The 250,992-nt window shown below is 36.3% G+C and overlaps 1 protein-coding gene across 1 annotated transcript; it reads left to right on the top strand.

Annotated features, from left to right (window-relative positions):
• Positions 1-41,706: 41,706 nt before the first annotated feature.
• Positions 41,707-243,116, top strand: bs (serum response factor blistered). Its single transcript, XM_089091217.1, has 6 exons — positions 41,707-41,862; positions 45,319-45,810; positions 80,581-80,826; positions 194,845-195,046; positions 199,999-200,100; positions 242,966-243,116. Exons 2-6 carry the CDS (start codon positions 45,382-45,384, stop codon positions 242,998-243,000), a joined length of 1,014 nt encoding a protein of 337 aa, XP_088947343.1. The 5' UTR covers positions 41,707-41,862; positions 45,319-45,381; the 3' UTR covers positions 243,001-243,116.
• Positions 243,117-250,992: the final 7,876 nt, after the last annotated feature.

Raw genomic sequence — 250,992 nt, forward strand, 5'->3', positions numbered from 1 at the left:
GAATATTTCCCATGTTTTTTTTTGATTTCCTCATCAATGATTTGATTAACTGGTACACGGGTTGAAACAAGAGTGATATATGGCAAAATACATGAAGAGTATATAATTTGGGCTATACATTAGGGCGGGGGGGAAGTATAGTGGAGTCACATTCAAACTTTGTTAACTACAATTTTTCTGCATATTACGACGTAAGAATAGTTTTCTTAACATGTTTCCTTCTCAATAGCCCCAACTCCAGGCTTTTATCCCACTGGATTTCAGGAACCTAATCTAATTTTAATTAGATTTCTAATTTTAATTAGATTTAATTAGGATTTCAGGTACCTAATCTAGTTTGAATCTAATTTTACCGATCCTAAAATACGTTATTGTCAGGAAATTCGAAATCTAGTCCCAAATGCCCTCTAACGAAAAAAAGCTTTTATTCCCTATTAAATTTTTAGACGCTTATAGATTTACCCCCCCCCCTCAACGTCAAAAATAATTAGAATTAAGAAATAAATTTTTAAGTAGGAATTTAATATATAATTAAAAATTCTTGAAATAAGTACATTAGTGTAAAAATTGTTAAATTTACTACGAAAATTAATACTTATTTTTAACCTACGTCATATGCAAAAATGACACACGAGCCATTACAAAATAATTAAAACATTGAGAAAAGTGATAATTTCAGCACAAGTATACCACAATGAAATTAACTATACAGACAGACTAAAAAATTAGTAATGTTAATAAAAACAACTTTGAAATTTCGTTGTTCTCGAAAATCCATTTTAACATTCCGAAGCCAACCTCGAGTAATTAAAAAATCTAGAATATTAAATTTCTAGACATATTTAAAGAAACATCAATTAAAAAAGTAATCAAAAGACCTGTGGTGGCGGAGTAGGTTTGATCTCAGTTTAGTAATAAAGGACCCAGAGTGCGATACCAGCTATAGCACCTCACTGCAGGGCTGCAACTACTAAATTTGCACATAGATCACTAGATTATTGAAGAAAATCCCTAAATCAACTAGAAAATCATTAGAATATATTGTGATTTTTTTGTCACCAGATGGCCACCCCGACCTCCGTATAAAAAAGGGTAGTTAATCTGATAATATACAATAGCAATTTAAAACTAAAATGTTGTAGTAAAAACGTCAAAAGCTTTTACATAAAAAAAAAACTTTTTTAGCTTATATAATCGCTATCTCTAGCAAAACAAAAGTAGTAAAACAACAAATTTCTTTTGAATCAAGATTGAATCGACCGCTGTTCATGCTGTTCACGCTGTTCATGCTGTTCACGGAAGAAGTAGTTAAAACAGTAGTAGCAGCAAAAAAGAAAAAAGCGAGAGACTTACAATAAGAATCAACAGGCAAACTTCTTTGCATATCATTATAATCTGGAACCGGCCTGGATTTTGTCATATGCGAGTCATTATGGTCAACCACTCCCGAGTCCGAGCTTAAAAGAGAAACTCCTTCCCGATCTTTTCGCCGATGGTGTCCAGGATGAGTTCCAACTGGGGGAGGACGATTTGATAAGGGACAGACAGGAGGAAGCATAACCTGCAAAAATAGAGCTTTTACAGAAGAATAATTTCTCATAAAATACTTTTGTAGAAGAAGAATGATTCAATCAATCAATCAATTTATTCAATTAATAAACACAACAAAATACACTTCAATATAAACTCCCCCGTAAGGCTCTATGGCCAGGAAAAAAACAGGGGAGAAACAAAAATGAAATAAATACAAGTATTTTCAATATAATGCATTGCATTTCAACCTTTCAAAGACTCAACATGCACACACACACACACACACACACACACACACACACACACACACACACACACACACAGACACACACACACATACATACGAACACACACAAACAAACACACACACAAACACACACACACACACACACACGCACACACACACAAAAGAAAAAAAACCAACAAAAAAACAAAAAAAAACACAAACACACACACAAACACACAAAAACACACACAAAAAAACAAAACCACAAACACACAAAAAAAAAAATAAAAAAAAAAAAAAAAAATAATTAAAGACCCAAACAAAAAGTGATTTTATGACCCCCCCCCTCCCCCCCCCAAAAAAAAGGATGTAGGACAATCCAATAAAATAAACCAAATTCCATATATATATTTGAAACCAAACCATAAAAAAAAATATCATACAAACTCAAAACCCCTCGCAACAAATGTTTCCAACCCAGGCTAGTATCACCCCCCACCCCCAAATAATAATAATAAAAATTAAAAAAAATATATTTAAACATGAAAAATCAAGACATTATATAAAATTTCTTAAGATTATTTTGAAAGTACCAAACGAGTAACATTCTTTAGCTGACTCAGTAGGGTATTCAAAACGATAAGACAAGCAGTTAATGGATTAAAGTCAGACCTCACCGATGGAGTATATAGAATATTAATATTCCTTGGATTGCGAAGATGATGCGAAGACCTATCAGTGACGAAAGAAGGAGTAGTTTGAAGGGCTGTGGGAACATCACCATGAATTTGATGAAAAGTGAAAGACGCGCACGAAAGAATGTAGAGAGACTGCAAATCAAGTAATAGGCTAGTTGGGTTAGTTGTAGAACAATTTGTTTCCTGTATAAGCCTTCTTGCCTTAAAATATAACTTAGAAAGTGGTTTCAAAAAAGAAGAGAAAGTTGACATCCATATTGTAGGGCAATAAGAGATGTAGGACTGAACTAAGCAATGGAACATAATTTTTAAAACTGATCCAGGAAAAATGTGTTTTAGCTTCCTCAAAATTCCAAGACTCCTTGAGATCTTCATATGAATTAGTCCAATATGATGCTTGAATGAAAGGTTTTCATCGAGAAGAATAACGAGAAATCAGACATATCATTCCTTATGTCTACTGAGAGAGCCCCTTGAAAGCTGGATTTTAGATAAGTCAGGGCACGCCAGAGAAATACGGGAAAAAATTAAAAAACTTGACTTAGCAACATTTAGGGCAAGGCAATTTGCATCAAACCAAAAAACGACTCTCTCAAAAAGGTAAAATAATTTGGGAAGCATCTCAGACTCAGTTCCCACTACAGTACCAATGGTACTGTCATCAGCACAAGCAACGAGAGTGTCCACATCCTGCGAAAACGATGGATTTTTTTTAGCATTGAAAGATTCAGGATGACATAGGCGACAGCAAACTGTAGGTTTTTGATTCATAACCGCAACTATAAGGTCATTAACATATATCAAAAACAGAAAAGGTCCAAGAACAGAATCTTGAGGAGCACCATACTCAACTTCAGACGAAAAATGGGAAAGGGAGTCTACGGAGATAGTTTTACCTCACAAATAGGAATCAAACCAAGTATGAGCCTGTCCTCTTACACCATTGTGTGATAGCTTATACAGCAGAATCTCATGAGTTAAAGAGTCAAAAGCCTTACGGACATCTAGGAATATAGCTACAGGACTCAAACCAGAGTCAAGCGCGGTGTGGAGAAAAGTCAAAAGAGTTCCACACGCATGCTCCGTAGAATGTTTCGCTCCGAAGCCAAACTGAAAATCATGAAAAAATCTCTTAGCCTCTAGAAAAGCAAGTAGACGGGAAAGCATGGTCTTTTCAAAAATTTTGCTAAAACAGACAGAAAAGATATAGAACGATAGTTGGCTGGGTCACTTTTTGATCCCCTTTTATATAAAATCATTACTCTCACTTGCTTAAGACAACTGAGGAAAATCATATTTTCAAAGAAAGATTTATAAGCTTTGTCAATGAAGAAATAATTGAAAAAAAAATTAATTTAACTACCATAGCTTGAATACAGTCAGGGCCAGACGACGAAGAACCCTTCAAGCTATTTACAATCCTGGCTACTTCAACATCAGAAGCCGGATATAACACCCTCAATTTGAGACAAGGCGGACCGAGATAAGATTTGTAATCTGGTTGTGACTGTGAAGACCTGACTGAAGAAGCAGTGGTTTTTCCAATATTGGCAAAATATGATGTAAATGCTTCTTGAACAGATGGAATACCCTCAACAACCACATCACCAACTACAAGACTTGGAGGGATAGAAGGAGCCGGAGAAGAACGTTTGAGGACGGAATCGATCACTTGCCAAGTTTTTCGAATATCTTTCCCACAATCCGAGAGTTTATTGGAATAATAAAGGAATTTAGCCTTCCGGCATAAAGAATTGAAAACATTCCTGTAGAGTTTGAATTGCTGAAGACGGGCAGCATTCAAAAATGGCTTTGCTGACTTAAAAGCTTTCCAGAGATTATTTTTTCTTCTCCAACTCTTTAGAAGACCAGGGGTCATCCATGGGTTAAGAGGAATAGATCTTTTTGACCTTGAAGTAGAGGAGGACAAAGCACATATGTCAAAAATAGACTCCTTTACTGACTCATAAAAGGCATCAAACTTTGAATAAAAATCTTTATCATCACCAAAACTATTCCATGTCTTCTCAGCTAAATGGGATCTAAGGCGGATCAATTCATTCAAACCAAACCTAAAAGAAGCTGAAGCAGATGCTGGAGTGTCCCTATTCAATGTTTTTTCAGGGATAAAACTGGAAAATACAGGAAAATGGTCTGAAATATCACTCACAACAACAGAATTCCGAACCAAATTAAGAGACGAAAAAATATTATCAATTAAAGAGGTTGACGTATCAGTTACACGTGTTGGAATACAAGTTGTTGGTAGAACCCCAGCAGTGACCATATCTGAGAGAAAATCCATCGTAGTAGAGGAAGCCATGTCAATTAGATTTAAGTTAAAGTCTCCCATTATTACAAGTTCACATGGACGTGTGCCTATTAAATCCAAGACCTCATTAAGGACCTGAAGAAAAGAGGGATGAATCCACTGGGAGATTTATAAACAATACCAATTATCAATACCTTATTTTTAATTTAACTTCAATAAACTTGGATTCAAAAACCCCTTCGTCATTCCTTGACAGATTACTTTTAACATTATACGGAAAAGCATCCTAAATATGCATTGCTAATCCACCCTTTGTCATCCTTCTGTGATTTAGTATCTCCATTTCGTTACCGGGTATATTTAAAAGTATTTCATTCCAAGAATTAAGAAAATTCTAATACAATCCGATAATATCGGTTCGCCCATCAAAAACCATCTGCCTCAACTGATCAATCGATGAGCATAGACCCTGAGTATTGAGTTGAAGGACCGAAAAATGATCATCTCGTCTAGTAGCCCACTTTAAATCAGAAACATACTTACTATTAATTGATTGGGAAGTATTTAGGGAATTTCTTTTAATTTGACCAATGGAATTATTAATAATACTCAAAACATCTAAGGGGTTTCTTTGTAATTGAAGTAAACACCCATCAAGGGAATAAACATCCCCAGAACTTAACTTAAAACATAAAACTTAAGGAGACTGTGTATCAAACCTGCGCCGCAACACACACAAATAAAATAAATAAAAAAATTAACCAAGAGGCTATAAATAACAACAAAAATAAATATAAATAAATAAATAAAATCACAATAATCATACCAATAAGTAAGATGCATATACATTTTATATTATTGAACAAATTAATAATAATAATATCAGACAAATTTAGTAACTTTCTTAAATCATTAATCATACTACTCAATTCCTGAAATAAAAAAAAAAAAAATATATATAACGCTAAAGCTCCACTGCATTAATGTACCCATGAGACCAAAACAAGTAAAATAATTTTCAAGATAACAAAGGATTAAAATCCAAAACTGACGCAATGACTTGTGGGAACAGGCATGTAACAAAAAATAATAATTATTGAAATCCATAAATTTCATTGAAGTTAATTGGAACGAAAGTAAATCATTAGACAGATACGCACAAAGAAAAAAAATAAGCAAAAGATAAATAAAATACGCTGAATATATGAATGGCAAGATACTAAACATGTCTAAAAAAAACACACACAAAAAAACTTATTTTTAGACACAATCGGCTAAATTATGAATTTTTCTAGTGACACTTTCAGCGTTTGGCCTTGCCAAAACTTGACCACGATCAGTCCAAACATTTCAATGTCCAAATTTTTCCTTAGCGGAATATAGGATTTCACGTCGCCTCTTTGTCAATGCTTCCGATAGGAAAATTCAGTTGAAGCTAACCTGGCTTTTGCTTTGAAGACTTTCTTCGTTATATCACTATTCACGAATTTAACTAAAACAGGAGGGGCTTTGTCATTTAGGGAGGCATTGGTTAAAGCAGGAGATATTTTGAATCTGTGGATAGTCCAAATTTGGGCAACATTTATTTCAGTCAGGTTCATTTAGGTTACGAAAACTTGCAGGATTGTTGATTGGAGGTCAGATCCGGACTGTTGCTTAACACCATGCAAAATTAGCGAATCAAGCAGCACTTCTTGTTCAAATGAATCTAGTTTCATCTCAATTTTCATGATTTTCTCTTCTTGATTTATAATTTGGTTGCGAAGAGTTTTCAGCGATTGTTCAATTTTTTCAAATTTTGGTTCATAATCAAGAGTAATCGCGTCATATATTTGACAAATAATGTCGTGGGATGATTGGCAGAAAGAATCAGCATCCAAAAATCTTTTATTAACCTTTTTAGTTATATTTTGCATTAATTGTCGCTTAAGTTTCTTTAGGTCAAGTTCTGTAGAAGTTACTTTATCCATCAACAAAGCACATTATCCTGTATTATAGTCCTTAATTGTTTATTCATTATGTTTCTTGTAAAGGTATTTATAATTATCGGGCAAATTTTTCAATTCCTCAAATGCAGCCTTTACACCTGCAGTCTGTTTTGTTGAAGTTCGGCTAAAGCTTGGATTATATTCTGCCAAGTTGGCTTCAACAAGTCTGTATTTGTCATGTGTCCCATAGCAAAACACCAAATATGATGGCTTTCCTTTGCTATCCTTGGACACTTTTAGTATCTTTACTGGCGAATGAGGATAATTTTTGAAGTTAGCTTACACGATATCAAACTCTTGAAATGCAGGCATTTCCTATTAAGGAGAGGACAAAAGTAAAAGCAACTTATCTTTATCTAAGTTAAGAACCTTAATGAAAAATTTAGTTGAAATAATGCTCCAAAGATTCAATAATATAAATCCAAAATATTCTATATAATACACTAATATCAGTATATTTCAATACCAATTAGTGTGGCACCAAAGGTGAACACAGATCAATTCGCTCACAGTAGGTTTACTCGAATTATAGAGATTATAGAGTACTTTTATAGAAGAATACTTATGATACTGAATTGTGTATAAAATTGCTATTATAGAGACATTATTAATATTACGTATATAATCCCGCTATATATAATTATTCTTTATACTTTCCCCCCTCACAAATGCAAAGAATTAGGAGCCATTAACACATGCAAAAAATTCTAATAATACCAAAATAACAAACTCAAAATGGGAAATGCGGCAAAATCATGTCAAACAAAAAAAAAGGCAACAATTATGCATGTGAGTTCAATTTTTTTCAAAAAGTAAATGAATTTCTATCGCGTAAACAATTTTCAGCTGTTTCTTGCACAAAGAGAACGCACTTATTGTTTACTATCTCAGGCGGGCCTTTTATTATATAAGTCCTTTTCAAGGATGCACAACGGATGCTTATGAGGAAGTCAAGTAAAAATTTAAGGTTTTTAAAATAAGCCACTTTAAGAAGAAAAAAGGCTGAAATTCAACTTTTCATTTCATCACGCTTTGAAATATCGATTTTTATCGCGCTTTGAAAATTCAAGCAAAGTCTATTAAACAAGAGATTTGATAGTCAGTATTTTTAAAGAAGACAAACAACAAAATGGTGATCCTGTTTGGACCTAGTCAATGTAGGACTTTCTGTAAAAATGTAAGGTCTTAAACATGGGCGTAGGCAGCATATTGTCCAGGGGGGGGCAGTCGATAGTGTGATGGAGGGGGAGATGAAGTTATGTCGGCATGGACGTACGTAGCTTCTTGCCTAGGGGAGGAGGCAGCCACTTCTGTGATGAAGGACGGGGGGGGGGGGCTGAAGTTATATTGGCAGTTCGCAAAACCTTACATTGCCAGAATGTTCTATCATACTTATGAAATCCTTATTAATAAGTAATCACCAAAAATTATAAATCATCAATATGCTTCAGCATTAATCTTCTTGGATTACAGCTAAATCTTTCCAAGACATTATGGATGATTGCTTCTTGTTTAAATTGAATAAATTTCTGTTTTTTTCCAGTTTTTTCAACTATCTATCTTTTATCAACTGTTATCTCAACCATCTGTTTTTTCATCCATACCTAATATAAATTTGAAAGTTTAGGGGGGGCCTCTGCCCTCCCTGCCTCCCCGTCCCTACGCCCATGGTCTTAAAACTGTGTGCATTGACGTCAATCAACTATGGAAGCAAGCAAAAACTAGGAGATATGTGTTCCTTGGGTTGAAATTGTTAGGCAAAAATTGATATTAAAACCTTTACTGTATATCAGGCACGTACGCTTGAGAATTTTACTGACATGAATCCAAATTATTCTAATAATCTTGTCGATAGAAGCCATGCCTGGTCTTCAATACATTTTTGCTTTAGAATTGAGAAATCTCCAAATTTGTATAGAAACAGTACAAGGAAGCTTAAATTACTGAATCTAGGTTTTCTTCCTAGGCTATGCAAGTTCATGAGTTTTATTCAAGAGGGGGTGGGGGCTAAACTCAAAAAACAGCAAAACAAGTCGTCCTCTGCCAGGATGTCTCTGATGTAAATACCCACCGTTTTCCTTTGACAAAAAAATTTTCCTCAGTGGAGGGATGGCGTCAAGAATTAAGGTAGTACAGCTATAGGCCACCATTTTTTAATCTATAGGCCACTATTTTTTTAACAAGAGCCTTTCCCCGATTTTCTCATGCCTTCCCCTCTGTGTTCAGGTAATACAGCAATGCTCTGAACTAGTGTTATTGGATATTAATTAAAAAAAACTTTTTCCACAAAATAAGTTTTTCAAAGAAAATTAAACAACTCCATTAAACAAAAAATGAGCAAAACTAAAATCAAATAATCTACAAAGCGTGAAACTACCACAAATCAGCATTGATAAATAAATTAAACCCAAAACGAACAGATATTATAGTAAATAACCAAGTCAAACCTAAAACGAGAAAAAATTAGCATAAGTTGGGAGCGAAACCCCTATGGATTCTCAAGAAAACAACAAAATTTGCACTTTACTAAAAAATATAAATGCTTCTTCTTTTATAACTTTAATAAATCAAATAATATTAACATTTTGATTACTAAATATCAGTATATGTATATTAAACTGACAATGCACATTCATTTGTATTGGGAGAATGATGGGCGCGGGGGGGGGCTAGTTGCCCTCCAATCACTTTCGACTATCAAAACGGGCACTAGCCCTTTGAATTTCCAATCGAATGAGCCTTTTTTGAAGTTTCTACGACAACACCTTCTATAAAAACCTTATATCCCCTCAGGGCATAACTTAAAACCCTTGCCCCGTGGGTTGTGGGGGAGTGTCCTCCACAAAAAGTTATTTTCTATCTGGAAATCAACTACGCTGAACAAAATGGCTATCTCAAAACTTTGATTGGACGTATTTGGGGGAATGATGGGCGTTGGGGGGGGGGGGGCTAGTTGCCCACCAATCACTTTCGACTATTAAAAATGGCACTCGTCACTCCAATTTCCAATCGAGTGAACCATTTTTGAAGTTTCTACGACGACTCCTTCAATACGAAATGCCCGGGTATGGAAAAAAAAACAACACATTGTGCCCACATCGTTCTTTACATAGGCAGCGCTAGCGCGCTGCCTATTATAGAGCTCAGAGCTCTTTTATTCAGCACCAACAAATTTGTAAAACTAAGGACAAAGTTCACCGTAATATTACCCCACAAAACACTATGGCAGGATATACAGTGAGAGACAAAAAATTATTAAAAGATTTTTTTTTAGGCAGGAGTGCCTTTCCAAAAACTAAAAAGTATTTGTCCAACAAGAGAGTCCCATGGAACAAGGATCTTAAATTGTGCAAACTGATAAATTTTATAATCGAAATCGGGAAAAGTTTGATCCTGTGTGATCGATTGGTTCGAAAACTTTGGAGATTATTCTTCGGGACAAAAAAAAAATGACACATTTTATTTGGAGTGGCGTGGGGTCTTAAAAATTAAAAAATCAAAAATATTTGAATAAAATATAAATAAATTAAATTGAATAAAAAATTAAGTGAGAAGTCACGGCGAGCCATGAGACTTTTGACTTGCTTTTGACTTATGTCTCCTGTCGGGCGCTGCTCGGCATAGAGAGTGACGTCTGCCTCCTCCATCCACTTCGGTCCATGGCAAGCGTTTGCACATCGCTCAACCTGATATTTGCCATCGTCAGGAACTCAGACAGGTTGTCAGACCATCGTTTCTTCGGTCGGCCGCGAGGTCGCTTCCAACCGGCTTTGACAGGGTCGAAGTCATGGATCGTTTTCGCATGTATGTGCGGAGGTATTCGAAGTAGGTATCCGAACCATCGTAGTGTTCGCTCGGCTGCTTGGGTCGAAAACCGAGACTGCTTGGTGAGCTGCAGCAGCTTCTCATTGCTGACGAAGTCGAACCATCGTAGACCTTCGATCCTCCTCTGGCTCTTCGACTGAAAGACATCAATTGCCTTGAGGGTTGCGCCTGAAGCTTGCCACGTCTCTACTCCATAGAGCATTACAGAGCTGACAAGGGCGTTGGAAATCCGCAGCTTTGCTGTGCGACTGGTATTTGGTTTTCACCAGAGGTGACGGTTCAGTCTACCCATGGCAGAAGACGCTTTGGATATTCTCGCTTGTAGTTCAGAAAGAAGCGAGTCATCTGAAGAAATTATGGAGCCCAGGTAGGTGAACCTTTGGACAACTTCGATGCTAGTGGTGCTATCCAGGCTAACTGAAGGATTGGCAGCAGGAGAGGATGGGTCTATGGCCATATTTTTCGTTTTAGTCCAGTTTATCTGCAGTCCTACTTAGACTTTAGACGTAGGATTCGAAGCGCTTCCAGCAACTGCTCCATGGAGTCCGCCAGAATGGCCAAGTCATCGGCAAAATCAGCATCTGTAATGACACGATCTCTAAACTTGAGTCCAAAGCTGAGACGTGAGGTAGTCCTTGTCATAACACAGTCTATGATGACAGTGAAGAGCTTTGGGGCCACTGCACTTCCTTGCCGCATTCCTGTTGTGATTTGGAAGAACGGGCTGCGCCGGCCGTTCACTTGAACACAGCTCTCTGTCCCATGGTGTAGAGCTTTGAAGAGTCTGCAGTATTTCTCAGGGAGGCCTGTCGATTCTAGAATCCGCCAAAGAGCTTCTCGGTCCACTGAGTCGAACGCAGCACGGAAGTCGACGAAGATAAAAAAAGCTTTTTGTCGGAACTCCGTGGCTTTTTCTATGATTTGTCGGATCGTAAAAATCTGCTCAATGGTTGAACGGTCCGACATGAAACCAGCTTGCTCCGGTCGCCGGATTTTACGAATGATATTTCGACATCGATCTAGCAGGACCATTGAGAGAATTTTTCCCGGGACAGACAGTAGGGTTATTCCACGGTAGTTCGAGCAGTCACTTCTAGAGCCTTTCCTCTTCCATAAAGGAATAATGACACCCTTCCGCCAATCTCCGGGAATTATCTCGGTTTACCAGATTGTAGAGAACAGGGTGTGGAGAAACAGGAGCATAACAGGACCTGCATATTTTAGCAGCTCCGAACTCAGGCCACAGATACCGGCAGCTTTGTTGTTCTTGAGCCTTTTTACTGCATTTCCAATTTCTGAGAGGCTGAAAGGCTCGTCTGGAGGAGCATCTGTTTCGGATCTTGGACTGCCAGGTTGGCTGGGACTATCAGTAGGAGGCATAGACGGGCTAGTGCTGTTCAGGAGTGAGCAGAAGTGGTCCTTCCACCGCTCGAGACAAGAACCCTCATCAGAGAGAAGTGTCCCATCCCTGGATAGGACGGGTCCCAATGCTGGTGTTTTATTTTCTGTTAGATCGCAGAGGTGCTTGAACAGGCTACCCATGTCTTTCTTTTTTGCTGCTAGTTCGATTTCATCGGCTTTCCTTGCACCAAACTGAGTTCGGTCTCGGTGAATAAGTCTGTTCCGAACTCCATTGAGCCTTCGATAGGTGGCCATATCCCCAAGAAGTCTTGCCCTCCGCCATTGCTCTATGACCTGCAGTTTTTCGTCAGTTAGCCACGATTTCTTCGGGAAACTTCACTTGCCAAGCACCAGCTGTGCTGCTTCGCTGGTCTGGAATTTAAAATACTTCCAGGCGTCTTCGCTGCTGTTGAGTGTGCCAAGGAGCTCAAAGCGATTTGATATCTCAACACTATACTTCTCGCGAGTATCTGACTCCTTTAGTTTTTCAATATCTGCTGCTACTGATTTTCTTTCCTATCGCTGTGCATGGAGGCGAAGCTGGACATCAGCACACACAAGCCTGTGATCTGCATTTCCGAGCTCTGCTGATCTGTAAGTTCTGCAGTTCTTCAGCGATGATCTCCAGCGTTTAGAAATAATGACGTAGTCAATCATCTTCTTTGTGCGACCGTCGTTACTATACCACGTGTACTGGTGGATAGTCTTACGTTGAAAGTAGGTGTTTGCGATCACAAGTTCATGGGATTGGCACAGTTCGAGTAGGCGAAGGCCGTTATCGTTCAGTGGGTCGGGGGATACAGGTCCAATTGTGCCACGCCAAACACCCATATCATCTCGCACTGTAGCATTGAAGTCACCGAGAAGAACAGTAATATCTTGGGGGGAAACTGTTGACAGACATCTGGACAGAGCAGAGTAGAACTCTTCCTTGGTTACGTCGTCGGAATCGTTGGTCGGCGTATAGCATATGAAAATTGTCATCTTGCCATTCTTGTGCCCAAAGCGGGTCTTCATTAGTCTGTCTGATACAGCTTCGTGCAAGAGTAAGGTCTTTCTTGCAAGGCCGTTTAGCGCGAGGCCAACACCATTTCTTCTCATGCTCCCTCCAGACCAGACTAACGAGTGATTATCGCCTATTCGCTCTTCTCCACTTCCAGTAAAACAGGTTTCTGTGAGACCTGCAATCGCCACTTTATTCTTACGAAGTTCTTGAGAAAGTAGGTTCTTTGTGCATTCAGGGTCAAAACATTCCAGGTGGCTATTTGAAGCCCCCTTTGGTCTAAAAGGTTCAGTTTGTCAGTCTTTCTGACGTCGTCAGCATGTCCGTTGACACGCGATGGTCGAGATCTTAAAAGGGGGTCCGGATCCGAGGCTATGTAGTCACTTTGCGTAGCACTTGATTTTCAGGTGGAGGGTCGCCAGCCCAACCGACCCTAGGCCTGCAATCTGATTAAATATAGCTTTAACCTAGATACTGAGATCCTCAGAGTGGGCTCCACCCACCACATGAGATTGCAGCCAGCCTGATTGGAGTGTTTGGTTAGGGGATGACCCCATATCCAGAGGCACGTGGTCAGCAGACAAGGTCTGCATCATTCCGGACGAACTCCATCCGCCAGAGGAGTTCGACAGTATATGGTGACCCATGAGAGGGTCACCATATACTGTCACCAGCACCTGAATTGCACCAGAACCTGAGAATCTTTCCATTGAAAGTTTCATAATCCGATTCTGGAATAGACAGTATCTTTACTGAGCACCATTATTAAAGATGATTATGAGGTTCCGAATTCTAGTTTACCCCCTTCCCCTCTTGACACGACCTTTCTCAATAAAAGCGGGGGAGACCCGAAAATCTCAATAAATTTTTGCTTTTTAAATATGATACTAACTTGCCACACTTTATATAGTATCTTTTAATCTTAAACTATACTCTCCCTTTATAAGTACAATACAATTTTTGAAAAATCCCTATCTATTGTTAAATGATTAAAAATCAGTCTAGAAATAAACAAAACAATCTTCGTTAAGCCTAGGCTGCCATCTAATTTTAAATTTCAAAAACCGGCTAAATTTTATTCAGGCAGAACATTTCTTTAGTAGACAAAATAATTAAAAGGCAAGTAGGCCTAGATTAAATATTAAAGTAGGCTCATTACACACAAAAATCGTGCCGATTTATTTAGTTTGATGGAAAATTTTTAGTAAAGGGACTTTTGGAATTCACATAGGGGGTAAAAATCTACTTTTGGCTATCTTGGAAAGGAGTTAGGTTAAGAAAATGAAACTTTCAGGGATGAGTCTACAGGCTAAAGTATGTCCCAGGAAGGTATTTTGAAATATCTACCTCCACTCCTTCTCCCTCTAGAGAGTCCTGATCTTTGGTGACTTTTAAAATCTGTGTGTTATAAAAGTGAAACCTTGCTAGGCCTAGGTCTACTGCTTAAATAAAGTAGGCTAGCTACAACATGGGCTAATTGTTTTCAGCTTCACAGCTTTGCTGAATCCTAATTTATAAGGGGTAAAATTCTACTTTAGCTACTTTTGACTATCTTGGAAAGGGGTTAGCCTAGGTTAGGAAAATGAAATAGTAAAATTCTACTAAAGCTACTTGTCCAGTTCCTAAAGTGATAATGTTCCTAGTTCCTAGATGGATCCCAGTTCCTAGATGGATAATGGTTTATCTTAGCTCTTTTGATATATATCTAACTAGGCAGATGAGTAAATTTTCTAAGCAAATTAGGCCTAGTTATAATATCTTACTAGCCAGATAATTATTTCACTTGGACATAGCATGAACATTTAAATAGGTGCATAATACTTTAACCTAGCCTGTCTTATATTATCCAACTAGGTAGATAGGCTAATTAAATTCTGGTTGGATAAATATAAATATCACAAGGGTTAAGATAGTGTTATCCACCTAGTTAGAGAGGCCAAGTTAGCTCTTATGCTTTATCAAGGCTCTACCCAGGAGGGGGGGGGGGTCAAACCCCCTCTCTTCCTTGAAATGTCAACTCAATATCAAGGTAAAATATCAAGCTAGACAGATAATAACTATTCATAAGAATCTTATACCTTTAATTACCTAGTTGGATAATGATTAAACTAAGGTCCCAGCACACATATCTAACTAGGTGAATAATGCTTTGTCTTAGCCCTTCTGGTATATATATATATATATATATATATATATATATATATATATATATATATATATATATATATATATATATATATATTTTATTACTGGCTTCATGGCTCCATCACAGATGATGATTTGCCACCAGTCCTGGTAGCTACCTCATTTCTAACACTGAGGTACTTGCTGTACCTTCTCTTGAATGCATCAAGGGAAGGATTTTCTGGTGTTACCTCTGCTAGCAATCTATTCCATGTGTCAACTGATATTGCCAGGCAAAACTCGTTTTCAGATATTCTTGGCAGGGAGTGCCCTGCTCAATGTAGTCCTGACAAGTTGTACTTTGGCAAGTTGATTGCAAGGGCTTTGCTTTATCAGGAACAAGCTTTGATAGCTCCTCTGATGGAGGGTTATACAAGTACTTTTAGAAAACCAACATGGATGCCACATTGAAACATTCCTGGATCAGCTGTGGGGTTTTAGCTTTTGTGTTGCCAGAGGTTGTTGCATGCACTGCTCTATTTTGAATATGTTGGAGTGGAGTGATGTGGCTTTTTGGTGCACCAGCATAGAGAGGACATGCATATTCCATGACAGGTCTGGTGCACAAATTGAATCATGAGGGAGAACACTTTTGCATCATAGGAGTCCTCCTAACTTCTTGTTGCAAGAGGATCTAATTTTACTGAGATGCTCAGTCCATGAGAGATCCAAAGAGGAATTAACTCTAAGTATGTGCAGTGTATCAACTTGCATTATTACCTCTTCTTTGAAGACAAAATCAGGATGTGCCCTCATATTACATGCCTTAGAAATTATTAGCTCTTTTGTTTTTGATGTGTTAAAACTTACAAGCCCTGCATCTGCCCATGCCTCAATTTTCTCCAGGTCAGCCTGAAGCTCCTAGTGGGGTTCACTAGGATCTTCATCTTTTGTGGTTGATGTTTTTGTTGTTGTGTTGTCTACAAAGTGGTGAGGTTTTTTCACAAGGTTGTCCCCTAGGCCATTTATGAACACCAAGAAAAGAGTTGGCCCAAGAATACTTCCCTGTTTTACTCCTGATAAAACTGGGTGTTCTTTTGATATGAAGCATCAAGGACAACTTGCAATAATTGTTCACAAAGAAAGTCAGCAACCATGTCAAATAGTCAACCATGAATTCCATAGACTTTCAGTTTACAAAGAAGTCACTCATGCCATACACAATCATGGGCTTTTGTGATGTCAAAGGAGAGAAGGTGAATATCTTGACACTGAGAAAGGAGCTCAACCCACTCTTGATACTGTGTAATCAGACAGTCTAACATAGACTGTTTCCTGCAAAAACTGTATTGCATGTTTTTGCAATACAGTTTCCTGCAAAAACTGTATAAACTGTGTGCTTTCATAAACTTTACCTATGCAGGACAGCAGACTTATTGGACAATATGATCCTACATTAGTAAGGTCAGACTCTGCCTTTGGAACAGGGACCACATGAGCAGTTTTCCAGGCTTTCAGGAATAATCCTGCTGCAAAGCATTTTCTAAAGAGAGAGGCAAGAGGACCAGCAAGTTCAGGAACACATCTTTTAAAGATGAGATTGGGAATCTTGTCAGGTCCTGAAGCTTTGGTGACATCCAGCTGGCTTAGCATTCTGAGCAGCTTCCTAATATTTATATTAATGCTGGTGATTTTTGCATCTGTTTGTGGCAGAAAGGGGGGGAGGGGAGACTCCATCCTCATCAATTTAGTAGACCTTTGAAAAGGCTTGTGCAAGAGCATCTGCCTTTTCCTGGCCTGACTGGTTCATTGTCCCTTCAACATGAAGCAAGGGAATTGATGAGGATGCAGATGCAAAAATGTGTTGACTTAGATTAAAAAAGATGTTGACTTAGAATAATTTAAAAAAAATTTTTCACAAAATAAGTTTTTCAAAGAAAAGTAAACAACTTTAAACAAAAAATGAGCAAAAATAAAATCAAATAATCTACCAAGTGTGAAACTACCATAAATCAGCATTGATAAATAAATGAAACCCAAAACAAACAGAAATTACAATAAATAACCAAGTCAAACTCAAAACAAGCAGAAATTAACCTAAGTTGGGCTAATAACCCCTATGCCTTCCCAAGGCCAGAACATAATTTGCACTTTACTGAAAAAAATACAAATGAATATGCATTGTCAGTTTACACATATACTGATATTTAGTAATCAAAATGTTAATATTATTTGATTTACTAAAGTTATAAAAGTAAAAACATTTATATTTTTTCAGCCATTTCAATTTCCAATCAAATGAGCCCTTTTTGAAGTTTCTATGATGATGTGTTCTATAAAAACCTTATGTGCCACAAGGGCATAACTTACAACCCTTGCCCTGAGGGCTGTGGGGGAGAGTCCTCCACAAAAACATAATTTCTATCTGGAAATCCAAAACACTGAATAAAATGGCAATCTAAAAATTCTGATTGGCTGTGTTTAGGTAAAAGGTAGGCGAAAAAGGGGGGCTAGTTGCCCTCAAATCACTGTCGACAATTCAAAAGAGTACTAGAGCTTTGAATTTCCAATCAAATTAGTCCTTTTTCAAGTTTCTATGACAAAGGTTTCAATAAAAACTTATATGCCCCCAGGGCATAACTTATAATCCTTGCCCTGAAGACCGTGGGGGAGTGTCCTTCTCAAAGATATAATTTCCTGAACTTAAACTGCCTGGTACAAAATGGCTATCTAAAAATTTTGATTGGATTTGTTTGGGGAAATGGTGGGCATGGAAGGGGTGTTAGTTGCCTTCCAATAACTTTTGACTATTAAAAAGGGCACTATCCTTTTCAATTTCTAATTGAATGAGCCCTTTTTGTTTCTACAACAATGCGTTCTATTAAAACTTTATATGCCCCCAGGGCATAACTTACAACCCTTGTCCTGAGGGCTGTGGGGGGGTTGTTATCCTCAAAGACCTAATTTACAGGGCTTAAAACTACATTGAATAAAATGGCTATCTCAAAATTTTGATTGGATGTGTTTGGGGAAAAGGTGGGCGTGAGAGTAGGGTTAATTGCCCTCCAATCACTTTCGACTATTAAAAAGGGCACTAGCCCTTTGAATTTCCAATCGAATGAGCCTTTTTTGAAGTTTCTACAACAATGCCTTCTATAAAAACCTTATATGCCCCCAGGACATAACTTACAGCTCTTACTCTGAGGGCTGTGGGGGAGTTTCCTCCTCAAAAAGATAATTTCTATCTGGAAATCAACTACACTGAACAAAATAGCTATCTCAAAATTTTGATTGGATGTGTTTCAGGAAATGGTGGGTGTGGAAGGGATGTTAGTTGCATTCAAAACACTTTCGACTATTAAAAAGGACACAAGCCACTCCAATTTCCAATTGAATGAGTCCTTTTCAAAGTTTCTATGACAACTTCTTTGATACAAAGTGCCTTTCTCTAAAGGAAAAAAATAATAAATGATACATTGTGCCAACATCATTCTTATATGCCCTCAGGGTATAACTTAAAACCCTTGCCCCAAGGGTTGTAGGGAGGTTTCCTCATCAAAAACATATTTTCTATATGGAAATAAACTATGCTGAACAAAATGGCTATCTCGAAATTTTGATTGGATGTGTTTGGGGGAATGATGGATGTGGGGGGGGGGGCTATTTACCCTCGAATCACTTTCGACTATTAAAAAGGGCACTAGCCCTTTGAATTTCCAATCGAATGAGCCTTTTTTGAAGTTTCAATGACAACACCTTCTATAAAAACCCTTTATGCCCCCAGGGCATAACTTACCCTTGCCCTGAGGATTGTGGGGGAGTATCCTCCTCAAAACATATTTTCTATCTGGAAATCAACTATGCTGAACAAAATGGCTATCTCAAAATTTTGATTGGATGTGTTTTGGGGAATGATGGGCAAGGGGGCTAGTTTCCCTCTAATCACTTTCAACTATTAAAAAGGGCACTAGCCCTTTGAATCTCCAATCGGATAAGCCCTTTTTGAAGTTTCCATGACAACACCTTCTATAAAAACCTTAGATGCCCCCAGGTCATAACTTAAAACCCTCACCTTGAGGGTTGTGGGGGAGTGTCCTCCTCAAAAACATATTTTCTATCTGGAAATCAACTATGCTGAACAAAATAGCTATCTCAAAATTTTGATTGGATGTGTTTGGGGGAATGATGGGTGTGGGAGGGGGGCCAGTTGCCCTCCAATCACTTTTGACTATTAAAAAGGGTATTAGCCCTTCAAATTTCCAATCAAATGAGCCCTTTTTGAAGTTTCTACGACAACACCTTCTATAAAAACCTTATATGCCCCCAGGGCATAGCTTACAACCCTTGCCCTGAAGGCTGTGGGGGAGTGTCTTCCTCAAAAGCATAATTTCTATCTGTAAATAAACTATGCTTAACAAAATGGCTATATCAAAATATTGATTGGATGTGTTTCGGGAAACGATGGGCTTGGAAGGGGTGCTAGTTGCCTTCCAATCACTTTCGACTATTAAAAAGGGCACAAGCCACTCTAATTTCCGATTGAATGAGCCCTTTTCAAAGTTTCTACGACACCTTCTTTGATATGAAGTGCCTTGCTCTAAAGGAAAAAATAATAAATAATACATTGTGCCAATATTATTCTTATATACCCTCAGGGCATAACTTAAAACCCTTGCCCCGAGGGTTGTGGGGGAGTTTCCTCCTCAAAAACATATTTTCTATCTGGAAATAAACTACGCTGAACAAAATGACTATCTCAAGATTTTGATTGGATGTGTTTGGGGGAATGATTGGCGTGGGGGGGGGGCTAGTTGCCCTACAATCACATTCGCCTATTAAAAAGGGCACTAGCCCTTTGAATCTCCAATCGAATGAGCCTTTATTGAAGTTTCTACGACAACGCCTTCTCTAAAAACCTTATATGCCCCCAGGGCATAACTTAAAACCCTTGCCCCAAGGGTTGTGGGGGAGTGTCCTCCTCAAAAACATATTTTTATCTGGAAATCAACTATGTTGAACAAAATGGCTATCTCAAAATTTTGATTGGATGTGTTTGGGGGAATGATGGACAGGGGGGGCTAGGTGCCCTCCAAACACTTTTGACTATTGAAAAGGGTACTGGCCACTCCAATTTCCAATCGAATGAGCCCTTTTCGAAGTTTCTACGACAACTCCTTTGATATGAAGTGACCTGGTATGGAGGAAAAAAAATACATTGTGGCTACATTGTTCTTTACTTAGGCAGCGCTGTTGCGCTGCCTATGGTGATGGTAGGGCTTCTTTGATGACCCTCCACTGCTTCTTTGCAGGGGCAATTTTCAGTTTTCCACAAACTTTTGCATTTAATCAGCTCTAGCTTGACATACAGCTTTAACAGACTCATTTCAAGTGCTGATAAAAGCAGCTTGGTCATTGTTGTATTCATTTGAATGCCATTTTCTTGTGAGCCTTCTTTCTGGCCCTGATTGCCTTTCTATGACCAGCATTGAACCATGGCTTATCTTGAGATGAGACTTTTACTGTTTTTGATGAGACAAATTGCTCAATAGCCTCTGTAATCACTTTTTCGTAAAGTGCTGCTGCTTTATGTGGGGCTTCTTTTAAAAATGTACTCCACAGCTTTGCCAATAAGAAGTTTTGCAGACCATCCCTGTCTTTGCACTGATACTGTCTGATTATCCACTTGTGCTTTACAGGTGGAGGTATTTTGAAATTTTCACAAGCCATAACTGCCACATGCAAAAGGCAAACAGAAAAAACAACTGCACTGGCAAAAGGATAGCTTTCAACACTAAAGGAATCCAAAAGATCAGTTAAGAAGAGATCAAGCCTGGATGATCCATGAGGGCTGATGTAAGTGTCAAATTCAAGAAGTTGTTCTAGGCTGTAAGCAAGGCTCAGGTCTAGCAGAGCTACGCCTTCTGCATCGGTTGTATGCCTTTTCAGCGAGTGGCCATGATGAATGTTGGAGTCTCCTTGGATTATTATACCCAATTTAGGGAACTTTTGCTTCACAAATTTCAAGCAGTCTTCCAGACGTTCGGTGATTTTCATCTTCGGTGGGTTATAGACTTTATCAATAACAAACGATTTGTTTGGTAGGTTTACTTTCACCCAAAGGACCTCCTTATCGCTAAGAATCGAAAGTGCCAAAAAAGGGATATTATTTTTAAGGTACATAGCAACACCACCTCCACCAAATTTCGAGCTTCTCGGGTTTTTGCGATCCACCCTTAGCAGAGTGTAACCAGGAATACTGATCTGACTATCAATGACACTAGAATTCAGGTTGGTCTTGGATACACACATGACAGAAGGGGAGACCTCATTCATCATGTGCTGTAGGTGATCCAACTTGGATTGGAAACCATGTACATTGCAGTGGGTAACAGTAAATGTATCTGTAAGAATTGTCTTGGGGCGTGCATTTGGTCGTCTATTGGAAGGAAGTCTGATCAGAGGCTGTTTTTTCTGTTTAAAAACTTGGTAAATACCAGCTGGATGGATAGATGGATAGAAATTCAACTAGGCAGAAAAGTAAATTCTCAATGTAATCAGATGACAATACATACATATATATATATATACCAGAAGAGTTAAAATAAAGTGTTATCCATCTAGTTAGATGTTCATCATATGCTGAACAGAAATAATTATCTGGCTAGTTGGATATTATCACCAAATTGCTCCAAGAATTCAATTATCTGCCTTGTTGGATGTATATCACAAGGGCTAGAACAAAGTGTTATCCCCTAGTTAGATGTTCATGCTATGCCAAAGAGAAAAAAAATCTGGCTAATTGGATGTTATCACTACTTTTCATGAAGAATTTAATTATTTCCCTAGTTAAATATATATCCGAAGAGTTAAGGGAAAGTATTATCCACCTAGTTAGGGACAGTGGTGGATCCAGGATTTTTTAGGGGGTGGGGCAAATTGGTTGATCCAATAAACTTGCATTAGGAGTAAGTTTATTAATGCAAACTTGCATGAATTAAGTAAATTACACTACTTTAGACTGTGTTAGGGGGGCGCGTCCCCCTTGCCCCCCTGGATCCACCACTGGTTAGAGACACTAATTTGGCTCCTATACTTCATTATATCTGGCTAGTGGACTAATTTTTTTTTTTTTTTTTTATTTCAGTTATTTCAATAGATGGCTAGCATTGTGTTTGCTTAAAAGGACTCTTCAATTAGCTTACTAGTTGGATAATTTATGTAAAACTTAAGTATGGTTGGATATTATTTTTGTATTCTATAGAATAGAACATCAAAAATACTCTTGAAAACAACTAGCATAGATTCTTCAGCCTCTTAAACTTCCTAAACTATCAAATTTCCAAATACTCATTCATTTTTGCTGTTTTTACTGTCAAAACATGTCATATCTCATAATATTTATTAAATTTGCCAATTTTTTTATCTGGAATACTCAACCAATCTGCATAATAAATAGTATTATTGTATAAGGATTTTATCTGTATATATAAAAATTGAATGTATCTCTGTGTGTCTTTTATGTGTTATTATACTGTTCGTCTGATTGCCAAGAAACTCTAAGAAGCTGTTGAATATACTCTTGTGAAGGTTTTAGGTATAACCCCCCCCCCTACAAGGCCCTCTTAATCTTTTGAATGCTTTTTGGGCTGAATGAAATTAGAAACCACTGAACTTAAATACTTGAGAGTTGATTCTTTTCACATTTTCTGGATATTAATTTTCTAACAATATCCAATGGGTAAGTAAATAATCCTAACCTAATTTTTCAGATACTTTTGATTCCAAAATACAATCATTAGGCCTATTTTATATGTGGGGAAAATTTTACAAGAGAAGTTTTTGGGGAAAGTTTTCAGCAAGGGGAGTGGGAATTTTCACAGGGGGAATTTTCAAATACTTTTAAATTTAAAACTACAATTCAAGTTCTGTTTTGGCTAAGATTTAGGTTGAAGATTAAATCTACTGTGTGGATTACATGGTTACAGCCATGTAATAATGTGGCTATTCGGTCCTTTGGAGCAGAGGGAGGGTCTGTTTTGTAATGAAGATTAATAAATCGTTTTGTAATTGTAAAGGGCAAAAATCAATTAAAAAAATTGCCACCAACCAAAAAAAAAACCCACTTTAACAAACAATTTTATTATCAAGTCCACTGGAAATAAAAAAAAATAAATAAATTTAGAACAAATGGATCAAAAATAAAAAAATCAAATAAATGGAATAAATAAAAAATAAAATTTGTGCCTTTTCTCCAAAACAGCTGAAGTTGAAGACAAATGTGTTCGAACGAAAATAAAAAGTTTAGTGCCCTTTTTAAGCGACCGAAAATATCGGAGAGCAACTAGGGCCCCTCCTCCGCCCCTATTTTCCCAAAATCGTCCGATCAAAATTTTGCGATAGCCATTTTGTTCATCATAGCTGAAAGGTCCAATAACTATACCTTTGTGTATAACATGACCCCCCCCCACAACCCCAGGGGAAAAGTCTTAAGTTATTAAATTTTCCCATTGTTTACGCATAGTCTTTGTTATTTGGAAGTATGCATACATTTCGTGTGGAGGATGGAGACGAATTATCTGCTGGGGTTTTTCCATGGGAAGGGAAGTTTCTATGGGGTGAACTTATCAGGGGAAATTATAAACTGGGGGAATTTGCCAGATTTCATATACAAAGTTCTTTTTATATGTCTTGCTTTCTCTTTTCCGTCTCAATTTTACGCGTGGAGTTGTTAAGGGAAATTGTCCGGGGTAAATTTTCACCAGGATGAATTTTCTAGAGGATATTTCCGCGGGGAGGGGGATTTCTCCGTGGAGATGGGGCCAGATTTCCTGGCATTCTTTAAAAACCATCAGAGATTATACGAAAAACACAAGTTTTTTCCACTGAAAGTAAGGACCAACATTAATACTTAAAACGAACAGAAATTATTACGTATATGAGGGGGGTTGCCCCTTCTTAACACATCGCTCTTAACGCTAAAGTTTAAATTTTGTCCCAATTCCTTAAAAATGACTCCTGAAACACAAGGGTCGTTTAATTAGAACAGAACAATAGGAAGCTTTTTTAAAAGTACTGTTGAGGAGGGGACAATCCCCATCATATATGTAATAATTTCTATTCGTTTTAAGTTTTAATGTTGCTCCTTACTTTCAGTTGAAACAATTTGTTTTTTTTATTTAATAGTGAAAAGGAAAGAAAAGCAGTAAAAGTCGATTATTTTCATAAAAATCGGACATACATCTGAAAAATCCGGCAAATTGATTTAAGCACATATCAGTCTTTTGTATTCTTCTGACCTCGTCATGGATCCTTTTTGGTGCCTTTCCCAGAGTGGAGAAGGCTAGGAAACTTTTACTTTATTCCATATCAAGTTACACATGTATAAAGAAGAAAAAGTTGCACATGTATAAAGATACTTGTCTCATCAAACATGAATGAAAATGAAATATGTTGATATACCTTCGTTTTTAATGAAAAGAGAATATTGCTAAACAAGCCGCGACATCTATTATAACCATTCAAGGGCCCTTACGTCATTAATTAAAAATAACAAGTTTATATAACAAAATTAATTAAAAATAACAAGTTTCCCTGGTGGAGATAAAGAGCAGAATTGAGACTTGAAACAAACAAAAACTTAGTCTTCATAGCTTATGGAAGCAATATCTATAAGACTAGTGGGGAAACCAACTAATGATGTTGCCCTAATTTTGCAGGACAAAGCACAACTAGAACTTTACTGAAAAAAACAGCACTATAGTAGGGTACTGGAAGATCATAGAAGGAATGTTATAGGCCCAATCTTAAGCTAAAATCCGTATATACAAATTTGCCATGATAGCACTTAATTAAAGTGGCTTTTGGTAACCAAAATGACATTTTTTGGTGCCATTTTGAGAGTGGTTCTTATTAATGTATCTTTCGTTTTCCGTAAAGTGCTAGTTTTATTTTGTCCTGCAAAAATAGTTAAACATCAGCTGTCAATTTTTCCTCTGGTTTGATAGATATTTGTTGCGTAGACTACCAGGCATAAGTTTCGTTCGTTTCAAGTTTCAATATTGCTCTTTACTTTCACCTGAATAACTTTACTTTTTGTTAAGTCAATGACATAAAAGCTCCTTGAGTAGTCATTGAAAAGTTATAAATTTGCCCTCTCATTGAAACAATATTGCAATATTGCCTTCTTAAAAATCAAGATATTTAAACATATTTTTAAATTCATGTTTAATAAGACTAATAAAATCAGTCCAGTTTTTTTCAGATGAGTAATCTATATAGAACCATGTAAAAGTGGAAATAAAAAAATAAATTAAAACAAGTAAAACTATTGCACAATCTTTAAGGAAGCAACGGAAAAGACAGACACCTCCCACCAGGCCGGTGCGAGATCACAAGAGAAGGAAGGAGAAGGAATCAGCATGCCCAGCTTATACAGATTAACAGTACAATGAGTTCATAGCAATTTTTAACACTGTTATACAGAGTACCGTCCTGCCATCTGTATAAACAAAATGTTAGATGGCAGTTGATTTACTTTGTGTGTGATTGCTGTGGAAAAATCCTCATTGCAGATGTTAAAAAGTTAAAACGTCTATAATTGGTCAGCTGAAAAACTATTCATCAATCAGAAGCAACTTTACACTCTCGTGGAACTTAAATAAACTAGTGCTATATGCAGTGGCGCTGATGGGGGGGGGGGTATTGGTCCCTGGACTTTGAAAAGTACCTTTGAAAATCACCTGATAAAACATAAGCTGAAATGAAAGTGTCATTATGTCATTAGGCAAGTATGCTGGAATATATTCGATGAAAGTTTGGTTTGTCAGAACCCCCAAAATTAGACGAATTAATGATGAACATGGGCAAACTCGCAGGAGTATCAATTGGGAGTTAGATTCTGAAAATAGCGTCCTTTAGGTACTGCGTTTAGGAGAAATAGCACTCCGCCCGTTCGTTTTGACAATTAGTCTTTTGTGTCTTCAAAATAAAACTTTGCTTGCCTGCATTTTAGTGAATTGATACCCTCTGGGAAACTGAAAATTATTAACAACGGATCCTACTCAGGCTAACTAACTAGTTGGGTAGCACCGTTGAAATCTCACCCCTAACCATAACATTGCCCTGTCATTCCAATGTAAAAATAAACCCTTAAAACAAAACAGGAGGGAAAGACCATTCTCTACTAAAACGTGCAATTGTTCTTTCGCATATAAAATACTTTGGCATTACAGTTTAAATAATCTCAAAAGTTTGGATTAGTTCTTTTTCTCTTTACTCTTTAGCTTGTTTTGCCACCTTCTTGGCGTGCCACCCGGGGCACTTGACCCATTCTTTCCTCCTTCCTCTTGATCCAACTCTACACTTTATGCCATTGATGGGTTGATTATTGCTGGTTAACAGTTCGATGAGTTTGTAGCATTATTTAACTGTTCTATGGAACATCATCCTGTCATCTATAAAAACAAAATAGTAGATGCCGTTTGGTGTAGATTTGAGATTTTGGCCTTTCAACCTAAGTCGAATAAATCTATTTGAATCGAAAGACGTTCGAGGGGAGCTAGAGGGCTGCTTTGACTTGCCAGTGGTGGCTAAAATCTATTGTCGAGAGCAAGAACGGACTGGTTTCAGTCACAACATATAAACTTTCTCTTGGTTTTTCTTACAATGGTCTTCGAAATGCTTTCCTCTGCTCCTATAACCTAAAAAAAATGAAATACCTTTTTCTGTAGAGCAAGCCAACTGGAGGCCATTGTTGCACAAAACTGAAAAATACAAATGATGGGAGTACTAGTAACTTAACAATAGCAATTAACAACCTACTAAGGGACTGCACTAATAACAGATTGATCAGTTCCAAGCTCCCCATTTAGTATTTTTTCTCTAATAATGATTGGCGCCCATTTCATTAGGACCACCTGTAGAGTTTTATGCTTATACCTTAATTTGTATGCCTAGTAGATTTTTATTTAGTCTTCGTTGCCTTTCCCCAGGATCCAACTCAGCTGCTTTAACTAATCAAATCGTTTAGAAGTTTATGTATCTCTTGCGCACTTCAAACCAATAACCAAACTCCTCCCCCCTCATATTTATATATTTGAGTTATCAATGGAACTGCTGTGGAGATGTTCGAATGGTCCCTCCACACTTGAACTCCGTAGCTTACTCTTCTTCCCCATTTCCTGAATCCGAAAGAATCCAATTCGCTGGTTGTTTACATATAGCATTTGCTATTGAGAAAGGTGGAAATGTTTGACCTGTGAATCTTAACTACTAGTCCAACAGCTAGTAATACTAGCACTCTATCTACTAGGTTTACTACTGTGACTACTATTACAACTGTGGCTAAGGGTATGAAGAGGAAATTTTCAGGGAATATTGAAGGGGAAGTTGGACTGAATCACAACACATTGTCTGCATGGAGATTGTCAAAAGGATGTATCAGCAATATCTAAGGTCTACTACTGTGAATATTATTACAACTGTGGCTAAGGGTATGAAGATGAAATTTTCAGGGAATATTGAAGGGGAAGTTGGACTGAATCACAACACATTGTCTGCATGGAGATTGTCAAAAGGATGTATCAGCAATATCTAAGGAACAGCTCGGTGGGTAAAGTTGAAACTTGCAGGGCTTGTTGCGGGGAGTGTCAAACTAACCAAAGGGCAATATTTTTATCCTACTACTACTATTACTACATGTACTACTACTACTTAGGCTAAGGGTATTAAGGCGAAATTTCGGGAAATGTTGAAACAGTGTTAAACTAAATCAAAACACACTATGCGCATACAGTTCGTCAGGAGGACTTATCAAGATATGTCTCAGGAACGGTTTATGGTATTAAGTTGAAACTTTCAGCGTGTGTTGAGTGGGATGTTGAAAATAACCAACGGTGCTGTGAGCATGCGACTACGACTACTGCTGCTATTGTTGCTACTGAAGCTAAGGGTATTAAGATGAAACTTTCAAGGTGTGTTCCGGCGGATGTTGAACTAAATCAAAACGAACTATGAGCGTGTAGATTATCAAAAGGGTGTAACAGCAATATCTCAGGAATGGCTTACATTAGTAATTTGGAACTTTCTGGGCATGTTGTGGTGGATTGTGAACCGATCAAAAGGCACTATGTGCATTACTATTAATACTACTACGATCGCTGTAACTAATGAGGCTAAGTGTATTAAGACGAAATTTTTCGGGACCGTTCAGGGGGAGTTTTAATTAAAAGAAAAAAATAACTAAATGCACGCAGGTTTTCAAAGGAGCAAATAAGCAATATCCTAGGCAGTGCAGCGCTATCATAGAAACTTTTAAAGGAACTCAATCGACTGGAAATTACAGGTTCAATTACTTTTTTTAGGAGTTAAAACTGATTCGAGGGCAAGCCCTCTCAAATCCATTAATTCTCCGAAAATATCCAATCAATATTATGTGAAAGCTATTTGTTCAGCACAATTGAAAATTCCAGTAACTATGTCTCTGGGGATGTCAATGCCCCACAGCCCTGAGAACAAGGGCTGTAAGTTATGCAATTTGCCCATTTTTTATATATAGTATTTGTTATTTGGAGAGAGGGAATGTTTCAACTTTGGTGTTCAAAAAGGCCAAGTGCATTCATGTGAGGCTTTCAGAGAATGTCGAGGGAGAGTATTGAACTAAATCAAAAACATGTCATGTGCTTGCAGGCTGTCGAAAAGGGGATATACTTAGGAATGTTTTTGGGTGTTAATTTGGAACCTTAAGGGAATGATTATGAGAATGATAAATTGACCAAGGACATGTTTAGGGGCATGTTGAAATAACAAAAGGACACTATGTGCATGTTACCACTAGTGCTGCTATTACGACTGCTACGGCCACTACTTCTACTGGGTTAAGAACATTTAAGGGGGCGTTGAAGTAAATCAAAACACACGGTGTATATTCTGGTTGCCAAAAGTATTTATGAGAAATTTCTCAGGAATAACTTAGAGCGTTAAGTTGAAACTTTCAGGGCGTGTTGAGAGGGACGTTAAACCAAAAGGCACTCAGTGTTTATTGCTACTACCACTACTGCTACTACTTCTGCTACTATTACCACGATTACTGCTTCTGAGGCTAAGGGTAGGAAGATTAAAGTTTCAGGGAATATTTAGGGGGATGTTGAAGTAAATAAAAATACACTCTATACAAGGAGATTGTCAAAAGGGCTATCAGCAGTATCCCAAGAATGGTCAAGGGTATAAAGTTGAAAATTTCTGGACATATTAAGGAGGATGTTGAACTAGACCGAATTCAAAATTTGCATACTACTGCAACTAATAACACTACGACAGGTACTGCTACAACTATTGCTACGACGTCCGCTACTAGTACTGCTGAAGGGGAATGTCGATCTTTTAAAGAGGATAGTGAACCACATCGAAACATTCTATGTCAACGCAAGCTATTAAAAGACTTTAAAAGCTATATCTCAGGAACAGCTTAGAGTATTAAGCTGAAAGTTTCAATGCATGTTAAGGGGATGTTGAACCATCAAATGTTACTATATGTAGACTACCCCTGCTACTTTTACTACTACTATTAAGGCTAATGGTATCAAGGAGACATTTTCAGAAAATGTGGGGGGAGTATGTTAAATCGAAACGCGCTGTATGTATGAAGGCTGTCAAATGGTCGTATCCGCAGTATATCAAGAACGACTTAGAGTATTAGACTGAAACCTTCAGACCATGCTGAGGGGCATGTTGAGCTAGTAAAAATGCATTATGTGCATACTACTGCTATTATTAGTAGTAGTACTACTACTGCTGTTAATACTTATATTACTAAGGCTAATGATATTAATGTGGAACTTTCAGGGACTATTGAGGGGGTTGTTGACTAAATCAAGTACACGTTAGCATCAGTGGACAAACGATAGCGGTAAGAAAAATTTGTTGAAAGAAAAATTTATTGCGCAAAATTTTCAAAACAAAAAATCATGGACACAAATAGTCAACTGGAGTCTGTTAATAGTTGTTTGATTGTTCTCAGCTTAGTTCTCAGCTCAGTAGTGGGGTCACCACAGATACCTCTGGCTGACTATTATTTGTATCCCTATTTTTTTGTGATGATCATGATGAAAATCAGTGCTGATTTTGTAAATCGGTGCCGAAAACTAGAAAATGTTTCCTGCTCAAATCGACGCCGATTTCTTTTAAAATCGGCGCTGATTTGGAAATCAGTCCCTGAAATCAGCTACGTGTGCCCATCTCTTAAAGTATTATGTTGAAATTATCAGGGCATGAAGAGGGAATGTCGCTTTAGACCAAAAAGGCACAATGCCAATACCATTGCTACTGCTTACTATTAATACTACAACTGCTATCACTAGGATTACTCCTATTGCTGCTACTGTTCCTTCTGCTAGGATATATGGTATATCCTATACCCTAGAATAGGTTATAAAACAGAAACTTTCACGAAACTTTATGTTGCTTTAAAACTAAATCAAAAGGTGCTTTGTGTATGATGGTTGCTAATGAGACGTCTTAGCAATATCTCAAGAACGACTGGGGATAGTAATTTGACACTTTCAGGGCTACTACCATTACTTATTCTGTTCTTACTATTGAACTAAATCAAAAGAGTGTAAGTGCAAAAAGGTTGTCATAAAAGCATAGATACAATGTTTTGGGAATGGTATTAAGTTTAATTTTTCAGGTAAACTTGAGGACAGATAAAACGAAATTAAATAGTACTGTGTGTCCAGATTTTCAAAAGGGCGTATGTTATTAAAAATTGTTGAAATATTTCTCCAACATATTTATAGTATGTCGAGCTATAGATTCTTATAGAAAAATACGAAAAGATTAAAAAAAATTTTTTTTTCAATGAAATACAGTGTTTCAATAAAAAATTACCAGAAATTAATTTTAAAAATATCTTTTGCAAAATAAGTGTTTCAAAGAAAAGTGAAGATCTACATTAAGCTGAAAATTAGCAGAAATAAAGGCAAATTATTTTCCAATCATAAAACTTCTACAAATCTCAATAAATAAATGAAACCCAAAAACGAACAGAAATTGCAGTAAACAACCGACTTAAGATCAAAACAGGCAGAAAAAAAGATGAGTTGGGCTGACACCTCCTTTGTCTTCTAAAGACCAGAACATAATTTGCAGTTTAACGAAAATAAAATACATTTTAAATATTTTCACTTTTTTTTAACTTTGATAAATCCAAAATTATTAAGACTTTAAGGAATAAATGTCAGTATAGCCTGTGTATATTAAACTACCAGTCATCATTGATTTTTTTTTTCAGTAATCTTGGTTATAATGGTATTATTGTCTTTTGTTTGATATTATGAGAAATAGAAACATTTAGTTTGAAATAAGGATTCTTTTCAGTAAAGTACAAATTATGTTCTGGTCTTCAGAAGGCACGGGGGTCGTCAGTCCTACTCATCTTAGTTTTTGCTCGTTTTGAGTATAACTCCGTTATTTATTGTAATTAATTAAAAAAAAAAAATCTACAAAACAAATTTTTCAAAGAAAATTGAAGAGCTCCATTAATCCAAGAATTTTGCAAAAATAAAGTCAAATAAACTACCAAGTGTAAACCTACCCCAAATCCCTATCAATAAATAAATGAAACTCAAACTGAACAGAAATTACAATAATTAGCCGGATCAAACTCAAAACGAGCAAAAATTAATATGAGTAGGCCTGATAACCACCATACCTTCTCAAGACCAGAACCCAATTTGCGCTTTACTGAATTAAATAAAAAAAAACAAGTTTTTTTAACTGAAAGTAAGGAACGACGTTAAAACTTAAAACGAACAGAAATTATTCCGTATGTGAAAGGGGCTGTCCCCTCCTCAACGCCGCGCTCTTTACGCAAAAATTTTTCATTGTTTTAAAAAAATAGATTTGTGTTAAAGTAAAACTTTAGCTTAAAGAGCGAGGCGTTACAGAGGGGACAGCCCCTGTCATATATGGAATAATTTCAGTTCGTGTCAAGTTTTAACGTCGTCCCTTACTTTCAGTTAAAAAAACTTGTTTTTTTATATTTAATTTTTGAACGTTTTTGAATTAATGCAGGTTTTGATTTTGGCTCATCGTACATGAATAATTAAAACAAAATTTGAATATTAATTTTACTTTCATTTGGTTAAACGGCTTTCTCGAAACTTGTTTAATTTTATTTACGGACGTTTTTATTAGTAATAAATATACGTAACTTACGAATTAACTTACGTAACGTACTTCTATATTCATATATTTTTAATACGTATATTAGAGGGTTCGCCCCCTAGTCAATACCTTTCTCTTTAAGCTAAAGTTCGAATTTGTTCCAATTCTTTAAAAATGGCCCCATAATCACAAATGCCGTTAATTAGAATAAATAGCTCTTATGAAAGTACTAAATAATCTTTGGCTTAAAGAGCGAGGTATTGACTAGGGGGTGAACCCAATCCTATACGGAATGTTTTCTGTCGTTTTAAGTTTTGATGTTGCTCCTTACTTTCAGTTGAAAAACTTGTTTTTTATATGTAATTTCTGATCGTTTTTTTTCAATAATGCTGGGAAATCCGGCGCCCCCTTCATACCAATGTCCCTTTCCCCATGAAAATTTCCTCCATGGAAAGATCCTCCCACATAACCCCCGACCCCCCCCCCCACCCCCACTACCAGAACCCCCCCCCCCCCTGAAAACGTCTGTATACTTCCCAATAACCAATACTATATGTTAACATTGGGTAAAGTTCATAACTTTCAGCCCTCCCCCCAGGGACTTCGGGGGATTAAATCATCCAAAAAGACATAGTAATCATATTTTCGACCATACTGAACAAAATTGCTATCTCAAAATTTTGATCGAGTGACTTTGGGAGAAAAATGAGCGTGGGAGGGGGCCTAGTTGCCCTCCATTTCTTATGGTCACTTAAAAGGGGCACTAGAACTTTTAATTTCTGTTCGAATGAGCCCTCTCACGATACTCCAGGACCACGGGGTCGATACGATCACCCCTGGGAAAAAAAAAACAAAGAAACAAATAAACCCACATCCGTGATCTTTCTTTTGGCAAAAAATACAAAATCCCACATTATTGAATATAAGAGATTGAAATCTCTACAGTAGGGTTCTCTGATATGCTGAATCTGGTGGTGTAATTTTGATTAAGTTTCTATGACTTTTAAGAGGGTGTTTCCCCCTTTTTTCGAAAATCAGCCAAATTTTCTCAGGCGCGTAACTTTTGATACGTATGTCTAAACTTGATGAAACTTATATATTTGAAATCAGCATTAAAATCTTATTCTTTTGATGTATCTATTGATATCAAAATTCCGTTTTCTACAGTTTCGGTTGCCATTGAGCCGGGTCGCTCCTTACTTACAGTTCGTTACCACGAACTGTTTGAAACAAAACAGAAAAAAAACCAATGACCGGGATTGTCAGTTTAATTGATATATATTGATATTTATTCCTTTAAGTTTTGGTAATTTTTTACTTATCAAAGTAAGAAAAGTGAAAACATTTCAAACGTATTTTGTTTTCAGTAGGCTAAAGCGCAAATTGTGTTCTAATCTAGAGAAGGTATGGGGATTATCAGCCCTACTCATGTTAATTTTCCCTCGTTTTGACTTTGATTCAGCTATTTATTGTAATTTCTGTTCAAAATTTTGATTGGATGTGTTTGGGGAAATGGTGGGCCTGGGAGGGGGATTAGTTGCCCTCTAATCACTTTCGACTATTAAAGAGGGCACTAGTCCTTTCAATTTCCAATCGAATGAGCCCTTTTCGAAGTTTCTACAACAAATCCTCCGATACGAAGTGCCCTGGTCTAAAACCCCCCAAAAAATAATACATTATGCCCACATCGCTCTTAACTTAGGCAGCGCTATTGCGCTGCCTATGATATCTGTTCGTTTTGGGTTTCTTTTATTTATTGATAGTGATTTTACCATCTATTTGCTCCCAGTTAACTAAGTTGATAAATTTGTCTTTTGAGCCTGGGATGTTTCCAGATGCTCTTAAATGTGCTAGAGTTATAGTTCTTTTCGGAATGACCGTTTATTTCCTGTCGGTTTTTGACAAAATTACTGAAAAATCCATGTTATCACCTCTCTTAAGCTTTCTTGAGGCTGAAGATATCTTCCATGATTTTCAGTTTAGTTTTTGGGCTAAACATTCTACTGAGCATGCGTGTGTTTCTTTAGTTGGTTTTATTTACTCTGCTCTCGATTCTGGTCTACTTCCGGATGCTTTGTTCTTAGATGTTCGATGTTCTTAGATGTTCGGAAGATTGTGTGAAACTTCATATTTTTCTTAAAAAACTTTCTCACTTTAGTGTACGGTCAAATGCTCATTCTTGGTTGTCTCATATATGTCGGGACGTGTTATCTCTATTAGTGACCCTTTTCATGATATTTACCAGGTTGAAAATGGAGCACCTCAAGGATCGGTTTTGGGTCCGATGGTGTCTTTAATTTATGTTAATGACCTTTTCTTTACATTTAAAAATTGCAAACCACAAGTATGCTGTCATCTTTGCCAAAAAGCCAATTAGGATCTGTCGAGGTACGAGTCTGGATTTTACGATAGTCTGGTGGCTTTTGCAGATGATACTCCCCTAACCACTTTGACTTAAGATGAGTCTAGTCTGCGGCTGAACCGGACATTTCTTTTCGAGCGTGTTGTGTCGTGGTTTAAGGTGAATCATCTTGTATTAAATGTTTCCAAATCAAAGCCTCTTATTTTTTTTCCAGTCTCTCAATCTTGCCCTGGTATAAAAGATAATCTTGACCTCTCGAGGATTCATCTCTAGACCTGATTGGGGTTTTGTACCTTTCGTGGGAATTTTGGTAGATGAAAATCAATAATTTAAAAACGATAATGATATGATCAAGCTGAAGGTGGCAAAAAATCTTGGTGTTCTTTGGAAGCTTAAGCACTGTTTCCTGGTCACATTCTTAAACTTCTTTTTTCTTCATCGATTCAATCAAATGTTCCTTATTGTCCGCTAATATGGATGTCTACCTTTCCATGCTCTGCACAATCGCGAGGCCCACGAGAGGGCCGCAAAAATATTAAAGAGACGAATGTTTCTTAATCAGGCCTCTTCTAAATCTTCGGTCTGTGTATCTTGCTTAATATTTAAGCTTCGAAGCTTAGGCATTTTACTTAGACAACATGACGAATAAAAATTAGCCTGTTTATGAGGGTGGCTGTCCAACCTCGATCAAAACCAGGTTTAAGCGGGGTTCGGACTTTTGCATTTTATTAGCTTTGGTTTGCTCAGTGAGTGCTTCGTTGATGAGAGAATGATGCAATTTATTTTAGATTAAATTCGTTGCTTAAATTACTGTCACAAGCTCCATGTCAGCCCCTCCATGTTGAATCCCCTCCAACATGCATGCATATTGGAGGGGATCCCACATTAAATTTTCGAAAATTTGGAAATAATCCACTTTTTGATGTTTACTATACTCAATATAAATTATTATCTATATATCTATAATATAGATACATAGATCTAAAAATTAGAAATTTTTTGTCATATGCCCTTGGAAATTCTACTGTTGTCAGAAAATCCTTCTACGCGGTGTGTTCGGTCCGACTGTAATCAGGTAACCACAAGTTCAAAAGTATGGAATTCGCTCCCACCTGTGGCACGAGTTAGTCATTCGTTTTGGACTTTCGAAAAAATGTTGTTGAATTTTCTTTCAGAAGAATTTAATTTATAGGGTAAAAATGAGAGTTTAATGGTAAATTGCAAGATTTTCATTTATTATGGTACTTGTGTAGAATCCGGTAAGTACAAGAGAATTGTATTGCGAGAACAGATAGGCATTTTACCGGGCAATGCCTAGATGCTGTATAAACAAAGGGTTTCTCACTCCTGGAACTATATTTAAACTTTAGTTTTTCGGAGTAGGGGAAATAAAAGGTACCTAGGTTTGGTTAGGTTACGTATTTAATATATGCTACTTACCCCCACTCCCCACCCCCTAATGTGCAAATATATAGCCCAATTTTTCATCCTGTTTTGTTTTATTTCGTTAGCATTAACGAAATTCCACTTCTCTTGTACTTACCGGATCTGACACAAGTACCTTTATTATTATCATTTTGATATAACTGTGGTGTATTTTAATTATTATAATTATATTTTTGTATTATGAGGATGGGATTATTGGTTGGGGGTTGGCATCTGCTGGTCAGATTTAAATTATTTTGAACATTTGAGTGTTGTGGTCTGGTTTCTCGCGCTGTGTGGTCCTAAAGTTATTAGTGAGATATAGGCTACAAATTATTCTATGATTAATTTATATTTATTTATACTTTCTGCCCTGTTTTCCTGGCTTTTTGTGTATTTTGTGTAAATTTATTGTTCAATAAATGAACTCTAATCTCTCTGAACTCTGGATTCTCTGTAAGGCACAAAAAAGGCCACAGACACACAAAAAAGGGATTCATTAAATGGTGAAGGTAATAAATTATAGGATAAATCGCAAAAATCACGACAAATGGGATAGCATATGGGTCCGTAGCCTCCTTGATCCAAGCCTGTTCTGTGACATCCTGCATGACAAAATTTCTAAGTCGCTTTATCACGAAGCCTCCTTGCGGCAACTTATTCAAGGGACTAGCAAATAAGTTTAACCCCACTTAAAATACTTTTATTGCTGATTTATTTATTCGTATTTAAGGTATTCAATTTATTACTTGAATTTCAACAGAGAAGTTGCAAATTTGTCTGTGATGCAACTGAGAAAAAATCATCGGCGCTACGTTAAGTCGTAAAATATGATTTTAGTAGCTATCATTTACTCTTATCATTTATTGAAACTTATTTTAATAAACCCTAGGAACAGGTTCTCAATTGTCATCATTTACTACTCGCGTCGTGTGGTTTCGAGTTGTATCTCACAAGCATTTTGCAATTCTGTTCAAATTTATTATTGCTGTCTCTTAGCACACGTGATTTTACTTCGTTACTTCTGTGCGATGCTGCCAAACAATCTTTATATATTTAAACAATGACAAGAAAGTTTTGCCCTTCGAAAAATTGTAGGCCTACCCGAGAAGCGCACAGAAGAAAATTACATTTGGAGTGCAATTTCAAAAATGGAAAGTTACACCCATGGAAAACTTACCGACAGAAAACGCATCAACAGAGTAGAAAATGGGTTGAGAATAAATAGATCTTGTTAAGAAGAATACATTATGTCTAAAAACTAGATTTTTGGGGCTGCAACTCGTCACCGCTCCATTTTAATACAAGCTGTTAAAAACTGAACTAACAAGCTAGATGTAAGATCTCTGCACAGAGATAACATTTTGTAAACATTGCATATAAATTCGGGTTTATATTTGACATCGATAAAATTTTATGGCAGATATCCTTGTAGAAAAAAGGATAATAGGAAGTTGAAAGAACACAACATTCAGATACGGCAAACTAAATGGCGTGATTGTTTTCATGCGAAGAATTTTCTTGAATTAAGTTTTCTCACTTTCAGTATTTGAACAGTCACGTATGCATATTCTTGGAAATGCGCTCTCAAGGCTGTGTCTAATCACAAAATCTCAAGTACTCAGATACTTGCGTCTTTATTTAGCTTTTTGCATTTTATTTATAAATGATCAAGTAAGTCCGTGGTTGGGGTGGGAGGATGTCATAAAGAAAGATTTAAGGGAAACAGTAACTTTCTGGGAGGGTATAAAGAGGGAGGCTCCGAATAGATTAGGATGGAGGAGGGGTGTGCGTAGCTGTGTTGGCCTCATGCGGCTTGGTGCTGCGATGAATTGTTAGTAGTAGTAGTAGTAGTAAATAGTGATCTGAAATGTTTTCCTGGGCCATACCCTTCTGAATATCAATACGACCTGGCACCCGTTTTAGACTAGACGGTACTTGGGCATTATATGGGCCTTTCTAAAAAGTCAAATTTGGTTAATGCTAATGAAATACAATAAAATAGGATGAATATATAATAGTTTATAAACATATTTGGGCTATATATTTGCACATTAGGGGGGTGGGGGATAAAGCATAGCATATATTAAATACGTAACCTAATCTAACCTAGGTACTTTTTTCTCCCCCTAAACCCCAAAAAACTACAGTTAAAATATCGTAAACGCATTGAAAACCACTCTATGCATTGCATTAATCTATAACGGACTCTTAAATTAACCTGTCAAAAATGCGTTTTTCGTGACTGGTTTCCTTGTAAAGGCCCATATAGTACCCAAGTACCGACTATACTACTGTATTTTCCATGACAAAATAGTGCACAGGGCCGTATCCAGGAGTTTTGTTCGAGGGGGGGGGGTAATTTATTTGCTTTTGTACGGGTTAGACGAAAATTTTGGGGGTGGGGTTCACACGAGATAGCCTCCCCCCTCTGGATATGGCGCTGCTGCTACTTTTACCCTGTTAGGTAATTGTATGGAACTCCGTTTTAGTTCTTTCTAAAATGACGTCCAGAAGTTCTTTCTTATACCCCCGATTTGAAGCTGTGGAGGTACAATTTGTTTGCTAAATATGGATGAAATTAGTGAATATGTATATATTTTTTTAAAACTTGTTTTTAAAATGGATTAAAAAGTTTTAAAATACTTTTCTTTCTCGAGAATCTATGATTATAAGCGAAAAAGAGGGATGCAAAACAGATTGAAATTTACATAATGTAGATATAGGATAAAATAATTTTTATTATTATATTTATATTTTTCATAAAATAATTACTTTTAAATAACTTTTGTTGCTCTCTGTTTCACTCATGTTTCCGTACTATCGAAGAAGGAAGTAATTAAAATACTTGGAATGCTTTTGGACGGAGATTTTAAGTGGATATTCCCATGTTTACCATCTAAGCAACAAAAGTGGTTATAATCAAAAATGAAGTTCTGATTAAGATAAAATAATATTTATATCTTCAAAACGTTATGACAAGCTCTAATTCAGCCCAATCGCTAAAGAACTAAAATGAACTTCATGCGATTAATGGCAAAAAGACAGAGGGAGACGGGTATAAAATAAAAGCTTATATCAAGTTAATATAAGCTGTAAATGCGTAAATGAAAAAAAGGTGGTGAGTCGACGAAAACGAGTTAAAAGATAAAACGAGTAAAAAGAAAACGAGTTTACGTAACCCCAGTCCGTTTTGCCTCCCTTGTTATCACTAATTTCTATAGATTCTCGAAGAAAAAATATTCTAAAAAAATGAATCTACAGTTTATTTCATTTCGAATACGAGTTTTTTTGTATTTACTATTCTTAGCTTTTTAGTATTTTCTGAGACTAAAATGTCTTCAGTCTTTTCTAGGGCGAAAATTCATGATATCCAAGATTCGAACCTAACTTACCAATTTTATGGAAGGTGTTTCTACCGCTGCGCTATCATGTCTTGTATAATATTGAATAATAATTAAACATTTTTTTTTTAAACTGGAAGTAACATTAAAACGAACAGAAATTATTACGTATATGAAGCGGTTGCCCCCTCCTCAATACCGTGATCTTTAAGCTAAAGTTTAACTTTTTGTTTAAATTATTTAAGAATGACTCTTGAAACACAAGGGCCGTTTAATTAGAATAATAATTTTTTTTAACTTACAAAAGTAATGTATTGAGGAGGAGGCGACCCCCTGATATACATAATAATTTATATTCGTTTTAAGTTTTAATGTTGGTCCTTACTTTCAGTTGAATAAACTTGTTTTTCTTTACTTATATTTTTGATCGTTTTTTAAATAATACCGGGAAATCCAGCTTCCCCTTCATGAAAAACTCCTTTCCCCCACGAAAAATTGTTTCATGAAAAGATCCTTCCATGTACACCCCCCTTGCGAAAAATCCCCCTCCCCCCAAAATATCTGTATGCTTCCCAATAGTCAATACTTTATGCAAACAATGGGCAAAGTTCATAGCTTTGAGCCTTTCCACCGGGCCTATGGGGGTTAATTCATCCTCAAAGACATTAATACTAGGTCTTTTGACTATGCTGAACAAAATGGATGTCTTAAAATTTCAATCAGACACCATTTGGGAAAAAGGGGGCGTGGGAGGGGATTAGCCGCCATCCAATATTTTTGGTCACTTAAAAAGGACACTAGAACATTTGATTTCCGATCAAATGAGCCCTCTCCCGATCTTCTAGGATTACTGGTTTGATACGATCACTCTTGGGAAAAACAAACAAACAAATAAACACGCATCCGGGGTCTTACTTCTGGAAAAAAAAATGCAAAGTTCCCTAAAATTGTCCGCACAGTTCCTCTTGAAAACATCTTGCATATCTTCCTGAAATTCTGAAATTCTTCCTGAAATTCTGAAATTCTTCCTGAAATTCTGAAGCGCCCACATTTCAAAGCCGCACTTGACCACTTTTTCACTTTTGACCACATTTCACTTGAACACTGCATTTACCCTGGCCTGAGTAACTTAGCAAAAACACCTAAATCAAAAGATTGATTTAAAAGTCGCATTAGAAGAGCTAATATTACTGATAAAATCCTTTTATTAGCTTGAATTGAATCTGAGCCTGGTGAAGCTGAAGTTACAATCCTTGTATCTCCAATTTCATCAATATTAAATGTTAACCTCAATATTGACGCCAGACAGGGAAGTTCCAGATAACGCTTATAAACGTTTAAGAAAACTTGTCTAGGGTCGAACTTGAATACAAATATTTATAACAGCTGACGAAAAAAGGTCAATGGGTGACTTGTAACCTTCGTTGTCATACAAGAAAAAATATAAAAGCTGTAAAAGGCAATATTTTTAATTAAGACTAAACTATGTGAATAAAGGACGCACGTTTATCTTAAAATTTATTTAAAAATAAATAGCAAAAAAGTTTTTAATAATAATTTCATTACAAACTCTTCCAAAATCAACTAATTTTTCGAGTTACCTGTAAAATCCCTGAATCAAACAAAAATCATCGGTGGGGGCTGAGATTATGTAGTATAGTACACACTGAAAAAACATGCATTTTTAATATATGGCCACTAAAGTTAGGATTTCTTAATCATGGGAGCTAGAGCGTCAGTTGTGGATAGTATCTAAGTAAAAATTTATTGCATACCTCAAAAATCCCAAAAATTAGGGGTAAAGCTAAGTTCTGATAGAAGTTTGGTCGCTTTTCCCCATCCTAAATGGCCGGCTACACCCCATCATTTTCCTCATTGGTATTCATGGTATTAAAACGCGTATTTGAGCCCTAGAAAGTTCTGATCTATATCTCTTTGATTGTGTAGTTAATATTTGTAAGCCTATTTTTTTTAAATGCAAGGCTTATTTAGGTTCTAGTGGCTAAATTTATTTTTTAAGCTTCACTCGTCAGGTTGGCTAATTCAAAAATTGCTTTACTAAATGACAGGTAATTACCAGGGATGGAGGAATTCGGTGCCCTCCGGCATGAAATTCCTATCTTTTTAAGAATGATAGTTATGCAAACAAATATAAACTTTTTAAGCAAAAACTAGAACTAACGTTAATATCAAAACCTTTTTGAACCGTGAAATCGCACGATTTCCAAAGAGGAAATAGCGCTAAAGATCTCTTGTTTGTCTTAACATTTGCAACATGTTGTGGCATGCAAGAGACAAGAAGAGACCCCAAGGAGCACGCACTTGAGACACACCTCTAGGAGAGAGATGCGAGGCTCGCAGCATCTCAATACCTTCCTCAAAAATCAAGCAAAATATTCTTATTTTATATCCAGAACTCGTGCGTTTACATTTAGTATGGATGTACTTTAACTACTGTACAATTTTTGGTTTTGGCTTAAATATCAATACTAAATAAGGTTAGATTTTTTTGATTAGTTGAACCAGTTATGGAGTGATGTCTAAATTGAGATGGTGATGTCATATCATTTACCTTAAAGGACATTGTTGCCTATTGTGGACATGAGTTGTAAGAGTGAATTGTAGATTCTTGTGTTTACCGTTTAAGGGTACTACTCAAATTAAGAATACTACCCAAATAGCTCGGTGCCCAAAATTAAGACAGATTAAGTGTGGGAGACAAGTTTTGAGCACTGGCTAAATAATGCATATAACGGTAGTTGCCTTTGGACAATCGAGGTCAAGATAGTGGTGGGGTGATTAACTGGATCGCACATAAATATTTATATGACGATCATGAGGGCAAAGTTTTTGATTTTTGGAAGGGGCTAGGGCTCCTCAAATTGATTTTAACATTACTAGCAAGCTAAAAGTGAAATTTCTTACGCCCTGCTTCACCCTATCATGGTTTTATGGGGGGCTCGGACAGTTGTTCCCTTCTCGTTCCTGTGACTATGTTAGAAATTATTAATGACATTCTTTCGCATTATAGTTACTTGTGGGTTATTTGACGTGGGCTTCTGATTAACAAGGACTTTTGTTTCTCTGGTATATATTTTTGCAAGGGTCATCATACTGAATAAAACTACGTTTTTAGTAATCTAATAAGAGGTAAAAATAGGAGGTAAAAACAAAGTCAATACCACAAGCTCCTTAACGACATTGATGGTGCTTCTGTTCTCATCACCCTGCGTCAAGATTTTCTACCTTTTTTGATCTACCATTTTCCTAGTTTTATACCTAGACGAGTATAAAAAATAAAAGTTTAAAAATTTCCGTTTACGAAGTTTAAAATGTTATGTAGGGACTGAAAAAGGTAAATTTCTACCAGATCATATTATTGACTTACGAACAAAGTGAATATACCATTCAGTACCTTTTTTATGCTCTTTCCAATTTGCCTATAAAAATCATTTTTGTCGAAAATGTATTTTACCCCCACCCCTATAGCCTATACCAATTCAGGGTATATATTTGCACATTAGGGGGGGGTAAAGTTTAAAATTATCACCCATTTACATCAGAAATAAAATTTGCACAACCTTCCATCCCCCCCTAATGTGCAAATATATACACTAAATTGGTATATATAGGGGTGGGGGTAAAATTCATGTCCAACAAAAAATGATTATTATATTTGGAAAGAGCATAATAAAAGGCATCGAGTGGTATATTCACTTTATTCGTAAATCAATAATATGATTTGGTAAAAATTTACCCAGAGAAGACTGTAAAAATGATGGCTAATTGTTTCAGATTTTAGATACTTTTGTTATTCGCTTTTTAGGACCTGTAATATTTATTTCATTGATATTTCATTCCTAATATTAGTAAAAAAAAAAAATAATAATCGGTAGGCCTACGTTAAATATGATTTCAGCTAAAAGAATTTTTAGCACATGTCAACATCAAAACTTGGATGTTTAGTTCTCTAAGTCATTTTCTTATGATTGCTTAAATTAATGTCCTTTCTACGCGTGGAACTTTTTGGATAAAGTGCAAATTGTTCCGTAAACTTGTTTTCCTTGTTTGAAAATATATTCGGGGTTTCATTGTACACAGATCGCATCTCTCACAATTCTCCTACATCCTGTTAATTTCTAGCCACCATATGAATAGCGAATGAAAGTCTTGAGGCACAGTTTTAGAATTACACAAACATCATTTTTCATGCAATCTTTAACCAGACGTTTCCCTCTGCAATGGCTCTAATAATGACCTAACTTCAATGATCCCAAATACCAATAGAGCCATTCCAAAACGAAATACTCAGTTAAATGTTCTTTCTGAAGCATCGAAATGATGTTTGTGGAATCTTGAATTTAAAACCTAAAGACTCCGGAGATCATACATAACTCAGACATGCATAAGTATAATCATACTTATGTATGGCATAAGTCATACGTAAGTATAATCATACATAGAAGTCTAACAGCAGAGATTTGTAGTCCAGATAACTTCGGAAACATTTCCCAACGGCGAAACACTGGTCTCAGAAAAAGTTTAATCTTTTTGATGTATTAATTGTTTTTGTCTTACTTAAAGGCTAGGGAAATATCGTTCGTGCATACACAACTGTTCGTCAATAATATTTAAAAGCTTATTCCCGATAAATTTTATAATAGTCTATATAAGAATAAAATATCACTTTTTGAATTAAACCAGCTGTTTGAAGCAAAACTATTATATTATAAAATTTTTGTACTACATCCTATATATGGGGTACAAACAAAGTTTTGTTTGCTTAGTACTTCTCCCTCACTCGAGGTCGTATCCAGGGGGGATACTGAGATTGACCCCCCCTCTTAATTATCATTCAACTCGTAAAAACCAAACAAAACTGCATATAAAACAATTTTTGGTGTGTTTAAAAAAATATTGTTTCCCACCTCCCCGAACAAAAATCCTGGATCCTTGTCCCCCCCCCCATAGCAATTTCTCCCATAATGTGTAACACACTGTCTTTTTAATTACCGCAGTTATTGGAAGCAAAATCTTATTCTATAATAAACTTATTATATTATACCTATATATGGGAGTAAGATATGGTATAAATGCTATAAATGGTATATATTATATAATAAAGTATATGTGGGAGAAGTCAGCCTTTCCATCCTTTCCTATACTATTGCCTTTTGATTCACCGCAGATGATATACTTTCATGTTCTTACATGTATTTCCACGTTTATATGATTATTTTTTACATTTATTTTATATTTAGTTATTTTTATAATTAATAAAAAAAAGTCATTATTGCGCTTATATCTTTTAATTATTTCACTAATTATTAATATTTATTGACATTTATGTTTTGCATATTTGCTTATTGATAATTAATATTTTACTAATAATTATTTTTATATGTTTATGTTCTTGTGATAAATGACTTTGTTCAATGACTAAATTCGTGCAAAATATTTAACTATCTAATCTACAATATAGATCACGTAAATAAAGTGAGAAAATACCAAATGGTACAAAGGAATAAAATAAACAAATCAGGCATAATTCACTGAAAGGGGGAAATAAAAGAGAAAAAAATATGAAAGGTTGAAAAAGAAGACAATAAATATAAAAGACAAAAAAAGGAGAATATAAAGGAGAAAAGGGGGAAATAAAGGAGAAAATATATGTATAAAAGGTTAAAAGAGAGGACAATAAATATAAGAGAGAAAAAAGAAATAAAGGAGAAGAAAGATTATAAAAGGTTGAAAGAGAAGACAATAAATATAAAAGAGAAAAAAGGAGAATATAGAGGAGAAAAATATAAAAGTTGAAAGAAAAGACAATCAATATAAAACACAAAAAAAGGAGAAATAAAGGAGAAAAAAATAAAAGGTTTAAAGAGGCAATGTCGGTCTCTTTGTTTTTATTCAAATGTGTTCCTGTGATCCTAATTATTTTTGTTTTTCAGGTCTTCCTTGTTTAGTGTTAAATTGTGTTTTTTAAGTGCCTGTTTCATAAACTGTTTTGAACTATGCAGAACCAAAGTCCCGTAGAGACTCGTTACACAATGAACTATGGTGGTCTTGAACCCGATATTTATGGCCATCACGCCTCCTCAGATTCTTATATGAACGCAGTTCTGCAGCAACATGTTGGCCACAGTAATCTAGGCCACAGTTTGAATTTGAACGTGCATCATGGGCTTAAACGGACCTCTGAAAATGTAAAACAGGAGCCCTTAAATATGAATCTTCAAGATCCCCTAACTGGGTTAGACTTGGGGGTAAGCCATGGATCTTTGTCCCCGGACGAGGACAGATCAGGTCCGCCGTCAAAAAAGACACCCCCTGCAAATGGTAAAAAGACTAAAGGACGTGTGAAGATTAAGATGGAATTTATTGACAACAAACTGAGGAGATATACGACTTTTTCTAAGCGCAAGACTGGAATAATGAAAAAGGTAAGCTAGTCGAGTCAAAGTCCTCTTTATATCGGTCGCGCTAAATCATACGCGATTCGAATGTTTTGTCGTATAATTGTTTAAAAATTGTATTCACTATTGATATTTATTAAGAATAAAATGTAATGTAAATAATAAGGTAATTCGAATTACTGCTAACAATATCTTATTATAAACAATTATTATAAATATTCAAAGTTACAATTATTGAAAACCAAGCTTGATTTTTATACAATATGCTAAAAGACTGTTGACAGATAAATACATGTGAAATTTCGCGCATTTTGAAGAGCTTTAACTGGTTTCTCAAACTGTTAACTCGTTATGGGTGACAAATTTGTCCTAACTATGTGGAGCTTTTTCTTTGATTTTTAGAAATTTGAATTGATGATTGTCAATTGCCGTTGACAACGCTGCATTTTGTTCTGCCTAATATCGCCAATTCTATGCGAACTGTTTGAATAAAACCAGAGCAAAATAGTAAAAGACCGATTGGAATGTTCTGTGTCATTTTGAAAGGAATATATCAAGTGTCAAATGCAGTAAATTATAAATTTCTAATAAAACTAGCAGTTTACTTAAATTCGTCGGGTGGCAGATCTGACAGAAGTTTCCGTAGATTTGCTAAGTCTGAACACAATTCTGTTTTATACCCCCCCCCCCTCTTAAAGATCGGCCTAAGGCAGTTGTATTACTATTGTCATTTATTTTTATATATTTTTTATATTTATATATTTTTTATATTTTTATATATTTTTTTTTTATTTTATATATTTTTATATAGCTTTCAACTTTAGAAGAGGATTGATCTTCCTCCTTACGAATTTTTGGTTGGGTCCCTCCCCTCTTAAATTCTATACCCTTAAACTCATTTCTATATTATAATATATTTTTGTAACACGCTGTCTTTCTCACCGGAATAAAACAGAGGCGTAGCTAGGGTTTTCTGTGTCCAAATTTAAATTTGGTGACCCCTCATGGCCTCGCTTGGGAACAGCCGTCCCTACTTACCCGCCTGGCTACGCCACTGAAATAAAACAAAGAATTGAATTGCCGTATTTCAGAAACGAAAATTATAGAAACATAAACCAAAAACACATAAAGATATATCTCGGATAAATAAAATGCTGCCAAAAAATATTTTATAGTTCCCCCCCTCCTTGGAAATATCCTCTCGTACCTCTTGAGGGTAGACCTATGTCAAGAGACTGGTTTAAAATTTTAATAGATGATAGAAACTACGGAAAAGTGGTACCGGAAGCCTGATATGAAATAGCACAGCCATAAAAGCGAAAATGATCCGGTGATTTAGTTTTTTGGAAAAATTCATGTGAAAAATAAAATATTTTGAAGAATTCAACGTGCCACCGCAAAAGAAAAGCAACAAAATGGTAACAATGCCGCTGAATCAGAACTACTGCTAACGCTTCTCAAGAAAGCTGGTAAATTTGAAATTGGCTTGCATAAAATGATATGCAGATATCTTATTTATATTATTCCACATGTTTTATGGTTATTTATTCCCTACAGTTACGAGTATAATTTTGCGTTTTGCATACGAAATAGCGAATTTGAATTTGACTCGGCGAATTTCTTATTCATAACTGGAAGGGTTAGCTCTGGGTGGTGCCCACCAGCCTTCAGGGCAATATCGGCTTGCATTGACCTGATCAAAATAATAAGACTTGCATACCTGCGGATTAGGGGGAGGGAGGGGGTGGCAGTCTTTAAAAATTTATGCTTCCTATTCTCATTTACGTAAAGGCTTTCCTGAAAGCGTTATTTTTTGAGGCTACCCAGCCCATCCCTTCATCCTTGGACAAAATTATTATATACTTCTCTCAAACTTCTGTCTGCTTGCACTTATAGGAGCTATTAAGTCCTATCAGGTTGAAGGAATTCTAAAAGGGCACTTACTTAGTCAGAACCCTTATCAAATTACTCTCTTACCAAGTACCTCACTGCCCTAGGAGCTTGGCGTCTAGGGGCATTGTACATTAATAGAATTTTGTTTTAGTACATTTACTACCATAGATATGTATATGTCAGATCCCTAGCGGGTATCAAATAAATTTTCTTTAGAGGGGGTAAATTTGGGAGACTCCCTCCGGGATGGGTCTTTGCCATTTTAGAGGAGCTCCGTCTTTCTTGTGTGCAGGTAGGGCCGTATCCAGGATTTTTTTGGAGGGGGTTTATAAAAGAAATTTTTGAGGGGGGGGGTTTACAAAAAAAAAACTTTAGAAGACGTATCAAAATTTTTGGTTACATTCAATTTTTTTACGAGTCGGACAAAAATTTCGGGTCTCGGGTCAAACCCCTTAACACCCCTGGATATGACCTTGTGTGCAGGTACGTTTACTAGCTTTAGAAATAAAGATACATAGTGCATTTTAAAGCCAAAATAGTAGTTTCACATTATGCATAAACTCTGAAACTAATGTTTCCTGAGCTAATTTCAAATATGCATAAATCATAAAGGAGCCGGAGAATTGATGGGATAAATCGGAATTAAGAAGGGAGTTGCCTTTTTGACGAGATCGGTTTTTTGACTTATCGATTTAGAGAGGTGCTTATTAAGCCCGATTGAAACTTGTTAATTCTGATACGAAGGGAAAATAGCTCCGATTTGAAATAAAGGAAAAAACAGCTTGGATACTCCCAAAGGGACTCTCTGATCTTTAATAGATCGTTTGTGAAAATGTTCGTTTTTTTAGTTTCTTGACAGTTTATAGGCTGACACGTCCGCAGGAGGGAGGCCTCCGTGCCCGCCCGCCCAACCCCGAAATCTCACAATTTTTGTTTTATTTTCCCGTAATTTTCTGATGCTTCTCACAGAATAAGGAATCTGAAGGATTTGCTCCCCCCCCCTCCCGAAACTAGTTCCTGCGTACGTGCCTGTTCGTAGGTAATGCTACTACTTGAGGCATACACACAGGATTTTGCTGGAGTGGGGATGTCTTGAAGAGGGGCCTCCCTTGAAGTAGGGATATCTTAAAGAGAGGTACGACTTTGAGAAACAAAAGAATAGGTAAATTGCATGGAGGATGTCAGTCACGGATCAATTCACGAAAATATAGAGGGAGGATGCAAAATTTCTAGGGGGAAAAATTTGCTGGTTTTTTTTTTTAAATTGTTTCAGTGAAAATACCAAGGAAGAGGCATTTTTCAATAGAAATTCCAAAAAGGGCATTTTCACGATCAGAGGGGCAAATCTCTGGCAGAATCTACAGAGGAAAATTCCCCCACTCCACAGTTGACAAAAAGCGTAAATTCTGTATGTAATTGCAAAATCATCGAGAATCAATATTTTGATATTCCACTTTGTGCGTCAATCATTGGGTATTAATGAAAAAAAAAATCTCATTTCTGAAACTAAACGCTTGTTGGTTTTTACTAAATGTTTATTAAGAATTTACCAAAGAAAACATCGTCTGGCTAACGTTTCTCTTATATGCCAATACTTTGGCTGAGGAACTATTTTTAGGAGTTCTCTGAACGGGAAAAGCTAGGACTCCTTAGAACGGGAACAATTGGATCGAAGCATTGCTTTACTTGCTTGTATATATTATTTGTCTTTTACAAATAAGAAAAAGACGAGAAAATTACATAAACGATATTTATATGTATTATCTTGTGGTTTTGCAGTGGATTAATCACCAATTGGCATAGCGGATTAAAGGGTTCGATCCTCCGTTGTTATAAGGCTAGGCGACAGGTTTGCTACCGGCCCTTTATGAAGCATCTATGGCTCTGGGAGATTATTTTATCCTGCTTCTGTACGCAATGCCTTATCCATCCAGGGAAGGGGGGGTAGGGTGTTTGACCACCCCCCTCGAACTTTTGTCCGACTCGTAAAAACATAACAAAAGTGCATATAAGATTTTTGATGCGTTTTTAAAGTTTTTTTCCTTGGCTCCTAGGAAAATAACCCCCCGAACATAAACCCTGGATATGGCCTTTTCTGTATTTTTGCATCAAAATGTTTGTTTTCCATTTTTTAGGTGTATTTTTGCTATGTGACCTGTAGATTATATAAAAAATCGACATATTTGCTTGTATATTAGAAAAAAAATGGTCTTGCTGCCATGACTTACATTCGTTTCACAGAATTTCCTTGATTTGCCAAGTAACTATACATCATTCAGTGACTGTTCCTGCATCAATGAGAAGAAAATTAGCTTGAACTCATTTTATCATCGCATAGCCAAGCTCTTTTAGGTTGTTCTTAAGGTTTCCTAGAGCTTGGCTAACGACCTAAATGGCGTAAGCGAACTTGGTTATGCATTGATATAGCCAGTAAAAGGTTTTTTTTTTTACCCAGTTTTATATCCAACTTTATATGTAGAGAAATGGGTACTATCCCATTATGCGGGCCTCTAAAAAGTCAAGTTTGGTTAATGCTAGTGAAATAAAACAAAAAAATAGGATGAATATATAGTAGTTTAGAAACAAATTTGGGCTATATATTTGCATATTAGGGGGGGGGGGTAAAGCATTGCATATATTAAATATGTAACCTAACCTAGGTACCTTTTTCCTCCCTAAACCCCCACCCCCCAAAAAAAACAGTTTAATATCGTATACGCAATGAAAAAACCTTGCTATCATTGCCTGCTGTATAACAGTTACCACGCAAAAACGGGTTTTATCATTGCCTAGTCTATAGTGATTAACCAGAGAGGCCCGCGTAATGGGACAGCACCGAGAAATGTATACATAAATTGGTATCAGTTTAGCAACAGCAACTATGGAAGTTATCCTATAGTTTTGTTATTTAGAAAAAAAACCTTTCAGATTTTGAAATAAACAAGGTTCATTGTTATATTAAATTTAATCAATCAACTGTAGACAATCAAGGCAAGTGTCCTGAAAATCAGAACATTGACCCCTCTTCTTTCTGGGCTGGGTTGACAATAGATCCAAATCTTTAATTTGTTCTTCTTTTCTCATGATAAGTTCATACACTTCTTGGGAGAATTAATTTTTTACTGAATGAGATAATCCCTTACTACATAGTTTCTGTTGTAAACACTACTTATTAATATTAAAAATGTGGATGAATATGGAAAGATGTAAATCAGCTCTTAGCTAATAATGTGAGGTAACATCATAGTAGGGTTTATATAATTCAATATAGTCAGCGTAGTTTGACCTACTATATATGGTGTTGTAGATTTAGATCCATTGACAGTTTTCTTTCCAGTATTTTACAATTCAACAGTATATGCTCAGGGGTTTCTTCTGTGTTTTTACAGTACCTGCAAAACGGGCTATTGGCAACTTCTCCATTTGGCTGCTTTATTTTTTATGAAGGAGAGTGGTGGTTGAAGTTAGCTGTATTTGAACACAGGCAGTTGAACCAGACTGATTATATACTGGTTGGAAAGGGGGATAAATTTGGTGGCTTTAATTCAAGCAATGTTTTAGTCATAATCTAGTTGCATCCCTTATAGTTAGAGATTTCACTGGTTCCATTTGGCTTTTTGCTTCTTGCTTTTCTATCTTGTCTGCTTTTTCATTTCCTTCTTTACCTAGATGACTAGGTATATATTGAAATTTAGTAACAAAGCCTAATCTTCCAAGGCTGCATAGGTTTTCTTTGGTTTGATGTAGGCCTATGCCCAGTGTTTCAAAGTTAGTGTTTCATAGGATATAAAGAGCAGATTTAGAGTCAGAAAATATTACTATATGTTAATTGCTCTGTTTCAGTTTAATTAGGGTCTCTAAGCACAAATTGATTGCAGCTACTCCAGCTGTTAGTGTGCTGGTCCCTGCCTTGTGTTTTTTCACAATGCATAGGCTGAGCTCTTTTAAAAAGCATCCACTTCCACATACCTCTTCACTTAAAGATTTTCTGAACATAGCGCGCGGGAATTTCTGTAAAGTCTCTAGAGTTCCACATGGGGTAGCGGTTTATCGCAATTCTACTAAATGCAGCCTCAAAATAATCTCTACACTGGAACTGAACTTCGGCAAACCAGGGAACGAATTGAAAGGTGGATAATGCCAGTAGGATCAAAGGACCTGAATAGTGGTGAGTATTTCTATAAAACGGCCGTCAAAACTTGGACACCATTAAAAGTAAAGTTAGATTTTGGGCAAAAAATTGTCTGGCTTATTTTTGGCCTGTTTTTCAAAGGCTGCGGCTTACTTTTTTGTTCACGATCTGGCCACACTGGTTTAGCATTGCCCCTCTCCAGAAGGAAACACTATAAATTTATGAAAACTGCTCTAAAAAATTCTAAAATATTTATATTATTCATTTAGACATACCAAGAAACTTTACACCCCACCCCTCTAGTGGTGAGATTATTTGTACTCAGTGAATTTTCCATTGGCGGAGTCTTTTCTTCATATTAATTTAACGGCGAACAAGCAAGATAACACCAACAAGCGGTGGGAAGAAAAAAGGCATATGGAGAATTCTTTGAGTTTATATAATTCGGGCTATATATTCATCCATAAAGGGGGGGGAGATTAACGGTAAGTCTTAAGGAATTATGTAAGTAAATATATTCGAGTTTTTAAATATTTTTCGGAATTTTTATGGTGTTTGCTTCTGGAAAATGGGAATGCTCAATTGATGGCTACAAATGCCGCATTCTTTGACTCGCTTTCTATTGCATGCTTTCCATTTCTCATGCTTCCTATTAATTTTTTTTATCTTGTGACCCCCCCCCCCTCCATTTTGAAACCTTTTTGCCTGCACGTGCTTGGATTTTGTACTATTCGTGTACAAATATATATATATACGTTTACGTATATACGTTTTATATATATATATATATATATATATATATATATATATATATATATATATATATATATATATATATATATGTAGAAATATGAAGGAATAAAAAAAAATTGAAGATATATGTTCGGTGGCTATCGTCCCGATCCCCCCTTCATCTGCATTTATGCAAGTCCCCTTTATAAGAAAAAATACATATGAAGTGCAAAATCGTTTGCTTTTATCGTTTTGCTAAATAACTTTTTGGCCAAACATATCTCATCCCCCCTCAAAGTCTTGCAGGCAACCTTGGCTACGAACACCAACTAGTGACAGCTACAAAATATGACATGTCATTTATCATCGGTTTTGTTTTTATCTTCCATATTCATTTTTAAAAGAGAGTCCTTGAAATATTCTGACATTAAATCGATTTTTTTTTAGATAATCTCTTCTTCTTCTCTTTTGGTCCATGATAGGTGTGAACTTTTTTTTGCGTAGGCTATATATTATTCTTCCCATTTTTTTTTTTTTTATACTGTCATTAATTTTAGTCTGGTTGGAATGCGGCCGTTTTATGAATCGTTAAGGTGGTATCCTGAAAAATTTCATTTTGATCATGTGTTGAAAATTGTTATTAGCAAATTGCCTATTTAAGTGCAGTGTCCATGAGTTAGCACCTTTATGTCACCTTGTTGCCACGATCAGCTTAATGTAGCCTATAGCTTAATACCCTTTAGATTTTTTCCTGTCTTACTAATGAGTTTTCTATAATGGTTTTAAACATCTGTTGTATACAATCTGGCTATCAAAGAATGGTTTTGAATTAAATATTTATCTCATGCTGTTAACACTTATAGATGGATTTGTGTATATCAATCTTTTGATTGGGGGGGGAGTATAGTTTGAAAAATTTTAACCACTTTTTTATTGTTTCAGGGGGTCCTTCAGCTCAACATCGGGAGAAATCCCCCCCCCACACTTTGTTATTAAATGTTTTGTAGGTACATACTTTAAGCAAGGACGGTCTAGTAGTTTTTATTTACCTAGGGGCAGAGAGTAAGAGCAAAGGGGTTCTGTATATAGAGGCACAGAGTTAGGATACGCAAAGATGGTAGTACCGGAGGCAATCTGTGGCATATTGATAAATTGTTGAATGTTGAGAAATAAAGAGGGGCAAAGAGGGGACATTTTATTTAAAAATGTCGCTACGGCTGGTTTAAAATTAATTTTAATGTCGTTAAATAATTACAAACAGTTATATGATTTTACTTTCTGTAAAGACATGAAATATCAAGAATTAAAAGTAAGTATTAAAATAAACAATAAATGGGAAATAACCAGAAGAATTCTAACTAAAGCAACAGGATACAATTACGAAGCTTGCTATTAAAGTCAAAGTAGTACTTGCTATTAAAAACAAAACAAATTATGCAATGCTAAAACCGAGATTAAACTAAAACTCATATATTACATTCTAATTCTAAGGCTGAAGTCCACTATGCCATAGTGAAACAGAGAAGTTTTTGTGAAGATGTAGATACCTTCTATTTACTGGCTTAGGATTTCAAACAAAAGAGCCAATCAGGGTGTGTTCTTTTTATGGGTTCAGAATTTGACCTAAAAACTCTGTTTAAAAAGACCAATAGGTCCAACTTACTCAGATGACCTATTCGCATCTCTGGGACTAAAGAATTGTATACTTGGCTTCCAAAAGTACGTCACAAAAATAAACCAATGAAATAAAAGCGCACATTTTAGCACGAACATATTTACCGCTCGCAACGTACATACTACAACTATTGCTACTAATAACTCGTTGCAGCATCAAGCCCAGGGCTGCCAACTTTTTGGTCCATCTCTGAGCATCCAAAGATGTTTTATTTTTAGCTAAAATGTGTATGTGCAATTATGAAATCTCAAAAACTATAGATTTTTTTTTTCAATAGGCGGTTTGTAAATCTTATAAGCAGCCGGTTAACATCAAATATAATGAAAACGGAAAACGAAAAAAACAAACAAAAACAAAAACATATAAAACACTCATTAAAAATGACTTAGTGTGAAAGCACAGGACTCATATAACATATAAATCTCTAACTTTTGAGAAAATCCTTTACTTACATCTCTGGCAAAACCTTGATGCTAAAAAAAAGAAGAAAAAAAAACCGTGAAAAAGCACTACTTTGGTAAAAAGTGACATTCTTCCCAAGATATCTATCTATCCAGTTGGGAAATGTTTTGTTTTATGTGATACATTTACAAAATGTGTCCCTTTTTTGCCCTTTTATATCACAAATTTCTGAAACGTGTCAATTTTTTGCCCCTTTATGTTATTGTGTCCCGGCAAATGGGAATGTGTTCTTTTGACATAAAATGTGTCCAGTTGGCAACCCTGATCAATCCCCTTGAGGCCAAAACAGCTACGGACGCTCCTACTCTATTCCAATCCTCGCTTTGTGAACGGTTTTGCAAGTAGATTTTGATGATTATCACTGAGGTATGGAAATGTTAGATATGACCTTTAGACTTGACGGCGGTAAAATGGCTTAACAGCGTTGAAATGGCGTTAACAATTGTTGTCTTAACAACGATTTAATGTTTAAGGGTGGACCAGACTAAATAAAAAAGATGGAGAGAATTGTGGCAAAGTAGGACTTACCAAAAAGAATAGCGAATTTTCATGTTGAAATTAGTATCATGTTCTTTGTACAAACTTTAAGTAGCCTCAGTTGAAAGTATGGAGGCATGGCCAGAGGCAAAGGCCTGGTAGACATTGCGATGCAACTAAGCGCCCCCTTGAGTAAGAATCCGTGATTCTCTTTGGGGTACCGAGGCTGCGAAAATGGTTTTTATCCTTCTTTTCTGAAAATTCAATTTGCTTGTATACAATTTGGGGAATTTTAAAAATTTTATGAATTCTGTTTATGTATCAGGAAAATTATGCCAGTTTCTGATTTCAGGGAAGTTTTAGATCTAAAAATTAATTAATTTTTGTTTGTTCAAAAATATAATTGACTTTCAGCACCTATCAGAACTAATGAAAAATTGCCGAAAACTCGCATCAAGCTAGAAAATTATGTAAATAAAACTAGAATAATTACAATAGAATTAGGGACATGGCTTAGATGTCTTAAAATTTTGACTCTGGAAAATAGAAAATCAAATTAATAAAGTATATATCAGCTTTGATGACAATAAATCAAACAGTTTAGTATAACTTGACAGCCATACCAATCCACCCAAATATACATGCATAATCCCTGTTGTGTTTTGAATTAGAGTGAATTTTGACTGCAGGCAAACAGGACTTTTATTCGTCAGGGAGAGGGGGGATAATTAAAAAAGAGTTAAAATGAACTAACTGGAGAACAAGATATTGTGGAATTTTAGGATACGGGCAGGGGGTGACGTTTCCCCATCCCTTGCGCGTGTATGCGTCTTACGGTTCTAGATCCTATATTAAATAGTCTCATCCCTTGCTATTTGGTAGTAATGGTGGTTCTGTCCTACCCTGCGACGAGGGGCGTCCACTTTCCGCCCAGCAGAAGTGTGTCGAGCAGTTTCCCCACGCTTGGCACACTTCCATCACGCCAGGCACGTGCTAACTGGTGCGCGTGAGTATTGAAAACGAATGCCCCTCGTTTTTTATTTAAAAAAAATATAGTTATTGCTGTTGTATTGGGGTCCGTCGCGCCGGAGCCAAATTAAGATTTAATCGATTTCTTTTTCCATTTTTTGATCTTCAGCGCTGTGAGTTGTAAAATACCAGGTTTAACTTATAAAAAAGAATTATATGAAATCATGTTGATTGATCAAAGCCGTCAGTATTTCCTGTGGTTAAGTGGCTTTTTGTGAGTTCAGTCTGTTTTCTTTTTTTCTTCGTGCAAAAATCTAAGTGTTCGTTTTTAAAGTTGCTTATTGGGTTTGTTCTTGCAATCGTGGACTTCATGATAAACGAGCAAAGAACGTTTTTGTATGTGTATTTAACAAGAACCAGCTTCGCTGGCTGCGATCGCAACCAGCAAGCCAAGTCTAGACTATGGAAGAATATATTGCAGAGTAACTGCACCTGCAGCTGATCTAAGCTGCAGAGTAACTCTTTCCAAGAACGACGTAAGTTCTGACTTATTGCAAACATGAACTAAGTTGAGAATTGGAGCAAAATCGAGCTAAGTCGATTTGTATCAACGCCTCTATATCAATGCATATGAGACATGAAATGTCATATGCCCAAAATGAGTCGGGTTTACCCTACGGTTTTAATAGTTCCACGTTTTTAGCCGTTTTTAGCTACGTTCTTAGCCGAACAATTTGACCGGCATTCGATAACTGAGATTCAGGTCTATATTGCATTTTTTATTTATTATTATTTTTTTTTAATTGGAAAATACGTTGAAAAATTTTCATAAGCATGCTATACCCAGGAAGAAAAGCTGGATCTTAACTACTCTCCCATGCCAAGGCCGTATCCAGCGGGGAGGTTTAAACCCCCCAGAAATGTTTGCTCAACTCGTAAAAAACCTAGCAAAAATTAATATAAACCAATTTTTAATGTGTTTTTTAAAGTATTTTTTGTAAACCCCGCCCTCCCAAAAAAATTCTTCTGTAACTCCCCCCCCCCCCCGAAAAAAATCTGGATAAGGACCTGCCCCCAGCCCTTCAAAAAGAAGAAAAGTATATAGAAATACGTACTTTTTGGCTAAAACACACATTGAAAGATCTTTTTTCGTGGTCGAGTCTCCGCCGTCAATTGCTCGAGTCCCCGAATGAATAGGACCGTCAAAATAAAAATTTCAAAAATTTGTTGTCAGTTTTTTTTTGTATTATCGCAATTACAAATTATTATTTTGTTGGATCTGGATCTATGTTGTCATTTCAGATTAGTGCTGCATGCGATTCATTTTTCACTGCAGTTTCTTTCAAAATTCGGGTTTTAAATTTCGGCAACTGTACCCCTCCTGGTCGCTGACTCGTACCATATGACTACACTTCATTATTTGTTTGACCGTACTACTCCATTTAAAAAAAAAAATATATATCCCTGATAGGTATAGCCGCTTGGCTCTGAGTTTTGACAAAGTTGTTGAAATGTGATTCAAATCTGACAAAATCATTTTATCATAATACTCTACTATCAAAAATGTAAACAAGACCACGTGGTTTTGTTTATCATTTTTGGTGTTAACTATCCACAAATAAGGAGTACGGAAACAAAACACCATTTTTTTTCTCTGTTTGTCTAAATTTGGATGAACTAATTATGTTGTCTAGTGTATGATGTTTAGGCCCAAAAAAGGCGAACGCAAGGCGTATGCCCATTTTTTGTTGGCTTCCATTCTACCCAAGCGTACTCCACAGCTGTTTGTTTCTCTAGTGATGATCTGTTAACAGTGAAAAATTGATTAATGATTGTAAGATATGGTGTTTGGAATCAATTTCAAATTGGTATTTAGGTAATTATTGGGTATATAGGTAATAGTTAACTTTCTGGGTGTGTATCTTGAAACAAAGAGATACTAATTTTGAAAGAGATAGATTTTCTTGTCGAAATTTGATTGGCTCTTGAGATGGATGTTGACTGCTGGTGAAATATTTAACCTACTTTGATATATACTTATAAATACATTTATTTTTAAGGTCTTTTAAGTTCTTCCCTCGAAACTTAAATAGGGTACAAACTAGAGTATAACTAGGGTTTCTATTTAGATGAAGGGGCGGGAGTTCAGCTGCTAAATGACTGATGAAAAACGACTTATATTCTGAAAATAATTTTATAGAAAGTATCAACAAATATGATAAAAACTATGAATAAAATTTTGGAAGTATAAAATAATATATGTTACCTAATGTACTTATAAAAATGCTAAAATAAATATTACAGCATCTTTACAAAATAAATATGAAAAATATTGAGGAATATTTAAAATGTTGAATAAGAGAATATTAAAAATCAGTTTTTAATGTAATTTTCAACAGCTTTATAAATGCATGAAATAAAAGACTGAAACTACTGGTAAGAACTAAGTTTTGAAGAAAGTTACCCCTCCCCCTGAATGGTTTCTTCTTTTTTTTTCTGTGTTTAGTTCAAATTTTTCTGTGTTTTGCTCGTCTGTTGTTCTGGAAATTAATTTCTTGTTGTATATCTTATCGCTAAAAACGTGAGATTCTTGTTTGAGCAATAAAGATTATCACGAAAATAATTCTGAAGCAAATAAACCTTGTTAAATAGAAATATTTCAGAAATAGCGTCGCCTTCAAGTAAATATTATTAACTTTGTGTTCCGGTACTGTCAAAAATCTAACTTATTTTCTAGGTTGAGTGAATTTGAAAAAGAAAAAAATAACAGAAATTGTTTGATTACCGTAAAACCACCGTATATATTTCTTAAAAAAAGGAAAGGAAAAAATATCTAGACGTATTAGCGTTTAGTCTATTCCAAATGATCTAATAGTTGAAGAAAACATTACAAACTTCAGGGGTCGTTTAAAGCATTGGTGTGTTACTGAGTAGGTTATGTCTTAACGACATTTTTCGAGTAATCTTTTTTTTTATTATTTGTTTGTGGGGTGTTTTACAAAGGATCCAACAATTGAAAGGATAACGGACAAATATATTATTAAGGCTATATATGTGCCCATCATGGGAGGAGGGGCATTGTCAGGGTAATGACTATTATTTTGGAAAGGAGCATAACATTTGGAAGCTAATAATTCCATTTTTATTTCATATTAGTTTTGTATTCAGCCTAGGGCTATATGTGGTACCACCAGGCAAGGCCGTACCCAGGCGTTTTTCAGAGGGAGTTTTACTCAAAGATTTTTTCGGGGGGGGGGGGGCCACACAAAAAACCTCAAAAACGCATACAAAATTTGTTTATATTCATTTTTGTTATGTTTTTACGAGTCAAACAAACATTTCGGGGGGGCGGGGGCTCAAACCCCCTAACCTCCCCTCTGGGTACGGCCTTGCCAACAGGGGAGTGTAGATGAACTGCTGCAATTGCGATATTAACCATAAAAAAGAGCATAAAATTAAAAATCTAAAAATGTCTCTCTTTTTGTCCTAGCGACGAGTAAACGACTAAAATATATTTTAAATAGCTTTATTGGTATGACGGAAAAGACCTGGTTTGTGTGGTAATGAGAGAACTGTTATAGATTGATGAGATTGTTTATTATTCTTTTTATCTTGATTCTCTTTTTTTTTGTATTTTTATCCTTTTTTGTTGATTGATCTGTAGTGTAAATAACTGTAGTTTTTTTTTTTTTTTTTTTTTTTTTTTTTTTTTTTTTTTTACATTGGGTATTCTTGTCTAGCTTGACATCTGACGGTTGACGCATTTGTTTGTTAATTCTGAATAAAATTGTTATTATTTATATTTTTCATCAGCGTTTTCACTTAAAGTCAGTTTTACAAAAAAGCTTAAAGTTTTACAAAATAAAGTCAGAGAAAGAAGTTGAAGTGCAAAGTCTTTCAGTGTAGTAGAATTCAAGAGAACAAAAAAGAGAAAAAGTAGAAACAGCACAAAGACAATTCTAATCTCGTCTGTTTGTTTAGTAGTCACACCCATTCTTACTGTGGACGAATTAAGCACAAATCAAACAGTTCGTGGTAACGAGCTGTAAGTAAGGAGCGACCCGGCTCAATAGTAACCGAAAAGAAGAGCGGGGAAGGAAAAAAGGGAAGAAGGAGTAAAAAAGAAGAGAAAAAGACGGAAGTAAGGAAGAAAAGAGGGAAGGAAAATGAAAAAAAGAGGGGAAAAGAAGAAAAAAAGAGAGAAAAGAAGAAGGGGGAAAAATAGTAACCGAAAGTCTAAATAACGGAATTTGATACCAATAGATACATCAAAAGAATCAGATTTTTATGCTGGTTTCAAATATATAAGTTTGATTCATCATCAGATTCAGCGTATCAGAGAACCGTACTATAGAAATTTCAAGCTCCTATCTGCAAAAATGTGGAATTTTCTATTTTTTGCCAGAAGAAAGATCACGGATGCGTGTTTATTTGCTTTTGTATTTGTTTTTTTTCTCAAGAGTGGTCGTATCGACCCAGTGGTCCTAGAATATCGCGAGAGGGCTCATTCGAGCAGAAATTAAAAGTTCTAGTGGCCTTTTTGAGTGACCAAAAAAATGGAGGGCAACTAGGCCCCTTCCCACGCTCATTTTTTTCCCAAAGTCACCCGATCAAAATTTTGAGACAGCCATTTTGTTCAGCATGGTCGAAAAATACAAAAAATATGTCTTTAAGGACGACTTAATACCCACAGTCTCCGGGGGAAGGTCTGCAAGCTATGAACTTTGCGCTATGTTTACATATAGTATTGGTTATTGGGAAGTATACAGAATTTTTCAGGGGGTATTTTTTCTGGTAGTTGGGGGGGGGGGTATTACGTGGGAAGATCTTTCCATGGAGGAAGTTTTCTTGAGGGAAGGGACATTTCTATGAAGAGGGGTGCCGGATTTCCCAGCATTATTTAAAAAAAAGGGTCAGAAATTAAATTAAAAAAAACAACATTTTTTTCAACTGAAAGTAAGGAGCAACATCAAAACTTAAAACGAACAGAAATTATTACCGTTATGATTGGGTTTGCCCCCTAGTCATTAACTCGCTCTTTACGCTAAAGTTTTTTTTGTACTTTCATCAGATCTATTTATTCTAAATAACGGCCTTTGTGATAAGGGATCATTCTTAAGAATTGGAACAAAATTTGAACTTTAGCGTAAAGAGAGAGGTATTGACTAGGGGGCGAACTCCCCAAGATACGTAATAAAAATATATGAATATAGATGTTGGTTAAGTAAGTTACGTCGGATCAAAATTTCGTGAAAGCTATCTAGCCAAAAAAAGGAAGATTAATGTGGGTATTTTATTTTAATTATTCATGTGGGGTGAGCCAAAATAAAAGCTGCATTAACTCAAAAACGTTCATAAATTAAATAAAAAAACATGTTTTTTAACTGACAGTAAGGAGTGACATTAAAACTTAAAAAGAACAGAAATTATTCCGTATGTGAAAGGGGATGTCCCCTCCTCAACGCTTCCCTCTTTACGCTAAAGTTTTCTTTTGTTTTAAAAAATAAAGTTGTGAGATAAAGTCAAATATTTCGGGGGGAGGGGGTCAAACTCCCTACTTCCCCTGGATACAGCCTTGGACAAAGGCTAGAAGCATCCTCTCTCCGCCTGCAGACGGGCCTTGCCGTGTTCAGTAATGTTAAAATTAGAAAAGATAAAAAAAAAGCAACTGGATGCTGAAACAATGTAATATGAGGCTTTTAGTGGGTTAAGATTAAGATGGTAACCTTTGATAAAAACGTGTTTTATGCACGAGACTCCAATTAACTATAAAATATTAAATTGAATATCTTCTAAGCTGGGGTCTAGCTAAATTCTGTGCCTAATCGCGCATAATATAAATCATAGTCGGGCTAATGCACTTTCAAGCTAGTCTGTGATAAGGGTACTAAGGTATTATTAGTAGAAACGAAACAACGTGTTTCATTTTAAGATATTTTTTAGTTGTAATACTTAAGCGGCTATGTACAAAGGACGTAAGTAGTCCTAATTTTTACGGGTAATCTGGAAATTCTTTGGGAAGGAGGGGGGCGATAATAAAAAATGACAGCGATTTTGATAACAAATGTAAGAGATTTTAGTCCCCAACACCATCTCTCTTTAAACTAAAACTCTAAAGATCCTAATTCCTTTAAACAAACTATAAGCTATAACGCCATCTTTGTATAAAGTAAAACCTAAAGTTCAATCCTTAAGTTACTTTCTCGACGTGAGAAACGAACTCAAATTATGTATTTTGTTACTACCTGGATTTTACAGGAGTAGCTATTGTTTACTCGGCTTGTAATTTTTTTTTCGTTTTTAGCTTCTTCTCTTCAGTTATTTCTTTTTGTTCCACTTTCATCGTTTCTTTTTTTTTCTTTAACCCCTTGTTCATTGCAGGTGCTATGAACCAAATTACAAATTGCTGCCCTATAACGAAACTATAAAAAAACAAAACGTATATATATATATATATATATATATATATATATATATATATATATATATATATATATATATATATATATATATATATATATATATATATAATATAAAAGGAAAAAGACGAAATTTTAATTCGTACGCGGTGAGATAGGGAAATTGAAAGCAAAAATACTTGTAAAAAGTAGCCTATACGGCAACCCTTGTATTTGCCTTATGTTTTCGTCATTTTTCTTTTTTATTTTCTTTTTGACAGTCCCAAACAGTGCTTTTCTAAAAAGTTATTAAATAAACCATGCTTTTCGTTGCTAGAATGTCTTCTTTGATTTTGATTTTTTGTAAAGAGAGTTTCTATTTATATATATATATATATATATATATATATATATATATATATATATATATATATATATATATATATATATATATAATATATATTCTTGTTAAATATCCCGAAAACTCTTAAGAAGTTTGATCTTTGTGATCTGAGCAAACCGGTTTGTCTTTCGCATTTGGTTTCAATTAGCTTAGTCTCAGTAAAGTAAACTACAATGCAGGCAAGGCTGTTTTTCGCATTTGGTTTCAATTAGCTTAGTCTCAGTGAAGTAAACTACAATGCAGGCAAGGCCGTATGCAGGCAAGGCCGTTTTCGCATTTGGTTTCAATTAGCTTAGTCTCAGTGAAGTAAACTAGAATGCAGGCAAGGCCGTATGCAGGCAAGGCCGTTTTTCGCATTTGGTTTCAATTAGCTTAGTCTCAGTGAAGTAAACTACAATGCAGGCAAGGCCGTATGCAGGCAAGGCCGTTTTTCGCATTTGGTTTCAATTAGCTTAGTCTCAGTGAAGTAAACTACAATGCAGGCAAGGCCGTTTTTCGCATTTGGTTTCAATTAGCTTAGTCTCAGTGAAGTAAACTACAATGCAGGCAAGGCCGTATGCAGGCAAGGCCGTTTTTCGCATTTGGTTTCAATTAGCTTAGTCTCAGTGAAGTAAACTACAATGCAGGCAAGGCCGTATCCAGGCCCAAAATGTTTGTCCGACTCGTAAAAGCGTAACGAAAATGAATATAGACAAATTTTCTATGCGTTCTTAGAATTTTTTGTACCCCCCCCCCCCACGAAAAAAATTATGGATACGGCTCTGAATGTAGGTATATTTTAATTAAAGATTTAATATATAGAGGTGTTTAGGTTAGGTATTTAACATAATGCGTTCTGGGCGGCCTGCTTTCCATAATTCTCTGTTGTGTTTTCCATAATTTTGTTAACAAAGTATTATATTTTCATCATATTTTGGTATAGATACATAGAAAGATCGTGTATTTCCAAAGCCCAAGGGCCATATACACACAAAAATTTATGAAAAATAAAGAAATCACAACAGAACAAATTACGAAACACACAGAAACATGATACATAGCAAAAAATACTAAAAGGTAAATTATCGAGAAAATAAATGTAATTCCATATAATAAATAACAATTAATTGTAAAAACTTTTCCTTCATTCTAATCCCTTCTCTATGTACGCACCAATACGAAATATTGTGGTTGTAATGAAATGTGTATATTTCATTGCAAATAACCTAAACAATTATTATTATTAACCTAACTTCACTTCTTGAGTGTTTTCAGGATATTTAACAAGTACCTATATATATATATATATATATATATATATATATATATATATATATATATATATATATATATATATATATATATATATATATATACAAGTACCTATATATATTATTATTTTTTATTTCATGATTTTTCCCGAATGTTGGGATTTAATGCAATTGAATCTCGGGATATTCTTAAATTCTCATTGGCATCCTTGCTTAGGGAGGGATTACCTCCTCTGCACATAGCAATGATATAATTTGTTACAAAAAATCAAAACTAAGTAGCCTGTATAGATTAAGTCACATTTATCGTAAAAATGGCACCATGTCCAGCCATTGACTATAGTTAATATTGTGTCATTTAACTTCTACCAACTACACAAACCACAGGGATTCCTATGCCTCATGCCGTTAGACCACTGCATAAAACCTACAGAATTTGATTGATCAAGAATCCATTGGGCCACAATAGACTGTGATATGAATTGAGATCCACTAAGGCGATAGTCAGTCAAAATGTCTATGAATTATTCAAAATTTATCTCTTCGGTGGTATTCTCTCCACCCATCAACTAACACTTGTTTCTATGAATTTCGATCGGTTGGGAAGATTAGGTATGTGTAAATTATAGGGAGTTGGGACTCAGGTCTGGTCGAAGAGCTAAATTATTCCACACGCTCCTCTTGTCTATCTTGATAGTCTGCGGTAATTGAATCCGGTCAGTCATGATATAATATACGACACCTCACTTTGGACTTTTATCTGGTATAAAATATATTATCAAATTTAGTGAGGCATTACTCTGGACAATGGGTAGGAGATTGTTAGTTGTATGTAAAATATTTGATGTTAATCAATTTGGCTTGACATATCGACTATGAGATATTGACCACTGAAAATGATCTCAATTTTGTTAGCTGTTTCCCTTAAGAAGATTTTGCTTATAAAACTGAAGTATAATATATAATATTATTTTGTATTTATTGTGGTGGTATTAGTGGTGTCGGTGGCCAATTGTTCTTTTTGTTTTAAGGATTTTGTTTTCTCTACCTCCCCCTTCGGACAAGCTTTTCTTTTTAGGGGAAGTAGCAATAATTTTTTGCGTCTGTTTTTTTTTTAATAAATCCTTCTCTCTCTCAAAAAACAATTTATTATATTCTTGTAAACATGGTGCAAATGGGGCACGCTTGACGGAACACTTCAAGATGTACACCAGTTGGCCGAGAGTTGGCAATGCATTGCGTGTAAGTAACGAGCTGCAAGAGAAAAAATGAAAAATTGTAGTTCCCCCACATGACGAAAGGCACCAATATCATTTATCTGCGTAAACACACCTTGATGAATATTCAGTTGGTCTCAACCCCGCCAGGTGACAGTTGTTGAAATGTATAATCGTCTGTGTTAGTCAAATGATGACTTTCGACTAAAAAGTGATCATATTTATGTGATGACCGGTATTTTACTCTGAACTGTAGTGTACTCATAGTTGAAATTTTCGTCTTCTTCTTTATAGGCCTGTTTTATTAAAGAAGCGTCATCACCAGTTGTTCCTCATCATTACTCATTTTCTATGCTTTATTAAGGAATGATGTTAAGTTTAGTTGACTAAAGAGGCATAGCCAAACTTTTCTTGCTTAATTAAAAATAACAAGGATGGATTCCTTCACTGTCTACTCAAGTTAAGGAATGACAAGGGCGCTCCCGCCTGACCTGATAGGTAGAAGTAAGTCAAAAGATAATGTGCTAGTCGCTATAAATCTCACACGACATAGTAAAACCAGAAGATTTACGTAAGTTGTTTCAACACGTACATTTTCTGTAGGATTGGGCAATAATAACTTTGTTAGGAAATCGCAATTTTCAACGGTTATCTGAAGAGATGAGGAAGTGGCGGATTCCTTTCCTACCGTCGATGAACTATACTTAGCTACTTAAGCACTATAGCTAGAAAAATCCCTTCTTAATTTGAAGGTTGTGAGTTCAACTCACTTTGCGATAACGATACTGTTATTACCACAGCATGATGGATATGAGACTCTCCAGATTTGGAGGATGTAAGTTCAAGCCATATTGTAGTAGCGATGTTAGTATCCACACCTTTTCGTTACAGTAGCACAGATAGAAGTGAGGTAAGTGATATAAGAGGACAGTGGCGTAATTTCGTCGAAATCTTGGGGAGGGAGCAAACATGGAGCAAATTTTCCTAAATCAAGTGAAAATCATAGTGAAAACGGAAAAATGAGCCATATTATACCGTAAAGGCAAAGATATACTGAAGAAAACCGACCTGTTTCTGTGCATGCTTGAATTATGCAGGCTTGTCTTAGTTTTGACAAGATTTAAAAAAAGACTAGATTTCATTTGGGGGGGATGGCACTGAGGGACAGTCCCCCCCCCTTCCCCATAGAAAATTACGCCCCCGTAAGCGGGGTAAACAGTGAGAAGAGATATTATGACTTCTGAAAAAAACAGCTTTTGAAATCTTAAGAAACAAATATGATACGTTGAGACGGAATGGATTAACTGACCGAATCACCGTGCAGTGGTTCTCCTTCTACCCATAGTAATTTATACCCATAGCAACTACTCCTTCTAATACTCCAACAAAATACTTATATCCATAGCATCTACTCCTTCTACCCATAGCAGGTGCTTCAAAATACTGAACTAGGTTATGCTCCAAGAGATGCATAGGCCTATGGGAAAAACTATTTTGCCACCAATCCTGCCTTCTGGGGCCCTCCTTTGTCCTATGTCTTACTTCTGGTCTGGCCTTATGTACACAGCATGATTCCAGGTGGAAATTGCAATTTAATTCGTATTTACTTCAAATTTAATGCGAACTAACGGTAAACCGGGAACGATTTATGAACTTACGATTATGAATTTAGTATTTATGACTTACACGCGTTATTATGATTTTTAAGTTAAGTGTAACTTCATTGAGTAATGAGTAAAATATGAAAAATACGAGTGTTAATGACGTAATACTTATTAATTCCCATTAGATGGGTTAATTGCCCCCAATTTTCCCAATTTGATGGTGATTGTGCGGAAGCTAATTCACTAAAGACACTAGATAACTGTATTCACAAAAATTTAATACGAAGTTAATTTTCGAACGTTCCAGGTGTTAATTCGCTGTCATCTGGAACGAAAACTGTAATTTTATTAAATATTAATAACTTTTTGTCGAACCTGGAATGCAAAGCTAGTATCTAACTCCTTTTATCACTTGTAAATTTAACACTTGTTTTATTTATTGAGGTACAAAAAACTAAATCAGGATTTTGAATGGATAAGTCGTGACAAACCGAATCTTATATACTTTGGTTAAAGTATTATGTTTTCGCACATGTTTATCTGAAGCGTTGTGCTATCATGTTGTTTTGAAGACAAATAAGTTGTGAAGGTTCTGCCCTTTGTAAGACAAAAACATTAATCCTTGTTTTGAATTTGCTGTGATCATCTTCTATTAGTCATGAATTTCATAATACCTTTTTTATGTCGGAATTTAGGCACAGATAAATGAATATGCAGATGCGGCAGCTGCTATGCCTTCCTTAAAAAAATTAGCTCAATAATCCTTGAAGCAAATAATCCTGAACTCGGCGATGTCACCTCCAAAGATGGTGCCTCGTATGGCTTACCACTTTGGGTCCTCCTTTGTCAGTTTTGTCACGTCACAGCTGGTAAGCAACAATCTAATCAAACGTGTAAAACTTTAAGGCTATATTGTTAAGTTCAGTCAAATTTCAGAAAAATATATACCGTATTTGTTAATCGGTGATTTGGGGTTTAAAAGGCTTTAAAGTTGTAATTTTAGCAAGACCAAAACATCCAATATAATGCCAAATTTAGTTGAATGGCAGAAAAAATAAATCAGCGGAAAATAGTATGGTGCTCGTGTTCAGTAATATTCTTGTCCAAATCTGCTTCAAGATCTGAACATGCAATAAATCGATATGGATTCTGAAAGGTTTGTGAAATCACTCTTGCTTCAAATCTTTTTTTGTTATTTTCATGATTTCCCAAATTATGGTTACAAAGCTTAGTTGCTATATATTACTGTTTTGACAATCCTAGCAATATTTTCTTTGCATAATGAGAACACTGAAGATGGGAAAATATTGAGTATTGAAAGCAGCGTTGACATGCAAGTCCACCTAGACTTCCTTGCCTAGACATGTATGTTCCCTGTGCATTTGGTTAGGCATAGAAGTCCAGCCAGATATGCATGTGAGCGCCAACCTTAAGCCCAGTTGATAAATATAGGCTTTCTGGTTGGTCGAATTTGAATTTCTGGACACGAAATTCTAGACTCTAGAGCTGGATGCACATCTGTAACTTTTGCAGGCAAGCGTCGAGTTATACATGTGAACAGGAGTTGGGGGTGCTACCATTTCGACTAACCGTCACAAGCACTAAACGTCATAACGTCGACAAATGAAAATCCGTCAGAACCACTAACCGTCAGGACATCGACAAAAAAAAATTTATATGTTTATATAATAGTAATAAGTATATAATAGTTTAGAAACAAATTTCGGCTATATATTTGCATATCAGGTGGGGAGGGGTAAAGCACAGTATATATTAAATACGTAACCTAACCTAGGTACCTTTTCGCTCCTAAACCCCAAAAAACTAAAGTTTTAGAATTTTAGACATTATGACCGTTGGTGGTTCTGACGGATTCTTTTGTCGGTGCCCTGGCGTTAGTGCTCCTGACGGTTAGATGTTATGACGCCTTCCCCAGGAATTGCATGGATATTAGTGTCTTGACAGACACGTAGGCCTACTACCAAATATTAATGCCTACTTTGTGCAGGGGCTCCTAAAAGCCTGTTAACACCACTCTACAAGATTCAGAATATGGCCTCAAGGGCGAGTTGTAGCTCCATTCTGGTCCTCTGACTGAGACATCTTATGTGGCCTCAATGGCTGTTTTCATCAACTATATCTACTATCCTCCCTCCGATGGTTTGTCACTACTTTTATGTACCCCTAAACCCCAAAAACCAAAGTTTTAAAATTTTAGATGTTATGACGGATTTTGTCGATGTTATGATGGATTTTGTCGATGTCCTGACGTTAGTGCTCCTGACGGTTAGTTGTTATGACGCCTTCCCCAGGAATTGCATGGGTATTAGTGTCTTCACAGACACGTAGGCCTATTACCAAATATTAATGCCTACTTTGTGCAGGGGCTCCTAAAAGTTAACACCACTCTACAAGAGTCAGAATAGGGACTCAAGGGCGAGTTGTAGCTCCATTCTGGTCCTCTCACTGAGACATCTGATGTGGCCTCAATGGCTGTATTCATCAGCTATATCTACTATCCTCCCTCCGATGGTTTGTCACTACTTTTATCGTTGTATGTCAAGCAAAAACGCTGAAACATGCTGCGGTCGGATTGTCTGCAACTGAAGACTCCACGCACTGAGTACTTGAAGAACCACTTAGTAAGACACTGTATCTCCATTTGGAATGGCCTCCCGAGGGATGTTATCCCTGAAAACCTATCTGATGATTCCTTTAAAAAGAAATCCAACGTTGTGTCTAGGAAATGGCATATGTCTAGAAAGAAAACCTAGGTAAATGGTTGATTTGTGGCATGTCAGGTCCCAAGTTTTAGTAGCCTGGTGCCATGAATGTTGTCATAAAAAAACTAGACAGGTACGTGAACACCATCTTATTATGGCAACTTGGGTGCAAGTCAGGCGCCTAAGGTATTTATTGTGTTGGGAGGGTTTAAACCTACAAAAAAACTGATGAATTAAACGATAATTGTCGAAATTCCGGGGAAAACTATAAAAATTATGATATTTCGAAGGGAGAGCAGGTCCATATGTGTTTGCTGCGTCTTGGTGCTTCAATGAACGTATTTAAAATATTACCTAAGAGCAAAAGATTTGGAACTATTTAGTCATTATTGAATCCTGGTAGGCAAGTCTGGAATTGAAGGGGGTGCGTCATAATAACTTTGAAAGAGGGGGAGGAAGGGGTTTAAAACGCGGAAAAAATGTTTTACTTGGTAATTTTAAAATTTGCTCTGGGGGAAAGAGGTTCTGCGGACCAATATTGGGGAATTATCCTCTATATTGGATTGGGGGGGGGCTCTCTTTACAAAAACTCTGCTGTGAAGACAAATACCGGGGGAGAGGCTTTGGAGTTGTTCCCCCTTAAAGCTCAAGATTTCCCCATGATATGTCGAGATTTCCCTGTTTTTCTCCAAAGATTACCGTAATTTTACTGTAAAATTCTTTGGAAATTATGACCTCTCATTAAAATCAATTCCTTTGTGTATGTCTTTGTCCCAATAAAGGTTTAAAAATACTAGCTAGAAGTGGGAATTGTTAGAATCTAAACATCCTTTTTTTAAAGCTTAAAATGATAGTGACACAAGCCGACGTAAGTTTTTTTCATGGTGAAATTCGATGTAAGTTGCATTGCTAGTTTTGCAGCACTGCATCCGGACGTTTTCGGCTTGAGAAAGGCAGCTCATAGCTTCTGAATATGGCTTTTAAATGTAGTTTTTTTTGTTTTTTTTTGTTGGGAAACAAAAATTGAGTTGCTAAAATTTTCCAATCTTTGTTAGCTTGAGGAAGCATAGCTATTAGTAAAATTGTAAGGCCACAGTTATTTGTTAGGGCGGTAGGAAAATGGCTTATAGCTTTAATCAGCGCGAACTGTTTTTAATAACAAACCATTTTCATTGGTTTGCCTATAAATTCAACATTCCCTTTGTTAATATGATTTGCAAAGAATCGTCTGCCAACGGAGAAAATTCGGCTACTGTGACACTGCATCTATCTTAAAGCGGAAAGCCCTCTCTCATATATTGCTGGAAGTCCGTTTCTCAGCAGCTCCAACGGAAGAGACATAGATGCGTAGTTCGTTCAAACTTTCGTCTTCCTATCAATTTTTCCAACCTGCTTTCCTCGTAAGAAAGATTTAACATTGAGGACCTTGTTCGCTAGTCATCTGATTGAAATTTCAAATCAGCAGACGGAAATATTCCAAGATCTGCAGCAGAACTTCAAGAAAGTTTGTACGTAGTTCGTACAAACTTTCGTCTTACTATCAATTTTTCCAACCTGCTTTCCTCGTAAGAAAGATTTAACATTGAGGACCTTGTTCGCTAGTCATCTGATTGAAATTTCAAAATCAGCAGACGGAAATATTCCAAGATCTGCAGCAGAACTTCAAGAAAGGGAAAAAACACATTCTTTGTTGGTCTTTTCGCTTGTTCAGTATTAGTTTTTTCGAATGATTCATCAAAGACTTGCGTGTTTGCAGCTACTAGTGAAGTCAGTTTTAATGACCTTCTGGATATACACATCTTTTATCTGGATTTTGTTAGTAATTTAATGAGCTCATGTATTTTCTTTTCTTGATCGAGGTTGCGCCAAATTATTGCCTGTTGCCGCCGACAAGTAATTCTTCTTCTTCTGAAAGCGTTTTTCTGAAATGGTTACCTTGTTAAAGAGATTAAAGAATAGTTATCCTATGCGCATGTTTTAATTAGAAAATTGTGTCAAATTTTTTGATCGTCTGGAGAATGTTTTTTGAAGGAACAAACGGAACTTTAGACGGTGGCATTAAATGAATATTTTGAGAATAAATAAAGATTTTGGATCGTTCGCGATAGATTGCAAAGAGTTTCATTGGTTGTTGAAAAGCGAAAACTGTTGTGTAATTTACGTGCGGATAAGAACTGATTTTCAAGAGAACTGTCCGATCGAATAGAAGCTAATCAAAAGAGTTATTAAGGACAAGGTCAAAAGAGGACTGTTGATATAAACGGCACGATAAAGGACGACTTTTCATTATTAACCAAGGGTATATCAGCCTCCTTCAACCTGTGTATGCTTCATGACCCGCTGAAATAGGTAAAATCTGCTGAGGGTGGGCTCAAACGAAGCTAATAAAACTGGGTACTGTTGCGCTTAATGGTACACACAAAATAAGTCAAGTTTGGTTAATGCTAATAAAAAAAGATGAATATATAATAGTTTATAAACAAATTTCGGCTATATATTTGCACATTAGGGGGGGGGGGGGTTAAATCATAGCATATATTAAATACGTAACCTAACCTAACCTAGGTACCTTTTCCCCCCCCTAAACCCCAAAAAACAACATATTAAATATTGTAAATTGAATGAGAAACCACGCTCTTCGATATATTAAGATAGCAATTACCCGCTTTACGGGTCTCCATCACTGCATTACTTCGACAGTCTATAGCGATGTGTACCATTAAGCGCAACTGTACCTAAAACTGTGGCTTGATAAGGGAACTATAAACTAGTGAACGTGGCGAGGTGAATTTCTCTTTCAGAGGCTGCTGGAACATGTTCCATTGGGTCTCATTTCAACATTGTCTGGAAGGCCTCTTAGTTTTAACAATTCCGCGTTATTTTCCGTGTAAATTCCTGCGGTTTGACACCAGTACATGTATAAGTGGTTGAAGTATAAGAAACTTGACAACTGTTTTGTTGAAGTTGTCATGAGGATTAATTAAAAAGCCGAAAAAACTGATGGTTACTTACGTTCTCATCTTTCAGTCGAAGTATGGCCATTAAAGCGGCTGGAAGCCGACTGTCATTAAATCTACGTTGTTTTCATGTTGATATATGATAATAATTAGAACCGCTTTCTTGCCTCAATTAAAAATTATCACAAAGGTTGTCTATGTTTTGACTCCAGGGACTTTTGTAATCAACGCGTTTTGTTCTGTTACTTGAAAGGCTGAAAAGAGACCTTTGAAATACAAATGTATCGTTATTAGGTCCTCTTGTAGTAATTTTTTTTTTGGTTCATGGGAGTAAGGGGCTAACGACTATTTTTTTGTATTTTGATTTTCAAGTTTTACGAATTGACCATGCTGTACCATTGTTCAAATTCAAAAAATATTATTTCTGATCGAGAAGTTCCAGTATTTCTTTGGAAGGAAAGGGCCTTTGTACAGTGGCGTCAATTGAGTAAAGTTCAGGGGGTGGTGCAAAATGTATTTTTCAAATTCCACGGTGTCAAATTTGTGTTTTTTTTTAATGAAAACACAGCACATGCCTTGTAAATGAAAATTACCCCCCCCCCCCTCAAAGGTATTTTTTGAAATCTCTGGGGCAAAAAATCCAGGGGGCAAATTCACCCCTGCCCTTCCCGCCCAATTGATGCCACTAACCTTTGTGGCCTGAGCCTAGACTCAGCTTGGCGAGTCCACCCATAATAATAATAATAACGCTTCTTTAATTTAATTTCTTGTTTCTGGGAGTCAGAGCTAAAGAGAAACAAGAATTCTAGAAGACTTTAAAGTACATCTACCGGCCCGAAACGCAAGCAAGTTTTGCTAGTTCAACAAAATATGCAGATTTTAAAGACCTTTTCCAAAATCTCCCAAAATTTTCAGTTTGCTGTATTAACCAGTTTGTTCTCTTCCCTAATATGCGAGGGCGGATCCAGGATTTTTTTCGGGGGGAGGGGGCTACTAATTTTTGACTTTTTCGGGGTGGGGGGTTACTAATTTTTGACTCAGTTTTCGACTAATTTTACTGATTTTTACCTAGGGTTTACTAATTTTCGACTTATTTTCGAATCAGTAAAAAATTTCGGGGGGGGGGGTGGGGGTCAAACCGGGTAACCCCCCCCCCTGGATACCGCCTTGCTAATATGAATACATGTATATGCCCTTGCTACCTGTTCAAACTTCTAGAACAGGGTCATTCTTGTCATTCGATTAATCTTAATAATACTTCCCAAGGAATGTAGTTATGGGATTATATGTTTTACATCGAGGACATTCAAACTAAAAGCCTTTCTTTTCCCCTGGTGGACGACCAATGAAAATAGCTCAACTAGGAAACTATTATTGGGCATTGAGTTTCGTTGAACACATTTTTGGAAGCATGAAACTGAGGTTCAGGGAAATTTTCATTTTTAACTTAGTCCCTTCTGGCTAGGTACCATGGATGAGATTTGACTACGATGTTCTCTGCCTCATAGAGTTTTTTTTACATAATTAGGTGAGAATCTTATATATTATTGTGCTATAAAAGTAAGTTATCCGAGCAAAAAGCTGTCTAATGCCTGATTATTACCAGATGTGAAATTTACAATCACAATGTAGATTTTTTCTGACTGAGCTTGCCGTCATCTTCGCGAAATCTTACTGCACGCAATTCGAACTTGTACATGCGATCAAAGTTGAATATTTTCAATCTTTCCGCAAAGAAATTTTACTGGATTGCGAAATAAAGAAGTTCTAATGGAAAATATGAAGTTTCTTATCCACAGGCAAACCCATAGATGTAGATAACTATGCGTAAGCTGTAATGGGATGTCGAACTGAATGCAAATGTCACACAAGCGAATCTGTATGAGTTGTAAGCGAATTTTTATTGGATTTGGTGGTAACCAAGCCAAAAGCTACAAAACAAGAATAGAAAATTCAGCTATTCTCTGCCAAAACGTAGTATCTGCATTTTTCAAATTTTATTGAAAATTACGAAATAGATTTTTTTTTTAGAATGGGAAAAATAGAGGGATGTTTTAGCTAAACTGCGTTGGTGCTCTTCCAAAGCGTAGCATCGGCATTTTTCAAATTTTCGAGAAAATCACAAAGTAATTTTTTTTTCATTCTTAAAATGGTAAAAAATAGATGGACACAGAGCTCGGTCAATGGGATTCCCGAATTCTGTTTTCTTCCCACCTTTGTCACTCCCTTGTTTGCTAGACGTAGTTATTAGGCGTTATAATTTTATTAGCTTATGTCCGTACAAGATTTTGGCTCTTGAAAACCTGACATATACGTTTTTACTCCTATAGATACTAGATCATTTCACAGAAAGTATTGTAGGCTGGAAAATTATGAGTCCGCCTTTGGACTCGCCATGTTCAGATTAAGAGAGGTTCATTCTTCACTCAATCGGATGTTATGTAGTTACCAGGTTTCGGCAGAGTACAGCTGAAATTGTGGCACAAATCCCAGTGCAATTTGCATACTATTCAGTGGTACAGTATAGGCAGTGCCTTTGTTGAAATAGCCCTGAGACATGATGAATCATACAATGAGTTAAGGATTTTTATTGCGTTTAGTTTTGTGCCAAAAGCTGGTACCAGCAAACTCATCAGAAAAAAAAACCTGTCACAGGATTAGTTGGATTAAGGGAAAAGCGTGCCAAATTAATTCTTCTGTCCCTTGATAGGTTTTTTTTTCTTTGAAGAGCTTAAGCCTTGATATCAAAGTTAATGGCAACTCGTTTTTAGTCTTTTGTTGTGATATACTGCTGCAATTTGGATGCAAGATGAATTTGAGTGGGTGGTTTGAAATTAAAGCTGCTTTCCTACTACGCACGTAATATTCTATGCTAAGTGTTTTAAGTTACGCTTCTTTAAGTATAACCTTTCACAGTTAAGCAAGTTTTTTCACACTATAGGCTAACGTAAAAGTTCATAAAACCAACCAGATCATTGTCTGAAATCATCACAATCGTCGTAAGCAAATTATTCAAAAACTAAAAATGTGGAAAGGAGAAGCTCTGATAATGAATGATCTTTTTGTTATTGAAGCATGATCAGCTGTGATGAAAAGACGGCATGAAAGTCCTTCCAACGAAACTTTATAATTTATTTTCAATATTTATTAAATGCATAAAATGCTATTGGGTTGCTAAAATGTTGACTTTGCAAAATGTAACATAAACTTACTTTGCACGGGTCACTGAAGATTGTAGCGTCTTCTTTTTCCAAACATGAAACACATTTGATACCGCGCGTACCGACCCTGGGAATATACGTCAGAACCTTAGTTTAGTTGCTAGTGGTCGGACGAAAAAAAAATAAAAAAGGTTTTTCCATAGGCTCCTCGTGATGTGTACATCGGTATCGCGCGTGCACAAAGGCGGAATATGAATCTTGTGTGGTTTAAATATGTTTCTCCCTTTTTTCTTTTTTTTTTCTTTTTTTTTTAACTAAGAGTATATCCTTTGTCGATACTGTATATTCTGTCTACTGTGGCACGGGTCTACTTGGCAATACCTTTGTTTCGGACAAAATTTGCTCCGCAAGATTGCATACCATTGCGTAAAGTCGCAAGTTATGCCAGTGTAAAAGGTTTGAACAGAACCACTGTATTGCATCTGCGTAGATTTTTTTCGAATCTCATGCTGAAGTTACGATGTCGACTAACCAAGGGACCTCAGTTTAATGCTTAATTCAAGGGGTCTTCCCCTGTTAGAAAACACGTACATCAGGTGGAGTGTGCCGAGCATGAGGGAAGTTTACCAATCGTGGTGAAAGTGTTTTTTTTTGCCACGTGGTGCTTTTGCCACGTCTGGCACAGTTCTGCCACTCTTAGTATACCCCACCTGCTCCAGATTGTTTTTAAACCCGACAGGCCTTGGCAAAGATTTGCTATAAAGTTTAAGTATTGAATATAGCACGAGATGTGCCTTTAAGGCCGACAGACAGTGCAAAATTTGTCTGTAAAATTGATAAATAGCGTGCAATGTTGTATTTGAGTTGTTCTCAAATGACTTTTAGGTTAATATCTTTGATAAATTCTTTTGATGATTAGTTGATTGAAATATTTTGGTGTTGATGTGATAAAATTGATGGTCCAAATGCGTGCTCACTTGGTCGTAAGCAACTGATTGCTTAACTTGATTCTTCACGCAAATCTTTGGTATTGTTTCGAACAAACAGGTTGATCAGAATTCCAGCCCTATTCATCCAGCTATAACTAAACTGATTTATGTATGAATACTCAGTCTGATCATGACACAAAAGCCAGTCAGTTTGGGAAACGTGACATATTTCGGCTATTTGGTGATTTTTAGGTGGTTGTTTATTGAATCCTTTGAATTTGTGTATGTTTTCAAAGTGACTTTATAACCTGGCATTCCTAGGGGAATTTTCGCTTTGAAAATCGCAAAAAAAATGGTGCCTTTAGCCGCATTTTCACTTTTAATGCTACGTCATGCATAAGCGGTCATATGGAAGTACTGGAGCCAATTACATTGATGGCAGGAACCATGGCATTGATATTTGCAAGGGGACAGACTGAGCATTTGACCCTTCTTAGAAAAAACACAGAAAGGGGAACATTTTTTGTGAAAAAAAAAACATTTACAGGCAAAAGAACCAGGCACGCACGCAAGGTTTTTTTTTGGGGGGGGGGGGCATGGTTAATTTTTTGGGAGAGATGGTTAATCTTTTCGGGGGAAAAATACGTTTAATTTGATGAATTTGACTAAAAAATTCCCAGAAATTGAAGAAAATCTGTGATTTTGGAAGGCCCAGGCCCTGAGGCCCTCCTGCGCACGTCTCTGAAAAGAACCCTCTTTGGCAGAACTTGGGCGGACCGTCGGTATCCATGAGCCTCGGACCATAAAAAATGAAAAATATTTGCAAGAATTTTATTGTATTTCAACTGTAATTAAAAAAAAATTATATTAATTGCAATTAAGAATATGCAGAGCATTTGATTTGTATAGAGCATCATAAAAGCCACATAGAGAAGTTTGACAAAAAGTAGCTCATCGCAAATACTTTATGGTTGAAAATTATTCCAAACGCATTTTTGATGAAAAAAACGTACCAAGACTCAAATACAATGCATTACCCTCTGAGTTGTCACATAATATATATATCTAAGTGCATATTCTCTTGAAACATAATATACATGTTTCTATTAATTTCTCAGATATTCTACTTTTATAACTTTAAACACGATAGATATCCAAAATGTGATAATGAGATATACCGACGGTCTCATTATTAGATTTGTGTTCTGTTGTAATTATAAAGGGCGGAACTGGGCAGCAAACTGTTAAAAATATTTTATATAAAAGATGGCCAAAAAATCACTAACTATCAGTATTCAAAATAATCATGGTTGCAGATACACGGAATTTTAAAAGTGTTTTAGTTTTTGTGGTGTTACCATATCCAACATAGTTCCTGGGTATTCTGTCACTCGTGGTGGTATTTTAGCGATTAAATACCAAATTTGAAACAAAAATTGGAGCTGAATCTGGTTTTTCAAACATGTAATAAGTCCTCTTGAAGTTGAACTGTTGTTGGGAGTGTGGACAAAAACTGGATAAGTATCTCTTCGCTTACAGGTTAATTTGATGCTTGGTTTTTGGCAAAAAAAAACGTTTCCTGAATTCACAATATTTCAGCAGTTTAATTGTTATGAAAACCTCACCAGTTTCGTCCCTTATATCTGTTGAACAATACAAGTACATGGTGATCATTCATCGTCAGTCAGTGCGTCCAATTTGTAAAAAGGATTATCTGCGGGATGAATACAGTTATGCATATAGTACATATAGTATTCCCAGACTGGGAATAAATCCTCACAGAATGCTAATATTGTTGGAAACATGAGCAAAAACTGGATGCATTTCTGATTGTTTGTTGATTAATTTAGATTTTTTTTTTTTATATATATAAAAGAAATTTTTAGATCACAATATTTCAGCTGTTTAATTGTCATTAAACCTCACCTCACTCAGTTTATTCCTTATATCTTTTGAATAACAAAAATAGACTATGATCAGTCATTGCCATTCAGTTCGTCCAATTTGTAAAAAAGATACTATCCGTTGGATAGCTGTGTGTATAGTAAAGTTAATGTTCTATAATTAAAGTCCTAATAGAGAAGGAATGAATTCTCCTAGAATTTAACTATTGATGGAAATATGGGCAAAAACGGGATAGATATCTCCTCGCGTAGGCTATAGGTTAATTTTGATTCCCGGTATTAGAGGGAAAACATGTTCCTGGATTCACGATATATCTGCAGTTTATTTGTTATGAAAACTCACCTATTTCGACCCTTATATGTTTCGGACAATAAAATTACATAGTAGCAATCAATGATTGTCAGTCAGGTTGGCCAATTAGTAGAAAGAGATTATATGTAGACAGGGCCGTATCCAGTATTTTTTTTCAGGGGGGGGGGTACAAAACAATTGTTTTCAGGGGAGGGGTACGTACAAAAAGAACTTAAAAACGCATCAAAAATCTGTTTATATTCATTTTTGTTACGTTATTTTATACAGGTGGGACAAATACTTCGGGGGGGGGGGTTCAAGCCCCCAAACCCCGCCCCTAGATACGGCCTTGTCTGAATATGGCTTTGTATAGAATACAGTTTATCTACTAGAGTTCAAATATGTCCCAGAATTGAAATAAATCCTCCTAGAGTTAAGCTGTTGTTGCAAATATTAGCAAAATTGAAAAAATGTCTGCTCGCTTACAGGTTAATTTTGATTTTTGGATTTTGGCGAAAAAACATTTCCTGAACTCACAATATTTCTGGTGTTTAATTGTTGCAAAACCTCTCCCAGTTTCATTCCCTATATCTTGAAAAATGAAAATACATGGTGATCAATCATTGTCAGTCACTTCGTCGAATCTGTAATAAGAAATTGTCTGAATAGTGAATAAAGTTCTGAATAATAATGCTGATCCTTTAATTTTTAATTAGTTTTCTACTATTTAATAATAAATAATTACTTAACAAATAGACATTTTTAGTCAATTAGTATCACGCAAATAATATCAAAGGTCTTGATAGGGTGCAACTAAATCAATTAAAATTAATGTTTACCGGATCAATTTTGACACTTTGAAAATACTGATGTTCAATATAGCTGAAAGTACGTATTTTCCAGTCCGTTCTGAATTAAAACTGTTTTCGATTGTTCGACATTTTCAATTCCTAGAGTTTCCGAGCTATTCTAACATAGGCAAAAAAAAACAGCAATAAGCATTTCACAAGTTCTTCTAAGTTTTATTCCCTAAATTGTCCGTGATGGTTTAACAGTTTTACAAATACTAACTGGTTCCCTTTAATAGTCGGCTACAAGGAAACGGATTAACGGTCGTAGAAATTAATGTATTAATTATTTTAATCCTTGTAAGTTTCATAATTAAATTCTTCAGGAACACGAGTTGCACACGTTAATAGGTACCAAATCCTTCCAAAGGATCAAAGAATCTATCCCCAACTTTTGAAATTGGTCGAACAATATTGCAAAATCTTTTAAAGAATAACTTTGTTTTTTAAAAATCTAAAAAAAAAACAACAGAAGATTAGGATGACAATTTGTACCCACAACTCAGAACCTTAGGGCTGGACTAGGGAAGGTTTAAGGGTCTGACGACTAAAGTAATTAAACGAGTAGTCTTGTACTTGACGTTCTTGAAGTACTTGGCGAGTAGTCTCGTCAAGTAATTAAAATAATCAAATTTTTTTTAATTTAATATAAATTTTAACATAGTTCACTGCTTAATAAAAAAAACAGCTGTCATATGTCTCTTTCGTAGTAGTGGTTGTACAAGTAGTTTTAATTCCTGTAAGGTTCTTAATCAACATTTTTATTTTCAGGCATATGAGCTGTCTACATTAACAGGGACTCAGGTTATGCTTCTGGTGGCCAGTGAAACAGGCCATGTGTATACGTTTGCCACTCGAAAGTTGCAGCCAATGATCACATCTGAAGCAGGAAAAGCACTAATCCAGACGTGTTTAAACTCTCCAGATCCGCCAAACGGCTCTGGAGATCAGAGAATGTCCGCAACTGGATTTGAAGAAACGGAACTCACATATAACGTTCAAGACGACGACCAAAAAGTAAGACAAATGATGTATAGTGGGCATATTCCTCCTGCTTCTACCCCTCACCACCTTCTCTCTCATCCTTTACAGTCACCTCAGTATGGTGGTAGTATGAATCACCCTCACCACGGTTTATTACCCCCAGTTTCAAATTCTAGTAGTTACTCAATGCATGGATCACCGACATCTAGTCCTCATCCGCATCATTTTGTGCCTCACGGACTTTCAAGCCCCAGTGGCTCCCATATGGCCTTATCACCAGCTCCAACACCCCAGCCTCACCAGACGAGGTAGCTAGAGGCTCCGTGGGATGAATCGCCTGGGATTTTACCCCCATTTAGCAGTCTCACTCCACCACTAACACCCCATGTCTATACGGCTAAACATGGATTCCCACAGTATTAAGATTGATTTCGAAGGTCGTTTCCGGTGGGCTTGAACTTACTTTTTGGCATTTTGTCAAAAACAAAAAATTTGAAAGAATCCAAAATGTCTTAAAATCAACCCCACCAAAAAAATAAGGTACGGCCTACCGATTGCCCAATATAGGGCCGACGAATACTCAGATGAGACTAAAATTAAGGCTTTCATTCCACGGGCCTCGGACGTCGCGTGTGTGTGTGTTCCGGTGCATTGTTTTCAAATTGTGCATTATTTTGCATTTGTGCTAGTCCGTTTAGAATGTTGTACGGCATGGCTAGATGATGTTGTTGCATGGCTTTTGTGCATAGTTGTATCTAGTCAGTGATAGTTACAATATTGAACCACATGATTTAGCTTGATCAAGTTTTTTTATTTATGTTTGTCAGTTTTGTTACATTTTTATTCTGTTTCAAATTGAAATAGAATTTTGTTTCTAAATAGTTTTTTTTTTTTTTGTCTTTCATTTCGGATATGATTCATGACTGCAAGATAGTGTGACAGTCATTTTAGGGTAGGAATTTTGCGTGTTTGGCTCATCAGAATTTTGTATTTTGGCATATTTTGGCATATCAGAAGCGGCTGGTATTTTTATTTTAAGCATTTTACCTTTTTTAATTCGATTCTTAAGTGTAAATCAATATGTTGCCGTAAAATAGAGATTGTAGCATTGTTTTTTCGTCGATATGCCGAATGATTTGTTCCATATTGTTTACGCGTGACCGTCCTATTTGCTTTTAATAGTTGAAAATGTTTGATCATTAGGTCGAAAAGCTGACTTATTACAAGCCGATACGGATAAAACCAGTCGTGGAAACCAGTCGGTTTTATCCGATACGGATAAAACCAGTCAGCCAGTCGTGGAATGAAAAATGGTACGTTTATGCATTCATATGAAACGTAATGATGGGACCAGACATGAACGTCTTGCCCAGCATCCGTAGAAATTTCAGGGGAATATATTTAACTGACGGGTCCCCTTCCTCGTTAATCTTGCGGCAGCTGTGATTGAATACTGGGTCCCGTATCGCCAAGCAAAGACAAATCTATTTTGCTGTCACAGGTCATACAGCCCTAATGTAGATCATAGAAAATCTAGTTTTATTTAGAAAGTTAATAATGTGAAATAACTCTGGTCCCCAAGTTTTGAGGCTAGAATCCAACTGTAGGCTTTGATAGTCTGAAAGAAACAGAGGTATTTTTAGGGTTTTCAACGCGAGGGGAGAATGTCAGTTTTTGCCCCCACCCCCTCATCATACTACCACAATATAAGTAGATCATAGTATTAACGAAAAAAATCCATCAGTTTGGTGCTCCCTCAGAGACTGCTCCCCATGACAGCCTCCCCCTAACTACGCTCCTGGACAGAAATAAGATTTTGGTTGCGAGTTTATTTAATTTCGCTCCAATCAGGAAAGCGGTAAAATATTTAATTTACATTTAGTCCATTAGACTAATTCGTCATTGCATGTTCTCACGCTAGTTCTAATGCTCATTCATATCTTTCTCATTCCGATTTGCGACATTTGAGCGATGAGTTGTGAAAACGGCTCTGCATGGTATTTTCAGCCTACCCTAGAACCTAGGCAGGAGGTCTTCGTTCGTAACCTCCTTCCTACCTGTTGCTAAAAGATATATTTGTGATGTGTTAATCTACTCTCTAATGAATTGTGTGTCACCACGTTTCACCTAATTCATTGGGGTTGAGAAGGGTTCAGGTCGTAAGAGGGTCCTTCCTGCCGATGGAGTTTTCTTTTGTAGTTTAGTTCAGTATCAGTATTTAAGTGGCTGTAATGAAATAAATAGCATTTTTTCGGGCTAAGGGGCTTTATTGATTAAAGTAAAGAGGCGCTTGACAAGGAAACCCAGTACTTGTATTGGACACTATGAGTATATAATAATATTCACAACCGAAAGCATTGTTTAAAGATGTAGCAAGGGTTCATAAAATAATAAAAAATTTTCCTAAGCAGCTAGAGAAATAAACCAAAACAAACTATTAGGAAGGCAAGTAAAGGGTAGTGGGCGGTACTTTGCATATGAAAAAAAGGCAGAATGCGTAGTTATCACCCGTGTCTTGTTTCCTAAATTGACCCTGATTTCTAACACTAACTATAACACGAGGGGCACTGACTTTCGAAAATCATTTACATCAGGTAGTGCGTGTCAACCGTGGTGGAACTGTTTCAATTCCTGTGGGGACTGTGCCACGCATGACGGAACTGTGCGGCACACTTGGCGCTCTCAAATGTACATCAGTTGGTGTAACGTAGGGAACCCCTGAGATACTCTGCTACAGTTATAAAAAAAACATTACCAAAATAGTGGACCATGTAAATATGATACATAAACTAAGTCTTAATGAACACTAACTTTATTAGCAATACCTTAGTAACTCTAAATAATTTCTTAGACTTCAATGCCTTTCGATTTGCAATTAAAACGAAATGAAAGTATTAGAAAATGGAGATGATTTTTAATATGATAGCAAAAAACACAAAAAAACTTTTTTGCGTCTATTATAATAAAGTCTGAATATGTTGGATTTATATTTAGAAGCCTGTATCGAAAAGACTAAAAACTTAGCTTAAACAAACATCTAAAAAGATGAGAACAAAATGAAAAATATACTCCAACTCTGAACAAAAACGAAAAAAAAACATCTAATTAAAGTCCAGTATGGTGTTTCAATTAATTTATTATAGTGTAAAGGCAGAATGTATGTCATCTTAACTATTCTCTTATATTGGAATCCGGCAAACGCAACAGTCTACTTATTTACAAATCTTACGTATGCCTGGGTTAAAATAATTAAAATCTAATACAGGCCAGGAAACTTTTAATGCTATAACGTTTGAAAAAATTACGAGGAATTTTAAAGCAAGTTTGTAGACAAATCTTCCGTATATACCTGCCCAACGTCAGTGATGTAAAAGAAAGGAACCAGTGAACAATCCCCGGGTATTCCTCCACCTGTTAAAAGATGTGTTAATCTAGTTTTTAACGGGTGGCGTGCCATAGGTTTCACGCAATTGTTGTTATTTAAGTAAAGAAGTTGCTACTATCTTGGGACGACATCGTTCAACGGTCAGTGTCGCTAACTCCCGCGTCTGTTTGTCGGGTGTCAATCTTCTGTCACTCAAGTCCAGGAACTGCTTTTGTCGGGCAGAACAACCTTCTTTTTTTTTAAATGTCAGCCTCATCTGTAGTTTCAGATTATGCAAGTCAGCATGTGACTAAATGAAATTATAACTTTATGGGAATATTCGGTTTTACAAAGACATATCTTTTGTTTTCGAGTTATAGTGTGAAGTACTTTCTAAACGACTGATTCGTTTCGTTGGTCTGATTCCCATGTTGAGTAATGTGTCAGTGAATGACTCAAGAACACCTGTAAGATATTATTCCTTTTTTACTTGTTGTAGGACGTTTAAAAATAAATCTGTTTCATCTTTCTTTTTTATGTCTCGGTTTAGTGCTCTTTTCCTGATTATGGCAGTCCATTACTACCCATCTTGGTTGCAGGCACTAGCTACAACGTAGTAAAGAGTCAACCACCCATATATTAGCCGAAATCTAAAAAAAAATCTTTAGGGGAACAGTATTGTCACGATTATTTCCCAATTTACATTGTTTTGTAAACAATAATTTTTATTTATAGTCCATTGAGTAGCAATTTGTAATTACGAGAATTTTCGAAATTCGAAAAGAACCCGAAGCTCCATAAAGATGAAGTCTAACCGAGAAGAAAATTAGAGCCATTCAATTGCCATTATCAAAACCCTTCAACAGAGCGTTTATACTCCCCCGGCTTGAAGAATAGGGGCAGCCAGATTTTTGCATGGATAGCACTGACGTGTCTCTTTTTTTCGCCCCCTCCCCAGGGTTTATCGTATTGAACCAGATGTCGTAGAATATTTGAAGGGAGCCTTTTTTAAAAGAACTGAAAAAATATAGTACTCTTTTAAGTAACGAAATAAATCGTGCCATAACAAGTGCTGTTTTTGCTATTTTGTATTGCAAAAAATCGATTGCATCCAAATAGGTTCAAAATACCATAGAATATATAGAAATAATCGAGAAATATCATTGGCCCGTTTATTTGAGCTAGTTTTATATGTTGCATAGGCTGCGAGGCAATCATTATTGTTCGTTTCAATTTGCAACTTTGTTCTTCACTTCCATCAGAGCTCTATGAAAACCTTATTCGACTTGCTATAACGCATATCTTTGGCTCAATTGTCCACCAGATCCAATCATTAGTGCAACAACTCTGGAATATTTTGGATAGCTGAGTCCCTACCCCTCTCCATCCTTAGAAACTGTAAAACTTGAAGGATATGAGGAAGTTGAAACGACGATTCCGAGTAACTCGTAAAAATTAAAGCTGGTACTTGTGATAGTAGTAAACATAAAATTGGTTACAACTATTGCCGCTTAAGCTCAGCAAATTTAAATTCAAACAGATGATACTGTTCCTTAGTCCCGTGCGACAAGGCCGTATCCAGGGGATGGGGGTTAGGGGGTTTGAACCCCCTTCCTCCCGAAATGTTTGTCTGACTCGTAAAAACGTAACAAAAATGGATATAAACAAATTTTGTATGCGTTTTTTTTTAGGTTTGTTTTGTGTAACCCCCCCCCCCAATTTTTTTTAGTAAAACCCCCTCCAAAAAAAATCCTGGACACGGCCTTGCCGTACGGATCATGTTTCTGGGCCCTCCATAGATGTTTCCGAATATAAATAAATAACAAGAGTACACTGAGGTTCTCTCGTAAATCAGGTATTTTTGATGGGGTTAATTTCGGGAAAGGGACCTAACTCGCACGGCCGTATCCCGGGGGGGTACCCTGTTTGAACCCCCCCCCCCCCCGAAATTTTTGACCGAGTCGAAAATTAGTACAACCTAGGTAAAATCAGTAAAATTAGTCGAAAACTTAGTCAAAAATTAGTAACCCCCCCCGAAAAAAATCCTGGATCCGCCCTTGCTAACTCGTCAACTCAGCAAAAAAAAGACGTCCATCACTAGAAAATATTAATACAATCACGAGATTTCTTGGAAGTCTGGGCTCACCATCTCCATATCCATTTGAATATCTTTCATTTCCCAATTCATTTATTATTATTATTATTATTATTATTATGTATGTATATATATATATATATATATATATATATATATATATATATATATATATATATATATATATATATATATATATATATATATATATATATATTCTAGTACCAGACCATTTCCTTCACCCTGTATACATCAATATGTTAAATATTGTCCCTGCATTTCGTCAATTTTTTTTGGAAGGTCTGCCCCCCTTAGCATGCGAAATGAAATCTGCTTGCATTCGTGATTCATGATTATATAGTATCTAAGGTTTTGATTTTACAAACCCTATTCTTTTTTTCAAAAGTTGTTCCTTTCCTCTTTAAGAAATGATTAGTTTGTATATAATTGTCTCAAGTTGGTAGCTTATTTGAAAGGTATCTTCTTTCTGATCACGTATACGTTGTTGAACTATTTTTATGATAATATAATTGGAACCATGGTCGTTTTTGTCTAATTACATTTTCCCACCATTTAAAAATACCCAACCATGTACGGGTTTTGGTACGCGCTCGGTGTCTGTTTCGATGAGTCACTGCTTGCAAATGTTTTGTGTAGATATCTCCAAAATTGGATATAGTCCACGTGGTAGCATTTACCTTTACCAAATAGGACAGGTGGGTCCAATTTGGATGGAAAATGGCTCAATAAATGTATCTCAATTGGTTGTTAATGAAGGGTAGCGGTTCAAGTGCAAAATCTTGAGGGAAACTGGTGAAATTTGCCATTTTTCGCACATATGGTGGTACAACGCATAGCGGCTTAGTCACCCGGTGAGGTCCTAATCTGTATTCAGCTCTTGAAATAGTTGAAGTAGTCGTCTAAAACACGCTCTAGTCGGGCGGGGATTGACAAGATGTATTGCACAGTAAAGAAATTGCTTCATATGAAATCGGTAACGCTTGATGATTCACCTTTTACCCTTTAATCAGATATGACAATCGCACTTCAGTACAAAAAAACGCGTGAATTCTTTGTCTTTTTAAGTACCTCCAGGCTTCACCTGTCTGAAATTTACGCCTTTATGAATTGCTAATCCAAAAAAAAAAAAAAAATGGAATTTCATGTTAGTAGTACTGTGGGCTTTTTTGATTCATTTTCTTCCAACAAACAGCTAACTTCCTTGGTAATGTTTTAATCAAACCTAGAAATCAGATAACCAAAAAAGAGATACTATTTGATTTCCTATTTAATTGCTCTTTTCCCCTCGCTCTAATGCGAAAAGAATTTGTTGTTTTTTCATATTTTCATTATTTGGAATTATGAACCTACTGTTGGTGAGAAATAAGTAAAACAATGGTACTTATGTACTATCTGTAACACACGCGAAAAGTGAAGTTTGGTTAATGCTAATGAAATAAAACAAAATAGGATAAAAATATAATAGTTTAGAAAAAAATTTTGGCTATATATTTGCACAATAGCGGCCGGGGGGGGGGGGTCAAAACCATAGCACATATTAGATACGTAACCTAACCCAACCTAGGTACCTTCCCCCCCCCCCCCTAAACCCCAAAAAACAATATTTTAAATATTGTAAACGCAACTAGTTTCTTAAGCATCTTCCCTATTTAATATGGCGCGTGTGTTACAGATAGTACATAAGTACCAAAAAAATATAACTTTTTTTACATAGCCAAGGGTTATATTTAGGTATTAGGCGATGGGGGGCCGAAATGTCATTGCCACGGTAGCGATTATTATATTTGGAAGGCGTTGAGGGAAGAATCGAATGGTGTCTTTCTTCTTTGTTTTGTATCTGCTTTCAATGTTATAACACTTTCTCCACTTGCTCGAATGCATCATATAGCAACAAAAATCGATTAAATGTGTCTGAACAGATGAGAAGCCAGTTTCTTTTGGCGTATTCAGTTAAAAGGTTAAAAGTACGTGAAATTGTGATTCAGTTCACTAACACAAATTTGTTTTTCTTTTCATCGATTCGTTTATCACAGAATCGAACCATATCCACATACAAACTAGGTTTTATCTGTTTATATTCGAAAAAAAACTGTTTGATCAAATTTTATTAAAATTTTATAAAATTTGCAAAATTTTAGGCAACCATTCACTTTCTGCGTAATCTGCTAATCTGCGTAATCTGCGTAATTCACGTAATCTGCTGAATTTAGAATTTGTGACAGGATTTTATAGCACAGCATACATTTGAATATTTTTATTTCTTTGCTAAGCGACTCATTTGTGGAATTTGGCTTAGAACTTGCGCTAGTTTCAAAAAAAAAAAAAAAAAAAAAAAATACCGATGCTTCACAATATGCTTTGAACTCAATTTACAAAATGAAGGTTGGTAAAGTATGATACGCGTTTGATTTGATCGTTATTACTAAAGAGAGTCATCGGGGAATGAATTATGCTCTTAACTCTTGATAGGGGGGGGGGGTCAAACTCAACCCCAAATCCCGATGTGTTTTTTTCTGGTGTTCCAAATCTTATAATTTCACTTTCTCTGTTTTGATTAACTTGCCTTTTCCGCTATACTGAACAGGCACATATCTAGAAATTTTATAGGGGGAATGCTTAAATTTTTCGGAGAGAGGGGGGGAATAATAAAAAAAACAAATTTTAATTGATTAGTCGACGTAGAAATGCCCGGAAATTAAAAAAAAAAACTTAGGATTTTCTTAGAAGATGCAGGTAGGGGGACCCTGAGGTCCCCCTACCTGCATACACCCCTGATATAGAACCCCACCCCGTGTAAATTGAATTTCTGCTTGTAAGACCTTTTTCTGTTGAACCCTTAATTTCCCCAATCGTTATTTGGCAATACAAATAATTTTGATCTTGGAAAAGATCAATTAATTAGAATCTTAATTGAACTTCACTATAATAGAAAGTACATACTTTTATTTATTCATTAAATTTTTTTATGTGTTATAAAAGAGCGTCTCTTTTGATCACTTTGGCATTGAGATCTGATTGCCGCGTAGGTATTGTATGTTCTGTGATTTGATGGATTGATATAATTTCAGTTGATGGTACCTATAAGGGTGGTTTATCATAAGATTCATGATAGAGTGTCAACTAACATAAAGCCTGTCAATTTGTCTATTTCATAAATCTGTTGGGTGGGTCTCAACTTCGAAATTGCGTTTTAATGTATTCGCAATTTAATGTTAGCCTGTTTCCTCACGTTTATATGTCTTCTCTCCTGTGACAATACGCACTGTCATAGTATCTGGAGAATCGTTGGGACAACTCTACGCTTTTAGAATTATTGTTATGTATATTATATTGATTTACTTATTGTAATATCATGAGTACATGATCCCTCTATTATGCAAAAATTACGGAATTTGATGTTACATTAGTGCATTCCATACACTAAAATGACATTTTGCGGTCACTTAGTAAATGCATTAGAACATTTAGAAGCCTATTGTTAAAATTCTAATAGGAGTTTAAGCAATGAATGGAGGTACGAGCAAAGGGTGGGAGCGTTCAATTCCATGTGCTCTACTGAAATCACGAATTTTTTGTAATTTCCCAAATTGTTATGGGTACTTGTCTATTATATAACACACTGGAGAAGTGAACTTTGGTGAATGCTAATGAAATAAAACAAAAGTATAATGAAAATATAATACTTTAGAAACACAACTTGGGCGATATATTTGCACATTAGAGGGGGGGGGTAAAGCATAGCATATACTAAATACGTAATCTAAACCTATTTTACCCTAACCCAACCTATTTAACCTAATAAAAAAAATAATATAATGGAAATAGAATACTTTATTAGCAAAATTGTGAAAACTACAACTTGGAAATATACTCCCAGAACGCAGTAATGTCCAGAAGAATCGCGTTAAAATGAACAGGTAGAGTAGGTCTGATGAGGTTTTGGGATTGGGAATCAGGAAACCCAAGTTTTTTTCTAAAAAATCTGAAGTTTTTGGAAAAACGCTGAGTCCCTGCAAAGGTTTCTCTTCCAGAATACCTTTCCTTTCTTTCATTTTTTCTTATTTTACTATTAAAATTTTTCTGAGTTTCAAAAATAGAATATTTATATTACTAGTTATAAGAAGTTTCATTTTTAGTGGTATCGCCGGGGGGGGGGGCATTTTTCCCCCTTGATTTTGAAAAAATAGATTTTTAGGGTATTTTCATGGTGAATGCCTCTTCTGGTATTTTCATTAAAAAAACCTTGAAAAACGACAATTTCCCCACCCAAATAACGTTTCGCCCTCCCCCCTAAGTTTTCGTGAGTTGACGTTACTGGTCACTTTACAAACAATTCATTATCAAGAACTGTCTGATTATTTGCAAGCTTTATTTGACTGAATTCACTTGAGACTGCATCTATTTATGATTCAGCAGATCCTTCCCTATTTCTCAATATTAGCAGTCATGGATTTTCAACCATGCTTAAAGCATAGAAACTAGTCATCTGGTCTTAATTTATTATCAGTTTTTAAATATTTTATTTTAAATCCAGAGTTTCTTTAGGTCTAAATTACTTTCCTCTTTTTTTAATTGTCACACTTATTGAACGTATTACCCAGTCGCCGAAGGTTGAATCTGTGCTTCTGTGCTAGTATATGTATATGTGTTAGACTAGTGTGTGACTATCACTGTCCCGTGTTCTGCAATAGCTATGCATCAATTCAGTCATTTCGTACATCATTTGATTATATGCCAAATTTAGTAATTGTGCTTTTATTTGCCATATATGAGCTTTTTATTTTTTGGAGAGCTCACTTTTTGTGCAGTACAAGTGTGTTTTTATTTGAGCTGTGATTGTTCAACTTTCAGGAATATGTATGTTAAACCTGGGTTGTTGTAGGAAAGATAAACGAATTTTTATCGAATTTTATTATTTTTTTATTTTTATTATTTTTACGATTTATTTTATTGCCATTTTTATTAACGAATTTTATTATTTTTATTTTACGTCACTTGCTTCGACGAAAGTGCCAATTAAGGCTCACTGAAGTAGGTTCAGAAATTACTTGCAATCGAGGGGTTGGCCACTTTCAAGACTTGTGCAACCATGGGCAGTGTGCTGCACATAGCGGAATTCTGTCACAAATGGGGCGTAAAGTACACCCTACGTGTGGCACAACAAGTAGCCCCTGCGAAAGGCACACTAAAGTGTGGAGAGTGGGCCACCCCTAAGCACCAATTCATTGAAGTAGCCAACTATAAGGTCGTTTGCACTGATAAACCTTGCTGTAAAGCCCTAACCTGAGTTATAAATGTGCTATTTTGCTGACATCCGTGGTTCCTAACGTGGGCGCAGGCCCCACCGGTGGGACATGGCAATATTTTGATGTGTCACGGACAGGACGTGTAACCTTCGGGTGACAATACTTCAGAGCCTTAATTTTGAAAACATTTTTTGAAAATTATTTTTCATGTGAAAGACGTCACATTCTAATGCATTTAAACAGCAACAAAGATATAGGACAGTATAGCAATGACGTTATACATTGAATAAAAGGCGTTGCACTCAGAAAATATTTTTCATTAGATTCAGGTAAATACACGTAGAATTCTGAACAAGAAAATTTAAATATCACTAGGGGAGCATCATGATTCTAGAAATCCCTAGGTGGGACAGTTCAAAATCGGTCGGGAACTACAGCTCTAGATTCTGACAACGCTGTTTTAGTGACCATCGGCGTCGTTAGTTCATAATCCAAATTGTGGATTCGGCAATGAAAAGCGTGACCATGTTCGACAATCTAGGGTTTGTAAACTTTTTTGTTCCACTGATAATTCTGAATCTTGAATCAGAATCTGAATCTTGTGACTATGCTATATGTCAGGATTCGATATTCGCTTCGTGGCCGGATTTCGTCGGCATATGGGACAATATTCGGCAGTCTGTATAAAAACCAGGCTTATAAACTTCTTTTCTTCACTGATAGTTCTGAATCATGTATTGAGAAACTGGTTTGCTAGTGGAAAACCCCTATAATGTAGGGTTAACCTGTTAATTCATAATTGTGGTCAGTAAGTTTGATTTTACCAACTGAACTATTAAACATGGTGACGACTAGATTATTACCATGCTGGCAACCGATGATCCAAATTTAATCTTTTCTAAAGCTATTTTCTGGCAGGAATCGACTTTCACTTAAGAAGCCGAATTTTGTATTGCACAATGTGATCATGTGGGAAAATGTTCGGCTTGCTTCTGCTTCGAATCTGAATTAAAGAAATAGATTCGTCGGCCGGCAAAATTGTGTTCAAAATAAAAGCTTGCTGTGTACGGACTGGGCTAAAAAAGCCATCATTCGGTCGTTTGTGCTATACAGATTAACTCTTTTCTGTTAGAACTTGGCTCAATGGGCGAATATCGACCCTTCAGACTACAGACATTTCAAAATAAGAATCGATATTTCGGATTTCTATTTCCGCAACTTTAGAATTACGAATGAAAATTGCGCACATGTAAGCATGGGCGCCCATACGGGAAAGGGGCAGAGGGGGGCTCCAGCCCCTCCCCTGGCTGAATGATGCTGCCTCATATTTTATATTTTTGTTTTGAGATTTCTATTATACAGCATTGGAAGTTCCAATTAGACCAGGTCCAATTAGCCCCCCCCTGAAATTCAGCTGATGGGCGCCCATGCCCATAAGACCGATATCTGTTTCTTAAATTAATAATCTTAATATTTAGTTTTCAAGATTGAAGTTCTGTGCGCGGGTCTGCTCTTTCCCTCACAACTAGACAGCATCGACGTTAAAAAAAAAAAAATGGTCCGATCTCAGAAGGCATTCTTTTTATGATTTTTTTTTTTTTGCAAGTTTTTTTTGTGATTTATCTGGTTATTGATGACGAAGCATAATGAAATGACGTTTAGGAACTTAAATTCGACATTGAATTAACGAATTAGGTCTGTATATAATATTGTTTTTTTTTTTATAAACCTCGTTGTTAATTTTTGCATAATTATTATTTTGTTGTGCCATTTTTGGAATTATAGACTAACGAAACCATCTTGTGGTTAAGTATTTTTACTAACCACCAGTCAACTGTATAAAAATATTGTATTTTTTAAGAATAAAAGAAAAGAAATTTAATAACACCTTGCTGAATATTTATTATATGGATTAGTTACTTTAAAACTTCATATAAGTCCAGGCGCGTACGCTGGAATTTATTTAAGGTGCCACAAAATATGTCAAATCAGAGAGGCTATCAAATCTCACCTGGTTTATATCTCAGAAGTGCCGCTCGTTCCGCCACGCCGTGCCTCTTCACCCTATAATTGGCAAACTTCCGCCATACGTTGTTTGACCACCCGAGGGGCAAGTTTTTATAGAAAAGCCCTTGGTTGAAACAGCAAGAAGTGCGTGAATTTATGAAAATAATGACAAAACGTGAAAAAATGGCGTAAGAGTTGCACTTAGCCTTGCCACCGCTTGTGTGCTTAAATAGGTCTATTATTAGATGCAGTTCAAATTATGTAGGGGGTGGGTGGGCGTAAAAAACTGTCAGTTTTACGTATGATTTTTCAGGATGTTTTGAGTAAATGCTTCAGACAGTGCTGCAGGAAACATATTTTTCATCCTACTGATTTTTACAATTTTTTTTATTATTTATATTTCTTTTATTATTTTTTTATTTTTATTAGTTTATAAGATTTTTATTGTCATAAACAGGGCAGTGACATACCTGAATGCAGGGGAGTAGGAATTCCTTCTAAAAATTGTCCGGGTATGTTCTAAAGTCCGGGTATGAGGTCTAAAAAGCAATTTTATCATCAGATCTCTCTCTTCTAGAAAGAATCTCAAAGTTTATGTTAATTAAACTGCGGCTAGAAGATTACGTTATCAACTAATTTATTCCCACTATAAGGTAGAAGCCGCCTAGAACCCAAACTTTCCCAACGCGTGGCTTAAGTCATGTGGCACAAAGGATTTTTGAAATTGGGGACCCCCCCCCACTCCTGTCAGAAGGTAAATAATATGGTCGCAACTAAATAAAATAAAACCATGTACTGTCTTTAGTTATTAGTTGTTTTTTTTCAATTAGCTCATGAACTTACGGTTCCTGCTCCTAGAAAACAAAGCTAAACCAATTTGAATATCGTTACATCAGCAAGGTCAGCGTAAACCGCCAAACAATAATGTACCAGCGGGTTGTGGGCGTTCACTAATATTTACAAATTCTAATTAAGAACCCAGACATAATTCTCAATTTTACGGTAGGCGGATAAAAAGCTTGAAGAGAATTTTTCGGTAAATTATTAACGTGCTGATAAGTTAGGATTGAAATAACATTTTAGAAAATCGCCCTACATTTTCATTTCACGGAAATATAGAGGGGAGGGACAAGGATTTATTTTTATTACTTTAACGAAGATATAGAAAAGGATATTTTTGAAATGCCCCCCTGTCCCCTTTTTAAGAATTTGTTGAGTACACTCTTGCAAAGGTTTTAGGTATAAAAATCGCTGACTGAAGTTGGAAACCTCTGAGCACAAATACTTGACAGTTGGTTTCGTTCACGTTATTCACCTTTTCTGGATATTAACTATCCAACAAGGTCCGACGGGTAAGTTGATAATCCTAACCTATTTTCTCAAATAATTTTAAATTAATAATACAGTTGTTATTTTGCATGTAAGGAAATTTTTCGAGGATGAATTTTTTGGGGGATAATTTTCCGCGGTGGAGATTTTCACGAGGGGATTTTCTGTGGAAGAGTTTTCGCCAGGGGGATTTTTCAAATACTTTCAAATTTAAAATGCGATTGTTATAATACTCATGGAATTTTCCGGCCGAAAATTTCTGCAGATGGGGGAGTTTTTCGCAGGGGAAATTTTCCGGGGGATAATTTTCCTTAAATTTCCTTTCTTTTGCGATTACAGCGTTTATATCATCAATTTCAAACGTAAATATCCACCCACTTGACTCATTTATAAGTTTTATAATTTAAGCGCACATATATGCTAAACCCGCTTCTAGCTGCGAGTTCCGGTATGTTGACTTAACAAACATTGCAAGTACCAAGCGTATACGCGTCCAGTAAGTTTCTAGGTAATCAGAGACAAAACAAGCTTGGACCTATTTCTGGCATCCCAATCAGTGCAACATTTTTTTGTTTCATAGGTTGTGTCATCATTGAAGTCCCCTTGTCTCTGTCTGCTTACACTAAGTCTAGGTCAACCTGAAAAAACAAATTTGTTGGCCTATTTTCAGGCGTCACATATTGATAAAAGCAATCTTCAGAATATTTGTGTTTTCATTTGGGTCCACCTTATGCTGCCTGCATGCCCTGTAAGTAACATGTCTATCAGAGACGTTTTTTTGGGAGGGGGGTTGAAATACCCGAAAAACGAGAAAATAGTCGAATTTACGGTTTTAGGAAAACCTTAATTAAGCCACTTTATAAGAAAGGTGATAAAAGTGAGTGTGGTAATTATCGAGGCATTAGTCTGGTCTCTGTAGGTAGTAAATTACTTAGTAATATGATACTTTTTTCACGGTGAGATGCAACAGACAGTCTCAACAAAAGAACACTATTGCTTTTGAAAGGGTAGAGGATGTGTGGATCACATTTTCACTTTTAGGTTAATAATTGAGAAGGGCCTGAGTTGAAAAACACCTTTGGTCCTCAGTTTTATAGATTATGAGCAAGCGTTCGATTCTGTTGATAGAACAGGTTGAGTAAAGGTTTTATCCTTGTATGGTATACCAGATAAATACATTAAAGTGATTAGTGCTGTGTACGAGAGTAACACTGCTGCGGTTAAGGAAATAAGGTTAGCAGCTGGTTTTGTATTAAATCAGGAGTTAAGCAGGGTTGTGTTCTATCCCCCTTTATATGGATTATTTTGATGGACTTTGTATTAAGGAGCACAGTAGAGGCAATGGGAGACCACGGAATCAAATGGGGAGGAAAAAGTCTCCTGGACTTTGATTATGCTGATGATTTAAGCATCCTAGATGAAAGTGTGAGCAAAATAAATGAAGCTTTTGAGGTTTTGCGAGTTCAGGGTGCTAGAAAGGCTAGGAATAAGTGAAGATGAAAAGGTGACGTTAGGTAATGAAAAGATTGATCAGGTGGGCAGCTTCACTTACATTGGTAGTATTATTAGTCACAACGGGGGGAGCAGTGGAGATGTTAAAAGTAGAATAGTCAAGACTCAGGGTGTTTTTTTCACAGTTAAAAAAAAGTTTGGATGAATAGGAAAATAAGTGTGCAAACCAAGATTAGAATATTAGAAGCTACAGTGATGACAGTGGTCAAATATGGCTCTGAAGCATGGGCGCTCCGAAAAGCGGATGAAGATTTGCTAGATGTTTTCCAGAGAAATTGCTTAAGGATTGTTCTGGGTACCCGGCTGACTGACCGTATTTCAAAAAATAGCCTATACGAAAAATGTGGTTCAATACCGCTCTCTATGGCTATAATGAAAGAAAGGGATCAGAAGATACCGGGCACCTCCTGTGCCCTATTTTTGCCCCCTGGTATCCCGTAATCCCCCAAGACATTCGAAAGTAAATACATTCTCAATTAAGGGGGCCTCAATAAGGACTCAAACTTTTGAACATTATTTATTATATTAATTCGTGACGCCCGAAATAGGACAAAATTTGTTTTGTCTCCAATCGGATTGAAAATCACACTGAAAACGAACCTAAGAGGAGAAATGTTTTGAAAAAAGGTTGGGTTGTATAGGTTCTTCAAACCCTAAATTAGCCAAAATTGTTTCTTCGATCGGCATGAACCTTTCCGGGAAGTAGACTGCGTCAAGCAGACCTTAGTGAGAACAACACACTTAGGAAGGAAATTGGGTAGTATTGATAGGAAATTGGGTAGCATTCGTAGCAAAAAAAATTAAATTTTTAGTTGATTTCTCGATAATTATTGGGCATATAGATAGGGTCATGGCTCCATAAGACTAAAAATTAAAGAAACAAATATGCTTCTATTGATTCGCGACTTGCGATTTTTATTATTATTATTTTTTAGGACAGACAAACAGTATATATTCAAGGGCGCCTGCTGGATGGCTTCAACCCTATAGAACCCCAAAATTACACATATTTTCAATCCATATGAATAAAATCCCGGTTTTTATCCATCCATGGCTTCATAGTAAAAATACTATTAAAACATTATCGCACAAATCTACGGCAGATTGAACATTTCGACTGGATATTGTATTGTAATTTTGTCCAGACTTAAGGTTACAATGCAACATTTTAGATCTTAAGCAGAAAACTAAATAAAACACTTTACAAATACTTCTAAAATTAACCAATAATAAAAGTTTATCAATTAAGAAATTAACAGAAATGCAAAGAGAACAGAAAATTGGGTTTTCAACTGCGCTTGCAGATGGGAGAGCAAAAGGGGGGATAATTTGAAAATAAGTCTGAATTATCTCTTTTCAAAAAAATGGACTTACTTAACTCCCATCCGTCCGGGTTGGCCGATTTGAGGCTTCTATAACAGCATCATAACAGTATTTTCGGTATGCCTCCCTGTTTATTGCAGTCCTCAGTAACACTGGGAAAGGGTGGTCAGAAAAGTTTTCCTGCCAGCACTTTGGAGGTCCTCATCTTGGGCGAGAGGCATTAATTCTTCCTTCGAAGGCTATTTTGGGCAATTGGGCGGGAAACATACGCTGAACGTATCCTATAACCATCAAGGCTATTGACTTTGGATGGTCTGCACGATGGTTTGAGGGTAATTCAAGGAGGACAGTTACCATTCGTCTGCTGCTCGGTCAAGGTAAGTGATGCCAGTGAGCGTTTGGAGCCATTTAGTTTTGAATGCTGCCAGTCGGTGCTTGTCATCGGCTTTTAGATTCCATGTCTTTGTTCCATACGTTGCAACTGGAACCCACTAAGGCACCGTAAAGTCGTATCTTTAGTTTCAAAGGAAGGTATTTACTTTTCCAAATAGAGCGTAGTGACTTGAAGCACTTGGAGGCAAGAGCCAGCCGTCGTTCGATTTATTTTGATGAGTCATTTTTGGATGCCAGCACATTACCTAGGTAAGCAAACTGGCTGACCCACTTGGTTTCCTGGCCCTGAATAGTGACTCTGGTTAAGGTCGACCAGTCTCTGCGTGCTGTGATACTCTCATCGTCCTGGTCTTGCTGGTTTTTATCTTCATTCCAAAGGACCTAGCTCTGTCATCGATAATGTTTGCACTGGCTTGGAGCTCCTCCATTTTTTTATTCAGACGATTAATGTTATCAGCATATGCAAGCAGGTCAAAGAGGTACCTCAAAGACTATTCCGGTGTTATTAGGGATAAGTGGCTCTACACTTCAGGAATAGGCAAAAAGAGTGGGTGAGAGGAGGCATCCTTGGACATTACCTGCAGACGCACAAAACTCTTTAGTAAGTCCTTCACTAGTCTGCGCCATGCTTCTCGCCTTCTCGTACATACTCCTTATAATATCAAAGGGAATTCCGTATTGAGCCAAGACATGCCAGAGATCAGCTCGCCAGATCAGGCCGAAGGCTTACTTGAAGTCGATGAACAGTTGGTATAGTTCTTTACCAAATTCCAAGTATCGTTCCGTGATTTGTTTGACGACAAATATTTTTTCTATAGTTAAGCTGTTCTGACGGAATCTGGCTTAATACTCAGATATCACATATCTTGTCATGTTTCTTATGTGATCTAGGAGTATTTTCCTATGGATTTTAGCGGGTTGGCAAGTAAGCGATATGGGGCTGTAGTTGTCGCAATTACTTTTGGATCCTTTCTTGTGCAAGGAGACTATGACAGGTTTGACCAGAACTCGGGATAGTATTTTGTTTCCCACACAGCTGTTACTATTAGATGGTCCATTATCAATCGTGCGACGTCCGACGTACAATGTACGTCTGTCAATGTACTGTCCATTGGACAATGTCCTGAAATTATCTTATTTGGTACCCAAATATTTCTTTACGCTTTTTTATATTCACAATTTTGCAGTACTGTTTATATATATTTTTTTTTTTAAGAAATGTCTATTTGTTGCTCTTTTAACTTTTTTTTATTATATTCCTACGAAAGTGATATACTACGCAATGTAAATTTTGTAAAAGAGAAGAAAAGTTGGAAACTCGGCTGGGTACTTTTTGATATTTATTAAGACCACAACTATTTTATGATTATTTTATTAATAGTCATCCACATAAGGGCAAAACAGTTCTATGTACGAGAATAACACTGCTCCGGTTAAGGTAGAAAATGAGGTTAGCAGCCTGTTTCGTATTAAATCAGGAGTTAAGCAGGTTTGTGTTCTATTCCCATTTATACGGATCATTTTGATGGACTTTGTCTTAAGGAGGACAGGAAAGGCAATAGGAGAACACGGAATCAAACGCGGAAGAAAAACTGGATTATGCTGGTGCTTTAAGCATCCCAGATGAAAGTTTGAGCAAAATGAATGAACTTTAAGAGGTTTTGCGAGTTTAGGGTGGTAGAATAGGTTTTAAATATTAATGCTAAGAAGACTAAGTCGCTAAGGATAGGAACAAGTGAAGATGAAAAGGTGATGTGTCGCAACGAAAAGATCAATCAAGTGGACAGTTTCATTTACCTTGGTAGTATTATTAATAAAGACGGCCGGAGCAGTGAAGATGTTAAAAGTAGAATAACGAAGGCTCAGGGTGTTTTTTCACAGTCGAAGAAAGTTCGGAAGAATAGAAAGATAAGTCTGCGAGCCAAGATCTGAATATTGTAAGATACAGTGATGACAGTGGTAAAATATGGTTCTGAAGCATTGGCGCTCTGAAAAACGGACGAAGATTTGCTAGATGTTTTCCAGAGACATTGCCTACGGGTTGCTTTGGGTACCCGCCTGACAGACCGTATTTTTTTATTAATTAAAAAAACATTTTCCACAAAATAAGTTTTTCAAAGAAAAGTAAAGAACTCCATTAAACAAAAAATGAGCAAAACTCAAATCAAATATTCTACCAAGCGTGAAACTACCACAAATCAGCATTGATAAATAAATGAAACCCAAAACGAGCAGAAATTAACATAAGTTGGGCGCAGAACCCCTATGCCTTTCCAAGGCCAGAACAAAATTTGCACGTTACTGAAAAAAATATAAATGTTTTTACTTTCATAACTTTAATAAATCAAATAGTTTTAACAGTTTGGTTACTAAATATCAGTGTTTGTATATTAAACTGATAATGCACATTCATTTGTATTTTTTCAGCAAAGTGCCATTTATTTTTTGATCTTGGGAAGACATAGAAGCTTTACGCTCAACTCGTGTTAATTTCAGATTGTTTTGAGTTTTCCCTGACTAACCGTTATTCGTTATGTTCTTGTTGGATTCTAGTTGTTTGTCAATGCTGATTTATGACTGTCCCGCGCTTGGTAGAAAATTTGATTTTATTTGTTCTATTTTTTTGTTGGAGAAAGCTCTTTACCTTCTTTTGAAAAACTTATTTTGTAAAGAAAAAATTTTTAATTAATTTCAGTTAGTTTTATATTGGCATGGTCTTTTCAGAATCACAGAAAATACCACCTTAAATCTTTTCTTTTTTTATGACTTTATAGTTTGGCCTGCTATTTGGATGCCGGAGAAAAATTTTCAGCAATTTTTAACAGCATACACCCTTTTAAAAATCTGGACACAAATAGTACTGTTTAATTTAGTTTCATAACTCCTCTGGTTGACCTGTAATGGAAAACTTGATACCATTCGCAAAAAAATCTGTTTACTTTCTTTGATAGCTTGGATACACTTACGCTATTTGGATTTGGTTAAATTTTAAGAGCAGAAGTAGCCCCGAATGTTTGAACATAATACCCTCAGTCGTTCTTGGGATACTGCTGAGATGCCTTATTGGGAATTAGCATTATCACAGTGCATTTTAATTTAATCTTAAGTCAACATTTAGTTTTTAAACATTTAAAAATTGGTTTGAGGAAGACTAAAATCTATTCTGTAAATCATTTACAACAACTTTCAATATTAGCCGAATTTGCCCCCAGGGTATAACTGAAAACATTTGTCCCGAGGCCTCTGAGGGGCTGATTATTCTAAAATACCTAATTTCAAGGCATCTTAACTATGCTGAACAAAATTAATAACTCAAAGTCTCGATTTCATGTGTTTGGAGAGATGGTGGGCATGAGAGGGGAGTTTGTGGCTTTATAATCACTTTCAGCTATTGAAAGGGGCTCTATCTCTTTCAATTTCCAATTGAATGAGCCATTTGCAAGTTTCTACGACAACGCTTTCAATAAACACTTTATATGCCCCCAGGGCATAACTTAGAACCCCTGCACTGAGGGCTGTGGGGGGAGGGTTTGTCATGTTTAAGGGCCTTATTTTCGAAATTGTTAAGAACTTCCAATAGATTGGCACTTTAAAAATTTTGATTGGATATGTTTTAGTAAATAGTGAGCAATAGAGGGGGGTTTGTCGCTCCCAAATCACTTTAGACTATTAAAAAGAGTACGATCATTTGAATTTCCAATCGAATGAGCCCTTTTTCAAGTTTCTAGGACAAAGATTTCAATAAAAACCTTATATGCCTCCAGGGCATAACTTATAATCTTTTCTCTGAGGGTTGTGGGGGAGTGTCCTCCTTAAAAATATGTTTTCTATCGGGAAATCAACTACCTGAACCAAAAGGCTATCTCAAAATTTTTATGGGATGTGTGTGGGGGAATGATGGGTGTGGGGGGGGGGCTAAGTGCCCTCAAATCAGCTCTGACAATTAAAAAAGTCGCTAGCCATGTGAATTTCCAGTCGAATCAGTTTATTTTTAAGTTTTTACGAAAACGCCTTCTTTAAAAAATCTTATATACCCCTAGGGCATAACTTAAAACCCTTGCCCTGAGGAATGTGGGAGAGTGTCCTCTCAAAAACATATTTTCTATCTGGAAATCAACTACGCTGAACAAAATGGCTATATCAAAATTTTGATTGGGTGTGCTTGGGGGAATGAAGGGGGTGAGGGGGGGGGGCTAGTTGCACTCAAAGCACTTTCGACTATTAAAAAGGGTACTAGCCCAGTAGCCCTTTGAATTTTCAATCGAATGAGCCTGTTTTGAAGTTTCTACGACAGCGCCTTCTATAAAAAACATTATAAGCCACCAGGGCATAACTCAAAATCCTTGCCCCGAGGGTTGTAGGGGAGTGTCCACCTCAAAAACAAATTTTCGATCTGGAAATCAACTACGCTGAACAAAATGGCTATCTCAAAACTTTGATTGGATGTGTTTGGGGGAATGATGGGCGTAGGGGAGGGGGCTAGTTGCCCTCCAATCACTTTTGACTAATAAAAAGGGCACAAGCGCCTTGAATTTCCAATCGAATGAGCCTGTTTTGAAGTTTCTACGACAACGCCTTCTATAAAAACCTCATATGCCCCCAGGGCATAACACAATACCCTTGCCCTGAGGGTTGTGGGGGAGTGTCCTCCTCAGGAACATATTTTCTATCTGAAAATCAACTACGCTGAACGAAATGGCTATTTCAAAATTTTGATTGGATGTGTTTTGGGGAATGATGGGTGTGGGGTGGGACTAGTTGCACTCCAATCACTTTCGAATATCATAAAGGGTACTAGCCCTTTGAATTTCCAATCGAATGAGCGTGTTTTGAAGTTTCTACGACAACGCGTTCTATAAAAACCTTATATGCCCCCAGGGCATAACTTAAAACCATTGCCCTGAGGGTTATGGGGGAGTGTCTTCCTCGAAAACATATTTTCTATCTGGAAATCAAGTACGCTGAACAAAATGGCTATCTTAAAATTTTGATTGGATGTGTTTGGGGGAATGATGGGCGTGGGGGGAGGGCTAGTTGCCCTGCAATCACTTTCGACTATTAGAAAAGGGTACTAGCCCTTTGAATTTTAAATCTAGTGAACCTTTCTTGAAGTTTCTACCCGACAACGCCTTCTATAAAAATCTTATATACCCCCAGGTCATAACTTAAAACCCTTGCCCCGTGGGTTGTGGGGGAGTGTCCTCCTCAAAAAGATTTAGCCTACTCTATCAGGAAATCAACTACGCTGAACAAAATGGCTATATCAAAATTTTGATTAGATGGGTTTGGGGGAATGTGGGCGTGGGGGGGGGGGCTAGTTGCCCTCCAATTACTTTCGACTATTAAAAAATGCACTAGCCCTTTGAATTTCCAAATTTCCAATCGAATGAGCCTTTTTTGAAGCTTTTAAAACAAGTCCTTCTATAAAAACCTTATGTTCCCCCAGAGATGTGATTGAAACACTCTACCCGAGGGCTTTTGGGTAGTGTCCTCCACAAAAAAGAAATTGTCTATCCGGACATCAACTACAGTGAGAAAATTGGTTATTGCAAAATTTTGATTGGACGGGTTTGGGGGAATGAAGGGCGAGAGGGGGGGGGGGCGAGTTGCACTTAAATCACCTTTGACTACTAAATAGGGTACTAGCCCTTTGAATTTTCAATCGAATGAACCTGTTTTGAAGTCTATACAACAACGCCTTCTATAAAAAACCATATATGCCCCCAGGGCAAAACTTACAACCCTTGCCCTGAGGGTTGTGGGGGAGTGTCTTCATCAAAAAAAAATTTCTATGTCGAAATCAACTACGCTGAACAAAATGGCTATCTCAAAATTGTGATTGGAAGTGTTTGGGGGAATGATGGGCGTGGTGGAGGGGGCTAGTTGCCCTCCAATCACTTCGACTATTAATAAGGGTACTAGCACTTTGAATTTCCAATCGAATGAGCCTGTTTTGAAGTTTCTACGACAAAGCCTTCTATAAAAACCTCATATGCCCCAGGGTACTACTTAAAACCCTTGCCCTGAGGGTTGTGGGGGAGTGTCCTCCTCAAAAACACATTTTATTTTTGGAAATCAACTACGCTGAACAAAATGGCTATCTAAAAATTTTGATTGGATGTGTTTGGGGGAATGATGGGCGTGGGGGGGCTAGTTGCCCTCCAATCACTTTCGACTATTAAAAAGGGTACTAGCCACTCTAATTTCCAATCGAATGATCCCTTTGTGAACTTTCTACGACAAGTGCCCGGGTATGGAGAAAAAACAAACAAAAAAAACAACACATTGTGCCCACATCGTTCTTTACCTAGGCAGCGCTAGCGCGCTGCCTATGAAATCCAAACTGTGTGGGTGAAATGAGGCTTCTTTCGAGTAGTTGCGCTCCAATCAAACTTTCAACTATTAAAAAGGGCACTATCCCTTTGAATTTCCCGTCGAATGAGCTTTTATTGAAGTTTCTACGACAACTTCTTCTTTAAAAACCTTATATACCCCCTGGGCATAACTTAAAACCCTTGCCCTGAGGGATGTGGGGGAGTGTCCTCCTCAAAACATATTTTCTATCGGGAAATCAACTACGCTGAACAAAATGGCTATCTCAAAATTTTGATTGGATGTGTTTGGGGGAATGAAGGGCGGGAGGGGGGGGGGGCTAGTTGCACTCAAATCACTGTCGACTAATAAAAAGGGTACTAGCCCTTTTAATTTCCAATCGAATGAGCCTGTTTTTGAAGTTTCTACAACAACGCCCTCTATAAAAAACCTTATATGCCCCCAGGGCATAACTTAAAACCCTTGCCCTGAGGGTTGTGGGGGAGTGTTTTCCTCAAAAACAAATGTTCGATGTGGAAATCAACTAGGCTGAACAAAATAGCCATCTCAAAATTTTGATTGGATGTGTTGGGGGGAATGATGGGCGTGGGGGCGGGGGCTAGTTGCCATCCAAGCACCTACGACTATTAAAATGGGTACTAGTGCTTTGAATTTCCAATCGAATGAGCCTGTTTTGAAGTTTCTACGACAATGCCTTCTATAAAAACCTCATATGCCCCCAGGGCATAACTTAAAACCGTTGCCCTGAGGGTTGTGGGGGAGTGTCCTCCTCAAAAACACATTTTCTTTTTGGAAATAAACTATGCTGAACGAAATGGCTATCTTAAAATTTGGATCGGATGTGTTTTGGGGAACGATGGGCGTGAGGGGGGGGCTAGTTGCCCTCCAATCACTTTCGACTATTAAAAGGGCACTAGTCCTTTGAATATCCAATCAAATGAGCCTGTTTTGAAGTTTCTACGATAACGCCTTCTATAAAAACCTTATATGCCCCCAGGGTATAACTTAAAACCCTTGCCCCGAGGGTTGTGGGGAGTGTCCTCCTCGAAGACATATTTTCTATCTGGAAATCAAGTATGCTGAAAAAAATTGCTATCTCAAAATTTTGATTGGATATGTTTGGGGGAATGATGGGTGTGGGGGGGGGGGCTAGTTGCCCTCCAATCACTTTAGACTATTAGAAAAGGGAACTAGCCCTTTGAATTTCCAAATGAATGAGCCTTTTTTGAAGTTTCTACGACAAAGCCTTCTATAAAAACCTTATATACCCCCGGGGCAAAACTTAAAACCCTTGTCCCGAGGGTTGTAGGGAAGTGTCCTCCTCAAAAAGATATTTTCTATCTGGAAATCAACTACACTGGACAAAATGGATATCTTAAAAAAATTTTGGGTGTGTTTGGGGGAATGATGGGCGCGGAAGGGGGGGGCTAGTTGCCATCCAATCACTTTCGACTATTAAAAATTGCACTAGCCTTTTGAATTTCCAATCGAATGAGCCTTTTTTGAAGCTTCTACGACAACGCCTTCTATAAAAAAAAATATATGCCCCCAGGGCATAACTTAAAACCCTTCCCCCGAGGGTTGTAGGGAAGTGTCCTCCTCAAAAACATATTTCTATCTGGAAATCAACTATGCTGGACAAAATGGCTATCTCAAAATTTTTATTGGATGTGTTTGGGGGAATGATTGGCTTGGGGGGGGCTAGTTGCCCTCCAATCGCTTTCGACTATTAAAAAGGGTTTTAGCCCTTTGAATTTCCAATCGAATGAGCCTTTTTTGAAGTTCTACGACAATGCCTTCTATAAAAACCTTATATGCACCCAGGGCATAACTTAAAACTCTTACCCTGAGGGTTGTGGGGGAGTGTCCTCTTCAAAAACAAAAATTTTCTACCTGGAAATCAACTACGCTGAACAAAATGGCTGTCTCAAAATTTTGATTGAATGTATTTGGGGGAATGATGGGCGTGGGGGGGGGGCGAGGTACCCTCCAATCACTTTCGACTATTAAAAAGGGCACTAGCCTTTTAGAATTTCCAATCGACTGAGCCTTTTTTGAAGTTTCTACGACAACTTCTATAAAAACCTTATATGCCCCCAGGGCATAACTTAAAACCGTTGCCCTGTGGGTTGTGGGAGAGTGTCCTCTTCGAAAACAAATTTTCTATCTGGAAATCAACTACGCTGAACAAAATTTTGATTAGATGTATTTGGGGGGAATGATGGGCGTGGGGGGGGTAGTTGCCCTCCAATCACTTTCGACTATTGAAAAGGGTACTAGCCCTTTGAATTTCCAATCGAATAAGTCTCTTTTGAAGTTTCTACGACAACGCCTTCTATAAAAACCTTATATGCCCCCAAGGCATAACTTAAAACCATTGTCCTGAGGGTTGTGGGGGAGTGTCTACCTCAAAAAGATCTGGAAATCAACTACGTTGAACAAAATGGCTATCTCAAAATTTTGATTGGATGTGTCTGGTGAAATGATGGGCGTGGAGGAGGGGGGTAGTTGCCTCCCAATCACTTTTGACTATTAAAAAGTGCACGAGCCACTCCAATTTCAAATCGAATGAGCTCTTTTTGAACTTTCTAAAACAACTCCTTCGATACGAAGTACCCGGGGATGGAGAAAAAACAAAAAAACAACACATTGTGCCCACATCATTCTTTACTTAGGCAGAGCTAGCGCGCTGCCTATGATAAACTATTATATTTTAATCCTATTTTGTTTTATTTCTTTAGCATTAACGAAACTTCACTTATCGCGTGTTTACTGCTTTCTTGACCAGTACCCTTATGTTTTTAAAGTATTTATTTACTTATTATATACATTTGTATTTACCGTGCAGCCCTAAATGTCACATTTACCCCGCGACCATGTACTTACTCTGCTCGGTTTTCTGACTAGCCCATATATTTCAGAGTATGTGTTAATCCATCTCCATTTTCATTTACCATGCAACTCCGGAGGTCGCATTTACCATGCGACGTTTACCATGGACTTACCGTGCCATATTTTTCACCCCGGACATGATATTGATGGCATAAATTTCTTTGTCAACTCCATCGCCCTGTTTATGATTACTGTATTCGTTTTTTAACTAGCCCATATGTTTAAAAGTATTTATCTATTTATTATCTCCATTTGTGTTTACTGTTTACCATGCAACGTTTACCGTGCAATTCCAAAAGTTGCATTTACCATCCGATTTTTGCCATGTATTTACCATGCTATATTTTTGACCCCGGACATGATATTAGGGTCATAAATTATTTTGTCAACTCCACCGCCCTGTTTATGATTACTATATTCGGTTTTTTGACTAGCCCATATATTTCAAAGTATTTATTTATCTATTATCTCCATTTGTATTTACCATGCAACTCCTGTAAATATTCCAAAGAACATAGAGCCATGTTTAGAATAGCCACCGTGATTTGCAGCACCTATAGAACAATGCTGGCCCAACTTAAAAGCCATAATCAGTTATAATCAATTTACTTTGACAACAAGTGTTTAGCCTTCCTGTATAAGGAGTGATTAAACCAAACATTTCCTTAGATAATTTTTGAGATAGGCTTTGCGCTAATGTGCACTTGGTATCAACAGTAGCGCTTATAATTTCTCATGCTACTCAAATCCCTAAGGTATAAGACCCCGGGTCGGAGGTGTTGATGTGTATAATAAATTTTTCTGCGCTGTTGAGGAATTTTCTTGTTCTGCTACTTATCTATTCTGGTCAGTCTTCTCTTTGGCGTCGGTCAGATATTCTTTCTAGCTAAATAATTACAAATTATACCCGCCGTTCGTCCCGCATATTAACAAGGACAAGCTACAGATTTAAGATTTATTACCTGAAAACATGGTGAAGTAGTGTGCATAGGGTCAAATTCATCTCGTGTTCCTACCTAATTTGAGTACGGTTCTTTAATGAGTATATAGGAATTACTGGGGACACTACTTCTTCCCGTATCCTCCCCATCATTATCTTAAACAACTCAAAAGTCTCGGGCAACAAGAATAACTACGCCCCTTTAAAGACCTATACGTATGCAAATACCAAGTGCATTAAAAATTGCACAGTTTTTTTTTTTTTTTTTTTTTTTTTTTTTTTTTTTTTTTTTTTAAGAATCTGTTCACGCACTTAGTGTATTAATCACTCGGAAAATCATCGTTTGCAATAATCATATCTATCATTTGAAAAATCAATTTAATCCTTGCAAATATTAATGCGCGTAAAGAAAAGAAACAGTTTTTATATATATCTTACAACACAAATATTATAATGTATAATAATAGTAATTCAGGCATTATCATTATGTAGGCTATAATAACAATTTATGACTGTATTATTATTATTCAGTTTGACGATCATTCGAAACACCAGCTTATTCCTTTGCTTACCACAGCCTAAAAGAAATCGGTTATCAAAAATGTATATTTCCAGCAAATTTGTGCACCACAGCCAGGGTTTGGAGGGATCAGGATATTTTTCTAAGGGATTTTGCACTTCAAGAAAGTGTGTCTGGGTCCATTTACCTACAAGTGTGTCAGGATCCCTCCTTTTCTGGAGGGATCAACATGTTTTCCTAAAGATTTAGTGCTCCAGAAAAGTGTGTTTTGGTCTATTTACCAACAGTTATATGTGCCTTCTGTTGTTTGTTTCAAAATTTTCTTGAGCCCTTAGCAAGTCTTGGGGATTGATTCCCTTCTCCTGTGCAGCTACGGTATGTCTTTCTATTTCAGTAAATCCTTGAAGAAAGCATTCTATTTTACAAGTTTATAGCTTTCAATAGATGTTTGAACAAGATGAAACAGTTCGTGGTAACGAACTGTAAAAACGCAGCGACCCGGCTCAATAGTAACCGAAACTCTAAAAACCGGAATTTTGATACCGATAGATTCATGACAAGAATCGGATTTTTATGCTGATTTCAAATATATAAATTTTATCAATTTAGTCTAACCCATCAAAAGTTACGAGTTTGAGAAAATTTGCATTATTTTCGAAAAAAGGGAAAACACCCCCAAAAAAGTCATAGAATCTTAATGAAAATCACACCATTGGATTCAGCATATCAGAGAACCCAACTAGTTTTGCCAGAAGAAAGATCACGGATGCGTGTTTCTTTCTTTTTGTCGTTGTTTTTCTTCCCCAGGGGTGATCGTATTGATCCTGTGGTCCTAGAATATCGTGATAGGGCTAATTCGAACTGAGATTAAAAGTTCCGGTGCCCTTTTTAAGTAACTAAAAAATTTTAAAATTTTGAAATTACCATTTTGTTCAGCATAGTGGAAAAACTACTAACAATGTCTATGAGGATGACTTAATCCCCCACAGTCCCGGGGGAGAGCTGCAAGTTATGAACTTTGCCTATTGTTTACATATAGCATTGGTTATTGGGAAGTATACAGACGTTTTCAGGGGGGATTTTTTCTGGTTTGTGTGGGGGGGGGGGAGGTCGGGGTTTACGTGAGAGGATCTTTCCATGGAGGAATTTTTCATGGGGGAAGAGAATTCTCCATGAAGGAGCGCCGGGTTTCCCAGTATTATTTAAAAAATGATCAGAAATTAAATATAAAAAAAACATTTTTTTCAACTGAAAATAAGGAGCAACATTAAAACTTAAAACGAACAGAAATTGTTACATATATGAGGGGGTTGTCCTCTTGTTATTACCTCGCTCTTTACGCTAAAGTTTATTTTAGTACTTTCAAAGAAGCTATTTATTCTAACTAAACGACTTTTGTGATTCAGGGGTCATTCAAAGATAGTTATTTTCTGTATTTTCTTTCTTTCTCCTTTTGCAACAGTATCAAGAACGGAGTTGCTGCCCGGTGAAAAAAAAATGACTAGATTTTAATGATTTTTTAGCGATCTTTAGTGATTTTTTTCCAATAATCTAGTGATTTATGGGCTGATTTAGTGATTTTTTTGTTTAGGCAATAAAAAATATCACTTGAAATGGTGATAAATCATTGTCAGTGGCAACCCTGATCAAGAATACTGAATTTTATGACATGGGTTGCTTTTTCAACTTATTAATTAAAAAACCAATTCCCGAAAAGGTAGTCCTCCAATGGAAAGTAAACAGCCATATTTAAATTTAAGACGAGTAGATCAAAAGTCCTGTAATAACTCAAACTTAAAACGGCCAGAAGTTACTATCACGAAATTACTATTAAAACAAAATTACGAAAAACGAACTAAACTAAACAGAAATTACTATTAAAACGGCGGAAAATCACATGAAAATAAAGATTACAGATACTGATATAGATGAATAAATAAACCTTAAAAAGAGTAAAAATTAAATGAAAAATTAAGTCAAACTTAAAACGAACAGAAGTTACTGAAAACAGAAGTATAGTGCTACAGCCACTGCCCCTAAACCTTGTAAATGCTATTGCGTCATTTGCGTTTTATTGAAAACTAGATGCGTTTTGAACAGTATGGTTTGATTTGCCAAAAAGTTGACAAAAAAAAAAAAAAAAAAAAAAAAAAAAAAAAAAAAAAAATCAAGACGAGTGGAAAAAACTAATGGAAATCAACTGGATGTTCAATACCTAATGATATTAGTTCCTGGAAATATCAGCAATTCAAGGTTAAATTTTTTATTTAATGGAAATGTCGTCCCCTGTAGGATGTCATAAGGAAAGGTTTAAGGCAAATGGCAACTTCTTTTAGGGGGACGCAAAGAGGAGGTTTTGAATAGATGAGGATGGAGGAGGAGTGTCCGTAGCTATGTTGGCATCGGCCGGATCGGTTCTGCAGTGAGTTGTTAGTAGCAGTAGTAGCAGTATAATTGTAAAAGCAGATTTTAGAAAATACATTTGTTTTCAGTACAGCGCAATCGACGAAATAGCCCTTAGAAGGTTTATGCCTGGGGGCGGGAAGCCCTCTTCATCTTTATTTTGTTTGACTTAGTTATTCATTTTAATTTCTTATCGTTCTACGATTTATTTATTCATCTGTATCAGTATCTGGTATCTTTATGTTTGACGTGATTATTTATTTTAATTTCTGTTCGCTTTGTGTTTCATTTATTATTAATACTAATTTCTAGCCGTTTCAAGTTTAATTATTACAGGAATTTATTTCTGATCGCATTTAATATGTTTTTTTGTATAAATATCTTTCTTTTTCGGAATTCAAAAAAAAAGATTATTTTCCTTTTCCCGTTTTATTATTGAGCAATATCGTGAGTTTTTTTTAGTTTGTTCAGGTTTTGGGATTCTCGGACCAGATTCTAATTTAAATTTTTGAGTTGCATTAGGTGATCTATTTGCCTTTGATCGTACCCAACAAAATTATTGCATAAATTCTTTCAATTTGAAATCAAGTTGTATGACGGCTCTTGAAATAGGCTTTTGGTTCAGCAGCAATCTCTAGGTAATGTACTCGAAAGAATGATCCGGGATAAAGTCTGAAAATAATACGTATGAATGAAAATGGAATAAAAGAATAAATATGTACTAGGCTTCACTTACCTCTGTTAATTTCAGACTCTATAAACTATCTTATTTGTGACTTTGAATTGAGCGTATGCGTAGTGTGGAAATGAGGGTGTTTTGACAACCTGAATGCACATAATGTCCTGATTTAGTTCAGCCATCACCCTCAACATTCTCTGAAAGTTTCAACTTAAAAGTCCCCTTAGCCGTTTTAAAGATGTTGCAGGTCCGCCCTCTTGACAACCTGGATCTACATAGTGCAATATCGTTTAGTTCAACATTCACTGAAAGTTTCAATTCAATAAACTTAGCCGTTCCTAATAAGTTTCAACTTAGAATCCTTAGTCGTTCATGAGGTATTGCAGATACGCCCTTTTAACACCCTGGATGTGTACAGTGTTTCCTATTTAGTTTGATTTAGTTCAACATTCCCTGAAAGTTTTAATTTAATACACTTAGCCGTTCCTAAGAAGTTTCAACTTAGAGTCCTTAGCCGTTCATGAGATATTGCAGATACACCCTTTTGACAACCTCAATGTATACATGTTCTTTTATTTATATCAACATTTCCTGAAAGTTTAAGCTTAATACCCTTTATCTGTTCCTAATATACTGCAGATACAACCTTTTGACAACCGGAAAGTTTTCAAAACTTTAAGTATTTTCTGAAAGTTTCAGCTTAATACCTGGAGCCATTCTTGAGATATTTCACACACGCTCTTCTGAAAAACTGGATGCACATTACGTCTCTTTATTTTGTTCAACATTCCCCTAAATTTTCCTGAAAGTTTCAGATAGAGCGGATCCAGGATTTTTGTTCGGGGGGGGGGGTACCCGATTTTTTCCCGTGGACTTTATGTAACATCCCGTTGTTTTGTCTTTACAGGTATTTTTTAGACCTCAAAAATTTCGGGGGGATTTTCTTTCGGGGGATACAAAGAATTTGTTTCGGGGGGTCTTACAGAAAAACTTTAAAAAAACACATAAATTTAGTTTACATTCATTTTTGTTACATTTTTACGAGTCGGAGAAACATTTTTTTTTGGGGGGGGGCCGGGTTCAACCACCCCCCCCCCCCCTGGATACGGCCTTGATTGCAGACACGCTGTTTAGGAAACACGTATAGTGTCTGCATATATTGTCTTTTGATTTAGTTCATTATCCCCCTCAACATGCACTGAAAGTTGCAGTGTAATACCCATAGGTATTCCATGTATATTGTAGATACGCCCTTTCGATAGCCTGGATGTCCATAGTGTCTTTAGATTTAGTTCAACATTCCTTGTAGTTTCAACAAAATACCGTTAGGCGTTCCTGACATATTGCAAGTCTGCCCATTTGACAACCAAAAACAATACGCTTAGTGTTTTGACTTGCTTCGATATCCCTCTCAACATGCCCTGAAAGTTGTAACTTAACACTCTTTAGTCTTACTGAGATATTTTGGATACGCCCTTTTGACAAACTGGATAAAACCTGGATTGAGTTTTACACTCCCTTCAACATGCATTGAAAGTTTCAACTTAGAACTCTTTGGCATTCCTGAAATTTCCAGATATAACCTCTTGATAACCTGGGTATAGTGTCTTTCGGGTTATTTTAACATCCCCCTCAACATGTTCTGAAAGTTTGAACTTAATACACTGAGTTATTCCTGAGATATTGCAGATACGCCCTTTTGACAACCTGCATGCACATAGTGGGCTTTGGTTTAGTTCAACATCCCTCTATAAGTTCGATTCTACTTGGCACAGCCTACGTTACGTAGAAAATTTGCTTCGTAGATTTACCTAGTACAGAGTCTTAAACTAGGTTAGTTTGAAAGTACCTACGTCATAGTGTGAAAGCACCTTTAGGTTGATAAAGATCATCAGCATTGCAAATAACCTTTCTTGATTTATGAAATTTGTCGTTTTCAAGATTTTGTCTAACAAACCAGACTAGCTTTTATGCGTTTTTGTTTTATAATGATGGTAAACATCAGGAAGCAACGTCGCCGTAAGAATATTGTCTGTTCATTATAATGTCTGATCTACCCACTAATTTGGTCCTGACAATGACATTGCATTATATCAACATATTATGATTTATTCTCTGATGCAGTATTACACATATGATTTTTATCAGTACCATGAAGCGTTCATTCTTCATTATCAGTTGAATCAAGGAGATCCCCACTTTCTACTGCAAATGTATACAATATATGCCTCCATCCCTATCTATAGCTCTGTCGCCAATTACGCCTCCAATGCTTTCTGACATGCTTTCGATTCAAGGTTGATGGCTCGTGTCACTCCTCCGTGACTGCCTGCGCCATCAACGTACACACCACGGGCGAGCTTGTAACTCTTTGGCATCTGGTAGATTTTGCTTACGATTCACTAAATTCAAATGCTTATATACACTTTGGTATGAGCAAAAAGGCGCTGTCGCGGCAATCTTCTCTTTGGAGATTTAGTTGTAATTGTAGCATATGCCACTCTTTGTATCTTGTTAAATCAATCTTGGTATATTGTACTTCTTGTAAAAAAAATTGCATCACTTTTAGTCATAAGAAAAAAAAAACAAGCTGAAGACAGCGATAAAAAGAACCGCTGTAAGCCACTCATTCAGTTTTTACTACAACTTTTTTCGTGCATGCAATAACAAGGTTTTTACCAAGAATCATGTCGCTGTAACAAAAACTTAGCTGTGGTAATCCAAACGGTAATATGTTACAGAACATCAATGTTTCACGAGAGCGGAAAATCGACTACTTTTTAGTGGAAAGTTTTTTTTTTAATTTTATTAAGATCCAGCTCTTTTTAAACAGAAGATTCTGATAAGCATTCAATGTAAATCCCATTCAGAATGAAGTTTTACTATCAAGATTTAGCTAGCGCTATTTTGAGCCAATAAAATTTTTTGTAGGATAGGCCGAAAGATTATGAGTGGCTCGAATCAGCGCTAGATAAATTTTGGTACTGGTAAAATTTCATTGTGAAAAGGCCTTGTATAGAAAAAATTAATCTCAGAGCACTGTTTCCTAGCTATTTCTATGGGGGAAAAAAGAGAATAAATGGGAACCATGGGGGGGGGGGGGGGAAACGCGAGCTTAAAAATTATGAGAAAAGGATAGTATCGAAGATAACTCGTAGTATAGATATAGAAGATATAGTATAGAAGTATAGATCATGTCGCTGTAACAAAAACTTAGCTGCCGCAATCCAAACGGTAATATGTTACACAACATCAATGTTTCACGAGAGCGGAAAATTGACTACTTTTTAGTAGAGAGTTTTTTTTTTAATTTTATTAAGATCCAGCTCTTTTTAAACAGAAGATTTTAATAAGCATCCAATGTAAATCCCATTCAGAATGAGGTTTTACTATCAAGATTTAGCTAGCGCTATTTTGAGCCAATAAGATTTTTTGTATGATTGGTCGAAAGATTATGAGTGGCTCAAATTAGCGCTAGATAAATTTCGGTACTGGTAAAATTTCATTGTGAAAAGGCCTTGTATGGAAAAAATTAATATCAGAGCACTGTTTCCTAGCAATTTTTATCGGAAAAAAGAGGATAAGTGGGAACCAGGGGGGGGGGAGCGCGAGCTTAAAAATTATGAGAACAGGATAGTATAGAAGATAACTCGTAGTATAGATATAGAAGATATAGTATAGAAGTATAGATAGGATAGTATAGAAGATATAGTATAGAAGATAACTCGTAGTATGGATATAGAAGATAGGGTAGTATAGAAGATATAGTATAGAAGATAACTCGTAGTATGGATATAGAAGATAGGGTAGTATAGAAGATATAGTACAGAAGATAGTATGATCGAACCGATCGAGATCTCGCTTAGTTTAAGGGACAGGACTTTAATTCGAACATAAAAAAATAATATCACATAAAAAAATTCTATTTGTGAATTGCCGTAGCCGAATAGGGATTTCGAGGTTAAGCACAACGGATGACAGAAGCGAAAATTGTTCGCCTGTAGTTATCGTCAATTTAATTGAAACGATTAAATTTTTGTGTTGTCGAAGCGACAACAATAATATAAAGCTGTAAATTTGAATTGTTTTTCAAATCTAGCTTCATGATTTTATTCATGATAAAATCTGATTCCGCTTTAAGCATAAAACTTTAAATCGCACAACACTGATGTCACATCGCCAAAATGCCAATCATGAATCACCGCAGAATTACATTTCATTATAATGATTAAATTTTTGCTTTGTTGAAGCAAAAACAATAAAAAGCAATACATTTTAATTGTTTTATATCACAATTTCCAATCTTATTTATGATAAAATATAATTCTGCTGTAAGTATAAAACAACAAAATCGTAAAACACCTATGTCACATGGCGCCAAAATGTCACATACCGAATGTCACATACCAAAATGTTATACCGAAAAAAATGTCAAAACCCCAGCCAAAAGGTGGACTAAACATGAAGCACAACGGATGGTTCGAGCAAAATTCGGTTGCCTGTAGCTGTCGTCTGTTTCATTGAAATTCTGAAGTTGCTGCACTATCGATGCAAAATTAGTAATAAAAACCTACAAGTTTGAACTGTATTTTGTACCAAATGTAAATATTTTGATCATTATAAAATCTAGTTCTTTTAGCTCCACTTGTGTTTAAAAAATCTTGTAACCTTGAAATCACCTTTATATTGATATGTTTACCTTCGTGGAGATGAGAGGGGTAGTGGTACCCCTTCCCCCCAAAAATAGTAGTTCTAAGAACCTCTTCATCCAAGTCAAATCCTAAAAATTGTAACCAGAAAATTAGAAAAAAAAGTTTAGCTTAGAATCTTCTGTCATGGTTTTCCACACTACATTGTAGAACCTTTCACACTAGCTTATCTTAAGACTTAACGTTTCTGCGTCGAATTTTACATAACTGAAGTTTGTTATCAGAGGCAACGCTATAGCGTTACCTATAGTAAAGGCCATACGGCTCCAATGTTTTATTGTTTTTGTTTTTTTTCCAGAGGCACTTCGTATGGAAGGGGTCGTCGCATAAACTTTGGAGGGGGCTCATTCAATCGGAAATCGAGAGTTCTAGTGCCCTTTTTACGGGCCCAAAGTGATTAGAAGGCAACTAACACCCCTTCCACGTCCACCATTTCCCCAAAAACATCCAATCAAAATTTTGAGATAGCCATTTTGTTCTACGTAGTTGATTTCCAAATAGAAATTATGTGTTTGCGGAGGACACTCTCCACAGCCTTCAGGGCAAGGGTTGTAAGTTATACCCAGGGAGCATATAAGATTTTATAAAAGGCTTCATCGTAGAAACTTCAAAAAGGGCTCATTTGAATGGAAAATCAAAGGACTAGTGCCATTTTTAATAGTCGAAAGTGATTGGAGGGCAACTAACCCCCCTCTACCGCCCACCTTTTCCCCAAACATATCCAATCAACATTTTAAGAAAGCAATTTTGTTCAACGTCGTTGAAAATTTTGGAAATTAGGTCTTTGAGGATGACAACCTTCCACAGCCCTCAGGGCAAGGATTGTAAGCTATGCCCTGGGTTCCTATAAGGTTTTTATAGAAAGCGTTGTCGTAGAAACTTCAAAAAGTGCTCATTCAATTGAGAATTTAAATGTATAGTGCCCTTTTTAATAGTCGAAAGTGATTAGAAGCAACTAACACCCCTTTCACGCCCACCATTTCCCGAAACACATCCAATCAAAATTTTGAGATAGCCACTTTGTTCAACTTAGTTGAAAGTTCTGGAAATTACATCTTTGAGCATGACACTCCCCCCCCACAGTCTTCAGGGCAAGGGTTTAAAGTTATGCCCTGGGGTATATATAGTCCTTATGGAAGGAATGCTCGTATAAACTTCAGAGATGGCTCATTTGATTGGAAATTGAAAGTTCTAGTTCATTTTTAATGAACCCCACGTCCTTTTTTTCCCTTATGCATCCGATAAAAATTTTTTAGATAGCTATTTTGTTAAAAATAGCTCACAGATCGTATAAAAAAACTCCGTTGCCGACACATCCCCCCAGGGCCCGGGGACAGGCATTGTAAATTATACCCTAGTAGTATATAAGGTTTTTTTAGAAGGGGTACTTCTATAAGCTATGACGAAGGATCATTTTTTTTGAAATTAGAATTTCTAGCTTAGTTTTTAAGAGTCAGAAGGGATTGGAGGGAAACTAGCCCCCACCACGTCCTTTTTTCCTGAAACCCATCTGATATGAACTTTGAGAGAGCCATTTTTTTAAAGTAGTTATCAGACCATATAACGAAAACGCCGGGGCTAACACATCCCCCAGGGCCCGAGGGCACGCGTTGAAAGTTGTGCCCTGGGGGACTATATGGTTCTTATAGAAGGGATGCTCGTATAAACTTCAAAGAGGGCTCAATTAATTGGAAATTGAAAGTTTGAGGTCAGTTTTGAGAGTCAAAAGAGATTGTAGGGCAACTAGCCCCCCCCCTTCCGCCCCGACGCCCCTTCTTTCCCGAATGCATCCGATAAAAATTTTGAGATAGCCATTAAGTTAAAAATTGTTCAAAAGTCAGATAACAAAAACTCATGTCTCACCACAACCCCCCAGGGCCCGGGGTGTAGGCGTTCTGAGTGTTGTCCTGGGGGCATATATGGTTCATTATGAAAGGGATGCTCGTATAAACTTCAGAGAGGGCTCATTTGATTGGAAATTGAAAGTTATAGTTCACTTTTTAAGAGACAAAAGATATCCGAGGGCAACTAGCCCCCCACACACCCTTTTTTCCCCAAGCCTTTCATTAAAAATAGTTTTCTCTAACCCATCTGATAAGAACTTTAAGATTTTTAAAAAATAATTCATTTTTTGGTTATTGGATTATTTAAAATCATCCATTTTTTTGAAAATAGTTCAAAGACCATATAACGAAAATTCCGGGGTTGGCACAGCCCCCCAGGGCCCAAGAGCAGGCGTTTTAAGTTATGCCCTGGGGGAATATGTGGTTCTTATTGAAGTTATGCTCATAAAAAACTTCAGAGAAGGCTCCTTTTGATTGAAAATTCAAAGTTCTAGTTCACTTTTTAAGAGTCAAAAGATACCCCCCACACACACACTCTTTTTTTCTTCAAGCCTATAGGAATTTTTTTTAAAAATAGCCATTTAATTAAAAATAGTTCAAAGGTCAGATAAGAAAAACTCCTTTGTTGACGTAATCCCCCCAGGGCCCGGAGGCAGGCGTTGCAAGTAATGCACTGGGGGCGTATATGTTTTTTTATGGAAGGGATGCTCGTATAAACTTTGGAGATGGTTCATTTGACTGGAAATTGAAAGTTCTCCCCAGGGCCCGGGGACAGGCGTTGTAAGTTATGTCCTGGGGGCATATAAGGTTCTTATGGAAGAGATGCTCGTATAAACTTCAAAGAGGGCTCATTTGATTGGAAATTGAAAGATCTAGTTCACTTTTTATAAGTTAAAAGTGATAGGAGGGCAGCTAGACCCCGACCCATTTTCTCTCAAATGCAGCAGCTAAACATTTTGGGATATAAACGTTGTTAGAAATAGTTTAAGTTCAGATTAAAAAGGCACCGGTGTCGAAAAAGCCCCACTGGGCCCGGGGGCTGGCGTTGTAACTTATGCCCTGGGGATATATGGTTGTTATGGAAGGGATGCTCGTATAAATTTCATAGAAGGCTCATTTGATTGGAAATTTAAAGGTGTAGTTCACTTTTCAAGATTCAAAAGTGTCAGAGGGCAGCTAGTCCCCCCTCAAGTCCTTTTCCTCCCAAATGCATCAGATCAAAACTTTTAGATAGCCATTATGTGAAAAATACTTTATGGGTCAGATAACAAAAGCTCCTGTGTTGACACAACCCTCTAGGGCCTGGGGGCAGGCGTTGTAGATTATGCCCTTAGGGCATGTATGGTTCTTATGAAAAGGATGCTTGTATAAGCTTCAGAGAGGGGTCATTTGTTTGGAAAGTGAAAGTTTGAGCTCACTTTTTAGGAGTCAAAAGAGATCAGAGGGAAACTAGCCCCCCCTCCTCCACGCCCTTTTTCCCCAAATGTATCAAACAAAAATTTTGTTATAGCCATTTTGTTAGAACTAGTTAAAAGGTTAGATAACAAAACTCTGGTGTCGACAAAATCCCCCAGGGCCCGGGGGCAGGCGTTGTATGGTTCTTATAAAAGGGATATAGGCGTATAAACTTCAGAGAGGGCTCATTTGATTGGGAATTAAAAGTTCTAGTTCACTTTTTAAGAGTCAAAAGCGATCGGAGGACAACTAGCCCCTCCCCCTCCATGCCTTTTTCCCCAACCTCATCTGATAAGAGTTTTAAGAGGGTCATTTTTTTAAAAATAGCTCAAACATCAGGTATTAAAACTTCTAGGTTGACACAACCCCCCAGGGCCCGGGAACAGGCGTTGTAAGTTTTGTCCTGGGGTCGTATTTGGTTCATTATGAAAGGGATGCTCGTATAAACTTCAGAGAGGACTCAATTGGTTGGAAATTGAAAGATCTAGTTCCCTTTTTAAGAGTCAAAACAGATCCGAGGGCAACTAGCCCCCTCCCCCATACACCCTGTTTTCCCCAAACCTTTCAATAAAAATAGTTTTCTCTAACCCATCTGATAAGAACTTTGAGATTTAAAAAAAAATAATACATTTTTTGGTTATTGGATTATTTAAAATAATCCATTTTAAAAAAAATGGTTCAAAGACCATATAACGAAAATTCCGGGGTCAAAACAGCCCCCCAGGGCCCAAGGGCAGGCGTTTTAAGTTATGCCCTGGGGGAATATGTGGTTCCTATTGAAGGGATGCTCATAAAAACCTTCAGAGAGGGCTCATTTGATTGGAAATTAAAAGTTCTAGTTCATTTTTTAAGAGTCAAAAGATATCCGAGGGCAAATAGCCCCCCCCCACACACATCCTTTTTTCCCAAAGCCTATCCGATTTTTTTTAAATAGCCATTTCATTAAAAATAGTTCAAACGTCAGATAAGAAAAACTCCTATGTCGACGCAACCCCTCAGGGCCCGGAAGCAGGCGGTGTAAGTAATGCTCTGGGGGCGTATATGGTTTTTTATGGAAGTGATGCTCGTATAAACTTCGGAAAGGGTTCATTTGACTGGAAATTGAAGGTTCTCGTTCATTTTTTAAGATTCAAGAGGGATCGGAGGGCAACTAGCCCCCCTTCCCCTCCAGGCCCTAAATGCATCAGATAAAATTTTTTAGATAGATATTTTGTTAAAAATAGTTCAAAGTTCAGATAAAAAAAAACTCCGGTGTTGACACATCCCCCCAGGGCCCGGGGGTAGGCGTTGTACGTTATGCCCTGGGGGAATATATGGTTGTTATGGAAGGGATGCTGTATAAACTTCATAGAGGGCTCATTTGATTGGAAATTGAAAGTTGTAATTCACTTTTTAAGAGTAAAAGTGATCGGAGGACAAATAGCCCCCCTCCCCCCAAGCCCTTTTCCCATAAATATATCTGATAGAAAATTTTAGGTAGCCATTGCATCAGATAAAATTTTTGAGATAGCCATTTTGTTAAAAATAGTTCAAAGGTCAGGTAGCAAAACTCTGATGTCTAAACAACCCCCAGGGCCCGGGAGCTGACGTTGTAAGTTATGCCCTGGGGATATATGGTTCTTATGAAAGGGATGCTCGTATAAACTTCATAAAGGGCTCATTTGATTGGAAATTGAAAGTTGTAGTTCACTTTTCAAGAGTCAAAAGTGATCAGAGGGCAGCTAGTCCCCCCCACGTCCTTCACCCCCCCCCGATGCATCAGATAAAAATTTTGAGATAGCCATTTTGTTAATAATAGTTCATGGGTCAAATAACAAAATTTCCTGTGTCGATACAGCCTTCCAGGGCCCGGGGACAGGCGTTCTAAGTTATGCCCTAGGGGTATATATGGTTCTTATGGAAAGGATGCTCGTATAAACCTCAAAGAGGGGTCATTTGTTTGGAAAGTGAAAGTTCTAGTTCACTTTTTAAGAGTAAAAAGAGATCGGAGGGCAAATAGCCCCCCCCCCTCCCTCCACGTCCTTTCTTACCCAAATGCGTCAAATAAAATATATGTTATAACCATTTTGTTAAAAATAGTTATAAGGTTAGATAACAAAACTCTGGTGTCGACAAAACCCCCCAGGGCCCGGGGGCAGGCGTGGTAAAATATGCCCTGGGGGCAAATATGGTTCTTATAAAATGGATATAGGTGTATAAACTTCAGAGAGGGCTCATTTGATTGGAAATTAAAAGTCAAAAGAGATCGGAAGGCAACTAGCCCCTTCCCCTCCCCGCCTTTTCCCCCAATCCCATCTGATAAGAATTTTGAGATGGTCATTTTGTTAAAAATAGCTCAAACATCAGATATTAAAACTTCTGGGTCGACACAACCCCCCCCCCCAGGGCCCGGGGCCAGGCGTTGTAAGTTTTGCCCTGGGGCATATATCGTTCTTTTAAAAGGGATGCTCGTGTAAACTTAAGAGATGGCTCATTTGATTTAAAATTGAAAGTTCTAGTTCACTTTTATTGAGTCAAAAGAGATCGAAGGGCAATCAGCCCCCCCCCTCCACGCCCTTATTTCCCAAAACCCATCCAATAAAATTTTAAGATAGCCATATTGTTAAAAATAGTTCAAAAATCAGATAATGAAAACTTCGAGGTTGGCACAGATCCCCAGAGCCCGGGGCCAAGTGTTTTAAGTTTTGCCCCGGGATATATAAGGTTTTTATGTAAGGAGAGGTCATATCAACTTCAGAAGTGGCTCATTTGATTGGATATTGAAAGTTCTTGTATCCTTTTTATGAGCCAAAAGGGATCGGAGGACATCTCCCCCCCCCTCCCCACACACACACACTGTTTTTTCCAAATGCATCCGATCGAAATTTTGAGATTGCCGGTTTGTTTGAAGTAGTCCCACGATCAGATAAAAAAAGCTTCGAGGTCAACATACTCCCTCCCCAGAACCCGGGGGAGGGGCTTTAACTTATGTTGCGGGGGCATATAAGGTTTTAATGGAAGAGGTGGTCGCATAAATTTTGAAGGGGACTCAAAGGACAAATCCCCTAGTATTAAATCCGACCCCTCCCCTAATATCCTCGCATTTGCAGCGCAAAAGGGAGGTTCTTCTAGAATGGTTCTTCTAGAAGTAATGCTCGTATAAATTTCAGAGAGGGTTCATTTGATTTCAAATTGGAAGTTCTAGTGCACTTTTATAGAGTCAAAAGAGATGGAAGGGCAATTAGATCTCGCCCCCTCCCCCTCCACGCCCTCATTTCCCAAAACCCATCCAATAAATATTTTAAGATAGCAATTTTGTTAAAAATAATTCAAACATCAGATAATAAAAACTTCGACGTTGGCACAAACCCCCAGAAGCCCGGGGCCCAGTATTTTAAACTATGCCCGGGATATATAAGGTTTTTATGTAAGGAGAGGTCATATAAACTACCGAAGTGGCTCATTTGATTGGATATCGAAATTTCTCGTTTTCTTTTTATGAGCCAAAAAGGGATCTGAGGGCATCTCCCCCTCCCCCCACACACATAGTTTTTTCCAAATGCCTCCGATCAAAATTTTGAGGTTGTCAGTTTGTTTGAAGTAGTCCAACGATCAGATAACGAAGATTTCGGGGTCAATATACCCCCTCCTCCAGAGCCCGGGGGAGGGTCTTTAACTTATGCTGCGGGGGTATATAAAGTTATAATGGAAGAGATGGTCGTATAAACATTGGAGAGGACTCAAATGACACATCCCCTAGTATATATTGTAACAGGCCTACGTTTTTGCATTATATTATTATTATTATTAACTCTGATCCCCTAATATCCTCGCATTTGTAGCCCAAATGGGAGGATAGCTCCATATACTGCTTGTGAATGGTTATCTCTTGTGTAAAGTTATTTTAGTTTTTTAAATCAATTTTCTTATGTTACTAAGTTTTAGACAATAGAAAACTAAAGGTCATAAAGGCAACAAGGTTTCCATGTTTTATTGTTTTTTAGTTGTGCACTACGATTAGTGAAAACAGGGCCACCAACGGGATTATTGTCCACAGCCAGCCCCGCCCGCCAACCTCAAGGCTTAAAAATGAACGCAATGCGATAAAAGTATAACTCAAAATAACATATATAGAATAATATATACACTGCACGCGGAACAATTAATCAAAATTGCATATTATGAGTTGGGGCTCATGGAAATCATGGGCCAGGGGGCTCACCATTACACAATCTATGAAATCAATCCTGCAATGATTGAAAATATAAAGTATTTTTGAGTATTTTGACGTCTTCCAGAACTCAAGCGGTCCCAAATTCTACAACCCTATGAGTCTGTCTAATCTCCTAAACCTGGAACGGAGGAGATAAGTGAAGTTCTGCCCCTGGATGGTTTTCCAACCTCACTCTCCCCCTCCTCTACTTTCTATGCTAAAGTTTTCTTCTTTATGCCAACTACGCTGCCCCCCCCCCCCGGTAAATATTTGGTATTTCATATTATTGACTTATAAATAAAGTGAACATACCACTTGATGCCTTTTTTATGCGTTTTACGAATATAATAATCCCTTCTATCGGAAATTCAAATTGACCCACCGCCACCCCCCCCCCCTAATGTGCAAATATATACCCTGAATTGTAACAACACAAAGAAGTTATCAACACTAGTTAAGTTATTGAGAAGTGGTTAAAATCATATCACTAGTCTATAAATGAGTTGTTCAAGAGTAACATATAAAGAGTAACAAAAATACTTATTTATAACATTCAAACCTCATTTATTAGGCAACTCAAATGTAAAAAGATTGTCCACTCTTTTAAGTCTTTCCAATGTTTTCGACAAAAATAGCGCTGAATTTTGCGATTCGAAACTTTGCCGTCGACAATTCATGGTATATTCCAATTAGGTTATATATTTGCACCTTAGGGGGGTGGGGGTGAGTAAATTTGAATTTACGATAGAAGCGATTATTAAATTCGTAAAGAGTGGGCAAATCTTATAATCTAAGGACCTTTCCCCAGGGGCTGTTGGGGGTCCTGTTATCTCCAAAGCCATAGTTATTGTACCTTTCAACTATGCTGAACAAAATAGCTATATCAAAATTTTGATTGGACGATTTTGGGGAAAGAAGTGACGTGGGAGGGGGTCTGATTGCCCTACAATTTTTGGGTCACTTAAAAGGGGCATTAAAACTTTTCATTTCCGTTAGAATGGGTCCTCTCCAGACGTTCTAGTCCCACTGGGTCGATGCGATCACCCCTTGGGAAAAAACAACAAATAAACACGCATCCGTGATCTTTCTTCTGGTAAAATTTACAAAATTCTACATTTTTTTGCACATAGGAGCTTGAAACCCGTACAGTAGGGTTCTTCGATACGCTGAATCTGGTGATGTGATTTTCATTAAAATTCTATGACTTTTAGGGGGTCTTTCCCCCTTTTTTGAAATTCAGACAAATTTTTTCAGGCTCGTAGCTTTTGATGGGTAAGACTAAAGTTAATGAAACTTACATATTTGAAATCAGCATAATTCGGGAAAATTTGGATTTTCGTTTCTTTTTAGGGGTGGGGGAAAGTCCCAACCCCTTGCGTACGTCCCTGGCGTGTTCACTGCATTTTTTCCGTTTCACTTCTTCTCATTTTGATTGTGTTTAACTAGTGTTTGCAGAAAGCTCTCGCTAGAACAGAAAATTTTAGGTGTAACCTTTCTAGAAGTAGGGATGTAGGGTATATCAAGGCCGTACCCAGGATTTTTTTCGGAGGGGGTTTTACCCAAAATAAAATTCGGGGGGGGGGGCTACACAAGAAAAAGCGCATACAAAATTTGTTTATATCCGTTTTGTTACGTTTTTACGAGTCAGAAAAACATTTCGGGGGGGGGGGGTCGAACCGGGTAACCCCCCCCCCCTGGTTACGGCCCTGGGGTATATGTCTTTGTTTGTGCACATAAATGCATATCTTGAGATGAGAAGATTGGGACAAACATACAGAAACTAATTTTTTAACAAGAGAAGTATTTGCATAGAAGTAAAGAGTAATCGGTACTTAAGATGAGCAAAAGTGCATATGCACTGGAGGAAAAGCTCTAAATTAATAAAAACGAAACGTTGGGCGAATTTGAGTCATACATTAAAAAGTGTCTTACGTATTTTCCATTCCTTTCCACTTTAAGTAAATGGTTAAATATTACAGATGAAGGAGAGGGGGTGGCAGTTCCTATAATGTGTGGTCATATTTAATCCTTTTAAGTTTAAATCGTATTTTACTCTTATTCAGAACCTTTATTTAAATGTAGTTCCTTAAGTATTGTCTTTGAACTACCATCGGTTGTACTTTATGTACCACTAATATTCGTTTTTTATTTTATATATACTATATAAGTTTAATTACCCTTTAATTATTTCATACTGTATTTTATTGGTTACATTAATTCCATATTTGTTTTATTGGTTTTAATCCAAGCTGATTTTTCAACATGGCTTACTCCAGTAGATTAGTAGATCCTCCTGTAGATTAGTAGATTCCAGTAGATAGACCTTTTTTTTATTTCCAAAAGGGATAACAGGCTCAAAAAGCTTACGCTATTCTGGTTAGTCGTGGCTGAAGAAAAAAAACTAGTAAGAAAAAAAAAGAAAAGAAAAAACTCCCCTTATACGAATAAATACAATAAGTGAACTAAATCCGCTTCAAATAGGAGTGAATAAACAAGCACCATATAAAGTCTTATTATTATCAATTGTTTCCTATGGTCCAAAACCTCTGTAGCTTACGGAAAAGTTAGAACTATATATCATTTATTATTATGTTACTACTATTTGTACTCAATTCCGATTTAGCACTTTTTTACTGCATGAATACTTTTGACTCGCCATTTTTGTTCATAACCATAGCGTTAACATAGTTTAACTTTTGTCTTCACGATTTACAACAGTTGCAACAGCTTAATTTTTTTGGAAATCGGTAGCCTTGACTTTTCAAATGTAAAGTTTCTTAGGACAAATTTTCATTTAAAGCAATTTTATTTGACTACGGCAATTTTATTTGACTCCCCATCATCTGGGGAGTCAAATAACGCATTGCCAAATAACGCATATGTTGTCAATGCGTAAGTTGCCAAATAACGCATTGACAAAGAATTACCAAGGACAGTGAAAATTAAGTCTATCCCCTAAATTTTTTTTTATAAAAACCAAGAGAGCTTATAGGTAAAAACAAACTGAGATTGCATTATTTGCATTGCTTGAAAAGATGGCCAAACTACAGAATTCGATTCAAGACCTCCATATGCAGTTACGCAGTTTTATCGCAGAATTATCATCTTTGTGGAAGTGATGAAAGACGTGACAGCTATGGACAGGACTGTATCCAGGATTTTCTTTCGGGGGAGGGGGGTACAAAAAGTTGCAAAAACGCACCAAATATTTGTTTGTATTCATTTTTGTTATGTTTTTATGAGTCGGATAGAGTTCAAATCCCTACCCCTCCCCCGTGGATACGGCCTAGGCCATGGCTAATTAGAATAAAGTCAAGACAGATAGTCTCTTTGAGAGGTAAAGCTGTCTTAACTTGTTCAGAGTTGTATAAAAATGACAAATTCCCTTTTTTGATGATAGTCTATCATCCATCCTAGGGCAGAATCAAGGTAGATAGGCATAGAGTAAGGGTAAGTAGTAACGGGTGCAAAATTTAAAGGAAAAAAACTTTAGTGTCTTTGGGACGAAGTCTTTGGTCTTGGGGAATCAAAAGATTCCGAATGTTTGAATTCTTTACGGACTAAAAAGCGTTGTCAAATCTAACTAATTAACTTTGCTTATATATTTTCGTGGTTCAAAGTGGCAATGATCACCCCCTGGGTCCAACAAGGGTTTTACTCTCTAGAACCTGTTAGCCCTCATACCCAGTGGCGTCAATTTATAGAACCTTAGGGGGAGGGCAAAATGGATTTTTCAGAAATACATTTTTTTTTTATTTAAAATACAAAAAAGTGGCATTTTCAATTAAAGGTATTTTCAAAAGCTGGGGGGCAAACCCCCTCCCCCAATTGACGTCCCTGCTCCTACTCTTATCTGTTTAATTTCCAAGACTCGAGCCCAGAGTTAGTTATCAATAACGTTCTTGCTCCACCGATTGCTGCAACCATACTAATGAAATGGGTATATTAAACCAGCTTTTGATGTTAAAACAGTCAAGGTATTAAGTGACTCATCTTAGTGGGCAGTACCATTAACCATAAATGGTAAGTAGAGAAACCTATTCAGTATTCAGGTGCGGACAAAAACAACGCTTATTAACCAATCGTTGATCGTTAAAACTAACAAGAATAAAAATAAAACTATCACTTTTTATTTGATATAAAACATAGGTATAATAAAATTATTTTTCTACGATTGTCATTCATATCTGATATTTTGGCTAGATACCCTGGATTTATAGTATTTTATGATAATCATTTTACTGTTGTTTTTCTTTTCCGTCCTTTTTGTGTTCTTATCAGATTTTAGAGTTTAATTACTGAAATAGTTAATACAAGCTACTAGGTGTTTCTTTGTAGCTGTGTTGGATAGGAAGGTTTTTTTTATTATTATTGTATCAGACTTTACCCATGAGTGGTTCAGAGGCTAAGTGAACGAAGGACATAAAATAACCAACCGAGACATTTAGGGAAGATGATATGGTACTGCTGCGTAATATGGACACTTTTATATATTGTATAAGGAAACCAGTCACGAAAAACCCGTCAAACACAGGGGTGGATCCAGGATTTTTAGGATGGGTAGCAAAATAGGTTGATCCGATACAAATTTTTAGGGGGTGCAAAATAGGTTGATCCGGTAAACTTGCGTTAGGAGCAAGTTTAATTAACGCAAACTTGGGTTAATTAAGTAAATTACACTATTTTAGACTGCGCTAGGGGGGCGCCCCCCTGGATCCGCCACTGGTCAAACAAGCTATTCTCAAGAGACCGCTATACATAATGACTGCAAAGCCGTGGTTTCTCAATGAGTTACAATATTTAAATGATTGTTTTTGGGGGTTTAAGGGGGGGGAGATACCTAGGTTAGGTTACATATTTTATATATGCTATGCTTTACCCCTCACCCCCTCCCTAATGTGAAAATATATAGCCCAAATTTGTTTAATAAACTATTATATATTCACCCTATTTTATTTCATTAGCATTAACCAAACTTGACTTTTTAGAAGTGTTCGTATTAGGCTATGCACCGGTACTGATGATAATTGTTTTCTTATATACTAACAAAACAAAATTCAGATAAGACGATTGTCCGAAAATATGTAAATTTGGTGCTCACTCGTTATAGCGACCACACTTTTTTCTTGATCTCTAATGAAACCGGTTTTCTGTGTCCACTCGGACATAATCATCTTAGCCTGAGCGAGATAAAGAACTATACTGCAGGTATATTTTAATAATTTAATATATAGAGGTGGTTAGGTTTTAATATGATGCGTTCTGTGCGGCCTGCTTTCCATAATTCTCTGTTGTAGTTTCCATAAATTTTTTTACTAAAGTATTATATTTTTCTCATATTTTTTGGTACATTTCATTAGGATTAACCTAACTTCACTTCTTTGATGTGGTCGCTCTAACACTTAAGTACCGTAAATTTGACATCTTCACAGAGATTTCTATGTTATGTAAGTGAACACAGCTACGGGAATGGACACGGAAGTAAGGGCCCGTTCCCGATTGATTTTCGGTGGAAATCAAATATATTTTGTCAAACGTTTGCCTAGCAGGTTTTGATTTAGAGCACACTGCGTTCTTAGCCTTTTTTTAATCATTATAATTTGATCATTAAGAAAAGTACCCCAAATAATCCCTGAATGAGTCCAAAAAGAGTAGAATATGTTTAAATGTACCCGGAGATTGTAGGGGTTGCAGGGCACGTTGGCCAAATAGCCTAATTTGATCCCCTTTCGTCATGTAGATTGAAAACACTCACATGACATACTCAACGTGTTTTGAACCTTTCTGTTGCATGTTTAACCTCAGATTTGTTATTATAAGTCATCTGCTAACCCCTTTGTCGTTAATAGGGGCGAAGATTTATGTTTCTGTTTCTGTCAAATGAATTTACTGTTGTACATTTTTGATGTTCGTTTTTAATATCATATTCGGTGTGATCTAAATATGAGGGGAGCCCCCCTCCCCCAACTGCTGCGCACGTTTGCACAACAACTCTTAAAAAATAAATGGCCTTTGGAAAAGATAGCCCCTTAGAAAATTTTAAGGGGGTACCTGAAATGCCTAAATAATTTGTGAGGGTGTGAATTATATTTTTGGGGGAGGATTTGTTGGGACAATTTCGAGGTAAAATTCTAAATTATGGGCTTTATAGTTGAGTTAGGTGAAGGGAACTTTCAGAAATGAATACAGGGTAATATATCCCAGAAATGTGTTACCATGCTACCGTCTCTACCGCTTTCTGATTTCTAATGCTTAGAAGATTGCTTTTACCTATCTAACCTGTCCAAATTCTGACAAAAAATGTTTTACTGTGATTTTGAGTTTTCAGTATATTTTCCATTGACTTTAGCTTTTGGAAATCCAATTTCTTTCATTTCAGTAGAATTTTATGCCATCCATATCAAGAATTTTGTTCCAAAATTCAAGAAATAAATTTACAGACCTTTAAAACCTTATAAATTGGGATGGAGCAAAGGTATTAGACTCAAAACACTTTTTTGTGACTCATTTGAACAGAAGATCGGTTTTGCGAGGTTTCACTTTTATAACACAAATATAGTAAAATGTCTTCAGAAGTCAGTGTCATTTGGAGGGAGAAGGAGTGGAGGTAGGTACTTCAAAATATCTTCCCATGAGATATATTAAGGCCCTGGATTCATCCCTGACAGTTCTATTCATCTAACTCAAATACTTTCCAGGATCAACAGAAGCCCCTTAATTTAGAATTTTACCTTTTTAATAATATACCTAAAAAGGTATTTTTCAAGTTCTACGAGGGTAATAAGATCTAGGAGGCGATTGCCCCACGTTAGTGCCTGTAACGCCGGGAATGTTCATGATTTGAAAGAACACGTAAGCCACTTAATCTTGGCTGTAACTTTCAGCCTGATAGGTCTGCCATAGCAATGTAGCATGCGTCCATTACGTTAGCAGTGGCTTCACAATTGGTAAGTGGGACTTCGAAGCAAGGCTGTAACCAGTGAAATTTTGGGGTTTGCCTCCCCCCCCCCGAAATTTTTGTTCGATTCGTAAAAACGTAAAAAAAACTAATATTAACAAATTTGTGATGTGTTTTTTAAAGTTTTTTGTAGCCCCCCCCCCAAAAAAAAATCCTTTTGTAAACCTTCTCCCCCTTAAAAATAATCCTGGATACGACCCTGCTTTGAAGGCACTAAATATGGCGCTTTCTGACCTCTGCACCCGGGTGGATACACGAAGTAAACTAGTGCTTAACCCCTTAAGACCGTAGGACAGACAATGGGAATACAAGTGAAAGTGTTGATGAATCTTTTTACTAGACTGATCTTGGGTGAATATTCACTTTCCTACGACAAGCATTTGAACTGCATAAAAGAAAATAAGTACAAAAACATTGGAAAGGTCGATTAAAGTCTTTCGATTCATTACTGTTTTTCTTGCACCTTAATTGTGATGAGACTGGTTGTTATCCACGACGAAAGGTCATTTATCTTCAATCAGTTTAGTTACAAAGTCCCATCAGTCTTTAAAGTCTGAGAAGTAGACTCCATAACTTGTACCCGTACAATTACTCTAACAGTTCCAATTTTCTTTTTTTTTTTGTGAATATTTTCTTGGTTTATCTTAATAGGGATCCTATGTATATGCAAATAGCATATTTTGCATTTACAAATTTACTAGATCAAGTTGAAGGTGTGGCGTGTCTTGACATTATTTTTTTTTATACAGCATCACACCAAAGTGCTGCAATTTGCGTTTTAAACTTATATTTGCTGGTTTGTGATTCTTCTGACCTTTACTGATATGAACTTAAGCAAGTTGTCAATCGTCTACGGTAATTCAAAAGGTGTTATGTAGCACAACTTAAATTTTACAGGAGGGTGGTAAATCAGAAAACTACATTTAGTTTTTTCGTTCTCTGTTTTGGAGTACCAAGGACATTAAGTCCTTGATGTTTTGGAACCATCTTCCTAGACCCATAGTCTATCGATCTCTGAAAACGGTGATTTTCAAAGATTTTCTTTAAGTTATGTCAAAAGTGTGATTTTTTTAGGGCAGTATCACATTTTTGCCAATGTTGCCACGTTTTCCCATGAACATAAATAAGCAAAATTACTTAGTTAAATTTGGCAACGCTTTTTGTCCGTAAAAACTCAAACATTAGAATCCCAATGCGACTACACCTTCGAGGGAAACCTACATCTTCTTAAGCTGTTTGGTCTCATAGGTGCTTACCTCTTCGTCAATTTTTTGCTTTTTTCTTAGGTTTAATTTTTTTGTCAATTTGTCTCTTTCTTTAACTTAATTTTTTTAATTAATTTTTTTTATTGCTGCTAAAAGCTGCGAAACTGCACATGGAGGTTTTTACATTAAAAATCGAGTTTCTGTTTTTGTCCAATTCGAATATACTTGTGTATGGTTGTGTAAATTTCCACCTATTCCAACAATCTGAATTAATTTTCACTGTCTTTGTACATGAAGATCCGGCTGTGTGTAAAAATGTAAGGGATGCGCCACTAGACGGCGCATCGAAAGTCCAATAGTCCAAACTGGTGGTGCTGATTTCCGTATCATGGCTCTTCAGCCAGGAAGTGCAATAGTGGGGTTGGGTACCAGCCATCCTCTGTTTTGGTACATCTTTCCTCTTTACCTTTCCTAGACTTCTCCAGGTACCCATCTAGAGCTTGGTCGACTTTGGCTGAGCTTGCTGAGTCACGCTACTGACCCCTGTCTCAAACCAAATAATCAGCTACACTAGGAATTCACTACAATCCTGAAGGACAAAAGATTGCAAGCTCAGCGCACTAGCCACTCGGCCAGGATGGCTAGCTGTTCTTCTCTGTAGAAAGAAGGTTTAATAATCCTACAGTATACAACAAAACAGGTTTAATGTTAACATTTGTTAAATATTATAATATTATATGCTATTAAAATATTATATGTTAACATAATTTTAAATACTAAACAGGTTTAATATTTCTCAAGTATTTTTGAATGACAAAAGAGATATAATGTATGTTGGAGAAAAATTAAAATCTTGTAAATATATTGTGAATCAAACAAATAGATTTAACCAATTGATGGATGTGGCTTATTTTAAGGGGAAGGACTGAACATAAGCAAAACTTTGCATAACTTACAGAGCATAAGGATGTCAGTTATGCTTTTGAATCGCAGTAATGCAGTTAAGGCTGAGTCAATAGTGCTAATAGGAAAAACTGAATAATAATGCAGTATATACCCCCACCCCCTTAATGTGCAAATATATACCCAGAGTTGGATATATTTAAGGGGGGGGGTAAAGTTAATTTGCGATGCAAATGAATATTATATTTGAATTCAGGATGCAATTCTGGGTATATATTTCCACATTAGGGGGGTGGAGATATATACTCCGTTAATATTGAGGTTTATCACAATTTTTATAGTTATGGATGTTACTAGATTTTAACATATTTGTCTAAGGTCACGGAAACGAAGAGAAACAGGGTAAAGGAAGTCTCATGTATCTCAGACAGACAGAAAAATAAATATAGAAGTAAAATATAAAAAGCTCATGACGATTTTCTGCAAGATAGTGAATTAAACACAATCTCTGCTAATATGTCAGCTAAATGACTAACATCCGTCATCAGCGAAATATGATGTAAATACTAAAGCAAGAAAACCAATAAGAAACTGACTATCTCAAAAACTCTGATAAAATAGCACTAAATTAATACTACAAAAATATAAAAGTTTGGATGGAGCCTTAGCTTCATCACATTACCTCACAAAGGTTCTTGAAGTCTTGGCTGAACCTTTGTGAGATAATGAAGCTAAAGCTCTGTCCAATTTTTTGTGGTTTTAGCTCAGCGCTATTTTATTGTAGAGCTTTTGAGTGAGTGAGTTTTGAGGGACTCCAAAAATCTTCGATGAAATAACGCTGAAGGAAACTTGCAAAAATATAAACATTTAGACACAGATTTAGCTTCATTACCCCACAAAGATTCTTGGAGTCTAGGCTAGAAACCCGAGGGGGTGCCAACTTTCATAAATCAGGTACACCAGGGGGCCCGTAGTAAGTGTGGTGTAAGTGTGCCAAGCGTTGTGGAAACTGTGCCAAGCGTGGCAGAATTATGTGACACAAGTGGCGTTCTGAGAGATTTACACTAGTTGGTGGAAAGTGGAGCCCCCTCAGCTGAATTTTTGTGAGGCAGTGAAGCTTAGGATCTCTTTTTATTATTTTTTCAGCCCTGTGTTATTTTATCGAAGAGTTTTTGATTGAGTTAGGTTTTCTTTGGTTTCTTTGTTATAGTATTCACATATTTCGCTGAAAAACGGTTATTAGTCATATAGCCGAAATATTTGTTTAGATTGTTTATATTCGTTTAGATTGTAAATGTCTTCAGGAATTCTGTATTACTTCTTATATTTCGTAAGATAGAAATGGCAGTATGGTCGATATCATTATTTAGATATGGAAGCAAAGCTTGCCAACCTCTGGTAAAAATCCCCAAAAACTGTTCGCTTACAACTTAAAATTAAAATTCACTTTTTTATATTTCATATTGAAGAACCAACGCAAGCCTCAATTGAGGTTACTCCCAAAGAATAGGAAACACATTTTTAAATATTCCACCGACTATTATTCCGCGTTTAGTCATATTTATTATTTATTTAGATTATTATTTATATTCAGACTATTATTTATATTATTGTACGTGGCTTAAAAAATTTTGAAGCCATTTTAAGTTTTAGGTAATAGAAAAAGCAAATAATGGGCGTGTTCTCTTAAAACTTGTCTTATTTGCACCAAACTGCAAACAACCCAAGAAATTACATGACATGACAAACAGTCACAAAATGTAAACGTGGAATTCTACCACACTTAAGGTGAAAAAATTCAAGCCTGTGAACAATCTTCGGGAACTTAATCTAAATATATTCATAACACGATGAATTACAAATCGCAAGGCTTTAAGTACAAGAAAAAAACCATCTATAAAAGATGAGAATTTTGCACATAAATCTCTGTTTTCAAAATGACAGCTTATAAGTAACATCTATGAATAATATAACAAAACATAAGCATAACAAATCAGGGGATTCGTGTCAAGCGGATACTTTATTATACAAGGCAAAAGGTGTCTTAATAACTATTTTGACTGAATTTACTATTAATATGTAATTTAAATTCAAACATCCAATAGCGCTAGAGAAAAAAACAAATTGTATTGCTTGCAAATAGATCAAAGGGTCCATCACTGTTTGTCATGGATGTAGACATCTTTTGGGCTGCAACTTGCCCCCAATCTTGCCCCAAGTCCCTCTGAAGCTAAATCCGGCCTTGTGTGTATGCCTTCGACCCCTTGTTCATCTCCAAAATTGTCCTTCACACTGACTTAGGTAGGGCTTAAAAAGGAGTAATTTTAGTAGAGGCATTAATGTATTAATGCCATGGGTATTTTACCAGAGGTACTTACGTATTATAGCGACTACACTCAAGAAGTGACGTTAAGTTAATCATAATGAAATATACTAAAATATGAGGAAAATACTTTAGTAACAAAATTATGGAAACTAAAGCAGAGGATTATGGAAAGCAGGGCGCCCAGAACGCATTATTTTAATTACCTAACCTAACCAACTCTATATAATATAATATATATTTAATTAAAATATCCCTGCATAAAAGTTTATCTCACTTAGGCTAATCTGATTATCTCCAAGTGCACATAGAGAAACCGGTTTTAAACAGATCAAGAACAACATTATGGTCAGTGTAATACGTAAGTACCTTACCCCATAATAAACATTGGGAAATGTTTTTTAGTTGGTTCAGTAGTTACGCATTGGGACACGGGAAACAAGCCCTCCTCTTGTCAAATTACAGCAAAAGATATAAGGTATTGTTACCGTTGCAGAGATATATACACGTATCAAGGTATCACCTATGCAGGGAGTATTGGATCCCCTCTCCAGAAATTTCAACTCCTCGAGTTTTGAGTCAGGTCCAATCTCATCCGAAACCGTTAGACAAAATTCATTGAATGATAGTATTCTCGGAATTTTCGGAATTTTTAAAGACAATTATCGTTGTCTAAAGTCTAAATTTTCTAAGGTGTAACAGTGCTTAGTTCATGCCTACCATCGTGGGTGTGAAAAAGCTAATCGCGTAAAATTAGATTAACTTTCCCATAATGGAAGGTAATTGGATAAAATTGAATAAGTTATTGCCTGTAGTTATTCTAATCAATTGTAATAAGTGCTAAGCCACGGGGCCGATTTTTGCGAATTAACTACACATTCCCAGGTTCCGAGGTTTAAATAAAATGTTATTGATGCCCTATATTTATAGTCGGCGGATGAACTCAGGTTGTCGTTTGCTGCAGCAATTGCTTTGAGGGCTGAGTATCGTTATTGAGAATATTTTTATACTAAGAGATGGGATTTGTAGGTTTTTTTCTAAATAACAATGAGCAGTTAAAAAATATTCTGTAATAAAACCATTTACCCCTGGCGTATTTTTGTACATAATATGGCGTGTCAATCAATTAGAGCGCAGAAATGTTAAACGATGTTCTTGGTTAAGACTGCCTGTTTTGCCTCTTGTCTTTGACTTGGTTCCATCATAAGGCTTATCTTTATGTTTGATTAAATCTTTAAAAAAAACAAGTTTTTTCAACTGAAAGTAAGGAGCAACATTAAAACTTAAAACGATCAAAAAATATTTCGTATATGAGGGGGCTTCCCCTTCCTCAACCCTCGTCCTTTACGCTAAAGTCTTAAAAGTGGTTCAAAATACTTATCATTGAAATTCAGTGACCCTCGTGTTTTATGAGTTGTTCTGAAAAAATTGTGGCAAAAAGTAAACTTTGGCGTAAAGAGTTAGAGTTTAGGAAGGGGCAGCCCCCTCATGTACGTAATAATTTATGTTGGTTTTAAGTTATAATGTTGCTCCTTATTTTCAGTTGAAAAAGCATTTTCAACTTAACTTTTGACCGTTTTTCAGATTGTCCCTCCCTCCCCTCCCCGTGTAAAATTTGCCTAGAAACTTTCCTCCTAATGAAATATTCTCTCCTCGGAGAATTGCCCCCGCAGAAAATCCCCCCCCCCCACAAAAAATAACGTGTATTTACCACAGCAAATAGCATATGTGAACAATGGGCAAATTACGTAACTTAAAGCCCTTTCCCCAGGGACTATGGAGGGCCATGTCATCACCAAAGGCATAGTCATTGGACCTTCAAACTATGCTGAATCAAATGGCTGTCTCAAATTTTTTTATCGGATGTCTTTGGGGGAAAAGGAGCGTGGGAGGGGGGCTACTTGTCCTCTAATCTTTTTGGTCAATTTAAAAGGGTACAAGAACTTATGATTTGCATTCCAATGAGCCCTCTCCCGATCTTCTAGGATCATTGGTTTGATACGATCACCCCTGGGGAAAACCAAAAAATTAAAAGATCCGTGATCTTTCTTCTGGCCATAAATACAAATTCCGTATCTTTGTGGAGGAAGCTTGAGACCTCTGCATTGGGATTCTTAGAAATGCTGAATCTGATGATGTGATTTTCGTTAAGAGTACTTGACTTTTTGGGGATCTTTTCCCCTTTTTCGAAAGTCAAACAAATTTTCTCAGGCTTCTAGCTTTTGATGAGGAACATTAAACTTAATGAATTTTATATATTTCGAATTAGCATGAACAACCAACTTTTTTTGTATACCTAGGCCTATTGTTACCAAACTTCCGTTTTTAAGAGTTTCGGTTTACTGTTGGGCCGAGTCGCCCTTTGCTTACAGGTCCTTACCATGAGCTATTTGATGAGCCACCCCTTGAATCAACATTTGGTTTGACCCCCCCCCCCCACCGGAAAATAGTTTCCAAAGAGATATGCTGCTTACTTGTTCATGCCCTTTAGCTGTCTGCTTGCTTGTAAACAGAATGACCTGGGTTCTGGCACCTCCGTTTTGTTACCTTGAAAAGCGGCTGCATTAACGTACGCAAAGGGAGCTTTCATCCCCAAAAACTCGGACTTTTTGCACCAATTGTTCAAAAATCAAGTTCTTTTATTCGCCCCCCCCCCAAAAAAAAAAACAACAGCATATGTGCCTGAATAGCGGTGCAAGGAGGGAAAGCTCCTAAAAGTGTCATCGTTTACTTCTTCGTCTTATTCCATGGGAGATCCTTCTGGCTGTCCTTATGGAATGTGCCTGAATAGCGGTGAAAGGAGGGAAAGCTCCTAATTTAAAAGTGTCATCGTTTACTTCTTCTTCTTATTTCATGGGAGATTCCTTCTGGCTTTACTGGAGAGGGGAGTTGAGGTGTGAATAGGCGACACTACTGCAAATACCCTCTTCTATGCAGTGTCGTGGCACCTCAAGATATTGACAATACTTTTATATTGCAATCGTTCAAAGTGAACAGGGAGACTTGAGAAATAAGGTACTTTACTTAAAAAAAGCATCAACATCTAACATTGTCTTAGAGAAATCAAGTTTATATATATCGTATATTTTAGTGCTAAATACAGTAGCATCTTGCCTATATTTGGAAAGATTCTCGCTTAAAGGTTATCATATGATAGCAGTTACCTTATGATGTACATTCCACTAAAATTTGATACATACCCTTTTAGCATGATTAAAGAATATTAGAATGAATATGGCAAGTCGAAAAAGATATAAACTACGTTGCTGCGTTCTGGACCTTAAACCGTTTCTCAACGGTGGGCTATTAAAATTTAACCTATTCTATTATGCAAATTAACAAGTCCGATTAATTGTGTTTATTTATTAAATCCAAATAACGGTAAGTCGAAGATTGTATCAATGTTTTATATTAAGACAGTAATTTCTGAAAAGAATTATTAAATTTGCAACTGTCATTCACAAAGAAAGAACTTATGAGGATTTTCTCCCTATAAACCATCTTAAGAACCTGGTTCCAAATCATGTAAATCGTTAAAATTTGCTAAAATTAGTGTATTTTATTTTGTTTAATTGTATTTAATTTTATTTTTAGTGTATTCAATATTAGCGGTTGGAGAACGTATTTTCAATTATCGAACACCCCTCCCCCTTGAAAAAGTCAAATGTCACATAAGATTTTGGTTATGGGCATGTTTTCAATATAAGCTTTAATGTTTGTCTTTTATCTTGCTATTTTGGCTTTTTCTGGTTGTATTTCAAATTATATCTTTTTTAAGCCTCTTTTCATTTGAATCTTTTTTTCTCTCTTGGAGGGTGAAGAGGGCGTTTATTGGGCGTTGAAGAGGGCATTTATTGGGCGTTGAAGAGGGCGCGCTGCCCACACTCCGCTACCTGGTATATGATTTGGAGATCCAAGTATTCCACAACACGTGACACATTTCTGCCACGCGTTTCGCGTGTCTCCTGGTGAATACGATTTTGAAGTGGGATTACCCTTTGTATGAATATATTGCTAAAATGTGTATCATTATCTTCTTTCTTGGGGGTTGCTGGATTTCTATTCCTAGTTTGTATGTTTTATTGGGGACTTTTTAATATTCCTCATGAATAGCAATTTCGATAATATATATTCTTTTGTCCATGACAAATATGAAATTAATGTTTAAAGCTTTGTCCTTTTATAAGTTTCAAGTTTTTTTTATCAAGAAAGAAGATTATGATATCTACTACGTCTTAAAACCATAGAGCATAGTTGATATTTGTTTCTGGAAATGATTGATTCTCCCTCTAAGAGGCCGCTAGTGGGTCTATATCCACTGCAGCTGGTTGTGTTTGGATTATCCATCTAAAATCAAAGGCCTTATCTGATACTTATAAATAAGAAGCCACGTATATCAGCGAGGCATTCTAATTTAAGAGACATTTTCTGGTTTACTCTTCTTCAGGTTATAATATCTCAGATATGCCCGGTTATTCTCGGCCTAACTTAGTATTGCAGCTGAAATAATAAGACATAGCAGTAAACACATAGAAAGCCTCGCTTTTCGAAAGCCTAACTTTTTCTCGCTTTCAAGAAAACTAAAAGTATTGATTTGTGAATGTTGCAATGAGATGGCAAACAAGACCTGGGTCCTATTCTGTTTTTGTCAATGTCCAGTGGATGACAAACTCATGAGAATTTGTTAAGCTAGGTGAATGAAAACTTCAAAAATGGGTCTAGGTGTAACCTGGATCTATATACAAAAAACATGTTGATTTGATAAGTTTAAAATTCACAAATTTGAAACTTACCTGTGAAAAATTGTGCCTATATTCATCCAATTCATTAATTTTGTCTGGTGCTTCACCAATCCTAACACTTCAAGCACCAATTGGTGCTTCGCCAATCCTAAGAATTCGATCAAATGTCTGGTTTTATTATATTACTGCAACGTAAATATTGCTCTGTCTACTCAGCAGAATAAAAAGAAAATAATAATAATTTAAAAATGCGTGTAAAACGTGTGATCGCAGTATCTACAGCAGTAAGCATTATCCGGGTTGCAGCGGTAGCTAGCAACCTAGTAAGAGACGATCTCGTCCAATGTTAAGAAATATAAAAACCCATAACTCCTAAATAAAAGAGTCAGATCAAAACAAAAAGTACACCATTAGAACCGCCTTGTCCGAAACCCCTATATAGGAAACTTTCTGTCCTTTGGCTTGAACAGGAAGGGAAAAATATTGGCTTGAAAATCAAGAAAAGTGACAGCTACTACAGCATTCTGCCTAAACGGCATCTTTTTTTATCTTCCACAGATATCTTGGCACTGGAACATCGTAGAGAGTTGATCAATGGCTCATTTTAAAGGAAATTAATGGGGTTAAAACTCTTTTGTAATTAAAACAATTTAGAGAAAGGATGCAGACCCAGGAAGCACCCACTGTGCCGTCTGGTGTACATCTCAGAACGCCAAGTGTGCCGCACAGTTCACTCACGCTTGGCGCACTTTCCGTAACGCTTGCCATACTTCTACCACGCTTGCACGTGCTATATGGTGTATGTGATTTCTAAAAATGGGTGCTCCCTTGATGCAGACTGGATTCTATTTTTAAAAGGTTGCGGTGGGGGAGGGGGGGTAATCCCCAACTTTAAAAATGACTTGACACCCCTAGACAAGTTGCACAAAAATTAGCAGATAGTTCAACAATTTCAATATGCAGGATTGAAGGACCCAAAGTAGGGTTCGTGGGCCAATTCCTCTTGTAAACACACTCTACTAAAACTTCATATCTCTACAAGTATTTTTTTATTTCGATTCATAATCATTCAAGGATTGCCTAGGGATGTTTCTAGCGATTACATGTTTAATCCTTTAATACTATGAAGGTCGTAATTAATGAAGATTGTAATAGTGTTTTACTTAGTCAAATTCTTGATAGAGTCAGGATACTTCCCAGAAACGTCTAACAGGCCTGTACATGGGGGGGGGGGAGTCTGATGCTCCTAGAAATGTGCATTTTAAGTCAACAGATTTATGTTTAACCTTGTAACCATCGCAGCGGTCGAACATCATTACTAATTGTTTATCTTTGCCTTTTTCTACGCAAGGAAGACAGAGTCCAAAGAAACAAGGAAAATTTCCCCGAAAAACGAGATTAGGCAGGAGCAAGTTTTAGACAAAAGTACATTAAACTCGCATTGGGCACATGCGATTTTGGGTTGAGATATAAGCAGCCTTTGGGCCTCGGCAAGAGAGAATTTTGGCTGAAAACTCAGTGCAATTTGTGCCCAATTTTTTACTTCCTAATATTGTGCTTCCCCCCTCCAAAGCGATATTAAAAAAATGGACGAAACAGCAAATTGCATTTGCGCGAAAAAGTTAACATTTAACTTCAAAGGAAGAATGAGAAAGAAAATGAACAATCTATTTATGTTCCGTCTCGGATGCAAATTTTTCACTTGTAGAGTTTACGTATATATGTTTTTTTTTATGAACGCTGATTTCATTTTTGCAGTTTGGTGATTCTGAACATAGACAAGAAATATAATTATTTGAGAGGAAGAAATGGATACAAGGGCGGATCCAGGATTTTTTTTTCGGGGGGGTTTTATTAATTTTTGACTCAGTTTTCGACTAATTTTACTGATTTTTACCTAAATTTTACTAATTTTCGACTTATTTTTGACTCGGTCAAAAATTTCAGGGGGGAGGGCAAACCGGGTAACCCCCCCCCCTGGATACGGCCTTGAATGGATATCTAAGAAATGTATCTTGAATGAGTATGTTATACTATGAATAAAGAATATAGAGGTTAATTTGCTTAATAGGACATTTATTTGCAAGCAATTATTTTGAGCTCGAGGGATTAGGTGAGCTCCCGGGGTGAACAAGGCGCCACTCGGCGTGGCGTAAGTTGTCTCCTGTAACATCTCTTTAGCTCTTTATTATGCCTCATAACTAACCAAATGAATCATAGTCAATTACTGGTAATCATACAAGCCTCGTGCATTCCTGTATCAAGATGTTATTTCGTATAACAATTAATATTCAAATGTAATATTGTTTAGTGGGCGCCGGTTACAAAGGATAGCTTTTGTGGTCGAATTAGCATTTAAGGTGCTAACTAAGAGGAATGAAATGCGAATAATGAATGTGATGAGATCAACACCTCTCGAAAATTACTCGCAATCAATAGTTCGTATCTCATTTTTAAGTTGATTGGGTTGTGTTCCTTTTTCATTCTGTTCGTGTTTTATGGTTCTTAATTATCGGTACTCTGTCAAATGCCTAGTGTGGAAAATTTTGTGGCGGTTATATTCAAATTGCTGAAATGCTACTTCTATTACACCTCTGCACATAGCCATATGTAGCTGAAGTGTTGACAAATTAAATATATATTGAGCTCCCACTTGGTGATCAATAATGTATTGAACATGGAATAAAATAGGTTTTGTTGAAAATGTTTGAAATAAGTATTAGATTGCTTTACAGATCGTTCGGTCGCTTCATTTGATTGCTTCATTTGATCGTTGTGTTGGCAGATCACTTTGTGTACGTCTTGAACCAAAGCTGGCAGGTTTTCTTGAATTATACTAGCCTTAATGATAAAAATGTTTCGCTTGATTTTGCAAATTTGGGATTTTTCTGACTAATTTTAAGTGACCTAGTTTGGTTCCAATATGGCTTATTCTTATACATTTCATTATCCAGGTGAATTTATACTGCCCTAATTGCCTGAAACTAGCCCTACGTGGCATCACTGTCTGGGACACCGAATCAGGGCATGTGGGTAAAGTTGTGTTTACACCTTTACTATATATACCATCACCATCAGTGACAAACACAATATACAGGATAAAAAAAATGAAGAATTGTGTTTATTATTAAAGGTCATTTTTACCCGTTGATGCGATAAACAAATAAAAGTAAATGCAATATAAATTGACTTAGTAAAGTCCTAGGTGTCTCCCTTATAGCCTACGCTTACCCCACCCACCCGCTGAAATCATCGTATAGAAGGGATAGCCATATAAACTTGGGAGAGATCATATGATCACAAATTAAATGTTCTAGAACCCCTTTGAAGTGACAAAATTGACAAAAGAGAAACCAGAAGCCCCATCTGCCCCGAAGCCCCGTAATCCCACTTGTCGTCGGATCAGAATCGTAAGATCAAATTTTTTATCCGAGCGGTCAAGAGTAAAAAAAATGGTACTTTCCCATTATATGGGCACTTCTAAAAAGTCAAGTTTGGTTAATGCTAATGAAATAAAATAAATAGGATGAATACATAATACGTAACCTAACCTAGGTATCTCCCCCTCCCTAAACCCCAAAAAACAACAGTTTAAATATCGTATACGCATTGAAAACCACGCTATGGATTGCATTACTCTGAAGCCGTCTCTTGAAATATGAGAACCCACCAGTTTCGCAAGCTGAACAATGGAAATGTACATACTTGTATATTACAAGAATTTTGTTTATATATAATCTATGCAATATAATACCTATCTAATCTAGCGTAAATTATCAACCTTCCAAATCCCTCTTTGATATTTCAAAGTAAGTAGAAGAGCTAGATGAATAAAAATTTCATGAATCAGCTACTACTACTAATACTACCACTACTAACAACTCACTGCAGCACCAAGCCGACTGAGGTCAGCACAGCTGCGCACGCTCCTCCTCCGTTTCAATCTATTCAAAGCCTCCATCTTAACACCCTCTCGAGAATTCCCAACTTTCCTTAAATCCTTCCTTACGTCCTCCTCCCACCCCATTCGGGGACGACCCATTTTTCATTTGGCCCTAGATGGTTGGCCTAAAAGGACGATCATTGGCATTGGCAATTTGTCATCTTTCGTCCGTTCATCCACAGAACATGCCCTAGCTATCTAAACTTTTCTCTCATTATATTTCTAGAAAACGGAATAGAACCGCATTTTTCGTAGAGCATACTGTTTGAAATACGCTCAATCAGACGGGTGCCCAAAACAGTCCGTACACAATTCTCTGGAAAATACCTAATAGATTCTCCTTCTTCTTTCAGAGCGCCCACATTTCATAACTATACTTGGCCACTGTCATCATTATAGCTTCCAATATTCTAATCTTGATTCGCAGAATCTTCTTATTCTTCCAAACTTTTCAACTCTGAAAAAACACCCTGGTTCTTGGCTATATACTGAATCAGCTAAAATACTGAAAATGTCTGGAAATTTGATGTGCCAAGACCAGGCATTTTCATAAAAATTTTGGAAGGAAGTTTGTCCGGAAAACGATTATATACCCTATAATATAAGGTATTCATTCAGATAATAAATCTATGGTTAATGCCCTTTGCCCCCTCGTGAATATTTAGGTACATAATAAACTTAATCGGCATCAAGGAGGAGCTAAAAAATTACCTTGCTATAATAGATAGAGAATAAAAAATTAAAGAAATAACAACACCACAGGAGATCTAGCTATAAAATGTTGTTGCGTTCACGAGGCCAATTTTCCAGTTAATTAGAGTTAACAACTCTTTGCGATTAAAATAAATAATGACTTGCAGTACGAGTGCTTAACTAAAGAGCGTAAGAGCAGCGGTAATAGCCTGAAATTTTATATCTGTTTACGACATTTCTTAGACGCCTGTTTCTTCATTAGTAAGCCAAACGTGAAACTGAAGTTATATGACTCCTGTATTAATTTTTCTAGTAATTTTAGCTTGTTTCGCTTTGAGTATCTGGCTAATTAACTACAGCTACGCTTTTAGAAGCACGTTCTTGATTCGTGCTATTTTTCCCTTGGACGATTTTCTGTCGATTTCTATTTATCTTTTGCGGTTCACGACATGCGTGCAGCCGTAGGGGTAATTTTGGTAGATAATAACTTGCAACAGTAACAACAAAATTCCTACTCTATATTACCAAAGTCTTTATTTGATTTTATTTCTGAATTCAGCACAAGTGAAGGCCATTCCCCTACCCTTAATGGCTGGATACGGCCCTAGGCTAAACACTATGTTTGTGGTTCTGTTTTTTTTTCCGTTTTTTTTTTTGCTTTCAAAATTGCCTTACTATCTAGCTGTTGATGTTATACTTTCTCCTTTCAAATTTAAACCATGTAACTTACCGGCTTTTCAATTACCATTTCCAAAGTGTCCCAAAAATGGGTTTACTGGCCGTAAAACGGTCAAACTTGTCGTAAATCGGTCTTACGGCCGTCGTAAGACGGTCGTAATTGCCGTATTTAAAAGTGGTTCTAATTCTTCAAATCAAAATTGACCACGATGTTGATGATAAATTTTCCTAACATACCGGCTTTTCAATTATCATTTCCAAAGTGTCCCGAAAATGGGTTTACTGGCCGTAAAAAAGGTCGTACTGCCCGTATTTAAAAGTAGTTCTAAGTCTTCAAATCAAAGTTGAACAAGATGTAGATGATAAATTTTTAGTTTTCCACTGTCCTGTAACATACCAGCTTTTGAATTACCATTTTCAAAGTGTCCCAAAAATGAGTTTACTGGCCGTAAACCGGTCAAACTTGTCGTAAATCGGTCGCACTAGCCGTAAAACGGTCGTGCTGGCCGTAAAACGGTCGCACTGGCCGTATTTATAGGTGATTATAGTTCGTCAATTTAAATTTGACTGCGATATTGATGATGAATTTTCTGTTTTCCGCTGTCCTGTAACATTTAAGTTGCGTAACATACCGGTTTTGAATTACCACTGCCAAAGTGTCCCAAAAACTGGTTTACTGGCCATCAACTGGACGTACAAGTCGTAATTTGGCCGTATTTAAAAGTGGTTCAAAGACGTCAAATTAAAAAAATTTCGAAAACTAAATTCTTCTGTAGATCGTGAGATGTTTCGGGGACCAGCCTCAGAACCCAGTGTATGCTCGTTCGAGGTATTCATCTCATTTTGACTTTTTTATTATTTTTTTTTTTTAGTTCTGACTACGTGTGAAAAAGATTAAGTTTCAGGTTTGATTGAAAGTTTTTTTTCTGCATAAATAATAAAATCAATAAATAAAACTGCAATTTGGAAAGGAAAGGAGTCTTTTTCTTCATTTTTTTAGAGCAGATGGGTATTTAAAAACATAACTTTATATTTGTCCCATATTAGGTAATTCTGCAAAACTTATTTTGAAACATCCCCTCAGAAATCCTCTACAAAATAATACGCCGAAACTTTTTCTGAGAATTTCCTTAAAATTATTTCTTGCACCCCCTAGTGATACATTGTGTGGAATTGTGAACACTGTTTCTGTGACTTGAGATTGCTCGTTTATCAGGCTGAATAAGAATTTTAGAATAAACTGAATAAATATTTCGAGTTCTTTTTACCTTTTTAATAGTTATGCCATTGTTCACTTCGTCTGAATTGGGTTATATCCTATTGACAAATAACATTAAACAAGATATTGAATTTATATTATCTTCCATAAAAATAAATTTAAAAGCTTTTCCCAAATTTACACATGAATCCCCATGTACTGACCATGATGATTTTTTGCTCATTTTCTTTAATCCAATTTTTTTTAGTTCAACTGTCAATTTCATTCGATAATTTTTGTGCGAGCTTAGTACGCATGTGCAGGGACGTACGCCAGGGGGGGGCCTCCGAGCCCGCCCCCCACGAAATCTCACGATTTTTTTCATTTTCCCATAATTTTCTGATTTTTCTCACAGAATAATGGGTTTGAAGGATTTGCCCCCCCCCCAAAAAAAAAACAAATTGCCCCCCCCCCCCCGAAAGAAATTCCTGCGTACGTGCCTGCGCATGTGGGACTAAGCCCCTTCGCTTTAAAATCTCACGGTTTTTACAATTTTCCATATTTTCCTATTATTGTTAGGTAATTGCCCTCTTTTTTGCTATTTAACTAGTTTTGGCCTCGAAACTGCGCACTCGGGAAATCAATTTCCCGATCACACGGTTTTCAGTTCCCCCTAAAAGCTTCCCGATTTTGACATGTTTCCATGGCTTCCTCTGTTTTATTGTAATTTACCTGTTTTTTGCTGTTTGACAAATTTGGGTTTCACAATTATGCGCTTAGGAAACAAATTACCTCACGCGTGCTTTTTATTAAAATAGAAATGTTTCAAATAAAAATGTCTATATATCGTCCAATAATTTTCATCCAACTTCACGCATGTGTTATTGTTTAATATCTTATTATTTTTTAGCTTTTTTTATGTTAATTTTTATTTTGATTAGAAACTCTTCCCCCAAAATCCCACAATTCAAATATTATTTTCTATGTGTTGCAATAAATATTGGTTCAATTCATGGATATTGAATTCGATGAATGATAGTTTCATTTTAGAAAACGAGGAACAATCCTTTTATTTTTTTCTAAGAAATTAATTCTCTTTCAATTTCAAAAATGTTGCTTTTAAGTCTATCGCATATTTTGGCAACTTCTCACAGTGTTTCCTTAGCATCCACACGGGTTTCAGTTCCCCCAAAAATAGAGTTCCCAGAGCTACGTATTTTTGGCAGGAAAACATGTTCCATTTTTGGACTCGTTCCTGGCATCCTTTCCTAAAGGAAATATTTAGACACTATGCATATTTGAAAGACATACAAACTAGCCTGTAAGGCCTCTCAATAATAGCAGATAGCGACACGTCGGTTTTGGAGGAAATGGTTAATATACTTATATAAGTGGTAAGTCTCTGTAACCCTGGTGAGAGTTTATGGGAAACCTGTCTATTTTGATATATAAAAGCATCAAAGGTTTACAACAAGCCTGATTAGACCAGTAGGTCGAATATCGTATTCCGAACCTTGGGGGTTGAGGGTTTGATTTCGGCGTTGGGCTTTTTTCCGTCTGTAAGAAGCGAAGTATTTCGAATATATTCCTTTTTTAGTAAAATTTGTATAATAAACAATCAATATCCTGGCTGACCATTAGGGACAACCTAGTAAAGAGCGAACCCTAGCCCACAGAAATCGGGAATTTGAAAATGTGGTTTGAAAAATGGAGAAGAAGAAAACAAAACTGTCAAGTGAGGAAGAATTGCCATTTGAACCTATCTCGGGAATGGTCGCCTAACTACTATTCCAATTCATCTTTATAAGTTTGTTGCGAAAATAAATCTCATGGAAATTCCGGAAAATTAGGGCTAATATTGAAAAATAATTTGATTAAAAAACGACAAGGGATATCTTTTCTTTTCCTTAATGAGAATTTCTAAAGTTATAGCTTTGGCAAATCTATCCTGTTTTGTCTCACGGCTGAGAAATCGAGTTAGAACTTACATGGACAAATCTGTTGGAGGGGGCAAAATGAGTTCGGATTTGTGCTTGAGGGGGCAAAACAATTTTTCCCCAATCCTCACAAAAGATTGTGTACCATATAAAGATATTAAATATATTTATATATATATATATATATATATATATATATATATATATATATATATATATATATATATATATATATATATATATATATATATATATATATATATATATATATATATATATATATATATATATATATATATATATATATATATATATATATATATATATACGTTTTTTCGATTCTCTAAATTGCTTTATATTTTGGATTCGTTCCTGGCATCCTATGCTTTAAGGAACTATTTATAATCTGTGCTATTTGAAGGTCACACTAAATGGCCAGTAAATGTTCCCAATATTAGTAGGTATCTATAGAGGAAATAGTAGATACACAGAGAGTTTACTTGTAAAAAATGTTGTGACTCAAAAGCTTTTCTTTCTTTTTACTGGATTAATACTTTTAGCGAAAGAACCAACCAGGTCTAAAAAAGGTGGACATATTTGTCTTTCTAGAAATATTGTTTCTTTCCTTGTCTGAATTCATTGCTCAGCATTAAGGGTAAGGCCCATTTACAATTACATTTTATTAATTCCGAGGTTTAGCATACGCTAATTTGAACCAGTCAGAACTTTTCATGGAATTTATCAGCCAATTAGAAACTGATTGGCTCAAATTAGCGCTAGTTAAATGTCGGGATTAGTAAAATCTCTCTGTGAATGGGTCTTAGTTAACTTTAAGTGTTAAGCCCCAATTTCAGAACAGACCACATCCAACACAATGTTGGACACGGGCTGAGCAGGTTATCGTTTTGAGTACCCGTGTTCATCCATGCTATTCTGGTGTGTTCTAACTTTGAAAAACCCGTGTCGGACGAGCTACGAACCTATAAGATGAAAACGCTCTCAACTTCGCTGAGCTGAGCACGGAGAACTTGAAAACGATTTTGTCGAACTGGCTGGAAACACGCTTCGAACCCGATGCCTGAAAACACAGCTTCAGATTATCCTGTTTTAAAAAGGCGGAGCTATTTGTCTCTCCGGAAATAAGGAATAATACGATTGGATTACGAAAACACGTCACAAGAGTAAACCAATGGACTTAAATACACTCTGAATAACAGAAATAGTGATCTTTCTTTCTCTATGATCACTACGAGTAGTATTAATAATTTTAGATCAGTATGAATAATACCACCAGGATTTTCTTTGAATTCAGTACATCACTTTATAATTTTGGACTCGTTTCCGCCACCCTATTATAATGAAAATGTTTGAGATCCAAGCTACTTGAAGGCCATATAAAGTAGCTAGTAAATACTCCCGATATTAGTAGGCATCAGTGCATCAATTATGGGGTAAAGGGTGGTTGATATCTATTAAGGATGGAGTTTACTTGTAAATTTTTATTTTTGTTACAATTGTTTCCGAAAATTTACAATCTATGATATTTGAAGGTTAAATAAACTAGCCAGTAGAGGTTCCCAATATTAGCAGGTATAGGTAGGCTACATCTGTTACGGAAGAAATGGCCAATGTGACAAAATTGGTAATTCTAAGTCATTATGATAATAATGCTTTCTTTTAGAATTATTATTTTTCTTTACTTAAATACTACCTATATATTATTTATAATTGAATATTACTATGGATTAATAAAATAAAAATAATAGGAACAAAAACTAAAAATCAGTTTAAACTTAAAACAAACAGATACTGTCTTAAATATGCATAGGATACTGTTCCCTAAAATTCTCTAGAAACCAAATCTTCAGTTTTTGCCCTATTCTCGGGGGCCATAAAAATAAACAACAGGTATAGGGAATCTCCAAGACAGTGAAATTTGTCCAAACCTTAAATGAGTATTTCGACCCTATACCCAAAAGCCGTCCTCAGCAAAACACTTAGATAAATAAAACCAGTATCATTGCTTCAACGAAGTTCAACCAAATAAAATAAGATAAGATTTATTGGTACTTGTGCATTATCTGGTACACAACGCTATAGACTGTACAAGGACACCAGACAGGAAACCCGTCAAACGGGTATTTGCTAGATAAATGGAATGCAAAGTGTTATTTGTTATTGCGTTTACAATATTTAAACTGTTGTTTTGTGGGGTTTAGGGGGGGAGGTACCTAGATTAGTTTTGGCTACGTATTTGTTATATGCTATGCTTTACCCCCCACCCCCCGAATTTGCAAATATATGGGCCAATTTTCTTTCTAAACTGTTATATTTTCATCCTATTTTATTTCATTAGCATTAACCAAACTTGACTTCTTTCGTGTGGCCATATAATGCACAAGTACCGATTTATTTTTCATTAAATACACATACAATTTGACATGTTACTATTCCCCAGAGGCTCATTGGCCTGTAAAGAAGGGGGAAGACAAATGAGTTACTTACTCAGAGAAGAAAAACAAAAGAAAATTTAATGATCACTCACTTACTTCCCCCTTTGTACAGGCCAATGAGCCTTTGGGGGAATAATAACATGTAATATTGTATGTGTATCTAATGAAGAATAATTCTTATCTTGCTCACAGACAGAAGAGCAAAAAGGAGAAGGAAACAAAATATAAACAAAATAAAAATTATAGAAAACATAACGGTACTTGTTTAGCATCCAGTAAACACGTGAGAAAGACCGCATCGAAATCTCAAAGATGATATATGAAAAACAGGTTCTCGCTGCCTAGTGAGGCATTGCTCACTCCGTGACAAAGATTTAAACTTTAGTTTTTTGGGGTTGAAGCGGCAAAGAAGGGTACGTAGGTTAGGTTAGGTTACGTATTTAATATCTGCTAAGCTTTACCCCCCCCCCCCTCCCTAATGTGCAAAATTATAGCCCAAATTTGTTTCTCAACTATTATATTTTTATCCTATTTTCTTTTATTTCATTAGCATTAACGAAACTTCACTTATCGTGTGTTTACTGGATACTAAACTAGTACCAACAAAACTAAATGGGTTAAAAAGACTAAATTAATTAAGTAGATTAAATACACTCCAAAAAAGTAGTCCCAGGACTCTATTTTATCTGTTGCTTACCAACTGAAGGTCGTTTTGAACTTAGTTGATCGCTTTTTATTGCAACTCTTATTTTATTTATTAAAGTGCTTTGCTGAAAACACTTCTTGGATATAGAACCGAAATAATCATTTAAGGTTTGAACAAATTCTACTGTCATGGAAATTCCCTATTGTTTTATCTGTTGTTTTTTTTATGATGTGGCAGTGTGGTATTCGTTATTCTTGGAGGCCTGCGCACCCAACCTAACATTTTTGTACATTAGAGTTCCCTTGTCTAAATGACTTGCGGATGCAGCTCTAAATTGACCCGACACAAAAAGCATTTGAATTTTATTGATTATCAAAGCCGTTTTATTTTTAATTTTATTATCAAACTCGAATAATTTTTTCTTTTATTGGTTTGATATTGTGTCCATTGATGATGCTTGTCGAGTGCACAATGAAAACATGTTTGGACTTTTTTTTTGGGGGGGGGGGGCTTTTTTTGTTCTCGTGCATTAGAAAGCTTGACATCTTTCTCTTCTTCGGTCTCATTTTCTTATTTATGTGATGGAAAGGCAGTGTAGTTGTGATAGGTATTTTTGCCCGTGCTTTCTGATCACTCAATTTGATATTAATGAATGGATATTGCCTTAGGTGCAAGACGTATAAAAAAAAAAAAAACTAGTCAGGGTATGCTGCGAACTATTTTACTTAGCAAATAGTTAAGTTAAAAGAGAGAAAAAGTGAAGGAGAGAACGAGGAGATTTAAAAAAAGTATAAAAAGGCAACTTTTAAAAAAAAGGCAACTACAAGGTTTACAGTAAAAAAAGGTAAAGTCTAATCAGCGAATGACGAATCATGAATCACTGGATGGTGAACTTTAAAGAACTTTAAAGACTTTAGCGTTAAAGGCGAGGGTTGAGGAAAGGGCAGCCCCGCTCATGTACGGAATAATTTCTGTTCGTTTTAAGTTTTAATGTTGCTCCTTACTTTCAGTTAAAAAAACTAGTTTTTTTTATATTTAATTTCTGGAAATTTTGTTCTGACGTAACTTACGAATCAACTTACGTAACGAACTTCTATATTCGTATGTTTTTATTACGTATATTAGGGAGTCCGCCCCCCTGGTCAATACCTCACTCTTTACGCTAAAGTTTGAATTTTGTTCGAATCTCAAATCCCTGAATCTCAAAGGGCTTTTAATTAGAATAGATAGCTCTTTTGAAAGTACTAAAAAAAGCTTTAGCGTAAAGAGCGAGGCATTGACTAAGGGGCGAACCCCCTTATATATGTAATAATTTCTGTTCGTTTTAAGCTTTAATGTTGCTACTTACTTTCAGTTGGAGAAACTTGTTTTTTTATTTAATAATATACAGAGAAGGATAGGGGATACTTGACCATTTCCGAATGGTCAAGTATCCAAGGTCAAGTAGGGTGGGCGATGAAAAATAAATAGGGGCATTTTCAGATATTTATTTTCCAATTTGGTTTCTAGCTAATCTTGGAGATTTTTTCCTTCATCCTTCCTGTAAGTTGATATGAATTAATGAATTTCCATGCTTAGGTGAATTAGTCACGAAGAATGTAACTATCAAAACATAAACAATAACATACCCCAATATATACAGGGGAGACGTATATACAGAGTGGGTATCGGGGTATTTTTTCAATGGGGGTGAGAGGTTTAAAATTAAAGAGTATTTCTGGGCATTAAATAGGATTTTACTATTTTTCTTTCGTACTAATCTTACAGATGCTTCCCCTTTAGGTTTGAATGTCTGAATTAAAAATATTAAGAAAATGGACTTGTAAGGAATATATCGCTGTTAAAAATCAACACTAACTATATAAAAAACATGGCTATACACATCAAAATAAAAAACAAAGAAACAAGAATCATTAAAATTCAGCAAACTTCGTATTGGTAATAAAGTTCATGGATATGCTTCGCAAATTCGTATTTTGCAGCACTAAATTCAAATCAATATATATATATATATATATATATATATATATATATATATATATATATATATATATATATATATATATATATATATATATATATATATATATATATATATATATATATATATATATATATATATAATATATATATATATTTGAGATAGAATAATATAATAACATAGAAAAGAGAATAATATATAAATTTTCCATAAATTAGACAATCACACAGAAATTGTTGTGCAGTATTGTAAGGAAAAAATTCCTAAAAAAAATTTTCCTAAAAAAAATTCCTAAAAAAGGAAAAAATACCTAAAAAAAATTCCGGTGGTGCTAATCATAACAAACAGGTTTTATTCGATAATTAGAATAAAAAGTTCCCAGAAATTCAAGAATATTTACGATCTTGGATGGGACTCAAGGCTCTTCCCCTTGGGCCCCCTCTCTCAAATCTGGGGAATCAATTTTACCTATTTTTCAATGGAATGAACTTTTCACAAATTGCCAACCCCGAATTAAATTTTTTTTATATACAGGAAACTTTGCTGGGAATGACGTTATCATTTTTTGCCTTTTTACAGTCAGCTCTTCATATAGAGAGAGAACAATGAATTAGAGGCCAAATTTTCGCTACTTTTCGCTATTTATTATATTTTCCCGCTCTAAGAATTATATTCTGAACAGTGGCGTGACTACTTAATTGCAAAATCTGACCGCCTAATTTTCATAGTCCACCCTCTAATATTTTTTTCTGTCTCTTTACCCTATGGCTCTTTATTTTGCCGAGTGGGTTCAGTTGTGTGGGATTTGGGTCTCGAAAATCCCTGGACGGTTACTAACTCAATAGCAATGGTTAACTCTCAAATCATAGTCTCATCGATGTCGTCAGCATAAACTTAAAAAAGGTTTGTTTATCTTCTGAAGAGTTGATGCTTTTCTGAAAAGTTTAGCTCTGGAAAGTTTATTGTGACCCAATAAAGTCTTGAAATGGGTAGTAGGCTAAACACTGGGTAATCGCAATGGCTGTTTAACTTAATTTTTGAATCATCAGACCGCCGTATAATATCATGTAACATCATGTTAAGAAAAAAGGAGGGAGATTCTACTAATGTGTAAGGCTATGTAATATTAAGATTGTAGACCAGGCCTCAACTTTTCTGGAAACGTCTTAAAGGGGCAGGGCTGAATCGAATCCTGTAACACCGTTAAAATGGTGTATAACGTTGCGAACCGTTGAAAAACGGGAAAAAAACTTTATTTACGCGCGAAAGTCTTGAAATAACAAAAGGAATCCTCATGCACTGATTGTGTCAATTGTCTTCCCAGATCGTTTCGACTGAGTAGAGCGTCGCATAATGTTGCAATTAATCGACAAGTTACAAACAAATCTTAAGTACTTTTTGAGTTTCATTGGAAGCAACAAAAAGGGGTTCCGGTGATTTCCCCCGCGAAAATTTCCCCCCGGAAATCCTCCCCAGGTGTCCCCCCTAGGAGACTTCTCCCCTAGGATATGTCCCCCCCGCTGAAAATTCTCCCCTCCCCCTCTCTGAAATAATTGCCACCGGAGACTACCCTTGCCTCAGACTTATTTGCATTGGATGTCACCCTTGGCTTGAAAATTGTGGCAAAATTCTTCTCTTTCTCGGCAGCCTAAAATATAAGAGCGAGTGGAGTACACTTTTTAATTGTCAAGTAAATAATTGGTTATACACGGTAATACATACACGGTTAAAACGCTACACTTTAAAACTAATATTTCTTGCAGTAAACCTCAGGTACTCCAGCGTCCAGACGATCCCGTAGTTTCCCATCTGTCGTAGAAATCTGACATTTAAATCCACATACTTTTTCTTAATTGGTTCAATGGATTGTCCCGCATTTGCTTGAATCATAACCGCTCTGTTAAGTGCTTGTTCGCGCTTGAGGATGTCCAAGAACTTCCAAAGGCTAGGGTGATGAGCCGAAGTTGAAGACTGCAATCTTCTATGATAGCCTCAACATTGTTGTTTGTCCTGGGGAGTTCATCTTTCGCTCTGTAGAACATATTCCAGACACGGGGCGGAAAGTTGCAAGGTACTCTCCTACTTCCACGCACTCTAGGAATGTAGTTATCTTCAAAGTAGGCCATAAGCATCCCAAAAACATTGTCCTTATGTTGTGTTTCGACAGCTTTGAATGTAGAATGTACTTCCGGAATGGGCCCAAATTCAAGAACGGCTATCATTTGGATGGAGACTTCAAATACATCATCGTCTCTATTCATTTCAGTGGCTGGAAAGCCTTTCCTGAAGGAATTCTGTACGCCCAACTCGAAATCAGACAATACAGATGTTGGACCTTCATTCGTCAAATGAGACTTTAGTTCGGTAAGGACTTTCATATACGTGTTCTCTGACTTGTTAGGCAGCAGTGCGTAAACGCATGGCATCACCCGATCCTCGTACAGGCAGTGCACAACGTAAAGCTAGTTAAAAAACTCGGGCACGGTCTTGAACGTTCTGTCGACGAATCAGTGAGAAGACGAATCGAGGAGCTGAACTGATGCGTCCGTACCAAACATTAGGATTCTGTTTGAATCTCCATGACCGCTGTCGTAAATTAGCACGGACCTTGTGGAGCTAGGAAGTTTGGAATCTCCTACGGGGGGAAATTTCCAAGGGGGGATCTCCGGGGGGGGGGGGTAATTTTCTCGGAGGGAAATCTCCTAGACCCAACAAAAAGAAGTACTGAAAATCTCACAAAACAAAAGATCACTTTGAATCAAAGCTTGTAAAAAAAAAGTACATTTAAGACATACGCTTGATAAATTAACTACGATTCTAAGCACGATAACACTGTGCTACCTTTGCACTGGCGGTGTTTTAAGTATTTGCACTTACAAACACGGGCCATTTTTCGATTCTGCTCGGCGAACTCCCTTACTTGCTTATTTGCAGCAGGACCAGGCGCTTTCCGCCTCACCTGGCGTCTGAAATTCAGATCTTTCTTGGGAATTTGTTTAATCGTAAGCTACCAGACTCGTGGCGGCTGAGCTTGCGGATTCACACTACTGACCCCCACCCCAAGCCAAAGGGTTTGCTACACCTAGACTCGAGACCCCGCCCCGAAGGACATGTATAATTTCGGCCCGAAATATAATTTCGAAACCCAAAAGTCAAACAGGTGTTGTTTATTACAGTCAAACGGAAAGAGGTATTCCTACTTTGTTTTATAGGGAATCGTGGTTAGAGCAAGACCTTAGTTCTGACCCCTCTCTTGTGCATCAAACAGAAAACAACGATCGTTCCCCTCAGATCTCTGGATCCTCAAGTGTGCCATTTTTTTTTCCATTATACTTCAAAACTAAGAATTCATACCTGATATAGTTCTTGTTTATATCATTACTTCTTTCGTATTTATTTCGTATTTCGTATATATTCCTATTTCGTCTTGTGGGGAATCCTTGTTGAAAACTTGGCTCTGACCAACATCAAATATCTGATAGGATCATAAAAAAGTTAGTTCCCTTAGAAAAATCTCTGGATACTCAAGTCTGCCGAATTTTCCTATTATAGGCTAATTTGAAAACTTAGAAGTCATACAGCTCTTGTTTATAGAATCAAACCGCAAGTATATCTCCGTTTTGCCTTTTGGAGAATCCTCGTTTAGAACGAGATTTAGCTTCTGAATACTGTCCTATGGTTTATTCACACCATACGTACGGATATCGAGCCTAACATGGTTCAGCTGTTTATCTCAAAGTGGACTGCTGGCTGCTATCGAGGCCAGATGCAGCCAGATATTTGTCTCCTCTGAGTACACTCCTGCTTAAAATCGCATTAGGAAAGGTCCACTTTAATAGGAAAGGAGTTTCTAAGTTCAGTAAATCTGAATAGGTTTGCAAATAAGCCTATCTTCTTTTACTTTATCCCCGATTCACCAGGTTACAAAATGTTTCGTCGATGTTTTCGGGAATGAATTTTGCGTTCCTGTTCGGGGTTTTACTACCCAGCTCGTGCCCCCATTTAATTTCTTAATCTACTATCCTTATGTATCAGGAGAATGTTCTTGTTCTCTTTCTTGCAGAAAAGTGGCATTATGTGATGATGTATACCCATATGATCTGAGAATAAAAGAGAAACAATTGGTGCAAACGCTCTTCATATTAGGATTGCCAACTGCTGACGTCCAAAAAGAATGCAAACAAGGCCAAAAAAGGGTGATTTTTACTCAAAAAGAGTGCAAATAAAAAAATCTGCATGCGCACGGCTACCGCTGCTTGCGCATCACCTCTGAGGTATAAAAGCGCTCGTTTCAAATGAAAAGTAAGCAAGTTGGTAATCCTGTTCCTTACGTTAATTACACTTCTGACGAATTTGCCAACTGCTGACGTTCAAAGTAAATGAAAATAATACCCAAAAAGATTGATTTTCTCTCTTCTACATCCCCTCTGAGAGACAAAAAAAGAGTGCATTTCGCGCAAAACTGCAAGTTGGCAACCCTGCTTCACATGCTTACTGTATCACGTGTACAATTATAGCGAATAGTTAATGTAGACAGGCATATACACATGCATTTGCTGCGGAAGGTCCAGAATGACAGTGGGGAGGGGTAGGGGGTCCAAGTTAAAACAAAACAGAACAGGAAAAGTAGGTGAGTTCTACGAAAATATAGGACGTCGTGCGGACAATTTTCAAATTTTGGAATTATGGATGTGGCGCTGGTTTCCCAAAGCATTTTCCCTAAATATTTATCCAAAAGGATAGCCACAAGTTAAAAATTTTCATGAAAAAAAATGTGTAAAAAGAGTATTTTAGTGAGATATGTATGCTGGAAATTATTTCGACGGCGGAGCTAAGCTTTAGAAAAATATTAATAACAAGAGATTTCTGCGATAACTGTGGAAAATTAAAGGGGAGTCGGTAAAATACTTCTGCGTCGGGGGAGGCGTCTGTGCCCGATTCAAATACGCTATCTTGGCTTGAAATGAAAGAAATTGTACTTTACGGAGATAAGAGAGAGAGAGAGCGGAAAAAAGAACCTTTCCCCTACCCTTATGGATGCCTATGTATGGTAAAGACCGGCACGCACACGAGGGGAGAAGGGCTATGGGCCTTGCCTCTCCTCCCCTAAAATCTCAAGCTTTTGGGATTTCTCTCATAACTTCTTCTTCTTATGTTTTCAGTATAGCCGTATTTTCCCGTTTCTTTCATTATACCCCCTCCCAGAGAGGTTGGGCCCTACCTGAAGGAAGATTCAACATGCATGCCTGGTGTTGAAGGCACAGCTAGAAAGTGTCACAATCCGACTATTATGTTCTTTTGTGATAGCAACATAGCTGTGTTGATATCTTGTTAAAAGAAAGGTATGTAACAATGCAGCATTGAGGCCAAAAGATTAATTATATTTTAAATTTTAAGTAATAAATCTCGTCAATTCCCACCGCATAAAGAGACAGAGAGTCTGGTTTTGATAAATGGCCTTAATTTACGAAAAATCATATTGCTCGCCATTGGAATCTAGAAACGCAGACATAAACAATGAGCTCCAATCATGGCGAACCGACGCACTAACACACTAAATGGAATGAATAAGGCTAATATACCACCCTCCACGGTCCGAGCAGCGGGAGCGCTCTGCTCTTAATTCCGTCGCGTGTCATAACGTGTAAAATACTGCCGCTGCAAAACCTTGGCGGAATGAGGAACAAAAATTATCGCTTCTCATCTTACTGATCATTATGCTTTGTTAATAATGAGGTTGTGATTTAAATTTTCTTTGCATGTTTTTGGATGCTTGTGTAATGTCTCTTACGACGGCTGAATGTATACACCTTGCGTCTTAGATTATGATTGCTGTCTATATAAACAGGCACTTTCGGTGCCGTGTTTTCATAACGTTACTTCTTATATCATTCATACTCACTGTTTTAATTATCTTTTTTATGAATTATTGCCGGCAAAAACTGAATATATGTATTGGTATGCGTGTATAGTTTCTAATTTAATGTCGCTATTTCTTTCTTTTGAATTATTTTTGACCTCGGATCTTAAGAGGGAATTGTTAAATTGTGACCTGCCTCAATTATAATGTAAAATATAGGGAATACCATGTTAAATTAAAAAGCATTGTTGCAGCTTAAGGCTGTATCCAGGGGGTTTTAAGGTGTTTGAATCCCCTTCCCCCGAAATGTTTTTTGGAGTTTTTTTGTACCCCCCCCCTCGGATAACATTCCTGGATAAGGCCCTGTTGCAGCTTATTATGTTTGTAAACATACCTGTGGTGAGTTATATAAAGAAAAGAACCTGTGGAACAAATTTGTAAAATTCTTGAAATTAAAGAAGGATGGCCAAAAGCTCCCCCACCAACCCTCCCTCATCTTTGTACTTGTGTTGATTTGGGCTCAAATGTGCACAGTATAATTTAGGCCATTTTACCAATCAAATATCCAAAAGTTTATTTTGTTGGCAAGTTCTCATATTTCGCTCTGGGGAATGGTTGTAATATAGAAGAAACCCTGGATACGACCTGAATTTATTGGTGATCATCCACCTAATTTTAGCCAACAGGTAAAAATCACCATCGTTTCACCAAATTTATTACTGATTATTTAATATGCATTGGGGGTTCCGTTAAAAATTTAGTCTAATAATGATTGGCGGGCTTTATATGGGAGACACCTCTATATTCTCATGCTTAGATAGTTTATGTAGGCTACTAGTGAGTTTTGCTTAGTCACCATTGAACCTTGGCGGGTTGTACTCCATCCTCTTCAACTAACATAATGGTTTAGATGTTTAAACCTTGCTTGTAAGTTTTAAACTGTCTGTATTTGATTTGTCATTGCCAATACTAATTATACTTTATATGCTATAAATTACTTTTAGCGGGCTCCTAAATACCTTTGCTTCATTTTATTGATTCGCTATGATTATTAATAAATCTGGTCCTGTATGTCCGTAGGCCTACGTCTCAAGCAAGTGTCTAAACATTTGATTATCAAATGGGCATTGCAACAGTATATCAAATTATATTGCACCAGTAGTTTATATGTTTATCCACAGCCTGCTTATAAGTTTACGGTTTATTTGCGTAAAGTAAACGTGTACAGTATACAATGTTTTGCTTGTTATGTGTTTCTTCACGTAATTATCTATTCACTTATGTTGGCGTGCGAAAAGAGGCCATTGGCGTGCCCCTTTTGCATGTTTGCTAGAAGTTCCCCAAGAACGATTTGCATAGCTCTGGGAGTCCAAATCCTCTTAGAATAGTGAATAGTGAATTATTATTAGAATAGTGAATACACCCCTAGTTTTTATTTGTTCCATCATTTGACATTGTAGAAAATTAAGTGTCTCGTTACTGTTTTCAAACTAATGCTCGGGATCCCCACCCTACAAACAGGCCCAAAGTTTTGCATTAGCCCTATCTTGAAGAGTTAAGATCATTAGTATGGCATATTTTTTTTTGTTGCTCTTCGTTTATTGATGGACTCTCTATAGGGTTGAGAAATTTTGTCAAAAAGGGTGTTTCCCATTTTGCTTTTGTTTGCTGCCACCGTGGGAATAGATTTATGGTTCTTTGCTTGTAGCAACTTTCTATAGTGCTGCCAACTCATACACTTCGATTATGTTAAGTCATGCACCAAAAACTGGTTTAAGTCGAAATTGTGATGAATGCCCCCTTTTGATGTGGGGAGCTCGATATGAAGTATCAACCCTGTTTTATTCAGAAGATTAGTGTCAAAATGTGGATTTTATTCTTGGTAAGGTCCAAAACAGAAGTGGAACTGAAGATTCGGTTTAATTTGCAAAATAAAGCTGTGTAAGCCTGAGACAATATATATATATATATATATATATATATATATATATATATATATATATATATATATATATATATATATATATATATATATATATATATATATATATATATATATATATATATATATATATATATATATATATATATATATATATATAATATATATATATATATATATATATATATATATATATATATATATATATATATATATATATATATATGTATATTCAATTAGCTTTGCGAGTTAGCCTTTTCAGTCTTATGTAAGCTATGATGGTAAAAGTTAAAAGTTAGGTTAGATTATGTTAGTTTAGGTTAAGTTAAATTTGGTTATAAATATCAGAAATGGGTTAAAAACCTAAGCTAATCAAACCTAATCTAACCTAACATGTCATCATCAAACCTTGCATTAAATTGAAAAAGTTGACTGGCAACGCTGACTAAATCCAAGGAGAAAAAAAGGTATTTCCGACATTCACCTTTGACTGTCGAGATTCATGAAAATCGAACATTCACGCCTGGATACAATTACACTCTTTCGATTTAGTACAATTTTAAGAGCAGAAGCAGTAATAGAAATAGCCCCGAAAGTTTGAACTTAATACCCTCAGTTGTTCTTGGTATATTGCTGAGATATGTTTTCGTCAACCACTAAGTAGAGAGTGTGTTTTGATTTAATTTCAAAGCAAAACTTAAGTTTTAAGGCCATCGGACAAATTGAATAAATGCGAGGGATTGAACTACCCAACATCCCTGAAGAAATAGTTACTGGACCGTTCAGCTATGCTAAGAAAAGTGGCTCTATTAAGATTTTTATTTGAACTTTTTGGGAAATTATTGGCTAAAAGGGAGGGCTGATTGCCTCCAATCACTTTTGACTCCTAAGAGGGTACTAGAACTTTATTTTCAATCAAGTTAACTCCATTAAAATATCAGTGATACCACTAGATATAGTAAAACATCGCTGCCTGTGTCGTTATGTGTCCTATGGCAATTACATGTCCTTTTAATACCTGCTTGCATATAGGGTTTCCGTTTAATTGAAACTCCTCCTAAACATTCCCTAAAAGTTTCAACTTAATACCATTAATGTTGTTAGTTATACTGTTACAGTAGCCGTAGAAGCACCATTAAATGAATACACGCAGTGTCTTCTGGCTAGCTCAATATTCACAGCCTATGAAGGTATGAAGGTGAAATTTTCAGAGAATATTTCTGTTGTAAGGATGACAACCTGCCATCCGTATGCAGGTTGTCAAAATGGTTTATCAGCAATATCTTAGGAACAATTTCGTGTGTGAATTTGAACTTACAACGCTTGTTGTGGAGGATGTTGAACTAACCAAAAGACATTATTTGCATCATAATACTAATGCTTCTACTCCTACAACAACTACTACCATTACTATAACTGCTACTACTACTACTGCTACTACTACTACTGCTACTAAAGCTAAGACTACTAATTTTAACTGTACTCCTACTGCTACTAATATGTTTACTGGTGCTACTACTACAACTAATTGAACTAAGGGTATTAAGGTGAAAATGTTGGGCAATATTGTAACTGGATTGAAATAAATCGAAACACACTATGCCCATATAGGTTGTCAAAAGGACGCATCAGCATTGCTTCAGGACCGGTTGATGGTATGAAGCACTGTATATAGATAATAGACAGTATGATCGTTCCCTATCTCAACCATTATACAAACCCGACAAAGATGCGAGTGCTCCAGAGAACATTTAAACTAATATAAACATAAGCGACATTCGATTTTTCACGGCTAGACAAGTCAGATTTCTGTTTAACGCGAAACTTGGCTTCAACGTTGTAACACTAAATTTTAAAGAATCTAATTTTAAATTAATTTATTCCAATACATATATGAAAATCGGTAATTAGCAGTGCAATGTTATTATTAGATTTTTTTAGGAATTACAAGTAAGTTTCGAAGACTCGAGTTGGTTTCAAAGGCTTTTTGAGAAAGTTTCTGCCAAAATACGTGTTCAAGGGTAATTGGACCGCTGATGGCGGCAGATCAAATGAGAGGAGCTGTTTTTACGCACCGATATATATATATATATATATATATATATATATATATATATATATATATATATATATATATATATATATATATATATATATATATATATATATATATATATATATATATATATATATATATATATATATATATATATATATATATATATATATATATATATATATATATATATATATATATATATATATATATATTGTAGAATATTCTATAACAGGAACATTTCTAGCGTAAAACCCCGTAAAGCTTTGGATTTGCCACTAAAATGTTTGATGTCCTTCAATTTTCTGAAAACTCACTAAGAATTTTACGAAAAACACTTCTTAACAGACATGTAGTATTTTCTTGGATAGGGCTATTGGGGCTACGTAAATTCACAAAGTGCAAAGATTTTCAAAAAGAGTTGTTTATTCTTTAAAGTTCAGGAAAGGTATGAAAATTTTATACAAAAACATTCATACACAACGAAACTAGCTCTTGTCTCGGCTCTCCGCCAAAAGAGGTAATTAGCCTCTTTCAAGCCACACATGATGTACAATCTCAGTACAATCTGAGAAAATAAATATCGCGACGTGAAAATAACAAAAAGAAAAAAAAAATGATAAACCATCACAGCTATTCCACCAGTTATTAGAAGAAAAACAAAGATCCTATATCAATTTTTGAGTGACATTTCTATGGCCCAAAAAAAGAGCATAAACGAGGAAAAATTAAATGAAAATTGAAGGAAATTAAAATTAAAAGGAAAATAAAATAAAATGGAAATTAAAGAGAACATTTTTCCTTGCCATTAAAAAAAACGATAAGAAAAAGTTTTGACGCTCCCTGGCGCAATATTACTGTATGAAACCACAGACTATTGTGAAACCTAATAGATAATCTGTGCTAAAACTGTTAGGTTGCCCCTTTGTGGTAAAATATTTTACTTCAAATTTCAAATACTCCCGCCACTTCATAGATCCCTCTCCAATATGAAATTCCGGCTATTTCCCTGTTGCAGTATTGATTAGAAGTTAGCTCTAGAAATTTCCTTGTTTTCACAAATTTAATCAACCCCCCGACCCCCCTTTTTACAAATCCTACATAAGCCAAGCAGTTAAGTCATACCTGTTAGATGGGACAGTAGCGAACCACTTCGCCAGCTCACCACGTTTCTTTCTGCTTTCGCAATTACGAATAATAGAAATTTGCACCATTTTCTCGTGACTAACAAATACATACTGACCTGACCCGCTAATGTCAGAGTTAATAGAAGGGGCTGTTTGTACGCACCGAGAATAAAGTGATAAAAATCCTCAACCTTGATCTTACTGTTATATTATCTATATACAGTGGTATGAAGTTAAAATTTCATCGTGTTTTGAAGGTTATGTTGAAAAGTAGGTGCTATTTGCATACTGCTACTAATGCTGTTACTGCTACTACAGTTATTGCTACGCATAATTACTGAACCTTTCAACAATGCTGGAAAAACCGATGTCACAAAACTTTGTTTTGATGTTTGTTATGGGAAATGATGGGCCTGGGGGGGGGTCTCTCAAATCACTTTGATTCTTAAAAAGGGGTCTATAACTTCTAGTTAAAATCAAATGAGACCCATCTGAATTTAATATGACCACCCATTCCATAAAAACTTATATGCCCACAGGGCATAACTTAAAGCCCTTGCCCCCGGGCTATGGAGGGGGGGGGGGTTGTCCCAACCCTGGAAGCATTGTTATATGTTCTTTGGACTATTTTTAACAAAATTGCCATCGCACAATTTCAATCAAATGCATTTGGGTAAAGAGGGGTAGTTGGGTGCAGGGGTAGCCTGCTGCTTGATCTCCATCATTATTGACTCTTAAAAGGGAACTACAACTTACAATTTCAACCAAATGAGCCACCTCTAAAGCTCATACAACCATCCCTTCCATAAGAACCTTAAATGCCCCAGGAGCATAATTTACAACCCTCGCCCTTAGGCTCTGGTGGTTTGTATCAACCTCAAAAGCCTTGTTATATAATATTTGGACTATTTTGAATAAAAGGACTGTCTCAAAATATCTATTTGATACATCTCTGGAACACACGACGTGTTTGTGTATGGGGGGGCGGGGGGGGGCAGCGGCGCTCTGTTCACTTTGGCTTTTAAAAGGGGCACTAAAAATTATGATTACCAATCTAATGAGTCCCCTCCAAAGCATATACGACCACCCTTTTTATTAAGAACCTTATATGCCCCAAGAGCATAACTTACAACCCTTTCCCTGACAGGGGGGAGGGGGGTGTCTTCCTCACAGACATAATTTTCGAAACCTTCAACTACGATGAATAAAATTGTTATCTCCAAATTTTTATTGGAGATGTTAAGGCAAATATTAAGCGTGGATGGGGGGGGGGGGCTGTGTGCTCTCAAATCACTTTGACTCTTAAAAAATGCATTATAACTTCCAATTTCAAATCAAATAAACCCCATCTGATGTATATATGACTGCCCATTCAATAAAACCCTTAAGGCCCTCACAAAATAACTTACAACCTTATCCCCAGGGCGCAGGGGGGGGGGGGTTGTGTCATCCCTAGAGGCTTTATTATATGTTCTTTGGACTATTTTGAAAAAAGTCGCTATATCATAATTTAAATCAGATGTATTTGGTGAAAGGAGGGATTGTAGAAGAGGGGGGGGGATAAATGCCGTCCATCAATTTTGACGCTTAAAAAGGAACTAGAACTTCTAATTTTCAACCAAATGAGCCTCTTCTAAAGTTAAACAACCATCCCTTCCATAAAAACCTTAAATACCCTCTGGGCATAACTTACAATCGTTGCCCCCTAATCTCTGGGGTTTGTTTCAACTCCAAAAGCCTTGTTATACGATATGTAGACTATTTTGAATAGAATGGCTATCTCAAAATTTCCGTTAGATGCAGTTTGGAACAATACGACGTGTCTGTTGGGGGGGGGGGGAGTGGTAGCTGCCCCCGATCACTTTGAATCTCAAAAAAAGAACTAGATCGTCTGATTACCAATCCAATGAGCCCCCGCCGAAGCTTATATGACCACGCTTTCTGTACAAACCTTATATGCCCCCAGGGCATAACTTACAACCCTTGCCCTCAAAGCTGCGGGTATTTTCATATTCAAAGACATAGTTTCTAGACTTCTGAAATACATAGAACAAAATGGCTGTCTCAAAATTTTGATTGGACGTGTATGGAGAAATTATGGGCGTGGGGGTTCATATGCACTCTGATCACTTTCGACTAATAAAAAAAGCACTAGTCCTCTCAATTTCCGATCGAATGAGCCCTTTTTGAAGATTTCACGACGAAACTTTCTATAAAAACCTTATTTGGCCCAAGGGTATAACTTACGACCCCTTGTCCTGAGGGCTATGGGGCGGGGGTTACATCGTCAAAGACATAATATCCAGACCTTTCAACTACGTTGAACAAAATGGCTATATCAAAATGTTGGTCGAAAATGTTGGGCGTGGTGAACTGATGGGCGTGGGGGAGTGGTGATTCTCCCTCTGATTACTTTTGACTGTTAAAAAAGGCAATATCCCTCTCAATTTCCAATCGAATGAGCCCGTTTTGAAGTTTTTACGACAACGCTTTTTATAAAAACCTTATATGCCCCCAGGGCAAAACTTTCAACCTTAGCCCTGAGGGCTGTGGGGGGTGGGGGGTGCATTCATACTAAAAGACTTAATTTCCCGACCCTTTAACTACGTTCAACAAAATGGCTACATCAAAATTTTGATCGGAAGTGTTTGGGGAAATCATGAGCGGGGGGGGGGCAGTTGCCCTTCGATCGCTTTTGAATGTTAATGATGGCATTAGCCCTCTTAATTCGTGATTGAATGAAACTTTTTTCAAATTTCTATGACAACACTTTCTATAAAAACCTTATATGCCACTAACTTTGACCATGGTTTACAAATAGTATAGGTTATTGGGAAGTATACAGACGTTGGTCAGGGAAGATTTTTTATGGTTGGGACGGGGGGGGGTCCGGTTACATGGGAGGATCTTTCCATGGATGAATTTTTCATGGGGGAAGGGAATTTTTTATGAAGGGGGTGCCAGATTTGTCCAGCATTATTTAAAAAAACGATCAGAAATTAAATATAAAAACAAGTTTTTTCAACTGAAAGTAAGGAGCAACATTAAAACTTAAAATGAACAGAAATTATAATGTATGTGAGGAGGTTCGCTCCCTCGTCAATACCTCGCTCTTTATGCTAAAGTTCAAATTGTGTTCAATTTTTTTAAGAATAACTCATGAATCACCAAGGCCGTTTAATTAGAATAAATAGCTATTTTGAAAGTACTAAAAAACGACTTTAGCGTAAATAGCGAGGTATTGACGAGGAGGCAAACCCCCTCATATACGTAATAATTTCTATACGTTTTGAGTTTTAATGTTTCCCCTTACTTTCAACTGGAAAAACATGATTTTTATTTAATAATATCTCGTTAAAATGGAAATTAAAAATTCGAGTGCCTTTTAAGTAACAGCCGAAGTAAAGTACATATCTCTGTACTTTTGTATTATATGGTACACCCTCGAGAATGTGGATCTACAGATAAAACAATAATCGATTTTTGCCCCCCCCCCAAGAAAGTTAGCTTAGGCTCAGTTGAATCTATGTTATAGGTATATTTTTCAATAAATATCTAATATATAGAGATGGTATTTTGATTGGGTTACGTTAGGTTAGGTTTGGCATTCAATATAATGCGTTCTGTGCGGCCTTCTACCATAATTCTTTGTTGTAGTTGTCATAATTTTGTTAATAAAGTACTATATTGTCATCATATTTCGGTATATTTCATTAGGATTAAGTAACTTAACTTCTCGGGTGTGTACCATATAATACGGAAGTACCCATATCTCTACCATTCTGGGCCGTAGCGCAATAACTTTGGCCTGAAAAGGGCCAAAATGTCATCGAAAGAACATTGTGAGATACCTATTTGGCTCAAAACTAACCGAAAGACATTTGTAAAGCCTCCCATTTTCAGGGGCCATGCTACTCCGCGATGGCAAATTTGTCCTTGAACATACTTCTGGCAAAGAATACAGAATTCCACATTTTTGTATGTGGATGCTTTCTTTTTTCGAAAATCGGGTAAGTTTTCTCAGGCTCGTTGCCTTTGCTGAGTGACATTAAACCTAATGAACTTTATATGTTTGGAATCAACATAAAAACCCAATTCTTTTAACGCATCTATTGTTATCAAAGTTCTGTTTCGGTTGCTATTGAGCCGAGTTGCTCTTTACTCACAGTTTCTTACCACAAACTATTTGATATGTTTATATGTTTTAAGTGAAAAACGATTATTGTAGGCTGTTTATACAGTAAGACCCTTAAACCTCTAAAACCCTTGACGAGAGGCTCTTACCGTTAGGTATATGCGCAGGGGCTGGGGGGCTACTGACCCATGCCCCTCTCCGTTTTTATCTCGAGTGTTTCTATATTTTTCTATGTAGTTTGCCTACCTTGTGTTTTTTTTTCGATTTTTTTGCACCCCCGACATCTCAAAATTGTGCCTAAATAAAGAAAAATACGTGACATTTTTTTCTTTTTGTTTTGTCTAGTAAAAGGTATAATTATTCCCATAATAGGAGAAATCGAAATTAGGTGATTTGGGGGGGGGGGGGGGGTTACTCACCCATGTTCCTCCCCATTTTTATCCCTTGTATTTCTATATTTGCTATTTTGTCTGCTTACCTTGTGTTTTCTCGATGTTTTGCACCCCCAGCACCTCAAAAACATACTGTGCCTGCCTATCATACCAAGAATAAAGAAAAAATAACTGGCATTTTATTTTTTTTTATTATTATTATTTTTTTCTCAGGTAAAAAGGATAATTACTCTCATAATAGGAGAAATCGAAATTAAGCTATAGATATCTTTCCTAGAGCTTGTTATATGCTTGTGAGCGGATTTAGCAACCTGACATGGGTGTAAAATCATAAATGCATTTGCTGTCAAACCTTTATAACGTTTCACAAGCGATCAATTAAGCATGCGTTCGGAATTTTTCGCTATTTAGATGCGCTTAAATGAATGGGCGGTAATTTCTTGCTGTTTCATCCTATGTCTCTGCAGTCTTGGACCAGCCATGAAAATCCAATTCACTAAATGGTCTTTTAAGATTTTATTGTTGCCTGTAATTATTCGTTGACGAAAATCTAAATGAATCTAAGAAGAATCACGACCATCGTTTACGTTTTTGTCGATCGTATCAGAATTTGGACGCAAAAGTCAACAAATCCGAAATAAAATCCATATAATATAATCCTACTCGGTAAAGCCATTTCTATCAAGTCGTTCAAAGTAATAGGCGGTAAGAGCAACTACTTTCCAAAGTAACTATATACAGTTACTATATAAGTTTGGGTACTTATCTGTTAGCCAGTACACACTCAAGAATTTAGATATAAAAAAATAGCAATAACCGGTCTATTGCTGTCTGTATACGGAGACAATTAGCTTCGGCTCAGGGGAAAACTACATTGTAGCTATATTTTAATAGACATTTAGTTGGTATTTTTGTTAGGTTAGGTTACTTTCTGCATGCAGGCCCGCTATACTTAACCCCCCCTTAATGTGCAAATATATAGCCCAAATTATATATATCCTATCTGTCTCCAAAGCGTCTCAGTTGTTTCAACCCCGTATCTATAGATCCCAATTCTCGAGTGTGTACTAACTAACAGATAAGTACCTAAGTTTGTCTAAGTAACTATAAAGTTACTGTATAAGTTTGAAAAATGTATGTATGTATCAAACAGTTCGAGGTGTCGAAGTGTAAATAAGCAGCGACTCGGCCCAATAGCAACCGAAACTCTAAAAAAACTGAATTTTGATGTCGATATAGAGGCTTCAGAAGAATGGACTTTTAATGTAGATTTCAAATATTTAATATTCATTCAGTTTAGTATTACTCAATAAAAGTAGAAAGCCTAAAAAAACTTGCCCGATATCCAAAAAAGTTGGAGAAACACCCCCAAAAGTCAAGAAATCTTAATGAAAATCGTACCATCAGATTCAGCGTATCAGAGAATCCTAATGCAAAGGTGTCAAGTTCTAATCTGTAAAAATGTAGAATTTGAATTGTTCCAGATTACGAATGCGTATTTTTTTTATTTTTTCTTCTTTTTTTCATGGGTGATTGTATTGAGCTGCTGGTCCTAGAATATCGGGAGAGGGCTCATTGGAACGGAAATTAAAAGTTCTATTGACCCATTAATGTAACTAAAAGATTGGACCCACGCCCGTTTTCCCCCTAAGTCGTCCGATCAAACTTTTGAGATAGCCATTTTGTTCAGAATAGTTGAAAAGTCTGATAACCATGCCTTTGGATATAACGTAACCCCCACGGCCCCCGAGGAAAGGGCTGTAAGCTACGAAACTTCCCCATTGTTTGCGTATAAAATTTGTTATTGGGAAGCGTAGAAATATTTTTTTTTTGGGGGGGGTTCTGATGGGGGATTTTAACGGCGAGATTTTTCTGTTGGGAGGGGCTGGGGTGAACCTTTCAGGATAAATTTAACACTGGGGGAATTTGCCAGAATTCGTATACGAAGTTCTTTTTATTTGTTTCATTTTCTCTTTGCCGACTCGATTTTACATGTGGATATGTTTCGGAGGAATTGTCTATAAGGTCGAATTGTCTGGAGGATTTTTCTGCGGGTGGAGGTCCTCAGAATAAATGGTCCACTGGGAAATTTTCCACTAGACAAATTTGTCACAGGGCAACTTTCCGCGGGAGCAACTTTCCATCCGGGGAGGGGGGATTTCCGGAAAAGTTTTCCACGGAGGGGATTTCCGGCATGATTTGAGAAGCCATCAGACATTAAAGTCTTTTTCAAATGAAATTATGCTAAGGAGAATTTTTCTGGCAGAATCGTCAGCAAGAATTTTGTTTTGAGGGGGGGGGGAATTTCAGTGAGGATGAAATTATCCAGGGGGATTGCCCAAGGGGGGGATTGTACGTGGGAGGAACTTTCCTTGGAGTACTTATCTATGGGGGCAATTGAGAGGGAGCCGGCATTATTTGAAAAACGATCAGAAATCAAATTTAAAAAAAGCTGAAAGTAAGGAACAACTTTAAAACTTAAACAAACAGAAATTATTCCATATATATGGGGGTTGCCCCCTTCTCAATATCTCGCTCTTTACGCTAAAGGTTGATTTTTTGTCCCAATTCTTTAAGAACGACTTCATTTAACTATAGGGTCGTTTAATTAATAAGCTTTTTCAAAAGTACTTAAAACTTTGATGTGAAGAGCGAGATACTGGGGAGGGGGCAACCTCCTTCATATACGGAATAATTTTTCGTGTATAATTTCTCATCAATAAGAAATATCCTAATTTTAGAAAAAGCGAAAACTACCCATGAAAAGGGGTTTATTTATTCATCTTGATTTCTATTTGTTTTGGGTTTTATTTATTCGTTGATATCATTATTCTATATTCATTCTATATTCTCTGTATTCTATATTATTCTATATTATATATTATTCTATATTCTATATTATTCTATATTCATTCTGTATTCTATTCATTTATTCTCTGCTCGTCATTGCTTTTAACATGGTTGAAAAACTTGGGAAATGATTTTTTGAACTGATATTTTACATAATTCATTTTTATGTGTTGTTAAAACTAGGCCACTCCCCCGAAAAAAATTCCTGCATAACAGCCTGTTGTAGAGTGTTTTCCTAGACCATTCCACTTTTCCATTATAATTATAAATTTAAAATTATACCATGATACTTAGCATACTGAGAACCACAGAAAAAGGATTTCATCTCTCAATGTTTAATAATTGCGAAATCTTGTATTTTCACCGAGAAGTATAATCACAAATCCATGTTTATTCTTTTTGAGGGGTGATTATAGAATATTTATGAGGACTGCTTTAAACTGAAGTTTTGAATTCTAGTACTCTTTCTAGATATAAAAAGAGTTCGCACCGCAAATGTGCTGTCTCCGGCCGCGAAACAGTAATTTTGGCTTGAAGGTCATTTCCAAATAGTTCGTGGTAACGAACTGTAAGTAAGGAGCGATGCGGCTCAATAGTAACCTAAAAAACCCGGAAACTCTAAAAAATGGAATTTTGATATCAATAAATACATCAACAGACTTGGCTTATAATTTTGATTCCAAATATATAAGATTCGATAAGTTTAGTGTTACCCATCAAAAGCTACGAGTCTGAGAAAATTTGCCTCATTTTCGAAAAAGAGGAGGAACACTCCCTAAAAGTCAAGGAATCTTAATGAAAATGAAACCATCAGATTTAGCGCATCCAAAAACCCCGATGTAGAAGTTTGTAGCTTCCATCTTCAAAAATGTGGAATTTTGTAATTTTGCAAGAAGAAAGATCACGGATTCGTGTTTAATTGTTTTTGTTTTTTTTTGTTCTTTTTTTCCCAGGGGTGATCGGATCAAACCAATAGTTCTGGAATCTCGAGAAAGAAATCATTAGAATAGAAATTAAAGGTTCTAATGCTCTTCTTAGGTGACCAAAAAGATTGGAGGGAAACTGGCCCTCCTCCCACCCACCTTTTCCCTAAAATTCATCTGATCAAAATTCTGAGATAGCCATTTTGTTCAGAATAGTTGAAAAGCCCAGTAACTGTGTCTTTGAGGATAGCAAAACCCCCCACAGCCCCTGGGGAAAGGTTTGTAAGTCAAGAAATTTTCCCATGGTTTACGTATAGTATTTCTCATTGGGAAGTATACAGCCATTTTCCGGGAAGGGTTAGATTTTCTGCTGGGGGGATTTTCTACGGGGATAATTTTCCGTGGGGAGGGAAGTTCCCGGGGGAGAAGAATTTTCCACGAAGGGGGCATTTCCGGTATGGTTTTAAAAACAATCAGAAATTAAAGTCTTTTTCAAACAAAGGTGGGCTAAGAAAATATTTTCAGCCGGAATCGTCCACAAGAAATTTTTCAGGGGTAATTTTCAGCTAGAAAGGAATTGTCTGGGGAGGAATTTTCCTGGGATTTTATGTGGGACGAACTTTACATGGAGGGATTTTTCGTGAGGGGAAGAAATTTTCGATGGAGGGGGGAGCCATATTTCCAAGCATTGTATGAGGGAACAGCCCCCTCATACACATAATAAATAATTTTGTTTTTTACGGTGAGATTTTCACATTGGGAGGGTAGTTTCTGGAGTTAAACTTTCCAGAGGAAATTTTATATGGGGGGGGGGGACTTTGCCAAAATCAGTATGTAAATTCCGTTTTCATTGTTCATGTACGATGAGCCAAATTCGAACCTGCATTAGTTAAACATTGTTCAGAAACTAAACATAAGAAAACAATTTTTTTAAGTGAAAGTATATAAGGAGTGACATTAAAACTTAAAACGAGCAGAAATTATTCCGTGTATGAATGGGGCTGTCCTCTTCTCAACTCCACACTCTTTATGTTAAAGTTTTTTATTACTTTAAAAAGTAAAGTTGTGACAAAGAGGCAATCTTTAGCTTAAAGAGCGGGACGTTGGGAAGGGGACAGCCCCCTTCATAAAGGGAATAATTTCCGTTCGTTTTAAGTTTTAATGTCGCTCCTTACTTTCAGTTGAAAAAACTTGTTTTTTTTATTTAATATCATGGAGAGGCATATTGTTTCGAGTCTATCTATAATACTTCGAAACTTTGGACTATCCTTGTTGGCGGTGGTCACAGTAGTGTATTTTTTCAGGGTTGATCATATCAAATCAGTGGTTGTAGAATCTGGGAAGAGGGCTGATTCTAATAAGAATTTAAAGTTTCAATGCCCTTTTAAGTAACACAAATTTTGTGTCACTGCAAAGTAGCCTAATATGTTTAAGTGCCTGATAAGCCATATTTGCTTTTATAAAAGAAATACAGTTCAAATTAAAATTTACTTTTAAAAACTTATAATTTGGGTATCATTATTTGAATCCTTAATTTAATGCTTAAATTAAAAAAAAGAAAGAGATTTCCCTCTGTGTCGTTGATATAAGACGCAGAAAAAGACTGGTCTAGACATATTCAGACACAAAAAAAAGGAAAAAATATATTTGAAGTTTTTTTAGTGTTTTGTAACTGCTGCAGGTGATGTAATAATTGCCGTTTTTTGTCAAAGCTTAGACATAATGACAATCGTTTGATTAACTGTTTCTCCAATCTTGTTTTCCGAAGAAAATGAAGCAATGGATTATGTTGAGTCAAAAAGCTGTATGTTACCTAGCAAAATCTTATAAGAGAGTAGAAGGACTTTTCGGTACTTTGACTGTAATTAAGGAACAATAGTCACCACGAGATTTTTTTTTTATTTCTATTGAATTTTTGGAATCTATATTCCACCGTAGAAAACATGATTAGAGATACCAAAAACTAAGCATCGACTTCTATAAAGCTGTGATGCGTTCTATTTGCAAGGGTGCTGACAAGGGAGGGCAAAAGAGGCTTCTTATAAGAACAGAAATAAATTGATATACATTGAGATATATTGTATATTATTGTTTGGTATTGAGAAAAAAATCTTCTGGCATTTGTGTTGATTCGGAAAGCCGTTTGTTACCTAGCATAAACTTTAAAAGGGAACAGAATGACTTTTTTGTGATTTGGCTGTAATTAATTAATTACTGTAATTAACAGTAATTGCTACGAGATTCTTTTTGTTTGTATTGTGGCTAAATTTTCTGAATTTATATTCTACTGTACAGAGCCAGATTAGAGGCACAGAAAACTGAGCTTGAAGTATGAAGACATCAACTTGTGCAAGGTTATGATTTCAGTCTGCGTGTTAGGTTGAAGACTAGAGAGGCCCGAAGAGATTTTCTGGAATAACAAAAATAAACGATTGTGTGATGTTTAGAGAAAAATTATTCTGGCATTTTTTTCTAATATTTACGCCTCTCCCTGGAAAAAATTGCATTCCTCCTCCCTTTTGTAAAGAATTCGCCCATTATTATGCACAACGCAACTGTTTGAACCCCTATTGTTTTTGGATCAGAAACTTAGCATTAGAAAATTTAAAAACGTGGTTTTGAGAATAGACAGCTGTAGCGTTATTCCGTATGAGGTAAATCATGACTTTTCAAACAGTTCGTGGTAACAAACTGTAAGTAAGGAGCGACCCGGCTCAATAGTAACCGAAACTCTAAAACCAGTATTTTGATACCCATAGATACATCAATAGAATCAGAATTTTATGCTGATTTCAAATATATAAGTTTTATTGAGTTTATTTTTTCCATCAAAAGTTACGCGCCTGAGAAAATTTTCCTTATTTTCGAAAAAAGGGGAAACACCCCCAAAAAGTCATGGAATTTTAATGAAAATCACACCATCAGATTCAGCGTATTAGAAAACCTTACTGCGGAAGTTTCAAGCTCCTATATGCAAAAAATGTGGAATTTTGTATTTTTGCCAGAAGAAACATCACAGATGCGTGTTTTTTTTTGTTTTTTTTTCCCAGGGGTGATCGTATCGATCCAGTTGTCCTAGAATATCGTAAGAGGGCTCATTAGAACGGAAATTAAAAGTTCTAGTTCCCTTTTTAGGTGACCAAAAAATTTGGAGGGCAACCTGGCCCCCTCCCACTCTCATTTTTTTCCCAAAGCCACCTAATCAAAATTTTGAGATAGCCATGTTGTTCAGCATAGTTGAAAATTTAAGAAATATTTCTTTGAGGATGACTTAGTCCCCCACAGTTCCCAGGGGAAGGGCTGGAAGTTATGAATTTTGTCCGTTGTTTACATATAGTATTGGTTGATGGGAAGTATAAAGACGTTTCAGGGGGGATTTTTTCTGATGGGGGGGGGGGGTGTCGAAGGAGGGGGTTATGGGGGAGGATCCTTCCATGGAGGATGTTTCCTTGGGGGAAGGAACATTTCTATGAAGGGGGTGCCGGATTTCCCAGCATTATTTAAAAAACGATCTGAAATTAAATAAAAAAAACTAGTTTTTTCAACTGAAAGTAAGGAGCAACATTAAAACTTAAAACAAACAGAAATTATTGCGTATATGACGGGGTTTGCCCCCTAGTCAATACCTCGCCCTTTTTGCTAAAGTTTTTTTTAGTACTTTCAAAAGAGCTATCTTTTCTAATTAACCGACCTTTGTGTTTCTGGGATTTGTGATTGGAACAAAATTCGAACTTAGCGCAAAAAGCAAGGTATCGACTAGGGGGCTAACTCCCTAATATACCGGATAAAACATACGAATATAAAAGCTCGTTACGTAAGTTAATTCGTAAGTTACGTCAGAAAAAAGTTTTGAGAAAGCCATTTAGCCAAAAAAGTTAAATTAATATGCAAATTTCGTTTTAATTATTCATGTACGGTGAGCCAAAATCAAAGCTTCATTAATTCAAAAACGTTCAGAAATTAAATAAAAAAAACAAGTTTGTTTTAACTGAAAGTAAAGAGCTACATTAGAACTTAAAACAAACATAAATTATTCCGTATATAAAAGGGTCTGTCCCCTCCTCAACGCCTCGCTCTTTAAGCTAAAGCTTGACTCTTTCTCACAACTTTATTTTTTAAAACAATAAAAAACTTTAGCGTAAAGAGCCAGGCGTTGATGAGGGGACAGCCCCTTTCATATACGGAATAATTTCTGTTCGTTTTAAGTTTTAATGTCGCTCCTTACTTTCAGCTAAAAAAAACTTGTTTTTTTTTATTTAATTATTCAATGAAGTGAAACCCATGCACACACTATGCTGGCAAGGAGGGCAGAGGGGCACTCAACTCCCTTCCTAGAAGAGAAAAACAATTGTGTGATACTTGAAGAAAGGTGAAGGCTCTTCTGGCATGTTTTAGTCAAATAAAAGCCCCCCCCCCTTCCTCTGTAAAGAAATGATGCCACCCTTCTCTCTTTCGTAAAAAAAGATGGTGGTACACTTGATTATGCGCAACTCATTAACTTAAAAGCTAGCTGGATCACAAACTAAGTAGGCTACATACTAAGTAAGCTACATTAAATGAATTTGAAATTTGACAACAGCGGTGTTATACAAGATTGAGATAAGCCATTTTTGTCATTGAGGTATTTTAGTCAATGAGGTCGAATGCATACATACACTGCCTAAAAAAGATGGCAGAGGGCCCTTCAGTCCTTGCTTACAAGAAGTAAAAACAATTGCGTTGTGTTTGGAAAAATATGGAGGGTCTTTTGGCATATTTTTGTCAAATGTTATCCCCCTCCCTCGGGAAAGAGTAGTGCAGTTCTGCCCAATTTTGTTAAAAAATGAAGGAGTCCTTGATTATACAAAGTCCAGTAAATTGGGGGGGGGGGCTGTCTACGTACGCAGGTGGATGGGGGACTCTGAGCTGGACCTCCTCCGAAATCCGGAATTTTCTTGAATATCTTGGCATTTCTTATCCAAATTATCATTTTTTTTTACTAACATCCTCCACCCCCACCCCCCAAACAAATTTAGGTACACGACCCTGCTCCAAAACTAAGTATTTAAAAGTACAAATTAGTGTTTGAAAATTAGACAGTTGAAGTGTTATTCCCTATTGTGGCTTTCATTATCAACCAGTTTTAATTTGTTATTTGTTTCAGTGACCTATGATTGTTTATTCATACTTTTAGCATTCTTCTCCAATTGATTCAGTTCGTTTGCTTAAAGGGCGCCTGTTGACGAGTGGATGGAACGAATAAGAATTAATCATATGAATCTGATCTATCAGTGAATATCATAAATCAATCTCAAAGCGTATAATCAAAACAAATTAAACTGTGAAGAAGCATTGGCAAAACTAGCTACAAAAACAGACATTTTTTTTAACTGAGTTTTTTTCTTCTTCTTATGACAGAGCATTGGAAAACAAATTATAATGTTAAGCAGACAGAGTTTAGTTGCAAAATCCGTTATTAAGTTTTTTTTCTTTATGTTAAAATTTGTTTATTGGGTATTTGTTTTAACGTAACCATTAAGTACTCAATTTTGCAGTATTTTCTCAGGATTTTTTTTTTTGGTTGTGTTTCGTGGGTGTGCTGGCATGGGCGTTGGGTGGGGGGCAGGGTGGGCAGCTGCCTCCCCCCTAGACCTTCAAATTTACATTAGATATGGCTGAAAAAGCAGATGGTTTGGAAAAAGCAGTTGATAAAACTCCATCACACTATCGACTGCCCCCCCTAGACAATATGCTGCCTAATGCTGCCTGCGCCCATGTGTGCTGGGGTTACTGGGGTAGATATCATTCACTGTTTTAACTAGTTTGATGGATACCGAAGGGAATAATACAATTCAGTCACTGATCTATGAACTATTTAATTTATTAATTAAAGAATTTTCCGACAAAAGAGATTTTCAAAGAAAAGTAAAAAGGCATATTAAACTTAAGATCAGCAGAAATAAGCTCCTATAATAATTCTAGGTACTTTCCCATTTTATGGGCCTCTAGGGTTAACCACCGTAGAGAAGGCAATGATAAAACACGTTTTTGACATGTCACTGTAGACTATGCAATGATAGCGTGGTTTGCATTCCGTATACGATATCAAACTGTTTTTTGTAGTTTAGGGAGGGGGGGGTACCTAGGTTAGGTTAGGCTACGTATTTAATATGTGCTATGCTTTACCCCCCCCCCCCCTATTGTGCAAATATATTGCCCAGATTTGTTTCTAAACTATTATATACTTTTGACTCTTAAAGGGCAGTGGAATTTCGGATTTCCGATTGAATGAGCTTCCTCCGAAGTTTATTCGACCACCACCCCTTCCATGTGAAGGGCCTCAACACAAACAAAAACATTATACATGTAAGCCTTATGACCCTTTACTATAGACAAGGCTATAGCGTTGCCTACTGATTATGCTTCACCAGATACGCACGAAGGGAGATTTTCAGGCCCAGGCACTCTCCCCTAGGAATTTCAGCACCCTAGATTTCTCCAGCATTTCTTCTATTTCTAACATATTTCGCCCTTTCTTTTTCATACGACATTTCCTTCTTGTAAAAATACCCCTGTCTCCCCCTGTTAGATCAATTCCTCTGTACATACTTTTTCTTCGCATACTGAATCAAAGCAAATTTCAGTTGTCTGAGCTTGAATAATGCCCCTTTTTTAAATCTAGTCTTCCAAACTTTTATAATTTCCAACAAGGGCGTATCCAGGATTTTTTTTGCCTTGAGTTTGACTTGAAAAATTATTCAGAAGGGAGACTTTGCACAAACACTGATAAGACCATTCTAAATATAAAGTTTAATTTAAAGTTTATAAATTAAAAAGTGTTTAAAAGTTTTTAAAGTTTAAAAGTTTTTAAAGTTTAAAAGTTTTTAAAGTTTAAAAGCTTAAAAGTTATTTTTATGTGTAAAGTTTAAAGTTTTAAACTTTAATAAGTGCAAATAAGCTTTGGAGAAAGTTTAAGCGTGTAACATACAGGGCCAAATAAAGGGTGATTTGAGGGATTGGGCCCAATCGGGCCCCACATTTGAAAGGGCCCCGCGTTACTATCTAAATGAACGAAAAAAAGATTTTGAAATTTAAAGCAAATTGTTTTTGAATATGAGGGATAAATTAAGGATTATTCAAATAGTTAAAAATATATTTATTGTAAGTTTGCATTTCTGGATGATATTTGTTATTATACTTATTGTTATATAATATATACTTCATGATATAGAAAACTGATAACCGTGGAAGTTAATGTCAAATTTATTGAATTTAATCGGGATGGTCCTATATTAGAGAGATGTTGCACTAGATACTTGAAATACTCTACGTACATAAACTACTATTCAGGTAGGCACAATTTAAATATTTAGTATAGAAAGAGGGTCCCGCAAAAAAATCCAGTCGGGCCCCGCACCTATTCAATCTTGTCCTGGCAACAAAGGATCTTGAGTGCTTGATTGGGGAAATGCTGCTTATATTTGCACCAATGTTTGCACCAATTGATTGGGGTGTCATTATACTAAGCTAAAAGGGGGATGCCATAGTCCACCCTTTGGCCTGAATCATACCTTATTTTTCCAAAAGAAATGCATTTTTATGAGAATAAGACTGGTCATTATGTCCTTGCACCTCCTCCTGAATAAGGGGATCCCCATATTCAGAAGGATTTCTTCTTTTCACATTACGACTGTCATTTCTAGTGACAAATAAACATGCGACCCTTTCCAAAAATTTTGAGAAGTGGTTTGATAAAAAAATATATTTTACAGTACATATTTTGAAAAGAAATCTCACCAGAAAATGGCTATAAAAGAAAAAAAAAGATATTTGCAATCATATCCTTATAACCTTCCGGTAAAACTCCGTAAAAAATAAAGCAAAGAGGAAAAAACCCATCAATTTGAAGCTTGTATACAAGCTTCAAATTGCTTCAAATTCAAAAAAAGCTTGTATACAAGCTTTTTCAACGAACTTGCGATATCCTAATTCAGCAGTGCCATGCAGATTAAACGCCTGTTTTCATTATCCTTTTTCAATCAAAGTTGGTCATGTGCCGTCAAAGTGAGCAACTAATCAGGGTCCACCCAAATCGGGTGGTTCTGGTCACACCCCATCAAAGGGTGCACTGATTAGTGATTTGTTCTGACAGCGTGTCGCTAACTTCACAAAAAAGGCAAATGAAAATACGGCTTAAGTTTTAGGTGTCCCCCTTTTCCTCAATATGATTATTAGTTACGAAGTTTTCAAAAAAAGTTATACTTAAAATTTGTTCTCCTGGAAATATTACAGTTATTTGCATTTAGTTCTACGGTTAAAACTTCATAAAAATAAAATACGACTTACTGACTAAGTCCCGTCCGTCGTTGAAGGACAACTTGGGACCTTTCCTTCGTGATGGCGTGGATTTGCCTTCTGTGTGCCTCACGGTCTCTTACTAGCCGAAGAAGGTACGAGTTGAGGTGAGGGCGCGACTTTATCCTTTCACCTCTTTGAGGGACGACCACGAGGATGAGAATCGTGATTTTGGTCATGATCCTATTCATCTACATTGCCAACTGATTCTCCCTTTCAAAACAGCATAGAAAACGATTTTTGGTAGATCTTAGTGTAGCCATAGCTGCAACTAGTAAAGAGCGCTGGCTAGTGAAAATAATTGTCATTTGTAGTCGATTCAGGGTGGTTACTATTATCTCGATTAATCTTATTAGTAAAAGTTTGTCGCGAAAACAAATTTACGGGAATATTGAAAAAATAGCCTGAAACTCCTCAAAAATGGTGTTTGATCGACACAAAAACAACACCATTGGAATTAGACCCCGGCGCCGCGCGGGCGGATCGACCGAACGCCGCCGACGAGAGGCCCGGTCGAACGCTGCCGAAGTGTCGTAACGCCGCCGGCGCTCCAAAGGCTTGCCGCTACCGCCAGAGGCGGTGGTGTTCGGTTGACTTTTAATTAATTTTGCGGCAATTCTTTACTGCGTCAACCGCAAAGTTGGAGCTTTTCCTTCTCGTGTTGTTTAGTATTTCGATTTTCCTGATTAGAAATCAAGCAGGGCTTGCACTATCCCCGGATTTTCAGATATTTCCCCAAAAATCAACACTTCACCCCAAAAAAAAATTGGGCTCCCCGAATCCCCGAAAATCACGCAATCACGGTGCCACCCCTAACGATTTATCAGCAGTAATTTTCCCTTCAAAATATTACTTTGCATACCATAATTCTTCACTACTATCTTGTTAATTAATTTTCGTCTCTTTTGTTACTTTGCATAAAAACCAGACAGATGCAATATGCTATTGCAAATATTGCAATATACACAGTTCTTCATATGTTGACAAAAAAAGTATCGTCTTTATGAAATGAGTTTAAATTATTTCCCAATCGCTATTTCTAACATCGTTCGTAATCAAGAATTTTATTTTCAAGTTGAATAGAATTATAGAATGAATTCACTACTATACAGCTTTAGCCTTCAGTTGGATTTTGAAGTTGACAGCCGACAGATTGTTTCTACACCTGAATTGTAAGTTTGCAGATTTTTTTTTTTTTTTTTTTTTTTTTTTTTTACTGTTTTTAGATAAGATTTTCTTAATGTTTAATACTCAATTGTTGAACCCCTGAATGTTTAATACTCAATTCTTCGGAAGCTACTCCAAAAATATGACTCATAAATAAATTGTAAATTACTGCCTATAGGGGGGGGGGATAGGGGGCTATCATTTTTAAGTGATAATACTCTTTTTTTAATGAAAGCAGGGATGCCAAAAGAATAATTATTTTTTTCATTTAAAGTGGAGACAGAAGAAAATGATATCAAAGTCCCTGTGAAACCATTGAAATATTTTGATAGACCCAAAGCCCCCCATTAAGACTTGTTCATTGTCTTGGATATTTTGCGATTTCTCATAGGCTACTGGCCTAATTTGGCTTTTGTGTGTGCTCCCTTTTAATTAGATTCCTTGGATCTTATTGAATGCCACGGCGAATCTATGACTCAGTTTTTCCGTAGTTTGAGGTATATCTGAAAAATCTAGACATTTCTTTTTTGTCATCTTTGTACCCCTTTATTCATACCCTCAAATTTTTTTCAAGGAACACTAATCTGTTTAACGTTATTTTGCGTGTTTGCTTAAACCATATAGTGACCTAGTTAATTATTAAGTAACTTATTTTTCTAATGAAAGCTGAGACGGTATCCTATCAAGGTGGTATCCAGAGGGGGGCATAGGGGGGTATTACATTTAAATGATAATATCTCGAAATTTTTTTATTGAAAGCAGGGATCCCAAAAAGTAATTTTTTTTTAATTTAAAGCAGAGACGGCATTTTATCAAGGTGGTATCCAGAGGGGGGGGGGTAGTGAGCTATCATATTTAAATGATAATACCTCGATTTTTATTTGAAAGCAGGGGTGCCAATAAGTTAATTATTTTTTTTATTTAAAGCAGAGACGGTGTCCTATCAAGATAGTATCCATAGGGAGGGGAGGCATAGGGGTTATTATATTTAAGTGATAGTACCTTGATTTTTTTTTTATTGAAAGCAGGGATGCCAAAAAGTTGAAAAGTTGAAAAAGATGAACAAGATTTTCATAGTTAGACTTGATTCAGGACTTGTATAGTTTTATCATCCAAAGGGAAAGGGAAATATGTGTCCAACCCGTTTTTTTTCTTATTGATGAAACGGGTTTAATTGAAAACATTCATTCATAAGTACCAGGCAGATTCACACTAAAACAAATTGGTGTGACGAAAGTGATATCGACATCCCTACCTAACGTTGCGCTCGAGTGTCAATGGCGCCCTTGGTCCAGTGCCCAAGTAACATTAAATGGCCAGGTCATAATAAAAGTTTTCAATTTGGGAGGTTCAAGTATGACTCTTTGACAGTCTTATTACCTCAGGTTACTATATGCTGCAATGTTTTTACGTATATACAGTGGTTTAAAAATATGATCATCCCTCAAATAATTACCAAAAATATGCAGAAATATAACAAATGTAACATTTGGAATATTATAACACTTTTTCAAAGCTTTGAAGAAAAACAAAAAAGGCTAAATACCCCTAACTACACTTGAAAGCTATTTTAAAAAGAAACTCTTTGGAGATTTCCATGGAAATGACCATAGCAGAAGCTTTGAGCCTGGGTGGGAATCTAAGAGGAGTCTTTGAGTATTTTGACCACAGGTGACTTATTGTTGCGGCTTTCTTAAATTTGGTAATTTTTGTGAGCATTTGGAAATCAAAGCTTAAACTCAATAACTGATACTAAGTATCCTAACATTTTGCTTTGATTAAAAGTGACGAACTAGGATGAAAATCTCACATCTTCCTGGAGCTACTTCAGTCTGCATATTATTTCATTTAATTACATTTAAAACGGATGAGCTTTTCTTTTTTTACCAGAAACTGGCTGGCATTTAATTTTTCTTCATACCGAATAAACCATTTAGTGTTTTTTGTTTCATTGTAATTGAAGTGTTCTCATGTGAAGTGTTCATCATGTATTTTTCGATTTGAAAAATTTACTCCGTTTAGATGCAGTTTATAATTTGACTTATATTAGGTGTTTATCAATTTATAATTTGGAATGAATTCCCAAAAGAAAAAAAAACGAATAATATCCAGAAGAGCAGTCAAAAGCAATAAAAAAGCAGCAGTTCAACCTTAGACTACATGACATATATTATATAACGAAGCCAAAAAACATTAAAATGCATTTTTTTTTAATTGTAATTAAAAAACAGCTTTTAATACTAGAAGTATTTTTAAGAATCCAAAAGAGCAAAAAAAAAACAAAAAACAATCAAACAGTTCGTGGTAACGAACTGTAAGTAAGGAGCGACCCGGCTCAATGGTAACCGAAACTCTAGAAAACGGGCTTTTGATACCAATAGATATATCAAAAGAATCAGATTTCAATGCTGAGATCACAAATATATATTTTTCATCAAGTTTAGTGCTACCCATCAAAAGTTACGCGCCTGAGAAAATTTGGCTGATTTTCAAAAAAGGGGGAAAGACCCCTAAAAGTTATAGAACCTTAATGAAAATCACACCATCATCTTTAGCTTATCAGAGAACCCTACTGTAGAGGTTTCAAGCTCCTATCTGCAAAAATGTGGAATTTTAGATGTTTTGCCAGAAGACAGATCACGGATGCGTGTTTATTTGTTTGTTTTTTTGTTTTTTTTTGTTTTTTTTTTCAGGGGTGATCGTATCGACCCAGTGGTCCTAGAATATCGTGGAAGGGCTCATTGGAACGGAAATTAAAAATTTTAGTTCCCTTTTTAAGTGACCAAAAAAATGGGGTGCATCTAGTCCCCCTCCAACGCTCATTTTTTCCACAAAGTCACCCAATCAAAATTTTGAGATAGCCATTGTGTTCAGCATGGTCGAAAATATGATAAATATGTCTTTTAGGATGACTTAATCCCGCGAAGTTCCCAGAGGGAGGGCTAAAAGTTATGAACTTTACCCAATGTTAACATATAGCCTAGTATTGGTTATTGGGAAATATACAGAAGTTTTCAGGAGTTTTTTTTTTCTGGTAGTGAGAGGGAAGGGTGGGTCGGGGGTTATGTTGGAGGATCTGTTCATGAAGGAAGTTTTCATGGGGGAAGGGAAATTGCCATGAAGGGGGCACCGGACTTGCCAGCATTATTTATTGGTTATTTGGAAGTATACAACCATTTTCAGGAAGGATTTTTTCTGGAGGGGGGGGGGCTAGAGGAGGGGGTTACTCTGAAGAATATTTCTGTGGAGGATGTTTCTTTGGGGTAAGGGACATTTCTATGAAGGGGGGGCCAGATTTCCAAGCATTATTTAAAAAAACGATCAGAAATTAAATAAAAAAAATCAAGTTTTTTCAACTGAAATGTAAGAAGGAATATTAGAACTTAAAACGAACAGAAATTATAACGTAAGTGAGGGGGTTCTCCCCCAATTCAATACCTCGCTCTTTACGCTACAGTTTTTTTTAGTGATTTCAAAAGAGCTATATATTCTAATTAAACGGCTTTTGTGATTCAGGGGTTTGTGAATCAAAACTTTTTTTTTAACTTTTAACGTAAAGGGCGTGGTATTGACTAAGGGGAGAACCCCCTCATATACGTAATAACATATACGTAACAAAAAAAAACAATAAAAAAACAAGCGATACGGCTCAATAGTAATCGAAACTTTTAAAAACGGAATTTTGATGTCAATAAATGTATCAAAAGAATTTGTTTATAATGCTGATTCTAAATATATAAATTTTATTAAGTTTAGTATTACTCATCAAAGGCTACTAACCTGAGAAAATTTACTCGATTTTTTAAAGAGGGGTGAAATATCCCCTACAAGTTAAAGAATTTTAATGAAAATCACACCGTCAGATTCAGCGTATCAGAAAACCCTATTATATAGGTTTCAAGCTCATATATGCAAAAATCTGCAACTTTGTATTTTTTGCCAGAAGAAAAATATACGAATATAGAAGTTAATTACGTAAGTTAATTTGTAAAGACATCTATTTAGCAAAAGAAAAGTAAAATTTTTATGCAAATAAAAGGTGCATTAACTAAAAAACGATCAGAAATTAAATAAAAAAAACAAACAAGTTTTTTAAACTGAAAGTAAGGAGCGACATTAAAACTTAAAACGAACAGAAATTATTCCCTATATGAAAGGGGCTGTCCCTCCTCAACGCCTCGCTCTTTACGCTAAAGTTTGACTCTGTCTCACAACTTTATTTTTTAAAACAATAAAAAACTTTAGCGTAAAGAGCGAGGCGTTGAGGAGGGGACAGCCCCTTTCATATACGGAATAATTTCTGTTCGTTTTAAGTTTTAATGTCGCTCCTTACTTTCAGTTTAAAAAACTTGTTTTTTTTATTTAATCAATATCAAAGTCGCCCATTTCAACTGTTTTAAAGGTGACAAAGCAGATATTGGCAAAGGGCATTATGAAAAAATTAAGCTTCTAAGTTCAAAGTTATATTCAAAGTTTTTACCCAGATAACTGACGAATTTTGTGATACGGTATTTGAAGTTGTATATGCAGTAATGCTCGATGAAAAAAACTGCTAATTTTGATAATTATTTACGTAAAGAATACATAGCTAATAGATACTTCAACTACTCGTATTATGCAAGGGTTCCGAAACCTTACATCCATTTCGTTTCTACCAGATTTCTACTTCTCTTGATGAATAACAAAGAAGACCAGTTTCCAGCCAGCGACTTGTGAATTTTTGAACTCATGAATAGGCTCGAATTTGTTGTAAATTTAAGCTGTGATTTGAGAAAGACTGATGAAAACATTAATGTTTGCGGTCAACATTGATCACGCCGGCGGCGCGCCGCCGACATCTTACCGGCGGCGCGGCGTGTTGTTTTTGGCCCCGCCGCCGCCGGTCTTCCCTCATCGGCGCGGCGCCGGGGTCGAATTGGAATAGCCATGGCCAAAAACCTTATAGAGGTAACTCTATATAACTCTATACAACTTTTTTGCGTGGGTTGCGCTGATGTGCTCATGTTTTTCCTTTCTCCACTGCTAGCGGCGCACTGGAACATCATAGAGAGCCGTTTAAGGGCTCATTTAAAAGGAAATTTCTATATCTAGAGCCTTTTGTAATTAACTAATCATAATATTTAAATCATCTCAGCAACGTGAAAATATTATATACAACGTCTAGAGGTGGCAGCGACGATTCGTGGGACCCAAAATAATCTGTTATTGGCTCAGGTCATATATTGGGTTAATTTATAGATTTTCTGTTCTCTCTTTTTTGTGGTATTCTCATGTCATCAATAACGCCTCTTTTTTTCTTAAATGTGTTATTCGATTAGAAAAGAGGGAGTTCGTATTCATACTCAATTTGTGGGTACATCAGTCATTAAAGTTCCTTTGATCTGTGAATTTGAAGTATTGAGGATTTCAAAAGATACAATCTTGGGTGTGTGAAGTGTGATGGAGTGACTGATGAACCTGATTGGGGGTGAGTGTTATGAAACTATTCTCAGCCTCGGGAGACTCTTCCGGGCAAATATAGAATACTTTGAAAATTATAGGGCTTATATAAATATAATCTTGCTGAGCAGGTTTTCATTTTTAATTTATAAAATTTCTCTGTTTGAGCTTTATAGCTTTGGTTTGGAATTAATGTCCTGTCATGTTGTATTGATGTCACTTTGATATCACCATCCACGCATAAGGACTATCAAATTCTGGTTCTAACTTGAAAATGGTTATAAATGGTTTCAACCGTTGAGTTGAGGTGTCGCTGAAGTCACAAATATGACCTTGTTCAGCATACATATTTACATATTAATTCAGCTGCTAAAATAGAAATCTTTTCCCTATTTCGCTTCCACTTATCGCCTTGAAACCGTTTTCAACCATATTCAAGCATCAATTGAAATTGGAAAGTGTGTCAATCGGGGCTGGGGGCTCAACCCTCTAAATTTTTTGCCACCCTGGATTTTGAAAAATACCTTTTTTGAATTATTTTCATTGACACAATTGATAAAACTTCAAATGTGCTCCATAGATATTGAAAAGTACATTTTGCCCCCCCCCCCTCTACATTTTCATGAGTTGATGCCACTGCTTTTGACAAGGTAGAGAAGACTGGCTTATTTTAAGTCGACTATTTTAATGATTTTATTTCAATTAATGCTGTATGGCAGGCCGTATTCAGGGGGGTAGGAGGTTTGAACCCCCCCCCCCCTGAAATGTTTATCCGACTCGTAAAAAAACGTAACAAAAATGAATGTAAACAAATTTTTGATGTGTTTTATAATTTTTTTCTTGTAAACCCCCCTCCCTCGAAAAAAATTCTTTTGTAAATCCTCCCCCCCCCCCTGAAAAAAAAAATCTTGGATATGGCCCTGGCTGTATGGTCAACCTTTCAGGAGATAGAGAATGGGGAAAAATGCGTCTGTACTATGTGTCTATACTGACTTAAATCAAGGACAAGGACTATAAAATACAAATTCTTTTATTTAAAAATTCTTTAAATAATTCGTATTTCGGATGTTTTTGCCTTCCTTCAAGTAAATCAACCACTATCCAATGAAAACAGACAGTGCTTTAGGGGTGCAATCAGAAGCGCATCCAGGATTTTGTTCGGGGGGGGTTACTAATATTTTTTTTAGGGGGGGTTACATAAAAAACCTCAAAAAACACATACAAAATTTGTTTATGACCATTTTTGTTACGTTTTTACAAGTCGAAAAAACATTTAGGGGGGGGGGGGTCAAACCGAGTAACCCCCCCCCCCCTGGATTCGGCCTTGGGTGCAGTGACATTTACTTTCAATTGTTACGAAAATACATAACACTTTTTTTCTGCTGTAGATAGGCATAATATACCGATCTTATTTATTGGTTGTTTTTATTTTATTATTCCAAATAAAGAGGTTAAATAAACATAAATAATTGTTCGGATATCCTTTTAAATGTTAAGTTAATAAATATATCGGAAATCAAAAGACAAATAATTTTTCTTGACCACAGGGCCATCCAGGATTTTTGTGAGAAGGGGTCTATTATGTTTTTTGGGGAGGGTCAACTTTGAATAGGGGGCTAATAACCATGTATAGTGAAGGAAAAACAATTTTAAAGAATCTAAACATCTAAAGAATAATTTCCATACTTTGAATAAGAGAGGGATGAGTATCTTCAACCACACCCCTGACTGTACTACTGCATGAACAATTCAGCCATAATAATGCATTTCCATTACGAGATTATAAGAGTCGGTCAGCTGATTGACTAGTTGAGCTGCAACCACATCCCAGGACTACTTTTCAATGAGTGCTACTGCTCCTACTAACAACTCGTTGCACGAGAGCAGCGCAGTGACACAAAGCTGCCTCAGTTTCTTGGATATAATTACTTTAATCGTTCAATATTATTTTATATATCAATTTGTTTAATACAGAAAAAAACTAATTACTTCGCCCCCCTCGTAAGGCTCAAGGGCCTGATAAAACAGCATGGTTGATTGTTGAAAGTCGCCATTTTATGAGGGAAAAGCCATTGCGACAGGCAGGTTCAATCTGCTACTGATAGTTTATAACAGGGTCGTATCCAGGATTTTTTCGGTCGGGGGGGGGGGGGGTTAATAAAAAAAAACTTTAAAATGCATCAAAAATTTGTTTATATTTTTTGTTACGTTTTTAAGAGGCGGACAAACATTTCGGGGTGGGGGGGGACCCCCTAACCCCTCCTCCTGGATACGGCCTTGGTTTATAGGTTTGTTTTTCAGCTGGTAGTGTTATGAAGTCTTCACACTTTTGATGTTATATGCCGCAACTAATACATTTTGAATTTCAAATTTCTTATGCATACATATATATATATATATATATATATATATATATATATATATATATATATACATGACAGGTCTACATCAAACAGTTCGTGGTAACGAACTGTAAGTAAGGAGCGACCCGGCTCAATGGTAACCGAAACTCTAGAAAACGGGTTTTTGATACCAATAGATATATCAAAAGAATCAGATTTCAATGCTGATTTCAAATATATAAGTTTCATCAAGTTTAGAGCTATCCATCAAAAGTTATGCACCTGAGAAAATTTGGCTGATTTCCAAAAAAAGGGGGGAAGACCCCCTAAAAGTTATAGAACCTTAATGAAAATCACACCATCATATTCAGCGTATCAGAGAACCTTACTGTAGAGGTTTCAAGCTCCTATCTACAAAAATATGGAATTTTGGATTTTTTGCCAGAAGAAAGATCACGGATGCGTGTTTATTTGTTTTTTTGTTTTTGTTTTTTTTTCCCTGGGGTGATCGTATCGATACAGTTGCCCTTAATGATCTTAGGAGGTCTCATTGTAACGGAATTTTAAAGTTCTAGTTATTTTTTTAAGTGACCAAAAAAAATAGATGGAACATAGTTCCCCTCATACGCTTATATTTTTCCCAAAAACTTCCGATCACTCTTTTAAGATAGGTATTTTGTTCAGCATGGTCGAAACTATGATAAAAATGTCTTTTAGGATGACTTGATCCCCCAAAGTCCCCGGGGGGAGGGCTGAAAGTTATGAACTTTACTCAATGTTAACATATAGTATTGGTTATTGGGAAGTATACAGACTTTTTCAGAGGATATTTTTTCTGGTAGGTGGGGGAAGGAGAGGGTCAGGGGCTATATGGAAGGATCTTTCCATGAAGGAAGTTTTCATGGGGGAAGGGACATTGCTATGAAGGGGGCGCCGGATTTCCCAGCATTATTAAAGAAAAAGATCAGGAATTAAATAAAAAAAACAAGTTTTTCAACTGATCAACTGATTGTGATTAAGAGGTCATTTTTAAAGAACTGGAAAAAAAATTCGAACTATAGTTTAAAGAGCAGGGTATTGACTAGGGGGCGAACCCCCTAATATACGTGTTAAAAATTTATGAATATAGAAGTTCGTTACGTAAGTTAATTCTAAGTTACGTATATTTATTACTAATAAAAACGTTCGTAAATAAAATTAAACAAGTTTCGAGAAAGCCATTTAACCAAATATAATATGCAAATTTTGTTTTAATTATTCATGTACGGTGAGCCAAAATCAAAACCTGCATTAATTCAAAAACGTTCAAAAATTAAATAAAAAAAACAAGTTTTTTTAACTGAAAGTAAGGAACGACGTTAAAACTTAAAACGAACAGAAATTATTCCGTATATGAAGGGGCTGTCCCCTCCTCAACGCCTCGCTCTTTACGCTAAAGTTTGACTTTCTCACAACTCTATTTTTTTAAACAATAAAAAAACTTTAGCGTAAAGAGCGAGGCGTTGAGGAGGGGACAGCCCCCTTCATATACGGAATAATTTCTGTTCGTTTTAAGTTTTAACGTCGTTCCTTACTTTCAGTAAAAAAAACTTGTTTTTTTTATTTAATTCACGAAAAGAGTTTGAGCTCAAAAGCAGAAACCCGCTCCCCCTGAAATGACTCTGATGAAACCCTAACTTTAATATCCGATACGCCACTGAGTGACAGCATTGACTAACATTAAATATAAAAAAAGGGAACATAAGAGTCGCGTAACAGGTGAGTGCTAATTTCTTCCCTTAACCGCACAATTGTAATTTGCAAACATCTCCCCTTGTCTCCCTGTGGAAAACATACCTAACGAAGACATGTTTCATCCGAAATTGAGGAAGGGGAGTAACTTCAAAAAGGTCCAAAAATAAACGAGTTGTAGGAGAGAATACACGTTTTACAGCAACATTTTTAGTATGTTGTATTTTAGTATATTCATATTGTATAACAAAGATTTGTATATTTGAATGGAAATTGAATACAGAGGGTTCGAACTCCAAAGCACTAGCCCGGGGTAGCTTCCAGTTGCAATGTGCTAATAATACAAGTAAAAACGAAATATAGTTTGATTGTCCGTGTAGAAATGTCAGTCGATATAATTAATGAGACTATATCAATCATTTTTAGCATGTAATTTAGTAATCAAAAAATAAAAATTATCTTGTCTGAGATAGCTATGCACGAGCTACCCATCTTATTTTGACTGTCGGCCTATTTGTTTTCTTATCTAGTTCTGGATGCTATTAATTTGTGAAATTGCTGTTTGTTAGGATAATAGCAATGAGTGTTAGTAAAAATATGTCACTATAACATTATTGCCAAGGGTACACTTTGAAAAATACCCTTTTTGGCATTTCCGTTAAAAAAAATGAAACCAAAAGGCCATCTATCTAGATTTTGAAAAAGAGCCTTTTATGTATCTTCAAAAAAATCCCCCTGAAATTTACATTAATTGGTGTCATTGATAATTACCGCAGTATCATTTTCATCAATTTAATATATTTGTATGGCATTGTTGCCACCCTTTTGGATTTTCCATCCTTACTAATGGGGCGTCATTTATTCCATTCTGTCACAGCCCAAAATATGGTCAAATTCTGCCCAAAATAATGCTCTTTGTCAGTAGCATGAGCCACACTCTGGGTCAATGACGAAATGTAAACCCAAAATTTCACAGAATCATCTTCTCTTCTTTTTTCTATCTTTCTGCTTACGATCTTAGGATACAGTTGCGTCAATTCATGAAAGTTAGAGAGGGGGAATGTTTTGTGCAATATCTAGGGGGGAATTCATCATGTTTTTTTTTCAATGGAAATATCAAAAAAGTATTTTTAATGAAAATACCCCCTAAAAAGGTATTTTCTAAATCTTGAAGGGTGCAAAAAATCATAGAGGCAAAGGTTCAACTTCTCCCCTTCCATTGACGCCACTGTTTTGGAAAAGTATGAATATTAAACACTTTCCTAGTATAATATATTAAGGATGTATGTTAAAATATCTTTTGATATTTTTCAATTCTTGGATTGTTTTGCAAGTGAATCTTGGGATACTGTTGGATCAACTGGCAAAAATGTAAGCTAGCTTGAGGAACCCCAGAATTCATGTGGAACCCCAGAATTCATTTGAAAATTCCGAATGCATGCGGAATCCATGGCGACGATCCTAGTGAAATGGATAAAAGCTGACAATGATAAAATTATTTTAAATCTTAATATAAACACGTAAATAATTTTGGAGCAAATTTGTCAAATTACCTGGCCTGTTATAAATTGATAAATCGTATGAAAAATAAATGATCTATTTTAAGTTTTTAGTCTCGCTGGAATATTTTTGTGTCCAATAGTGTTGCCTTTCTTCTTAAAACGCGGGTTAAAATAATGATCTATGGAGCGGGGTCTTCTTGTTCTTTCAGCAGCACCAGGTTTTTTTCCGCCTCACCTGACATCTGAAATTCAGATGCTTCTTGGAAATTTGTCTAACCGTAAGCTTTCCTGACTCACGGAGCAGGGCGTAGTGTAGCGTCTCCATGTAAGTCGTTTTTTTTTTTTGTGTGTGTGTGTGTAGAATTGACCCAGAATTATTTAAGACCATTTCCCAGTAAAAAATTTCTTGGAAAACATTAATTTTCAGACCTGTTCTTGTACCTTGAACTGTCAAAACTTCCAAAAAATCTATTCATTTTACTAAAATTTTATCTAGCCCACTCAAATCATCTGAATAATTAAATCAAGTAGTGTTTTACCTTCACATTTAATTTCATGCTCTCATAAACTTTTTTTCCGTGTTCCCTAGGATAAAGTCAATCAAAAATAATCCCTAAAAACGGGAATAAAACACAACCCTACTCAACTCATGGTTCCTATTCAACTCCTGCGATAGCCCCCTCAAATCATCTGAATAATCAAATTAAGCAGAGTTTTACCTTCGCATTTAATTTCATACTCTCATGTAGTTTTTCCAGTGTTTCCTGGGATAAAGTCAATCAAAATAATCCCTAAAAACGGGAATAAAACACAACCCTACTCAACTCATGGTTCCTCTTCAACTCCTGCCTTAGCCGGAGCAATATTGTTCTCGTACATAGCACTAACGACTTTAATGTACTTATCTGGTATGCCATACAAGGATAGGACTTTCACTAAAGCATTTCTATTAGCTGAATAAAGTTCATGTTTATAATGTATAAAACTGAGCTCTAAAGGATCCGATGATTCAGACACTTCTCAATAATTAATCTAAGAGTGAAAATTGGTTCGACCCATCCTCGAGGACAGTCCTCTCCCCTTCCTAGATCCACACTGTTCTTCTCATTAGACTTCATCTACAGCATCTCTTAATCTAATAACTATCATAATGCTAAGTAATTTGCTTCCTATGGGTTTAAAGCTAATACCTCTATAATTACTAAACTCGCATTGCCACCTTCCTCATAAAGGTGTTCAACTAAAACTTTTCCAAAATCGCTGGCTGGTTCCCCCCCCCCTGTTTCAAAGTCATATTCATAATTTTTAGTAATTTATCTCTAACTTTCTTTCAGATGTTCATGGGTGAGATTTCGGAAGACAACGATGATGGTGATAATGATGAAGGAGATGATGGTGAAGGATTGGGGGATATGAAATATTCACCCGCCTCTTCTCCTTCAGAGCAGTGCAATTCTCCTGAAAACTTGAGGCTTCGTACAACACAGAATGGACCAGCCATCTCCGAACCAACCTTAAATGTGTTGTTGGCTCAACGTAAGTATAGTTGCGTTAATTTGCATCCGTGGTGGACCTACCGGTTGAGGCTCAGGCCCATGAACGTATCTAGGATGTCGTTCGGGGAGGGGGGTGGCTCTTTGTTCCGGGGAGGGGCTTTACAAAAAAACATTTACGATATTCGACAAAAATTTGTTTACATGTATTAGTGTTTATTTTGCACAAGTTGGACAAAAAAAATTATGGGGGGGGGGTCAAAATGGGGTATCACGTCCACCTTCATTATGGATACAGCCTTGCTCGGACCACTAGGGTTTTTGGCTTTCACATCTAGCAAATAGGCTAGATAAAAGAAAAAAGGTGAGAGCATAGTCCTGTAGCACCGTGGTAAAAAAAAAAATGCGCTTCGATTTCACTGGTTTACGTCTAGCCAATCCCACGGTGCCTCAAGCTTATGTCTAAAAGACAAGTAAATAACCCCTCTTTGTTAAACCTGATTGGTTTTCTCGTGTTTGTGTGTGAAAATTTTAGGTCAGCAAAAATGATGGAATATTAAGATTTCACCTGATTGGTTCTTCTCTGTGAAACGCTAAGCCCGTAAAAAGAGCGAACAGTTATGAGTCACAAGATTTTTTACATGTAGTTCCTCTTTTTCTCTGTGGTTAAATCTGCTTTCTCATTACCTTTAATCCCAGAGTGACATGCATGGGCGCCCATAAGCTGAATTGTAGGGGGGGCTTACCTGATCTAACTGGCACTTCCAGCGTTGTATAATAGAAATCTCAGAACAAAAATGTAAAAATACAAGGCAGCGTCATTCAGCCAGGGGGGGGGTGGCTCCCTACTGCCCTTACATCCCTTATGGGTGCCCATGGTGACATGAGAGTTGCGTCAATATAAATATAGCTCAACTGACCACAACTAGGATTAAGATCCCTGAAAAATTTCAAAATGAACCGGAATAACCATTTTGTGGTTTTTAAAACTCAATATTGTAAATGGGAAATCTTTATATCTCGGAAAATAAATACTTTCAACTCAGTTTTCTTCTAACCCATTAATAGATTTTTTTCCGTATATTTGTGTTGTGTCTTATACAGTTTGCTCAGGAACATTGTCTCTCGAGAAGGAAACTCCACAGCAACAGCTATCTGAAGTTGAAGCTTTGTAGACACAGTCGTTTTTAACCCCCCCCCCCTTGAAAATACCAAGACGTCAAAATACAACCAGTTTTTGCCCCTCGACCTATCTTGGGTCAATTCATATCTGGAAACCGTAGTTTTTCTATGGTTTAATAAGATATTCATAATATCTATAATAAGATACTATACTATACTATAATAAGATATTACTATGTCGATATCTAAGAAAGATATCTAGAAATATCTAAAATATTTCTTTTGTTTGTTTTAAAGGTAGGGTGGTACCACGTTTTGTCAGTGTTGCCACGCTCCACCAAGTTGTCAGTGCATCACGTGGAACCAAGGAAATAAGCGGAACTAATTCCTTAAATTCGACAGTGCTTTTTGTCCATAAAAAATGAAATGTTAACAATATGTTTATTTCTAGAGACGAGACAACTATAGTTTCAAAGGAAAGCTACACCTTTTTTAGCGGTTTTGTGCCATATGTTTTTAGCTTATTTTTGCTGATTTTTCACTCACGTTCTTTTTTTTAGATTTGGTGCCGGCTATTAATGAAAACTGCATTCTGAGGCCTTTTTCGTTAAAATTGAGTTCCCAAAATTTCCCCCATTTAAGAGATATATGGTTGAACAAGTTTCCACTCAATTTTAATTAAGCTTAATCTTAATCTACTTAATCTTAATTTTAATCCGGTTTCGTTTGCACTGACCTTAGTACTTAGCCGGGGTATCAATGAATATTTCGAGCTCGATGTTAAATATTTTTCTTTTGGTTAAAACTTGTTTTTTGGAAGGAAAAATCGTAAATAAACTAAAACGTGAATTCAGAGGCACAAAAATTGGATTAAAAGAAGGGGGAGACATTCTCTTCATAAATGAGTCTATCGGAAGTATTAATTTCGCGTATAACCTGCCACTGTCTATTGAATGTATTAATCGGTAATTTCTGAGATAAGTTTTTTAGATTTAGACCATGTAGAATACTCCCGGAATGAAGCTATTGACAACTGTGACAGATCAACCCCCGAGGCAGCTAAGCCCTTTTTGGTTTGAATGGCTGACTTGAACAACCCTTTTTGGCTACTATTTCCATAACTTTTACATGGAGAGCTGAAACCATATTTTTTTTTGTGTAAACATCTTTTCCCCCGAAGATTTAACTAGGAGGAAATCTGTAAAAAAAATAAAGTTCAGTTGTAGCTGAATAATTTTGTTGATTTTTGTCATACAGTACATAACACTGTCTGAGATAATTGTTGAGCTGGCAGAAGTAATTGTTTTTGTAGTAACTTTAGGTCTCTCTTGTATATTATAAATATAAAATTTTGTTATATAAAGAACATAATTATATAATGGTCTACATTAGTGCGTAGACTAAGTTAAATAGCGACGTATCTCCCATGTATTATTCATTTTTTCCCAACCTGTTTACATAGAACAGACAATAGTGCAAAGTTGACAAAGGGCTCGTCCGAACGTAAATTCTGAGCTGCAGTGCCATTATTATCCAGTAAAAGAAAGAATCAGAAGGCACCCGGCCACCCTCGTTGTGCTTTCGACATAACATCTTTAAATTAGGTGTTGTTTTCTTAGACCACACTGCCGTTCAAAGACGAACAAATAAACTTTCAAATGGGGATAAATCCATTTATTTAGAAATTGAAAAAACAGGTACAAAAGTCCAGATATTTCAATCTCATATACAGCGACCGTCTTCAGTAGAAATAAAAATTGATCGAAATATCTGGACTTTTTTACCTGTTTTTTTTCACTGTCTAAATAAATGGATTTATCCCCATTTGATAGTTTATTTGACCCTCATCATTCATAGTCATTTCTCATTTCGGTTTTAGAGTAAATAATTTTTTTTTATTCAAATAAATGTAGAGTGCAAGGCCGTATCCAGAGGGTGGGGTTTAGGGAGTTTGAACCCCCTCCCCGAAATCTTTGTCCGATTCGTAAAAACGTAATAAAATGCATAAAAACAAATTTTTGATGAGTTGTCTAACGTTTTATGTACCCTCCCTCCGACAAAAATCCTGGATATGGCCATGGTAGACAGCAACGTTAAAACTTAAAATAGACATAAATTATCCTCTATTGGGGAGGCTGCCTTCACTTCAAGCTACCCCTCTTTTCTCTAATGTTTGCCAAGTATTTTCCTGAAATGATTTTAGAATCCAGAAAACCCAGTTATCGTTAATTGCAAGTGCTTTATTTGCCGCTCTCCTTTCAAAATGCTTGAACACAAACTTTATTGTTTCAATTAAATGGAACTAAATGAGCCCTTTCATTTTCGAAATATTGTGATCAAAGATTCTGAACTGTTTATAACCATGCTTAAATACAGTGGTTATTTTTAATAATTTGTATGTAAATTATCAGTTATTATTAGTTTAAATTTGTTATTATTATTGCTCTTGTGTCAGAGTATTCTTTCTCAAAGCATTAAGGTAATAAAAAAAAAGAAAAAAAAGAGTCAAGTTTTGGCATGAAGAGTGAGCAGCATTTGCGTAAGATCTCGCTCTAAAGCCTTTTTAAAACACTAAACAACTTTAGCATAAAGAGCGAGGGATTGAGGAGGGGGCAACCCCCTCATATACGGAATATTTTCTGTTTGTTTTAAGTTTTAATGTAGCTCCTTACTTTCAGTTGATTTTTTTTTATTTATTTAATAAAGGCAATGGAGAAAGTGTAGGAGCTATTGCTTCTGCGTTGACTGAGGCTGCAGACGGAGAGTCGCTAGGGGCCGATCCAGGATTTTTTTTAGCGGAGGGGGGGTGTGCAAAATAGGTTGATCCGATAAAAACAAATTTAGTGGGGGGGGGAATAGGCTGATCTGATAAACTTGCGTCAGGAGCAAGTTTAATTAACGCAAACCTGAGTTAAATAAGTAAATTACATTACATTAGACTACGCTAGGGGGGCGCTCCCTCGCCCCCTGGATCCGCCACTGACAGTCGTTGAGCTTGGCATCAAATAACTGGCAGCTAGCGGGAAACTAGAGATCGAAGGAAACCAGGATAAGCAGGGGAAAGTTTGGGAGGTGCAAGGGGGGCAGTTGCCCCCCCCCCTCAGTAATGTGAAGAAATAATTATTATATAGCCCATGCTCCTTGAATATCCGAAAGTAGACCCCTCTTACCCCGTCCCCCCCAATGAAAGTGTCGTAGAGTCGCCCTTGAGGATAAGTGAGCCATTATTCTCATCACTCAAAGTGACTCCTGCCGCAAACTTTCTGGGGCTCCGGGATGGTCTGCTAAAGACCTATTCACAATAAACTTTTATTAACACCGAGATTTGGCTAGTGTATATTTTCACTCCATTAGCACATTCGAAATCAATTATAAGGGAAACAGTGCCCTTGACCCTTTTCGGAAAAGTAGATCTCTATTCTTCTTCTTCATTTTCTTTCTTGATTTTTGATGCGACGCCTCGTATTAGTCAGAAACAGCCTACCCCCCCCCCCCCCTCCCTGGCAACTTTGTGTCCATTTATGCATCCTAGATCAAAATACGACTCCCAAAATTCATAGAGATGCTTGAATGTGGCGTTTATTCAAGAGTTTGTGCCATGAGGGGGATATAGAAAACACAAAATAAATCTGTTAAATGAAAAATATGGAAAATTTCCAAAAAATATAAAGTAATGAGAATTCAGAAATGGGATCCAGGCCTGATTCTCCCTGGATCCAGGCCCTTGTGACTGCCTGGATTGTACATTTCTTTTAAGAACAGAGAATAATGAAATTCATAATATAACAAGTTAGGTCCAAGGCGCTCTCAATAGTAACGCCTTAGTATCCTTTTGGTTGAAACTGACCATAATTGATGCCTTTGATGTTCTAGGAAATTTAATGAACCATTCAATTCAACAGAATCAAAGTCAGGATGTCAATAGGATCCCTTCGCCTTCCAGACCCTCTGGTGAAACTTATGTTAAAGAAACAGGTAAGACTAGTCAAAATCTTAATAATTTTAGCCCCAAAGGCAAGGCCGTACCCAGGATTTTTTTCGGAAGGTGTTTTACTCAAAGATTTTTTTCGGGGGGGGGGGGGGAGGGCTACGCAAAAAACTTAAAAAATGCATACAAAATTTGTTTATATCCATTTTCTTATTTTTTTTTACGAGTCAAACAAATATTCCGGAGGGGGTTCAGACCCCCCTAACCTCCCCCTGTGGGTACGGTCTTGCCCCAAAAGAGTTGAAAATAGAAAATTGCATATGTGGAGACCTGTTAACAGACTATTTTTTTCGCATTGTGAGCTCCAAATGGGGTGGGACTATTTTGTAAGGAAAGATTTAAGGGAAATGAGAACTTCTTGGGAGGGTGTAAAGAAGGAGGCTTTGAATAGATTGAGATTCAGAAGGAGCATGCGTATTTGTATTTGCCTCTGGTGGCTTGGTGTTGCTGTGAGTTGTTAGTAGTAGTAGTAGTAAATGAGATGAAAAAGTTTTGGAAATAATCCTGGAAACAAGAAAACTACTTTCAGTTCAAAGCTGTAAGTAGATTCCTAAACCTTGAATTTAGTTTAATTTTAGATTCATGAGAGGATTAACCCAATTCAGGGAAAATTTCTACCCTAAAGAAAGAATCTATCAGTTGTTGGTCTATGGTTTTCAATTGTAATTTAAAGAGGTGGGTTTACTGGCCAAAGGTTGCGTCTTGAATAGGTTAAATAAAGTAAAACATAGTTTTGTTTAGCAAAATTTTTGCAAAAAAATTCTTTACAATAGATTTTTTCATCTTAATGAGACACGGTCTAAAATAACGACATTCTTGTTGTTTTGCGGATTTTTATGTTTATCAAATTACAGAAAAACAATGTGGTCTTAGCAGAGTTGGGTTTTATGGCCCTGGTTTCATTGATGAAGTTAAACCCAAAGAGTATGGATAACTTACAAGAGTGAGAACTAGCGCTAGTGTCGACAAAAAACCTCAAAGCCATTTAGCGATTGACGGCATTTGTATTTTTTTAGTGTAATAATAAGAAAAATAAATTTAATTTATGTAGTTAGTAAGATATAGTAATTAGTAATAAGTGTCTGATTTCAGTTCCTGACAGCAAAATAATTACAAAGCTTGGAAAAATGCCAAGTGTCACCAAATATTAGATAGCGTTGAAGGTTTTATTTGCCGACTCTTTTAAGGTTTTTACTCTTTGGTTAGACCCTTGAGCTGCTGGGAAAACCTCATAAAGAAGTAATTGAAGCGATGCTCCCTCTGTGACAGAAACTGCAGTGCAGATTCTTAAGCAGCTTATTTGCATCTATTGTCCAAATTAAGCATGAAATCACGCTGTGCAGGCTATCAACATAAACATGAGCAATTGCAGTTGGCCTTAATTATGACAACACAAGAAGAAGAATTAGTCCTGAAAAGCATCGATAAAATTGGGCATGACTCAAACTATGTTCTTGGAAGAAAACGGCTAATTTTGTCAAGCGGAAATGTCCCAGCGACGTTGCTATGATGTCTGATATTAATTTAAGATTAATTTCAGAAATAAATTTAAGATTTATTCAGTCAAGCTTAGAATATAACCTTTGGCAATATATATTTTTAGCAGAAAAAAACGGCAAATTTTGTTAAAGGGCTGTTCACAATTAGATTTACTGATACCGAGATTTAACTAGCGCAAGTTTGAGCCAATCGGATGTTTCACAAGATTTTCGGATTGGCTGAAAAATTGTGATTGGCTCAAATTAGCGCTAGCTAAATGTCGGTATCAGTCAAATTTCATTGTGAATGGGTCTTTAGTGAACAAGTGACGTCGGTGTGTCAGTGCTGGTGGGTATACCTGATTGACAGTGCAATTCTTTGAGATTTTTCTAAAAAGAAAAAAAAAAAACTCCTTTGAATACTTATCCATAAAAATGTGGCTTTCATATTTGAAAAGCATTTTTAAAGCTGGTGGGAGAAGCAACTCTTTGGCTTTGATCTGAAGCGGAACCGGAACAAATATTCGCCATATGAAGACGTTTTTTTCGTCGGGTAGCAAGAGATCCACCTGCCAAATTCGACTGCTGTGAGACTTCCGGTCGGAGAAGCAACTTTTCAACTTAGCCCCTAAACGGAAGCCAATAAAGAATTTGCCTACATTAATATTCCTGCCGGCCGGAGAAGCAACTTTTCTGCTTTAGCCCAGAACGGAAGCAAATAAAGCGTTTGCCCACATAAATATATAAAGAAATCCAGCTTGGAAGCCAAATTCAACACCTCTTTGCCGGTCACCTGGAGAAGCAACGTTCCAACTTGGACCCAAAACCGGAGCGAATCAAATATTTGCCTACATGAAGACAATTTTCCATCGGATAACAAGAAAATCAGCTTCTGATGACGGGTTCGACTCCTGTGGGGGCTTAGCAGCTAAGATACCCGTAGAAATCTTTCCAAAAGGAGTGGCTGTGCCAACTTTTCCCGAGGGGGTGGGAGTGTTTTGAAAATGTTTTTTTTTGTTTACTGGAGCAGTATTCTTGTTTAATAAAAGCTTCGAATATGGGGAATATACTATTAACTAGTACTAACACTACATTGCAGCATCAAGTCGCCTGATGCCGACACAATGCCTCTGCTTCACTTCCGACCCTGGCCTATTCAAAGCATTCTTTATCCGCTCCCATGAGGTTCCAATTTCCTTTAAATCCTTTGTTATGACCTCTTCTCACTCCATTCGAGGGTGACCTGCTTTTTATTTGACCCCAGATGATGGTCCCAGGGCTGTATTCAAGATTTTTTCGGTGGGGGGGGAGGGTAAAAGGGATTTTTTTTTTGGGGGGGGGAGGTTACAATTAAAAAAAATGACAAATTTGTTTATGTTTATTTTTGTTACGTTTTCACGAGTCAGACAAAAATTGGGGGGGGGGGCGTATGGTCCAGAAGCAGAATCTTTGGAGACATAAGAAAAATAACGTTAAGGAAAGAGACAAGGCTTAATTTATAAGTTCGAGTTGATTAAAAATGACACAGGAAGCGGAATATATTCCGTAAAGAAGTTATAAAACTTGGCATGACTCAACAACACCTGCATATATTTTTCAAGCAGGAGTATCTGCGAAAATTATTCTGAGGAGGGAGGAGACATATATTGGAAGAGAGACTTCTTATTTACGTAGGAGGTTTCTCACGTAAAAAACTTTCGGGCTGAGAAAGTCATATATTGATAAAAAGTTCCAATTGGTAAAGAATAACCAGGTGCATTATTCCATAATGCTGTTTTGAAACTTGGTCTGACTGAAAACGCCGCATGATTTTTTTTTTTTCAAGAGAAAAAATCAAGGTTAAGGTCTTCGATGTTTATTCTTAGAAGGCGTAGATGTGACAAAAGGGGCATTTTTGCTTCAATGATTTTCTTAAATAAAAAACTTAAATGCAGATAAATCATTTAAGCTGACCCCTTCCTCAACTAAGCAACCCGAGTATGAATGACGATGATCAGGAAATGGAATATTTTGAGAGGCAGAAATTGGACTCTTTCAATTTTTCCTGGGCCATTTTTATATTATAAAAGTGCTACCTCTGGAGAATTCTTGTCTCTTGGGCGACATAGCCACGCACGCAGCTGACAATAACGTAATTGGCTCCGTATACTATCAATTAATTCATTGCACAGCAAGGTTGCTATAAAAAAATTGAACCTCAAACCAAAGCTGACTCCCCCTCTCCCCCAATCTAATTAGGCTCGTATATGTATGCACCAGAGTTGATGTTTTTTTAACCTCATTTCTAACGTCAGTGCTATATTTAATGCATGTGCCTTTTTATAAATACAATCAGAAGAGCAATTAGGAAAGTTTCACGTCCGATAAATTTTAATTCAGTAATTTAATTGGTCTCTAATTTAATACAAGCCGTATTTAATTAGCTTGCGTTGTGCCGGCCATTTTTAAAAGGGATGTAAGTCTGAGCACCCGCTGGCTGCGATGGTAATCAGCACCTGAATACAAGTATTCACATTAGTGACGTCATTCACATTGAAATGTTTTTTTTTTCAAAATTAAGGCTCTAGATTATAGTCAGCCGAAGGCTGTATGTCCTGCCCATGACCCACCAAGGGGCCTGCATCCCCTTGCATCCCCACGTTGGGAATCACGGTTCTAGAATAAGGCCAAACAACCTAATTGAAATTTCAGTGGGTTAGCGCTTAGCATTTGGCCACAGGCAGGGTTGAAACCAAGTCATTTTCACTGTCTAAATAACGCTTTTTGAAACATGTGGACACTAGGGCGCTTTTAGCTGTAAAATGGATGTTTTTTTGCTAAAGACACATTTTAAATAAAAGTTGAAATAGGGATAAAACCCATTTATAAAATACCAGATATTTCGGTCACATATGCAGTGACCGTCATCGCTTTTACTACTGATGACGGTCACTGCATATGTGACCGAAATATCTGGTATTTTTGTGAATTTCTATCACTGTTATCGTCATCACTGTCTATTAAATGGGTTTTATCAGTAGAACCCTATCATGAGGTCCCACGAGTCACCCCTGCTGCCATCTACAATTGAGTCTGACTCTGATCCCACACCATATATGGACATAGACTCCCTAGGGGAAATGGATTTCTGAGAAATTGATTGCGTAATCGAAGGGGAAATGATTTTCTGAGAAATTGATTGCGTGATCGATTGGAAATTGTATTGATCCGATAACTGGAAACAAATCAAGTGTCTCGTTCTAAGCCAATCAGAGGGCTGGTTACATATTAGCGGGAGAGGATTGCAGAGAATATAAGGAAAGAATTTTTGCTATAGTTTTTTTTATTAGTCTGTGAATAGAATTCAAAGGAGTGAGAAGAACAGTTTGATTTTACTCATTCGGATATTCATTTGTATTGATGATGATGACGAGTGGAATGTTTACCCTATTAGAAGTTGATAGTGGAGTTGGTAGCAATAATACAAGAGCACCAAACATTGCGGTGGAAATCACGAGAGGATAACGGCTTTGTCTGGAATGGGATGAAGTATATGCAAGATATGTGATATCCTTGAGATGGGATGAAGTATATGCAAAATATGTGATATCCTTGAGCAAATTTAAAATGGAGGATCAATTATGTTTCGCTGCAAAAGTTGATATAGCACATGTGAATAGACTTCAATGTGCTTTAAGTGCATTAGTGAAACATATTGAAGACAATAAACTGTATTGCTAATTGTACATGCTTAGTATTATTGTTGTTGTAATTATTCAATAAAATTGTTTCGAAATCGAAAATGTTTCCTTTCTTTTCTGGTTAGGTTGGAATGCTAGGGCTAACGATTCATGGTCAGTCTATAGTCAGCAGTCAGAGTGAAAGGATTGAAAAAATGAATAAATTTGAGAAAGAGAGAATTAGATCAAATCCAGTGTTTGTGGAAAAACATTTGATTTTGGATGATGACTTTCTCGAGTTATCTCTTCAACGCAGGATATTCTCTCGTCAAGCACACTTGACAATATAATGAAAACTGATTCTCCCCCATTGGACTATTGTATGAAACTTTGTCGATGTGATTCAAATGCTTCTACTCAATTTATTGATATTTTAATTGGAAAAAAGGAGAATAATATAGTGGATATACTTTTGAAAACATTCCCAATGGATTCAATGTAGATGGCTCTCCCCGCCATTTGAAAGAGATGAAATCAAAGACTTGCTCCTCTCTCATTCCTCCACCTTGAATTTATCCGTCGGCATGGACGATCAGTTGTGTTTTAGCTGTGAGAGAGTCAAGTGATATTGGAAACCAAAAAAAATAAACTGTTCTATACTTGTCAATTGTGCATGCACACTCTTGGCAGTTGGACTCAATGTGAGAATTGTACAATTATTGATGACTATAGTGAAAAGTGGAAATTATGTAATCCTTGTAAATTACATAGAGGCTATTCAGTACAAATTAAAGGATGTAATTTATGTTTTAAGGAGATTTGTGACTCTCACCCTAGAGGACATCTGTGCTCCAATTGTCACTATGATAAATGTTATCAGTGGGAGAATACTTACCCCTCTATTATTAAAATGAATCCCAAACGTGATTTCACTTAATTTCTACGAGATTGGTATCGTCGTGGATTTAAATTATTCTGGGAGGAAGAATCGGGTCTGCGATTCAACTGATGGGGTAAGAAGACAATTTGGTTTGTACGTCATCGTTGTGAGGACACTGTCTTTTTTGACTATAAACCAAGTGATTTTTATTTGGCAGTTACCGATTGTCATCCACAATTTGAAAAGACTGTATTTGATATTGCTTCAAACAGTCAGTTTGAAACTCGTGAATTTCCTTATATGAATGCAAATAGTATCATTGACTATACAAAGAGATATGACAAGAGTGAAGTTACATTATACTGTAGAAAATGTGACCCTGACTTTGCAGTCAATCAAGATCAATATACAGTGAATCCAAATGAAAAACCGGCATTAGTGGTTCACGACAGTTGCCTATACATCGAAGAAGATGAAGAAATCTAAAGTGAAGATTTAAAGACATTGTTGTATATATATGCATTTTATTAATAAACAAATTTACAAACATTTTTTAAGCACTTTACTCTTAGGGCACTGAAATTTATACTGTTTAGGTCTGAGAGGATGTTTTCCACTAGGAAGTCGTTCAGACGTGGATTGTCAACATAAATGTGAGAAAACTGCTCGTAAGTATAGCCGCGACATCAGAACACAAAATATAGTAGTGCATGGAAGCCACAGCTTTTAGTTGTCAGATCCTGCACTCTCCTCCGATTTTGAATAATAGTTTTCCCACTGCTCTCAATATAGTTGCTGATGTGGGGTGTGTAGAATGTATAGGGTAGACCAAGAGGATAAAAAAATTCAATCGTCTTCACTGTTTGAAAGATGCACAGCCAATGACCTGTCAACACAGTCGCCTGACTGCTATTAACAATAATCAAGCTGTTGTTGACAATTTGAATTTTTCCAAGAAAGTCCGACGGCAGACAATAGGATTTGTACTGGGACATGTAGGGATCCATATTAAATACATTGATTATTTGACTTGTTTTCAAGGTGCCGAGTCTAGTAGACCACTGCCTTCGGGAGTGATTTCCCAATAGGTTTCAAGTTGATTTAGCGAGATTAGTGCAATACTCTCCGGCAATGGGTTAGCAAATGTACATTCTAAACGTACACTCCCCGTACGTGCTATACTCATATCCTGGGTGCCAGACAAATCCAGTACAATGATACCATGTGTTTTAGGAAACATATCTTCGGTTAGGTAACTCGGTTCATTCTCTAGATACTCTTTTGCTTTTTTTAATGTGCTGTTAGAGACAACTTTAGAAAGGGTTTTGGGGGAACTTAAACTTCCCGCTTCACCAATATTTTCATAGACATGTTTCAGAACCTCACAACGATTTTGAACGCAAACACGTAGTGTAATGCCCACTCCTCTTTTGCACACTGGAGGGTGAATCAATCCGTCTTCGCTTTTGACTAGCAGTCACAGGTGTTATAAAATCATTGCTGCTGCTGCTGCTAGTATTGTCAAATATTGAATCTTCTTCTTTTTTAAATGGTGTTGGTGTTCGTGTTGTTGGAGGACTATATTCTTTTAGTTTCTGTAGAATTTGCTTATTGCCAATAAGACTTTTGGGAAAGTTTGATACATTTAGAAAGGTGTATAGATTATTGTCAAAGGATAAATCTTTTACGATTCGTCACCATGTCACAAATTAAATCAACTAGATTATAACTTTATCCCTGAATAATAATTCGTTTCCCTTTGCTGTCGACTTGAACTTGATGTTCATGAGCTTCCAAAATAAGATATGATAGTACTCTTTTACTCTGTTCCTGATAGGTAACTGGCAATAGGTTTCCAATTTTCGATACAATTGAACTCAATTCCTTCTCCTTTGGTTGCACCGCTGCTGCAGAATCTTGAGATGTTCCCTGTTTGGAGGGATCGGTAACAGTGACAGCGGCGGGTCTCTCACAATAAGGTTTATATTTTTCCACACGTCGCAATGCATCTTGAATTAAAAGCAGTTTTTTGTCATCGGCAATATTCTCATCATTAATGAATTTGCTTAGATTGTCTTCAAAATGTTCGACGGGCGAGAGGACAAGTTCAAATGGTGTCAATTTATAGGGTTTAGCCATTCTCTCTCTCTCTAGAGAAGACTGTTTACAAGTCCTGCAATTATTGGAAGTAAAAGTGTGAAAAAGCTACCGCCCACTTGAAGGAGACGTTTTCTTTTAAAAAAATTTTCCCTTGTTTTTACAAGCCAAGGCGCGTACAGTGGAACGATGTTGCTTTGTCTGTTGTCTAACACCTTATGGCAGTTGAACATTGCCCTCGGTTAAATTTAAAGAAAGTTCATATATTAGATGAAGGAAATCATTGTCAACACCATGTTTGAGTATAGCCTTCCTGAGTGGAGGTTTTGAAGTGCCTAAAACGGAAAATAAATGCCGTTGTTTGTGTAGTGTCTTCAGTGTCATAATGTCAACTAATAGCCTTTTCTACTGTTCACTGGAAGATATACTGTAATTTCTTTGTTGAAAATGTCGGTGACTACACGTGGATCCTCGGGCGTGCTCTGATTAACATCCAGCAAAATGTAACAGTAGGGCTTATTAGTCGCCTGAGTGTACGCTGACTGCAGAAATTTAGGGGCGCCGGGGTATATTTGCTTATTGAGAGTTATTAGCGAGCTAGAATCACGACCAACTCGGTAGATAATATAGATGGTGCAATTCAAGGCAAGGGTTCGCATACATTTGCTCTGATGAAACAGATTGTGTAGAACTAGGGTTATGGAAATATGTTCATGGTGAGAGCGAACGGTGAACAGTTGTAGCATTTCCTGTGAGAATTGTTCAATGGATTCAGCCAAATCATCAATAATCAGCCAAGAGTTTGGTTTAATACTATTGGAAACATCATGTCCTTGTATGGATTGTATTGATATGGGTGTGGCAATAGCTTTTATTTGATAATAAGACTCCTGCCAAATACTATAGCAATAATAAATTTTCTTTGGTTTTTGCAAAAACATTTTCTGACAATTTTGAATTATTTTAGCTAAAAGTGTTGTTTTCCCCGACATTGATGGACCACACAGAAACTATCTGACGGGTGTTTTAAATTGATACATGCTGCTGCTGCTGACAACAGTTGGACTACAACTAACTGTAAATCATTCTTGTCCAATGAATAAGTAGTAGTAGTAATAATTTTCCCATAGATCTATCTAGTACAAGAACAACAAAAACAATATTTCGTGGTCATTTATTTGACATGAAAATTCTATTTGTTAAACAAGAACAACGATAACACTTTATGTAAAAAATTTATTATAAAACACTTCTGTTCAAACATGAACAACAACAACAACAATAACACTTTATGTACAACATTTAGAATAAAAACTCCTTTGTTCATCAAGAACAGCAACACTTTTTTGTTCACCATTACTTTTTACACATTAGCACACACACTTTTTGTACAGTAAATCACATGAAAAAACACTTTAAAAAAATAGCACAGTTGAACATTATGAATCTAATACCCTCCACCTCCGGGGCCTCGGGGCCGAAGGACGGCCACGGGCGGGACCCCCCACCCCCGGGAGTCGCGGGGCCCACCGCGGGTGGGACCCCCCACCCCCCGGGGCGCTGTATACAATAGTTGTCGTCACTACAGGTTAGGTTGGGTCAGTGGTTGGGTTAAGGTGAGGTTGGGTTAGGGTTAGTTAATTTATGAAAGGTTTGTGGTTAGGTTAGTTAATTTATGAAAGGTTAGTGGTTAGTGGTTGGGTTAGGGTTAGTGGTTAGGTTAATTTATCCAGACCAAGTTGATTGCGATAGTCTATGCATTCAACCCGGTCTGAAATAAGGTAGTGGTCATGTGGCAGTACACTTACACCATTCTCGATTACATAGACTTTGTCGGATATACACGACATTGAATTCTTTTCCACTCTTACAGTATAATTTCTGTACTGTAGAGAGCAAATTGCAAGCACGTGTGCTCTCGGCACTAGGCTACTTTCTAGACAGTCTCTGTACACGCACATGTTGAAATTGCTCTTTACAAAATGTGTAGGCACCCCTTTACACGCCTGCTTTACATCCCCGTTATGTGTTTCTACACAATAAACTTTAGGACCCGGGAACACCCCCTGGATATTTAATCGCTCCCCGTCTCTGATTTTAACATTGGTAGTTGGCTGGGGGCTTGACGTTTCACCAACTCGGGGTAGAGGGACGGATTCCAGTTGGTGAAATCCATCCGCGAGCTGATGTGTTCCCCATTTTCTAAATCTCCCAATAAATCCTCGGTTTTTACCTTTAACAGCGGATAATATGTATCCCCATAGTAAACTTGAACCTCCCCCTCCCGTGGCCATTTCACCTTGCACACATTGTAAAAAAACGACAACATGAGCTTTTTGGAAATTTCAAGTACTGAACTACCTCCCGCTATATTCTTGTTAAGTACCACATTTCTCTTTTTCCTGTGTAGAAGAACCATGCCAGCCTCAATGCTCGTGAACGTTGTAAAATTGGGGTCGGCAATAATCCGTGCACACTCTTGAGGATCATTCACGACGTCGCAGCGAGATCTGTTGCGTACGCTATCACACATTTTGCCAAATGCTGAATTTAGAATGAGTTTGTACATTTCCTTCTCTACTTTACTGTTTGCCCGAGAGCGTTTATCAACAAAAGTGTCGATAAACGTCTTTAAGTATGGTTTCTGATTGAATTGCAGGACCCTATGTATTATAGTGGTCTTGAAACCATTGTTCACCATCCATTGCAAAAGCACATGGTGAACAACGATATTCTCTTTAGGGTCCAAATCTGCAATCAGTTGTTGCTTAAAGGGGGTCCAGTGCATCCCCATATCCTCAACCAATGATCGATTTTAGGGGCTCAGTGAGTCACTGCTCACTGGTCGATTGATAAAGGGAAAAACAAAATCTCTGACTGAATCGTGAAGTGCCAGTTGAATATGCCCGTCAATTTCAAAGAACCATCCTTGTGGTCCATTGTCCTCGACGGTATTAATGTCAGGGAACTCACAAGGATTCTCAAGCCATTGATAGTTCCCACACGGCAAAGAGTAGTGAGACATTGCCGAGGGGTACAATGAGTTCATGTCCAAGAACACTGCATTTGACTTTGCACCGGTGTTTTGTCCGCTCGGATCGGTTGACAAGACGCGATCCCCATGAAAAACATACCCTCCCCTTATAGATCTTTCTACAAATAGGTGTTGATCCACGTCGGTGATTAGACCTATTTCCTCCCTACTAATTTTTTAAATCAAGTCCATCACCAAATGCGGTGTGGAAAAATAATAGCCTATATCTAGTCCGAACTCTGAATAGATTTGGTCTGTGTTCTTGCAGACTATGTCTAACAGGGTTAAAACGTCACTGGCCAAGTACAGTCTACAATAATCCCACCCATTTTTACAATCCCCCTTAAACCACACCTTCTTGGCAAACTCATAGTCCTCGGCTGTGCATTCACTGTTCGTGAGTGAATTATAGAAAGCTTCAATTGGAGGTAATTTCATCTCGCTAAAGCGAGCGCCAGAACAGTAATAGTCGTATGTGTATACACCTTTACAGGTCAATAGGTCATACATTTCACTGTCTGGAAAGTGCTGTTTAAGCAATGGAAAACTATCAAAATTGTCGCTTTTCTGCACTTGAATCAATTGACTCAATGCCTTGGAAAAAAATTAAAAGAATCTAAAAACCTGATTTTATTCCAGCACGTATGCCCATTATTTACTACCTACTATTTCAGCTCGAGAAGCAACAACTTCTCGGCCGATTTGGGAATGATGATATAGGTAAATGAATTATTTACCCATGGAATATCTACTCCCCTCCCTCCCTGTGCATACGTGCCAGTGCCGGTAAAATAAATTTTAAATCATAATTTGAATTATGAATAAAAACTGGGATAAGAAACTACTGGCTAACATTTAAGTTACAAGATTGATGCGCTACCCCTCTAAAATTACTCCCTCCTGACGCTGTGTCCGGCCTCAAGTGACTGGGATCTCTGACTTTCCCCTTCCCCCAGCTTTTCCCTCTTGTGTCGTTCCCTTTTTGCTCCTCTTCAAACTCCCCCTTACCAACCCAGCATATTTTTTGATTTTTAATCACGAGATAATCCTCTGCAGACGACGCCATTGGATAACGCGTATTTCTCAAATGAGAAATAGCACCATTAGCGGTGCCAATTAATTTAGTCAGTGCCTTGATCATACACTCTCCCTCATCCAATGTTTCAACTATTTCTAACAACTGCCTGGTGTTAGAACTGTCTCTTTGTGTGTGGGCATAGGACACTGCAATAGCTTGGTGTTCTTAGATTCGGTTTGGAAATCAAGGATCGTTCACTTCCCCCAGCTTCGCCTCACAGTCCAACGAGATTTTATTGCTCTGGAGGAGGGTGTTTTGAAAATTTTTGAAACGTAAAATGGCCCTATCCCATGAAACCGTTTCCATTGACTGGTAGCCTTGCCGTCTCCAATGCTTCATATGATTTTGTAACTTTAATTATGTCAAGAATCGAGATAAGCATATCGGAAAGTAAAAACGTGTCCCCCTAGTCTTGCCATCTCCCAGAACTCTATAAAAACCTTTTCTCGGGTTGAAATGGCAAATTAAATTGGTAAGGTCCCTAGATGGTGGTGTTTACAACAACCAAACCCAGTGTTTGACCAATTCAATCGACGGACCTCTTACTGGGAACACCACCCCCTTCTTTTTCGAACGAACCCCATCTTTAAATTCAATTTCATACTGAACCACAGTAACGCCGATATTTAAATGGGCATTGGCCCTTTCAAAAATATCAATAAACCTGAGCGTTACTGGGTATTTTCCCTCTAAAAAAGTGAAATCTACAATGGGAAAATTGGACCCCTCCTTCCCATGTACAGCCCAATCATCTAAATTCGTCTTGGTAGCATCATCTGCTGGAGGCTGAAATGCTGATATGAGGAAAGCGTACTTGAAACATTTTTGAGCTGTTTCAAAACAGATCCGTTGGACACCATGACAACCTACTAGATCAGGATTATATTTTAAAACTTTATCCCTCTCAGACCCACCTGCCCCCTCCCCTCTTACAATAAAATCTTTCTTAAATTTACAGATATTAACGCTTAAATTTTCAACATAAAGAACTACTGACCCGCTCCCATTTTCGTTATAATTCTCGAGATGCGCAATAATATGACCTATCCACTCGGAAAAAGCACCCTCAAAATTCTCTAAATTTGGATAGATAACACGCATCTCGGTATGTGCATAATGGTGGTAAACTTCACTTTTTCTCTCATTTAAATAAAACACTTTAAAACAATAGAAACCTTAATTGAATCCCTACCACCCCACAATTGAATTTGGTTCTCCAGCAGTGCACGAATTCTATCTACATAGTTATGCACAATTTCTACGGGGTCAAACACAAAATTACCACACAAAAGCGAATTAAAAGGGTCACCAAAAGTTGCAGTGTAGACAACTATTGTATTTAAAATTGAGTTTGATAGTTTAAATTCGGGAAATGTCAAATTGGATATTACCCCCCTCCCCCACCCCCTCTTGTATATTATTATCAACACCCCCTCCCCCACCTCCTCCTCTTGTATATTATCAACACTCCCTCCCCCACATTGTTCAATAATAGGGTTATGGGAAGCCCCTTCATTCGATTGAAGTGGAACTATGTTATCAGGGGATAGAGGAGGGTTCCCCGTTAATTCTCGGGTAAAATCGTCTAAAAGCTGCAAGGTGTTTGGACTCAGCAAAGGTAAGTCCCCCTGCTCAACTGTGCTATTATCAACTTTTAAAAGAAAATCCCTGAAAAAGTCATCAATGTTATCAGGAATAAATTCAAGTGAATTAACGCTGACCTGCTGAGATATTTCATTGTTGCTGTTGTTGTAAAGCCCCATAGGCGCGTCCTCTCCATCTCCAACTGACGAGCAGGGGGGAGATGGCGAGTATGGAACCAGAACGATCTATAAAGGAAAAATAGCTTATTTTCATAGTGTCTAAATCACCCTATTTTTGAAAAATTGGATTATTATTTACATGTGCTTAGTAGCATTTGGTTTATGCCTTATATCCTGAAAGTTCCAGCTAAATAAAATCTAAAACATTACAAATTAGGTTTTGTTTTTGTTCAAACAATCACCCCCCCCCCCCCACAAAAAAAACATTTCATATTAATAGCGCATATCTGCTTTGAAAAAAAACGGTGTCTTTACTTGGTTTGAAATAGATAGCCTAACTCATTCAGATCATCCCCCGAAAATAGCTTATTTTGAATGTGTATAAACCAACATCGCTTGACCCTAAATTTGTTAATATAAATTTGTTATTTTCAAGATATTCTGGAAAATGTAATTAAATGGGAACCGTTAACTCCTATTGAATGTCTCCCCAAAATCTTGGGGATTTTGTAATATTGTCGTATAGTTGTCAACAATGTTACGCAAATTAGAATCCGTATGTGTAAGAGATAAATGGTATAATCTCTCTCCTTCAAATTGAGTGGGGAGAAAACATCTTTAGCAAAAAATATCTTTTAAAAACTCTAAAACAATTTTACAGTGTTGAAAAAAAAGCGAAAAGAAAAGGCCTAAAAAGATGGAAGAAATAGGTAGAAACAATTTGTAAAAATGCTCGAATTTGCAAATTTTGACTATATTTGGGTACCGGATGGTCCTGGCATAGCATACTGGAGGGCAACCTCCTGACCTTGTGTAGGTGGGGCAGCGATGTCACGGGCTTGGGGGGATGAAGCCTTGGGGCTTGTCATCGTGTGTGCAGCCGTCTAATATCTTTTCAACTTCCTGAAAGTGACATCAGGTTGAGCTACAGCTCGCTGGTCAGGGGCTTGCGTTGAGGATGTAGCTTGCCCAGACTGCATAGGGGCTGGCACTGAGGGGACTGCCTCGTCCTCTCTGGCTCTCTTCATTGGAGGGGGGGGGGCAATACGTGGAAAAACTGAGAGCCAATGGAAATAATATTAAACTACTTGTTCCTCATACAATCACCAATCAACGTCATATTGCCATGGGGTCACGCACCTTCACCGATTCATCCTTTATCAATGGCGAAATTACGTCAAAACTCGCTTGGGCATTTTAAAAAGCGCCAGTGCAATAAGTTCGTGGACAGGGAATTGAAAAAGTTTTGAAGTGTCCGGAATTTCATCTCTTTCGGTCAAAGAAAATGGTGTGCCATCCAAGAATCGATCCGATGCCAAATCCTAAAGGACAAAGTGTGAGCTTACCAAGCAACCCCAATTTCATGATTTGCTCTTATTTTAAAATGGTATAACCGAAGAAATGTTTGCTAAAACACATGGTATCATTGTACTGGATTTGTCTGGCACGCAGGATATGAGTATAGTACGTACGGGGACTGTGCGTTTAGAGTGTACATTTGACAACCCATTGGCTGAGAGTATTGCACTAATCTCACTAAATCAATATGAAACCTATTGGGAAATCACTCCCGAAGGCAGTGTTCTACTAGACTTGGCACCATGAACACCAGTCAAATAATCAATGCATTTAATATGTATCCCTACATGTCACTGTACAAATCCTATTGTCTGCCCTCAGACTTTCTTGGAAAAATTCAAAGTGTGAACAATAGCTTAATTATTGTTAATAGCAGTCCGTTGACTGGGCTGACGGGTCATTGGCTTTGAATCTTTCAAACAATGAAGACGATTGAATTTTTTGATCCTCTTGGTCTACCCTATACATTCTTCACACCCCACATCAGCAACTATATTGAGAGCAGTCGAAAAACTATTATTCAAAATCGGAGGAGAGTGCAGGATCTGACAACTAAAAGCTGTGGCTTCCATGCACTACTATATTTTGTGTTCCGATGTCGCGGCTATACTTACGAGCAGTTTCTGAACATTTATGTTGACAATCCACGTATGAACGACTTCCTAGTGGAAAATATCCTCTCAGACCTGTACAGTATAAATTTCAGTGCCCTAAGAGTAAAGTGCTTAAAAAATGTTTGTGAATTTGTTTACTAATAAAATGCATATATATATATATATACAACAATGTCTTTAAATCTCCACTTTAGATTTCTTTTTCTTCGGTGTATAGGCAAATGCCGTGAACCACTAATGCTGGAAAATCATTTGGATTCGCTGTATATTGATCTTGATTGGCTGCAAAGTCAGGTTCATATTTTCTACAGTACAATGTAACTTCACTCTTGTCATATCTCTTTGTATAGTCAATGATACTATTTGCATTCATATAATGAAATTCACGAGTTTCAATCTGACTATTTGAAGCAATATCACATACAGTGTTTTCAAATGGTGAATCACATTCGGTAACTGCCAAATAAAAATCACTTGGTTTATAGTCATAATAGACAGTTTCGTCACAACGATGACGTACAAACCAAATTGTCTTGTTACCCCAACAGTGGAATTGTAGACCAGATTCTTCCTCCCAGAATAATTTAAATCCGCGACGATACCAATCTCATAGAAATAAACTAAAATCACGTTTGAGATTCTTTCCAATCATAGCGGGGTAAGTATTCTCCCACTGAACACATTTATCATAGTGACAATTGGACCACAGATGTCCTCTAGGGTGAGAGTCACAAATCTCCTCAAAACATGAATTACATCCTTTAATTTGTACTGAATAGCCTCTATTTAATTTACAAGGATTACATAATTTGCACTTTTCATTATAGTCATCAATAATTGTACAATTCTCACATTGACTCCAACTGCAAATAGTGTACATGCATAATGGACATTTATAGAAATTTTTTTTTTTTGGTTTCCTATGACACTTTACTATCTCACAGTTAAAACGAAACTGGTCGTACCCACTGACGCATAAATTCAAGGTGGAGGAATGAGAGAGGTGCAGGTCTTTGACTTAATCTCCTTCGTATGGTGGGGGGAGTCATCTATAGTGAATTTATTGTCAATGTTTTCAAATGTATATCAAAGATACTATTCTGCTTTGTTCCATTTAAAATATCAATAAGTTGTCTCGGAATGATTTAAACATATCGGAAAAGTTTCATAAAAATGTCCAATGGGCAAGAATGAATTTACATTATATTGTCAAGTGTGCCTGACGAGAGAATATCCTGCGTTGAAGAGATAACTCGAGAAAATCATCATCCAAAATCAAATGTTTTTCCATAAACACTAGATTCGATCTAATTCTCTCTTTCTAAAATTGATTCATATTTCAATTCTCTGACTCTGAATGCTGACTGGAGACTGACCCCGAATCGTTAGACCTAGCATTGTAACCTGACCTGAAGAGAAAGGGAACATTTTCGATTTTAAAACAGTTTTATTGAATAAGTACAACAACAATAATAATAAGCATGTACAATTAGCGATACGGTTTATTGTCTTCAATATGTTTCAATAATGCACTTAAAGCACATGGAAGTCCATTCACATGTGCTATATCAACTTTAGCAGCGAAACATAATTGATCCTCCATTTTAAATTTGCTAAAGGATATCACATATCTTGCATATACTTTATCCCATTCCAGACAAAGCCGTGATCCTCTCGTGATTTCCACCGCAATCTTTGGTGCTCTTGTATTATTGCCATCAACTCCACTATCAACTTCTAATAGGGTAAACATTCCCCTCGTCATCATAGTCAACACAAATATATATCCAAATGAGTAAAGTCAAACTGTTCTTCTCACTCCTTTGAATTATATTCACAGACTAATAAAAAAAAACTATAGTAAAAATCCTTTCCTTATATTCTCTGGAATTCTCTCCCGACAATATGTAACTATCACTCTGATTGGCTTAAAAGGAGACACGTGATTTGATTCCCGTTATCGGATCAATAAAATTCCCAATCAATTACGCAATCAATTTCTCGGAAATCCACTTCCCCTTCGATTACGCAATCAATTTCTCAGAAATCCATTTCCCCTAGGGAGTCTATGTCCATATATGGTGTGGGATCAGAGTCAGACTCAATTGTAGATGGCAGCAGGGGTGACTCGTGGGACCTCATGATAGGGTTCTATTTTTATCCCTATTTAAACTTTTATTTATCGTCATTGAAAGGCAGTTTGGTCTCCGAAATTATCGTAGACACATTTTGTTATGAAAGGTCATTTTTGCTCCTTTTAAACTCGGGGCAATTTACTTGCTTCACTCAGCCACCATCAAGTATGAGCTGCGACACGGGTTTGAAAATAATTGGTTCTTGCTGGTACCTGCATAATTGGAACTTGCAAATAACTAGTGCCTGGATGTTCGGGTTGTAGGGTAGGTGTAAATCCGAATCACCTTACTGCGGTGAAAATACATGTTTATCCCGATTTAAATTGGAATGATACTTTTTCTGAATGGGAGTTGTTGGGGGAAAGCGTCATAACATCTAACCGTCAGAACCACTAACCGTCATAACATATAAAATTGTAAAACTTTAGTTTTTTGGGGTTTAGGGAGGGGGGAAAAGGTACCTAGGTTAGGTTACGTATTTAATATATGCTATGCTTTACCCTCACCCACTGATGTGCAAATATATAGCCGAAATTTGTTTCTAAACTATTATATACTTATTACAAATATATAAACTTATGTCGATGTTATGACGTTTAGTGCTTGTGACGGTTAGTCGAAATGGTAGCACCCCCTTAGGCAAAGCACCCCCTTAGTGGTTCTGACGGTTAGATGTTATGACGTTTAGTGCTTGTGACAGTTAGTCAAAATGGTAGCACCCCCTCGGGCAAAGCACCCCCTTAGTGGTTCTGACGTTTAGATGTTATGACGTTTAGTGCTTGTGACGGTTATTCGAAATGGTAGCACCGCCTTGGGCAAAGCACCCTCTTAGTGGTTCTGACGGTTAGATGTTATGCCGTTTAGGGCTTGTGACGGTTAGTCGTAATGGTAGCACCCCCTTAGGCATAGCACCACCTTAGTGGTTCTGACGGCTAGATATTATGACGTTTAGTGCTGTGGTCCCACGAAAGGGACAATAAATTTGAACGTTCGCAAAAACTTCGTATGGTCAATACTTTGTTTTTTTTAAGCGGGTTCACATGAATGTTCAGCAAGAATTCTATGCATAAATTTAATATTCATCTCTGACAATATACAGGCTTAGGTTCAAGGGTGGATCCAGGATTTTTTTTCGGGGGGGGGGTTACTAATTTTTGACTCAGTTTTCGACTAATTTTACTGAATTTTACCTATGTTTTACTAATTTTCGACTTATTTTCGACTCGGTCAAAAATTTCGGGGGGGGGGTCAAACCGGTTAACCCCCCCCCTGGATACGGCCTTGCTTAGGTTAGATAAATTTATTGCAAAAGAAAACCTACACCTATTATTATACTGGCGGCTATAACTTTAACACTCATGTATCCTTTAAATTAATCATACTAAAAAAAATGACGAAGAAAGCAATCAAATAAAAAAGGAAGAAAAAAAGAAAGAAAATACAGAAAACTTTAGACTCGTCAAAAAAGGTAAAAGAAAAAAAACACCAAACAGTAATAATAAAACATACATCAGTTCTTTATTTAACAATAAAAATCATAAACAAAAAACTACATCAACAAAATCTCCCCCATAAGGCTCCATGGCCGGGAAAGAACAGGGGAGAAAAAAATAATAACAACACAAAAAATATATAAACAAAATCAAATATATATTAATCATACAAAATCAATATATAAAAAAAAAAATATCCAGTCGCCCACAATAAGAATCCCCAGGATGACAAGCTAGGCAGGGGAGAACACATGAATTCACCAATTCAAATAAATATCCAACTCAATCCAGAGACATCAACTCCAAGGAAAACCAGAAAAAAAACTTAACTACTAGCTAGAAAATATCTAACATAATTTTTTAACATACTAAACGAGTGGCAGCTTCGTGCGGACACAGGAAGCGTGTCCCAGATCCTGTTGCAAGCTGTCAGAGGGTTGAAGTCAGACCTCACTGATGGAGTATGAAAAATCTGTAAAATACTGGAAGTGCGGAGATGATAAGTCGATTGATCAGAAACAAAAGATATATTATTACATAGAGCAGCAGGAAGATGGCCGTACAACTGTAAAAAAATTAAAGAAGAACAAGAAAGAAAATTCAAAGAGATTTCAGATTTCAATCAAGAGAGATTTCAAATCAAGCAAGGGTTTAAGTGAAGATCCGTTAGTTTCCTTAATAAGAGTCCTTGCTTTATCAAAAAGTTTTGAAAGTGGCATCAAAGAAGAGGGAAAAGTTGACATCCAAATAACAAAACAATATGAAACATAAGACTGAACTAGGCTGTAGAACAAGATTCTAAGAATCGACTATGAAAATATGTGTTTAAGCTTTCTAAGGATTCCAAGACTCCTAGAGACTTTCATTTTAATCAGGTCAATATGATGCTTGAAGGAAAGATTCTCGTCAAGCAAGACGCCTAGGAATCGAACGTAATGATCCATAGGTCTACTTAGATAACCTCTTGATACGTCTGTTTCATTTAAGTCAGGGCAAGCCTTTGAAACTCTGGAGAAAATGAGAAAAAATGGCTTTCCGACATTTAAGACAAGATAATTTACATAAAACCATTGGATAACTCTTTCAAAAAGGGCATTTATCTTTGAACGAAGATTAGACTCAGTTCTACCAGCTGTGCTAATAGCACTGTCATCAGCAAAAACAATAAGTGCATCCAGTAAGGACAAACTCCTGTCACAATTAGTGACGGATGCTTGTTGACATTGACGACAGCAAATGGCATGGTTTAAAGTTTGAACTGCATTAATAAGGTCATTGACGTAGATTAAAAAGAGCATCAGCCCAATAACAGGTCTTTGTAGAACGCCAAACGCTATTCCCGAAGGATTAGAAAAGTGCGTATCAACCGAGATGACTCGACCAGATAAATTTGATAGAAACAAAGAATAAGCATCCCCTCTTATGCCAATACAGGACAGTTTCCAAAGAAGAATCTTGTGTGTTAATGAGTCGAATGCTTTTCATACATTGAGAAAATGAGCAACAGTGATCAGACCAGAGTCAAGAATTGAATGTAAATAATTCAAAAGTGTTGCGCATGCATGCTCAGTTGAGTGCTTCGCCCTAAAACCAAACTGAAAATCATGAAAAAATGTGAGCACGCTTTAAAGCACGTGGGACAAACACCATTTTCAAAGGAAAGATTGATAAGTCTCGTGAGGGCAGAAATGATGACTGGAAGAATGAACTTTACAACCTTAGTCGGAATACGGTGTGGGCCAGAAGATGAAGAACCCCCCAAACCATTGACAATTCTGGCTATTTTGGCTTCAGAGGAAGGTTCGAATGCCATTGATTTAGGACAAGGCGGTCCAAGGTAAGACCTAAAGTCAGGTAGAGAAGAAAAAGGACTTACAGAAGAGGCTGTAGCGTTGCCGATATTAGCAAAATAGGAAGTAAACGCATCTTGAACTTTTAGCTCACCGTCTACATTTTCACCTTCCATCACAATACTTGAAGGGGCAGAAGGAGGCAGATAAGATGGCCTGATAACAGAATTGATTACTTGCCATGTTTTCCTAATGTCTTTACCACACGCAGAGAATTTTCTGTAATAAAATAAAGATTTAGCCTTTCGGCAAAGCGAATTGTAAACTGTTCTATAAGCTTTGAAAAGTTGAAGTCGAGATCACGAGAAGATGGCCTAGAGGACCTTTAAGCCTTCCAAAGATTGTTTTTCTTCCTCCAACTTTTAAGGAGTCCCGGAGTCATCCAAGGATTCAAAGGGGTTGTTCTTTTCGATGCCGGATTCGACTGGGGCGCAACACATGTATCCAAGGTAACTTCCTTCAAAGAATCATAAAAAGAATTAAACAAAGAATTTACATCAGATTCATTTTTCAGAAATACTCCACAAAGAACCCGCCAACCATGACTAAGAAGATGCAAACCCTGATCATTAAATTTTAAAGAGGAAAAACCAGCTCCTTGGTTCCTCCTTGGCAACACATCGGAAAAATCATACGTAGAAAAAACAGGAACATGGTCTGAGATTTCACTCGTCAACACAAAATTTTGCACCAAGGTCAACGATGAAAAAATATTATCAAGCAAAGAAGCAATAGTGTTAGTAATGCGAGTTGGAATGCATGCAGAAGGTAATAACCTCTTGCCATCCTACTTCGATTTAAACATTCCATCTTATACTTAGAGAGATGCAATAGAGATTCACTTTTCGAATCAAGGAAAGTTTCACAAAGAACAATAAAATCAGGGTGGCCACAACGCACTTTTTTTTTCAACTCATCAAATGAAGAACAAAGGCCCTGTACATTTAGCTGAAGCACAGAGAAACTACCATCTCGTTTGGATACTCGATCTAAATCCGATAATTACTTACTACTAACTGAAAAATAGGGATTTGATGGTGATTTATTAGACTGACCTACTGAATTATTAATCAAGCTAAGAAAATCTATTGAATTATTTTCAAATTGAAGTAGTCACTCACCCAAGGAGGAGATGTCCCCCGAGCTAGAGTCAATCAAATTCAAATTCATAGAAATAAACTAAAAAGCCAAAACAATTTTATCTGAAATAAGGAATATTGGAGAGGAAAAAAAGAAAAAAAGAAAAACAAACAAACAAACAAACAAACAAACACCAAAAAAACATAATAAAAAAAAGAAGCAGGGACACAAAGGGACAAAAAATTAAAATTAAGTAGAGACACAAGAATAAAAAAAAAGACAAACGAAAACAAAAACAAAAAACAAACAAACAAATCATAACTTCTAATACTAAATGCAATCAGCAATAGACCTTATTTTCTTTATTGCTGACCCTACACTAGAATTTCCCAATATCTGACCCTGATCTGACCACGCATTACGCTGACCGTACTTGTCTTTAGCCGCATTCAAAATGTCCCGGCGACGCTTTGTTAGGGTTTCCGATATAAAAATACCAGTAGATTCAAGTCTAGCTTTTGCTTAAAATACTTTTCGGGCTACATCTTTGCTAGAAAATATAACAATGATCGGAGTAACTCTAGTAGAACTTTCTTCAGTCTGTGGGGTCTGATTATTCAGGCGGAGACGGTACACATTGATCAGATCAGAAGGCAAGATTTCAGTCAGAGGCATTTTGCTATTCAGAATTGGAAGTATTGCCGTGCATCCTTCCACATTGGGTAACTGTTTGGCCCCAGGAAATACAAGGCTGTCGAGTAGAGACTCCTGATTAAAATCATCTAGCTTTGTTTCAATTCGAATGATTCTGTCCTCGAGGTTCTCAATTTGAGCTCTCAGACCCTTTAAAGCCTGCTCAATTTTCGCAAACTTCGGATTAAACTCGAGTGTGATTGCATCATAAACCTGGCTGATTATTAGTTCAGCAGGCTCTTTCATTGACCTTGAATCATTTTGCTGTGCAAAATTTTTAGCCAATAAAAAGGACGAAGAATATTTGAGCCACCAGATTTTTGTGTGCGGTTCCTCCGTTTCTCTATGGTGCACCGAAGATATATGTTTACTGATGTATCATGTCAATAAATCTCGGATATGTACTATCCAAAGAGTCGCTGATTTTTTTCCTTTTGTGAACATACTTCAGTGATGTTTTTTGACAAAGGCAATTTATTTTACCGAGTCAATGCTAATTAAAAGATATGTACTATTGCGAGATATTGAAGACTAACAACCTGCTTCAACTACATTTTATTTATTTATTGTGTACTTAAATTTGCTGATCAACTTGTTTCTTTTTTTCATTTTTTTAGCCTATATGTCAAGCGCTGAAAAATATTTTCCCAATTTATATTATTGCAATCCGAGGGAAAAAAGCTTACAACATTGCCACAATTAAGTATCAGTAGTTCAATCTTTTTGACTTTGACAGGGATTGGGTGGGACCTTATAGTTGGACGTTGATATATGGGATTTCTGGACAGGAAGCTGTTTGGTTTTTGGCAAATAAATAGGCTGCGCGGCTGAGATGTTATTGTTAATATTTAGTTGGATACAGCGTTTATAAATCAAGACGACGCCGTTGCCACATTGCATAATTTGAAATACGTATTGGCAAATTAAAGGAATGAATAATTCCTTAATAATCTGCATGATTATTAAAGGAAATTCTCGAAGTTTAATTAACAATAAAGGGATGAAAATAGTGTATTTCGTAATGTATTTTTTGTCCGATTTTGACCTAAGTATTTTTTTACGGTACCGTAGATTTTTGGCTTTTCTTATATTTGGTTTTTAAGTTTCAGGGATGGGCTCAGCAAAACTTAATGTTTTTATCACTGAATTTGTTGAAATGCTGGTAAAGCCAAAAAAAAACGCCGAAAAATAATACACAAATAGAAGTAACCTGAATAAAAACGAAACATGAACCTAAATAACGCAAATAAAAAATAAAAATAAGGAAAAATAAAAAAGGAAAAACAAAAATGAAAAAATCGAAAGAGCCACCCTCTGGCGATAGTACCAAAATGCTGACAATGTTTTTCGAGGTTCTTGTCAGAGGGTGGTCCTTCCGCAGTTTTTTCGTTTCATTTTTCCTTTTCTAACAGTTTTGTATTTTGTATCCTCGTTGTTTTGATCAGGTTGTTTGATCATTTGTTATGATCAGTTGTTTGATCTGATGGTGGAAACAACTGATGGTGCAAAGTTATATTTATTCATGCACCTAAAGATGGTTTATTGGAGGTCTTTGCGACTACGTCTCCGAATTTACAAATTTTTCGATGGTGAATTTTTCAAAATTTTCACATTTTTTTCTTTTCTTATATTGAATCATCGACGTATCCTTTGTTTTCTTTTTTTTTGCTTATTAATGTTACCAGCCCTGTAACCATGTTATATCGATTTTTAAATTAGCGTTTTAAAAGCTAGGCGAGATTGTTTTTTTTTCTGCTACAACCAAAGAAACTGCTATACTTTTACGTCACGCTTCTCCATTGTGCATAGGGGGAAGGGACGTATGTAAGATTTTTTTTTTGGGGGGGGGGGTAATAAAAATCATTTTATGATTTGAATAAATAGTGCCTATAAATTCGGTAAATTTTAGGATATGAGGGACCAAGGCCTCTCCCCTTTGGTTACGTCCCTGTACAGAGGCAGCATGTGCACTTTACTGAAAACAAAACACATTTTAAATGTTTTTTTCTTTTATAATTTTAATAAATCCAAAATGGTTTGGAATTTCATGAATGAATATCAGTAAGTCTATATATTAATCTGTCAATCCATATTTATTTATTTTTTTCGGCAATCTTGCGTGTTGTTTTTTTTTTTTTTTTAGATTTTATTATTTTCTTTGTTTTTGTTGTGTTTTTGTTTTGGTTATGAGAAATAATAACGCATTGTTCGAAATAAAAATTGTTTGGATTAAAGTGCAAGTTACGTTTTAGTCTTTAGAAGGTACAGGAGTCATTAGCCCTACTCCTCTGTGTGGTAGTTTCTGCTCTTTCCGATTTGACTATTTATTATAATTTCTGTTAATTCTGAGTTTCATTTATTTATTTATAGTAATTTACGGTTATTTTACGCTTTGAATGTAATTTGATTTTATTTCTGCTCATCTTATATGTAATGTGCTCCAGTGGTGGATCCAGGGGGGCCATGGGGACCCCATCCCTCCCAGATTTTTCTGGTTCCTTCATTCCTTGTTTTTTCTGCTTTTTTTATTATTTTCTTTTAGAATAAATTTTTCAATTGGGTCAATTATTCACACCTTTGTTGCATTGTCCCCCCCCCCCAAGATTTTGCTCATAGGTGCCCTTGTCACATTCGGCTTCCTCCAAAATTTTCCTCTATATCCGCCCCTGATGTGCTCTTTACTTTTCTTTGAAAAACTTCCTTTGTGGAAACGATTTTTCATATCTAAGTTTAAAGTAAGATGATGCCTCTCATACTTATTTAGTTGTACCAAACAGTTCGTGGTAACGAATTGTAAGTAAGGAGCGACCCGGCCCAATAGTAATCGAAACTCTAAAAAACGGAAGTTTGATACCAATAGATACATCAAAAGAATCAGATATTTATGCTGATTTCAAATATATAAGTTTCATCTTACCCATCAAATTTTATGCGCCTGAGAAAATTTGTCCTATTTTCGATAAAAGGGGGAAATACCCCCTAAAAGTCATATAACTTTAATGAAAATCACACCATCAAATTCAGCATATCAGAGAACCCTACTATAGGAGTTTCAAGCTCATATCTGCAAAATTTTGGAATTTTGTATTTTTTGCCAGAAGAAAGATCACATGCGTGTTTTTTATTTATTTATTTATTTTTTTGTTCCCCAGGGGTGATCGTATCAAACCAGTGGTACTAGAATATTGCGGGATGGCTCATTCGAACGGAAATTAAACGTTCTAATGGTTTTTTAAGTGATAAAAAAAGAATGGCGGGCAACTGGGCCCCCTCCTACACTCATTTTTTCCCAAAGTCACCCGATGAAAATTTTGAGATAGCCATTTTGTTCAGCATGGTCCAAAAATACAATAACTATGTCTTTGAGGATGACTTAATCCTCCACAGTCCCTGGGGGAAGGGCTGCAATTTATGAAGTTTGCCCAATGTTTACACATAGTATTGCTTTTCGGGAAGTATACAAACGTTTTCGGGGGGATTTCTTCTGGTGCTCGGGGGGGGGGGGGGGTCGGGGTTACGTGGGAGGATGTTTCCATGGAGGAAGTTTTCATGGGGGAAGGAATATTGCTATGAAGGAGGCACCGGATTTCTCAGCATTATTTAAAAAACGATCAGAAAATAAATAAGAAATAAAATATTTTTTCAACTGAAAGTAAGGAGCAACATAAAAATTTAAATGAGCGGAAATTATTACGTATATGATTGGGTTCGTCCCCTAGTCATTACCTCGCTCTTTACGCTATTGTTTTTTTTTATACATTCATGATAGCTATTTATTCTAATTAACGGCCTTTGTGATTAAGAAGTCATTCTTAAAGAATTGGAAGAAAATTTGAACTTTAGCGTAAAGAGCGAGGTATTGACTAGGGGGTGAAGCCCCTAATATACATAATAAAAATATACGAATATAGAAGCTCGTTACGTAAGTTAATTCGTAAATCACGTCAGAACAAAATTTCGAGAAAGCCATTGAACCAAAAAAGAAAAGTTAAATTAATATGCAAATTTTGTTATTCAGAAATTAAATAAAAAACAAGTTCTTTAAACTGAAAGTAAGGAGCCACATTAAAACTTAAAACGAACAGAAATTATTCTGCATATGAAAGAGACTGTCCCCTCTTCAACGCCTCGCTCTTTACGCTAAAGTTTGACTCTGTCCCACAACTTTATTTTTTAAAACAATAAAAAACTTTAGCGTAAAGAGCTAGGCGTTGAGGAGGGGACAGCCTCTTTCGGCTGTTCGGAATACGGAATAATTTCTGTTCGTTTTAAGTTTTATTGTCACTCCTTACTTTCAGTTAAAAAAAAACTTGTTTTCTTTTATTTAATAAGAACCCGAGCTATTCAGCTCTCCACTACTATGATCTGGCAGATGGTTGAGGGGTAAGCTACTTCATCGTCTTTAAGTGGTGTCAGGGGACACCAATTTACGAAAATGTAGGGAGGGGGCAGGGTATATTTCATAATCTGGGGAGGGCAATTCCGTTGTTTTTTTTTTGTTTTTTTTTTCCATGAAAATATAAACAAGACATTTTTTAAAATACTGGTGGGGGCAAAAATCTAGGAGACACTTTCCTTCCCCCTTTGGGACCTCTGAGTGGTACAATGGTCTTCAGGAATTACTACTTAACTTTTTTAGGAGAAAATATACATTCATTTTGTTGTTCAAGTGTCTTTGGTATTTCCTTTATCTAAAGTAGTCGGCTTAGAATTTGGTAAAGCAGGGAAGTCAGATTATAATATATGCTAATTCTGACAACTCTAGTCTAGATTAATTCTGAATACTCTTCAGCTAACGGTCTTTTTTCTAACGGACCATTCTTACGGAGTCTGAATAAAATTTGTCCGAATATTTTGGTCAGTTTTCACGTCTGAATCATCAAAGTTGGTCCTAATTAACAAATTCCCTGAAGTTTAGTTCATCTCTGAAGTTCATTCCCTGAAGTTCATCTCTGAAGTTTAGTTCCTTCGTTTGCTTCAAAACAGTGTGGTTTGACCTTCAACAAATTTATTTAATACAATTCAGCTTACGGTAGGGGAGAGTGCCTTTCAGTAAGCGGCAACTCTGACCCTTGTTCATTGTAAGAAAAATTGGAAACACTAATAATAGAAAGGAAAAGAAGGTGCTATCTTTTGAAACCAAACTCATTCGCCACTCACTCTCCTAATACTATTAAAGTACCAAGGACATCAAAATCAAATATTTTCTACGATCTTAGGTCTATTCATACTTGAAAAATGTCATTTTCTGTGATTTTACTTTTAGTTCTTTCAAAATTATGAAGTATCACATTCTTGTCAGTGTTGCCACGATAAACCATAAAAATAAATTAGTAAAACTAACTAGTTAAATTAACAACGCTTTTTGGTTGGTTAAAACTCAAACATTAATAATCTGTTGATTCCCAAATACAACTACACCTTCAAAGGAAGCCTAAATCTTCTTAATCTGTTTGGTGCTATATGCTTTTAGCGGTGGCCAGTGTTTTCCTCCCCGGCGATTACCCCCGGAAAATACCCCATGCGGAAAACACCCTCCCCACGGAAAATACCCTCCCCCACGGAAAATACCCCCCGCAGAAAATACCCCCCTGCTAAATAACTTCCCCCCGGAAAATACCCCCTCGATCCCCGTGGAATATAAGGCTTTCCAATTTTGAGAATTTTATTTGAGTCTTATTTTTTTTTAATTTACGTAGGGGGAAGGAGTTTTGGTACTTTTGTATTATGGGTCACTCAAATAAGTTTACGCTGCGTAAAACTCGAGAACGAACCGGTTTCTTCGTTAGTTTTTTTTTCAGCTTAGCGCGAGACAAGACAAAGACAAGTGACAGAATATATGGGATTTGGGCTATATATTTGCACATAAGGGGGGAGTAGGGGAGTAGAGGGGAGTGTGAAGCCAGAAAACAATTCTTTCTAGGTATATGGTCACTAAAAAATTACAGAAGAATAGCAGAAGAAGAAGGAGAAGAAGAATTACAGAAGAAGGTATCCGGAAATATTGTTAACTAAAAAAAAAAAGTAAATATAATGTTTCATTAAGTGTTTTTCCCAAGCTGTAAGTGTTTTTTTTCAATGAACGTTTTTCCATGTATTAAATACTATTATTAGGTTAATGTAGTGTTTCATTTAAGTGTTTTATTATGGTCGCTGATCAAGTTTAGGTTATTTGTGCTTTTCATTTATGTTATTTTACTGTGTTCATGGCCGTAAGTATATACCAAGGTACTACTTTGCGGCCTTTACGTTCCTTCCGGTTTTTCTGGTAGGTAAACAGGTCATTACACTCGGTCATTACACTCTTTGTCAACGGGTAATTAAAGAATGAGATGCTTGCATCATCAATACAAAGAATAAGCTCAGATACTTAATAGATTTGACGTTTACAAGAGACATTCCTAGAAAGTATTCAATAGCTTAATTGAAAAGTAACGATAGAATGACATTGTGACTTGACCTAGCTTTACCTTGCCGATGTGATCTGTATAATACATAAGTAACGTTTGAAAAATATTGTCAATTTAAAAAGAAATGGCTGAAAAGTGTTCTGAGGGGGATGGGTTGCATAGAGGGGTGACTTGCACGAGGGTTCAGTTAAAGGGGATACAGTTGCACGGGGGGTTTCGGTTATACACGGGTTCAGTTACAAGGGGATTCAGTTGCACGGGGGTATCCCTTTTTTCGAAAATCGGGCTCCCTGTTTTCAAAATCCCTTTTTCTTCTGAGGCTTGGAGCATTTGTGTCAACAATACAAAGAATAAGCTCAGATACTTAATAGATTTGACGTTTACAAGAGACATTGCTAGAAAGTATTCAATAGCTTAATTGAAAAGTAACGATAGAATGACATTGTGACTTAACCTAGCTTTACCTCGCCGATGTGATCTGTATAATACATAAGTAACGTTTGAAAAATATTGTCAATTTAAAAAGAAATGGCTGAAAAGTGTTTTGAGGGGGATGGGTTGCATAGAGGGGTGACTTGCACGAGGGTTCAGTTAAAGGGGATACAGTTGCACGGGGGTTTCGGTTATACACGGGTTCAGTTACAAGGGGATTCAGTTGCACGGGGGTATCCCTTTTTTTCGAAAATCGGGCTCCCTGTTTTCAAAATCCCTTTTTCTTCTGAGGCTTGGAGCATTTGTGTCAACAATACAAAGAATTAGCTCAGATACTTAATAGATTTGACGTTTACAAGAGACATTGCTAGAGAGTATTCAATAGCTTAATTGAAAAGTAACGATAGAATGACATTGTGACTTGACCTAGCTTTACCTCGCCGATGTGATCTGTATAATACATAAGTAACGTTTGAAAAATATTGTCAATTTAAAAAGAAATGGCTGAAACGTGGTCTGAGGGGGCGGGGTGGCACAGCGGGGGGACGTGCCCACGGGGTCAGCTACCGAGTCGCCCGGTGCCCGGGGGGTGTCGGTTAGCCATGAGTTCAGGGACAAGGTGTGACACGTTCACGGGGGGTCTCCCTTTTTTTTAAAAATCGGGCTCCCTGTTTTCAAAATTCCTTTTTCTTCTGAGACAGGGAACATTTGGTGGCCAGATACTAAACGTAATGAAATTTAGCACGGAGGTTCGGTTGTACAGGGTTTCAGTTATACAGGGGTTCAGTTACATGGGGGTTCTTTGTGTTAAAAAAGTAGTTTTTGTATCTTTTAAAAGAACTTTACGGGGATTGAGAGACTCAGATGCCTAATTCCGTGTGATTTTTCTTTACTTGATGGTCATTAAAAAAGAAATTTTTGTGTTAAATAAGTAGTTTTTTTATATTTTAAAAGAGCTTTAAGGGGACTGAGAGACTCAGTTGCCTAATTCAGTGTGATTTTTATTTACTTGATGGTCATTAAAAACGAAATGTTTTTGTTAAATAAGTAGTTTTTGTATCTTTTAAAAGAGCTTTACGGGGATTGAGAGACTCAGTTGCCTAATTCCGTGGGATTTTTCTTTACTTGATGGTCATTAAAAACGAAATTTTTATGTTAAATAAGTAGTTTTTGTATCTTTTAAAAGAGCTTTACGGGGATTGAGAGAGTCAGTTGCATAATTCCGTGTGATTTTTATTTACTTGTTCGTCATTAAAAACTAAATTTTTTTTTTAAATAATTAGTTTTTTTATCTTTTAAAAGAGCTTTACGGGGATTGAGAGACTCAGTTGCCTAATTCCGTGGGATTTTTCTTTACTTGATGGTCATTAAAAACGAAATTTTTTTGTTAAATAAGTAGTTTTTGTATCTTTTAAAAGAGCTTTACGGGGATTGAGAGACTCAGTTGCCTAATTCCGTGTGATTTTTCTTTACTTGTTAGTCATTAAAAACTAAATTTTTGTGTTAAATAAGTAGTTTTTGTATCTTTTAAAAGAGCTTTACGGGGATTGAGAGACTCAGTTGCCTAATTCCATGTGTTTTTTCTTTACATGATGGTCATTAAAAAAGAAATTTTTGTGTTAAATAAGTAGTTTTTTTATCTTTTAAAAGAGCTTTACGGGGATTGAGAGACTCAGTTGCCTAATTCCGTGTGATTTTTCCTTACTTGATGGTCATTAAAAACTAAATTTTTGTGTTAAATAAGTAGTTTTTGTATCTTTTAAAAGAGCTTTACGGGGATTGAGAGACTCATCTGCCTAATTCCGTGTGATTTTTCTTTACTTGGTGGTCATTAAAAAAGAAATTTTTTTGTTAAATAAGTAGATTTTCTATCTTATAAAAGAACGGGCCGGTGATGGAGCGTGAATGGGGCATTTGGGCAAGTGATTTTTTCTTGAATTTGTAATAGTACCCATCGAAAGTGTTAGGTTAAATAAATATTTTGTCTTTATTTTAAAAGCAATTTCCGGGGATTGATTGACTCTTTTTACTAAAACAGTGTGATTTTTCTTATCGTTTTGGTAGTAATAAACGAAAATTTAGTGTTAAATAAGTAGTATTTCTATCTTTAAAAAGAGCTTTACGGGGATTGAGAGACTCAGTTGCCTAATTACGTGTTATTATTCTTTAATTGCTGGTCATTAAAAACGAATTTTTTTTGTTAAATTATTAGTTTTTGTATATTTTTAATTAGCTTTACTTGTTTTTAGAGTCTAAGTTGCCTAGTTCCGTGTGATTTTTCCTTACTTGATAGTCATTAAAAACGAAATTTTTGTGTTAAATAAGTAGTTTTTGTATCTTTTAAAAGATCTTTACGGGGATTGAGAGACTCAGGTGCCTAATTCCGTGTGATTTTTCTTTAATTGCTGTTCATTAAAAATGAAATTTTTGTTTTAAATAACTAGTTTTTGTATCTTTTAAAAGAGCTTTACGGGGATTGAGAGACTCAGTTGCCGGATTCTATGTGATTTTTATTCTTTCCGGTAAATACATTCGAGATCCTAAAAGTGTTTAATTCAAACTTTTTTTAAACTTTAAAATTTTTAAACTTTATTTATTTTTTTTATTTTTTAACATAACTTAAAATGTCAAAATATGCTTAAACTTCTAACAATTGAACTCTGGGATTGGTCAGAGACGCGATGTGACTTTCCCACTAGTATTCTTTGAACGGTTATTGACACTACCTAATCTATTGCATGTATTAAATCAGTATTTTTTACGCAGTGGAACGATAAACACATAAGTAATATCTATAAAAAAAAAGTGAAGATGGAGCATTTTAATAAAGTGTGTTTACATAACAAGGTTATTGTAGCATTGAATGCTGACAAATAGAAGTATTTAAACTTTGAAACAAGTACAGGTGGTAGCACTATTGGAAATGTATGCATGCATTGTCATGACAGTAAGTAATTAAATTTCTTTGGAATACCGAAAAAATTCAACTCTTATGTTGGTGGTTATGCGAGATTGAGATCTCCAGAGATGATTGCACTCAAAGAGAATGCCAACATAAAAATAATCATTGATGATAGAGGACAACTCCTTGCTACCGTTGCAGGTAACACATTACCTACTGATACATCCAATCGTCACCTTTTGGGTATTAGCATTCAATTGAAGATCAATAAAAGAAAGGTATACTCTTCAACTAATATCGTAAACCATATCTTGTCTACGTGCCGAAACTGTTACCTGTGTAAAGATAATGTGAAAATAGACCGTGAATTTGACAGAAAAATAAAAAGTGTATTGTCAGAAAATATCACGATGGAATATAAAGATGAATCGATGAAAAACAAAGCACCAGCAAACGTTACTGCCATAGCTCAAACAGTCATTGAACCAAATAATACTAAAGACGAAAAGCATATTGAGCCTGTTGATGAGACACCAGTAAAACTTGTCTATGACTCAAAATGGAATAATGATTATTCTACTGATTACGAACTAAGAGAAGACAATAGCTATAATATCAAGAGAGAACATGGTGAACTATTTTATGGAGCAGATTCAAAATGTCCAAAGTTAATCATTGATATTAATAATGTATCATAATATATTTTTGTATTAATATTCTACATAGCAATATTTCATTAAAAATATATTATGCATTAAATTGTTATGTGTTCGTTATTTTTAGAGTCACCTACCATATCAAACTTATAGAATGTCCAATAAAACGTCGGAGATTTCAGAATAGGCATTTCTATACGTCTATAGTCATACACGTGTGAAAAAATTATTTCTTGAATTCGCCTCCGGTATAAATAAAAAAAGACAATTCATTCAAGAAATTTATGACGAATCTCTAAGTAAGCAACACACTCTTTATGGAAGTTACCTCATGGATACACTATGCAGAAATTTCATTTAAGGAATTATCAAAAATTGTAAGTAAGTAACAAATTCTTTCAAAAATATGTTAATACGTTTAAGCAATAAATATCTTTAAGCTTAATCCGTCTTTATTCTTCAGAATAGTTTTATTAATTTCATTAAATTATGAAGAAATTGTAAGTAAGTATCAATAGCTTTCTTGAATTCACGTCCTGGACACAATATAGATATTTCATTCAAGAAATCATAATAAAATCGAAAGTAAGTAATAAAGTACTTATTGTTTTCACCTATTGGATACACAAAACTGAAATTTCATTCAAGAAATTATGATGGAATTGTAAATAGGTAACAAACTCATGTTACCTAATGGACACACAATGCAGAAATTTCATTTAAGGAATTATCAAAAATTTTAAGTAACTAGCAAATTCTCTTGGATACACAATATGGTAATTTCATTCAAGAAATTATGAAAATATTTGTAAGTAAGCAACAAACTCTTTATTGATTTCACCTCTTGGATATACAATACATATACTTCATTCAAGAAATTATGAAAAAATCGCAAGTAAGTAACTTTTTTTTCTCTTTATCACAAACAATTTTAACTTAGCTAAATGATGTAGAAATTTAATTCAAGAAATTATTGAAAAAATTCTCAGTAAGTAACAATTTCTTTCTTGAAGTCAACTCTTGGATACTCAATACGTAAATTTCATTCAAGAAATTATGAAAAAAATTGTAACTAAGTACCAAATTATTTCTTGAATTTACCTGTTGGACAAACAAAAAAAACATTTCGTTCAATAAATTATGAAAAAATTCTAAGTAAGTAACAAACTATTTATTATTTTCACAATTTAGATATACGACGTAGAAATTAAATTCAATAAATTATTAAAAAATTATCAATATAAGTAGCAAATTATTTATTGAATTCACCTGTTGTATAAACAAAAAAAAAAAAATTAGTTCAATAAATTATTAGAAAATTATAAGTAATTAACAAACTTTATTTTTTTCACTAGTTAGATATAAGAAGTATAAATTAAATTCAAGAAATTATTAAAAATTCTCAGTCTAAGTAGCAAATTCCTTCTTGAATTCACCTTTTGGATAAACAAAAAAAAACAAAAAAGACATTTCGTTCAAGAAATTATCACAAAATTCTTAGAAAGTAAAAAACTTTATTGTTTTCACGAGTTAGATATACGATGTAGAAATTAAATTCATGAAATTATGAAAAAATTCTCAGTAAGTAAGCATTTCTGTCTTGAAGTCAACTCTTGGATACACAATACAGAAATTTCATTCAAGAAATTATGAAAATATTTGTATGTAAGTAACAAACTCTTTATTAGTTTCACCTCTTGGATATGCAGTACATATACTTCATTCAAGAAATCATGAAAAAATCGCTAGTAAGTAGCTTTTTTTTCTCTCTATCACAAACTATTTTCACTTAGCTACGCGATATAGAAATTTAATTCAAGAAATTCTGAAAAAATTCTCAGTAAGTAACAATTTCTTTCTTGAAGTCAACTCATGGATACACACGATAAGGAAATTTCATTCAAGAAATTACAAAAAATATTTGTAAGTAAGTAACAAGCTCTTTATTGATTTCACCTCTTGAATATACAGTGCAGATACTTCATTCAAGAAACGTGATTAAACATGTTTTGAAACTGCATGCGATTTGTATGTCAGTGCTTGGCACCTGTCCACATGAGCAGTTATTCAACCCAGGTTCAGACACAGTACAAAAAAGTTAGCATTACAAAACCCACATGTGTTCAACCATACTGGTTTTTTTAGGTGTCACAAGCTGCAGATGTGCAACTTTAAACCGGCTTTATTTCATTTTTTTTAAGGTACATTTAGACGAAGTTTCGTGCGCGCACGTAACCTCGTCTAAATGAACCTTAAAAAATTGAAATAAAGCTATGTCGACTTCTATCTCTCCTGATTGGTCCCTAAAAAACCAGTCTGGTTGAAAACGTGGAGTTTTCGTACTGCTCACTTTTGCAATGTGTAGGAACCAGTGGAATCCCACTCGTTTGGAAAGGTGCCAAGAAGGCATACAAATAGCATGCAGTTTCAAAACGTGTTTAATCACGTTTCTTGAATGAAGTATCTGTACTGTATATTCAAGAGGTGAAATCAATAAAAAGCTTGTTACTTACTTACAAATATTTTTATAATTTCTTGAATGAAATTTCCTTATTGTGTGTATCCATGAGTTGACTTCAAGAAAGAAATTGTTACTTACTGAGAATTTTTCATAATTTCTTGAATTAAATTTCTATATCGCGTAGCTAAGTGAAAATTGTTTGTGATAAAGAGAAAAAGCTACTTACTTGCGATTTTTCATAATTTCTTGAATGAAGTATCTGTACTGTATATCCAAGAGGTGAAACTAATAAAGAGTTTGTTACTTACATACAAATATTTTCATAATTTCTTGAATGAAATTTCCGTATTGTGTATCAAAGAGTTGACTTCAAGAAAGAAATGGTTACTTACTGAGAATTTTTCATAATTTCATGAATTTAATTTCTACATCGTATATCTAACTCGTTGAAAACAATAAAGTTTGTTACTTACTAAGAATTTTGTCATAGTTTCTTGAACTAAATGTCTTTTTTTTTTGTTTATCCAACATGTGAATTCAAGAACGAATGTGTTACATATACTTGTAATTTTTCATAATTTCATGAATTTAATTTCTATGTCGTATATCTTAATCGTGAAAAACAATAAAGTTTGTTAATTACTTAGAATTTTCTCAAAATTTATTGAAATAGATCTTTTTTTGTTTATCCAACAGGTGAATTCAAGAAAATTTGCTACTTAGACTGAGAATTTTTCATAATTTCTTGAATTTAATTTCTACGTCGTATATCTAACTTGTGAAAACAATAAAAGTTTGTTACTTACTTAGAATTTTGTCATAATTTCTTGAACGAAATGTCTTTTTGTTTGTCCAACAGGTAAATTCAAGAAAATTTGGTACTTAGTTACAATTTTTTCATAATTTCTTGAATGAAATTTCCGTATTGCATATCCAAGAGTTGACTTCAGAAAGAAATTGTTACTTACTGAGAATTTTTTCAATAATTTCTTGAATTAAATTTCTACATCATTTAGCTAAGTGAAAATTGTTTGTGATAAAGAGAAAAAAAAGTTACTTACTTGCGATTTTTTCATAATTTCTTGAATGAAGTATCTGTACTGTATATCCAAGAGGTGAAATCAATAAAGAGTTTGTTACTTACTTACAAATATTTTCATAATTTCTTGAATGAAATTTCCATATTTTGTATCCAAGAGAATTTGATGCTTACTTAAAATTTTTGATTATTACTTAAATGAATGATTTTCATTGTGTATCCTTGATTTAACATGAGTTTGCTAAATATATACACGTCCATACGAATTACTTGAATGATACTTCAGTATTTTTTACAAAATATGTGACATCAATCAATACTGTATTAATGAATTGTGATTTTATTATGATTTCTTGAATTAAATATCTGTATTGTTTCCAGGAAGTGAATTCCAGAAACTATTGTTACTTACTTACAATTTCTTCATAATTTAATGAAATGAATAAAACTATTCTAAAGAATAAAGACGGGTTAAGCTTAAAGATATTTATTGCTTAAACATATTAACATATTTTTGAAAAATTTGCTACTTACTTACAATTTTTGATAATTTCTTAAATGAAATTTCTGCATTGTGTATCCATGAGGTAACTTCAAGAAAGAGTTTGTTGCTTACTTAGAGTTTCGTCATAATTTCTTGAATGAAATGTCTTTTTTATTTATCCAGGAGGCGAATTCAAGAAGAATTTGTTCCCATGTGTCTGACAATAGATGTATACAAATTCCTTTTCTTACATCTCCGACGTTTTATTAGACATTCTAAACGTTTGATATGGTAGCTTACTCTAAAAATAACGAACACATAACAATGTAATGCATAATATATTTTTAATGAAATATTGCTATGTAGAATATTAATACAAAAATATATTATGATACATTATTAATATCAATGATTAACTTTGGACATTTTGAATCTGCTCCATAAAATAGTTCACCATGTTCTTTCTTGATATTATAGCTATTGTCTTCTCTTAGTTCGTAATCAGTATAATAATCATTATTCCATTTTGAGTCATAGACAATTTTTACTGGTGTCTCATCAACAGGCTCAATATGCTTTTTGTCTTTGGTATTATTTGGTTCAATGACTGTTTGATCAATGGCAGTAACGTTTGCTGGTGCTTTGTTTTTCATCGATTCATCTTTATATTCCATCGTGATATTTTCTGACAATGCCCTTTTTATTTTTCTGGCAATTTCACTGTCTATTATCACCTTATTTTTACACAGGTAGCAGTTTCGGCACGTAGACAAGATATGGTTTACGATATTAGTAGAAGAGTATGCTTTTCTTTTATTGATCTTCCGTTGAATACTAATACCCGAAAGGTGACGATTGGATGTATCAGTAGGTAATGTGTTACCTGCAACAGTAGCAAGGAGTTGTCCTCTATCATCAATGATTATTTTTATGTTGGCATTCTCTTTGAGTGCAATCATCTCTGGAGATCTCAATCTCGCATAACCACCAACATAAGAGTTGAATTTTTTTGTTATTCCAAAGAAATTTAATTCCTTACTGTCATGACAATGCATGCATACATTTCCAATAGTGCTACCACCTGTACTTGTTTCAAAGTTTAAATACTTCTCTTTGTCAGCATTCAATGCTACAATAAGCTTGTTATGTAAACACACTTTATTAAAATGCTCCATCTTCACTTTTTTTTTATAGATATGACTTATGTGTTTATCGTTCCACTGCTTAAAAAATACTGATTTAATACATGCAATAGATTAGGTAGTGTCAATAACCGATCATAGAATACCAGTGGGAAAATCACATCATGTCTCTGACCAATCACAGAGCGCAATTGTTAGAACTGTAAGCATATTTTGACATTTTAAGTTATGTAAAAAAATAAAAAAAATAAATAAATTTTAAAAATTTCAAAGTTTTAAAAAAGTTTGAATTAAACACTTTTAGTATCTCGAATGTCTCTACCGAAAAGATGAAAAATCACACGGAATCCGGCAACTGAGTCTCTCAATTCCCGTAAAGCTCTTTTAAAAGATACAAAAACTACTTATTTAACACAAAATTTTCATTTTTAATGACTAGCAAGTAAAGAAAAATCGCACGGAATGAGGCAACTGAGTCTCTCAACCCCCGTAAAGCTCTTTTAAAAGATAGAAAAACTACTTATTTAACACAAAAATTTCTTTTATAATGACAACCAAGTAAAGAAAAAACACACTGAATATGGAAAGTGAGTCTCTCAATCACAGTATAGATATTTTAAAAGATAAAACAACTACTTATTTAACACCAAAATTTCGTTTTTAATGACAACCAAGTAAAGAAAAATCACACGGAATTAGGCAACTGAGTCTCTCAATCCCCGTAAAGCTCTTTTAAAAGATACAAAAACTACTTATTTAACACAAAAATTTCGTTTTTAATGACCATCAAGTAAAGAAAAATCACAAGGAATTAGGCAGGTGAGTCTCTCAATCCCCGTAAAGCTCTTTTTAAAAGATACAAAAACTACTTATTTAACACAAAAATTTCGTTTTTAATGACCACCAAGTAAAGAAATATCACACGGAATTAGGCGACTGAGTCTCTCCATCCCCGTAAAGCTCTTTTAAAAGATACAAAAACTACTTTTTTAACACAAAAATTTCGTTCTTAATCACCATCAAATAAAGAAAAAACCCATGGAATTAGGCGACTGAGTCTCTCAAACCCTGTAAAGCTCTTTTAAAAGATACAAAAACTACTTATTTAACACAAAAATTTCGTTTTTAATGACCACCAATTAAAGAAAAATCACACGGAATTATGCAACTGAGTCTCTCAATCCCCGTAAAGCTATTTTAAAATATAAAAAAAATAATTATTTAACACAAAAATTTAGTTTTTAATGACTATCAAGTAAAGAAAAACCACACGGAATTAGGCAACTGAGTCTCTCAAACCCCGTACAGCTATATAAAAATATAATATCACAACATAAAGAACAAACAAAATAAGTTATAAATGAACAACAACTAACGAACAATCAAACGGAAATTGGCAACTGAGTCTCACAATCCCAGTAAAGCACTATTAATAGATACAAAACTAATTATGTTACAAAAAATCTTAGTTTTTAATTACTACCAAGTAAAGAAAAATCCTAAGGAAAAAGGCATCTGAGGCTCTCAACCACTATAAAGTTCTTTTAAAAGATAGAAAAACTACTTTTTTAACACGAACAATAAGAATTTAAATTCTCTACAGTAAAGAAAAATAACACTTAATTAGGCAACTGAGTCTCTCAATCCCCTTAAAGATCTTTTAAAAGATACAAAAACTACTTATTTAACACAAAAATTTTGTTTTTAATGACCATCAAGTAAAGAAAAATCACACAGAATTAGGCATCTGAGTCTCTCAATCCCCGTAAAGTTCTTTTCAAAGATACAAAAACTACTTTTTTAACACAAAGAACCCCCATGTAACTGAACCCCTGTATAACTGAAACCCTGTACAACTGAACCTCCGTACTAAATTTCATTACGTTTAATATCTAGCCACCAAATGCTCCAAGCCTCAGAAGAAAAAGGGATTTTGAAAACAGGGAGCCCGATTTTCGAAAAAAAGGGATACCCCCGTGCAACTGAATCCCCTTGTAACTGAACCCGTGTATAACCGAAACCCCCGTGCAACTGTATCCCCTTTAACTGAACCCTCGTGCAAGTCACCCCTCTATGCAACCCATCCCCCTCAAAACACTTTTCAGCCATTTCTTTTTAAATTGACAATATTTTTCAAACGTTACTTATGTATTATACATATCACATCGGCGAGGTAAAGCTAGGTTAAGTCACAATGTCATTCTATCGTTACTTTTCAATTAAGCTATTGAATACTCTCTAGAAATGTCTCTTGTAAACGTCAAATCTATTAAGTATCTGAGCTTATTCTTTGTATTGTTGACACAAATGCTCCAAGCCTCAGAAGAAAAAGGGATTTTGAAAACAGGGAGCCCGATTTTCGAAAAAAAGGGATACCCCCGTGCAACTGAATCCCCTTGTAACTGAACCCGTGTATAACCGAAACCCCCGTGCAACTGTATCCCCTTTAACTGAACCCTCGTGCAAGTCACCCCTCTATGCAACCCATCCCCCTCAAAACACTTTTCAGCCATTTCTTTTTAAATTGACAATATTTTTCAAACGTTACTTATGTATTATACAGATCACATCGGCGAGGTAAAGCTAGGTCAAGTCACAATGTCATTCTATCGTTACTTTTCAATTAAGCTATTGAATACTTTCTAGGAATGTCTCTTGTAAACGTCAAATCTATTAAGTATCTGAGCTTATTCTTTGTATTGTTGATGCAAGCATCTCATTCTTTAATTACCCGTTGACAAAGAGTGTATTGACCGAGTGTAATGACATGTTTACCTACCAGAAAAACCGGAAGGAACGTAAAGGCCGCAAAGTAGTACCTTGGTATATACTGCCGTATATTTGGCTTTAAAATACACTTATCTATCTATCTATCTAATATTCAGAATAATTGCACCAAACACATTTTGCATGCAGACCCGCTATACTTAATCTCCCTTTCCTAATTTGTAAACCTATAGCCCAAATTTATTTCGAAAGTAACGAAGAAACTAACGAAAAAACGGTATGTTCTCGAATTTTTCACAGCGTAAACTTGAGTAAGTGGCGCACAATACACAAGTACCAAAATTCCTTTCCCTTACGGAAATTGAAAAATAAAACTCAAATAAAATTCTCAAATTCGGAAAGCCTTATTTCCACTGGGAGAGATATTTTCCTGGGGGGAGGGGTCCGAATTTTACACAGCGTAAACTTGAGTGAGTGGCGCATAATACACAAGTACCAAAATTCCTCCCCCCTACGAAAATTAAAAAAATAAAACTCGAATAAAATTCTCAAATTTGGAAAGCCTTATTTTACACAGGGGGGGATTTTCCTTGGGACGGGGGTATTTTCTGCGGGGGGTATTTTCTGGGTGGTATTTTCCGGGGGAGGGGGGAAATCACCGATAGCGTAAACGCCTAGAACCGTTTTTAGCTTGGTTTTTGCTGCTTTGTTTCTGATTTGGTACCCTCCATATACGAGGCGCTCTCGTATTTGATTTTAGCTAATTTTTAAATACATTCAATTGTGTGTCTTTACCTTTCACAAATTCAAACAATCACATTTCGTTTTTCATCTCCTTGGGTTTTTAAATAGTCAAAAATATTTTGCTTACTGCGGATTCCAGAACAAAGGCTGGAAAAAAAGTTTTTTTCTGTTCTGCTTCGAATTAAATAAAAAATAAGCTTGTTTAAATAAAATAAAAGGGTGATATCAATCCAAAGGCCCTCGGGTTTGAGCTGTTGCTCTTAAAGAATTGAAACAGAAAGATAAATTTGGGAGAGAACGTTAAAACGAACTGTTTGATAGCCTGATACTATCAAAACCATGAAAATCGTTACTTAGAGATATACATTATATTTAAAAGGGTTAGGATGACTCAATCTCACATATGTTTTAGTGATACATAGGTGTAAAATATTATCGTAACCATATCATCGGCATTCTTTTTTTGTTTTTTTTGTGTGTGTGTGTTTTTTTCTTCTTGTTTTTTTGGTTACAACACTAAAGTGAAAAAAAATGTGATCCAGATGCACTTTAGAAACTACCTAGTAATCCTAATTTTATCTAAATTAATTTTATCTAAATTGTATCTAATTTTATGGTAATTTTATCTTTACTTCTTTTCAGGCAAGCAGAGAAAACCAAGCAAGTCAAAGAAATAGCGGGATCCAAATGTTATCAAACCACGCTTAGATATGCTATTTTGACTTTTTAGTATCTTTATTAAGAAAAAAATTGTTATTGCCTTATTTCGAAAAATAAAAGTAAAATGTTGAAAGTTTAATACTTATCACTCCAACTGGTATACTAATGATTTTAAATTAGACAAGTAGGTCTAATGGGGTTCACATGAGGCCTTTAAGAATTAAAGTTGTTGCTGATGTGTCAATTATTTTAGCTGTCCAATTATAAAGTATTTTATGTACGTATTGAAAATGGCGTTTAAGCTCAACTTAGCTGCGGAAATTCAAGCTTTAAAACACGTTTCACAAGCGATAATTTCGCCCTGACTCGTGCCATATAATCTTCGGACTTGTTGGAACCTAAATATCAATTTTTTTTCGAAAGGTTCGAGAAATAAAAATTTGGCAAAAAAATATACTATACTATAAGGCATATTCAGCTTCATACCACTTATCCTTACCTACTCGCGAGATTAGAAACATTTTAGGGAACTCGGTCCCAACTTAGAAATAATTCTGTGTCCAAATAAGCTTTAAAAGACATTAGTATGGCTTCGATTTAGATTTTGACTTTAGTGTAGTTGTATTCGTGAAATTTCCATTCTCTTACTTCAAACACACTGACAGTCAATATGAAGCAATCAAATAGCAGCCCAACGATGCTAAATTTTGGGTCAAAAGGATTTTTTAACGTTGTTTTTAATGTTGTTAGTCAAAATACTTTTTTAATTTTGGGTCAAAACGCTTTTTTAATGTTGTTTCAGAACGTCCGGGTTTGTTCAGCAAACTGGTTGTTATCTCGTCCGTACGTAGTTTTTACACTGCTAAGATCACGAAAAAATTTGACCAAGCAATAACCCCCCCTACAAAACTGTTAGCCTAAGTGGCGCTTATAGTCTTAACCCTACTCCCAACCATGAAAAATATTGTACGTGCGGAGCAGATTTCTTCTTTAGTGTGACCCTCGGAGGGAGAAGGGATTGTAAGATATTTTCTGTTTTTTTCTGTTTTCGCGTATTTGATATCTTTGTACATTTTTTTTCTTTTGTTACGAAAGGTAAAGAACAGAAAATCAGTGAGTTTACCTTGCGACTCAAACACTTTTCTTTCTTCTGATTGGCTAAAAATTTCACAGAGCTGGTACAATTAGATGGAATTCAACATTTCGTCCTTGTTGCTGTCATACAATTTCGTAAAGGTTTTGCCAATAAGCCAATAAGGTTTTGAAAAATGTGGGGTTACTGTTTTCTCTTTCTTGCATATGTGTAAGGAATAATGTGATTGGTTTACCAAAATACGTCACACACGTAAACAAATGAAAATAGAGGACACTTTTTACCACAGAATTATAATAAAGTTATATCTCTTTTTCTTTTCCGATAAACTTGGTCAACTTCTTCGAAAATATTGTGATAAATTGATTATTGAATAAAAGCACCATCAAATAAATTCTTTTGGTTCGAATTTCTTTGGGTTTGATTGCCTAACGTTTCCTCTTTTCTCTCTTATGGAGGCTCATAACCCATATGTCAATGTTTTCTGTTGCCTAGTTGCCACTTATTCAGCCTTTTAGCCTCTGTATCCTGACCCATACCCCAATTGGGTAGCCTGAGACCGCTGATATGCGCCGTACTTAGTAGCTTGTAACTGTGATTAACTTTATTCAAAGCTGAATATTTATTTAGCCGAAAGTCAAAATTGTCCAGCGCTCACAAATAAGCCCTAGAATTACAAACAGTGGTATTTCCATCTAACAAATTCTAGCAGCCTTTAGCTTTTTAACATATTTCCTCAAATAATAAGGATATACACAAACATATTATTTAAAAATGGCTCAAGAACCTGAATTAAAGTAGAGGAAACGTGAAAAATATGGTTAATCGAAACCTTCTGCATATTGTTAAGTAAGAATTTTATTATTATACTGTTTTCTAGTAGTTTTGTATATAACCTAGGACTACCAAGTTTTTGATCCATTTAGGAGCAAAACACAATAATTCCCGAAGTAATCGTGACATATTAGTCAAACGGACTTCGAAGGATCGAAAAACATTAAATCTGCCCATTATAAGTGTTGTACTAGCTCTTTACTTTCATCTAAAAAAAACTTGTCTTCAAATTTGATATGCCATGAGCGGTTTATTCTAACCATTTATTTTATTTGCGTATTTAGGGATGTGTACGAATTTATAGGTATATCCATAAATACTGTATATGTATTTAGGGATGGATGCGCTACCACTCGGGCATCCTGGAACTGGGAGTTTGTTTACGTAGCTTTCCAGTTTTTCTTAGCTGGGTGGCTATCATCAGAACTGCTGTTTAATATCGCTTAGCCAAGTTGGGCCAAAAGTGTTGTTTGAAGTCCGAAATAGTAGAAATTGGTACTTTGTGGTTGTGCGATCTCATTCATTGCTTAAAACTGGCCCTGGAGTTTCAACTTTCCGTCGAATAATCCCCTCCCCTTATTCTATAACATTGGACGTGATCGTCTCTTACTGGGTTGCTAGCTACCGCTGCAACCCGGATGAAAGTAGAGAGGACCCTTATACTCGTGACATTACCACGTGGTTTATGGTTTTCTCAGTGAGAATGAAAAAACAGGAATTTTCTCACTTGAAAAACCATGAATTTTGTCACATTTATGGTTGTTTTCATGGATGGTTATGGATGATTTATGGTTTTTGTCAGTGAGAATTTGAAAAAACATGAATTTTGTCACATTTATGTTTGTTTTTATGGTTTTTGTCAGTGAGAATTTGAAAAACAGGAACTTTCTCACATTTTTGTATGTTTTTATGGTTTTTGTCAGTGAGAATTTGAAAAAACAGGAACTTTCTCACTGAGAAAACCATAAACCACGTGGTCCTGTCACGAGTAGCACCTGTGAACTTGATTTACATAAAGTTCGCTGAGAGCGTGCACTTACAACAACAACAACATCAACCTTGGAACACCTGTGCTGTCGACCTCAATTCACCTATCGTGAATCAATAATTCCCCTTAGAAACAACAAATTAATTTCCCCTTTCTTGACAGATCAATCAATCAATGACATCATCTGTCAGACTTTAAAAATTTTCGCCTAGAAACATTTCTCCAGGAATAGATCCAAATCATTAATGTCTTTGCCTCGGGAACAACTCTTTTGGTCGAACTCCAAAGGATATTAATAACCAAAGGCCATGGAAACAATTAGGCAAGAAACATCTTAGCGATGAATTGTTTTAGCGCGCGAAAAGGTTTCTTATTAATTTGAAATGCGTTAGCGCAGAGATGCCAATAACAAAGGAACACGCTGAATTTACGTTTAGGGATTATTTGGGCGAAACCGTTTTAGACAGGTTATGGAACTATTTCGGCGAAACAGATAGAGACATTTTAAAAGAAGATTTTTGAAGAGATTTTGGAAGAGGTTTTGAGTGTGGTCGTTATAATACACAAGTTTCATTTGAACAGTGTTGTGAGGCCCTCTAACCCAACCCCAAAGGGTTCCAATCCTCCTACCCCAACCCCGAAGGAAGCCCCCAATCCTCAAAAGCCCCCCAAGCTCCCAAAGACCCTCCACCGGTCCCCAAATGTCCCACAGTCCCCCAACTGTCCCCCCGGACCCTCAAAGGTCCCCCAAGCTCCCAAAGGGCCACCGGCGCCCCAAAGGCCCACCCAGACCCCCAAAGGCCATCCCCGGGCCCCCAAAGGCCCATCGAGCTCCCAAAGGACCAACGGGGTCCCAAAGGCCCTCCACCGGTCCCCAAATGCCCCCCAGGCACCCAAAGGCCCTCCCAGAGCCCCCCACAGGCCCAACGAGCGCCCCAAGGACCAACGGGGTCCCAAAGGCCCACCACAGGGCCCCACATGTCCCCAGGCCCCCAAATGCCCTCCCTGTGCCCCCCAAAGGCCCATCGAGCTCCCAAAGGACCCACGGGGTCCCAAAGGCCCACCCCCGGGCCCCAAATGTCCCCCAGGCACCCAAAGGCCCTCCCAGTGCCCCCAAAGGCCCATCGAGCTCCCAAAGGACCAACGGGGTCCCAAAGGCCCTCCACCGGTCCCCAAAAGTCCCCCAGGCACCCAAAGGCCCTCCCTGTGCCTCCCAAAGGCCCATCGAGCTCCCAAAGGACCAACGGGGTCCCAAAGGCCCTCCACCGGTCCCCGACTGTCCCCCCGGACCCGCCAAGGCCCCCCAGGCACCCACCGGCCCTCCCGGCACCCCCAAGGCCCACCCAGACCCCCAAATGCCATCCCCGGACCCCCAAAGCCCATCCCCCGGTCCCCAAAGGTCCCCCGAGCTCCCAAAGGACCACCGACACTCAAGGGACCCACATACCCTCAAAGGCTCTCCCCGAGCACCCGTCTTTCGTTGATGTGTGTTGTCTGAAACCTATGATTTGGGATGTGTAGTTTGCTACTTCAGGCTTTTCTGTGTTAAGGTTTCCTAGTATTTACTAGGTGATGGTTGTCTGAAACCAATAGTTTGGGATGAGTAGTTTGCTATTTCAGGCTTTTATGAGCTAGGTTTCTTAGCCTTTCGTTGGTGTGTGTTGACTGAAACTTATGATTTGGGATATGTAGTTTGCTATTTTTGACTTTTCTGAGTTGGTTTTCTTAGTCTTTCCTAGTTATGTGTTGTCTGAAACCTATGATTTGGGATTTGTAGGTTGATATTTTCGACTTTTCTGAGCTGAATTTCTTATCCTTTCATAGGTATGCGTTGTCAGAAAATTATGATTTGGGATGTATAGTTTGCTATTTCAGGCTTTTCTGAGCTAAGGTTTTCTAGTATTTCGTAGGTGAATGTTGTCTGAAACCAATAGTTTGGGATGAATAGTTTGCTATTTTTTACTTTTCTGAGCTATGTTTCTTAGTCTTTCGTTGGTGTTTGTTGACTGAAACCGATGATTTGGGATATGTAGTTTGCTATTTTTGACTTTTCTGAGCTGGATTTCTTAGTCTTTCATAGGTGTGTTTTCTATGAAACTTATGATTTGGGATGGGTGGATTGCTACTTTTGACTTTTCTGAGCTGGATTTCTTAGCCTATTCATATGTGTGTTTGTTGTCAGAAACCTATGAGTTTGGGAGGTGTAGTTTGCTTTTTGGACTTTTCAGAGCTAGGATTCTTAGTCACTCATAGGTGTTTGTTGTCTGAAACTTCGAGTTTGGGATGAGTAGTTGGCTATTTCAGACTTTTCTGAGCTAAGGTTTCTTAGTATTTCGTAGGTGAATGCTGTCTGAAACTTATGATTTGGGATATGTAAATTACTATTTCGGGCTTTTCTGAGTTGGATTTCTCAGTCTTTCATAGGTGTGTGTTGTCTGAAACCTATGATTTGGGATGTGTAGTTTGCTATTTTCGACTTTTCTGAGCTGAATTTCTTAGCCTTTCATAGGTATGTGTTGTCAGAAAATTATGATTTGGGGTGTATAGTTTGCTATTTCAGGCTTTTCTGAGCTAAGGTTTTCTAGTATTTCGTAGGTGAATGTTGTCTGAAACCAATAGTTTGGGATGTATAGTTTGCTACTTCAGGCTTTTCTGAGCTAAGGTTTCCTAGTATTTCCTAGGTGAATGTTGTCTGAAACAAATAGTTTGGGATGAATAGTTTGCTATTTCAGGCTTTTATGAGCTAGGTTTCTTAGCCTTTCGTTGGTGTGTGTTGAGTGAAGCTTATGATTTGGGATATGTAGTTTGCTATTTTTGACTTTTATGAGTTGGATTTCTTATTCTTTCATAGGTGTGTGGTGTCTGAAACCTATGATTTGGGATGTGTAGTTTGCTATTTTCGACTTTTCTGAGCTGGATTTCTTAGCCTTTCATTGGTATGCGTTGTCAGAAAATTGTGATTTGGGATGTATAGTTTGCTATTTCAGGCTTTTCTGAGCTAAGGTTTTCTAGTATCTCATAGGTGAATGTTGTCTGAAACCAATAGTTTGGGATGAATAGTTTGCTATTTTTAACTTTTCTGAGCTTGGTTTCTTAGTCTTTCGTTGGTGTGTGTTGACTCAAACCGATGATTTGGCATATGTAGTTTGCTATTTTTGACTTTTCTTAGCTGGATTTCTTAGTCTTTCTTTGGTGTGTGTTGTATGAAACCTATGATTTGGGGTGGATGGATTGCTACTTTTGACTTTTCTGAGCTGGATTTCTTAGCCTATCATATGTGTGTCCTTTCAGAAAATTATGATTTGGGAGGTGTAGTGTGCTTTTTGGACTTTTCAGAGCTATGATTCTTAGTCACTCATAGGTGTTTGTTGTCTGAAACTTCGAGTTTAGGATGAGTAGTTGGATATTTCAGACTTTTCTGATCTAAGGTTTCTTAGTATTTCGTATGTGAATGCTGTCTGAAACTTATGATTTGGGATATGTAATTTACTATTTCTGGCTTTTCTGAGTTGGATTTCTTAGTCTTTCATAGGTGTGTGGTGTCTGAAACCTATGATTTGGGATGTGTAGTTTGCTATTTTCGACTTCTGAGCTGGATTTTATAGCCTTTCATGGGTATGCGTTGTCAGAAAATTATGATTTGGGATGTATAGTTTGCTATTTCAGGCTTTTCTGAGCTAAGGTTTTCTAGTATTTCGTAGGTGAATGTTGTCTGAAACCAATAGTTTGGGATGAATAGTTTGCTATTTTTGTCTTTGCTGAGCTAGGTTTCTTAGTCTTTCGTTGGTGTGTGTTGACTGAAACCGATGATTTGGGATATGTAGTTCACTATTTTTGACTTTTCTGAGCTGGATTTCTTAGTCTTTCATAGGCGTGTGTTCTATGAAACCTATGATTTGGGATGGGTGGATTGCTACTTTTGACTTTTCTGAGCTGGATTTCTTAGCCATTCGTAGGTGTTTGTTGTCTGAAACCTATAGTTTGGGAGGTGTAGTTTGCTTTTTGGACTTTTCAGAGCTAGGATTCTTAGTCACTCATAGGTGTTTGTTGTCTGAAACTTCGAGTTTGGGATGAGTAGTTGGCTATTTCAGACTTTTCTGAGCTAAGGTTTCTTAGTATTTCGTAGGTGAATGCTGTCTGAAACTTATGATTTGGGATATGTAAATTACTATTTCGGGCTTTTCTGAGTTGGATTTCTTAGTCTTTCATAGGTGTGTAGTGTCTGAAACCTATGATTTGGGATGTGTAGTTTGCTATTTTCGACTTTTCTGAGCTAGGTTTCTTAGCCTTTCATAGGTATGTGTTGTCAGAACATTATGATTTGGGATGTGTAGTTTGCTATTTCAGGCTTTTCTGAGCTAAGGTTTTCTAGTATTTCGTAGGTGAATGTTGTCTGAAACCAATAGTTTGGGATGTGTAATTTGCTATTTCCGACTTTTCATAACCGGATTTCTTAGTCTTTCGTAGGTGTGTGGTGTCTGAAACCTATGATTTGGGATGTGTGGGTTGCTATTTCAGGCTTTTCTGAGTTGGATTTTTTAGTCTTTCATAGGTGTGTAGTGTCTGAAACCTATGATTTGGGGTGGGTGGATTGCTACTTTTGACTTTTCTGAGCTGGATTTCTTAGCCTTTCATAGGTGTTTGTTGTCTGAAACATATAGTTTGGGATGACTAGTTTGCTATTTTTGACTTTTCTGAGCTAGGTTTCTTAGCCGTTCATAGGTGAGTGTTGTCTGAAACCTATGATTTGGGATATGTAATTTGCTATTTCTGACTTTTCATAACCGGATTTCTATAGTCTTTCATAGGTGTTTGTTGTCTGAAACATATAGTTGGAGGTGTGTGGGTTGATATTTTTTGACTTTTCTGAGCAGGATTTCATAGCCATTCGTAGGTGTGTGATGACTGAAACCTATGATTTGGGATGGTTAATTTGCTGTTTTTGACTTTTCTAAGCTAGATTTCTTAGCCTTTCATAGGTGTGTCCTTTCAGAAAATTATGATTTGGGAAGCACACAAAAACTTACACATGCACACGAAAACTTACATGCACACAAAAACTTACATGCACACAAAAACTTACACACACACACA

This window comes from Artemia sp. Qi Xiang Cuo, chromosome 6 (assembly GCF_049724085.1).
Source record: "Artemia sp. Qi Xiang Cuo chromosome 6, ASM4972408v1, whole genome shotgun sequence".
In the NCBI taxonomy this organism is placed as follows: Eukaryota; Metazoa; Arthropoda; class Branchiopoda; order Anostraca; family Artemiidae; genus Artemia; species Artemia sp. Qi Xiang Cuo.

Excerpts from the sequence above, each read along its gene's own strand:
- bs (XM_089091217.1), top strand. The coding sequence starts at position 45,382 with ATGCAGAACCAAAGTCCCGTAGAGACTCGTTACACAATGAACTATGGT. Across the intron at positions 80,827-194,844 it reads TTCAAGACGACGACCAAAAA|ATGTTCATGGGTGAGATTTC; the intron begins GTAAGACAAATG and ends ACTTTCTTTCAG. Across the intron at positions 195,047-199,998 it reads AAATGTGTTGTTGGCTCAAC|GAAATTTAATGAACCATTCA; the intron begins GTAAGTATAGTT and ends TTGATGTTCTAG.